Consider the following 288,358-nt stretch of genomic DNA (forward strand, 5'->3'; position numbering starts at 1 on the left):
TGGCTTAATGAAGTTTCAGTCAACCACAGGCCATAGATGTAACAATGGCTCCACATATCATGACCCATAACATTTGTTTCTTAGATCAATGGAGACATATCAGTTTGTGTACACCCCTCCCACACATGGGCCACAGGCATACACATACACCCCCTGTGAAAGCACATACACAAAAGAATAGAATATGATTTTGAAGAAAATCTAGAGGAAAAAAGTATAAAAAGAGAATTCAGAAGCTGGTGGAATAACTCAGTGAAAAAAGTGCTTGCATTGCAAGCATGAGAACCTCAGTTCAATGACACCTGCAGTTGTCCTCCTGTGACCTCTACATGCATGTGCGTACATGTATATGTACACTACCCAGATGTACCCATATACAGAAAATACACACACATACAGGAATACTCCCCCAACATGGAAGACTCTGCAAAACTATTCCAAATTAGACTTCTCAGAGTTTACAACAACTGACCTTGTATCTAATTCTTTTCTAAATATTTTTGAGTGTTATATAAAATACATGTATTTTCAGGCTGGGGAGATGGCTTAGCAGTTAAAGAGTTTGCCTACAAAGCCAAAGGATGTAGGTTCGATTCCTCAGGACCCACATAAGCCAGATGCACAAGGTGGCACATGCGTCTGGAATTCATTTGCAGTGGCTGGAGGCCCTGGTGTGCCCAATCTCTCTCTCACTCTCTCTCAAATAAATAAACTAAAAAATATGTATTTTCAAATCTCAAGACTTGCTTATATAATGTATGCATGTTACATTTAGAATTTAACATAATGTCCTGAAGAGATAGTGCAGCAGTTAAGGCACTTGCCTGCAAAGCCTGACACCCCAGTTTGATTCCCCAGTACCCATGTAAAGCCAGATGCACAGTGGCTCATCCATGTGCAGTTTGCAGTGGCTGGAAGCCCTGGTGTGCCCATTCTCTATCTCTCTCTCTCTCTCTCTTTTTTTTTCTCTGTCGCTTTCCAGTTGCAAATAAATACATAAAAATATTAAAATAAGAATTTAACACAATGAATGAAAGCTCCTCATTATCACACATTCTTTGAACACACATTTTTGCCTGGCTGCATGGTACAGTGGGCTGTTTGTGTCTGTAGGTTTTGCTTTCCTGGATTCAACTAGCCACAGATTGAAAACATTTGGGAAAAAAGTGTCTCTACTGCTCTTGTATAGACTTCTTTTCTTGTCATTATCCCCCAAATCCTACATCATAACATCTACTTGCAGAACCTTTGCATTGCTTCAGGAATTGGAAATAATCTAGAGATGAGTTAAAGCACATGGGAGCGTCCAGTACTACATCACTTTGCATTAGGGACTTGAGCAGCTGTGGGCTTTGGTATTTTGGGGGTTGGGGAGTCATGAAACTACCCCCCTCATGAATATCCAGAGATGAATGCCTTATCTTTACTGCATTGTAATTAATTTTAAACACTTCCATTTTAGGACATTAGACTGATTACAATTTTTTAGTATGTTTATAAATTATAATAATAAATATGTCATTTGGTATAAATAAATATGTCATTTGGTATAAACCTTTCATCATGTTTCTATTTCTTAGGACCAATTTCTAAAAGCAATTCAAAGGACTTGAAGTTTGTCAGGTAGGTTAATGCTGAATGCTTACTTAAATGGAGTGATTGAAATTGTTTTCACAGTGTTGGGGAGATAGCTTAGTGGTTAAAAGTGCTTGCTTGAAATTGTTTTTATTTTTGCAAAAGTACAGTAGGCCTCCAGATGATGAGGGAAAACAACTTATGTTATTCAAGACTTTAACCAATATTTATTGAGTGCCTTTTGCCTCACAGACTGTGAACTGGGGTGCACCAGGAAGCAAAGGAAGTGTAGACAGTGTCCTGGTGGTGACCTGGGATGCTAGTTATTCTAAAGGTAAGGAAATACTCAAGTTTACACGGTCACTGCGATGGTTAATATTATCAACTTGACAGGAACTAGAATCACCTAGCAGACAAATCCTGGAGTGTCAGTGAGGGATTTTTCTAGATTAGGTTGAGGCGGCCTAACTGTGGAAAGTACCATTCTGCGGGCTGGGTTCCTGGACCAGGTAAAAATGAGGAAGTGAGCGGAGCACAAGCCTTCACTCTGCCGTCAGATTCTGACCGTGGCACTCCATGAAACCAGCTGCCTCCTTCTCCTGTCACTGCATCTTCCTTGCAGTGACCGATTGTGTCTCCTTTGAACGTCCCAGCAATGTGAAAAGTAATATACCCAGTGAGGGACAGCTGGGTGCCAGCCCCCACAGTTTGCATCCCTCCAGCCATCTCTCTCTTACAGGCTTCATGTCAGGGCAGGTTTGTGAGCCCTCATTGTATTGGATCTACCTCTGGGCAAGGCTGTGAGGTGCATGGGGCCAAGTGTGTCCTTGGTACTCCGGCTTCAGGCTTTGTGTCCCACTCCTCTTCTGGACTCCTCCTGCTCTCTCCCAGATACCCAGGAGCTTACTCATCTTTTCTTAGGACTTATGCAGAACTGCTCTCAGAGAAGGAGCAGCTAGGATCACCTGCCCGGTCTATCTCACGGTGGATGAGTTAAGACCCTGTGCTCCTTCTTCCAGAGGGAGTTAGCTGTGAAGGCATTTAGAGATCTCCTTCACTGAGGAACAGACATTGTTTCCAGAGGAGGAATTCCAGGCATCAGGAAGTAGATTAGGGTATAGGAACTTTTCTCTGCTGACCTTCAAAGCTTATACCTTGCTAAAGGCATCCTTGGAAAACTCTACTTGCCTGCCCTTTTTACCAAGGTCTGTTAACCCAAACTCCATCTTGCTATACAAGATAAAATAGGGCTGGAGATGGGGTGTGGAATGTGAAGTCAAGGAGATTATATTACACCTTGGACAAATTTAATCACAGCCCATTAAAGGGGGCTGATTTGGAAACCAAACTTCACCAATCAGGGAGGCCTCACTGCCAGGGGACCCTCATCCCCACCCTGCGAGGAGTGTCTCAGTGGGAAGGAAATAGTCTTCTAGCTCCAGAACTGAATTTGGATGGACTGTTTCCTCTTTGGATTCTGTTCCAAATTGCATTCTCATTTCTGTGTTTGATGTTAATTACTGTCACAAATCATTCCTACTTCCCCTTTCTAGAAGAAAGCCTGCCACAGTACTTATCTCATGGAGTTAATTGACCAACAGAAGGTTCATTTCTTCCTGAAAACATTGTAAGTGGCTTTGATGGGTAAGTATCAGATTTATACACACAGGTAACAAAAGCTTGGAAAATTTGTATTTCATAGAAATGGGGTGTGTGGTTTTCTCTCCCAACTTGGACAGCTGAGCGTTTTGCTGCCTTGGATCTACTTGAGGCCAGCTTACGCTTGGAAGAGTCTATCCAGCTCTTACACGTGGGTAAAGGATGGGAGGGAAATTTAGAACCAGAAAGACATGAAATTTACTGTCTGTGCACTGCTTAATACACAGCTCTGTGGCATTCAGTCCATTCACGTTGTTCTGTGACTGACACTACCATACTAGAATTCTTCATCTAGCAAAAGTGAGGTTCTGCACCCCTTAGACAGTTCCACATTGCTCTCCTTAGTCTTTGGCCACTACATTCTACTTTCTGTCTCTCAATTTTGACTGCTCTAAGTACCCGTGGAAGTGGAATCCTCCAGCACTTATATTTGGACTGACTTTTTTTTTTAGCATAATGTTTTCAAAGTTGGTCTTGTGGATCATGTCACAATTTCCTTCCTTTTTAACATGGAATATTCCATTGTGTGTATTTACCACATTTTTCTCGTCTATCTACTTATGGACACTGGGGATTATATCCATGTTTTAGCTACTGTGAAATATGTAGCTATGAACATAAGTATAGTATGTATATTTCTGTGAGACCTTACATTTAATTTTTCTGGATATATATGTGCATATATTATGTATAATTATGTATTATACATAAATACATATAGGTAAATGTATAATTGCTATATCATATAGTGATTATATTGTAAAATTTTCAAGATAATTCCATATACATTTCCATAAGTTACTATACAAATGTCCAATTCCTCTACATTTTAACAATTATTGAACAACCTTTTATTTATTTATTTATTTTTAAATAATTTTTAAAAATTTATTTATTTATTTATTTGAGAGCAACAGACACAGAGAGAAAGACAGATAGAGGGAGAGAGAGGGAATGGGTGTGCCAGGGCTTCCAGCCTCTGCAAATGAACTCCAGACGCGTGAGCCCCCTTGTGCACCTGGCTAACATGGGACCTGGGGAACCGAGCCTCGAACTGGGGTCCTTAGGCTTCACAGGCAAGCGCTTAACAGCCAAGCCATCTCTCCAGCCCAACCTTTTATTTTTTAAAAGAGTTATTTTTATTTATTTATTTATTAGAGACACACACATACAGAGAGAGAGAGAGAGGGAGAGAGAGAGAGAAAGAGAGAGAAAGAGAGCTAGAGAGAGAGTGAGAAGAGTGAGAATGGGCACACCAGGGCCTCTAGCCCTGCAAATGAACTCCAGACACATGGGCCACCATTTGCATCTGGCTAATGTGGAACCTGAAGGATAGGACCTGGGTCTTCAGGCTTCGCAGGCATGAGCGTTAATCGCTAAGCCATTTCCCCAGCTCTATTTTTTCTAAATAATTTTGTTTACTTGCAAGCAGAGAGAAATAGAAGAGCAACATATAGACAAAATTGGCACACCAGGGCCTCCAGCTGCTGCTAATGGATTCCAGATGCATGTGCCATTTTAGGTGTCTGGCTCTATGTGGGTACTGGGAATTGAATTCAGGTTGTTATGCTCTGCAGACAAATACCTTAATTGCTGAACCATTTATCCAGCCCCTAATTTTTAATATATGTTTTTAAAAAATCTTTTGGATTTATTTGAGAGTGGCAGACAGAGAGAGAAAGAGGCAGATAGAGAGAGAGAGAGAGAGTGGGCATGCCAGGGCCTCCAGCCACTGCAAACGAACTCCAGACGCATGTGCCTATTGTGCATCTGGCTAACATGGGTTCTGGGGAGTACAGCCTCGAACCGTAGTCCTTAGGCCTCACAAGCAAGAGCTTAACCACTAAGCCATCTCTCCAGCCCCAGCCCCAGCCCCTAATTTTTAAAAAGTTTCATTTATTTATTTATTTTGAGACAGAGAAAAAGAGAGAGAGATAGGTAGGTAGGTAGGTAGAGAGAGAGAATGGGCACACCAGGACCTCTAGCCACTGCAAATAAACTCCAGATGCATGCATCCCCTTGTGCATCTGGCTTATGTGGGTACTGAAGAATTGAATTGGGGTCCTCAGGCTTCACAGGCAAATGCCTTAACCACTAAGCACTTTCTCCAGCTCCCCTCCCTTATTTTTTATTTTTATTTTTTGAGGCAGGGTCTCACTCCAGCTCAGGCTGGCCTGGAACTGACATCAATCCTCTTACCTCAGCCTCCCATGTGCTGGGATTACCAGCATGAGCCCCACACCCTGCTTTAACCTTTAATTATAGATGCATGTAGCAAGGTTATCTTTGGAATATTAATCCAGTTGTTTTGGTCATCCTGAGTGCCAAGCTGTCATTCCTTTTGTATATGTAATTTTTTCCATGGTAAAATAGGCAACCCTTACGCCAGCTGAGGTTGAGAGTCCTCAAGAACAGAGGCAATGGATGGGGGTAACCTTGTCAGACAAAAAGAGACATGAGGAAACTAGCCCTTGCTGTTCCTGCTAGTGGTGGGCAGCAGTAAAGAAATAGAGTCAGGATAGAGAAGAAAGAATACATGTTCAGGTTCCCTTTCCCATGAGTGGAGGTGTGGTAGGTGCGGGCAAGGCTAGAAACAGAGGGTGGGTTAGTGGGTGGGTTAGTTGTATACTTAGGATATATGCAAAAGTGTGTGTTGCTAGATGTGTATAAGCAGCTTTTGCTAGAAAACAAAACCCCATTTTCTACCATTTGCTAATTTCCATGGTGTAAACACTCCCGCAATGAATAAGTGATTCCAAACTGCCAATGTGAATGCGCCACATGGGGAGTTGGGAAGAGGTTTGCAATAGCTCATCACTGTCCAGCAGTCCCTCATGCAGATGAAAGAGCTGTAACCCCAACACATAGACAGTAACATGTAATAAAGCAAGTAGCTTGTATTTATTACCCTTATCTAACATCATTAACGTAAGTATTTCTTTTTTTGTTTTTTGAGGTAGGGTCTCACTCTAGCCCTGGCTGACCTGGAATTCACTACAAAGTCTCGGGGTGGCCTCGAACTCATGGCAATCCTCCTACCTCTGCTTCCCGATTGCTGGGATTAAAGGCACGTGCCACCATGCCCAGCTTGTAAGTATGAGTAGCTGTAGCAACACTGGCTCTAAGCCTCCATGAACAGAGCCCAGATAAGACAGTGTTGTTGGGTAAAACGACAGAGAAGGAAATGTCTGAATACTCAAGCCTGAGATGGTACATCTGGACCCTCAAATCTCAGGATGATGAATTCTAAAGTGGTCCAGCAAAGGCCTGGATCAGTAATGAAGAGGCATTAGCATGCAGGAGCTTCAACTGAGCTTATTCCAGACCTGTCATCCTGAAGCCCACATGACCAAATGGGTCAGTTCCCTTCTAGAGGTTGCCTGTACAGGCAGCCAATGTGCAGCAGAATCCATTAAAAGCCTGGAGTATCCTAGTTGTCCAGGATCCCAATATTCCTCCTCCTTATGAGATCATACAAGTTCTGTTCCCAGATGCCATTTTGGAGGAGGAAATCCAAAAGACTCATTATCTCAAAGACTCAGCCATCTCAAAGACACCACACCGGAAGTCAACTGTTTCTCTGTAAGTGAACACAGGCTATTTCTGCAGACTTTTCAAGAGAGAACAAGAAGGTGTTGGAAATAAAGCTGTAGCAGGCTCTTTCCCTTCAAATCATGTGGAAAATGTGTGATTCTGTCACATCTTCTACTCTTTCTTTCTTTTTGTTTTCAAGGTAGGGTCTCATTCTAGCTTAGGCTGATCTGGAATTCACTATGTATTCTCAGGCTGGCTTGAACTTACTGTGATCCTCCTACCTCTGCATTTGGAGTGCTGGGACTAAATGCGTGAGCCATCACGCCTGATCTCTACTTTTTCTTAAGGTGTCATTTTATAACATCAAAAGTGAAAACTAACCAGGCATGGTGGTGCACACCTTTAATCCTAGCACTCTGGAGGCAGAAGTAGGAGGATCACACTGAAGGTCAACCTGAGACTCCATAGTGAATGTCAGGTCTGCTTGGGCTAGAGTGAGGCCCTACCTCAAAAAAAAAAAAAAAAAAAAAGTAGGCTTGGTGGGAGGCAGAGGTAGAGGGATCACTGTGAGTTCGAGGACACCCTGAGACTACAAAATGAATTCTAGGTCAGCCTGGGCTAGAGTGAAACCCTACCTGGAAAAACAAAACAAAACAAAACAAAACCAAAAAAAAGTGAAAATTGAAGCTATCATCACTGTCATGACCATCGGGGTTGGGACTGTAGGCAGGCAATGTTTTCATAATTTGTCAAAATGAATGGAAAGATCAAATGGAATGTTCCATATTAAACTTAGGATGGTGCTGAGGGTAGCGGGGAGCTGTGACTCATAGAAGTTGGCACTTGGCTGGAGGAGGTAATAATGAGGTTGTGCCATGAGCAGGGTCCCAGATATAGCTTTGTACTTTTGTTAGGAGAAAATAGCAGGAGGGAGGCTCTCCTGAGAGTTTACCAGGGTGGGAACCTCTATGCCCTCCTCCCAGAATTAGAGTTAATTTAGAAAGGTTAGATAGCGCTGACTTTCTGCCAATTTAAATTTTATTAGTCAATCAGCTGAGTTTTTAAAATATTTTTATTCTGAAAATGAATTTTCCACAACAATGCAAGTAGTTTCAAAAGGAGCTCATTTAACTGTCTTTTCTACAAAGGATAATTGAAACACTTAAGGCAAGATTCACTCATTCATTTTCATTTACGAATGAAAAAAAAAATAACAGACTCCAGGTACTGTTAAGGTTAGCATGATACGGGAAGCTCCTGGTTCTTTTTTCTTTTCTCTTGGTAGTCTGCTGAGTAAAAGCATTTTATCACTGTGGTTATCTTATAGCAAGACACTCACTTGTGACTTTTTATAAACCCATTTTTAAATTTAAAGGCACACAATAAAGCTTTATGCATTTATTAAAATATACACATTTTGGTAAATTTATAATTTTCCCTTAGTATTTTGATAAATCAAAATATTGTTAACACCACAGTGATTTTAAAATAAAACACACTCCATAATACAGCTGCATATTATTTCTTTCCTCATAGTACATTACAACACCCCATTGTACAATGCACCAATGGGGTTTAAAGACCACAAAACGAACACACATTAACGAACACAGCAATTTCATATGAAAAAAAAACCCCAAAACTAGCAGAGAACGACACCAGAAACTACCATCTGCAAAATGCAAGTTGTACATCTCAAGGACCAAACAAAACTGAAGCAAGTTAGTGAAATTTACAAGTTGTATTGATAACTTTGGATATGACTTAAACAGTGACATTTCTTTTCCACAGTGAGAAGAACTAGAGTGTGGGGTGCTGTTGGTGTGTGGACGTGGACTGAAGACACTAGCCACTCTCGTGAAAACCTGCAGCCCCTTCTCTCGGCCCAGAAAGTTGAGGTATTTGTGCACCTTCATAACATTAACAGTGTCTCTGCTTTGGAAAGTTGGGGTTCGTGATTCCCAGAGTGAATTCTCAACTTGGGGGCTGCGAATGAGACAAGCATGCCAGCAACCGTCAAGGAGCATCAGCGGGTGTTCATGGGGCGCTTTCCTCATCTCAACAGCAGAATGAACGCAGCCCTTCAGAGTTGCCACCCCCGGAGGAGTTCACGTGACCCACAATTTCCTTTAGCCAATGTCGCCAGCGTTAATGTCAGGAAAGCTTAGTAGGAAAACAAACCAATGGAAAGAGCACAGAGGAGGTCCCTAACACAAAAATGCATGCTGCCCTTGTTTCTAACAGTAAGCTGTTTTCTCTCCTTATGTGAACTGGCATGCACTAAATATTCTTAATAGTAAGAAATTAGAGCCACCTACTGTCAGGAGACTTCAAGCCTGGTGACTTTGTGGAAGTCCCGCACGGTTTGTGTAACTCCATGCATGTGTATAGAGTGCTGTTGAATGATTTAGACACTATTCTAGTTTACACAGCAGAACACTCCTTCGCTACTTATGGGCTTTAACCTTCCACTACTCATCTCTTTTGGGCTTTAAGTCCTGGAAAAAAAAAAGAGGACATTCTATATTTCTCTGAGAGAAATCATTTTGGCAAAAGGCAACTGCCTAGGTATTTTAGAAAGTTTTGTGTGATGCTGAAGTAGAGTGTGGTGGGGAGATGAGGGAAGTGTCTTAGAAGGGAAATCGCTCCCGAGAAGGCGTGCGCTGCACACACACGGCCACACGATGTCAAGTCGCAGAGAAAATTAGTGTAGGAAACAGGACTAATATAATGCTTATGTGCAGAGAAGTTTTTTTTTTTCTCTTCTGTCCTTCACCATTCCAGCTGAAACTACCCCCACCAGATAAAAGCCACCCCCCCATAAACAATAATGTAAACTCCAAGGGAAGCAGCTTTCTGGCTATGTCTGTGTTGGGGGCCATGGGTATGGAATGCTGTTTTGACACCTGTGATTGTTTAACTGCACCTACGTACAATTTCATGGCTAGACTACCACTGGTTACCTGCTGGAGCCTGTTTCTGTCTTCAAAGGGCTTCTCTGTGGATAAATGGGTCATCAGCGAGATCCCATGAGAATGAAGTGAGAAACACTTGCCTTGACAGTCTTTTTGGTACAGGCATGAAAATGGAAAGCTGTCACTCAGCCTTAGTGGGGAGCATTTGCATTGACCTCCCTCCCAGGCCTCCTAGGAAATTAATGTCATTTCTGGACTGTTTGCTAAACTGAGGCTTGAGTCCAATAGTGGGCCATTCATCCACTGTCCCCAAGACTTTGTGAACACAGCTCAGCTCTGGCTTCAGATACAGCTCTTGATTTCTGACTTCCTACAATCAAACATTCTAATGCAAGACATAACATTAGGAAGACCTGTGGTTGACTCTCAGGGACACCTCAGGTTCCTGGTAAAACCTGGAGGCAAAAGGGACAGCAATTGCCTTTGCCCAGATACCTTCTTGAATAAATGCAGCTTCTATTTATGATCTGGAGAGAGGGAGTCTCTAGTAAAATGATTATCAAAAAGCATGAATTAAAGATGTCAAATTTCTCAACCCTTTCCCACAGAATGAAGACATTTCTTTGAGTTTTATTTCCTAGTAGTCACTGGTTTGTATCCTGACAGACCTACAAGGTGCTGGAAAGAATGGATTGCTTTTCCCACTAGTTTTAAACATGTTTGTCAGGACCACGATGTAGGCACTGCTAGATTTACAAAGTCCAGTTGGATTCTTCATTTAACTCCACCATTCAGTTTTGTTTTTTTTTTAACTAGTTCAAAGTAGCCTAGCACTCAACTTGAATAATAATGGGCCTAAGATTTTTATTATTTAGATTAGACAGCTATAAAAAGCTTGTTAGGAAAACAATATTTTAAAAAAGTTGTTAGATTTCATTGTTGAAATTAATCATAGATAAATTTAAAGGGGCTGCCAATAACTTTGTGTTGTGTGTCTGTATGTTAAAAGACAACATTTTTTCTCGGGTAATGATGAAATCAGAGAATTCAAAGGAGGTATTATACATTACTTTAAGTGTGGCGTTTTTCTGGAATATGTTAATTTGTCTTGGTCTGTGTAAACAAGCTGTTAGCTTCTTGAGTAGGCGATGATGTCACTCTCCTAGCTCTTCTTCCAAGTCCAGCCTTCCCTGATTCACCCTTTCTTTACCTCTGCAATAATTCCCCACCCAGCTTCACATTTGGGTCTATCTGTGACCCTTGCCCTATTTTCCTGGCATTATTTCTTATTGCTCCCCATGTAAATCATGCATAAATTATAAGCTCCCATCAAACTAGTTCCTGTCTCCCTGAAAAGAAATAATAGAACTAAGTATTCGGAAGACAGCTGTTAGCTATAGCCTGCACCTTACACACCCTCTACTGGGCACCCCTTTCTTCCATCTCTACCTCATAAGAGTCTGCTCCTTCCACTGCCTTCAAGTGGGTACTGTGTTCTTTTTCCATATTTACCCCCAGAGAACAAATATTGTTGTATTTCTTAAGAGCTGAATCTCTTTTATTTATTATATCTGTATATGCCATAGTGCATAGTAGACACTCTATGGATAATTGCCGAAGAAATATTCTATTTTCTTCCAGCTCATTCTCATTCATTCATTCACTCATCCAATCATCTGGCATTTACTGACACCCACTACCCAGCAGGTACATGCAGCTAGTAAACTCTAGGTATGAAGCTTCTCTGTGGACGTCACTGTTCTGTGCTATTTCAGTGCTCAGTGCCATTTCTGCCTTCATGCAGCAGTACCTTTGATCCTTACTGACAGGTTGACTAATTTCTCAAGGTGCCCCTCATTGACAAACTTTATAAAGCTTGTCAAGGCTCTGCTTTTGTGCCACGGTCACACTGCCGGCTCCGCACTGCCTTGTCTGCTTGTATTGTCATCACGTTCTTCACATAAGTGTTTGGAGCATGTATGTCTTCATAGCTGCCTCAAATTGTTCTGAGCTGATGCAGATTGTCAATAAATAAGTAGGTTAAGATTTTAAAAAAAATCAAAGAATTTGTTCCAAACACAAATCTACACACCTAACCCTCCCTGGAAGAGCACTCCTAAGACAAATTCTCTATAAGGGGGTCTTACTTTCAGTGCAGTCCCACAAATGTGCTATTCAGATATCTGTTAGAAAAACTCCACTATCCATTTCTGCCCAGTTCTAGCGGTTGATGGCATTTAAATACTGCATTGTGAAATCTGGAATTATTTCATGGGAGCTGGGAAACAGAGGAAAACAAATCTGTGGTGGTTTGATTCAGGTGTCCCCCATAAACTTAAGTGTTGTGAATGCTAGCTCCCCAGCTGATGGATATTTGGGAATTAACGCCTCCTGGAAGGAGTGTATTGTTGGGGGCGGGCTTATGGACTTTATAGCCAGTTTCCCCTTGCCAGTGTTGGCACACCCTCCTGTTGCTGTGGTCCACCTTATGTTGGCCAGAGGGTGGTGTCCACCCTCAGCTCATTCCATCGTTTTCTCCTGCCATCGTGGAGCTTCCCTTTGAGCGTGTAAGCCAAAATAAACCTCTTTTTCCCAGAAGCTGCTCTTGGTTGGGTGATTTCTACCAGCAATGCGAACCGGACTGCAACAAAATCTATGTAGAAAATGTTTTCAGCCATACTGATTGTTTTTAAAGTAAGCTAGAAAGATGACCCATCAATGTTAGAAAAAGAGCAAAGCTTCAAATGAAGACACTATTGGGGAAAATGGCTTCTAATGTGAAAGTGGCCCATAAGATCTGCACACAATCAACACCAACCATGCTAACTGGTCTGTGCTGTCTCTTATGACACAGAAATTGCACACACATGCCACCAGACTCTTGCTAATTTAATACCTAAACCTCATTAGTAAGAGGAAACTTTTCATCCATGTTAAGATTTTGTTATTTTGCATTCACATTTCTCTTACACCTGTTCAATGAAGACAGCTTCACCTCATCTATATGGATGTGTACTGAGCTTAACAGATGGGATTTAAACTAGCCAGATTTCTTGAACCCTAGACCAGTTTAAATCTTTGTTCATACAAACATTACTGATAATTATTTTACAATAAACTCTCAGGGTTATTTGCCACAGACCAGGCACTGCATCTTCATGGTTAAGTTTAGGCAAGAGGAAACACAGCATGCCAGACATTACATTAAGATGACAAATGAGAGGCTGGAGAGATTGCTCAGTGGTTAAGGCTCTTGCCTCCAAAGACTGAGGACCCAAGTTCATTTCTCCAGTTCCCACATAAAGCCAGATGCACAAGGTGGAGCATGTGTCTGGAGTTTGTTTGCAGTGGCTGGAGGCTCTGGCTTACCCATTGTCTCTCTTCCTCTCTCAAATAAATAAGTAAATAATTAAAAAAAAATACAAATGAACTCAAGAAGCCATAGTTCTCAATGGTTAATATGAAGTAGAAAACAAGGTCATAAAATTGTAGTTGTCTGAATTGTGTGGCATACACTGGCTATAAGCATAATATGTAACTTATTTAAAAAGCACTATTATTTTTTTAAACTCAGTTTCAAGTGATCTTTATCTGCTTTGTTGAAGCCCTGTAAATCAAGTCATGAGATCTGGTGAAGTTGGGTTGTTTTACCTACACGGGTTATGTCCTAGAGCTGCTCTTCCCTGGATGGTATACTTCCAAGGGCACATGTTATAGCTCTTTTCATGCCCATTCCTTCACAGTTGGTATATTTCAGTCAGTTAGTTGATGAAAAAACATCTTTTGCTTCCTCTCTGTAACCTTAATGCTAGCCAAGAAAGCACGAGTCACTGACTCTAACAAATAAAAATGCGAATGTTGGTATGTTCGGGAAAACTTTTGGCAGGATGATCAATTGAGGAGAGAGGGAGGGCTGGTAGAATTTGATAATTTTCCTCCTTCCCAAAAACTATCACAAAAACCTTAGTATGATGGAAATCGCCTTCACATGCACACATATACTTTTCAGTGCAGCCACAGGAACCCATGTAATATCAGGGGAGAATTTATAGCTCGCGTGTTTTCCTGTTGCAAATTCATCTGCCTTGTTTCTGAGACAATTCTTTTAAGAACTCCTCTTGTGGCCCAAATTTAAACCTTATCAGGTAGCTGTTTCACTGGGCTTCAGTGAAAGTGCTTTGGAAAACAACAGGCAAGATCAGTGTGAGCTAGCCCAGGGGAGGAAGGTTCAGAAGGGGAAAGTGACCTCATGGAATGCAATGACCTCAGCAGCTGGACTTCAACTTTTTTTTTTTTTTTTGGTTTGTTTTAAGAGAGATCTTGTCCATTCAAGTGTTGGGGAATCTCAAAAAGCTTCAGGATTTATAATTTTAGAAATATGAAGTAGAATTTGCAACGTGATCTCAATGGTTGGGTCACTTCTCCTAGCAAAGATTTTTATCTGGGTATAAAACAAACAGCTTACTTCTTCAGGACACAGCAGTGGCATGGAATCATGTTTCACCTGTACCTGCTTTCATCGCATGGGCAGTAGCTTAGATCTGGACTAAGGGAAGGTGTGGCAGAGGGTTCATTTCTGCCAATGCCTTTCTGGCTTCCACTCTAAGAGTTGGTTATTTAAGTCCCCCCCCCTCCCCGCCCGGGCATTTTAAAGTAAAACTTTGATGGCCCATCTTATTAGACTTTTGGGTCTGAATGATTGTTTTGCAGGGGAAATGGTCTCAGAGTCCTCTGGTTTTTGCTGGATCCTAAGGTTGTAGGTTGGATATTGTGAGAATTGTGGTTAGTAAAAAGAAGTCTGTGTCTCCTCCATGATTTCTTTCTTTTTTTTTTTTTTTTTTTTTTTTTAGAGGGGGAGGGGATTGCATGGGTAAGATTTCAGGACAGGATGTTTCTGATTGAGGAGGGAATGACACTCACTTGCTCCCTGACCTGAGGCAGCAGGCAAGACCTCTCCTGAGAACTGAGCTTTGCAAACATCGCCCCCTGCCTCGGGACATCCTGGGAAGGACTGTGCTCTCGGCGGGTCCATCCTGTGCTTCTTGGGGGTCTCACTAAGAAGCGGAATGATTCAACTGGCAAAGCAAGTTGGATAAAAGACTAGAAAATAGAATACACTTTCTCCATTAGCTCTGAGGGTTCACTAAGATAGAATTTTGTGTAGCCTCCTCATTTTTTTTTTTTTTTTAAAACAAAGGGAGCAGTTAGGAGCCCTGGTTAAAACCATTCTGAACAGCAAGAGTAGCAAATGACAGGCTGTGGCTGCGGGCTGACTTTGGGGAAGGCTGGATCTGTGAAATGAGAGTCAAAAACCAAAGTTTTCGCCTTCTAGCCCACCGGTTAAGTGACTGAAAATCAACCATCATTTCCACCCTCTTGTGTGTTTGCTCTTACTCTGGAGAGTAATCTAACTCGTCGTTTGCGATCAAGGCCTCTGAGTTCTGTTTGTGTTTGCTTTTGCTCTTCGCTTTGCTACTCGTCCGGCTGTTTGCCTTCGCATCTGACATCTGTTGGTAATAGAAGCCTTTGTCCTCGGCCGGCCCGCCCCAGTCCTCCTGGCTCTCTCCCTCGGTGGCGTAGGAGAAGCCCTCCTCCACCGAGAAGGGGTCATCCACGTCGTAGCGCTGGTAGGTGCTTTGGTGGAGGGCTTCTTCTCGGGCACTGATTTCCAGGGTGCTGTTCCAGATGCCGTACCCAAAGTAAATGAGCATACCTGCGAGAGGTGGGAGGGAGAAGACACAGGTGAATAAGCGGTGGCTAAGAACTCTGAGGTCAGTGGGTCGAGGTGGGGGCTTCGAGGCCAGCCTGAGACTACTCGGTGAATTCCAGGTCAGTCTGGCCTAGAGCGAGACCCTACCTCAAAAAACCAAAAATGAAAAGCCTAAGGCCAATGGAGAGATCACTCAACCTGAGGTGATGCACATTAGATCTACATGATGTATTTTAATTCATTTTTATTTTAATTTATTTATTTTAGAGCAATAGGCAGAGAGAGAAAGAGGCAGGGAGGGAGGGAGGGAGAGAGAGAGAGAGAGAGAATGAACATACCAGGGCCTCCAGCCTCTGCAAACAAACTCCAGATGCATGTGCCACCTTGTGCATCTGGCTTACGTGGGTACTGGGGGATCAAGCCTTGAACCCGGTCCTTAGGCTTCACAGGAAAGCACTTAACCACTAAGCCATCTCTCCAGCCCTACCTGCTGTTTGGAAGGGACTTGAAACTGATGGCTTTTAAAAATTAGTAGAGAACCTTTAATCCCAGCACTAGGGAGGCTTAGGTAGGACTGCTGAGTTCGAGGTCACGTACATACATTGTGGATTCCAGGTGAGCTGAGGAGATGGCTCTGTCAGTAAAGAGCTTCCTGAAAAAGCAAGAGGACATGAGCTGGGATCCCCAGCATCCATGTAAAAGCTGGGCCAGCGCTGGGAAGATGGAGCTAAGAAGTGCCCTAAGGCTTGCTGTCTAGTCAGATTTATGAGAGACCTATCTTTTTTTTTTTGGTTTTTCAAGGTAGGGTCTCATTCTGGTCCAGGCTGACCTGGAATTAACTCTGTAGTCTCAGGGTGGCCTCGAACTCATGGCAATCCTCCTACCTCTGCCTCCCGAGTGCTGGGATTAAAGGCGTGCGCCACCACGCCCAACTGAGAGACCTATCTTAAAAAATACATTGGAAGATGACTGAGGAAGACACCTGCCACGGACCTCTGGTCTCCACATGCATGTGCACACAGGTGCATGTGCACACACATATGAACATGCACAAAAAGTCAGACCTTATAGTTGCATGGTGTAGTACCTCTGTTATCTCAGGACTTTGGAGGCTGAGGGAGGAGGTTGGAGGGCTCAAGGCCAGTGTGGGCATATAGTAAACTATTTCAAAAAAAAAAAAAAAAAAACACATGACATTAGCAAAACAAACAACAACAATAACAACAAAAAGGGGCTGGAGAGATGGCTTAGCAGTTAAGCGCATGCCTGTGAGGCCTAAGGACCCTGGTTCAAGGCTAGATTCCCCAGACTCATGTAAGCCAGGTGCACAAGGTGGCGCATGTATCTGGAGTTTGTTTGCAGTGGCTGGAGGTTCTGATGTGCCCATCCTCTCTCTCTTTCTGCCTCTTTCTCTCTGTCTGTCGCTTTCAAATAAATAAATAAATAAATAAAAACAAAAAGAAAAAGAAAAGAAAGAAAGAAATTGGGGCAATCTGGCACTAAGCAGCCGGTATTTACAGCTTCTGTTAGAGGTGTGATAAGGTTGCATGCACAATCATGGCAGCTTTTGGCTGGAGTTGAAAATTAGCTGCTTTCTTTCTTTCTTTTTTTTTGTTTTTGGTTTTTTGAGGTAGGGTCTCACTTTAGCTCAGGCTGGCCTGGAATTCACTATGTAGTCTCAGGGTGGCCTCGAACTCATGGCGACCCTCCTACCTCTGCCTCCGAGTGCTGAGATTAAAGGTGTGCGCCACCACGCCCGGCTGGCTGCTTCTTTAGACAGGCTGTGACCCTCTCAGTCCCCATCTTTCCTGCTGACATTCAGTCATTACTCTCACATAGCTGACAGCCAAGAATTGGAATTTTCTGCCCAGGGTTAAATATTTACGGTACAGTCCCAACCTTTCTCATAACACTTTATTACCTACTGCCTCCACTTGGGGCCTCCAGCTCTTCTTTCCATCTCAGCTCACACAAATTATACGATGGTTGATCTGGTCATTTTTCTTTCACTCACCACTGGCACAATCTATTTCTGCCCCCCCAAGCTATGCTCCTTGTGTAGCGTGGACTCCCAGTTCGTGCCACCAGTATAGCCCTTAAAACATCTGTCATGTGATTATCTGTTCCAGGTGTTTCCACTTTGTAGACTCTGCAGAAAAGAGGTCCTTAATGTTGCCTAAAGGAATGAATGAGTGTTCCCCATGATCACGTGTGTCCAGCATAGCGTCTCTGTGTTGGTGTCGTTCCAAACAAAGGAAACACTCCTTCCTGGAAATGCAGAGCATTCATGCAGCTAATGTTCCATTCCTATGACATATGTAATATACGTATTATGTGTATGTGCATGTGCACATGTTCGTATGTGTAAGGGTACACATGTGTGTGGGTATGTGTGTACATGTGTGTGTGTGTGTGCATGTGGAGGCCAGAGGCAGATGTTGGGTGTTTTCCTCAATTGCTCTCCACCTCAGTTTTTGAGACACTCACCGAACCCAGAGCCTACCCAGTATGGCTAGACTATCTGGCCAGCAAGCTTCAGGTATCACCCATCTCTTCCTCCCCAGCACTGGCATTTCAAGTACGGGCACCATGCCTGATGCTTATTTGGGTGCTGGGGTCTGAACCTAGGGCCTCATGCTTTCATAGATTGATCTGTCTCCCTAGCCCACGTATAATATTTTTGAATATGGGAACAGTTTGTGAGCTACTTTTTCCATTTTGAAAAGCCTATGAAATTCAAGGTCTAGAAAGCTGAGAAGCATAGCATCTCTGGACACAGGGCACAATATATGAGTAAGACATTGGGTTCACCTCCCCCATCCATCTCTGTTATCCATGGAAAGCACTAAAAGTCAGAGCAGCTGTATAACGCAGAGCCTCTTTGGGGGCGAAATGTGGTAATGGTGAGTTTCAACACGCTGCACTTGCAAGTCATACGGGGAATTTTTGAAACACTGATAATCCAAGTCCTGCCTCAGGAAATTTTGATTTGATTGGCTTTCTGTGGGACTAAGAGTAGGCATGTTTTGTTTTTATTTATTAAGAGAGAGAGAGAGGGGGAGGTTTGCCAGGGTCTTCAGCTGCTGCCAAGAAATTTCAGACATGTGAGCCCCTTGTGTGCATGTGCAACATTGTACACTTGCCTCACTGTGCACCTGGCTTATGTGGTACCTGGAGATTAGAACATGAGTTCTTAGGCTTCATAGGCAAGTGCCTTAACTGCTAAGCCATCTCTCCAGCCTTGTAGGCATGTTTTAACTTTTTTTTTTTTTTTTTTTTGGTTTTTCGAGGTAGGGTCTCACGGTAGCCCAGGCTGACATGGAATTCACTATGGAGTCTCAGGGTGGCCTCCAACTCACGGCAATCCTCCTACCTCTGTCTCCTGAGTGCTGGGATTAAAGGCGTGTGCCACCATGCCTGGCTCGTAGGCATGTTTTTTTTTTTTTTTTTTTTTTAATTTGAAAACGACAGACACAGAGAGAAAGACAGATAGAGGGAGAGAGAAAGAATGGGCGCGCCAGGGCTTCCAGCCTCTGTAAACGAACTCCAGACGCGTGTGCCCCCTTGTGTATCTGGCTAACTTGGGACCTGGGGAACCAAGCCTCGAACCGGGGTCCTTAGGCTTCACAGGCAAGCGCTTAACCGCTAAGCCATCTCTCCAGCCCTGTAGGCATGTTTTTAAACCTTGATAGGTATTATAATGGTTAGCCAAGGCTGAGAATTGTTTGGACAGACTATCTGTCATGCTCACTGGGGTTGACCACTGGACAACATTAATTCTGCACCCCCTCCCTCCACCGAGCCCCAAACACCTTCTGGTGGTATCTTCTGGTGGCATGATCCCTGTTGGCTACGCCAACCCTGCAATGCTTGTCTGTTTGCTTAGAGCCTCAAGTTCGGCTTGCTTCCCCACTCTGGGTCTTGAGGAATCTTGCTCTGTTTTGAATCTGAAGTGTGTCTTTTTAAGCTCAGATTTCCCCTTCTTTGTCTCAAATGACTTTCTCCCCATTCCCTTTTGAGCCTCCCCCCCCCCCCCAGTGAAATCAACTTTCCAGGAGCCAAAGAAAGCAGAGATTTATAGTTCTAATTGGTAATAAACCCTGGAGTTAATCATTTGCAGATGTAGCTGTTTTGGCTCAAATAGCAGCTTTAACTTTTTGAGAACGGGTCTTTACTCTTCATTGTCTGTGGGTGGAGGTGGCTGTGGGGTAACTACTTCCCTTGTGTAGAACCAGAAATTCATTTAGGCCTCTTCTAAGAGGGCCAGGGTGCTGCTGCTTGGACAATGACTCTGTTTGAAGCATGCCTGGGACCTGGGAATGAATTTCCAGTGACTGCATAGGAGCAGCAGTCATATACCTACTTTTGGTTAACTTTACTCTTTGCTCCTAGATATTCAGGCATGTGCAGTCCTTGCCTTTCATTCCTACTTGGTATTATCAGGTCTTTTATTTTTTCCCCAGACCTCTTCTCTGGCCCTATTTATACATGGGCTATTTCTCTGCTGAATTTAACTTTTTGCCCCCCTGTTCCACTAATCCTTAGTATTTTTGCTTTGCCACTATACAGCCATGACAGCTCAATAACTAGCTTGACATTGATTCTAACACACCTTTCTCTCTTCCTACCAGGAATTTGGGGATCAGGTAGATTCATACTGTGGGAATTTGCTAAAGTCCTTGTCATGGTTGCTCTAGATGCATAGATATTTGGGCTGTAGAAGACCCCACAGATCACCTATGTAGTCTAATGGCTTCATTTTACATAAAACACAGAGGCTGGGAAACATTCAGTGTCCTGCTTGGGTGTGGGAGGGGCAGAACCAGCCTTCCATGTAGATAGTCTGTTGTACATCTAATCCATCATACTTAATTCTTCCCCTCACTGATTTATAAACTATCTATCTCATTGCAATAAGTATTAAGTTAGGGGCTGGAGAGTTGGCTTAGTAGTTAAGGCACTTGCCTAAGGACTCAGGTTTGATTCTCCAGTTGCCACATAAGCCAGATATAAAAAGTTGCATATGCATCTGGAGTTCATTTGTAGTGGCTAAGGACACGGGTGCACCCATTCTCTCTCTCTCTCTCTGCATCCTTCTGTCTCTTATCTCTCTCTCGAATAAATAAACATATTTAGTTAGACTTTAGGTCTATACAATTGTTGCATGGTCTCACTCAACTGTAGGTCCTCCCTTGGATCAGCCTGAGTTGCTGACATACCTGAATCGCATCTCGAGGTTTGGACAATAGGGAGGGTAAGGCTTGGGGGAAAGGGAAGGGTGTGTGGGGGGGCACAAAGCTGAACCCAAGTTGAACTGGTACCATAGAATCTTATATCCTCGAAGTTAGACTAAAAGGTGGAACCTTCAAGAGGACCTTAGGGGGAGCACCTGAATCAAAGGAGGGTGAGATGAAAACTAATCTTAAACTTCTCCTGCTTCTTTTTCTTTTCTCTTTTCCCTTGGCACTGGTCTGTAATTCCCTGTACCAGGATATGATTTACATCCATGATGAGCTGTTGATCATAGAGGCCTACTAGATCTCCCAAAACAAACAAGATAGACTTCTGTCAGAGCACTTGATTGCCAGAGGTTAATGGTAAGATCCTACTGCTGAAGACACCATACGCTGTCGGCATGGCCCATGGAGAGACCTGGTTGGAATCTGGAAGAGAGACAGTCCTCAGACAATTAGCCCATCTAGTGCTGGAAAGTGCTACATGAGCTACCAGGGGAAAGTGGCTAACATCTGTCCAAGCAACTCAAAGTCTAAGTGACTCAGAAGCAAACAACCTGACATGATGCTCACACAAGTGCAATAGTGGCACACAGCCATGGTGGGTAACCAACTGCTCTTGGATTGGCTAACAGATCCACTCAGTGGAAAGGAAACCATATCTAGAACTGGGAAACAAGTCCGAATTGTATCCAGATAATGATTCTGCTTTTCATTGTCAAGCTCCCACTAACCTTGGGCTGTAAGAAGGTCTACACCCTTTAAATTCTCCCTAAATTAAGCCAGGAGTGGTGGCACATGCCTTTAACCTCAGCACTCAGGAGGCAGAGGTATGAATATCACCTTGAGTTCGAGGCAACCCTGAGAATACAGAGAGAATTCCAGGTCAGCCTGTGCTAGAGTGAGGTCCTACTTTGAAAAACAAAAACAAAAACAAAATCTCTAAATTAATAATGGTAATCCCATTTAACTGGTGCTGACTTCACTCTATTGGAGAATCTGGTTCTCTTTTTCAGATGGGAGCTGGACCTGAGGAGATAAATGACTCAGCACAATCCACCCTGGCCCTAGCTGAAACCACAAAAGAATTGGGGAAATGAGCAAGAATGCTGATTTCTTAGTAAATCTGATATCAGCACAAGGGTGAAGGAGATAGACACTGAGGACACTCAACACCTACCAAACCAGAGATCCAGAAGCTCCTAAGTGCCCACCACTGAGGTAGGCTTAAAATGCACCCAACATGGCTCAGGGAATTTTGCAGAAGAGGGGGCAGAAAGATTATTAGAGCCATGAGTTGGGATATTTTGCAGAAAGACATTGCCTCTCCCCCATAACTGACTGCTGCCCCCACAATGCATGACCCACAATCCCCATGGGGGTTGACCTGCATCCCCAATGAGGAGGGCATCTTCAGAAAAGGGGCAGGGAGGAGGAAAGGATGGTACCAACATGTGTTGTTTACATACTAAATATGTCCATTTCTAATAAAAATAATAAAAAAAAGAGTTAAAAAAGAATTTGGGTCTATATTTGCTCTTGGGAGTACCAGGTCTGGAAAGGAGCTCATGTATGAATATATGCACACACGCATGTGTGTATGTATACATTAACTGTGAACTGTGATTACAGTGCATACCCAACACATACACACATGATGGATCTTTTCATGTTTGCTCTGCCCCCCTACAGTGTCCAAGATGTGTCACTCTCTCCAATATCCATTTCAAATATGACTGCTGTGACCAGAGCAGCGTATACAGGTAGCCTGCTAGAACAAGCAAGCAATTCTTTTGGGTTGTCTGCCTTTGTCTTTTTTGCTGGTCCTCAAGTCAACTCAGGGGAAGTGATGAGAGGCAAAGAAAGATGAAAAAAGGAGAGAAATGGAGAGGGACAAAGCAACAGGGAGGACAAGTGAAGGGGGTGAGGGAGGGAGGGAGGGAGGGAGGGAGGGAGGGAGGGAGAAGGAAGCATGTCCTACCATCTGTCACACATAAACAAGGGCTTTGTGTGGAGGAGTAAACAGTGGGCTAAAGGCCTGCTGTGTGGAAGCAGGCTTTTGTTTCTACTCTCTCTCTCTCTCTTTTTTCCCAGCTGGCTTAGAGAACAGTGCATAAGGTGGTTTCTGAAAGTTCTAGGAATCCTGAGCTCTTTACACTTCACATAGCCCTCATCAGCTGAGGTCCTCTGGTCTGTCTCTGTCTTTAGGAGATCCAGTGAGATGCTACAAATGCTGTGGTGTTCAGACTCTTGAAAAGAGTGTGTGTGCTAATGTGTGTGTGTGTGTGTGTGTGTGTGTGTGTGTGTGCAGGCATGTATATGTGTGGTTGGAGAGGTGTTTATTCTGTGTACTCATGAGCAGGGAACTGGGGCACAGAAAATGTAAAAGACTGTCTATAGTAACATGGTGAGAAGTTGAAAATGAATCCTTCCAGATTTCTCCATGTCCTGGCCCAGGAGACTTTGGCTTCTCTTATTTCCCCCATTAACCAGGGAAGCTTATGGGGTGTAGATGAATGGGATGCAATTTTCACTTTCCATTTTGGGTAATTTCAAAAAGAGGAACAAGCAGTATACATGAGCCCCATTACTCATCACCAGTTCCTCACCCCTGAACCCTGAGCCCTGGGTCTGAGGATTATGGTGAAACAAATCCTTTCTATCATAGATATAATTTGTAAATATTTTAATATGCATCTCTAAAATAGTCTTTAAAAAGACAGCATCAGAATTACAACTAAGATTAATAATAATTTTCAAGTGTTATCTGATAGCCACCAATATTAAAATTTCTCTGAATTATTATACACATGGGATAAAACTATCATAGGAAGTTACTCACTTATTCCAATAATGGTATCCTTGTTTGAAATAGTTCTGAGCACCATTTTTTAGTTTTGTTGGTGGCACTTGGAACATGTTCTTCTATAAACACTTATAGGTGGCAAAGTTTTTCCTTGGAGGGTAGATTTAATTATTGATATAAGCCATAAGTGGAACTGAACTTGAAAGATAAGGTGGCTATAGAGAATGGGAAGAACTTTTCCAACTAGACATAGAAAGGAGATTTATATCAAAAATATATAACTTTATAAAATCATCCTTCAAAAGTTAAAAAAAATAACTGTAAAAGTTGTCCCTACCAAATCAAATCATCCAATTAATAAGTGGGCTAAGGAACTGAATAGACAGCTCTCAAAAGAGGAAATTCAAACAGACAATACCTAGTAAAAAAAAAATTCAATGGTATTGAATAGACATTCTGTATATTTTTGAAATTTCCTAAAATAGGAAGTGCATAATTGCTTCCAATTCATGTATACCCCATAGGATTCCCTGGTAAATGGAGGACATAAGAGATACTTTAGCCACCAGGGAAATGCAAGTTAAAACTGCTTTGATATTCTTTCCCACCCTAGTCAGGATTGCTATCATGGAGAAAATAACAACAAATTCTGGCAATGGTGTGAGGAAAAAGGAAAACTTATTCATTGCTGGTGGGAGTGCAAACTGGTACAGCCATTGTGGAGGTTTCTTAAAAACAGAAAATAGGGGCTGGGGATTTAGCTCAGGGGAAGAGCACTTGCCTAGCAAGCACAAGACCCTTAGTTCAGTCCTCAGCACTGAAACAAACTGAAAATAGAACTACCATATGATCCAGTTATACCACTCTTGGGTATATACCTGAAGGACTCTAAGTGACCTTCATAGATACTAGCATGTTCCCATTTATAGCTGTTCTCTTCACCATAGCCAGTAAATGGAACCAGCCTAGATCCATCAGCAGACAATTGGGTAAATATGGCATGTTATCTAATGGAATTTTATGCATCCATAAAGAAAAATGAAATCATGACATTTTCCAGGACAGTAGCTGTATCTGGAAATTGTTAAGTGATATAAATCAGACTCAGAAAGACAATATATGTACGTATATATGTATATATACATATATATAGATAGATAGAGAGGTGGCTTAAAGTGTTTACATGTATTCAAGTGGCAGTTAATAAATGATTATTTATCCTTAGGTGCTTTCTCCATAAGACTGCTGGCCTGAGTTTGCTCCCCAGCACCCGTATAAAAGTCAGACACAAAGTGTTGCCCATACCTATAATCCCATTGCATTTGTAGCAATGGAAGGAGTTGGGAGAATCCCAAAGCTTGCAGACCAGATAGACTGACTGGTTTTCCCAGTAGCAAAAGCAAGAGAGACCCTATCTTAAAGAAAGTGGGAGGGGGCTGGAGAGATGGCTTAGCGGTTAAGCGCTTGCCTGTGAAGCCTAAGGACCCGGGTTCGAGGCTCGGTTCCCCAGGTCCCACTTTAGCCAGATGCACAAGGGGGCGCACACATCTGGAGTTCGTTTGCAGAGGCTGGAAGCCCTGGCGCGCCCATTCTCTCTCTCCCTCTATCTGTCTTTCTCTCTGTGTCTGTCTCTCTCAAATAAATAAATCAACAAAAATTTAAAAAAAAAAAAAAAGAAAGTGGGAGGAGCTGGGCGTGGTGGCCCACAGCTTTAATCCTAGCACTCAGGAGGCAGAGGTAGGAGGATCACTGTGAGTTCAAGTTCAAGGCCACCCTGAGACTACATAGTGAATTCCAGGTCAGCCTGGGCCAGAATGAAATCCTACTTTGAAAAACAAAACAAAACAAAAAAAAAAAAAAAGGAAAGTGGGAGGAGAGAATTGACACCCTGAGGTTGTCCTCTGACCTTGACATGTGAGTATACATTGGGCACCCATACACACCAATATACATACATATACACAGAATTATTTATTCTATTTGAATATTTAACACTGCTTCTTACGTACTTTAATCTATTGATTTCCAATTACACATACAATTGATGGGTGCTGGTGGCATGCCTGGTGTGGTCAGGACAGGGTATGGTCAGCAGTAAGTACAGAAATCTATCAGCATTAAGTAGGATCTCACTCTAGCCCAGGCTGACCTGGAATTCACTATGTAGTTCAGGGTGACCTCAAACTCATGGTGATCCTCCTACCTTTGCCTCCTGAGTGCTGGGATTAAAGGCGTGCGGCTAGCTGTTAAAGAATATTTTAATTTATTTATTTGCAAGCAAAGAGAGATAGAGATAAGAGAGACAGAGCCAATTGGTGCACCAGGGCTTCTAGCCACTGCAGACGAACTCCAGATGTGTGCATCACCTTGTGCATCTGGCTTTATGTGGGTACTGGGGACCTGAACCCAGGTTATTAGGTTTTGCTGGCAAGTGCCTTAACCACTGAGCCATCCTCCAGTCCTCTATCAACATTTAGTCAACAGACATGGCTGTCCTGGAGCATGGAGGGCAAACCCTTGTCAACAGAATGGCCACGAGTCCTGGAGCTCTGTGGCAGGATCGATGGAGGGAAATATTCAAAGGGAAGCTCTGGCTTCTTTTCCAGGCAGAAGTTTCTGGGTGGAGAATGTGCGTAGAAGAGGCTCAGCTTAGACAGGGCAAAAAGTCATGCCCAGAGCAAATGAATGGGCTTTATTGACTAAAGTACTTTGAGATTTTAAAGCTCTTTATAAATGAGCCTTATAGCGGCCATCAGCCCAGAGAAGTTAAGAACTACCTAACAAACCAGCTATTGAAGTAATGCTGAAACTCACTGTTCTTGTCTCTAAGATGATAGCTCCTCTGTCCCACCCAAAGTTCTCTTGGGAAGGTTCTTGAATGTTGAGCCTGTCTTCTGATGCTAGGGCACCTCTGCGCCACTTAACCAAACATCCACCCATTTATGTTGATCTATCCTGTGTGAGTTAAGCAAGTGATCCCAAACCCATAGATGAAAGGCAAGGGTGAGGGTGGGGTGGGGAAGTCGGGGAAGCTCAAAATGAATGCTGAACTCTGAAAAGAGATTGGGTGATAAACATCAGATTTCCATCTCACATGCACAAACATTGAAACTGCAGTGCAGCCCTCTGATCTCTGACGTCCCCCAAGAGTTCCCAGTGTTTTGTGTGTAGCTCTGTGCTTGTGGTAGAGGAGGTGGGCCACTTGACCTTGGGCTGGGTGGCGCAGCCTCCTCGGGTGCATGTTCCAGCAGGAAGCCCTGCCTGCAGCAGATAGCTGAAGCACTCTGTTACGCCCGGGAGGGCTTTTTATTTTGACTACTCTGGGATCAGTTTTCCAAAACACATATTTGCCAGTGTAGGAATGGAGATTGGATGGTAATGAGACGGTGTCCACCCCACCCACCACAGACCTCACCAACTCCCACTCTTCTGGACTGTTTTGAAACATACCACATCAGCCCTATTGATTGTAATCGCAGTCAGGTTTGTTTAATGTAGTGTGGCCAGAAAGATGGGGCCTGGGGGAAGGGATGAGGGCGATGTTCTCTCCCTGGCCCTGTAACTGAACTAATGTAAAGTCATGTGATTTTGTGATCACTGTCTCCTCTGCAGATGGAGTTGGTGACCCTTACTTTATTTGAGGCATGTAAGAACCATGGAGCTAAAGCAATCTTCTTATACAAATCCAGTAGTAATCAGAAATTCAAGAGACACATGTCCACGGGTTCTCCAAACATGGGTACGAGAATGTTCATAGCAGCCCTATGGAACCAGCTTAGAGGTTCACTGGCATGGAGAGATGTACTGTGGTGTTCTTATACCATGAAAAGATAGAGATAGCTATCAGTCAGAATGAACAAATGGAAGCCAGAAACCTAAACGTGGATGAATCTCACAAACAACGTTAAGATACAGAACCAAAATGCTCTCTGTTGGTGGCATGTGCGCCACTCACTCCGGCTTCAAGCCTTCCACCTTTCCAATACTTATTTATTCCTTCATCGTATTGGCTCCAATGGGAGTCAACATTTTGGCTGCCTCTGGTGGCCCAGCCCAGCCCCTTCTTGCCCTCCCTGCCCATGCCTGTCTGTGTACAGCCCAGCACCACCTACCGACAGGCTGTGTGGTAGGCTTTGCCTCCTCACTTCCTCCTTCCTGGCACCACACCAGCCCCTTTACCATGCTCATGGGGCTTTTGTGAATTTTTTCACTCTTCTGAACAGGATTTTCCTACTGGAACTGCCATTTGTCTTCTCCTTTGCCTCTGAGAAGGATGTCAGTCTCACTCACAGGACAGACCATCAAGAATTTTGGTATCTGGGTGGGATGAAACTCAGCTAGTAGAGTGCTTGCCTAGCGGGCACATGGGAAGCCCTGGCTTTCATCTCCAGCACCACCTCAACTGGGTGTGGTGGCCCATATCTGTAATTCCGGCACTCTGGAGGTGGAGGCAGGAGGATTAGAAGTTCAAGGTTGTCCTTGGCTACATAGTGAGTTTGAAGGGACCCTCAGGCATCTGGCTATCTTGGTGCCCTCTCAGGTTCCTTTTCTCCATTTTCCTTCCCTACCACGGCTGGATCTGTTTACTTTCCAACAGGATCTCAGGCAATAGACCAGGCAAAGACTATAAGGACGTGCTTTCTTTTTAAAATATTTACACTGTGGCATAGGATGTAGGAGGTTCATTGCCCAGACTACAGGTCCTGTCAGTTCTCTGAATCTATGGACATAAATTCAATTCCTCACAGGGACTGAAAAAAATTCCAAGTCTAAACATGGTGGCTCTCATGGTAAGCGACTTAGCCTATCAGATTACTGGTTCATGATAAGGGCCCATGGGGAAGAGTAGGCCTGACAGAGACCCTGGAAAATACCATTACATGTAATCTCACTGAGTCCCTGCTGGTTTCATGGTCCCTGAGACAATGCCTAACCCCTTGAGATGTTTTTCACAAATCTCTTTCAGCTCAGTGGAAGGGGAAAAGCAGGACCCTTTGTGCTTGCTTGGTTGGGATTAATAAACATTTATTGCTTATATTATTTCTCTTGTCTGAAGGAAAAGAAACACGTGCTGGGAAATCTTGTTGGGGATTGCGGCTTCATTTTACTCTGTGAGTTATGCTCTTGTGAAGGTCAAAAGCTTAGCAAAACACTGTTACAAAAATGCTGTAATTAAGATTCATTTTGAGAAGGTTGGATAAAAAAATGTGTCTAAGAAGATTATCGAGTTATGAGTCAGCCTAACCATGTAAATCTTCTTTTTAAAAAGTAACTGATGTCTTATAAGAAGCTTCATTTCAAAATATCTCTACGTTCCTCCTAGGGAAGTTAGACAGTGCATGAAAAGATTAAGAAAAAAAACCTGATGCTTGAGAGCCTTGGAAGTTTAGAGGATATTGATTGCATAAGATCATTAGAGGATTTTTTAAAAAGCCAGTTTGGGTTGGAGGATGGATATATTTCATACACAAAAGATTTGCTTTGCTGGCCTGGAGAGATGGCTTAGCGGTTAAGGTGCTTGTCTGTGAAGCCTAAGGACCTAGGTTTGATTTTCCAGATCCCATGTAAGTCAGGTGCACATGGCGGCACATGCATCTGGAGTTCATTTGCAGTGGCTACAGGCCCTGGCATGTCCATTCTCTCTCCCTCTCCTTCTCTCTCGCTCTGTCATAAATAAATAATGTATGTGGGCTGGAGAGATGGCTTAGTGGTTAAGCGCTTGCCTGTGAAGCCTAAGGACCTGGGTTCAAGGCTCAATTCTCCAGGACCCACGTTAGCCAGATGCACAATGGGGTGCATGCGTCTGGAGTTCATTTGCAGTGGCTGGAGGCCCTGGCGTGCCCATTCTCTCTCTCTCTATCTGCCTCTTTCTGTCTCTGTCACTCTCAAATAAATAAATAAAAATGAGCAAAAAAATTATAAAAAAGTAATGTATGTATGTATATATATGTGTACACACACGCACACACATATTTAAAGGTTTGCTTTTGTCTTTTTTGGCATGCTTGTAGTATGTGTGGTGTGGATATGGTATGGGGCATGGATATTTGTGTGGATATGGTGTGTGTGATGCATGTATGCTTCTGCAGATGTGTGTGCCCTGCTCATATAGTTAGGAGGCCAGAGGAGAAAGTCAGGCATCCTCCTTTATCACTTTCACTTTTTTTCCCTTTAAGATGGAGTCTCTCACTGAAACTGAGCTGCTAGTTTTTCAGTTAGATTGGCTGCTTTGCAAGCCCCAGTGATTCTCTGGTTTTCACTCCTTATCCCAGCACTGGAATTACAGACATGTGCCCTTGGGCCCAGCCTTTATGTGGGTGCAGGGTGGGGATCAAATTCAGTCTCTCTGAGGACATCATGCCTGCACCGAACCACAAGCTCTCTTCCTCTCTTTTCCAGCCCAGAATTTGTTTTTGAAAACATCTTTTGCAATTAACTTATTGCCCTGCTTGATAATCTCTACTTTCTAGAGTAGGGTCTTTCAAACTTGTGCATGCATTACACTTATCTAGAAGTCATGTTTTACCCTAGATGACCCTCAGCAGTTTTGATAGCTCATCCCCAGTGCTATCAGTGCTGCTGGCTTGAGACCTCACTTGGAGCACCTTTGACCTATCATTGCAAACCTGGCTGCACATCAAAGTTGCCCGGCAGAGCTTTAAGAAGTGCCTCACACTTGGCCACACCACACCAATTAAATCAGACTATCTCCGTGTGGTGAACGTCTGGGTTCAGAATGTTCCAGAAGTAACCCATGGCATTACTGATATGTAACAAGGGTTGGCAGTCTTTCTTCTTAGTATGGCCACTTAAAAAATCATGATACCAAATCATCTAGCAGCAGGTGCCTGGAAACACTACCAGTCTTTCCCACATGTGGCTTGTGGGCCATGCTTTGTAGTTACCTGTTGAACCATAGATACCATTGTCTATTCTCCGGCCAGCCCAGCCAGCAGGGTGGCATCCTCCTGAGTCAGCGGGGAACAGTTTCTGAGGGAGTTTGCAATCTGTATTGGCAAGACTGCAAGACACTCAGGGAGTTTCCTCTGTTAGATAACTGGCAGGGCAGCCCCAGTTGGTATCGTTCACATTGTGCTTTGCCATGCGATAGTTAGCCTGCCCATGCTGATGGACAATGAGTCACTTCAGATTAAAAAAATAATCAGTAAATTAAATATTTCTTATCGCCTTTTCTAGTATTTTCTTATTTGTGCCCCTGAACAGCAAGCAGTTTAAGGATGTTGCAGATAAATAAATTGAGGCCCAAAGAAGTGAGCTGAAATTTTCTGTTTTTAGGGGAGGTCAGAGCTCTGATTTGAACTTGGCAGTGTTTGATATCAACAGTAAGGACCTGTTACCTTGCCATTGCACTACTCTTACAGAATATCCTTGACATTCCAGGAACTAGAGATGTTATGTAGAATCAGCTATTGAATTTGTGAGGCTTAGTACAAAAGAGAAACATGGGGTCCCTTGTTCAGAAATTATTAAGAATTTAAGAAGGCAGCAGCAAACCATTCAAACCAGCCTGGGACCCTGAATACAGGTGCCAGGCCCAGGAAGCCAGGCATTGTACTACATTAAAAAAAAAAAAAAAAAAAAAAAAAAAAAGCCCTTCCAGCTTTAATAGTTTGTGAATGAATGAATCAGCTCAAGTCTATTAATGATCATGCCTTCATTAAGATACATGGCTCCAATATTTCTATCCACTGCAGCCACTTTTTTCCAGAATAGGGTCTTTGCACTTGTTAGCTACAGTGAATAGTGTTTAATGAGAGATAAGTGATTGTAAATAAGGTGTTAACCACTACCAAGTGTTTTTTTTTTTTTTTTGAGGTAGGGTCTCACTCTAGCTCAGATTGACCTGGAATTCACTATGTACTCTCGGGGTGGCCTTGAACTCATGGCAATCCTCCTACTTCTGCCTCCTAACTGCTGGATTAAAGGCGTGTACCACCATGCCCTGCTCCAAGTGTTCCTTTGATCAAATCAGAAGATCTGCTTAGAGACACGTGGAGGGTGGACGGGAAGGGACCCCGGATCTGAGCGTGCATACTGGGCCCTAGTAATTTCCTGCTGACCTTGAACATGTTATCCCAGTTCTTGGAGCTTCAGCTTACGTTTCTATAAAATCAAGAGGGAAGAGCCGAGGGGTGATGACTGTGACTTACAGGCCTCCTGTCTAGTCTCGTAGCTGCCATCACAGGGCACTTTGTATCCAACCTCCCTGAACTTTAATCTTGGCTCTGCCATATTCTCCTTATGTGCCCTCAGGCAAGTTCCTCAGTTTCTTCATAAAGACTGCTTTGAGAAGCTAAATAAGTTAATATATAACTAAATCCCTTAGAATAATGGCTATGCGATAAATGGTATATTGGTATGAGTTACTACCAAGAGTCATAGGGCACTGGTACAGGAATTAATGCTATTTTCATTAATATGACTCACCTTTAAAATTTAAAAAATCGTATGTTGTCTCTTCCTAAGCAATAGCATTTGCAAAGTCACTGAAAACATGTGTATTTAGTTTTCTAATGTGAAAATGCACAACCATAGGATATTCTAGAAAGTTCATTTCAATTCTCTCTAATATCGGCTGCAGTATTATCAGTGGGATAAACACCAGGTTTTAAGTGGCATTGTACTACATTAAAAAAAAAAAGCCCTTCCAGCTTTAATAGTCTGTGAATGAATGAATCAGTTCAAGTCTATTAATGATCATGCCTTCATTAAGATACATGGCTCCAATATTTCTATCCACTACAGCCACTTTTTTCCAGAATAGGGTCTTTGCACTTGTTAGCTACAGTGAATAGTGTTTAATGAGAGATAAGTGATTGTAAATAAGTTATATAAATGGTAAAAATCTTGACAAGTCGGTGGTATTCTTTCAAGAAATCCTCCTAAAGCCACTTTTTGAATACTGAAAAATCGGGACATTACAGGAAGGTGCAATGTAGAGGGAGAGGGTCTGCTGGAAGGCCCATGTCCTTTCCTTTGACTGCTGTCTCTTCAACTAAATATCTTTTAATCCCTACTCACAGTCTGCTTCCTTGAAGTCTTTTTTTGGCTATTCTGACTTGAAGTTTGTTTCCTCGCCGTTGGAAAATATGTTACAATCATTTAATGAGCGTGTCTTGAGCACATTCCACAGGGATGTTATTCTAGGCATGGAGGATACCCAATGGACACTCATCCCTGGCCTCCAGTAGTGCATTTGTCACCTTGCCCTGGATGGCTGATTCTTGGCTGTTGCTTTTGCCTCTGCTTAAGGCAAGGGATGCTTATCTGTCACTTTCCTCATCTGAAAAGTACCTGAAGAACCTCCTTAGAGAAGTACCCGTTATCAGAGACCCCAGGGTTACCAAGCTGAATAAGGCACAGACAAGCAGCAACAAAGGAACTTTAACATTAGTGTCCTGTTCAAGTTGTCATTGCACACGTCTCTGGTCACCTCGTGAGCATCGGCGATTATCAGAGATAATGAATATGTAAAAATGCAACTGCAAAATACATTGACATAAAGTCAAATTAGAAATCTTGGCAAAAGCATAGGACTTCCTAAAGTCATGACAGTGAGATTTGAGAACAGCTTGAATTCATGTGGAAAGATATGAATAACTGAGGATCAACAGTCACACCAGTTATTAACAGTGGAAGAGAGAATCAGCAGGGATGATTGTGTGATGGGTACTTCCCATGAGCATGTCAAAGGGTGAGAAAAGAACCTTAGGAAAAAATGAAAAGTTCTTTTAAAAGAGTGTGTATATCAATAAGCCTCTCTAATAACTAGGCTTATCCCTTTAATTCAAACTGTTTTCACCTTTGATTGGAGAATCTGTTCTACTTTACAGATGGTGGAGAATACTGGGGAGAACCAGGATTCATGAATACATCAAGAAGAGAGAGCTGACTCTCTGCACTGAGATGTGTCACCTCCGCCTCATCTGCCCAGGCCCAGAGTTATTGCAGAGGAAGTGGTGACATGAATACTGCTCTCACTGCTAGCCTGAAAGCCAGCCTCAGGGAGATGGTGACAGACACTGTTGTCACTCAAACCTCATCAAAACTGAGATCCAGAGTCTACAGAGAAAGCAACAGTAAATCAGATCTCTATCTTGTCCACCAAGGCTCAGGGAACATCATGGAAGAGGAGGCAGAAGGATTGTAAGAGCCTCGGGGTAGGTAGAAGTTGCCTGAGATACCGTGTCCGCCCCCCCACCCTGCAGAGACTGATTGAAGCCTCTTGGCTCTCCACAATGAATACCAATAACCCCACCAAAGAAGACCCTCAGCAGAATCTGGGTGGGGAAGAGGGGATCTAGCAGTACAACCTTTTAATGAAAAAAAATCAATAAATAAAATTTTTAAAATGTCAAATAGCATCTGAGGCCTGTAGCACAGAATTCCCAATTTTGCTATGACCTATTATCAATACAATTGAATATGACAGTTCTATCAATGCATTTGGAAAATTTCTTGATTTGTGCCTTTCTTTTGAAAAAATATTTTATGTATTTATTTATTTGAGAGAGAGAGAGAGAGGGAGAGAATCGGCTTACTAGGTCTCTAGCCACTGCAGATGAACTCCAGACATATGCACCACCTTGTTCATCTGGCTTACATGGGTTCTGAGGAATTGAACCTGGGTCCTAGGCTTCACAGACAATGACCTTAACAGCAAAACCATCTTTCCAGACCCACTCTTTTGTTATTATAAAATCTGTTACCATATTGGAATATGGAATTGAGACAACCTGACTTTGTGTTCCTGGGCCATGGTCAATTCTATTTGCCTATACAATAAATTTATCTTTTGTTTCCTTTACGAAAAGTATGTGGCTGGACATGGTGACGCATGCCTTTAATCCCAGCACTTGGGAGGCTGAGCGAGGTAGGAGGATTGTTTTGAGTTCAAAGCCACCCTAAGACTACAGGGTGAATAGAGGGTCAGCCTGAGCTAGTATAAGACCTCAACATCCCCCCAAAAAGTATGAGTATGCATATGTATGCATGTTCATGTGTGTAGGCGTGTGTGCACATGTATACTGGAAGCTAGGTGACAATCTTAGGTGGCATTCTCAGGAACGCCATCTACCTCTTTTTGAGATAGGCACTCTCACTGGCCTGGAGCTCACTGATTAAGCTAGATCAGTTGTCTGGTAAGGCCCAGTGATCTACCTGTTTCCACCTCCTCAGTGCTGGGATCACAGGCCGCCCCGCCTAACATTTTACATGAGTTCCAGAGATCATCCTTGCAAGACCATGCTTTACCAACTGAACTCTCTCCCCACACCCTTAAAGTTCTTGAATATTTACATAAATCAGCATGAAGTGAGAGATGGTGCCATGGTAAAAGTGTTAGAAAAATAATGCCAAAATCCACACTTAATTCATACTTTGTTCATTTAAAAACATTATATCATGATTTTCCTTTGATTTCAATTTTGTCAAATTTGAGGTAAGTGAATTTCTTCGTATTTTTTTCCTACGATGTTCAGTGTCTAAGATGAAGTTTCAGGCCTTTTACACTGGTGTTTTTGTGCTCTCTATAAATTCATTTTAAGTCAACGTTTTCTGGTAACCTGTCCTCAAATAAGTTCTTATTAGTCCAGTGATTCAGTAGTTAATAAAGTGATGGATTGACTGGCATCATTCTTCCAGAAATAATGACCAAGAAAGTAACAAGCAGCAAAGGAGTAACTGGCTGTACTGACTAGGGTAGAAAGCACAGGTCCCTAGAAGCAGCCAGAATGGGTAATTTTGGGATAAGCCTGCTCAAGACCTTAAAAGGGAATGCCCAAGCCTCCAGAGGAAGTTGCTTACCCACAAAGCACCAGACCGCAAACCGGATCCATGTGATGGTGGAGAGCTTTAGCATGAGATAGATGTTCACCAGCATGGCAAAGGCAGGCACAAAGGGGAGGCAGGGGGCCATGTAGGGCAACTTCTTGGGGTTCTCTGGCTGCTGCAGGATCACAAACACCAGGGCGCTAATCAGCAGCACCATCAGAACGACCAGAAGGACGGCCCACCAGCTCTGCCCCGAGATGTAGTCGGAGCCAAAGATGATGAAGGAGCAGAAGATGAACATGAGGATGAAGAGCAGGAGCACGCAGATGGTCACCGTGTGCCCTGTCGCCACTGTGGGTCGGTCCATTTTGCCTGGAAGGCCTAGCCGGATTCTCAAGGTGTAGTAACGGGGTCCAATCAGCTTCTTCAGCTTGATGAGATAGATGTTTTCTGACTCATCGGCTTCTATGCCTGTGGTCATGTCCACGGTGCCGTAGTTGGGGTGGTTGACGTTATAGGTGGACTTGTCTGATTTCCCAATGAGCATCTCATTGTCTCCCAGGGACGGCAGGTTCTTGGCCCCACATGTGTTGGTGGCAGGGCCGGAAAACTCTTCCCCTTCACTCATGGGAGAACAAGCTTCCTTTTCACAGTCAGCCAGAATGCCTTCCTTCTTTTTGGTGTGCTCCTCAGACAAGAATTTGACAAACCCATCAATGTCACTCTCGGGTTGGTATCGGAGGAGTAAGACACAGACAGAGACCAAGGTGTAGGCGAGCAATGTCCCAATGGACATCATCTCTATCAGGTCCCTCAGGCTGACCAGCAATGAGAGGAGAGCTGCCAGGAACCCTGACACGATGCATGCCACCACGGGTGTCTCTGTGTAGGAACTCACATGAGCCAGGAACCTGGAGAGGAGGTGGAAGGAGAGAGATAACAGAGCACTACAGACAGATATTGATGACATACTAACGCAGGGAACAAGATTGCTGTGATTATGGGATGGAGAGATGGCTTAGCAGTTAAGGTGCTTGCCTTAGAAGCCTAAGGACCCAGGTTCCACTCCCCAGAGCCACATAAACCAGATGCACATGTGCATGCATCTGGAGTTCATTTGCCGTGGTTGGAGGCCCTGGTGCACCCATTCTTATTCATTCTCTTTCTCTGTCTCTGATAAAATGATAAATTAAAAATAAAAAGATTTCCGTGATGAGTTCCTATTCCTACAGCTCCAATTTTCTTCTGCACATAGCTTTAACTCTGTTTGCTATTCCTTAGCTTGTGTAGTACAATTGAAAGAGAATTTAATTCCTTAATTTTTTTGTATGTGCATATTCAAATGGTGTGTGTGTGTGTGTGTGTATGTTTATATGTGCATGGGAGAATGGGTATGTGTGTGCATGCAGTTATGTATGTGTATGCATGGAGTTCACAGCTAGATTTCATATGTCTTGCTTAATCACTTTCCACCTTGTTTTTTTGACTTAGGGCCTCTCCCTGAGTTTACAACTCACTTATTTGGCTAAGAGCTATCCAGCAAATCTCAAGAATCCTCTGTTTGTGCCTTCCCAGTGCTGGGCTTATAGGTGTGTACCACCAAACCCAGCTTTGACGTGGGTGCTGGGGATTTGAACTTATGTCTTCATGCTTGGGTGACAAGCACATTACTGACTGAGCCATTGCCCAAAATTTTGGCTTGAGGAAAACTTCTTTTCTTTTTAAACTTATTTTAGAGAGAGTGAGAGAGAATTGGCGCGCCAGGGCCTCAGCCACTGCAATTGAACTCCAGACACTTGCACCACCTAGTGCGCAGGTGCCACCATGCATTTGCGTCACCTTTGTGCATCTGGCTTACATGGGATCTGGAGACAGATTGAACCTGGGTCCTAAGGCTTTGCAGGCAAACACCTTAACTGCTAAGCCATCTCTCCAGCCCTTTTAAAACTTTTTTTTTTTTTTTTTTTTTTTTTTTGAGGTTGGGTCTCACTCTAGCCCAGGCTGACCTGGAATTCACTATGGTGTCTCAGGGTGGCCTCGAACTCATGGCGATCCTCCTACCTCTGTCTCCCAAGTGCTGGGATTAAAGGCGTGCGCCACCACGCCCGGCGCCTTAAAACTTTTGATTGACAATCCCCATACATATTCACAAAGCATTCTGATCATAATCCCCTCCTACCACATTCCTTTTCCCTTCTTCCCCATCCTTACTCCATCAAACCCTTTCTTCTTTCCAACTCATCCTTCTATTTTGATGACATCTTTGTGTGCATGTGTGTGTAAAACACAAGCTTCTTTACTACTATTCCTACTCAAGATGTGTTGTGAAGGATTGAGTGAACCTAGGAGGTCTACCAGATACCAAATGGAAATGTAGGAGATGGTTGGAGACAGTGACGCACTTGCTGTGGGGTTGTCTCTACACCCATGGATTTGCAGCATGACCATCATCTTCAGCTTGGCAGGAATATACATTCTCAGGTTTCACCCAAGATCTACTACGTCAGAATCCCTGGAGGTGGTACTCTGCTAAGGTTCCAAAATCCCACAACACACTGCCCACAACAAAACTATAGGGAGATAGTTGGCCACATAGCATGAGGAAGCAGCTCTGCTCATGGGTCCAGGCTCAAGTCTAGCCAGTTACCAAGTGATGATGAGAAGATCAACAAGGGTGATGCATGACAAGACCCTTCTGCAGCAGTTCCTGTGGGCATTAAGGAGGCTCCTCTCCCCTTCTCTCTCCTCCTGGCCCTGTCTGTCTCTATTATTCTCCATTCCTCTCTTATTTTTCTTTTTCATGTGCATGTGTTTGTGATGCGCATGCTTGTGTATGTATGCATGTTTGCATGTATTGAGATATGCATATGTATGCATATGCAAATGTGTGTGGAGGCCACAGGCTGGTTGTGTGTCTTCCTCAAACATTTCTACACCATTAAAAATTATTTAGGCCAGGTATGGTGGCGCATGCCTTTAGTCCAAGCACTTGGGAGGCAGAGGTAGGAGGATCACTGTGAGTTCAAGGATATTCTGAGACTACATAGTGAATTTCAGGTCATCTTGGGCTAGAGAGAGACCCTACCTTGAAAAACCAAAAAAAAAAAAAAAAAAAAAAAAAAAAAATTATTTAGGGGCTGGAGAGATGGTTCAGTGGTTAAGGCACTTGCCTGCAATGTTAAACAACAAGGTTCACATCCAGAGTTCATTTGCATTTGCTCTCTCTGATTGCAAATATTTATTTATTTAGTTGCATGTGTGCGTGTGTGTATGTGTGTGTGTGTCTATATGGATGTACCAGGGTCTCTTCCTGCTGCAAATGAATGTTCATCTGGCTTTATGTGGGTGGCTGGAGAATTGAACCTGGGCTGGCAGGCTTTGCAAGTACCTTTAACCCTTGAGCCATCTCCCCAGCCCTCTACCTTTTTATTTATTTGTTTTTAAATTATGTTTTGGCTTTTTGAGGTAAGCTCCCACTCTAGCCATGACTGACTTAAACTTACCCTATGGTGGCGTGTGCCACCATACCTAGCTTAACTTTTATTTATTTAGTGTGTCTGAGCATGTGTGTGTGAGTGTTCCTATGTGTGAGTGCAAGCACACATGTGCCATGGTACATGTGTGGAGGTCAGAGAACTTTTGGGTTCACCCTTGTCTTCCACTTCATTTGAGATAGCATCTCTCTTTGCTGTCCTGCACTCTTGAGTTTCCTGAACTTTCTCCTGTTGTTGCCTTCCTACTTGCTGTAGATGCATTGGGAATCCAGAAGCCAGGTACAGCTTCCGGTTTTTATGTGGAGTGTGAGGAACCAAAATTCAGGAAATCAGAGTTGCATAGCAAGTGCTTCATCTACTGAGCCATCTCACCTTAGTTTTTGAGTCAGGGTCTCTCGTTGAGCCTTGAGCTCACTCATTTGTCTAGACTGGTTGGCCAGAAGGCCTCAGGGTTCCTCCTGTCTTGGCCTCCCTAGTGCTAGGATTCCAAGTATGCCACACCACCCAGCTGTTAGAAGTGTGCTGTGGGTCTGAACTCAGGTCCTCATGCTTGTGTGGCAAGCACTTTATCAACTGGGCCGTCTCCTACCCACCTCCCTGGATTTCTTCTCCTACTTTGTGATTCAACCAGGACTGTGAACGTGTTTGGAGCCCCAGCATCTTTCCTCTTAGTTTTCCTTGATAGCAGAATGACCTTTTGCATGTGTGCAATTACCACACCTTCACTCTTAGACCCTTCTTGGTCCACTCACCAACCCAAGCACAGCGGCTCTGACGTGACGACTTGAGGAGCTGAGAAAAAGGGGGTCAGCTGGTGGCAGAGCTTTGTCTCTGAACCAGCTTCATCTGGTGAGTCCATGGAAACCAAGAAATGGGGCCACATCCTTTCTATCACCAGCAGATAGGACACTTCATGACCACCGAAGCAGCTAGAACTCCCAATACACTAGTATGTTTAAAGTCTGGGTTTTAGAGTCATATAGTTCTGCTTTGAAATCCTTAGCCACTGGGGGACTTAGGGCAAGAATTTTTTTTTTTAACCTAATTCCTGGAAAACACATCCACAGAACAGAGTTATTGTGAGAACTCAATGGGATGCTATACTCAAAGCACTCAGGATACATATATATTCAATACATGGTAGCTGTTGCTGCTACGACAATTAGGCTGTCTTCAAAGGGTCTTATCTCCTCTTTCTGACTGTTGAATGTTTTTCAGAGGAGCTTTGGAAAGAGGAGTAGTTACTTGGCCTCAAAATGAAGGGCAGGACAATGTCCTGGGATGGGTTCTCCTTGGAAGTTCCCTCACCCTGTGTTCTGTAATTTGACACCTGCCACCTTCAAACAGAACACCACTGTCAAAGGAAGAAGGGCAACTGGCATGTGTGTGAATGAGGGATGTGTGGGGGGGGGCACATCAGTTGGTACTGATCTGAGGGACCCAGAACAAACTGAGGGGCCATTTCAGGGTCTAAGCTCTTTTCACTCAAACTTTCTCCCAGTCTGTAAAAGGTATTCATCAAAATTACTGTCAGGTTGCCAATGGGTGATAACCTCCCAGTCAATTTCATGGAACACAACCCTTACCTGAAAAGGAGCCCATCGCCAGCCATGGCATAAATGACCCTGGGCATTGGGAAGAGGGAGCCCAGCAAGCTGACTGTGAGTCCTGCAACCGACCCAATGGCCACGACAAATTTTGCAGCATAGAAGCCATGGGCCACAAACATCTCCATGAGTGGGGACTCCGTGTCGATGGCGTAATATGGAACCATCAGAGTTAAGATCATGCTCACCTGTTAAAACAAGAGAAGATGTGATGGAGGCAGAGGGGGGTATGACAGTATGGACGAGAGGCTTGGAAGGAAGGAGAGAGCTCCAACATGGAGGTGGAAGTTCTCACGGGCACAATGTGCCCTCCATGTCTTCAACCCAGGTGTCACTTCAATGCATGAGACAAGATAATCTCCAAAACTTCTGTGATCCCATGATAATTAATCTTGCCAACCATGTTCTTTTTTTCATTATTATTATTATTATTATTTGGTTTTTCAAGGTTCGGTCTCACTCTAGCCCCGGATGACTTGGAGTTCACTGTGTAGTCAGTCTTAGGCTGGCCTCCATCTCACTGTGGTCCTCCTACCTCTGCCTCCCTAGTGCTGGGATTAAAGGTGTGGGCCACCACGACCAGCCTAATCTTGCCAGCTTGATGGGATCTAGAATCACTTATGAGACAAACTTCTGGACATGTCTGAGAGGGAGTTTCTAGATTAGGTTAATTGATACTGGAAGACCCACCTTGACTGTGAGTAGTACCATTCCATAGGCTGGCTGTCCCAGACTGTATGTAAAGGAGAAAGTGAGCTGCATGCCAGCGTTTATCTCTCTCTGCCTCCTGACTGTAGATGCAATGTGACTGTCTGAAGATCCTGTAGCCACATCTTCTCTATCATGATGGACTAAATTTTCAAACTGTGAGCCAAAATAAACCCCTTCTTCCTAAGTTGCTTCTGTCAGGTATTTTGTCACAGGAACAAGAAAAGCAACTACTACAGGGCCTTTCAGATCTGAGGATAAGCCAAGTGTATTGTGTGTGCTGCCAAGGCCCACCTCTGGAGGAGGGGCTGGCATGAGGTAGGCGTGGAAGGGGACATGCAGGGAAGAGGCGCGATGCTGTTCCATGTATCCTTCTATTCCTCCCTCCACACAGGGAGGATCAGAGGGTGGACAGCATGACATCACTTGCATGTTTGTGCCTAGAGATTGGCCCACTCATAAAATGTCTGGGTGGGCAAGGAATTTCTATTCATAGACAATTTTGTTTTGCAGCTTGGCTTCTCCATCCTTTGGTCTGGTTTCCTTAAGAAATTGCTAAAGATGATGTTTTTGTGGGGGGCATGCTGAATGGCAGGTCTGACAGGCTGCCACCCTGTCGTGGTTTGATTCAGGTGTTCCCTATAGACTTAGCTGTTCTGAATGCTAGGTTCCCGGCTGAGTTCTGCCTCCTGGAGGCAGTGTATTGTTGAGGGTGGACTTATGGCTATTATAGCCAGTTTCCCCTTGCCAGTGTTTGGCACCCAATATTGGCGAGGGGGTGATGTCCACACTCTGCTCATGCTGTCGTTTTCCCCTGCCATCATGGAGCTTCCCCTTGAGTCCGAAAGCCAAAAATAACCCTTTTTTTCACACAAGCTGCTCTTGGTCAGGTGATTTCTTCTAGTAAAGTGAACCAGACAGCAACACACCCCTAGCTCCTGACTCTTTCCTCATTGGGACTTTTAGATTGTTAGAAATTTAAGTTTCTTCTCTCCCTGTGTGTAATCATGTGTGTGAATGCAGGCAGGTCCATGCCATGGTGCATGTGTGGAGGTCAGAGGACAACATGGATGTTGGTCTCTGCCCCTTCGCCTTGCCCGAGGCCGAGTTTCTTGTTCACTTCCGTGCCTATCAGGCCAGCTGGCTTGTGAGCTTCCTGGGATTCTCCTGCCATCCTGCTGAAGAAGGGCTGGGGTTACAGATGCTTCCTACTGTGCCCAGCTTTGCATGGGTGCTGGAGACCCGAACTCGGGTTGTTATGCTCACTGAAGTGCTTTGTACCCACTGAATTGTCTCCCCAACCTCTAGAATTGCAGCTATGTCAGAATCTCTGGAGTGAGTGGTGGTCAGAAAACCATCTTTTAAAAGCAGCCCCTAGCTTCTGCACTCTTCCAAATTGTGATGATGTAAGTGTAGAGGGACCTTAGAACCTGGCAGTGTTTGTGTGACTACCCACCTGGTGGCTGGTCATGTGGTTCCAGGGGTTAAGGGGATGTTGGTATAGCTAAGCAATTTCTGTGATACAAATGCTGCCATGGGAGCTAAGAGAGGAAACAATAAGTGGATGGAAGAGCAGCTTGGGGTATCCTAAGGAGGCCAGGCTGAACTTCATCCTGAGGGAGGCCTTGGGCAGGGAAACCCCAAGGGTGAATTTGAACTAGTATGTAGAGACTGTGCCGAAAGGAACTGCATTCCCCCTCCAACCCCACCACCACCAGATATCAGGGGAAGACAGTCTCTAGAGGACAAAGTGTTCTCTCTCCCCACTCCGGGAGCCTTGCCGCTTTGCTGCCGGGAAGCTCCCAGAAGACAGAAGAGCATTGAGGGCTATGCACAGAGGCCACAGTGCCTCTGCTCGCACACCACCCGTTACTGCCAGCCTATGACCTGAGCCGCTTGGACAGCTGCCCACTCCTTGCACACTGTCCCTTGGGCAGTGGTCAGACACTGGAGCCTGCATGAAGGGAGGGATGGTGATGGAGGCTCACGAGGCCAAGACTGAGATATGGGCCTAGGGTTTTCCCTTCTCTCCAGCCTCAAATGCTGAGATTATTATTATTATTATTTGCCATTAGTGGGTGTAGCTATAACTGACATAAGACACAGCCATGATAATACCAAGAAGGTGCAAGGAAAAGCCTATGTTCCAATAGAGTCAGGGACATAGTCTTATAGTTACATTTTAAGGTCAAATATACAAAGGCTATGGAGAGGGTCCCATCAGCATTTGGTACTTACAGACACATATGCTGTCAGGCAGATGAGCAGAGAGGCCGTGATAGCATAAGGGATGGACGTGTTTGGGTTCTTGGCTTCCTCTCCAGTGGTGGCGATGATGTCAAAGCCGATGAAAGCATAGAAACATGTGGCTGCTCCTTGTAGCACCTGTACAAATGACGGCATTTTTGTCAGATTCAGAAGGTCTGGGCAGAGCCACGGCTTCAGTGTGGCTCCCACTATTGCCCCAAAACCTTGTAGCCATTTTTGAAAGCTACGGCATGGAACATGGTACAGCTTGCGATAAACACCCGGTTCTGATCGCTCCTACTTTCTTGCTGTGTGACTCTGAGCAACTTCCTTATGTGTTAACTAGAGATATGGCCAAATAAAAATTGGCACAGTTGGCTGAAGAGATGGCTCAGTGCTTAAGGTGCTTGCCTGCAAAGCTAAAGAAACCAGGTTCAATTCCCCAGGTTCCATGTAAGCCAGATGCACCAGGTGGTACATGGGTCTAGAGTTTGTTTGCAGAGACTGAAGGCCATGGAGTGCCCATTCTCTTTCTCACTCTCTTTCTTTCTCCCTCCCTCTCAAATAAATACAAAAATAAATAAAAATAAAGTTTAAAAAATTGGCACATTCAGCACATTCAAATAACTTCTGGACATCAATAAATTGGCCATTCCTATATTTTAGGGAGCACATTGGCATTTCTGTGCTCTGTTTCATCTACCAATTCTACCAGAGCAGAACCAGAGTTTGGTTTTCTGCTCCTTTTGAGGGCTTGAGTGACCTGGCTGGGTATGCAACAGGTGGCTCGAGCAAAGCTGGGAGATGCCATTTACCCAGTGACATTTGCTGGTGTCTGTCAGCAGGAGTTGATGTAATTTTAAGGGTGGTTAGGTCGTTAAGATGTTAATAAAAATCTCCTGTCAAGGTATGTGTGGCTTTCTTCTAGAGAATCTGCTGAAGTTTCAGCAAGGTTCCTTGCCTTGGTATTCTCATTATTAAATGAAAGTGGAAGTATGTCTCTTCCAATGCTTGGCAATGTCCTATGTCCTGCGTGAAGTCACAAACTGTAAGTGTTGAAGGTAGGGCTGGTATGGCGTGGACTATCCCTCACTTCTCCACATGCAGTTTGTAAAAGATGTGCTTGTCCAGAGTTTTCACTCGTAAAAAACTAATAAAAACTAATGAAAACACTAAATCCGAGAACCTGCCAGCTACATCACAAAATTGAAGATCTCACTCCTTCTAAAGTAACCATCTCTCATTGGTAAAATGAGGTGGTATCTTCTGCACACTTCCCAACTAGTGTTGCCATGCTCCTGACCTACCCCACAGGCTCTTGTCCTTGGGGCAAAGGCGTTCTGGGGATCTGTGAATTTTGTTGGAAAAGAACCACGTTTTTATTTTCACTAGCTTTTAACTGAATTTTATCATTTTTATTTACTTATTTAAGAGTGACATACACAGAAAGATGGAGAGAGAGAGAGAGAGGTGCACCAGGGCCTTCAGTCACTGCAAACAAGCTCTAGATGCATGCACCACCTTGTGCATCTGGCTTATGTGGATCCTGGGGAATCGAGCTTTGGATCAGGGTCCTTAGGCTTCACAAGCAAGTGCTTACCTGCTAAGCCATCTCTTCAGCCCAATTTTAGCATTTTTTGATTATGAAGGTGCTCTGACTTTGTCACCCATAACAATCATATATTTACATATATGTGCGATCTGTTGCAGGGATCTTGAAATGTCACGCTGTGCCAAATTATGCTGGTTATTAGATATGGATGTTAATATGAAAGCGCCAGTAGAGAAGTACACCATTATACAACCCATTGAGATTCATTAGTGCATTTCTATAGAACTGATTTTGAATTTTTGTGTAATTAGACTCTTTGTTTAAAAAGAAAATTTGTAAGGGATCCAATAAGTTTCATCATATTGCAAGAGGGTCTATAGGACAAAATATCAGAACTTCTACTCCTTTAATAGGTCAATGGACAGAGTCTCTCAAACATTAGCAGCTCCGTCCATCTTCTAAGAGCTCTTTTCTGGGACAGAAGAAAACTACTTTCCATTTAGCAAAGTCCTTTGTACCAGGACATGGAAAGTGCCTTTGGCTGCCAGACAAGGAGAGAGAACAGATTCCACTGGCAAGTATTGCTGATTTTCAAGGATGAACACAAACTGAGATTGAAGGGTTGCTGAACGGTTTTGATCAAGGTGAAGCCTTGACTTAAAGTCGCTTCCAGCCAGGGTGTGGTGGCACATGCCTTTAATCCCAACACTCAGGAGGCTGAGGTAGGAGGATTGCTGTGAGTTCGAGGCCATCCTGAGACTACATAGTGAATTCCACATCAGCCTGAGATAGAGCAAGACCCTACCTCCAAAATCAAAAAACAAAAGCACCCCTCCCATTTTCCCAAAACCATAAAAACAAACAAACAAAAAACCTCAAAAACTCCTACTGGGGCTGGAAAGATTGCTCAGTGGTTAAGGCTTTTTGAACTGGGTTTGATTTCCCAGTACTCACATAAGGCCAGATGCATAAAGTGACACATGCATCTGAAGTTCATTTGCATTGGATAGAGGCCCTAGTACACCCATTCTCTCCTTCTTTCTCTCTCTCTGCTTGCAAATAAATAAAAGCTTTTTTTGTTTATTATTATTATCATTATTATCATCATCAACATATTTTGTATGAATACATCATGTGTTGGTACCCTCTTTTCCCTCATCCCTTCCCCCATTCCACTGAAGATGCTCCTTGGGGGGTTGCAGGTATTCCCCATGGGGTTGTGGTTTATGTGTTGTGGGAGTAGCAGTCAGCTATTTTTTTTGAGGGGGGGGAATGGAATCCCACTGGGCATGATGTCTCAACCTGTGACTCTTACAATCTTTCCATCCCCTCTTCTTCAAAATCCCCTGAGTCGTGGTGGGTGAGTTTTAAGTCTATTTCAATGTTGATGAGCTCTTAGGAGCCTCTGGATCTCAGTCTCTCTCTTTAAGTAGCTTCCAGAAGAAAACAATGCCTGATTTCTCTTCCTTTAACATCTCTTTCCCTTATAAATACATCCACATACATGCACATGCACATATAATACTCTCTTCCCTTACAAGTTATATAGTGACTTGGCATGACAAGTATGTGTTGGTGCAAATCTACCTTAGAAAATGGTGAGATGTGGATGACACATTTCTATGAGGAAGAGCAGGATACCTAGGGCTGTCTGACCAGAAAAGCAGAGGACATGATGGAGGACACCCTCCAAGCATCAGAGGATTTGACAGGTCATAGCTGGAGCAGAAGGAACACTCTGAGTTCCTGAGGCTCCTAGAGTTATGCATGCAGGAAGGACTGGGCTTGTTAGCAGTGGAGACTGTGAAAGTGGAGACTGGCTTTAGCTGGTTCTGCCCATGCTGTCTTGGTGACCCAGAATAAGTTTCTAATCTCTCAGAACCTAAGTTTATTTATTACTAACATGGGGCTGTCTAATGACACTGAACTCATAGTGCTATTTCAAAGATTACATGAGATAAACTACCATCGTGAAATATAGTAAATGCTCAACAACTGTTGGCTTTTGTCATCAGCACTATCACTAATACTGTGAATTGCTTTGGAGCAGATGAAATTCAAGAGCACAAGCTCACCCATTTAGAAACTGACACGTACATATTCACCACTACCATGTGCCAGGAACTGTGCTTAAGAAAGAGGATACAGTCACTAGCAAAAAGCATTCTGAGCTTGACCTTGTGGGGCTTGGAGATTGAGGATACTCTAGGACCCCAATGTCTCCTGGACTATGGTAGCAAACTGAACAAGATTAGTAAGTATCTATATAATGTTTTAAAAATGCTCTTCTTTCTAAGTGGATGAAACAATGGATGGCAAGTATTGATGAGGATTAGATAGCATAAAATTATGCTCAAGGTGGGCAGAGGGGAAATAAGTTTGAAAAGAGGAAATAGATTAGCCTGAATTTTCATATGGGGAACTAGAAATGCCATCAGTGAAAAGACTGGAGGTAGTTGTGGCAACTGTTGTCATCTGTAAGGCAGAATGGTGTTCCTGGAGTTCATTGAGAGCTGGAGAGGGGAGCAGGGCCAGTCAGCAGGAACACACAGCTAGTGTGGGGTCAGGGCTAGAGGTACTGAGGAAGCAACACCCTGGTTTTACTGTCCTCTCCTCTGATTGCCTGCTAATATCTCCCACTAATGGCTAATGTCAACAGGTAGAAATGAGGAGCGAGTCTTACGCAATGCAGGATTGACATGAGGATGGCAGTAGACTTGAGTAATGGAGGGAAGTAGGACAAGGCCAGCCTACCTGCCAAGGTCAAGCAGACTCTTGCCTAAGAAGACAGATGAACAAAATCAGCAAAAGTTCACCTTTGTATTAAGTTAGGTTTTTTTTTTTTTTTTTTTTTTTTTTTTTTTTTTTTTTTAAGTTTTTGAGACAGATTCTTTGTACGTAGCCCAGGTGCCCTCAAAATTGTGATGCTCCTGTCTCTTACTCCTGAGTACTGGGATTACAGGCCACATTCAGCTACCTGAGTATTTTCTTCCTCCTCTTCTTTGTCTTGTGTACATATGTATATGGTATACATGTATTCATGTACATGTGTTCATATGTGATGTCTACATGCATGTGTGTGTGTGCGCGTGTGTGCACCAAAGGTCAATGTTGTCTTTCACTTATTTTTAAAATTTTATTTATTTATTTTGTGACAGAGAGAAAGAAAGAGGCAAACAGAATGAGAACATGAGTATGGGCTCGCCAGGCATCCTGCCACTGTAAGCCAACTCCAGACTCCTGCGCCACTTTGTACATCTGGCTTATATGTGGATCCTGGGGAATTAAATCCAGGGCAATTGGGCTTTGCAAACAAATGCCTTTAACCACTGAGCCATCTCTCCAGTCTCTCCACTTTATTTTTTGAGACAGGATAGCTCAGTGAACCTAGAGCTCCATGATTTGGCTGGAAGAGATAGCCTGCAAGCTATAGGGATCTTCCCATCTCTTCCTTCTCAGCCCTGGGATTACAAGTATGTGCCACAATACCTCAGGTTCCCTGATGATCTGAATGCAGATCCTCATGTTTGTGCAGCAAGCACTTTACCTATGGAGCCATCTCCTCAGTCCTCTGGTGAGTCTGAATGAGCATTTCTTCTTTGCAAGCAAATGATTAAGTTCAAAAAGGCCATACAATGAAAGGTGCATCTCTGCCCACCCCAAAACTAAAGCTGTTTTTCGCTTCACTCTCCCACTGTCATCTGGCCACCAGCATTTATGATAAGGATACTATTGTGAGGACTATTAGATACATGCAAGAAAGCATGTGTGGCAAGCCTGTGCTGATGCCCAGCCAGGTGATGCAGCATGGGCCCATCCTGCCAAGGGCTTTGCAGGAAAGCAGCGTGTGTCTCAGTAGCTGGAGGGCCGCTGCTTACTTAGTTGTCAAAAGCAGTGTCATTATCAGTCTGCTGCTCAGTGTGTGCGGTCCCTAAAAGCCGGCCTCCTGTGCCTTGATGATATTTGAGAGGCGTTAGGATGAGACAGGCCTCCCATACTCTGTCCTGGCCAGCCTGCAGATTGCTAGGAAATAATTAGGCATCTTTACATAATTTACTCTCAGGGTAACAAGACAAAATTCCAATGTTAATAGTATTTTTGTCCACCCTCATGCCCCAGCTCTAATAGCAGCCTGTCCATAGTGACAATGGAATGTGCTAATAGGCTCCAACAAATGGATTCACGTGTGGAGCCCATAAAAAAATACAAAAAAACTTTTCCTTTCTTTGGAGGCTGTCAGAATTGACCACAGATTCTTACTGTGGACCGTTTTCCCGGGAGCTATTTGTGCTGGTACAGCATCTTATTTGGATAAAGAAAAGCCATAAGATAGCATCAAGAACAAATAACATAAAGGGCACACACATCCAACAATGTTCAGGGGCTGAGGAATTGCAGATGGAAGCAGGGGGTTCAGCTGAGGGCCAGAGTCACTTGATATAGGGGAAAATGTTTGTTGTTCTTGAGCTTTTCAAGACCAAAGAAGCATTTGACCCAGAACCTGTAAGTGAGTAAACCATTCCTTTAGCTATTTTCTTTGGAAGGATGTGCTTGGAGCAGGGGAAAGGGTAGATTTGTGAGGGCTCCATTACCAGGGTCAGGGTGCTTACTGCTCATTAACCCTTTCAAAACATTTAGGGATTGTGCTCAGGTTCATGTAATGTTATTTTTCTAAATGATAGCTTATGCCAGGGTTTCCTCATTCCCTCCTACCTACAGTATCAGAAACCAGTCCTCTCTTCAGCAGTAGGTTTCAGGGTTTCTCTAAGGAGCACAGTGACCAAGTAGGCAACATACTTCTGCTGACACATGTTAGGGAAGAGGGGACATGTGTTTGTTACCTTGGTGGACAGTAGGGCCGTGGGAGGGTGTCAGGCCTTAAAACATGTGAATTAAATTGATAGTAACTCTGTTGGATTGGAAAAGGGAGCTGGAAGGAGAGTTGAAGAAGGACAGGACCAAGCCTGGTCACCAGGGAGGAAACGTACTGTGCAGAAATCCAAGGCTGGGGTAAATCAGAAGATGAGTCAGCAGCCTCCTGGTACCGCTGTCCTTTGTGCTCAGATGATCCTTTTAGTCACAGCCACTGGGACATGCGTTTTGGTTTCCTTCAGGGATAATGGATTTGTACTGAAGTTCCAGCCAAGCTTTTCTTGGTGGTCAATGACAAGTCTATTCATGATATTAAATGTGGATTGGGGTGAGGTCAGTGGTCAATGGTGAAAAATAAAGATAGGTGGTCTTCACTGGGATGACTGAAAAGGCACCATAGTGCTGAGAAGAAGTGACAGAGGAGTATCCAGCACTGAAACATCTCTATCAAACCCTCCAAGGCTCAGGGTCCATTGCAGAAGAGGTGGCAGAAAGCATGTAAGAGCCAAAGGAAGAGTCGCACAACATACAATGTACTCTTCCAGACATGAGTTGGCCTTATATCTATGACCTTGTAGTGTCTAGCACTACCTTCACAAGACCCTCATAATAAGAGGAAAAGACAATGACATCCAAATAAAAGAGACACCAATTGAGAGTGAGAGGGGATATGATGAAGAGTGGATTGGTGAAGGGAAAGTGGGGGAGGGAATTATCATGGCTTATTGTCTATAATTATGGAAGTTTTCAAAAAATAGTTCTCTCTTTTATTTTTTTAATTTAATTTTTTAAATAAATTTTGTTCATTATTTATTTATTTATTTGAGAGCAACAGACATAGAGAGAAAGGCAGATAGAGGGGGAGAGAGAATGGGCGCGCCAGGGCCTCCAGCCACTGCAAACGAATTCCAGATGCATGCGCCCCCTTGTGCATCTGGCTAACGTGGGACCTGGGGAACCGAGCCTTGAACCGGGGTCCTTAGGCTTCACAGGCAAGCGCTTAACCACTAAGCCATCTCTCCAATCCCAGTTCTCTCTTTTAAAGACAGGTAGTCTTATGGACCCACATCCCAAGGGTGAGGGAGTAATCATAGGCTTTGGTTAATCCAGAACTGGAATTCAATTTCTACTCCATTACTTATAGCCTATAGCTGTCCTTTTTTTTGTGTGTGTGGGTATGTGGTGTATGTGCATGTGTATATGTATATTTGTATGTATTTGTGCACATGTATGTATGTACGAGAACACCTGTATATATGTGCACATGCATGGGAAGGCCAGCAGATCTCCACATTACCTATTGAGACAGTCTTTCACCTAATCCAGAGCTCACCCATTCAGCTAGACTAGCCAGCTGGCTTTCCCAGGGATCATCTTGTCTTTCCCCCTGAGCACTTGGCTTTACAAGCAAGCACCACCATGCCTAGCATTTACATGGGTTGTGGGGATCTGAACTCAGGTCTTCGTGTTTGCACAACAAGCACTTTGCCCACTGAGCAATCTCCCAAGACTTGATCTTCAGTTTTTTAAAGCTTCAGTTATTTTCGATATAAAAGTATCAATCATTGTACTTATTTTGCTGAGCTCTTGTGAAGATTAAATGAAACATATATGGAAGAGTTTGTCTTGAAGATGTTAAATGTTAGAAAAGTCATTCATTCATTCTTTTTTGTGTGCTTGAATTTAGTTCTTTTCTTCTCACAAATGCTAGTGAGAATCCAGAATGCTTAGTGGGAGGCTATAAGGCTGGTTTGATTACTCCTTCCTTAATGAGGTGGTCTCCTTACTGGGGAATAATGCCCAGCCCGGAGAAGAGAAGAGAAGAGGAGATCCTTAAAGACAGTGAAAACCCAAGAACAAAGCAGCAGAGGAAATCAAAGTTTAAAAGACTTGTTAATTTCCTTCAGATGAGAAAAGAACAATTGTACAAAGGATATTCACTTATTCTACTCTTTATACGGGACCTAATCTACTGTGTACACAGCACAAACTCAGTGCAAGTCAGTTTGACTCTATTTCCATCTGAAGATAAAAAAAGAGTTGGTTATTTCCCAATGTTCCTTCTAGATTCTAAGTATCAATGAAAGTTAATGGAAACATGTCATATTAATTAATTTACCATTATTTTTGGATGTGTGTATGTATGTGTATGTATGTGTGTCCTCATGTGTGTGATTGTGGCTGCACATATGCCATAGTGCACATATGGAAATCAAAGGACAACTTTTGGGAGTTGGTCCTTGCCACCCACCTTGTCTGAGGCAGGGTCTCATATTCTCATTGTTGTTCACTTTTGTGTTTGCCAGACTACCTGGCCTTTGACCTTCTGAGAAATTCTCCTGTCTCTGCCTGCCTTCATTTTTTCTTTTGCAAAAGGATATATTCTTATATTCCTTCACCCCCACTCCTCTTTCCCTGAGGGCCCTCCTCAGTGGGGTTATTGGTATTCATTGTGGGGTCATGAAGGCCTTAGTCATGCTCTGTTAGGAGACTGTGTCTCGGGGTATTTTTGCCTATCTGGTGGCTCTTACAATCTTTATGTCTCCCCCTTCTGCAGTGGTCTCTGAGCTATGGTGGGCCTGTTAGCAGTCTGAATTAGTATTGAGTTCTCTGTAGAGCTGGGTTTTGATTGACCATAGTTTCTGTTGCCAGCTCCCTGGAACTGGATGTCGTGTTAGCAGTGAGAGCAGCACACCTGTTGCTGCTTCCTCTGCAATTTATCCTGGGCCTCAGCAGAGGTGGTAGAGGTGGCAGAGCTCATAGTTCTGTCTCCCTTCTTGCTCTCAGGATTCTATAATTTCAGAAGCCTGCCATGGCTTCCATCTTTTTTTTTTTTTTAATTTTTTTTGTTTATTTTTATTTATTTATGTGAGAGCGACAGACACAGAGAGAAAGACAGAGAGAGAGAGAGAGAGAGAGAGAGAGAGAGAGAGAGAGAGAGAATGGGCGCACCAGGGCTTCCAGCCTCTGCAAACGAACTCCAGACGCGTGCGCCCCCTTGTGCATCTGGCTAACGTGGGACCTGGGGAACCGAGCCTCGAACCGGGGTCCTTAGGCTTCACAGGCAAGCGCTTAACCGCTAAGCCATCTCTCCAGCCCTTTTTTTTCTTAAGGCTTCCATCTTTTAAAAAAATTATTTTTGTTTATTTTATTTATTTATTTGCAAGTGACAGACAGAGAGAGAAAGAGGCAGAGAGAGAGAGAATGGAAGCATCAGGGCTTCCAGCCACTGCAAACAAACTCCAGACACATACACCCTCTTGTGCATCTGGCTTACGTGGGTCCTGGGGAATTGAACCGGGGTCCTTAGGCTTTGCAGGCAAGTGCCTTAACCACTAAACCATTTCCCCAGCCCATCTTTTATGTGGGGTCTGGGGATCCAAATTTGGGCACTGAGACTTGAGCAGCAAGCCTAAGCCATCTCTCCAGCCCTTATTATTATTTTTTAAAAGAAAGGCTGAGCATATCATGCACAAGGTACTCTAGAGAGTGGAAAGTGTCTGGGAATCACACCAATCCAGGCAGAAACTTCAGTCCTGGCACTAAGTGAGATCAGGTAGGTTACCAGCATCTCTGAACCTTTAATTATCCATTTTTGAGCTGGGGCTAAAATATCACTTTTAAAATATGTTATGAGAGTGAGGACAGTGTCCATGGAGCATGATGACAGACATCTAACAGGGTGATCAGTAAATGTTAGCTCCTTCCTTCTGCTATTCTTACTATACACATAAGAAAACAAGATTTTATCATTTTCTTTTCCTCTTGTTTTAAAGTGCATCTTTATGACTTTAGTGTGTGTGTGTGTAGTATGTGTTACGTTTGTGTGTGTGTGTGTGTGTGTGTGTGTGTGTGTGGTATATGTACATGTAAGTGCAGATGCATGTGCCCCATGTGCAAGAGGAAGATGTCAGGGGTATTCACCTACTGATCTTCTGCCTTATGTCCCTGAGAAAGAGTCTCTCCTTGAACCTGATCTCCTATCTCTGTCCCCACTTTACGTGCTGGTGTACTAGGCGTGCATGGTCATGTCTAGATTTTTACATGGGTGCTGGGTATTGAACTTAGGTTCTCATGCTTGTGTAGCAAGCACTTTTACTTATTGATCTATCTCCTCAGCTTGTGTTTTGTCCTTTTCTGCAAGCATCTGGTACAAACTGTTTTTCCACTTATAGATGAGAAAACTTGGCAGTTGATTAGTACCCATGTGTTACAGTAACACCACGACCTAATAATCTCTTGCATTGTTAAAAAAAATGGTGAGAACAGTTTCATAAGCTACAATAAAAATGCAATTGAATTCCAAGAAGACATTCTTTCTTTTTACTCTTGTAATTTGTTGTTTTTCTTATGTGATAAGAAAACACAATTTTTATCATAAGAAATACAGACTTAAAGAATCCAGAATGGAGTCAACAGTGCTTCTTTGTCTCTTCTTCTAGTTGGAACCAGTTTCAACCTTTATTTCAGAGAGGAGAGATGAGTTTTGTGGTTCTGTGGAATTCTTATAGATAAGCAGAAGACTCAAAATTTTGGCTCAAACCATTTGGTTGCTTATTTCTCTCCATTGAAGAACATGGCATGACCAAATAAACAGAAGTTATTTTGAGTGTTCTCCAGGAGTGATTTCTGATACATACACATCTTGGAGGAAAACCAGTCTAAGCAAAAGCTATGAAAGGTAAGTGGAATTCTGCATGTGCATTCTAACCCCAGAACTAGGCCAGCATGCCTTTCTGGACTTCTAGTTATTCAATCATCTGTCAAATGAAGGGACAGTACTGAGGGACCTCTAAGATCCCTGCCAGCTGAAAATTCTCTGATTTATGTCCTACTGTCACAAGAAAAAAAGATAGGCTAGCAAAGTCTACCAATAAATCTACAAAATGAGCTTTTTTTTTTTTTTATAGTCATACTGGCAAAAGAAACCAGGTGCACCTTAAAATCACATGTCAGTGTAAGAATTTGCCACTCTGACCTTGAGTTTCTAATACCACCATATCCTGGGGCTGAGATCTAAAAATATCTCTTGGTCCAGCCCACCCACTTTTTTTTGGATGGTACCTTAGTTTTTTTTTTTTTCTTAGGAGAAAGGACTTATGTTTGGAGAGTTCTTGTTTTCACCTCCACTCCTCTATGTTCAAAATTGAAGATAAGTTATACTATAGGGTCCATCACACAACTGAAAAACTCCAGAGGCTACTTTTCTTTTAGTCTTAGCCACGCAGAAGACCAGCACACAGAAATCCAGCGTCACATGCTGCACACGATACCCCAAAGAATATGTAACAAGTTACAATACAGTAGTCATAAGGGAGATGATTAGAATTGTATCCACTGGGCTCATAACTATTTTCTTTATTTTAATTTTTTCTGAGATAGGATCTCACCAACTGGTCCCAATTACCCCCGAACTTCTGATCCTTTTTCTTTAGCATTGGGATTACAAGACAAGCACCAAGTCCAACCTGTATTTCTTTTTTTCTTTTTTCACCCTATCTCAACTACATGCAAATATGCAGTTATAGGGCTAGCTGGTCCTTCCTTAGAAGAATGAAGAAGCCATTTTAAAATGCCAAGTGCCCCAAGCCTTCTGAAAAAGTGAATGACAGCTTCCTTCCCTGCTTTCATTAAGAAAATGTGAATTTAGACTTGTAAAAATATGTATCTATACACAAACCATGATGGAGTTATTCACACATGGGATAAACATTGATGTTGTGTCTTTATTATTTTTATGCTTCTTTCCAGCCTACCTTTGTGTTCATCCCCAGGTCACACAGGGTTAGACTTCTATGCCTCTGGAGTGGGGTCAGTAACCAGCGCTCTGCTGAGCCTAGTCAGCTGCCCTTGGGCTTGAGCACGGCTCTTTACCCCAGAGTCAAATGTTGGGACTGGATTAAAGATAATCCTTTCCTCAGTTTCATACCTTGGTAAACCTTATTCTTCCCTATCCATCCACCCTTCCTGGCTTCCTTTACTGATTTGTCTTTATTCATGTGTATGTTGGCCTCTCTTAGCAGTCTGTGTAGATACTCTACAGAACTGGTCCTGCACAGGCTCTGGGGTTTGACAGTTCCCTGGTCCTGTCACTTATACTGTGCTTGATAGAAAGTCACTGGACCCCTCTAGGTGTAATTTTTTTCATTTTCAGCTTTTATTTTTATTTTTGCATGGGCATGAAGGTTCATATTGTGTGGACATATTTATGCATGTATGCATGGCATCTTCCTCAGTCACTCTCCATGTTAGCTTTTGAGACTCTCTCTCTCTGAATCTGGAGCTCACCCATGCAGCTAGACTAGCTAGTGCAAGCCTTAGGTATCCTTCTGTCTCTGCTTCCCTGGCATTGGGAATACAGAAGAGGGCTACTGTGCCAAGCCCTGGGGAATGCCCATTCAGGTCCTCATACTTGTGCAGCAAGCACTTTACTGCTCAGACCCATCTTTAAGTCCTGAAGGTGAATTTCTTCCAGATAATGAAATGAGGCATACCATGCAAAGCACAGTAGCAGGCGTATTGCAAGCAACCCCAGGTTTGACCTGTTCAAATTATTATTTGTGTAAAGTAAGGTATAAAATGCCATGAAACAAATAGATGAGAAAGAAAAATGACCCACTCCACCAGAACATCCAATTACATTTGGATTAAAATAACAAAGAAGGTGTGATGATTATGAGACAGAATGGCATTGTGTTAAAACTGTGTTTTTTAGACTGTTTTCAAGAGGATATTCCAGCCTTTGAGATCGAACTCACCCCTGACCAGCCATGAGGCAAGAACTGGCCCTCAGCCCAGTATTTCCCGTTGATGAAGAAGAGGCCTGCGATCATGATGAACACCCACACAGCCAGGTTCAGCACATTGAGGACATTGTTGAAGCCCACGGAATTCTTCACTCCCAGAGCCACGATGATGGTCACGATGATGGCAATCACCAAAGCCAGAAGGTCCGGGTAAGATTCTTCGCCTTTCCCTGGAGGAGAAGGACATGATTAATGTCCAGAGGAAAGAAAGCATCATGCGAATGGACCCTTGGTTCTACCTCAGTGCAACTGAGCTCAGTTTAGAGCAGTGGTCAGTCTGTCAGGAACAGAGGAGAAGGAAGTGTGTGTGTGTATACATGTGTATGTTATGGTCCATAAGCAGGTTATCAGTGTCTATCCGCAAATCATTGAAGCATTGGTATTCAGGTGGAATGACCTGATATTTTGGATCAAAAATTGGGATATGTGAGGTGACAATTACAAGGTGCCAATGACAAAGCACAATTGAAGCCAGGAGTGTCCTGGGAATTTATATATGTATATATATGTAAGTCTGACATATTCTTTGATAACTGCTTTATCTTCATCATTCCTAATTTTGAAAATATTTTCCAAAATTTTTATCACATTCCAATATTTTTTATTTGAAAATTTAAAACAGTGCATCTTTGAAAAACATGTTCAGAGCATCCTCCCACCCCATGCCCTCGACTTGGTGGTATGTGGTTGCAGAGAAAATGACTAGTGAGCAGGGTCTGCTGGCTTGGTCCTTCACATTGGCCAGTGGACTCCTGCCCTCTACAGAGGGAAAGAGGTACTGCTCAGCACCGGCTCTGGCATTTCAGCTGTACTTTTGCCAAAGGCCAGCAGTTGGGCTGTGGGTATGCAGCCTCTTCTGTAGATTGAAGAAGATAGATGACCTGTTTTGGGCTCTTTCTGACCTAAAATTTTAGGAAATTACCATTCAGATATGAGCTTCATACTTTTTATCATGGTAACAGGGTGGTCAGCATCTTTGCGATTTTTTTTTTTTATGAGTTAGGAATGCTGAAGCCCAGTGTTTTAATATATCCTCAGATCATTCCTTAGAAGACTTTCCCTCCTTCCTTCTTCCCATCTTCTTTCCTTCTGAAATGCTGGGGGTTGAACTCAAGGACTCAAGTACACTACATAATCACTCTACTGCTGAGATGGACCTCTGAGTTATATCCCCAGTCTTCCTTGGGAGTTCTGAGGTAAGATTCTAAGGCTTCCTCAACTGCTTGTTTCCTGCTCATATGAAAAGGATGTGCTGGACATCAGGATGGAAAGTTGATGACGAGTGACAGATGAAACCTGAGGCCCATCTGCGTGTTTCACATTCATTCACTCATAGTGCCCTTGCTGACTTTGATAGGCAGAATTCTGTTTGGTTCCTTAACATACTTTTTAGTTGAGAAGTTAATATATGATTATTTATGACAAATTGAAAAAAAATATGATGAAACCACCAGTGAAGTTTCTTCCAGTTCTTTCTCCTGCACTGGTTCATTCTTATGTAGCTATTGGCATGAAACACGTACAGTAGAGTTTTTACTTTGATACTTTACATTCAATATTAAAACATGTTCCCTGCTATCACCAGGCTCTTCCTTTACCACCCTTTCAGTTGATAGGTACTCAATACGCACCCTCAACTCACTTGACCATTTGTCCTTTTGAACAATATTTATACTGTTTCTAATTTCTCTCATTATGAGTTGAGCACCTCAATCTGAAAATTTAAAATCTGAGGTGCTACAGAATTTGAAACATTTTGTTTGATATCATAATGTCACAAGTGAAAAATCTATACCACAAAAGTTTGTTTTGTGCACAAATATATTAAGAACATTGAATACAATTATCTTCAGGTGATGGGGATTTGTCTAGGAGATATATGAAACATCAATGAAGTTGTTAGATTTGGGTGCAATTTCCACACTATCCCATTATGAATAGGCAAAAATTTCCAAGTCTGAAAAAACCCCCAAATTCAAAAACTACTGGTCCTCTTTAAATAAGATTTTTTTTTTTTGAGGTAGGATCTCACTCTAGCCTAGGCTGACCTGTCACTGTGTAGTTTTAGGCTGGCCTTGAACCCACAATGATACTCCTACCCTCCCAAGTGCTTGGATTAAAATGTTCCCTTCTGGGGCTGGAGAGATGGCTCAGCAGTTAAGCGCTTGTCTGTGAAGCCTAAGGACCCCGGTTCGAGGCTCGGTTCCCCAGGACCCACATTAGCCAGATGCACAAGGGGGCGCACGCATCTGGAATTCGTCTGCAGTGGCTGGAAGCCCTGGCGTGCCCATTCTCAACCTCTCTCTCTCTCTCTCTCTGTCACTCTCAAATAAATAAATAAATAATGAACAGCAACAACAAAAATGTTCCCTTCCATGCCCAGCTACTTAAATAAGATTTTTAATTTTTAAAAAATTTATATATTTTATTTATTTGAGAAAGAGAAAGAGAAAGAAAGAGGCTAATAGAGAGAAAGGGTGTGCCAGGGCCTTCAGCCACTGTAAAAAAACACCAGACACTTGTACCACCCTGTGAATCTGGTTTATGTGGGTCCTGGGGAATTGAACCTGGGTCCTTTGGCTTGGCAGGCAAATGCCTTAACCGCTAAGCCATCTCTTCAGCCCTTAAATAAGATTTTGATGAACATCTTTTTGCTCATGAAAATCAGAATGACTGCAGGATGAGGAATCCCTTTGCCAAACAAAAAAAGTATTTTAAGTTCTTGACACATTTTTTTTCCCAGGTTGCATTCTGAAAGGGGTACCCCTTTATTTGGCTTAGCAAGTTTGCATGATGGGGAATGAGGATGGAGCAGTCTCACCTAGGCCGTTGAGAGTTCCCACGGTGTCCACCATCCAGTGGCTGATGGTGTGGTTTGCCAGGGAGTCAAACATGCTGCTCAGAGCACTGGCGCCCGCTGCAGTGCCAATCAGATACTCCAGTATCAGGTTCCAACCAATGAAAAATGCCACAAATTCCCCTACAGTAACATAGCTGTAGGTGTAGGCAGATCCTGTGGTCTTGGGGACTCGAACTCCAAACTCTGCATAGCACACACCTACAAGGGCCAAACAAACAGATGGTGTGCTTCAGGAGATGAACTTTCTTCTATTGGTGGTTACCAATATTAAGAAGAAGATACTGGGATTCTCTGCACTTCTTCCCCTCAGTGCTTGAATACCGAAGAGGCTGGGCTGCTGTGCCAAGCCCACACTTCGCATTCCATATCCTTACTCCTAAAATACAAGCACCACGTAAGATGCTCTCTTAAGGACTTCTGACCCTCACCCTGGGGATTCTGTTATTTTGGATTTTTCTGCTTTTGCGACAAAAGGCATTGATCATAACTTTTCTTTTGTATGTGAGTTACCATGTTGTCCTGTCTTATAGAGGCTCTTGGGGATAGTGAAGCTGCTTGTCCCCATAGTGAGCGGCTCACATTACTACCTGTGTTCAGTTTCTACTCTGACCCTACTTTCTAAATTGCTCTGCCAACGATGGCATTCAAACGGTTAGAATTGAGTCTAAAAGTGAGAGGAAATGGCTTCTTGCAGGAAGAGCTGAAGAACTCTTCCATGAGGAGATCAGAGAGTATGAGACCTGGAGATAGTTTCTTGGAGCCTGGGGGACTTTATGTTCACTTCTTAATCCTTTAAAGTTGAGCTTGCACACAGAGACTAGGGTGCATGTTTAATGCTGTGTGAGGAAGGAATTAGGCAAATAATGTTGTCTCTTTGGTCATATTTTTTATATTTTTTATGCATGAGTCCAAGTGATGATGGTGTGTGTGTGTGTGTGTGTGTGTGTGTGTGTGCATGTAGGTTCATGTGTGTGGAGGTGCGTGTGTGTGAGCATGTGTGTACAGGCCAGAGGACAACCTTGGGTGTTGTTTCTCAGGCACAGTCCACATTTTTTTTTTTTTTTTTTTGGATTCAGACAGGTTCTCTCACTGTCCTGGAACTCATTAACTAGGCTAGATTGGTTGGCCAGTGAGCCCCAGGAACCTGCCTACCTCCACCCCTCCCCCCCCGCACTGGGATTAAAAGTGTTTGGGGGCTGGAGAAATGGCTTAGTGGTTAAGGCACTTGCCTGCAAAGCCAAAGGTCCCAGGTTCACTTCCCAGGACCCAGGTAAGCCAGATGCACAAGGTGGTGTATGCGTCTGGAGTTCGTTTGCTGTAGCTGGAGTTCCTGGTGTGCCCATTTTCGTTTGCTTTCTTGCTTTCTCCCTTCCTTTCTTCCTTCCTTTCTTCCTGTCTTTCTTCCTGTCTTTCTTCCTGTCTTTCTTTCTTTCTTTCTTCCTTTCTTTCCTCCCTTCCTTCCTTCCTTCCTTCCTTCCTTCCTTCCTTCCTTCCTTCCTTCCTTCCTTCCTTTCTTTCTTTCTTTCTTTCTTTCTTTGTCAGGAGCCATTTTGGCTGGACTTGTATCCATAGCCCTGGGCTTCTGGCCGCAGGACATTAGCAAAACTATAGCAGCCTTCCTGCAAGTAAGATTGTGTATCTTCAGTGTCAGGAAGCTGTCTGGCAGCAAGACATTAGCAAAACTATAGCAGCCTACCTGTAAGCAAGATTAGTATCTTCAGCCATTTGGCTGGTCCTTTGTACTGAGAAATGATTGAAATGCAAAAACTCTGTAACAGAAAGGTTTTTTGATAGGAACTTGTAAAGCTCATAAAATCTTTGTCCATGGAAAAACTGTTTGTAAAAAAATATAAAAAGGGATACTGTGAAATAAATGATGTCTTCAGTACTGGCTTCAGCCCTGGACTGGAGTCCATGCTTTCACTCTTTCTTCTGTCTTTCCTTAATCCTCACTCCCCATCAGGCTCGAACCCTTTCAGCCGGCAGGCTCCGGCATTTATTTATTTATTTCCTTCCTTCCTTCCTTCCTTCCTTCCTTCCTTCCTTCCTTCCTTCCTTCCTTCCTTCCTTCCTTCCTTCCTTCCTTTCTTTCTTTCTTTCTTTCTTTCTTTCTTTCTTTCTTTCTTTCTTTCTTTCTTCTTTCTTCCTCTTTCCCAAAGAACTAAAAAAAAAGTGTTTGGTATCGTACCAATCATTTTTTTTCCCTGAGGATTGAACTTTTCTTTTCATGTTTGCATTTAGCTATTTTAAAATATATAATGTGTTAGAGAGCTATATTCAAGGGTAACTTTATAATTTCAGTAAGAAATAAAAACCATGGAAAGGGAAAGTTTGTTTTTTTTTTTTAAATAAATCTGAGAACTGACTGTCCAAGGTTAGATCACATTCCCTCCCATGGGTGAAGTGAAATGACCAACGCCATGGGCTATAGCCTTCTATCCAGTGCACCATTCCTTGGTTTAACAACTTCAGTCAACTCTTAATCACCTGGGTCAAGGAGGAACCTTATGGAAAACACTGCAAAACTCTGGTTATCAACAAACGTGGTACTGCCTCCCAGTGAGAATCGGAAAGTCATTGGGAGTATCTATGAGTCTAAGGATCGTTTTAAGTACCGGTGGCCATGAATCTGCAGGATCCTGGGCTGTTAGATGGTCTACAATGTGTGGGACCATTTCCTAGAGTGACACATCACATCTTACATGACTTCTGAAAGTCTAAGGTGGGGACTGATGTAAATGCAAATCTATTTATAGGTTTTGAACATTTATTTATCTTCATTTCACAAAACATTTTGTGTGTGGCATTATGAACATTTTTTAAGACTACAACTAGGTAAATGGAGGAAAAATGGAAGAACTGCTATAATCTGCTTTGTTTAGAACTTACCCAGTTTTTTTATAATTTTGGAATGCCACATCATCAATAGCAACAGTGCTCATGTCTTTGAGCTAAACCATCCTTCCAGCCCACAAAAAAATATTTTTTAAAAATGTTGTTTTGGGTCTACTAGAGTATGGAACCACTATTCTAAGTGAGAGACCAGCAGGTAATCTTCACCTAATTGGGTAATTAATTAAGAAAATATTGTCCCAGAGTTACCTTCATCATCATATTTTACTGATTTTATTATCAAGGTGGTTTTGCATTTCTTGGTCACCCATTACATAAATGTAGAGGAAGAGGGGCATTGATAACAAAATATTATCATGTAGCTGAAGAAAATCAGTATAGAATACAATATCAGGGTCCACACAACCACTGTGGTTTTCAGAGATGGGAAATCAATGTCCTTGAGAAATAAGGATTCATTTCAGCAGGTCTAACAGGAATAAGAGAGATTCTCCACAGCCTGTCACTTGACAAATTGCCAGCCTAAAAGCAATTCAACTGGGCTGGAGAAATGGCTTAGCAGTTAAGGTGCTTGCCTGCAAAGCCAAAGGACTTAGGTTCAATTCCCCAGGACCCATATAAGCCAGAGGCACAAAGGAGCACATGCATCCGGAGTTCATTTGCAGTGGCTGGAGGCCCTGGCACACCCATTCTCTCTCTCTCTCAAATAAATAAAGAAAAAATAAAATATTACAAAAATAACAGTTTCGGGCTGGAGAGATGGCTTAGTGGTTAAGTGCTTGCCTGTGAAGCCTAAGGACCCTAGTTCAAGGCTCGGTTCCCCAGGTCCCATGTTAGCCAGATGCACAAGGGGGCGCACGCGTCTGGAGTTCGTTTGCAGAGGCTGGAAGCCCTGGCGCGCCCATTCTCTCTCTCTCCCTCTATCTGTCTTTCTCTCTGTGTCTGTTGCTCTCAAATAAATAAATTAATTAATTAAAAAATATTAAAAAAAGAAATCCTTTTAAAAATATAGCAGTTTAACTAATAGTAAATTTCCATATTGACAAGAAGTCTAGGACAAGATACCAGGAGGGATCTACTTCAAATAGTCCCTATGTATGAAGTGGCCCCTGTGTACCCCAGACGATGTGTGATTAAAAAAATACAGTCTCTTCAGTGTGACGTTCTTTCCAAGTGAGTCTGCTATAGGAAGAGAGCCATCCTTGAGGCTCAGTGCTCCTAGAGAGCCTGTGTAGAATGCTGCACCTCCAAACTGTGCTTCATACAGAGTTGTCCAATAGGAAAGATACTCACCATGTGTTCTTCCCCTCTAATCACATCTCCTCATTCCAAGTCCACCTGGCTTGATTCTCCATGGCCCTCTTAGAGCCAGAAATAAATCTCCATCCTCAGAGACAGTGAGTAAGAGAGCAAGCTGGAGTTGGCAAGTGGTGGTAAATGACTTCTTCCCTTAAGAACTTTATTTCTCTCTACATTTCATCGAAGAAGGCCATAAGATACATAAGCACTTCAGTAGGTATTCTTTCAGTGGGAAGGATTAAATTCAGGAGTTATTTACCTCTGAATGCCAATTACTCTACAGAGAGAGGCTTCTCCATTAGCATGTTTCTAGCTTACTGGACACTAATTTTCCAACCTACTTACCAACTAACAGCAATTGACTAAATAACTTCTGACTTCCTAATTTCCCCACTTTATGCAGCATTCACTGTTAAGTGCCTCCTAAATCAGGCACTGTAATGAATGCCAGTAAGTGAGGCAGATTTCCTGACTTTAAAAGCATCTATCTTTGAGCTGGGAAGATGTTTAATGTACAACTGGTCCCATGCTGCTAGAATTTAATACTTGGCTGCATGGGCACCAGGGAGAAGGCAGCTGCATCTTGAGGAGTGAGGTGAGAAAGGGAGTTTCAGACTGGTGAGAAGGCATGGCTAGACAGACGCAGGCAGGCTACTGTGGGGATGGAATATGGAAGTAGGCAGTGGTGGATGAAGGGGTGGGGTCTTTTTTTGAGGTAGGGTTTCCCTCTAGCTCAGGCTGACCTGCTTCACTCTATAGTCTCAGGGGGGCCTGAACTCTCGGCAATCCTCCTCCCTCTGCCTCCTAAGTACTGGGATTAAAGGCCTGTGCTACCATGCCGACTGGGTGGGGTCTTTTTAATAGAGCAGCAATAAATAGCTGTGAACTTTACTTATTTCAATAATTTCAGAAGCTCTTGGTTTTAAAAGCCCATTTTTTTAAAATTTTTTATTTATTTATTTGAGAGTGACAGACACAGAGAGAAAGACAGATAGAGGGAGAGAGAGAGAATGGGCGCGCCAGGGCTTCCAGCCTCTGCAAACGAACTCCAGACGCGTGCGCCCCCTTGTGCATCTGGCTAACGTGGGACCTGGAGAACCGAGCCTCGAACCGGGGTCCTTAGGCTTCACAGGCAAGTGCTTAACCGCTAAGCCATCTCTCCAGCCCTAAAAGCCCATTTTTAAAAACTCAGTCTTATATGAGATCTTACCGATTCATAAGTTGGTAAACATGGGGTAGTTCAGGTTGAGGGTTTAGTCCACCTGAACCTAGTCTGCTCAACATCTCCTTCATGCTACACTTCCTCACAGCCCTGGGCCTTCCTCTGAGCATGCAGGAGGAGAAAGACCATCCTACATCTCTCATTACTATGACATTGAGAAGGGTGACAGTAGCAACTTAAGGCAGGAGAGGTTTTGGCACACTGCTTGAAGGAAAATAAGCTTTCATGGTGACTGGGGTACATCTGTCTGGTTTCTTCACATCTCAGAGGACCAAGAAGTAGACAACTTATGTGGAACCTTCCTCCCCAAAGGAGGAAGCTTCAGTCTCCCAAAAAAGAGCTACTGCTGGTGACCAGGTATTCAAACACACGAACCCATGAGGAACATTTCACAGTCTAACTACAACAGGTGCCAGCAATTCCTTTTTTTTTTTAAATAGACAAATCAATTGAACTCTAGACCTGAAGTTGTATATTCATTTAATTACCAAGCTGGGGCTAGATCCAAGTTCTCCTGATATCCAGTTCTGGTAGTTTTCCAGTTCATTAATTTCATTTATCTAAGTCATTTATAAGGTAGCATCTGTACACATCTATGTCAGAGTTGAGAGATTTGAAGGTGAACAGGAATCCAGTCATTTCTTTTTTGTATATCTTACAGTCTCATGCATGGCTTCTTTGCCATGAGTCATGACCCAGTGTGGGGTTGTATATTGAATGTGGGGATCATGAAAATTTGGCAACAATGAAAGGTTTCTGAATGTGCTAGGACCACAGATTATTTCAAAGTCAAATGCAGGATGTGTTGCAGGTGTTTCTGGCAACACTTGCCTGTGCTGTGTCATGAAGTTTCACTGCGACCTTGATTCTGAACTTACAAAAAGCACACTTTCCACTGCACATGCTATTCTGCCACACAATTCTGATAATCATTGCCTGAAACCCCTGGTTTGAATTCCAGACCATTGAATGATATGATTATCAGTGTTGTTACTGTACATACAAAGCTTTTTGCTCTTGTAGAAACATAGTTTAGTTATGCAAAACAGACTTCTTTTATTTTCCTACAATCATTCCTCAGCATGCATATATGAAATTAGTATGTTTTTGGATTATATTGTTTTAGCATGTTTGATTTAAGAAATTGCTGCTTGAGTTGCTGGCTTGAATTTCTAAACATAAAAAAAAAAACAAAACAAAACCCTGTTTGGGCTGGAGAGATGGCTTAGCGGTTAAGCGCTTGCCTGTGAAGCCTAAGGACCCCAGTTCGAGAATCGATTCCCCAGGACCCACGTTAGCCAGATGCACAAGGGGGCGCCCGCGTCTGGAGTTCGTTTGCAGTGGCTGGAAGCCCCGGCGCGCCCACTCTCTCTCTCTCTCTATCTATCTGCCTCTCTCTCTCTCTCTCTCTCTCTCTCTCTGTCACTCTCAAATAAGTAAATAAAAATGAACAAAAATTTAAAAACAAAAACAAAAACAAAAACCCTGCTTGCCAGGCGTAGTGGCACATGCCTTTAATCCCAGCACTTGGGAGGCAGAGGTAGGAGGATTGCTGTGAGTTCAAAGCCACCCTGAGACTACAGAGTGAATCCAGGTCAGCCTGAACTAGAGTGAGACCCTACCTCAACAAACAAACAAAACCCCAAAAACCCTGCTAAATAAATTTTGGCTTGGGGTTAGTAACAATTTCTGAAATAGTCTTAAACAAACTTCTGCCATTTTGTGCTATATATTTACATGAAGCAACATTCCCAGCATTGATGCCAGCCCTGGCAGCTCATGTTTTTCCAAATAAAAGCTTTCCTCTTTGCCTCAGAGTGGGTTGTGTGGTCTTGGTCACTCCCGAACCTTATCTTAATTAACTTTGGAAAACATTGCAGAAGATCCATGTCTCCCACTATTACATACTCTGCCAGGATTTAATTCTTTATATCACATAAACAAGCATGCCCATCTCATTAGCATGCAAATTTGCTTTTGTCTTTAATAAGTGGTGAAATTGTATGTACACTAAAAAAATTGTCTTTTTTGATGACATATAATTTTATCTGTTGAATTATATTGGTGTGTTCAGAATCACTGACAAGCTCAAAGTTGATTTAAGCCCCTGTATACAATGTTAACAATAAACATTTAAATCTTGTTAATAAGTACTGATTGGCACATACTTATTGTACATAGTGATGGACTTTATGATTTATTATCAGTACATTCATACTGATTTGTATACTTGTTTGTTTGAATTGTATACTTATTTTATATACCTATATACCTGGAATTGTATAAAAATTTCTCAGGTGAAAAGGACTCATGAGTGGAAAAAGTTTAAGCAGTTCTGGTCTTATGGAGAAAACAGACCAGACAAACGAGCAGCCAGGGAGACTGTCCTGAAGGGAAAGGGGGCATCAAGAGACATGTGTACTAGTGTTCAGTGAAAGAGTTTGCTGACTCTGCAGTTTCGCTCAGATCTCTGGGACAGGCAAGAATTTGCCTGTTGCGTAAAGGACCTGCCATGATGCTCTTGGTGACAAAATGGGCTGATTTAGCCAATGGATGAGTCAGCAATTCCTTGAATCCAGTTCCTCCTAAGTATCAATTATCTACCAACTCCTAGCTATGGAGACAGTCTTCCATTGACTACAATAGTGTGACTCACCACTGAGCCCTGCCTGAGCATGTCTTTATGAATGTCCTACATGGCTGGATAAAGCTGCTTCTAGAAACCATGTGGTATTAACCGAAAATCTCAGTGTCATGAATGAGATACCTCTTAAAGAACTGTTAGTCCGTGAGGCCACAGAGGCCCCTAAAAATATTGGCTATTGCTATTATTCTTGGTTGCCCACTAAAACTACATGATAAATCCCTATTGCTGAAGACACCATATATTTGGTTGCTGGAAGTAAAAATAAATAATAAATTAAAAAAAAAAAAGCTGGAATGGAGCTGAAAGCTCACTCCCTACTGGCTTTCTTTGTATCAGAAGGTGCTATGCAAGTTGCTGAGGGAGGAAAGGCATTATTAATAAGCATACCCTGCTATGGACCCTGTATACGTCACAACTGAAAGGCAAAATTAGTGCACTAGTCTAGTGCAATAGTAGTGGCAGGAGACTTATGGGAGTAATTAGTTGCTCTCTGATTGGATTTGAGGTCGTCTGTACAGGAGGGAAATCATGCCTGGTACTATAAATCTGGCCAAAAGTCTATGGCTAGGGAACTAGAACCTAAGGGGGAACCCAATACTGTGGCTTTGCTAATTGGTCAGCATGCCAAACTACCTTCTAAATATCTATGTTTGTTCCCATAGATTGGTACTTCTCACAGCCTCAAACACAGAAGTTTCTTTTTATAAAGGGCTGAGTTGATTACAGTGATGTGCAAAAGCAATTTACCAGGAATAAGCAGCTAGTTTGCATTCAGTTCTGAACACAGCATCTAAGGCAGCCTCTCCAAGTCTCATGGAACCTCATGGAAGAGGGGGCAGAAACAACGTAAGAGCAGGATGAGAAGTGGAGCTGCAGAATGCTGTCTTTTGGATACAAGTCCACTGCACTCACGGACTCACAGCAGATGGGGCTTTATGTATATTACTAAACTTGTCAACACATATGAGGAAGGGGCCCATGAAAACCCCACCTCCTAGAATAAACAGTGGAAACCAATGGTTGCTGTGAGAGGCAAAGTCATATCCTTTAGTGGGGTAGACACTGGAAGATTGCCTGTTCTCCAGGAAGAAACCTGCCACCTGTGATTATGTACAAGACCCTAATTTAAATCTGTGGGCAAAATAAAATGAAATGAAATAAACTAAACAAATCATGAAAGTAGGATGGGAACCTAATGGGGAGAAGAAGGGTTTTGGTAGGAGGGGAAAGGAAAGAGAGAGGATAAGTGGGGGATCAAAACGTATTGTCAACAAGTATGAAGTTGTCAAAAATTAATAAAAGAAAGGAAAGATAAAGTTAATGAACATCCTCACCAAATCTGGCATTTTGCTGAAGTGGCTGCCACTCATGTTCTTATTTTTCATAAAACACCTGTCCTTTTTTTTTTTTTTAAACAAATTCTCAGCAGTGCTAAGACATGCAGTATATATTATTAGGCATCTATTTCTTCTGAAATGTGATTGGGAAAGGGGTATAAGAAATCATAGGATCTGAGAAATGGAGTGTGAATCCTCTGGAAATGTTTGTCTTCTTCATGAGATCAAATTCCAGACGGCAGGTAGTGAAGTGTCCCCATCACCGCTGTCTCCCTTGAGAAGCAGGTGGCTGGATTCTGAGAAACACCTTTGTAGCCTCAAGTCACATGGGACAGCATCCAGCCAGCTTGTCTTCATGCCCTCTTCCTAATTGTGTGTTTTTTCTCCTGTGGGGTGATGCCTTAGGCTGTCTCGCACTCCCACTCACGGCCACTGCTTCTTCTACCTGAGCAGCCTTGGTCACCTTACCATCTGTCAAGGAAGTCCAGTCAATTTTTACAAATGTGTCTGGAAAAAGAGCAATTTGTCTGGGAATGCCTCTATTTCTTTGTGTCAAAGAAGAGACTTTGATTTTTTCTTTCTGCTGAATCAGGGCCCAGGTGGACAGTGACAGCCCCTGTTCAGGAGATGGCCATCACCATCAATCAGGCAGAGTCGGACATCATTAGTTATTGAACCTGACAGAGCTCCAATTAAAGTTGGGCAGGGAACAGAAAGTGATCAAGTTCTCTAAACTGCAGCACTAATATATCAACATTTAAACAAGAAAGAAAAAAAGCCACCCTTATTCTCAGAGAAATGTCCCCCAAACCATGTCAAGGAAGAATAGTTGGCACACTGAATGTGTGCAGTAGCCAACATGCTTAGTCTCTTCTAGAAATCTCCCTTTGTGAAATTCTTTCAGAGATTATTGGAGTGACAGTGTCCATAATAGGCTGAAGTTGTATTTTGTTGTTTTCTTGGGTTATGGTTAATCATCATGGTTGATTGCATCTAATGGAAGGATCCACACAGGACCAGCTATTTCCTGAGCCACTGTTTTGGTCAAGGCTGGTCTTTCACAGAGCCTTAGTTTGCCCACATGGGAAGCAACATTGGTGACACCTACTGTGCAGGTGGCTTTAGGTCTCCCAAGGATACATGCACAGTGCCTGGATAAGGTAAGCATTCTTTCAGTGGGACACATGGCTGATGCTTACAGGTAAGGGAAAGAAATCTTAGCAGCAGCTTCTGTGGCATTTGTGGAGGAGCGCTGCCTCAGAGGTGGGATCAGAAGTTGGAAGCAAGAACCTTTGGTGATGGTTATAGAGACTCAGCATTGGCAGAAATACTAGGAGCCATCTAGTGAGGTGTTCAGCCTTGTGACATTATGACATGATGATGCCGTCTATGGACATATTGGATCCCATTCATAGCTATCCAGGGTCATATGCCACAGGCTGCAGGTTGGATGTACCTGATTCTAGAGTCTAGACCAGGCCCTGTGTGTGCTCAATGCACTTCTAAAGCAGAAGCTAGAATGTTTTCTTCCTAGCCTTTATGTCCTTAATCTAGAAACTTCTTGTTTTGTTCCATGACTCCCATTAGAATCGCAAGAGTGAAGATAATTTTTGTAATTTCTTTGTGAGACCTGCTCCTCCTCTTTCAAGAGACTGGCAGAAAGGACAAGGAGAGAGGGAACTGAGGCAGAGGCAGTCATCAATTCTGTTTCTTACAAGTCTTTTCAACACTTCCTCTTGATGAACAAACAGACAGGGCCCATGTTCTACACAGAAGAAAGCAGTACTAATTAACAGATGCAAGAAGCTTTGGTGCAGGGACCAGGGCACACCCTTTTTCCTGAGAATATCTTCTCAGGGCAGGGTTAAAGGTGAGCACCTCAAGGACATGTCTGAGCCCTCACCATTTACCTCTGCATCCCACCAGAGGAGCAGGTGAGAAACCAAAGTTCTAGGGGAAGGTGCATTCTCAGTGCATGCCCAGGGAGAGTGAAGTACAGCCAACTTTCCACTTTCCTTTTTACGAGAGAGAGAGAGAGAGAGAGAGAGAGAGAGAGAGAGAGAGAGGGAGAGAGAGGGAGAGGGAGAGGGAGAGAGAGGGAATTTCCACACCAGGGTCTCAGCCACTGCAATTGAACTTGAGATGCTTGAGCCACCTAGTGGGCACGTGTGACCTTATACTTGCTTCACCTTTGTGCATCTGGCTTGCATGGGATCTGGAGAGTTGAACATGGGTCCTTAGACTTCGCATGCAAGCACCTTAACCACTAAGCCATCTCTTCAGCCCTACTGCCAACTTTTTAAGAGCCTGGATTCCTCTCTGTGGAGGATATTTTCCAGAGTCCCGTGAGTTTCCTCATGGCAGGGGTACCATCTCAACTGGGCCGACATTCAGGGAGGGGACATGCAGGCCAGAGGCATTGGATTTAGGAGGCTTGTGGGAGAGAATTGTTTGGGCATGGGGATTTGGTTACAGTTCTTTCCATGGTCATCATCTTTCTGACTTCCCCTTTTGTACTGTCCGAGAGCTCTAGGAGGAGTTGGCTATCTGTAGAGCCTAGGTATGAATCTTGCATTTAAAAATTTTTTTTGTTGTTCATTTTTATTTATTTAGTTGAGAGTGACAGAGAAAGAGGCAGACAGAGAGAGAGAATGGGCGCGTCAGGGCCTCCAGCCGCTGCAAACGAACTCCAGATGTGCGCCCCCTTGTGCATCTGGCTAACGTGGGTCCTGGGGGATCGAGCCTCGAACTGGGGTCCTCAGGCTTCACAGGCAAACCTTTAACTGCTAAGCCATCTCTCCAGCCCTGAATCTTGTATTTTAAAGGTGAGTGTTGCCACTTGCTGGCCTGTAAGGCTGGAAGGATGGAGCCAGCTTGGTGCACAGAGACCACAGGGTCTCATGACACAGGTGATACAGACAGAGCTGCTCTCTCCTGAGTCTCACCCACATGCTGTTGGTGCTTTATTTCCAGCTGGGCAGTCCCTGCTGAGTGCAATGGCAACGGCATGTTTTTAGCTGAGCTTTATGTCAGCGAATGGCGGGGTGACTCCCTTAGACACATGGGTGACTTCTTGAGACATTCCCTCCAAGGAAAATACAGAACATTCTTGGCTGGATTTATAGTGTTGGATATGTAAACTCTCATAATTAAGACACCCTTAAAAATGGTTGCAGAAGCTAAGAAGATTGCTCAGTGGTTAAATGCACTTGCTTGCAAAGTTTGCCAGCCCTGGGTTCAGTTCCTAGGCCACCCATGTAAGCTGGACACAAAAAAATGTGGCACAGGCAACTGGCGTTTGTTTGCGGTGGTGAGAGGCTCTGGCAAGCCCATGCACAAATGCAAATAAGTAAATAAATAATGATTAAAAGGAAATGTTTACAAAGAAGTCGGCATTTTATATCTGTGTTTCACAGAGAAATTCATTATATATTAATTTTCTTTAGAAGAACAAAATCTCAAGACATATAAATATTGCCAATGGCTTTCTGTGAATATATTCTAAAACAGAAAAATGCCTGAAGACTTTATAGGATCTCAGGACATATTTTTGTATGCGCATGTCACTGTTTAACTTAGGTATTTGCTGTAGTTACTTTGCAAGGGACTTTTGCAGGCACAGAGCTATGAAAATGGCCAGTGGTGAGGTACAGCGTGAAACATCATGAAAATGGCCAGTGGTGAGGTACAGCGTGAAACATCATGAAAATGGCCAGTGGTGAGGTACAGCGTGAAACATCTGTCACGAATGGTAGCACATCTCACATCCCTTAACTAAGCTCAGGCAGGAATGTGACCAAGAGGAAGGGGCCCATTCAATTACTTGTTCCTGTGGATCCCCATGCCACCACCACTCACTGCTTTGCGGTCTTTGCCTCCACGACTACTCCGAACTTGCCATCTCTACACCACAAGCTGTCAGCGAGAATGGTCTTTTGTCAGTCTCACACCCTCTGCTTCCTGGCATAGAACTCTGCTCTTCCTGTCGGTCCTCTCCTGCCACTGAGCAAACCTCTCTCTTTTCCTCTTTCTGCTCTGGAACTCTCTGATTCTTTTGGGTTTGAAAGGCCCTGCAGCCCCCTCCTCTGTTCTCATAGTTGAAGTTGATGTTTTGGCAACGTCAAAGCCCCCAAGCTGCTGTAGTCAGCCAGTCAGACCCAGGCACAGGATTTGCCTGGTCCAGGCTTCTGAGGGTGGATGGGGAGGTTTGGCATAGCCCTTCCTCGTGAGCTTCCATCAACACTCGTCCTTTCTCAGTGTTCATCCCATGGTCGTTGGTAGCACCATGCAGAGCTCATCTCTACCTCCGCATCACCTATTTCAGCAGACAGAGTGAGCCGCTCTCCTGTCACTTCCTCAGAGTGGGTCACCTTGCCATGACACTCTGCTTATTTTCCTGTACTCACGCAGTAAGTATATTAATTATCGTATGTATTAATTTGACTGTTCTATGCCTATTTGTGTGTCTCGAAGCAGTCTTTTAAAAGGGGACTATCTTTGTAGAAGGGAAATTCCTCTGAGATAGGTACCTGCAGGGACAAAAGTATGTGCTCTTTGTACAAGATCTACTTGGAGAAAGGTGCATCGGCAGCCAGCACCTTGAGCCTTTTTGCTCGGGGTAGAGTGTGGACTTCCAATTTGGAATCAGAGGCTGTTCATTTGCACCAAGAAAGGACCTCATCTTGTTGGGTTGGAGGCTGGGTATGGTTGTGGCAATGACAATATTACTGAACTTTGTTTGCTCTGTGTGTGGGCACTGTTAAGCACTTTGCACATCTAATCTTAATCTTCAAAATGGCTATGTTGCAGAAACTACGCATCTTCATTTAAAGATGATGAATCAGAGCTGGAGAGATGGCTCAGCAGTTAAAGGTACTTGCTTGCAATGTCTGACTGCCTGGGTTCGAGTCCCCAGTATCCATGTAAAGCCAGATGCACAAAGTGGTGAATGTGTCTGGAATTTGTCTGCAGTGGCAGGAGGCCGTGGCACACCTATTCTCTCTCTACCTGCCTCTTTCTCGTTGTCTATCTCTCTCCCAAATAAATACATAAAATATTTTAAAAAGATGATGAGTCAAAGATCTAGATAGGTTCTTAGAACTTCTCTATCTTTCCCCCTTCTCATAACAAGAAAATGGCATTTGTCTGGGTGTAGGAAAGAAGGTATATGTAGCAGGGCGGAGACGCTCACAGGTAGAGGAGACACGCCCGGGACTTGTACTAGCTTCCACATGCCCTGAGGGCTAAGGGATCAATGCACCTGCCACTTTCAATCTTTTGGGGATGCTCTGGGTTAAGCATGCTAAGCAGTTACACAGGAGTTAACAGCAGGGCAGTGTTTGTACCCACACAATTCAGATACAGGCCCTTGATTGTGTCTGGCTCTCAGATGCTGCATGGGATTGAGATTGTGTGTGTGTGTGTGTGTGTGTGTGTGTGTGAGAGAGAGAGAGAGAGAGAGAGAGAGAGAGAGAGAGAGAGAGAGGGAATGGTGAGGGGGGAGAAGTAGATACAATGGGATTTCCTTTGAATCTTTGTGTGTGGGTAGGCTATGGTGCCATGGCACAAGTGCTGAGGCCTGAAGACACCCTTGGGTGTCAATCTTGGTCTTCCACCTTGTTTGAGGCAGAGTCTCTTGTAGCTCACTGCAGTGTCGGCCAGGCTAGCTGGCCCGTGAGCTTCTGGGGATTTTTCTCCCTCGTCTCCCGTTTCACCATAGTCGTGCTGGTACTTACAGACCCAGCTTTCTGTGGATCCAAACTGAGGTCCTCATGCTTGCAGGGCAAGTGTGCTATCCACTGAGTCATCTCTCTAGCCACAGTGGGCTTTTCTTTTTCAGAGAGAGAGAGAGAGGCGGGGGGTGGGGGAACTGGCACACTGGGGCCTTAGCCACTGCAATTGAACTCCAGATGCTTGCACCACCTAGTGAGCATGGGATCTGGAGAGTTGAACACGGGTCCTTAGGCTTTGCAGGCAAGCACCTTAACTGCTAAGCCATCTCTCCAGCCCAAGTGGGGTTTTCTTTATAAGCCTTTCTCCTCTGCCAGTTTTAAAAAATTATTTATTTACTTGTGTGTATGTGTGTGTGGTGTGGAGGAGGGGCATGGGGGGTTATGCCAGGGCCTTTTGCTGTTGCAAGTGAACTCCAGGCACATGCACCACTTTGTGTATCTAGCTTTATTGGACCCAGGCTGGCAGGCTTTGCTGACAAATGCCTTTAACTGCTGAGTCATCTACACCCCCCCTCCCCCGCCGCACTCTCTCAGTTCTATTTCATGCTAACTCCTGTCCAAGGAAATCCAATTCAAGCCCTTCATTTTGAAGAAGAGAAAGCTGAGATTGAGAGACATGGGTGACTTGCCCAAATCCCCAAGCTGCTGTAGGGCCGGGTGGGCATGAGGTCTCAGGTGTCCTTACATCTCGTCCAAGCCTGGGTGTCTCCTGAAGCACCCAGAACTGTTTCAGGAGTGGTTGCCATGTTTTCTGCCCTGATGTCAAAGGTGAGTCCGGAGCAGGTGGTCGGTCCCTTCGGCTGCCATGACAGGCACTCTTGATAAGCACAATTCTCTCTCCCAGGTGCTGCAGGGGTCTTGGGTTCTCAGGGGAAACTTATTTTCACCAATTCTCAGCCATTTGAGGAACTTGCAAATTTCAATTGATATGCACTCGCCTTCTCTGAACTGCTAACTGACATGATTCCTACAGGCTGTCAGTCAAAGCCTGTAAAGCAGAGGGACGTGAACTTCATAGCACCTTTCCCCTCTCTGCTGTCGGGTGACACTGAATTTAGAAGACATTTTTATGACCTACCTTGACAGAAGTTTTGATCTAGAAAAGTTTTCTTCTAGTGAGTAGCACAGGGAGAGGTATGGGCTATTTAAAGCCCTATCAGTGTGAGTTTCCTCAATTCATTAGATTTTCATTGGCGAGGTTTCTCGATTTGGGAGGTGTGGTTCTTATTCAAGCTGCTTGTGGATAATGGCCTTGGGATACCAGCAGAACTGAAGCAGTCACTTAACTTTTCTGAGCCTTAATACTATCATCTTCAAAATAGGTATCACAATGGCTTTTATTTTGCACGTGTTGTTGGGAGGATTGTGTAATTGTTGCATAACTGATACTAGACACATGGGAAGTCTTCAAGAGTTTAATGTCTATGATGACCATAAAATCGGGATGCTAATATCCACCTAGCAGGAAGCAGGAAGGTGACACTATGGCTATGTGCAGGATTTGTCTAATAAGAAGAAAAGTAGAGCAACAGTAATAAAGCTAATGTTTATCAAGTAATCGCTTTCAGAGACATAAACACTGGGGTGGGTAGTTGTTATTTTATTTGATTTGTTTGATGGAGGGGGGTGGGAGAATGGGCATGCCAGGGCTTTCAGCTACTGTAAACAAACTCCAGACACATGCACCAGCTTGTGCATCTGGCTTATATGGGTCCTGGGGAGTTGAATCTGGGTCTTTTGGCTTTGCAGGCAAGTGCCTTAAGTGCTAAGCCATCTCTCCAGCCCAGTAGTTGTTATTAAGATTTCACCACACAGCTGTGCATTAGAACACTATTTTGGAGAGCTAGCCATCCCTCTGGGTCTTGAAGTCCCTAGCAGGTAGAAACCAACTGTCCACATAGTAGTGTACAGGATAAAGGAGCCCAAGTCCCCATGACTGTAGAGTCACGATGGCAACCTCCCCCCAAATTTCTTTCATGAAAAAGAGAAATAAAATTTTCAGACAAGTTATCACCCTGTACCATAAGTGGTGTTCCGCTTACAATGTGTGAGGAGTAAGTCAAATGATTCACTTAGCAGCGACAACTCAGTGCAGAATAACTGCTCAGTAAGTGGCAGCTGTAACTGTTACCATTTTCCTGGGGTCCGTTACCAGGTCTGGTGTTCACCTCTGTCAGCAAGCAGTGGGTGCATTTGGACGGAGGCAATTTCCTTTGTGGTTTGCTTCTGTTCCACAGCTTTTAAAACTGAACCTTACTTTATAAGATTTTTCCAACAATTTTTTTTATGGATAGATGTTTAAAATTAGTGGTATTGGGGCTGGAGAGATGGCTTAGCAGTTAAGGTGCTTACCTGTGAAGCCTAAGGACCCAGGTTTGACTTCTCAGGACCCATGTTTGCCAGATGCACATGGTGGTGCATGCATCTGGAGTTCTTTCTCTTTCTCTCCCTCCCTCCCTCTCTCAACAAATTAATAAATAAAATTTTAAAAATTACCTGTATTGTGTGTGAAGCAGGGCATTAGTCTTACACATGCGTACTGCTACTGAAGCCTACCAAAGCCATCAGAAACATGGACTTGAAGGGGTATCGTGTAAAGTACATTGGCTTTAGAGTCATTTTGACCTGTTTCATGTTTGAGTTTAGTTTTTGAAAAAGTATTTATTGGGCTGGAGAGAGGGCTTAGTGGTTAAGCGCTTGCCTGTGAAGCCTAAGGACCCCAGTTCGAGGCTCAATTCCCCAGGACCCATGTTAGCCAGATGCATCTGGAGTTAGTTTGCAGTGGCTGGAAGCCCTGGCATGCCCATTCTCTCTCTCTCTCTGCCTCTTTCTCGCTCTCTGTCTGTTGCTCTCAAATAAATAAATAAAATAAACAAAAAAAAAATTAAAAAAAATTTTAAAAGTATTTATTTATTGTGTATTCATGTTTGTGAGTGTGTGTCTATTTAAGTGTGCCACAGTGCATAGATGGAGGCCAGAGGACAACTTTTGGGTCAGCCCTCACCTTTCACCTTGTTTTAGGCAGGACTTTTCACTGCTATGGACTACAGAAGCCTTCCATAGCTTCAGTGTTTTTACTTGGGGTCTGGGGATCCTCACTCAAGTACTCAGAGTTGTACGTCAAACACTTTATCCACTGAGCCATCTCCCTAATCCTCTTAAGTTCAACTTTAACCATATTAAAAGAAAATTGAAGGCTGGAAAGACGATTTAGCCATTCAGGTGCTTGTCTGTGAAGCCTAAGGACCCAGGTTTGAGTCTCCAGAACCCACATAAGCCAGATACACATAGTGGCACATGTGTGTGGAGTTCATTTGCAGTGGCTAGAGGCCCTGGTGTGCCCATTCTCTCTCATCTCGCTCCCTAAGCTCTCTCTATCTCTCTAACATATAAAAATAAAAAATAAAAAAAAGAATTCAACAGAAACCTAAAAAAAAAAAATCAAACCTGCCACTCTCCCCGCACTAGGTTCCTGCGTGCCTCTTTGAATGTCGCCGGCATGGGCGTAGCTTCGTTTCACCCCTAGCCAAGTAAACTAGAGAAACACCACAAATTATCCTGCCTCCACCCTTGACTCTCCACAAAGCTCTAGGTAGGAACCAGGAAGAAAAAACGATTTCCTTTATGAAATATAATATACAAAGGGTTTAGGGGGCTTGGCAGGGCAGGGAGCCTGCTGAGTTATTCAAGAGAAGAGAAGGTCTTTTGAACAACCACAAGAGGCTGAGAGCAAGCTGCTTCCTCTGATATGTCACACCCTACTGGGACAGGCCAAAGGACAGTGACCATGCCAGAACAGGCACTGGCCAGAGGAGCTAGGGAAACTTAACTGCTCCTGCAGGTCTTATCAAATGGGAAAGAGAATGGCTTCTCTCTGTCATATTTGTTTTGTGTTATATACACTGGCTTGCAGGAGTAAGAGGGAGGATGAAGCCACCTGGCCAAGAAAATCTCCTGAGATTCAGCTGGCACACCAGACCCTAGTTTTAAAAATATTTTTGTGACAGTTTTACACACACACACACACAGTAATTTGATCACATTCATCTCCATGACCTTCTCTCATTTCCCTCCCATTCCTGATGAACTCTTTGACTAGTCCCCTTTCTACTTTGATGTCTTTTTCTTTATTTTATTTTTTTGTGTGACCCACGGACTCTAATTAGAGTTGCTTGTATGAGCGTAGGTGGAAGGTTATCTATTGGAGCATGGGCAAGTTACCAGTGGCTATACAGTGAAGAAAATGCCCTTGCCCTGCCAGCAACCTTTGACCTCCAATAGCTCCTCTGGGAGAGATGGGGCCTCCTGAGCTCCTCCCCCACCCATGACTGAAGGCTGAGGGCCCAGTTTTCTATGCAGACAAGCACCATGGTTCGTTGTCACGTGGGTTCTGGCGGCAATGGAAAGTTGGTCCTAATTTGTGCCATGAAAACTGGTAGTATGTTAGACTCCCATAGAGGACCTTGAGAAAGCACTGGCTTTACCTTTTGATGAATGAGAATTTCAGGGAATGTAGCCTGAGTATTAAAAAAAAAACCCACAAATATAGTTGGCTATTGCATTCATGATGTCACAGTAGCTGTTGTTGCACAAGACCTGCACAACATTAGACCCATCAACATTCTGTCGTGGATGGTAAAGGAGGGGGAAAGATATCAAAACAGGGCTGGAGACATGGCTTAGCTGTTCAGGTATTTGCCTGCAAAGCCAAAGGAGCTCAGTTCAATTCTCACCTCAGTTGGATTCCCCAGGCCCCACGTAAGTCAGATGCACAAGGCGGTGCAAGCATCTGGAGTTCGTTTGTAGTGGCTTGGAGGCCCTGGAACACCCATTCTGTCTCTCCCTCTCTCTGCCTCTTTCTCTCCCTCTCAAATAAATAAATAAAGGTAAAGTTAAAAAATATCAAAATAAAAGGTGGACGGGTTGGAAATAAGTAAGGTTTCAGCGGAAAGGGAGTGGGGACAAGAGAAGGTAATGAAAGAGGATTATCAAAGTACATCATGTACGTGTATGAAAATTATCAATGTCCCATTCAAAAATGTCACTACGTACCACTGGAGATGGCAAACAGGTAACCTCAAGTGACAACTTGACAGTGCTGGAAGGAGCATTGCAATTCTCACACCGAGCTGGCGGTCACTTTGGAAACAAGTTTGGCTTAACGTAACGTCAAACATTCACTAGCCATACATACCAGAAATTCCACTTCTAGATATTCACTCATGAGAATCCCAGCCCGCGTTCACACAAACTCTGTAGGTGAATACTTATGAGATGGGCATGCCACCTCCTACCCTAAATAGGCACCTCGTAGGTGAATATTTAATAGTGACTTTCCTCACAATGGCCACAGACTGGCAACAACAAAACTCAAAAGGCTATTTCCTGAGTGATTCTTGTTATGTGGAGTTCTAGAAAAGTTAAAATGGTAAGGTCAGAAAAGTGGTCCTTGGTTGCCAGAGCTGGCGGGGTTGGTGGGAGAGAACTACCAGGAGGAAGCATGAAGGAATTGCTTTGGCGAAATGGGACTCTTGCATCTTGATTGGGTGAATGTTCATGACTGTATATATTTGTCTAAATGATTTTATTATGTACAGTCATAATGAAACTGACTCATTATTCTGGAAAATGTCTCTCAGTTGATTGACATGAGTACTCAAGGTTGAGAGATATTGTTGGCCTAGATTCATATCTAGGATCTACCATTTAAAATTCAGTCTCCAAAGATGCCAATATACAGATAAATAAAACCTACTGCTATGGTTTGTCTCTTAAGGGGTCATGTGTTTGTAACTATTTACCAGATTGGTGCTGTGAGAGGTGGTGGGAATTTTGATGTACAGTCCTTGTGGGAAGTGCCCAAATCATTAGGAGTACTGCCTTCAGAAGGGACTAAGGTAGGTTCTGATGAATTCCTTTGAGAGTGAACAACTCCATATAAAGAAACTCTCTTAATCTCTCTCTCTCTCTCCTTATGATGCTGTATACTTTGATGTGATGTAGCCAGAGAGGCACTCATTAGAGCCCATGCAGTCCCTTGAATCTCTAGTACTATGAGCTAGGCAATCCCTTTCTTTATATGTTAGGTAGGCTCTGGTATTTTGTTGTTGAAATGGAAAATAGACCAATGATGATTCCACATATAAAGGACCCTAAAGACTCTACCAGCAAACTGTTAGAGGTGATAAACAATTTTAGCAGGATGCAAAACAAATACACAGAAATCAGTAGTTTTTCTGTATATTAACAACAAGTAAGCAGAGGATGAAATCTGGGAATCACTCCCATTCATAATTGCCTCAAAAAAAAAAAAAAAAGTACCTTGGAATAAATCTAACTAAGGAAGTAAAGGATCTCTACAATGAAAACTTTAACTCAAGTGAGAAATTGCAGAAGACACTAGGAAATTGAAAGACATCCCATGTTCTTGGATTGGAAGAATCAATATTGTGAAAATGTCAATCTTACCAGAAGTAATCTACACATTTAATGCAATCCCCATTAAAATTCCAATGGCATTCTTCACAGAAATAGAAGAAATAATCCTGAAATTCATTTGGAAGCACAAAATCCCTCAAATAGCCAAAACAATTTTGAACAACAAAAATAAGGCTGGTGGTATCACCATACCTGATTTTAAGCTATATTACAAAGCCATAGCAACAAAACAGCATTGTACTGGCACAAAGATAGATGCATAGATCAATGGAACAGAATAGAGGACCCAGATGTAATTCAGGTAGCTACAACCATCTTATTCTTGATAAAAATGCCCCCCCAAATTGGTGAAAAGACAGCCTCTTCAATAAGTGGTGATAGGAAAACTGGATATCTATATGTGGAAGGATGAAAATAGATTCTTCTCTCTTTCCATGCATAAGAATCAAGTCCAAATGGCTGAGGAGCTTTAATATCAGACCTGAAGCTCTGAAACTGCTAGAGAAAAAAGTAGGGGAAACCCTTCAACATATTGGCATAGGCAATGACTTTCTGAATGTAACCCTAATTGTTCAGGAAATAAAATCACAAATAAACTACAGGGATTTCATGAAATTACAAAGCTTTTGTACAGCAAAGGACACTGTGAATAGAGCAAAGAGACAACCTACAGAATGGGAGAAAACCTTTGCCAGTTATACATCTGACAGAGGATTAATATCCAGAATATACAAAGAAGTAAAAAAAAACAAAACAAAACAACTAAACAATAAGAAATCAAAAAACCCGGACTTCCGGTTAAGATGGCGGCGTAGGTACCACGCCAAAACAGCCTGGGGGGGGAAGACCAAAAAAAACTCAGCAAAATATACACTTTTACTAAAAAGTGAGGTGTATAGGAAGTTGAGGCGGCAGCGGAGAAGTGGAAGAGTTATAGAGCATCCAGAGCCTGCACAGGCGGGAACAGCGGCTCCGGGGCAGCTCGGCTACCCGCCGCAACCGCGGAGCGGCAGAAAACCGCCGGACTCTCGGCTCGAGCCGCAGGACAAGCCAGGTGCGGGATTTTCCCCTCACACCGCGCTCTCCGCAACTCGGGAAACGTGAGGGGAGAGCGGCAGCGAGCAACGGAGGGGGGAGCAGACCGCGAGGTAAAAGCACGCGTGGAACAGCGATACAACCAGAGCAGCCGCGGCTCCTTCCCCTCACCCGCCGCCTGAACCCAGCTCCAGCGAACACAGCAGCGGCCCGGGACCCGGCCACGCCAACTTGGGCTGACGGCGGGACCCAAGCAGGAGCAGAATTCGGCAGCAACTTCAGCGGCTCCAGCACCGGTACCAGTGGCCCCAGCAGCAGCGGACCCAGGAGCGACTTCGGGGTGAGCAGCACCGGTGGACACGGCAACGGCAGCTTCAGCAGCGGTGGGGGCTCCGGGGGAGGCAGCTATAACAGCTGCAGAGGCGGCAGCAGCGACTCAGTTTGCCCCGTAGGAAAAGCAAGTGCCCAGCTCCAGAAATCAGAACAGCAGCCCGACGACTCAGGCAGCAACTTGACTGAGACCACAATCACCCAAGGTAACTGGGATTGCACCAGGGAAGGGTCTCACTTGGTCACAAACTGACTTGGATACCTCAATAGACCAGAAATCTAAGCCTCTTTGTTGATAGAGGATCTGGTCATTATATTAACTACTCTTGCATACATACTCGGGGCTGTTTTTGATGGAATGGGTACAGTGTTTAGTTAAATTTTAGAATCTACCAGTATATTATTCCACTCAGCCTGCTTGAATACTCCTATAGCAGGGAAACTCAACCCCTAAGAACATCTTTGTAGATACTCTGAGAGTCTTAAGAGCCACACCTAATACCTTAAGGTCCTACCCTGAAAATATATTACATCAAATCAATTGATACAGCTAAGAATACACAGCTAGCTAGAAAATCCAAGCATTAACTTAATCCAAGATGCAAAAATATATACATTATAACACAAGAAACACTAAAAAGCAAGACGATATAAATCCACCTAAAAGTATTAATGCATCAGAAATGTCCTCCAGTGAGAAAGAGTTAGAGGAAATGCCTGAGAAAGAGTTCAAAAGAATAATTATAAATATGTTCAAAGAGGTCAAAGAACACATGAAAACAATCAAAGAAGAAATCAAAGAGGAAATCAAAGAGGAAATCAAAGGAATCAAAGAAGAGGCAGGACACCAATTTAATGAAATAAAGAAGGCAATACAAGACATAAATAGAGAAATAGAAATAATAAAGAAAAACCAGTCAGAATTACTAGCAATGAAGAACACAGTTAATGAAATAAAAAACTCTGTAGAAAATCTCACCAGTAGGATGGATGAGGGAGAGGACAGAATATCTAAGCTAGAAGATCAGGTGGCAGACCTAATGCAGTCCAACAAAGAGAAAGACAAACTTATAGAAAAGTATGAGTGGGAATTTCAAGATATTCGGGACACTATGAAAAGATCCAATATAAGAATTCAGGGCATAGTAGAAGGAGAAGAATTCCACTCCAGAGGCATAGTAGGCATCTTCAACAAAATCATAGAGGAAAATTTTCCCCAAATTGGGAAAGAGGTGCCAATACAGATACAGGAAGCCTTTAGAACCCCAGCCAGACAAAACCCAGAAAGAAACTCTCCTCGCCACATTATACTCAAACTTCCAAACACACAAACCAAAAAACCCAAATAAAAATGGGCTATGGAACTAACTAGAGAGTTCTCAAAAGAAGAAATACAGGTGGCATATAAACATCTAAAAAATTTTTACATTCCTACCCATCAGAGAAATGCAAATTAAAACTACTTTGAGATTCCATCTCACTGCTGTCAGAATGACTACATCAAGAAAACAAATGACGTTAAAATGTTGGTGAGGATGTGGAGAAAGGGGAACCCTTTACACTGTTGTGGGAATGCAATCTTATACAGCCATTGTGGAAATCAGTGTGAAGATTCCTGAGGCAGCTAAAAATATATTTACCTTATAACCCAGCTATAGCACTCCTAGGCATATATTCTAAGGACTCTTCTCACTACCTTAGAGATACTTGCTCAACAATGTTTATTGATGCTCTATAACCAGTCTAGATGTCCCTCAACAGATGAATGGATAAATAAAGATGTGATACATTTACACCATGAAGTTCTATTCAGTGCTAAAGAAAAATGAAATCATGAAATTTGCAGAGAAATGGGTGGATCTGGAAAGGATAATAATACTAAGTGAGGTAATCCAGGCCCAGAAAGCCAAATGTCACATGTTTTCTCTCATATGTGGATCCTAGTTACAAATGTTCAGACTTGTATGTGAGTTGGAGCAAAAATCGGTAGCAGAGGCCAGTAAGCTAGAAAGGGTTATAAGGGAGGGAGGAGAGGGGTGGACTTAGGGGGATGTAACTGTATATATGTAAATAGATGGACAGATTGCTGCAGGTGGAATGGCCTAAGTGAGGTTAAGGGAAGAGATTGAGTAAAAGGAGTGTGAGGGGAGGGGTAATCAAAATTCAGGAAATTGTGAATAATCCACATTATAACCTAATTTTTTGGATAATGGCATACCCAGAAGCCATAGATTGTTACTAGAGAAATTTCAGTGCCAGGGATGAATTGTTGGCCAGGGAGGTCCCTGATGACTCCAAAACATTACAGGCTATTGCCAAGGTTCTTGGTTTCCCTCCAGGAATAGATTATAAGACCCTATTATTGAAGACTACACATGCCTGGGCTGCAAGGTCATTGAGAAATGAAACAGGATGAGCTGAAAACCTTCTCATTGTAGACCAGCTGACAGAAAGCTGGAAAAAAGCTGCACTGCATTTAACCCTATAGGAAGCAGAAGTCATCAGTGGTAAAACAATGGACACTGCAAGTCTCAAGTTTGACCAGCCAGGCCAAAATGAGCCAACGGGTGCAATAGTGGCATGTCTGTTATGGGGAAATCCAACTGCTCTCTAATTGGACTAGAGACCCGCTCTATGGGAGGGAATACGTGCCTGGTACTGAAAACCTAATCAAAAGCCTATGGTGGGGGAGGTCATGAGCATTAGGAGTATAATGCCTGCACTTGTCTGGCTAAATGCATATATTATGTTCACTAAATTTCCCTGCAAGCACTATACTTAATGTTCATATCCATATATTAATGCTACTCTCACTTTTGGCTAGAGAAGCTTCTTTTTTCAGATGGTAGTGACCACTGGGATGACCCAAGTAGCACTATAGTGCTGAGAAGACATGATGGAGGAATGTTCAGCACTGAAACATCTCTATCCCATCCTCCAAGGCTCAGAGTCCATTGCAAAAGAAGTGGCAGAAAGAATGTAAGAGCGGAAGGAAGGGTAGGACTGATTACGATGCAATCAACCAGATAGAAATTGGCCTTGATATCCATGACCTCTCAGTGCCTAGCACTATCTTCACAATACCTTCATGATAGGAGGAAAAGATGATGACATCAAAATAAAAGAAAGACTAATGGAGAGTGAGAGGGAATACGATGGAGTGTGGATTTGTGAAGGGGAAAGTAGAGGAGGGAAGGGCATTATCATGGTTTATTATCTGCAACTATGGAAGCTGTCAATAAAAAGGAAAAAAAAAAGAAACTAGACCGATGCACCTACCATGAAGAGATACTTTGAGTTAGTTATTATGCAATATAGCAAGCATATAGGGTTTTGCACAAAACAATAATATCCACTTATTTAGTGCTATGTGCTAGGCATTGTACCAGGTTCTTGGTGGGCCTCTCATTAGTCTTCATAACAAATTTATGAAGTGGATATTTTTATGTTCAAAGTAGAGAAACCGAGACTCAGAGAGTCATAGAACTTGCACTAGGCCTCAAAGCTTGTCAATAGCTTAACTAGGTTCCAAGCCTGAACTGAACTGTGTTGGTTACTGTACTACTTCAAACACTGCTTTCTAAATATCTCATTTCCTGTGGTCAGCCTTACTTTCTTAATATTTATGTCAATGATTTCTTAATCTCATTAAAATCTTCAATTTTCATTTGTCCTGCTTGTTTTCCTTTTCTTTTTTAAAATTTCTTTTACTTTAACATTTTTATTTATTTGAGAGAGAGAGAGAGAAAGTGGAATGGGCACTCAAAGGCCTTTGGCTGCTGCAAACAAACTTCAGATTGCATATGCCAATTTGTGTATCTGGTTTACACGGGTCTTGGGGAATCAAACCTGGGTTCTTTGGCATTGCAGGCAAGCATATTAACTGCTAACTCCTCTCTCCAGCCTTCTTTTCTTTCATTTTTATTATTAATTTTCTTTTTTTTTTTTTGAGGTAGGTTCTCACTCTAGCCCAGGCTGACCTGAATTCACTATATAGTCTCAGGGTGGCCTCGAACTCATGGTGATCCTCCTATCTCTGCCTGTTGAGTGTTGGGATTAAAGGCGTGCGCCACCAGGCCAGGTATTATTAATTTTCATTAGCACACAAATTGGTAGTCTTCACTATGACATTTTATTCAGGTATGCTGATCTTCCAGTTTTCCTGACTTGTCATCACTCTTGCTTGCTCTCACGTTCTCAGCCTCTCTGTGTGATTCCACAAGGTCTCTTTTTCCCTTGCAAATACCCTCAGCCTCATGACTCCTTTCTCTCTCTGCTTCATAAGAGCTAAAGGCAGGCACTCATCTTCTTTACTTCATTCCCAGTAATGATTGCCAGAGCTAAACATACAACTGAAGAGACTCAGTGTATTTCAGGCAGCCAGGTTTTAATTATGGCCAGAAGGAGAAAAGGACCATGTATGAACAAAAGTGAACATAAAGGAGAGCTTGGTTATTGTGGGATGGAGAAGTCATGTGAAGTTTGGTCAACTTTGAGACTATATCAGGATGATATGGGAGGAGAAAGAAGATGGTGAGAATGAGACTTTTCTTATTTTAGTGACCAAGTATCATAGCAGTGAGAGGCCTGGTTGGAGAAACCTGCTATAAATACACTAATGTTAGCATCCATTAGTTTGGTTTTGGCTCTGGCTGCAGCTCAGGAGGATTCTGGCTGGCCTCAGCAGGGAGATGAGATGAGTCAGATATAAAGTCTGGAGACGTGCTAAGGATGGGAGCGTACATAGACGGGGAGAGGCAGGTGTTTTACTTCTGGCGCCTGGTGCAGTGGTCACAAGTTACTAGGCAATGTCAGGGCCCATGATGGCCAGGTAAATATCTAACAACAATTCCTCAAAAATCAACAGCAATGTTAGCATCAAACACATAGTTCCACCATAGCTGATTCAACAATGTGTGATATCACTTGATGGTGAGATTATAAAGAGGTATGAAACATCAGGAGTCTAGGCAGCTGGTCCAAACTGGATTTAGCCACCCCTGGTTGGCTGATTCTGCGTTTTTGATCCAAGCATTGAAAAGGTACAGATGATACAGTGCTGAGGACAGGGCAGGCTCTCAGGATGTAACTGGTTTCTATATATTGTATAGCATGTGGAAGATGAGACCCAGGTGATGCACACACAAGGACTGTTATGGTCTCAGGGTTGAGTCCATCTAGAATGGTCTAGAGAAAGTTGTGTAGTGCTCATTAACTGGGCAAGGGTCTTAGGTATCTGTCATATGCCATTTAGTCAGATGTCTGCCCTTTGCCCTGCCATCTCTAATCTATTTTACAGTGATAACACTTCCATTTATTTTTGTGTATGTATGTCTTGGTATGTGTGGTACATGTATGTGGAGGCTGGAGGTTGATGTCAGGTGCCTTCCTCTGTCATTCTCCATCTTTTTTTTTTTTTTTTTTTTTAAGACAGGATCCCTCAGTGAACTTGTAATTTACAGATTCTGCTAGACTGACTAGCTAGCAAGCCTAGGGATCCTCCAGTCACCACCTCCTCAGTGCTGGGATTACAGACATGCACCACCATGCCAAGATTTTTTAAAAAAATTTGTTGTTGTTGTTCATTTTTGTTTATTTATTTGAGAGTGACAAACACAGAAAGAGAGAGAGAGAGAGAGAGAGAGAGAGAGAGAATGGGCGTGCCAGAGCCTCCAGCCACTGCAAACGAACTCCAGATGCGTGCACCCCCTTGTGCATCTGGCTAACGTGGGTCCTGGAGAATCGAGCCTTGAACCGGGGTCCTTAGGCTTCACAGGCAAACGCTTAACCGCTAAGTCATCTCTTTAGCCCAACCATGCCAAGATTTTTTTTTTTAATTTTATTTATTTATTTGAGAGCGACAGACACAGAGAGGAAGACAGAGGGAGAGAGAGAGAGAATGGGCGCGCCAGGGCTTCCAGCCTCTGCAAACGAATTCCAGACACGTGCGCCCCCTTGTGCATCTGGCTAACGTGGGACCTGGGGAACTGAGCCTCGAACCAGGGTCCTTAGGCTTCACAGGCAAGCGCTTAACCGCTAAGCCATCGCTCCAGCCCATGCCAAGATTTTTTAAGAAATATTTTATTCATTTATTTGCAAGGAGAGAAAGAAAGAATATGGGTGCACCAGGGCCTTGAGCCACTGCAAAAGAACTCCAGATGCCTGCGCCCACTTTATGCATCTGGCTTTATGTGAGTACTGGGGAATATAACCCAGGTTGTTAGTCTTTGCAGGCAAGTGCCTTAACCGCTGAGCCATATTTCCAGCCCATGCTAATTTTTTTTACATCAGTGCTGGGGAGCCAAACTCAGGTCCTCATGCTTGTGTGGCAAGCATTTTCTGACTGAGCCATCTCCCTGGCTCCATAATACTTTGGAGACCTATGAATTCATGAAAAAATAATATTTTGTCAGTAGAGGAAGATACTGTGGATTGCAGCTCTAGAGAAGAGGAGGGAGGGGGGCTGTAGATGTAGCTTAGTGGTTAAGGTGCTCATGTGTACTGGGTTCAAGTCCCCAGAACACATGTAAAGCCAGATGCATAAAGTGATGCATGCATCTGGAGTTTGTTTTTAGTGGCTAGAGGTGCTCATTCTCTCTCTCTCTCTCTCCTTGCAAGTAAATAAATAAAAATAAAGAGGAGGGGAGGGAATAGGAGAGCCGCTTCACAGATTGCCAACATGTATGCCTTGGCACCTTACTTTAAAACTTAAAAAAAATTAATGTGTGCAAGACCTGCATAATAGGAGGGAAAAAAGGAGAACATCAAAACAGAAGAGACCCTAATTCGAGAGAAGAAGAGACTCAGTAGAGGGAGAGGGAAAAGGAAGGACGGTGGGAGGGGATTATGATCATGCATATTGTTTACACTTATAGAAGTTGCCAATAAAACGTTTAAAAACTTTGTGTGTGTAGAGCATGTGTGTGTATGTGTCCATGTGTGTGAGTGAGGGCATGAGCACACCACAGTGCGCTGTGGAGGTCAGAGGACAATTTTGGGGTCTGTCCTCACTGTTCTACCACACTTGAGGCAGGGTGTCTCTGTCTCATTCTGCTGCTGTTCTCTTTGCTGTACTCACCAAGAGCTTCCGGGGAATTCTCCTGTCTCCACCTCCCTCCACCTCCCACCTGGGATGTCCCTATCAGAGCGCCAACATTACAGAGACCTGCTGAGGCTTCTGGCTTCTTATGTGGGGGTCTGAGGATCAAACTTGGGTACTCGGGTTTGAGTGGTGAGTGCCACTGGGCAGTCACCCCAGCACCTTACGTTTACACAATGTTTTGTTTTCTTAGTCTGCACATGTGTGTGTGTGTGTAAGCCAGTGGATAACCTTGGGTATCATTCCTCAACTATGCTGCCCACCTCTTTTTTTTTTTGTTTTTAAAGACAGGGTTTCGTATTGGCCTGGGACTTGCCAATTAGACTAGATGGGCTGCATGTGAGTCCCCAGGATCTTTCTTTTTCATTTCTGCATTACTGCGATTGTAAGTGTGCACTATCATATATGACGTTTTTATGTAGGTCTGAGTATTGAAGTCAGGTCCTCGTTCTTATAAGGCAAGTACTTTACCCACTCAGCTATCTGCCCAGCCCCTAAACAATAAATTTCATGACTCTGGCTCAAAGGACAAGCAGGGGCTACTAGACCTCTCTGGAGAGGATCAGGCCACTGAAGTGCTTAACCAGATGGGAAGTTTTTGTTGTTGAGGCAAGCCCAACAGACTGGCCTTTTTTTTTATGAGAATGAGAGAGACAGAGAGAGAGAGAGAGAGGGAGGGAGACAGTTGGCGTGCCAGAGCCTCCAGCCACTGTAATCAAACTCCAGACATGTGTACCCCCTTATGTGTATGTGTGAGCTTGCACGTTTGCATCACTGTGTATCTGCCTTATGTGGGACCTGGAGAGTTGAGCATGAGTTCTTAGGATTTGTAGGCAAGTCCCTTAATCACTAAGCCATCTCTCCAGTCTGGTATTTGTTTTGATTCTTACAGTAGTTTTCAATCTCCTAGCCTGGCTTTCTTCTCCTTGGGATACACAATGCCAGTTTTAAGCTTATCAAATCCCAATAATTTCAGAGTTATTGACTTGCTATTTTGTCGTTCTGCCTATCCTAATTGTATTGTCTGCCATTCTCTTATGACATTGAATCATCTTCCAATGAAAGCGAGGGGGAGGTTAAAGTAAAAATAGGGCCATTAGAATGTAACAGGGAATGAATGAGAAGTTGGCCATTATCTAGGTATTAGAATAGATATTTGTATTAAAAATCCAAAGAAAATGGAAGCTGCTACAATTGGGTTGCAACCCAGCCCCAATCTTCCTAGTGGTGAAGGCAGAAAGAAAAAAGACAAGTCACATCACTGCCACCAACATCATAAAGGTTATCACTAAATGTTCTAGCAAAGTAGGATGAGCAGTAATCAGGCCAGCAAGTCCCCTTGCCACTGGCCTTCCTTCTCCTGAGACACTTACCTGATAATATAGATGCAACAGCAGCAATGATGAAGGACACAATGACACCAGGTCCTGCCATTTCTTTGGCCACCAGGCCAGACACCACATACATGCCAGTGCCCACACAGCTGCCAACTCCAAGAGAGATGAGGTCCACAGTGGTGAGTACCTGGGCCAGTTTGGTACCATGCGCTGAGGTAGCCCCAGTTCCCTCTAGCATGGATTCCACTGGTTTAGTGCGCAGGATCCGGGAGTGCATGGCATACCAGGCAGCCCCCCATTGCACCCTCCGGGGGTCCAGTGAGGCCAGGAAGCCACTCATTTTAGCAATGGACTTTCACAGAAGATCTGCTGATGGAAGAGGGCTCTAGCAGATTTAGTGGATGGTCTTGGAACTCACTGAGTAGAGCTTGTCTTTTCAGGAAAGGTCCAAATGGACCCAAAGCAGCCTTGCCTTGGGCATGGATATCTGCAGGGAAAAAACACAAAAAATGGAGATGATGAAGACACGTGGGAAATGAACCATGACTTGGAGGCCAGGGCCTACAGCCACTGCAATTGCACTCCAGATGCATGTGCCACTTTGCGTGTATGTGCGACCTTACATCACCTTGTGTGTCTAGTTTATGTAGGACCTGAAGAGGTGAACATGGGCCCTTAGGCTTCACAGACAAGTGCCTTAACCGCTAAGTCATCTCTCCAGCCCTTATTACTTACTTTTATGTGTATGTGAGCATGTCCCATGTGTGCGCATGTGTATGTGGAGACCAGAAGACAACCTCAGGAATTGTTCTTTAGGAATATCATCTACCATTTTTTGAGAAAAGGCTGCTCATTGGTCTTGAACTTGCCAATTAGGCTGGGCTGGCTGGCCAGTGAACCCCAAGAATCCGCCTGCTTCCACCTCTCTAGCACTGGAATGACATGTACCACCACATCTGGTTCTCAGGATGACATGCGGGCTCTCATGCTTGGATAGCAAGTACATTACCAGCTGAGGTGTCATCTCAGCCTCTGTGCCTCAACTCTTACGTGCTTCTTGTTTGGTTTCGCCAGGACCTTGTTTGTGATGCTTGGGCATATTCTTTGGGGACACAATAGGCACAAACATTATTTCTTTTTTTTTTTTTAATCTAAAATGAGGGGATGTTTTGAACTTGGCTTTCAAATAAAACAAATGTTTTGGGTATTTTTTCTCTTTTAAAGATTAGGTGGTGAGGAGTGGCACTGGTGTTTGGGGATGGGGCTGCTAGTATAAATATACAGGGCACTGTCCCACATCTCTCGAGGAGCCTGTGTGACATTTGTGTAGGTGTTCATCTTGGTATTGATGATCTGTGCCCAGAATTCAGTTCTGCTTTATGCATCAGCACCCAGGATATTTTGACTCTATAAGGACGTTGACTATCCCAGGAAAGCAACTCTAGAATGAGTTGACGAGAAGTTGCAGTTAATTTACTTTGGATCTTCAGAGGAGTTTTTTTTTTTACCATGGAAGAAAACCGAGGCTCCCATAGCAATGCCACTCACAGTACTGTGCCTCACATGCAGGAAGCACCTCTCTGCCAGCCTGCCACTGAGAACTGGCACATCTGTCACGAGTCTTCACCTGGACATGCCTCTGCGTTTTCATACAGATGTTAGATATAGAAGTTTATCCATGGATTTTTCTTCAGGCTACTAAAGAGATGTATAAGAACATATTTATTATAGTAGGGATGTTCGACCTGATTGAGTTGAGAACCATGGTATTAGGCTGGTGTTTGGTTGAATTAGAAAATGCACATATTTCATGGCTATTGTCTTTGGAAGCCTGAAGCTTTGTCAAGTTTGAAGCATCGTGAAGCATTAATTTCAAGTACTGTACTGATAACCCCAGGGTATTTACATGCATAATAAGTGCCTGGCTACATAGTCCATGACTATAATTGTTTTTGAGGCAGGTTCTTGCTGTGTAGCCTGGCTGACCTTAAATTTGTGATCCTGATTATCTTCCTATGTGCTAGGATTACAGATCTATTCCATGACACCTAGTTTATTAATATTATCAATTAATACCACTTAGCACTTAATGTAGCACTTAACTGTTCCTGAAGGCTTTGCAAACACTAACTAATTAAGAAAATCAGGTGAAATGTGGCAGCTTGGGTCACAGGGTTTGGGCAACAGCCCTTCTGGTTAGGCTTCCTCCTAGGCTCTGCGTGTGTGCACTCCTGTCCTTCCTCTTCTTTCATCCTTCTTTTCTCCCTCTCTGCTTCTACCATCCCATCTGCCTTCTCTCTTCCTCATCTTCATCTTCTTGTTTCTTCTCTTTAGATTACTAAAACATAGACACACAAATACCAGAAGGTTGCTAGACCAACTCCTTGGATGAGGTCTTATATGAAAATGAATGTAACTATTTAATTTACATTCATCCAGCATATACAGAGTACCTATGAAGTGCCAAGTATGGGGTTAGGGTCAGAACTGCATGGTGTGGGCCTTCCTCTGCTAGAGCTTTCTGTTTAGGATGGGAGATGAAGGACATCCACACCAGAGATGGAGCACATCCACACCAGACATGGAGGGCATCCACATCAGAGATGGAGGACATCCACTCCAGAGATGGAGGACATCCACACCAGAGATGGAGGACATCCACACCAGAGATGGAGGACATCCACTCAAGAGATGGAGGACATCCACTCAAGAGATGGAGGACATCCACACCAGAGATGGAGGACATCCACACCAGAGATGGAGGACATCCACACCAGAGATGGAGGACATCCACATCAGAGATGGAGGACATCCACATCAGAGATGGAGGAGATCCACACCAGAGATGGAGGACATCCACACCAGAGATGGAGGACATCCACACCAGAGATGGAGGACATCCACACCAGAGATGGAGGACATCCACATCAGAGATGGAGGAGATCCACATCAGAGATGTAGGAGATCCACACCAGAGATGGAGGACATCCACACCAGAGATGGAGGACATCCACACCAGAGATGGAGGAGATCCACATCAGAGATGGAGGACATCCACACCAGAGATGGAGGACATCCACACCAGAGATGGAGGACATCCACATCAGAGATGGAGGACATCCACACCAGAGATGGAGGACATCCACATCAGAGATGGAGGACATCCACACCAGAGATGGAGGACATCCACTCAAGAGATGGAGGGCATCCACATCAGAGATGGAGGACATCCACACCAGAGATGGAGGACATCCACACCAGAGATGGAGGACATCCACTCAAGAGATGGAGGGCATCCACATCAGAGATGGAGGACATCCACATCAGAGATGGAGGAGATCCACATCAGAGATGGAGGACATCCACACCAGAGATGGAGGACATCCACACCAGAGATGGAGGACATCCACATCAGAGATGGAGGACATCCACTCAAGAGATGGAGGGCATCCACATCAGAGATGGAGGACATCCACATCAGAGATGGAGGACATCCACACCAGAGATGGAGGACATCCACACCAGAGATGGAGGACATCCACTCAAGAGATGGAGGGCATCCACATCAGAGATGGAGGACATCCACACCAGAGATGGAGGACATCCACACCAGAGATGGAGGACATCCACACCAGAGATGGAGGACATCCACTCAAGAGATGGAGGGCATCCACATCAGAGATGGAGGACATCCACATCAGAGATGGAGGACATCCACACCAGAGATGGAGGACATCCACTCAAGAGATGGAGGGCATCCACATCAGAGATGGAGGACATCCACATCAGAGATGGAGGACATCCACACCAGAGATGGAGGACATCCACACCAGAGATGGAGGACATCCACATCAGAGATGGAGGACATCCACACCAGAGATGGAGGACATCCACACCAGAGATGGAGGAGATCCACATCAGAGATGGAGGACATCCACATCAGAGATGGAGGACATCCACACCAGAGATGGAGGGCATCCACATCAGAGATGGAGGACATCCACTCAAGAGATGGAGGGCATCCACATCAGAGATGGAGGACATCCACTCAAGAGATGGAGGACATCCACACCAGAGATGGAGGACATCCACACCAGAGATGGAGGACATCCACATTGCACCACAGGAGAGGAGGTTTGAGCTTTTGTTTTCTGAAACTTCTTCTATTTGTTTATTTATTTTTGCTTTTTCAAGGTAGGGTCTCATTGTAGCCCAGGCTGACCTGGAACTCACTATGTATTTTCAGGGTGGCCTGAAAATCACAGTGACCCTCTTACCTCTGTCTCCTGAGTGTTGGGATTTAAGGCGTATGCCACCATACTAGGCTCTGATTTTCTTATTACAAAGGAATTGCATATTTATTATGGAAAATTATACAACATAAATTATGAAAAAATAAAGAAATAAGATACTTTTCACTAGTGGTATTACTTATCCTTGATTTATGTTATTTTAGACTCTTTTCCACATAGATGTATGTATACATTGATTTGTATGGATATGCACATGTGTTTTTCATAAATAGAATGATACTGTTTATTCTGACTTAAAACTTCCTTATTTTGCTTAACATATGTATAAATATTTTCCCATCTTGATAGTTAAGAAAAAAATTTTAATATGTTCTTTTTAGTTTTACTTTGTTCATTCATTCCAGATGTGCTTAGCATCTTCTCTGTGACAGCCTACCCACTGTCTCCACCTGCTTTGTCCGTGCTCCTCCCTCCTGCAATTACATTTGCTGAGCAGAGACAAGATAATACAAATGCCAACTAGAGAACACAGTTCATCCCAAAGAGGGATAAGGGCCTTGTTATGGGCAGGGTGTGTCTCCCCACGCCCCCCAAGTTCAGAAGTGGAATTCCCAATCCTATTATTGCAAAATTGCACCTTATTTGAGAAGAGGGTCATTGCAGCTGTAGTTAGTTAAGTGTGATGGTGTCATTTATATTGGAGTATGGTGGGGCCCTAACCCATTATCAGTAGTGTCCCGTCCTGGAGAAGAAGGGTGGGATTACACACTAAACCCCTCTCAAATAATTACACATATCCCTTTAATCCAAGCTGATCTCACTCTTGGTTGGAGAATCTATTTTTTTTTTTTTTTTTTAACAGCAGACAAAACTCAGGAGATCCAAGATCCATCAATATGACAGGAAAAGATAGCCGACTACCTACCACAGGAGGTGCCACCTCTACCACCTCTGCTGTGGCCCAGGAGAAGCCGCAGAGGCGGCTGTGACCTGAGCACTGGCCCCGCCGCTAGTCTGCCTCCCGCCTCCAGGAGCATGGCTGCAGATCCCAGAGTCGATCAGACCACACCGAATCAGAAAACCAGAGACTACAGGGAGCTGAACAGTAAACCAGACTGCTAAAGACCCACCAAGACTCAGGGACCATAGCAGAAGAGGGGGTTGCAAGACTCTAAGAGCCACAGGGCGGATAGAAAAATCCTGGGGCACAGATTGACCGAGACCTTATTAACCTAACAACCCTATTGAGGAGAGCCCTCAAGGAAAGTGGGGCAGGGGTGATATAAGACCATAACCTCTGTAAAAAATTTAAAATAGGGCTGGAGAGATGGCTTAGTGGTTAAGTGCTTGCCTGTGAAGCCTAAGGACCCCGGTTCGAGGCTCGGTTCCCCAGGTCCCACGTTAGCCAGATGCACAAGGGGGCGCACGCGTCTGGAGTTTGTTTGCAGAGGCTGGAAGCCCTGGAGCGCCCATTCTCTCTCTCTCCCTCTATCTGTCTTTCTCTCTGTGTCTGTCGCTCTCAAATAAATACATAAAAAATTTAAAAAAAAATTTAAAATAAATATAACTAACCTTTTTTTTTTGAGGTAGGGTTCCAGGCTTACCTGGAATTTACTATGTAATCTCAGGGTGGCCTTGAACTCACGGTGATCTGCCGCCTCTGCCTCCCCAGGGCTGGGATTAAAGGCTTGAGCCACCACACCTGGCAAATCTATTTTTCTTTAAAGGTAGAAAGTTGAACACAGACATGTGAATAAGAGGAACGCCCTGTGATTATGAAGGCAGGGATTGGGGTGAGGTCCTTCAAGCCGAGGACCTGTTTCAAGGATGACCAGAGGCTGGAAAGGAGGCGTGAACAGATTTCTCCTCACTGTCCTCAGACAGAGCCTACCCTGCAACACCTCCATACTGGCTTTCAGCCTCCCTAAGTGGGACCCCAGTTCTGTTGCTTCAGCCATTGAGACTGTGATGCCTGTCAGCCCTCACCACTTAACACAGGCTTTGGGGGAAATAAAACAGGGTGATGGAGGCGACACACTTGTTTAGCAGGCTTGTGCTTGTGTCATAAACATAAGGACCCGAGTTTGAGCCTTACAATCTGTATAAAATGTCAACGTGGAGGAGGTGCACACCTGTAGTCCCAGTACAGGGGAGGTGATCATTGGCATGCCTAGCTGCTGGAGCTGCTGCGCAAAGCGCAGGTGAAGCATCATGGCCTGAGCTACCCTTGACAGTAGTCCTGGGCTGGGCAGATGGACAAAGGTGAGTAGTAATTGGACCTGCTGCCGAGAGAGGCTGGCGGGTGAATAGAAGCTTCGAACTTCCACAGCAGCTGCAGGAGGTTGCCTGTACAGAAGGAGGAGGGTCACAGAGGGCCTCCTGCTGGTGGAGCAAAGAACTAGTCCTGAAAGCGAAATAAGGAGAAATAGGAGAAGGCTCGCTTCTTTTAGGCTGTATCAGTCAGGAACTGAGAGGCTCAGAGAGAACCGATGCCACCTTGCCCTGGCACGAGTGGAACTCTAGGCAGGAATGGAACTCTTGTCTTTCCAAGAGACTCATCCACACCAGCTGCAGTGCCTGCAGCCACCCACAGTCTACACTGGTGGCCTGGTGGGCTGGCCCTAAAGCCTGCCCCTTCAAATCTACAAATCCATCAGCTCTTCCCTTTGCATCCCTGAATCTAATGAAAGAATACATTTTCTTATATTTTAAATTACTTAATTAGGGAGAGAGAGAGAGAGAGGAAGAGAGGGAGACACAGAGAGAATGGATGTGCCAGGGCCTCTATCCACTGTAAACAAACTCCAAATGTATGTACCACCATATGCATCTGGCTTATATGGGCTCTGGGGAGTTGAACCCTGATCCTTAGGCTTTGTAGGCAAGCATCTTAACTGCTAAGCTATTTCTCCAGCCCCCCAATACATTTTCAGTCAACTATAAAGGCTGCTTTTGACCTTCTTTGACCCTCTCTTTGCCTCTCCTCACACTGGTCACAGGGATCCCGGAAAGTGGCGGTGGGGGTGGGGAGAACAGAAGTCTGCTTCCTGGTCTGGGTGATTTTTCTGCTTGCCTTTGCTTTATACGTCGGGGTCACTTCTCACTTTAATTGCACGTATGATCTTCCTCTGGTCTCTGAATCTACCACGTGTGTATTTTTCCCTTACACTCTAGGTCTACCATGTGGGTGCTTTCCCTAACTCTGGGCCTGTTCCGTGTGTAATTTCTTTAAACTCAGGGTAACATTTATCCTCTAAATTTCTTTGTCTCTGCTTTGATATTTTCTCTGTGCTATTCCTCCTTAAGCCACCACCATTTTCCTCTTTGCTTTCTTCCATGGGCAAGCTCAGGGAGGTGTTCTCTCTACGTCACCCATGAGCACCTAGGCTCTCTCCTCTACATGCTTGTGGCTCTGCCCCAGGCAGCGCCCTTGAACGAACCTCTGTTTTCCACGTGGCTGTGTGTGTCCCACTTCCCATGGGCTTATGACTCTGCTCTAGCCTTCTTCCTAGATCCCAATTTCCCTAAAAAACCCCCACAATTTGTGATTTCTCCCCAAATAAACTTAATAATTCATAAATTATCCTTATTGAGCCCATCTTTATCAACTCTTTGTTAAAGAGAGGACACCAACTAAAAATTGGGTTCATAAACTTGTGGGACCCCCTTCTGAACCATCAAATCCTCCATCAGCCTCATAGCTGACACGGCCATAGTCAATGTAAATGGCCTCAGTGTCAGCTCTTTGAGGGACATGAATAGCTTTTCCATCTTTAGACTCATTTCTAGTGGCTTTCCATCTCCATCCAGGAAGCTTGTGGAAACTGGTGCATGTGCCCTACCCCGGAATTCTGACTTAACTTGGCAGAGGCGTGGCTACATACAGGGATATATGTGTGCACGTGGTGTGCGTATTTGTGTGTGGAGGGCATTAATGTGTGTTCATGCTCTCTACCTTTTTTTTTTTTTTTTTTGGTTTTTCGAGGTAGGGTTTCACTCTAGCCCAGGCTGACCTGGAATTCACTATGGAGTCTCAGGGTGGCCTCGAACTCACAACGATCCTCCTACCTCTGCCTCCCAAGTGCTGGGATTAAAGGCATGCGCCACCATGCCCGGCTTCTACCTTACTTTTTAAATTTTTTAATTTATTTGCAAGAAGAGACAGAGACATAGATAGGATGGGTATGCCCGGGCAGGGCCTCGTGCCACTGCAAATGAACTCCAGACACATCCACTTCTGTATCTGGCTTTAGGTGGGTACTGGGGAATCAAACCCAGGCCATCAAGCTTTGTAAGCAAGCACCTTTAACCGCTGAGAGCTGAGCTATCTCTCCAGCCTCTACCTTCTTATTATTTATTTTTTTTTGAGACAAGGTTTCACAATAAACCTAGAATTTACCAGTTAAATGATACTGTAGTCTAGTCCTAGGGATTATCCTGTCTTTGTCTCCCAAGAACTAGGATTATAAATGTAGGCTGCCATGCCATGGGTGCTGGGGTTACAAACACGCATCCTTATGCTTATGAGGCAAGCCCTTTATCCACTGAGCCATCTCCCCAGTCCCGAGAAAAGGAATTTTTTTTAGCTCTACCCCAGCAGAGTGGAAGTCCTATGCTCCATGCCAGCACAATGACTCATTATGCCACAGAGGCCCTCCCACAAGTACTTTCTGTTTCCTTTCCCATTCTGGGCAGGTGGTGGGGTCTCTTGACAGCCCTACTTTGCAAGCGAGGGCTGTGGATGCTGAGCTGTCTGGAGTTGTCCCCAGGAGAGATGTCCTGGTTAGCCCTCATCAGACACTGTCAAAAGGACACCGAGAAGCAAAACAGGCTTATCAGGGAGAGACAACGGCTTCACTTGCATTCCACAGTCCTGGTAACTAGAAAGGGTGGTGCAAATGTGGATGATTAACTAGAACAAAGGGCGCAGGCCAGAATTCCTGGCTTAATTCCCTCCATGCAATCCCTCTCTGCTCTTGCTTGATTGATGCAAACAGGGGCTTGGGGCATTTTGTTTCTTGGTAGGAAATTTACTGGAAAGAACAAAATGTACAAAAAAAAAAAAAACAAAACATGCTTCTAGGTGACTATTGACAATATCCATATTCATTAACCCCCCCCCAGATTATGTTAATCAGAGATAGTTTTAGAAACTCATTGCTGTTGTCTTTCCAAGATGAGCAATACAGGCATGTTGTGCTTTCTCTAGCACTTTAATGCAACTTTCTCAAAATACTTCCCAGCTCTAGCTAAGGCTCACAGGGCCTCCGGAGGGGAGAGTCATCACTGTGGCATTTGCTGGTATGTGTGAGGGCTCAGGGGAAATCCAAGTGTAACCATGGCAACAGTAGGCTTGTTTCAGGATGAAATGATTATGGTTTAGAAGTTTACCGAAAAGGTAGGATTATGGAGTTAGGTTGAAGCCGGCCTTTGGAGGTGAAGAGAAGGGGGAAATGAGAGTCAACAAAACAGTAAACAGCCCAAATCACTGCTGCCTGATTTTGCAAATAGACTAGGGATTATGTAGATCCCGTCCTGAAAGGCCCATGAATAGAAGTGGTGTCTTTGCTGGCACATCTCGGGCGGCTGGGAACACTGGTGGATGGAGGCCGGTGTGGCTAGACAATTATGACTGTTACAGAATTTTTTAATCGATGTCCCCAGGCAAAGAAATGACGGTTTAGTTAAATTTCCTAGACTTGAGTTTTAGCTTTGTACTTACTAGCTCAATGAATCAGAGCTCCTCTGTGCTTCAGCTCTGCCATCTCTCCAGTGGGATAACAATGGCATCTCGCTTACAGGGCTGTGGTGAGGAGAGATAGAGGCTAACAGGTGTAAACTCTTAGCATAGTATGGGGCATATGAATCCCAAGGACCAAGGCCAGTGTCATCCTGCTCCATGCCCTGACCAGGCCTTTTTGTCTTCTCTGCCCACCTCCCTCTCATCTCCACCAGGGAGTTCTTTGAGAGCTCTTGGTGCACTGTCCCATCCTTATTTAGGGCTTTTGCTGTTGAAACGCCCCTCTCTGGACTTTTCCTGATTGTGTACAATATGGCACTTTCACTGATGGAACACTTGGTTATCTTGCCTAAGCCCATAGAGACTGCCTTTCTCCTCTCCTGTGTTTCCTCATCTCTAGGGGCTCCTGGGGCCAGTGTAGCTGAGAGTGAAGTAAAAATTGGCACATGAAAGAAACCAGTTGGCAGAAGGGAAGATTGGATCCTCAACCCCCCACCTCCCCAAGCTGAGACATGCTGAATAAACCATGTGCAAAAACCACAAATGCTACATAAATGACCTACAAAAGTCCCACTCCAGTGGGTCATGAACACCAATGAGCTTCTTAGCTCTCTCTCTGCTCTAGGCCACTTCCTGTCTTGGAAGTATAATCTTTCCAAATAAACGGTCTCTGCTATTATCCATATGTGTCTGTCCAATTTCTTGTTCTGAACACAGGAACTTGGAAATCCCACTGCGTTTCCACTGGCTCAGTGCTCACCAATAATACCTTTACTCGAACCTTTGCATTTTTATACCTTCATTCCTTCTTCTCTACCCTTGACTCTTTGTTCCCAGGACACTAACACACTGGCAGGTGTTTAGGATATGGTGGTCCCCCAGGAGAGAGAGAGACAGAGAAAGAGAGAGAGAATGAATGAACATGGGCACACCAGGGCCTCTTACCGCTGCAAAGAAACTCCAGACACATGTGCCACTTTGTGCATCTGGCTTTATGTGAGCACGAGAGAATCGAACCTGGAAGAGCGGGCTTTGATAGCAAGCACCTTTAACTGCTGAGCCACTTCTCCAGCCCAGCCTTCAAGTTTCTTCTTTTTTAAATTTGACTTGGTATTTTTAAAAATATTTTGTTTTAATTAATTTATTTGACAGAAAAAGAGGGAGGGAGGGAGAGAGAGAGAGAGAAAGAGAAAATGGGCACACCAGGGTCTCCAGCCACTGCAAACAAACTCCAAACGAACTCCAGCCATGTGCGCGCTTGTGCATCTGGCTAACGTGGGTCCTGGGGAATTGAACCAGGGTCCTTTGGCTATGTAGGCAAATGCCTTAACCGCTAAGCCATCCCTCCAGCCCCCAACCTTCAAGTTTTTGAAGGAAACCGCCATGTATCTTGGAGTCTTATATAACATGTTCTAGTTTGTTCTGCTTGGCTACACCACAGTTTATTACTGTTGATGAAAGAGTGGGAAGGGACATGTTTTCGATTAGTCTGGCCCTGCATGTGTATGTATGTATGTGTGTATATGTGTATGCATGCATGTGTGTTCACATGCATGGGCATGAGCATGCTCCACCCAAATTATACAGTGCTGGCGCTTGACAAATTCACTCACACATACAATTAGCTTCAACAATAGGGTTCCTGATTTTCCATTTGCTGATGTGTTCGTTGCTAAATGCTTGCTCTCAGATTCAGATGACCTTGTTTTGCTTGGAATGCTTTTAAAGTACAGTTTGAATTGATAACAGCCACCTCCATTAGATATGCAAAAGAGGTCATGCCACTCAGCTTCCTTTTTGTTGATTACTCTTCCTTTTGCTTTTTTTTTTTTGAGGTAGGGTCTCACTCTAGCCCAGGCTGACCTGGAACTCACGATGTAGTGTCAGGGTGGCCTCGAACTCACAGTGGATCCTCCTACCTCTGCTTCCCGAGTGGTGGGATTAAAGGCGTGCACTACTCTTCCTTTTTATGTCTCTAAAAAAGTTGTTGACTATCAATAAACTTTTGCAGGGCTAAGGCACAGTTTGAAATTTCAGTAGGTTACACAATGGCATTGATCTCTTGCTATGGAGATCCATAGGCTATGGCTGGTTTTGTGCCTTTTTGTGAATCTGCGCTGTGGGTCTATTGCATGCATCTTCTTACTCTGGGAGCCAGGCTGAGGGAACAATGACCATTTGATGCATACTGTTTTTTTTTTTTTTTTTTTTTGAGGGCACAGGTCAGGGTCAAGGGACTACTACAGATGTGAAATGTTTCTTCTGTTTCTGGTGGCAAGAGGTATTTACACTCACCCTCTACTGGGCTAAAGTAAGTAATCTGACCAAGCTTGATACTGGTGGATGGGATGTATATTTCTCCCATAGGAGGCAGTGAGTCACACTATCCTAGGAAGGGACATGTGAGTGGTGGTGATGATAATATCACTGAGCCCTGAATGACTATGTACTAGGTAAAGCAATGTATTTTCCTATTTTTTTAAAAAACATTTTTATATGTATTTGCAAGGGGATCGAGAGAGAGAGAGAGAGAGAGAGAGTGAGTGAGTGAATGGTTGTATCAGGGCCTCTAGCCACTACAAATGAATGCCAGATACATGTACCACTTTGTGCACCTGGCTTTATGTGGGTACTGGGGGATCAAATTCAGGTCATTAGGCTTTGTAGGCAAATACCTTAACTGCTGAGCCATCTCTCCCACCCCTATTCTTTCTTTCTTTCTTTAGTTTTATTTTGGCACACAGAGAGAGAAAGAGGCAGAGAGAGAGAGAGAGAAAGAATGAACATGCTAGGGCTTCCAGCTACTGCAAACAAACTCCAGATGCGTGAGCCCCCTTGTGCATCTAGCTAATGTGGGTCCTAGGGAATCAAGCCTCAAACAGGGGTCCTTTGGCTTCACTGGAAAGTGCTTAACTGTTAATCCATCCCTCCAGGCCCTATTCTTCTATTTTTGAGACAAGGTCTCATAGCCCAGGCTGGCCTCAAATTCACTATATAACTGGGGCTGACCTTGAACTCCTGATCCTCTTGCCTCCATTTTCCAAATCCTGGGGTTTAGCTGTGTGCCATCATACTCAGTTTTCTTTTGAAGCTTCTTTTCCCCCCATGAATGGGCAGAAACCTACCCACCTGAGGTGCGCAGGTTTGAGAACATCTGATGTGTTCATTCCTGCTCTTCTGCAATTGATTCTCTAAAGATGTGAACATCGATTTCCTTTAATGGCCAGTTTAAATTAAAAGCTCATCTGCTCCAGACACCAAGCATAAAAAAACAGAAATCAGTTAGTTCATCTTTGTTTGCTTCAAGTAAACAATTCCCCATTAAAAAACAAACAAACAAACAAACAATGAGGATGATTAATCTTGGTCTGGGACAGTATTGCAACCTAAAAAGTAGTTTCCCTTTCTTGCCTCTTGCTGGCAGAGAATATTGTCTGTGTATGCATCTGGCAAGAACTGTTGTGAAAATGTTCTCAAGATAATGTCTGGGGAGATAACTCAAGGCTAAGTGCTTGTCTTGCAGGCACAAGGACCCGGGTTTCATTTCCAGAATCTATGTAAAGAAAGCTAGGCATGATGGTATGTGCCTATAATCTCAGGGCTAGAGAAATGGAGACAGGAGGAGAGCCTACTTGGTGAGCTCCAGGACGAGAGATCCTACCTCAAAAGTGGTGGACAGAGGCTGGGAAAGGTAGATTGGTCAGCAAAGTACTTGCTGTGCAAACATGAAGACCTGAGTTTAGATCCTTAGCATCCATGAAAATCCAGGCATGGTAGCATGTGCCTGTAGGCCCAGGGCTGGGAAGGTGGGTACAGGAGGCTCCCTGGCTAAGTAGTTTAGCTAAATCAATGAGCTCCAGGTTCAGGGAAAGACCTTGTCTCCAAAATAAGATGGAATTGAGAAAGACCCTCAATGTCAACCTCTGGCCTCCACGTGTGTGTGCATCCACATACCCATGTGCATACATATACACACACAGGCAAATTGTAAATGGCTGCCTGAGAAATAACACCTGAGGTTGTCCCATAGCCTCTTTAATGACCCAGGTTTGATTCCCCAGTACCTATAAAGAATCTGTAAAGCCAGATGCACAAAATGGTACATATATCTAGAGTTCATTAGCAGTGGCTGGAGACCCTGACACACCCATTCTCTCTGTCTGTATCTCAATCTCTCTCTGCTTATAAATAAATAAAAATATTTTCTTCAGTAATTACTGTAAGAAACACACTATCGGAAATTTAGACAACGGTAGCTTTCAGAGGAGTGGGTGTCCTTTGTTTGTCTTTCCAGAGCCTCTCACCACACTGCCAGCTGTGGGCCAGGAAGCTGGTCAGAATATTACAAGCTCTCTTGCTCTCTGGCTGGACTGGTCAGTGTGAAGTGGACCTGCAAGGGATCAGAAAGGTGGGCAGGAGGGAGGCTACATGTTTGTTCCACAGCCACCCCTCCAAGGTCAGTGAGGGTTGGCTGCGTCCATCCGTTAGGCCAGACATCCTGCCAGGTGGCTTCTCCATATGGTGCCTTTCTCTTGTTCTGCAGTTCCTCTTTCCCCTTGTCCTTTTGAGCAGAGGGAAGAACCTAGGTCTCCAGCCCCTGCAATTATATTTTATGCCTACACCTTCATAGATAGTTCTCTTCACTAATCTCCATTAGAGTACTGTATTTGAGGATGTCATGGGCTTCCTGCTGGGTTCTTGACTGACATCCAGGTGTATATTGAGGTTGGGGGAGATTCACAAAGATCACCAAACCCTCTCTTTCTACAGAGAGCCTGGGTTTCAAAGTCAAAACAATGTGGTTTGGATTGTGGCCTCTTTCTGACGTTGGGGAAGCCCTTCACAATCTCTCTGCTGCAGTTTCTTTCTCTTCATCTGAAAGATGAAGAAATATGGATGAAAAGATGAAACTAATATGGGTTGAGTATTCCTTATCCAAAATGCTTGGAACAGAACTACTTTAGACTCCGATTTTTTTCAGATTTTGGAACCTCTACATATATGTAGTGAGATATCTTAGAAACAGGACTGAAGCATAAGCATGAAATTCATTTGTATTTCATATGCAACTTACACGCAAAGACCAAAAGTAATTTATACAATGTTGGCCCTGTGTTTTGGCTGCCACCCATATAGTGTGTGATCAGGTATGGAATTGTCTACTTACGGTACCATATTGGTGCTCAAAAAGTTTTAGACTCTGGAGCAATTTGGAATTTGGATTTTCAGAGTAGGGATGCTCAAGTTGTGATGGGCACCTTGTAGAACTGTCATGAAGGTGCCAAGGGGATGATGTTTGAATGCAGGTTGTCTGTGAAGCAGCCTATCTGCATAAGTTGCTTTAGAAAGGTGAGCCCAGGGCTGGAGAGATGGCTCAGCAGTTAAGGCACTTGCCTACAAAGCCTAACAACTCAAGTTCGATTCTCCAGTACCCACGTAAAGCCAGATGCACAAAGTGGCACAGGCATCTGGAGTTTGCAGGGGCTCAAGGACCTGTATGCCCATTCTCTCTCTGCAGAGTATGGTAGTTTACACCTTTAATCCCAATACACGGGAGGTGGAGGTAGGAGGATCCCTGTGAGTTTGAAGCCAGCCTGAGACTGCCTAGTGAATTCCAGGTCAGCCTGGGCTAGAGTGAAACTCTTCCTTGGAAAAAACAAACAAACAAGCAAACAGCAACAACAAACAGTCATCCATGTCCCCAAATGGTGGCTTAGGAACAGGAGAGATTTGATAATTTTAAAAAGCCCCAGATCAAACCCAAAGTTCAAGACTTTCCTTATGAAAACAGAACAAAACATTGACATTTAGAAAACCTCTGAATGGAAGAAAGACATAGCAATATTTCTCTAGTGGGCATTTGGTTAGCCAGGAAAGCTAGTGAGCTAAAATGTATTTCCTAAGCATTCCAGGTAAGTGTGGTTTGACGTCACACAGAAGTTATTGAAGAGATGATCAGCTCACCTATAGGTTACCTCTAAAACATATAGGGGGTTTTCAAGTTAAAGCTATGAAAAGCCCATGCACGACATACTGGCCAATGCACACGAGTAACACTGTGGACCAAGAGACCCAAGGTTTGTCCCTGACTGATGGGACAAGTTGTGGTTAAGATCTAGATTGCGTAAGCCACTGTTAGCTGAGGGCTCTGTTTTCTCATTTAGAAAATTGTGAAGGTGACTGTGGTGGCTGGCCTGAATTGTCAAGCTGACTGGATTAAGAGATAGGTAGGAAAGCACCTGCCTATCTCTGGGAGCGTTTCCAGACAGGACTGAAGCCTCGGACAGTGACAGCAGGAAAGACCTGTCCTGAGTCGGGGCAGGCCCCTCAAATGGGCAAACTGCCTAGGGGAAGAAGGGAAATGGGAGGAAGGCAGCACGTCTCTTTCTGATTGGAGTGATAGATAGTCCATTGCTATCTGCTGTCATCAGACTCCTGCTTGTTTGGCCCTTCAGTGTGGATGCAATGTTGGCCACTCTCCAGGGAGTTTCCAAGCTTTCAGCATGAGATTGGGGTCACTGAGGTGTTTGGCTCCAGAATTGTGAACTCTCTGCCTCTCCAGTGTACAGATAGCCACTGTTGAACTACCCAGCCCTGCTATGGAAACCAGTCCAATAGATCTTTTATCATATATGCATATATATTATTGGCTTCGTTCCTGGAGTGAACTCTGACTAGCAGTGACTTACCCTTTTTACTATAACATCGCTGGTTGTGATTTGCATTCGTAGGGGCACCTAAGATGTCTTTTAGTTAAAGTTCTGACTTGAGATTTTAGAGGCAATTCTGAAATGAGGAGATACTAAGGTGTTCTGATTAAAGATTGTCCAACTTGGCACCTTCACGCCACGTGTCATCTTATTGTTCTGAGCTCCAGAAGCTGTCTATATCCATTTGGGCTGCACGCCCATCTTAGCATGTCTTCACAGCCAAGAGACAAGCACCAACTAGATTCCTAGGGCGCTGTTTCCTTGGCCTTTCAAGCTTGGATGATTTAGAGGTCATTTAGAAGTATCTGGTTCTTGGGCTGGAGAGATGGCTTAGCGGTTAAGCGCTTGCCTGTGAAGCCTAAGGACCCCGGTTCGAGGCTCGGTTCCCCAGGTCCCACGTTAGCCAGATGCACAAGGGGGCGCATGCATCTGGAGTTCGTTTGCAGAGGCTAGAAGCCCTGGCGTGCCCATTCTCTCTCTCCCCCTCTATCTGTCTTTCTCTCTGTGTCTGTCTCTCTCAAATAAATAAATAAATAAAAATTAAAAAAAAAAGTATCTGGTTCTTGACTAGTATTCTGTGTCTTGAAAGCCAGAAATGTAGCATCTCTCCTCTTTAACATCCTGCCCCCCCTTTCTCCTTCCGTCTCTTCCTCCCTTCCTTTCTTACTGAGGATCAAACCCAGGGCCTTGAGCGTGCTAGGCAAACATTCTATTAAGCTATGTCCCCAGGTCTAACATGTAGCCTGAGGTGGCCATAAATTCTGGACCATCTTGCCTCATCCTCTTCAGCTCGATTACAGTCAAGTGCCACCATGGCTGGCTTTGCCTCTTATAAGACCCTTGTGGACATATTGAGCCCACAATTTAATCTGGGAGAATCTCTTCATCTCAAGATCCCTGCCTTTAGCACCTCTGAAAAACACACTTTGCCATATAAGGTGATATAGCCACAAGATCCACAGATTAGGATGAGGACATCTGTGCGGAAGATGCATTATACAGACTACACACCTGCTTATCATAGACATCTATCTCTTCACATTTCCACACTCAGTGTCACACTGTCACATTCCCTCTCAAATTGGTTCAGCCTTCTTGTATATTTTCCCCAAACTTTGCCCTTAATTATAACAAAAATTCCAACTACATTGACTTACTGTCTCTCAAAAGTACCCCTGGTGGAGCTGCTCACAAAGCTACTCTTAGAAGAGCAGCCCTGGACCCCGAGTGCTGAGGTGACTTGTCCAAGGCCACTTACCAGGCCATGACAGTCCTATGAGCTAGGATGTCACTGTGTTCCCTTCTATTCTTTATGCAAGAAGGTGAACAGAACAGCCATGATTTTCTATATATCATGTTCATCTCATGACAGGTGCGAGGAGGTTGGGAATTTGCCCAGCTGTCTATGGTAACGGTAGCTGGTAATGTCTTTCCCCTTTAAAGAATAACTTTAAAAAGTTCTGTATTTTTTAGCTTTCTGGCTCTGCGCTTGTGTCTGCAACACTGTCACATTGATTGTTTTGCTCCCTAGGAGGGAACGCACATTGGATCCTGTCACGGACATATTTAATACACATGGAATCACTATACACCCAGCTGATGTAGTTTTTAGTTTTAGACAATCTCCTAGGGCATTCTGGTCTCCAAGCATGAAGCCCTTCAAGTCTTCCTGGGAACATACAACACGTGTATTTTGGTGCTTACCTGACCTTTTCAGTATAAAGCTACCCAGTTATACTTGCATGATTCTAGACAGTCTGCTTGCTCTAGACACTGTAGTATAGGAAAACCTGTCAAAGTATGCCAAACAGTGGATTTTTTTAGCTCCTTGTTGACAATTTTCATAGATGTTTATTATTACCTTCTCTCTCCATCCTCCTTCCACTGAACTCCTTCTTCTTTCCAACAAGTTCCTCTTCTACTTTGGGGTCTCTGTCTCCCTTCTGCCATCTATGAAAGAATGCTGATGGGGCCAATATTGTGTGGGTTTTATGCAGGTAACAACAGTCACTTTGGGGTCATGAATGTAATAGCCATGCCATGTCTAGAAGATAGAGTTCCAAAGCACTCCTCCCCCTCCCCTGGTTCTTACATTATTTCCACCCCCTCTTCGGCAATGTTCCCCAAGCCTTGGAGGAGGTGATAGAGATGTCTCATTTAGTGCTAAACACTCAACCAGTCACGTATTCTCAGCACTTTGATGAGTTTTGAGTCTCCCCAGTAGTCACTGCCACATGCAAAATGAAGCTTCTCTGACAAGAGCAGCACTAAGGTATCGGCATAAATGTAGTATTTGGAGTATATTTTTGTGGGTACAGTATTCATCTAAATGTGCTATTATTCCGACTGCCTCTAAATGTTGTCCTTGGAAGAGAAAAAAGAAAGGCCAAGGCTAGGAAGTCACTTCAGAGACGTCTAGGATTCTTTTTACTTTTAAATTTATTTTTAAACAATTATTTAGTTGATTGTGTGTGTGAGCCAAGGCTTTTTGCTGCTGCATGTGAATGTCAGATGCTTGCACCACTTTTTGCACCTGGCTTTACGTGGGTGGCTTGGGAATTGAGGGCTAGCAGGTTTTGCAAGCAAGTGCCTTTAACTACTGAGCCACCTTCTCAGCCTAGAAATTCCTTTTAAATATATATTTTTTCTGTTTAATTAAATTAATTAATTTATTTAAAAGAGAGAGTGAGAGAAAGAGGCAGATAAAGACACACAGAGAGAATGGGCATGCCAGGTACTCTAGCCACTGCAAACAAACTCCAGATGCATTAGCTGCCTTGTGCTTCTGGCTTTGTGTGAGCACTGGGGAATTGAACTCAGTTCCTTAGGCTTTGCAGGCAAGTGCCTTAATTGCTGATCCACCTCTCTAGCACTATTTTTCTGTTTTATAACTATTTTATTTGTTTACTAATGACAGAGAGAGAGAGAGAGAGAGAGAGAGAGAGAGAGAGAGAGAGGGAGAGGGAGAACATGAGGACTCTAGGGCCTCTTGCTGCTGTAAATGAATGTGCCACTTTGTATGGTGGGCTTTAAAGTGGATACTGGGCAATCAAACTCTGGCTGTGAGACTTTCCAAGCAAGCACCTTTAGCCACTAAGCAATTGTTGCAGTCAGGTTCGTATTGCTGGCAGAAATCACCTGACCAAGAGCAGCTTGTGGGAAAAAGGGTTTATCTTGGTTTACAGACTCCAGGGGAAGTTCCATGATGGCAGGGAAAACAATGGCATGAGCAGAGGGTAGATGTCACCTCTTTACCAGCATCAGGTGGACAAAAGCAACAGGAGAGTGTGCCACACACTGGCAAGGGGAAACTGGCTATAATACCCGTAAGCCCTCCTCCAACAATACACTGCCTCCAGGAAACGTTAATTCATAAATTTCTATCAGCTAGGGGCCTAGTATTCAGAACACTTAAGTTTATGGGGGACACCTGAATCAAACCACCACAGCAATATTTTCTTGGAGGAGCAGAAGGAAGAGAGAAAAGAGAGCTAATGATCTTCCAAATTCTTCCTAGTGACATGGTCTCCATGGAAATTTTGCCTTCCCAGTCTGGAGAAGCAACACTCCAGCAGGAATCTTCTGGATGCATGTGTTCATGGTACCAACCAGCAGATTCCCTCTGGGATGCTCAGAAAAATCCTGAAGTGGATACAGTCCCGCAGCTACTCTGCCTGGATGCTCTAAACTGAGCTGCCCCTGTGAGAAGGCTTCTCCCAAATCAATAACTGTAATTTGGATGACTGACTTGGTGCCTCTGGGTTTGGAGCTCATATTGGAAACTACTTTTGTTTTCTCTGTTCACTGTGCCTTAGCCCAAAACAAGTCTTTTTTTTTTTTTTTTTAACTTTGGATTTAACATTTTTGAAATCTGGCCACTTATCTCTTTGAGATTCCTTCTATCACCCTTAAACACAATTCTAGCATTCAAGAGTCTGCACTTTAAGCCAAATTATTTCAATGTGACAAATCCTTTAAATTTTGAGAACAGCCATTTTATGTGATACAGTAATAAACAGACAAATGGAATCTGAATTTTATTGATGTAGATTATTATACATGGACCATGAACTTGACTATGATCCTGGCTTATTTTGTACTCAGAACATGTTGTTTGCCTTGATAGGTTTAGTTGATTTCTATAAATATTTATGGAACACCTCCTAAATCTCTGGCATTATGTGTGCAAGATGCACAGATAAAATGGTGATAAAATGAGAGCCTTCTTAGAGCTCTCAGATTGGCTGGTGGGACAGTCATGAAGTGACCACTTACTGCAAGGCCAGCAGGTCTCCCAGCTGACCATAATACTTCTTCCTGCTTAGCTGACTGTTCCCATTTCTATTTAAATATTTATTTTGAAGGACTCTTCTCTGCCCCCCCAAAAGAAAAACAGGGTCTCCTTGAATTCATGACCCATGAACAATCATTGACTTAAGCCATCCATAAATCACAGAGAAACAATTAATCCATATCCTGACCCACAAACAACCCCTAACCACACTGGAACTTCCGGGGCATTACCACCTCAGAGACCATACTCCCTGAACCGCTTCTTGGAAAATCCCTTCAATAGCCCCCTAGACTCCCACCCACAGCTGCTCCTTTGATCTGTACGTTTATAAGCTTCACTTCAGCGCTGGTGAGACAGAGAGCCTCTAGCCCGTACAGAGGCCTCTGTCCCTCACCGGTTATCATGTTTGCAATAAAGTTTCTTTCTGATGCAGTTCGAGTCCACTGTCTTTCTCTTTTACTTTCCTTACATGTTTATTTGAGAGAGATTGGGAGGACACAGATAGAAAGAGAAAACAGCCACTTCAGGGTCTTTAGTCACTGCAAATGAACTTTAGACAATGTGCCACCATGTGCATTTGGCTTACGTGGGTACTGGGGAATCGAAACTGGGCTTTTAGGAGGTAAGTGCCTTAACACCTAAGCAATCTCTCCATCCCTATTCCCATTTTTCCTCACCTTTCCTGCTAAAGCTAGCCACATTCCATGTTCCTTTGGGACTCAGCTCATATCCTATCATTACATATATGCTGACCACTGAGCCTCTTCTCTGCCTCCCTTGGTTCAACAAATATTCTTAAATTGTCTTTTGTAGGGGGTCAAACACTCGAGTGCTGAGATCTCTTCCTAAAATCTCCATTGGTTCTGTATTGCAAACAAATGAAAGCTAAAGTCCTTGCAATGGCCTCCAGGGCCCTGTACAATTGGTTGGCTACTTCAGCTCTGAGTTCATCTCCTACCATCCTACTTCTCGGTTTAACCTCCCTGAACCCTTCCTGTTTGTGAAGCATACTGAGTCTTGTTCCCTCTGTCTGAAATCCCTTGCCCCAGGTCATTGCATGGATCAGTCCTCACTAGTCCAACCTCCACCAGCATATCACTTCTGCAGGTATTTTAGTTCTATCTGAGCTAAAAGTGACTCTTGTCTTTGTACTTCTCCCTCCCTCCCTCTCCCTCCCTCTTTCCCTCTCCATTCCTTCCTTCTCTCCCTCCCTCCCTCCCTCCCTCCCTCCCTCCCTCCCTCCCTCTCTTCCTCCCTCTCTCCCTTCCTTCCTTCCTTCTCTCCGTCCTTCCTTCCCCCCTCTCTTTCTTTCTTCTACTTTTCCATCCATCTACCCACCCATCCATCCATAATTTTTTTTGTGTGCTTTGTTTTGATTTTTTGAGGTAGGGTTTCCACTCTAGCCCAGGTAATTTCAGGGTGGCCTCGAACTCACAGCCATCCTCCTACCTCTGCCTCCCAAGTGCTAGGATGAAACGGGTGCACCACCATGCCCAGCTCCCATCCATTAATTTTTGTGTGACTTATCTTGATTTGACAATTCAGTGATAGTGTTTTTATCATTAGTCCCCTCCTTTTAGATTGCAATCTCCTTGAAGGCCAATGCTTTGCTGAGAGTCCAATGACTAGAGCAGGTACTCATCCAATGTAGGCAATCAACCAATATTTGAGGAAGTAATGGCTTCTCTACAGTACATAGAAGAGTACTGAGCACAAAGTATTTCTTCATAGAAAAACATGGTTTCCAATAGTAGTTTGTAAAGCTCTTCCTATTTTGAAACATCATTTAAAAAAAAGTATATTTTTATTTATTTATTTGTAAGGAGAGGAGAGAGAAAGAATGCCAGGGCTTCTAGGCACTGCAAACAAATGCCATATGCATGAGCCACTTTGTGCATCTGGCTTTATGTGAGTACTAGGGAATTGAACCCAGGTCATTAGGCTCTGCAGACAAATGCTTTAACTGCTGAGCCATCTCTCCAGCCCCCTTACCCCTTTTTTGGTTTTTCAAGGTAGGGTCTCACTCTGGTCCAGGCTGACCTGGAATTCACTATGTAGTCTCAGGGTAGCCTTGAGCTCACAGTGATCCTCTTACCTCTGCTTCCCAAGTGCTGGGATTAAAGGTGTGTGCCACCATGCCTGGCTCTCTTCAGCCCTTTTGAGACATCTTTGCAATACAAGATGACTTCCTTTGTTAAGTATCCCTTGCATAAAATCACAGAACACAAAATCTTGGAAATCCTCTGGCTCGAGTCCTAAGTTTTTCTTTCTTTGGTTTTTTGAGGTAGGGTCTCACTCTAGCCCAGGCTGACCTGGAATTCACTATGCAGTCTCAGGGTGGCCTCGAACTCACGGCAATCCTTCTACCTCTGCCTCCCAAATGCTGGGATTAAAGGCATGCGCCACCACGCCTGGCTTTGAGTCCTAAGTTTTATAAATGGGAAGGTTGTTTTTAGGTTTGTTGCCTCTACCTGTCCTTTCAGGAAACTAAATTATCTAGAAATTATTTCCAATTATAAGTAAATTATCTCTATATGCCTTTTAACCTTTTATATTAATTAAGTCTAGGGAAGACTGAATTAAAATCCAAAATCTTATAAAATATTAATATTAAAATATTAAAATTTAGCTAAATTTAGAGCTATACTGTTTGATGCAGAGGTGTCATGTTGCTCCTTGGAGACCTCAGACTTTTACCCAGCGGTGGAGTCAAAGCCTTATGTATGCACGGAGTATGGAACACAGGAATGAAAGATTTTTTTCATTTTTAATTTGCTTCATTCTTTTTTTTTTATCTAGGAGGAGAATAATTGAAACTTTTTACAGCTTTGGAATTTACAGTGTTTTTGAAAAATGGAGGTTTGCAATGCCTTGTAGATGTGCTGTTCATTTCCTGCTCTGGAGTCGGCTTTGAGGAGGGTGCAAGGCCCTCAGGGTACACTATGTCTCCACAGTCCAGAGAACTCCTTTCTGGAGGCAGCTTCCTTTCCTGACTACAGTCTCAAAGCTAGAAGAGCATTTTTTTTTTTCGTGCTTACAGCCCTAGTTCACAAAGCAATGCTAGAATATACTTGGTGACTTTAAAATGAAATTCTACCAGCTATTCAATCAAGAAGTGCTTGATGGGCTGGAGAGATGGCTTAGCGGTTAAGCGCTTGCCTGTGAAGCCTAAGGACCCCGGTTCGAGGCTCGGTTCCCCAGGTCCCACGTTAGCCAGATGCACAAGGGGGCGCACACGTCTGGAGTTCGTTTGCAGAGGCTGGAAGCCCTGGCGCGCCCATTCTCTCTCTCCCCCTCTATCTGTCCTTCTCTCTGTGTCTGTCGCTCTCAAATAAATAAATAAATTAAAAAAAAAAGAAGTGCTTGATTCAGATTGGTTAAGCTATAACTCTAAGTTCTTAAGGAGGAATGCATGCTTATGTGTGTGTATGTGTGTGTGCGCACACACACATACATGCATGCTGGGGATTGACCCTGGTCTCGAGACATGCTAGGCAATCATTCTACCACTCAACCCCAACTCAAATATAGTTTTCATAAAGCCCAGTATAGAACAATTGTTGATGCAAATATGTTCAATAATATGAAAAACATATCTACTATCAGTAATATTCAAAGAAATGTTCAACCATCTTATAAAGATAAAGATGACTTTAAAAAGAGAAAAATGTTTATTGCTGACAAAGGAGCCAAGAAGTGATTTTTCCATACAGCGAGAGTAGGAGCTGAAACTGATAGAGTTTTGGAAAACAATTAAATCCTGTGTAAGTAATCAGGTATAGAAAAATATCTTTCCCCAAGGGTATCCATTGCAGTATTATTTACATTGGTAAAAGTTGGAGATAGCTCAAGTGTCTAAAAATAGCAACATGGTTTAATAAATTAAGCATTCATGTGGTTGAAACATTAAGCACCCATTAAAATATTGTTCTACAATTCTATTTAGGGATGTGAAAAATTATTCAAGATCTATGAGTTCAAGGCCACCCTGAGACTATATAGTGAATTCCAGGTCACCTGGGCTAGAGTGGAAACCTACCTCAAAAAACTAACCCAAAACACAAAATCTATTAATTATGAAAAAATGGATATGAAACCCGGCATAGAGTATGACTCAAGTTCACTCTCTTCTTCAGAAGGTAATGCCCTATTGTTAAAAGTGGGAAATTGTAGGAGGTGGGATAAGGAAGGATTTCTAGTTTCTTCTTTTCTGTGATTAGTATATATTCCTTTAAAATGAGAAAGAAAAAAAAAAACTGCGAATAGTCGGACTTACCGTGGCTTGACTTTAAGATGACACAGACATGACATATGCTGATGACATTTTGGATTTTGATATTTTCCCAGGTTTTTGATGTGCAGTGCAATACTGTCATGGCCCTGGGCAGCAGTTGTGTCCACATGCTCCTTTGGTAAATGACCCATACTCTCCAGTATTACCATCTTGCTAAGTTATGGTGTTTGGTAAGGTAGGTATATTAAATGCATTTGTAACCTTGGATGTTTCCAACTTACAGAAGCTTGGTCGGGCTGGCTCTCCGTAGCACATGGAGAAGCATTTGTAATCAAACAGCAAAGCCAATCTCGGAGGCTTCCAGAAGAAGAAGTATGTTCCGGTTCTGGCCACAGTCACTGGGGATATTTCTGTCTTTTGTTTTTGTTGTTATGTTTCTATGCCTCTCCACTGTGGCAGACTGCTTTAGGGTCTGCTCTCCTCACTAAATTAAATTTGCCAACATTATCTGCATTTTCACTCTGGAGACACAAGGTTTAGGCTGAGGGGAAGCTCCGACTTGGAAACCAATCACTAGGTGTCTGAGGTGTCCACAAATTCCCTTCCAACCACCTGCTGGGAAGATAGGATTTGCCCCGTGATTTTGGTTGCTTAAAGTTTGATTTTCTTTTCTCTTCATGATGATGCCCCCAAAGGCCGCTCATTCTGATAATTCCATGGACTGTTCTGAGAATTCTAGTTCTCCTTGACAGGATACAAAATCAACAAGTAAAATGCCTTCCTGACCACACCTGCCTCAGTTTAGCTCTGCTTTCCACATCTTGCTGGCCATCAGCCCTTCCATTCTACTCTCTGCATGTCTCTTGCCGCAGCTCCTTTTGCTGACAGCATCACTTGCTCCCCTTTTGCTAAATGCAGTAAAAGTATTTGAGGCCCTTGTTGCCCTGCTGTGGCCCCTTGGTAGTTAGCAGCCATTCAAGTCATGTATGTCCTTGTCTCTGAAGGTCATTTCGTGACTAAGATTCAGAGCTATGAGCACCATGGTGTGTGTGTGCGTGCGAGCATGCAAACTTGGTGGGACTTCACATTGTTTTTGGGGGTAAATTGTGTGGTCTTTTCTTTTCCTTCTTCAGCTCAGTTATAGGATGTTCACTTCCTCACTGCTGTCACATGTTGTCCTTACTATGGTGTCTTTCACTAGTTGGAGTCTTAGGAGCATGCATAGGACGGTGTGGGTTGACATCAAAATAATTTCCTTGATGCCTGGAATAGCTTTGCTAAAAGTGTGACCTAAAAGGAAGAAGGGGAGAGACTATTTAAATGGCTTTTAGTTCAGTCTAAAAAAGAAACGAGTCTCCCAGACAAAGAGAAAGAAGAATCAGACTATCTCTTGCAGGATGGGGTTGGATGGTCTATAAATTTTCAGGTCTCTGTGGCCTGTTTTGGGTACCTCCATGCTTTGATCCAAGCTGTGAGAGTGTCTTCCTGAGATGTGAATTTGAGGTTGAAGGTGCAGACTCCCCTGCTGAGCCAGGCAGGTGGACTTGTTGCCATTCTTTGATGGCCTTCAAGAAAAGAAGGCCATGAAAGCTGTTGTCAGGATCAGTCCAAGAAGAGCCCACGTCACTTGTCCTGCACTGAAGACATGCATTAGCTCCTGGTGTGCTCCCTATGAGAAGCACAGTCTTTCTAGGGTCATGGAGGTGGAAAAGAGGATGAGCCAAAGTGCTTCTCAGGGCTTGAGACATGGCTTAGTGGTTAAGGCACTTGCCTGCAAAGCCAAAGGACCTAGGTTCGAGTCCCCAGGACCCACTTAAGCCAGATGCACAAGGTGGCACATGCATCTGGAGTTTGTTTGCAGTGGCTGGAGGCTCTGGTGCACCCATTCTCTCTCTCTTTTTCTCTCTCAAATAAATACATATAAAATATAAATACATATAAAACCAGCGATAGCGAAAGAACATTCCAACAGGCAAGCCTTCGTGTGCAGAGCCTTGTACTGAAAATGCTGGCTGTGGTTCGTCTGTCACTAGCAAAGCCTCAGGATGTCAGTTTTCCTGTGCCCTCCCCATTAATTTAGTGAGAAATCTCTAGATGGAAAATGTGGTAAAAGCTGGGGTATTGTGGCACACGTCTTTAATCCCAGCACTTGGGAGGCAGAGAGAGGAGGATTGCTGTGAGTCTGAGGCCAGCCTGGGACTACAGGGTGAGTTCTAGGTCAGCCTGGGCTAGGGTGAGATACAACCTTGGGGAAAAAAAAAGGATAAATTTCCTTTGGGACAAGACTAAAATAGCTTCCTTATTATTTTGAAATGTGGGTCCCATGTTGTGTTGCAAGCAGACAAATGATAAGATGGAATGAAAGAGAATGTCTTATAGTGAGATCAAAACCCAAGGGGCTAATGGTTTGACATCTGAAATGCACATTGTAACGTTTATACTGTCTGTCTTATAGTTATACATCTGAGGTAGAAATATTTATTGATCCCCCTCCTAGAAACAAAATAATGCCTGTATCTTCAGTAGCCTTCAGCTACAGAACAGTATTCCTTTTGGGGATGCTTACTATGTATAGGCAGAATTTGAATCAGTTGGATATATAACACATTTTAATGGATTCATATATATGAATATGAACTTAACTGATATATGTGAACATAATATGATATATGTATATATATATTCTTCAACAACTCTAAGAGAGACACCTTTTTTTGGTGCATGCACATGATGCATACCTACACTCCCATATATGAACATGTGCTTCGTGTGCATAAGTGTGCACACACACACACATACACACAATCACTTTATTAACTCCTTAATGATTCCCTAAGCTTTTGGAAAAATGGTGTCAATAGGCTTGCTAGAGGCAGGGTTGCTCAAACTTCTTTGTAAAAGAAAAACAATGCAGTATGCATGAAGCCCATTAAAGCTAAGCACAATGAAGTGAAGCAGGCCTATAACTTAAATTTATATAGCCACAATATGGCCAGTGGCTTTCTACTGGGTAGGGAAATCTACAACTTGTGCTTATTATTAACTACAGAATTAACAGGAAGATGGAGGCATTGGAAAGAAGAGGACACAGCACCAGACACGCTAAAGAAGCCATCCAAGCTTCTGGAGGCAGAACGCAGTAATGCAGAAGCCGTGTGCAGCCTGGACACATGTACTCTGGTCATCAGTAGTGTCTATTTCCATGCCCTGAAATTCTGTCTTGGCTTTTCATCTCTTTCCAAAGAGGATCTGAAACATATCTTTCCTCCTTCACCCTTATCCACAGTCTTTTTCCCTTTCTCTATTATTAACGTAGTAACAATAGAACAGGACATTGCAGGAGAGCCTTGTGCTATGTGTGTGGGGATGTGGAAAGGCCCTGTTCATTGCTCAAATTGGAGAAGTTCCAAGTTCAATTTGATATTAAGTCATATCCTCATTATAACATCCAAGGGCTTATCCCAAATGGTTTGTCCTTCCTTCCTTCCTTCCTTCCTTCCTTCCTTCCTTCCTTCCTTCCTTCCTTCCTTCCTTCCTTCCTTCCTTCCCTCCTTCCCTCCTTCCTTCCTTCCTTCCTTTCTTTCTCTTTCTTTCTTTCTTCCTTCCTTCCTTCCTTCCTCCCCCACTCCCCCCCTCTCTCTGTAGACATACTATGGTATGCATGTGGAGATTAGAGGATAGCCCCTGGGTGCTGGACCTCTCTCCTTCCAACTTGTTTGAAACAGGGACTTTCTTTGGTTGCCACCGGGAAGGCTAAACTAGCTGGCCCTCAAGTTTAGCAATTCTCCCGACTCAAGTTCCCATTGCTGCAGACACCCTGGGATTACAGACACATGCACCAGTTTGTGCCTGATTTATGTAGGCATTAGAGAGCTGAACTCCGGTTGTCAGGCCTATAGGGCAAGTGCCTTTAATCGCTGCACCATCTTTCCAGTACCCTGCTATGCTCTTCTTGACTGAACTGTTCTCTAACCCCATCCCAATCCTTCCTTCACTGGTAACAAATACACAACACACAAATGATAAAGGTTTTGGATAAAAGTACTAAATTTATATCCACCTCAAACCTGGCTCATTTTTGAAGTTTTCCTTCCTTTGCCCAGAAACCTTCTTTCAATGAGGCTCACATTAGCTGATACTATTTCAGAGAAAATAAAAACAAACATGCAAAGATTTATTGCTTACAAGACTGTCATCTGTTCCTTAGTGTGCTCTGAAGAAATCAGCCTTATATTAGCCCATATTGAGTCAAACAAGTTTCTTGTACCCAGCAACCTGAGTTCACTGTCAACCTTTCTGTAGTGACTTGGGCCTTACTTGAGTAGGAAATTTGCTCACTAGACATGAACAGAGAAAACAACTCTGTTCAATCAAGAAAAAACAAATTCAGAGCTGGTCCACTCAGTCTAAAGCACCCAGGCAATCCCTTTTGGCAGCAGAAGAGAATTCTCTTTCTTTGTCAGATATAAGTCAGATACAAGTCTGCTCATCTCATCATGAAGGACAATTGCTGTTCTATCTGGGGACAAAGACTCGCCCAGCTCCCAGGCAGGCCAGGCAGAATCTAAAGTTACCTGGTGGCAAGGAACATGACAATATTTCCAGTGACCTGGAAAGGAGAGCCTGTTGGAAAGTTGATGAGAAAGTGACCGAGAAAGGCTCTCTTTTAGGACAGTGAAAATATGGTAGATCTCAAAGGAAGATAGACCCTATCAGTACAGCCAATGTCTAGCCCCTCTGGTACTTCAAACAGCCAGAGCCTTGTTATCAATGGGTTCCCCATTCCTACTGACTCAGCAAGAAGGAATTGGTTCACGTGGAGGCATGAACAAAGAACTCCTGTAATTTCTCAACCTGCTAGGGCTGAGGCTGCAGCTCTGTGGTAGAGTAATTGCCTTGCATGTGTGAAAACCTTGATTAATCCTCATTAAAACAAAGATTGTGTATGTGTGTTATATGATAAACCGAAGTCCAAAGTTTGTTGTTTTCTCTTTTTAGTGTATGTGTGGTGTGCATGTGTATGTATGTGCGTCAGCACATGTGTGTGTATGTTTCATGTGTGCATGTGTGTGGAGGCCAGAAGTTGACATTGGGGGTGTCTTTCTCAATTGTCCTCTGTCTTATTTTTTATTTTTGTTTATTTGTTTGACAGAGAAAGAGGGGAGAGAGAGAGAGAGAGAGAGAGAGAGAGAGAGAGAGAGAGAGGAGAGAATGAATGGGAGCACCAGGGCCTCCAGCCATTGCAGACAGACTCCAGACACATGCACTCCCTTATGCATCTGGCTAACATGGGTCCTGGGGAATTGAACCTGGGTCCTTTGAGTTTTCAGGCAAACGCCTTAACTGCTAAGCCATCCCTCTAGCCCTCTGTCTTATTTTTTGAGCTCAGAGCTCACTGACTCACTTAGACTAGCTAGCTAGATAGTCGTGGGGATCCTCCTGCCTCTGCTTCCCCACCTCTGGGATTATAGATTTGTGCTGCTGTTTATATGTAGGTACAGGGGATCTGAAGTCCCACTGAGCTAGCTCCCTAGCCACCAAGTCCATTCTTTCTGCACTCAAGTAATCATAACCTAAGCTATCTCCCTGATGGCAGTGTGATGTCAAATATACCTGCTCCTTGGTGTCCCCATAATGCCATCTGAAGTTATCTGAAGGGAGGTCCCTCCCAGTGGACAGCAGGCTTTAGAAAGTAGTTTGGATCAGTCTTTTACTCCAAGACTTTTTTCTCTATATAGGCTACATCAGATTTTCTGGATTATAGCTGTAACCATGCACAGCTGGTAAGCTTCTAAAAAGAACAGCATTGTTTCTAATCCATAAAGCTAAATGATCATGGGTGGAAAAGTATTTACTGTGGAATGGACAACTTAACCAGTGGTTACACACACCACTGATGAACCTGACTCCCCCTCTCCCAGCAGCCATTAGCTGTTATTAGCTCCTTTGGGAGATACTGAGGTCTCAGATGCCCTTCCACTATCAATAGTGAAATGCTGACATACTCAGGCATAACCAGGAAACCACAGGTGTTGGGAATTCGCGAGTGTAACGGCCATGTTGTATCCAGAAGACAGGGTCTCACAGCCCTCCTCCTCATCCTACTGCTCCTACATTCTTTTGGCCTTCCCATAAGGTGGACAGTAAGAGGAGGATTAATGGGGAAGAAGAAGGACGCTAATGGGAGTAGACAGGGAATAAAAGAAGGTAATTGGGGAGAATAAGATCAACATTCATTATATACGCTATGAAAATGTCAAAAACGGAAAAAAAAGAACAGCATTTTATTGGCTTGAGCGGGAGCCAGGCTTGAGTGATGTCATTCTTACACACATTTCAGAGCTGAGGCCACCTGAACATAAGATCAACAGGATTCAGACCCCTGCCACCACTTCCTGCCCCCCTCTGTCCCCTTCTCCCTTTCCCCGTCCTTCTCCTCCACTCCTTCTCCTCCACTCCTTCGCCTCCACTCCTTCTCCTCCACTCCTTCTCCTCCACTCCTTCTCCTCCACTCCTTCGCCTCCACTCCTTCTCCTCCACTCCTTCTCCTCCACTCCTTCACCTCCACTCCTTCTCCTCCACTCCTTCTCCTCCACTCCTTCACCTCCACTCCTTCTCCTCCACTCCTTCTCCTCCACTCCTTCGCCTCCACTCCTTCTCCTCCACTCCTTCTCCTCCACTCCTTCTCCTCCACTCCTTCACCTCCACTCCTTCGCCTCCACTCCTTCTCCTCCACTCCTTCTCCTCCACTCCTTCGCCTCCACTCCTTCGCCTCCACTCCTTCTCCTCCACTCCTTCTCCTCCACTCCTTCTCCTCCACTCCTTCACCTCCACTCCTTCTCCACTCCTTCTCCTCCATTCTTTCTCCTCCACTCCTTCTCCTCCACTCCTTCGCCTCCACTCCTTCGCCTCCACTCCTTCGTCTCCACTCCTTCTCCTCCACTCTTTCTCCTCCACTCCTTCTCCTCCACTCCTTCTCCTCCACTCCTTCGCCTCCACTCCTTGGCCTCCACTCCTTCTCCTCCACTCCTTCGCCTCCACTCCTTCTCCTCCACTCCTTCGCCTCCACTCCTTCGCCTCCACTCCCACCCCTGTTGTCTCCTTTAGACTCCATGAGCCAAACCAATGAGTCCACTTTCTGTTACAGTTGGATTATTTTTTGCTGTTTGGAGTATGAAGGTATTTCTCATCTTCATAGAAACAGAATAATATATACCAATTACAAGTAATCTTGGAAAATTTAGGCAGATCCAACAGAGAAAGTTAGAAGTATTCATAACCAGAAACAAAAGTACTGATAACCTTCCACTACAAATAAAAAAATGTTGAAATTTTGATGTTTTTAGAATATTTCCCAGAAATACATTTCACAAGATTGATATACTTTTCTTTTGTGACCTTTTGTCCATTTGATATGTGATGTCACATATTCAAGACAGTATATGAACATTCAGGTGAACTTAATGAGCAACAGGTTGTCCACTGTAATTTGCTTTTTTTTTTTTTTTTTTTTTTTATAAAGAAGTGGACACCTAGCAAGCACTGTGGTGACAACCCCCATCTCCTGACCACCCAGTGGTAAATCAAGGCACTTCTTTTTTTTAAAATTATTTATTTATTTATTTGAGAGTGACAGAGACAGACAGAAAGTCAGATAGAGGGAGAGAGAGAGAATGGGTGCGCCAGGGCTTCCAGCCTCTGCAAATGAACTCCAGACGAGTGCGCCCCCTTGTGCATCTGGCTAACGTGCAACCTGGGGAACCGAGCCTCGAACTGGGGTCCTTAGGCTTCACAGGCAAGCAATTTGCTCTTATAAGCAATGCTAAAGTGGGCATGTATTTCACAGACATGTCCCTATATTTCCTTAGGCTAAGTTCCTAGAAGTGTAGTAGCTAAGTTAATGGGCATGTGTTTTTATGTTTTGATTTTTTTAAAGTTTTTATTTATTTATTTGAGAGCGACAGACAGAGAGAAAGAGGCAGACAGAGAGATAGAATGGGTGCACCAGGGCTTCCAGCCACTGCAAACGAACTCCAGACACATGTACCCCCTTGTGCATTTGGCTAACGTGAGTCCTGGGGAATCGAGCCTTGAACTGGGGTCCTTAGGCTTCACAGGCAAGCGCTTAACTGCTAAGCCACCTCTCCAGCCCTGTTCTGATTTTTTTATTGCCAAATTTCCCTTTAAAAAAATTGTGCTATTCTCTTCCTAGTACAACATACCTGTACCTATTTATCTATAAGAGACTGATGTCTTCATCAATTTTAGTAGCCTATGGATTTTGTTTCTTCCATAACATAATGATAGCCTTATAGGCAACTTGAGTCAAGTTGTATTTATCAAGTGTCAAATACATGTGAGGTAGGGCTCTTCCTTCTAGGAGCTTTTAATTCTCCTTATCAGTGCTTCAGGGTATTTTAATGTCCATTAAAACACTTGGGTAGACACTCAATAAATATTTGTTGAATGTCTCCCCTCTCTTACCACTTTGGAAAGTCTAGATTTCTACCATTCTGGATTACCCTGTCTTTTCTTCTATACCCACTTCTCAGAATTGTCTAATTAATACTTCTGCTTTCAAAAACAACTTTCCAGGAACTTGAGTCTCCTCCACATCACACGAAGAACCATCCTGGTGCTGAAGAACCCAGATAGAGTGGCCACTATCCCGGGTTAAGGGGAAGAGGTGGCAGATAGCAGTCACTGAGGAAAGGTCAGGGGTTTCAGTCAAAGACAGATTTTTGGAAACAACCAACTGAGGCTTTGAAAGTGACACCTCCCAAGTCTTTCCTGCTCCACCTCCCAGCTTCAGGAGAAGTTGTAACAGCACTATCTCAATCTGTAGTCTTTTCCATCCCAGCTGTCCTGAGCCCTTAATGGTCTGCCTCCTTCTAACCTTCCCTAGCAGATTCCTTCCTTTCTCTTGATGAAAGACTTACTGAATGGATGCAGAGTGAAGCCTTGGTATGAACCTCCAAAACCCTGGCCACTTCTGAGATTATAATACCCCTGATGTATGGAAAGGTGTATGCTGCCACATAGATGTCTGGGTCACTTCCTAGAGGAGAGGTAATGATGCTTTCCATCTTTGCAAGATCTTTTTGCTATTGCCATTTACTTCCTACCCTTGGTTTTGTTGTATCCTACATTTCAGATTTCTATTTTGTGTTGAACTTGCTTTTTTTCATGTTGAAAACTTGACATTGAACCCAGCCCCCAAACTAAATAGGAATTGACAAAAGAACTTAAAAAAAAAAAAAAAAACAACCACACACCCAGTCTCAGCAGATTTAAGTGTTTGCCTTGTAAACACAAGGACCTGAATTCAATAGCCAGAACCCAAATAAAAATTCAGGGAAGGGCTGAAGAGATGGCTTAGTGGTTAAGCGCTTGCCTGTGAAGCCTAAGGACCCTGGATTGAGGCTCGATTCTCCAGGACCCACTTTAGCCAGATGCACAAGGGGGCACATGCTTTTGGAGTTCGTTTGCAGTGGCTGGAGGCCTTGGTGCGCCCATCCACTCTGTCTCTTTCTCTCTCTGTCATTCTTAAATAAATAAATAAAAAATGAACAAAAAAAATTTTTAAAATGCAGGGAATGTAATCCCAGGGCTGGAGAGGCAGAGACTAGAGGATTCCTGGGGCTGGGTGGCCAGCTACTTTAGCCTAATTGGCAATCTCCAAGACAGTGAGAGAGCCTGTCTCCAAAAAAAAAAAAAAAAAAAGAAAAGAAAAGGTGGACAATGTTCCTGAGGATGACACCTGAGGTTGTCCTTTGGCCTCCACATGCATGTGCACACACACATGTGCATCCCACACACCTGAGCACACACACATGTGCATCCCACACACCTGAGCACGCACACATATTAACAATCACCTGAGCACTTTGTTAAAATTCAGTTTCCACCTTCATAGGTTTAGGATCGAGCCTGAAATCCTGCATTCTTAAGAAGCTTCCAGAAGATGCCTATGCCTGTACAGTGGCTCTGCATCTAGCAGCTCTGTCATGTCTAGGCCACCTCAGGGGCTGATCTTTCTGTCTGTTTTCCACTCCCACCTAATTCTCATATTTGATTGAACCTAAGAATCACCAGGGAAATGTAACAAAAACAAAAGCAGAAAGAGCTCTGCAGAGTCTTCTATGAAGTTTCTGAACCCACATGCCCGGGACTGGGGTCTTAATCAGAGTTTTAAAGGAAACTACTTGGCCAGATTCCTGAGATTGTTGCTTCAGGTGCCTCTTACCCTCCAAGCCTCATATTGAACATTATTTCTGACCTGTGAATGAATCTGATGTATCCATTGTGTTACACTTTTATGGCACCTTGCGCTTTTCCTCGAGAGCACTTCTAGAGGTAGGTTAATGAATATGTCACTATTCATTAGTACCCGGATCTCTTTTAGACTCTGAATCCACGAAGGCAGAGCAGTGTCTGTCCCGACTCGGGTTTCTGGTGACCAACCAAGGCCTCCTGGCATGTAAGTTGCACCCAGGATATATGGATGAATTAACATTTCTTTTTTATATGATTTTTAAAAGTTTTTAAAATATTATTTTTATTTACTTGCAAGTAGAAAGATAGAGAGAAAGAGAGTGAGAGAATGGGTGTGCCATGACTTCTGTCTGCTGCAAACAAACTCCAGATGCATGTACCACTTTGTGCATCTGGCTTTATGTGGATTCTGGCCAATCAAATCTGGGTCATTAGGCTTTGTAGGAAAGTGCCTTAATTGCTGACAGACCTATCTAGCCCCTGAATGCATATATCTTATCAAGTGCCTTGTAATGTTTTTCATATTCAGTGGTCATGAGTTTGTATGAGGAAGCAGACTTTGACATTTCCATCTCACAGAAGAAATAAAAAAAGTGGTTTGGAAAAAGAAAGTGCCTCAGCCAATAATTCCTCAGTGTGAACCCATACTCAACTAACTACTGGCCTTTTGTATGAAAGGCTAATCCATTCTTGTGTGATACTCTAGGGTTCTGAGTTACAGCTTTTACACTGAGTCCAAGCCAAGGAAATTTGTTTAAATGTCCCAATGTGACCCTTGTTATGATCTCAGAATTTATGAATGCTAATATCCTGCCCTAACCTGGCATCCTGAGGACAGACATGCAGCCCAAACAGTGGCACAAAGATTACATTTTGTGAATATCAACAGTAGTTCCCCCAGTGACATCTATGAGAGAAAGTACACCTAGATTAATTAGCAGAAAACCATCTTCCCTCCAGGCTTCAGAAGCATGGGAGCCAGAATGAGAGTGAACACTGGGAGGCCACTCCATGTCTCCACAAGGAGTCTATAGAGGTCCAGGGACAGATGTTGAATGGGCGAAAACCTTAGTCTTGGGAAAATGTTGAAAACTGGGCTGCTGTGGTTTCACATGCCTACAATTTTATATGCAGAGGGGAAAAAGATAAAGACCTTGAATTATAATGAAAGTATGGTTCCCCCCCCCCATCTTTCTCTCTCTCAAATAAAAAAAAAAATAAAAGAAACAAGGGCTGGAGGGGTGGCTTAGTGGTTAAGGCACTTGCCTGTGAAGCTAAGACCCATGTTATACTCTCTAGATCCCATGTAGGCCAGATGCACAAAGGTGAGGCAAGTGCAAGGTCGCACATGCCCACTAGGTGGTGTAAGTGTCTGGAGTTTGATCTCAGTGGCTGAGGCCCTGGCACACCAATTCTCTCTCTCTAAAAAGTAAAAATAAATAAAAATAAAAAATAGATTTGCATCTCTGTGATTCCAATAGCCATAGATGATTAGGTTCTGGCTGGTTGGTGGTTCAAATAGTACTGCAACTAAGAAATAGCAAGCAATTGTAAAGTTCCAAGGTAAATCAATATAGTCTTTCTTTAATTTGCATGTTATTTGCCTTTCTAAAATGTTTAGCAAATATAATTCTTTAAACTTAGGTATAATCTACATCAAATAAATTTCACCTTTTTTTAAAAAATACATAGTTCACTATTTTCTAGTGTATTCACAGACTTGTGTGGCCATTGTCCTTGTTTATATTCACAACATTTTTATCACCGTCCCCAGAGAAATCCATACCCATTCTCATTGCCCCTTCTTGGTACCCACTAATGTACTTTCTGTTCTTATGGATTTGCCTACTTTGGCCATTTCATAGGAATACAATGTGTGGCATTTTGTACCTGGCTTCCTTTACTTGCTGTAATATTTGCCAAATTCGTCCATATTGAATTATGCATCAGAACTTCATCACTTCTTATGGCCAAATTCCATTACATGGATCCACAATGTTTTGTTCATTTAGCAGTTAATACTATTTGCATTATTTCCACTTACTACTAATAATAACACATGAATTCTTGTTCTCAACACTATTGTTTGTAATACTCCACATTAGGAATATTGCTAAGAACACTATGCACAGATTGTTGTGCGGACCTCTGTTTTAACATTGGAGTATTTACTGTGCATGGCATTATTGGGTCATAGGCAATTATGTTTAATAGCTTGGGGAGCTGTTGCACTTTTTCAGGGCAACTGTACCATTTGAGTAGTAGTACTGTATCCATGCTCTGAGTTTTTCAACATTTGAGAAAATTTTCTCAAATGTTTTTTCAGTATTCCTATCTTCCTTAATATTTGTTATTATACTTTAAAAAAAGTATAATCATCCCAGTGGGTGTAAAGTGCTTTCTCATGGTGGCTTTGATTTTCATTTCCCTAATTACTAATGTTCTCGAGCATGTCATCACATGCTTATTGGCCATTTTTGAAGAAATGCCTATTCAACTTCTTCACCCATTTTAAAGCTGGCCTGTCATTGTATTATTGAGTCATAAAAGTCCATTGTATGATCTACATCTTGGATCCTGCTCAGACATATGTTCTGCAAATATCTTCTTTTATTCTGAGGTTCGCCTTGACACTTTCTCCATTGTTTCCTTTGCAATGTCAAGGAAAATTTTAACAAGTAATCTCTTTCCTAAATTCATGGATGTTAGTTGGAAAATGAAGTCAAATGAAGCACCGTCCATCACCATGAATTCTGCTATTTACTATCACACTGAAAATATTTCCAATACCTTTGTTTCTCTCCAGTATTTTTAAACCCTCCTTGCTATGAGTTTAGAGAAAACTACAAATTGCAGAGCTAAAACAGAAGACAAAGGCAAGAAGGGAAAAACAAAAAATATCCTGCATTTTCCAGCTCTTCTGCTGTGTCCAGTGATGAAGCTGGGCATGGCTAGGAGAGATGATTTTATTACATCTTCCACTACACAGCTGGGACTTCAGTAATGCAATTCAGGATGACCTGAATGAAATAAGCCAGGAGTCAAATGGCAGGTCCTGGCTCGTTAAACTAAGGATGATGGTTTTTGCAGTGAGTTAATTAATCCAACATTTTCTCCTCTGTCTCTGTTTCATTTAAGGAGCCATGTTGACATCACTCTGCTATTGATGTTCAGTGCCTATTTCTCTGTTTTGGAGGCTTCATCTCTACGATTGGTGTCACATAGCACCTCTCTCCTCTTCACATAGCACTCACCTGTTTCAGCCTTCCTGAGACACCAGCTACCTACTTTATGACTATAGTTACAGTTCACTTGGCCTCTGCTTTCATTTGCTTCCTCCTCATTGTCTGCTCTCTAACAGATGCACCCTTTCGAACCCAGCCCTGGCTACCATCTCTTCACTCAGGATCCTTAACAATGCCATTATACAAAGAAATAGACATTCATGACTCTAAATATCTACTTTTCAGAGCTTATATTCCCTTACTTGGAGATGGTCTCAGTGCAAAATCATCTCTGAAACAAATTGCTTGTTAGCTTACTATGGAAGTTATATGCGCACATTGTAGGTTGGAAAATACAGGGGCATGAAGAAGAAAATAATCATTACCAGAGCCTAATGCCTAGAATTAGTCACTGTTAACATTTTGATGCAAAACAGGCCAAAACTGTGCTCAAACTGTACACACAACATTGTACCCTACTGTTTCTTATCACAGTACTGTGAACATTTGTTCAGATCATAATCATATCCTTATAAAATATGGTTTGAATGGTTACTAAATGCTCCATTATACAGTTGTGCCATAATTGATGTAATCATTCATCTATTGTGGCTATGGCTAAACATTTATATTTCTCTCAAATTTTTATTATTATTAATAATATTACTGTGATGTTGGTAATATGTGGATATTTGACCACATTCTTGGTGTTTGTTTAGAGAGGTTTCTTGACATTTGGCAACTCCTTTGCTTATTATTTTAATAACCAGCATGCTCTTTTTAAAATACTTTAAAATACATATTTTTAAATGTTTATTTACTTATGAGAGAGAGAGAGAGAGAGAGAGAGAGAGAGAGAGAGAGAGAGAGAGAAAGAGAGGGAGAGAATGGGCATGATAGGGCCTCCAGCTGCTGCAAACAAACTCCAGATGTGTGTGCTACCTTGTGCGACTAGCTTATGTGGGTCCTGGGGAATTGTACCTGGGTCCTGTAGCTTTTCAGGCAAGCACCTTACCAGTAAGCCATCTCTCTAGCCTGACAGTCAGTTTTTTGTAGAATGTTTTTGTAGTCCAGTCCAGGGGTCATATGGCAAGATGGGAGGTCCGTAGGTCTGCATTAATTTAGCCCTGATTCAGTTTCCTCCTATGGACTTGGGTGGGTACCTTAGTTTTTCTAAAGATTAAATCTTTATAGCAGTTAGCATCTCACTGCTGGGACAAAACACTGGACTAGAAGCAGTTTATGGGAGGAAAGGGTTTATTTCTTTAAATATTTAAATATTTATTTATTTGCAAGCAGAGAGAAATAGGGAGAGAGGAGAGAGAAAAAGAGACAGAGACAGAGACAGAGAGACACACAGAGAGAATGAGTACTCCAGATGCATGCACCACTTTGTTCATCTAGCTATATATAGGTACTGGGGAATCGAACCTGGGTCATTAGACTTTGCAAGCAAGTGCCTTAATCATTGAGCCAGCTCTCCAGCCCTGTCTAACAGCTTTGAGGGGAAGTACTACTATGCAGTTGAGGTGGGAAGCATAGCAAGAGCCTCAGTAGGAAGCCTGGGTCACATCTCCGCATCAGCGGGAAGGAAGAAGTTTACCTATTGGGCTTGGAGCTGGGCTGTGTTATCCGAAAGACCACCCCGAGCAACACACCTCTTCCAACAAGCTTCCACTTCCCCAAAGACCCACGACTTCCCCAAATTTCCACCACTGGGAACCAAGTATTCAAAACACATGAACCTTTGTGGACATTTCGTTCAGCAATGTCCCACAATATTCTCTGAAGACTATTAATCATGTCTACTTTTAGGATTAGCAGGAGGACTAAGTGAGATAACATTTGTTGCTCCTTGTAAATGAAGGGTTTCAATTGTCATAGCTATTGTAGTAATGCTCATTTCTTTTTTTAAATAAAAATCTTTATTTTAAAATTTTTGTTACAGTTGCATTTTTTTCAACTTAACAAGTCTACTGTTTACTTTCTCAGCATTAAAAAAAAAACAATTAAGATTTTAAAGAATTAAACAACAAAGGAATGTCAAGGGACGGGCACAACTGTCCCATTCTTAAGGGTGTAATAGCTATTCCAGTTTAATGTCTAGCTTCAAAACAAAATTAATTTTCTTATTTCTAAATGAAATAATGTACAACCACCATCTGCATCTATGCATGTTATAACGCTTGACACAAAGCTTCGTTTTAAGCTTGATTAAAAATAAGTAACAGGGGACTTCCGGTTAAGATGGCGGCGTAGGAACCATGCCAAAGCAGCCTAGGGGAGAAAAAGCCAAAGAAAACCCATCAAAACACACACTTTTACTAAAAAGTGAGGTGTATGAGAAATTAAAATGGCAGCAGAGAAGTAGGAGGTCCCAGAGCATCCAGAGCCCACACAGGCAGGCTGAAGCAGCTACAGCAGTGGCGCCCCCGCCCAGGCTCGGGCACTGGCAACAGTGACCCCAGCAGTGGCAGCAGCAGCTCCAGCAGCGCGGCTATAGCAGCGGCAGTGGTGGACCCAGCAGCGGCGGCTTTAGCAGCGGCAGCAGCAGCAGCAGCTTCGGTAGCAGCAGCATTGGGTCCAGCAGCAGAAGCAGCAGGTCCACCTGCAGCAGCTTCAGCAGCAGCAGCAGTGGCAGTTCCAGCAGTGGGGGTGCCTATCTGCAGGGCCACAGTTGCCAGACTCGGTTTGCCCCGCAGGAAAACCCAGTGCCCAGCTCAAGAAAACAGAACAGTGGTCCAGCAACCCAGAAAGCTTACTTGACTGAGACCAAAATCATCCAAAAAGGTAAGGGAGATTGCACCAGGGAAGGGTCTCACTTGGTCACAAGATGACTTGGATCCCTCAACAGACCAGAAATCTTAACCTCTTTGTTGATAGAGGATCTGGTTGTTATAATAACTACTCTTACATAAATACTCGGTGCTGTTGTTGATTAAATGTGTACAATATTTAGTTAAATTTTAGAATCTGCCTGTATTTTGTTCCACTCAGCCTACTTGAATAATCCCATAGCAGGGAAACTCAACCCCTAGGAACACTTCTCTAGATACACTGAGAGTGTTAAGAGCCACACCTAACATATTAATCTCCTACACTGAGGATATATAACATCAGATAAATTGATACAGCTAAGAATACCCAGCAAACTAGAAAATCCAAGCATTAACTTAATCCAAGATGCAAAAATATATACATTATAAAACAAGAAACACCAAAAATCAAGGCAAGATAAATCCACCAAAAGGTATTAATGCACAGAGATGACCTCCAGTGAGAATGAGTTGGAGGAAATGCCTGAGAAAGATTTCAAAAGAATAATTGTAAAGTTGTTCAAAGAAGTCAAAGAATAAATCAAAAGAAACAAAGAGGAAATCAAAGGAATCAAAGAAGATGCAGGACACCAATTTAATGAAATAAAGAAGGCAATACAAGACATAAATAAAGAAATAGAAATAATAAAGAAGAACCAGTCAAAATTACTAGCAATGAAGAACACAGTTAATGAAATAAAAAACTCTGTAGAAAATCTCACCAGTAGAATGGATAAAGGAGAGGACATAATATCTAGACTAAAAGACCAGGTGGCAGATCTAATACAGTCCAACAAAGAGAAAGACAAACAAATAGAAAAGTATGAATGAGAATTTCAAGATATTTGGTACACTATGCAAAGACCAAATATAAGAATTCAGGGCATAGTAGAAGGAGAAGAATTTCACTACAAAGGCACAGTAAGCGTCCTCAACAAAATCATAGAAGAAAACTTCCCCCAAATTGGGAAAGGGGTGCCAATACAGATACAGGAAGCCTTTAGAACCCCAGCCAGACAAAACATGGAAAGAACCTCTCCTTGTCATATTATAATCATACTACCAAACACACAAACCAAGGAAAAAACAATGAAAGCAGTCAGAGAGAAAAATCAAGTTACCTAAAAAGACAAGCCCATCAGGCTCACAGAAGATTACTCAACACAAACTTTAAAAGCCAGAAGGGCTTGGAGTGATGTATTCCAAATTCTGAAAGATAACAACTGTCAACCAAGGTTACTTTATCCTGCAAAGCTATCCATTCAAATAGATGGAGAAATAAGGACATTCCATGACAAAAGCAGGCTAAAGGAGTATTTGAAGACAAAACCAGCTCTACAGAAAATACTTGAAAGAATCCTCCATGCCGAAAAGAAGGAAAAGCACACATATAAAGAACCTGGAAAAAACAAGCAATACTCAAATACTAATTAACACAAGAGAGCATAGGTAGAACCAGAACCACAAAAAAAAAAAAAAAAAGGCAAACATAAATACACACCTTTCAATAATATCACTTAATATCAATGGCCTCAATGCCCCAACCAAAAGACATAGGTTTGCAGACTGGATTAAAAGCAGGACCCTACAATTTATTGTCTCCAAGAAACTCACCTTTCTACAAAGGATGGACATTATCTTAGGGTGAAAGGTTGGAAAATGGTGTTTCAAGCAAATGGGCCTAGAAAACAAGCAGGGGTTGCTATCCTAATATCTGACAAGGTAGACTTCATTCCAATGTTAGCCAAGAAAGATAAGGGCACACTCCAACAGGAGGACATTAAAATCCTAAACATATATGCACCTAACATGGGGGTACCCAAATTCATCAAACAAACACTTTTAGAACTAAGGTCACAGATAACACCAAACACAGAGGTAATGGGTGACTTCAACACCCCACTCTCATCAATTGACAGGTCATCCTGGGAAAAAATAAACAGAGAGGCATCTGGACTAAATGAGGTCATAGAAGGAGTGGACCTAACAGATATTTACAGGACATTTCATTCAAATGCAGCAGAATATACATTCTTTTCAGCAGCACATGGAACATTCTCTAAAATAGACCATTTATTAGAGCACAAAGCAAATCTTAACAAATACAGGAAAATTGAAATAATTCCTTGCATTCTATCTGACCACAATGGAATCAAACTACAAATCAATAGCAAGAAAGGCTATAAAGCATACACAAAATCATGGAAACTAAACAATACACTACTAAATGATGAATGGGTCAATGAAGAAATCAAGAAGGAAATCAAAATATTTATAGAGTCAAACAATAATGAGAACACAACATACCAAAATCTATGGGCCACAATGAAGGCAGTTCTAAGAGGTAAATTTATAGCTTTAAATTCCTATATTAAGAAATTAGAAAGGTCGCAAGTAAATAACCTAATGCTTCACCTTAAAGCCTTGGAAAAAGAAGAACAAGGCAAACCAAACATCAGTAGATGGGAAGAAATAATAAAGATTAGGGCAGAAATTAATGCAATAGAAACAAAAAAATCAATACAAAGAATTAATGAAACAAAGAGTTGGTTCTTTGAAAGGATAAACAAGATCGATAAACCCTTAGCAAACCTGACCAAAAGAAAGAGAGAAGAGACACAAATTAATAAAATTAGAGATGAAAAAAGTAACATCACAACAGATGCTAGAGAAATTCAAACAATCATAGGGACATACTATAAAAGCATATATTCCACAAAGTATGAAAGAAATGGATGAGTTCCTTGATTTGTATGACCTACCTTAATTAAATCAAAATGAGATTAATCACTTAAATAGACCTATAACAAATATGAAGATCCGAACAGTTATCAATAACCTCCCAACAAAAAAAGCCCAGGCCCAGATGAATTCACTGCTGAATTTTACCAGACCTTTAAGGAAGAGCTAACACCATTGCTTCTTAAGCTTTTCCAGGAAATAGAAAAAGGAGGAATTCTACCAAACTCCTTTCATGAGGCCAGCATCACCCTGATACCAAAAGCAGGCAAAGATAGAACAAAGAAGAAAATTACAGACCAATCTCCCTCATGAACATAGATGCAAAAATTCTCAACAAAATATTGGCAAACAGAATACAAGAATATATCAGAAAGATCATTCACCCTGACCAAGTAGACTTTATCCCAGAGATGCAGAGATGGTTCAATATACGCTAACGGATAAATATAATACATCATATAAATGTATTGAAGAACAAAAATCACATAATCATCTCATTAGACACAGAGAAAGCATTTGACCAAATCCAACATCCCTTCATGATAAAAGTCCTACAGAGACTGGGAATAGAAGGAACATATCTCAATATAATAAAGGCTATTTATGACAAGCCTACAGCCAACATATTACTAAATGGGGAAAAACTAGAAACTTTTCACCTAAAATCAGGAACAAGACAAGGGTGTCCACTGTCCCCACTTTTATTTAATATAGTTCTGGAAGTCTTAGCCATAGCAACAAGGCAAGAGACACACATAAAAGGGATACAAATTGGAAAGGAAGAAATCAAGTTATCATTATTTGCAGATGACATGATTCTATATATAAAGGACCCTAAAGACTCTACAAGCAAACTGTTAGAGCTGATAAAACACCTACAGCCATGTAGCAGGATACAAAATAAATACACAGAAATCAGTAGCCTTCATATATGCTAACAACAAACACTAGAGAATGAAATCAGAGAATCACTCCCATTCACAATTGCATCAAAAAAATAAAGTACCTTGGAATAAACCTAAGCAAGGAAATAAAGAGTCTCTACAATGAGAACTTTAAAACACTCAAGCGAGAAATTGCAGAAGACACTAGGAAATGGAAAAACATTCCATGTTCCTGGATTGGAAGAATCAATATTGTGAAAAATGGCAATCTTACCAAAAGCAATCTACATACTTAATGCAATCCCCACCAAAATTCCAAAGGCATTCTTCATGGAAATAGAAAAAATAATCCAAAAATTCATTTGGAATCACAAAAATCCTCAAATATCTAAAATAATACTGAGCAACAAAAATAAGGCTGGTGATATCACCATACCTGATTTTAACCTATACTATAGAGCCATAGTATCAAAAACAGTGTGGTACTGGCACAGAAGCAGACATGTAGATCAATGGAACAGAATAGAGGACCCAGATGTAAGTCCAGGTAGCTGTAGCCACCTGATATTCGATAAAAATGCCAAAAATACTCATTGGAGAAAAGACAGCCTCTTCAGCAAATGGTTCTGGGAAAACTGGAGATATATCTGTAGAAGGATGAAAATAGATCCTTCTATCTCTCCATGCACAAGAATTAAGTCCAAATGGATTAAAGACCTTAACATCAGACCAGAAACTCTAAAACTGCTTGAGGAAAAAGTAGGGGAAACCCTTCAACATATTGTTCTTTGCAAAGACTTTCTGGAATACAACCCCAATTGCTCAGGCCATAAAACCACAGATTAATCACTGGGACCTCATGAAATTACAAAGATTTTGCACTGCAAAGGACACTGTGAATAAAGGAAAGAAGCAACCTACAGAATGGGAAAAAATCTTTGCCAGCTATATACCTGATAGAGGATTAATATCTAGGATATACAAAGAACTTCAAAAGTTAACTAATAAGGAATCAAACAAGCCAATCAAAATATGGGCTATGGAGCTAAATAGAGAGTTCTCAAAGGAAGAAATACGAATGGCATACAAATATCTAAGAAAAAGTTCCATGTCACTGGTCATCAGGGAAATGCAGATTAAAACTACATTGAGATTCCATCTCACTCCTGTCAGATTGGCTACCATCATGGAAACAAATGATCATAAATGTTGGCAGGGATGTGGAAAAAGAGGAACCCTTCTACACTGCTGGTGGGAATGCAATCTGGTCCAGCCATTGTGGAAATCAGTGTGGAGGTTCCTAGAACAGCTAAAGATTGATCTACCATGTGACCCAGCTATAGCACTCCTAGGCATATATCCTAAGGACTCATCTCATTTCCTTAGAAGTATGTGCTCAACCATGTTTATTGCTGCTCAATTTATAATAGCTGGGAAATGGAACCAGCCTAGATGTCCCTCAACTGATGAGTGGATAATGAAGATGTGACACATTTATACAATGGAGTTCTACTCAGTGGTAAAGAAAAATGAAGTTATGAAATTTGCAGAAAATTGGATGGATCTGGAAAGGATTACACTAAGTGAGGTAATCCAGGACCAGAAAGCCAAGCACCATATGTTCTCCCTCATATGTGGATCCTAGCTGCAGATGATTGGGCTTCTGTGTGAGAAGGAAAAAACTCAGTAGCAGAGGCCAGTAAGTTAAAAAGGAGATATAAAGGGAAGAGAAAGGAAGGGAGGAGGGTGCTTAATAAGTTTGTATTGTATATATGTAAGTAGAATGATTGAGATGGGGAGGGGATATGATGGAGAATGGAATTTCAAAGGGGAACGTGGGGGGGGGATAGAGGGTATTACCATGGGTTATTTTTTATTATCATGGAAAATATTAATAAAAATTGAGAGAAAAAAGTAACAGGAATGATGGCCGAACTTAATATGTAGTGTATTTCTTACAGGAAATATTATTAACAATCATAACACAGTAATAATGCCATTAATAGTGAAGTCCTCAATTTAGAATCTGGAACATTCTTCCATCAAGGGGGTAAGGGGAAATTCAGTCCAGTGAGTCTGTCTCAATATCTTCATCTCTTGTTTGCTCCACTTGTATTCTCTTTTCAGTAACTGGATTAATGCTTTGAGACCACAATGAGATATGTTTTTTATCACTGTAGATTACATGTTGTTTGGTGTTCTGTCTCCATTTGCTCCTCCTGCTTGCGTTTTCGGTCTGCTGCTTCTTTCTCATGCTGCCCTGTCAGCATATTGCTCCTGTGAGCAGTCTGAAAGTTTCTTCCACCCTTCCTCTTTTCACCTTCTTGATCATCTCCTTCCTCTTCAGAATCACAGGTTGATGCAACCCCAGTTTTAGGTAAGTTTTTCCTTTTTGATTCAACTTCTTTCTTCCCCTCTTTTTTTTTTTTTGTTTATTTTTACTTCTTTATTTGAAAGTGACAGACAGAGAAAGAGGCAGATGGAGGGAGACAGAATGGGCGCGCCAGGGCCTCCAGCCTCTGCAAACAAACTCCAGACGCGTGCGCCCCCTTGTGCATCTGGCTAAGGTGGGTCCTGGGGAATCGAGCCTCGAACCGGGGTCCTTAGGTTTCACAGGCAAGCTCTTAACCCCTAAGCCATCTCTCCAGCCCTCTTCCCCTCTTTTTTATCTGGTTCTTTTCTTGGCATATCCTCTTCCTTTTGGCCTTCCTCTTCCTTTTTAAGTTGCTTTTTAGGTTGTTTTTCCTCTTTCCCCTTTTTCTTACTTTTATCTTCATCAGCAACCATGTCACTCTCTGAAGGACAGGGCTGTTTTACTATTTTAGGTCTGCCTCTTGGTTTTGGAATCTTGATCTCCGTAGCTGCAGGTCATCCTCTTTTAAGACTCACTTTCAGATTAACAGATGCTGTTGCTGCTGTTACCACTCCTGCCTCCTCAGATTCTACTTGCTTTCTTGCCTTTCTCTTTCTTCCTCGTTGGGCAGCTTTTGGAGTGGTTATGTCAATAGCTTTTGTCACATCTTCATTGCTGGCTTTTTCTTCATGATCTGTATATTCCTTTGAGACATTAGTTTCTTTTTCTTCCATTTCAACATCAGATGATGCATTTGATTGTTTAGCTGATGTCTACTGACTTGAAAATTTCACTTTTGGATTGTTATCTATCTCCCATAAACCTTCATTAAATTCTTTTCATTTATTTGGTTTGCCATACTTCTCCTTATTCTCTGAGTGTGGAAATATATCCTTTTGTCCTAAAAAGCAGTCTCATGAGTTCCAAAAAAGAATATGGGTAGTTTGTTTGTAGGTGGCTTTACAGCTCCATCGGGAACTTCATCTACCTGAGCCGGCCAATGAGGGTAACCTTTCATCTTGGCAAAGATGAGGTCTCCAGGTTTGAAATCGCAAGTCATCTTTCGTGGGGCGAAGCCTGGGGTCCTGAAGCCAGAAGGTGGTGAGCTCGGGTGGGGACCTAGAGGTGCGAGGGCGGATGGAAGCCCAGGAACCGGGGGCCGGGGACGGATGCCTCCGGGCGTTGAGACGCGGCTGCTGCCGAGGCATGGGTGCTGGGGCCGCGGTGGCGGGCTGGCCGCCTCTGCCCGCGTCCACGACAGCCACCTGCGCCACCAGCTGCCGCAGAGGCTTCTCAACGCCACCGCCGCCGCCGTCGCTGCGCCGCTCTAGTAATGCTCATTTCATTAAGTCATTTAGGCATTGCACGCCTTGGGTGACCACAAGTAAGTTGTATATATCAGTGTTATTATTACTATTATTATTGGTTGGCCTCACTTGCACTCCTCCTGCCTCAGTTTCCCAAGTGCTGGGATTACATGTGTGCACCATTACATCAGACTCTGTTAGGGATGTTCTTTGAAGAGGGCCTGAGTCCTCTTCTTCAACATCTGCCCAGTGAATGCTGAGCCTGGTTTTTGCAGGTGTACATACACACGTGGCCCTATGGCTATAGGAACAAGTAGGCATTCCCAGGAAAACCTAGAGTTTCCAGGGACTGATTTTCCTTGCGATAGACAGGCAAACACGGCTACATTGATTTCTCAGGTAAATTATTTCAAGGTCTACATTATTCCACTGACATACAGCGTACCAGGCCAACACCACCCATCACAATTGTTGTAATAAAAGCAATAATGAATGACTAAATGAGTATCTCACAAAAACCCAATTTTAGGGCTGAGGAGATGGCTTCCGTGGATAAAAGCACTCATTGCACAGGTGTGAGGAGCTGAGTTTAGGTCCCAGCTACCAACATAAGGTGCCAGGTGGGTGGCACCTACCTGTAATCCCAGTGCTGAGGAGGTAAAGATAGTGAATCCCTAGAGTTTCCTGGCTAGACAGTCTAGCTGAATTGGTGAGCCCTAGACTCAGAAAGAGACCCTGTCTCATAAAATAAAGTGCACAGTGACTGACGACACAACCCAAAGGTGACCTCTGTCCACACACATGTACACATACACACATGCACACATGTGCATCCACATATGCAATGAAAACACACACACACACACAGACATACACACACACATGGTTTTGTGGTTCCTTTGGAATTGTCTCCCTTGCATCTCTCTGAACCATACTCAGTCAGAGCGGTGGATTAGAGTTCCTGAAGGTTGGGCTGGAGAGATGGCTTAGCGGTTAAGCGCTTGCCTGTGAAGCCTAAGGACCCTGGTTCGAGGCTCGGTTCCCCAGGTCCCACGTTAGCCAGATGCACAAGGGGGCGCACGCGTCTGGAGTTCGTTTGCAGGGGCTGGAAGCCCTGGCGCGCCCACTCTCTCTCTCCCTCTGTCTTTCTCTCTGTGTCTGTCACTCTCAAATAAATAAATAAAAAATGAAAAAAAAATATTAAAAAAAAAAAGAGTTCCTGAAGGTTTTATCCTTTCTCCTTCCCAGTAGCTTCCAAGTGGGTTATGCAGCATCATTCTCCCAGATGTGTATCTCTGCAGTAACTCCATGCCTTTAGAGCAAGAGGAAGAGAAGGAGGAGGAGGAAGAGAAGGAAGAAGAAGGAAAGATGACGATGAATTTGTTGATTTCCTCACTGGGTATTGGCCAGTAGGGATTTCCTAACAGAATGGATGTATTCTTGGTCTCTGTTGCAGTCAGGTTCATATTGCTGGTAGAAATCACTCAAGCAAGAACAGCTTGTGGGAAAAGGAGGTTTATTTTGGTTTACAGGCTCAAGGGGAAGCTCTACAATGGCAGGGGAAAATGATGGCATGAGCAGAGGGTGGACATCACCCCCTGGCCAACACAAGGTGGACAATAGCAACAGGAGAGTGTGCCCAACAATGGTATGGGGAAACTGGCTAGAACACTCCCAACATAAGCCCACTCCCAACAATACACTGCCTCCAAGAGGCATCAATTCCCAAATCTCCATCAGCTGGGAACCTAGCATTCAGAACACTCAAATTTATGGGGGACACATGAATCAAACCACCACATTCTGATCCTGTATCCCATAAATTGATATCCATATATGATGTAATATACAATGCATTCACTCCAACTTTAAAAGTTCCCATAGTTTTTTATCAATCCCAATGATGTTCAAATATACCCCTACTCCAAGATCTTTTAACTGAGCCATAATACCAACCCCCCCCCCAAAAAAAAACCCAAATGGCACAGAATGAACATTCACACTACAAAAGATGGCATTGGACATAGCAAAGAAATTTTCAACCAATATAAGATTTAAAGCAACCAGGAAAAACATCAAACTCTGTAGCTTCAAGTCCAACAGCTCTAGCCAGTGACAAGTCTTTGAGTCCAAAAATTCTACCCAGCAACAAGTCTCTGGATTTCCAATTCTGTCTCTCCAGTTAGGGTACTCACAGTCCTGGAAAACATCTGGGGCCAGCAGCTATTCTCAGCAGCCATCCTCTGGTCCTGGCATCTCCACTGGGTCTCCACTGCAATCCATGGTTCATCCTCATGGCTCCATCGGGTTGCCATGCAGGCATCCAGCAAACCTGCCTCACACTGCCCATGGCCATTTCCAAAACACATGACCATGCTGCAAACTCAATGACCCTCTCTTTCCTGCATTTCTTATACTCCACAATACTAGGTAGGGTGCCAATTTGTTAATCCAGGGTGGAATAAAGTAGATTTTGAAGAACAGGACACTCCTTGAGCACTCAGGCCCCTTCAAAAGAGTCTACATTCTTTTGTTGCCCCAGAGCAGGTCAGTTAGCCCAATCTCAAAGGCTGTAATCTCTCAATTGCAGCTGAATGGGCAGCAATTCACCCAAAGAATTTTTCTGTGCCATATCCCTCTGCTCACACCAGTTCATTTCTACACAAAGTAACCCTGCACAACTTATCAAAGCTTCTCACACAATCTGCTAGTCCAGTCCAAGCAAAGCTCTTTCTTACCCTCATAAGCCAAACCTCACAGTCCATAGTTCTTACTGCATTCAGGTCCTTCAACTCTGACCAGAATAGTCCATCAAGCTGTACTTACAGCACTGCAAGGCAACTCTTAGGACAAGGTTTCAAATCCCTCCACATTCCTCCTGAAAATCAGCTCCAAAAGGCCAAAGCCACACAGTCAGGTTTCTAGCAGCGACCTCACTCCTTGGTACCACTTTACTGTTGCAGTCAGGTTGACGTTGCTGGTAGAAATCACCCAACCAAGAGCAGCTTGTGGGAAAAAGAGGTTTATTTTGGCTTACAGGATCAAGGGGAAATTCCACGATGGCAGGGGAAAACAATGGCATGAACAGAGGTTGAACATCACCCCCTGGCCAACACAAGGTGGCCCATAGCAACAGGAGAGTGTGCCCAACAATGGTATGGGGGAACTGGCTATAACACCCATAAACCTGCCCCCAACAATACACTGCCTCCAGGAGGCATCAATTCCCAAATCTCCATTAGCTGGGAACCTAGCATTCAGAACACCCAAGTTTATGGGGGACACCGGAATCAAACCACCATCGCCTCCCTGATAAGGTCATCCTTCTCAGTGAAGATCTCATTTCCCCAGGAAACACAGTCATGTGTAGTTCTGCCACCCATCTGAGCCTGAGGTGCAGGCTGCGGAGGGACAGCAGGGAGCAGCGAGGAGGAGTCTGTGGCTGAGGGAGGCTGAGCTCCTTATAAGTAAAGTACACCCCTGTTGTTGGGCATTGCCTTGACTGTCACTGCTTGTATTAGAGGAGAGGACAGACCATGCTCTGGGCTCCCTTCCATATTAATTTTGCCTTAGTGCCTTTCTCTTGTGTGCCCAGGATTATTCTGAGCATCTGGGATGGGGTGGAAAATGTTTTTATTAACAAACCAATGAAGTGGTTTTAGAAAAACCAAGGCTGGATTGACATATATTTGCAATGATAATAGTAGTCTGAGTCCTGTTTTTAAAAATTATTATTTTTCATATTTAATTAATTAATTTATTTGAGAGAGAGAGAGAGAGAGAGAGAGGCGGATAGAGAGAGTGGACGTGCTAGGGCCTCCAGGCACTGGACATGGACTCCAGACAAATGCGCCACCTTGTCCATCTGGCCTACCTGGGCACTGGGGAATCAAACCTGGGTCCGTAGGCCTTGCAGGCAAGTGCCTTAACTGCTAAGCCATCTTTCTAGGCCAAATTTGTGTCCTTTGAAATAAGATCTTCCTTTGTTAAATTCTTGCCTTCATCACCAATATCAGGGGAGGTTACTCCACCTCCCCAAGCTTTTGTGTACTTACGTTGGGCACAATAGTATTTATTTTATAGACAAGTGCATGAAATAAAGTATAAGAAGGGCTCAGCACAGGCTAAGCATAATGGAAATGTTTTTTTAAAGACCTTAACAAACCCTGAATCAATCTACTTTTTAACAAAATTTTATTTTTTTAAATAATTTTTAAATTTTTTATAATTAACAACTTCCGTGATTATAAGCAATATCCCATGGTAATTCCCTCCCTCCCCTCACTTTCCTCTTTGAAACTCCACTCTATCATATCCCCTCCCCCTCTCAATCAGTCTCTCTTTTATTTTGATGTCATCATCTGTTCCTCCTATTATGATGGTCTTGTGTAGGCAGTGTCAGGCACTGTGAGGTCACGAATATCCAGGCCATTTTGTGTCTGGAGGAGCATGTTGTAAGGAGTCCTACCCTTCCTTTGGCTTTTACACTCTGAGGGCTGGAGGGATGGCTTAGCAGTTAAGGCTGCCTGCAAAGCCAAAGGACACATGTTTGATTCCCCAGGACCCATGCTAGCCAGATGCATAAGGGGCATATGTATCTTGAGTTCATCTGCAGTGGCTGGAGGACCTGGCACACCCATTCTCTCTCTCTCTCTCTTTCTCTATCAAATAAATAAAAATAAAATACAAAAACATGATTTTGTGATAGAGTTTTGCCTGCATAATGAAAATGTTATTTAATGGCAGACATGGATGGAGGGAAGTCATAGCAGTAGGTCAGAGGAGAGATGTAACATGCAGTTTCCTCTAAGCTCTGTCACCCACCAGCTATGGAGCCTTGGTGCTTGAACAACCCCATTTCAGTTTTCTGTGTTTTTTCTTTTTGTAAAATGAAGATAATTATAGTATCTTCCCAGAAAATGTCATCATAAGGATTAAATGAGATGATCTTAAGAATCTGCTTAGAAAATAAGGGCATTCACTCTCCAATAACAAGCTACCATCAATCATGGGGTACAAGAGGGCCTACACCTATTAAACTCTCTATCAAAAAAGTAAGTGTTATCTCAGTTTTCTGGGTGCTAACTTACTCTCCGTTGGAGAATCTGCTTCTCTTTTCCAGATAGATGCAGATCCTAAGGAGAGAGCTGCCCCAACAAACCTCAAAAGGGGCCAGACTGAAACTAAGGACAACTGGCGAAACAAGCAAGGGTGATGTTTTCCTGATGAACCGGATACCAGCACAAAGGGGAAGGAGACCAACACAGAGAAAAATCAACTCCTACCAAATCAGAGAGCCAGAGCCTCAGAGGCCCCCAACACCTCAGCACCGAAGCAGACCAAAAATGAACCCAACATGGCTCAGGGAAATTTTGCGGAAGAGGGGGTGGAAAGAATGTCAGAGTCACATGTTGGGTCATGATATGCAGAGACATTTATCGTACCAATAACTGTGGGCTAACTCCACAATGCATGACCCATTGACATCAACAAGGAGGGTCCATTGGGAGGGGTTAGATCATGAATGAGCCTAAACAATGGTACCAAACTGCCTTTTTTTGCTGAAAAGAAAACTAATAAATTAAATTAAAAAAAAAAAGAAAAGAAGGGCATTATAGTAAGCATCAGCAAATATTATTTATTATTATTATTAAAAGCCAAGGGCCTTGAGTTATAGACCTTTGTCTTGGCTTCCAAGGGGGAAAACAGGTCATATACACACTGGGGGCAAGAAGGCACTTGTCTGACATCTCACTACCCATGTGAAGTCAAAGGAAAGCCTCATGCGCAACTCAAGAGGGCTCTGAAGCTGAGGATTCTGAGGTTGGAAGATTACAGAACACAGACGAAGGGGTTGGCTGCTCCCATTCCCATTCTGGCTTCTTGACTATCAGGAGATGTCTATAGAAGTGTCTCACTGAATGGAGTCCCTCCTATAACAACCCAAATTGACAGGCACTGCCTCTTAAATGTCCCTCTTTCAAAAACCAACTAGCTAGTATGTTCCTGTTAGTTTCCAGTATTAATACAGATATGGGATTTAGAATCTTACAATTCTCAGGTCCCCATTCTGCTTCTTACTTGCTGCGTTTCATATGCTGAGGTGTCTGGGCAAATAGCCAGTTTTATTTTCAGATCACCATGGTAGATCTGAGTGGCTCAGTAATAAGACCCTGTGTGGCTGAAATACAAATAGGAAACACACCCACTTTGCATGAGAAAGGTTAAATGACAGAGCATGATGCGTTTCCTATAGTGACACTCAGCATAGAGGATTACAAAGCTGGATTTCAATGATTGGGATTTTTTTTTTTTTTTTTTTTTTTACTGGCTATAAATATAAGGTTATGGCATAAAATTGGCTTGTTTAAGGTTCTCCTTACACCTAAGGAGAAGGGGCAGTAATTTCTTCCTGCTATAATGGTGCTTAGCCCTCATATAAATAGTTCTCCCTGTGTGTGGCCCTGTTTGGTTGAAGGACACAAGCTGCTATTTCCATGCTGGTAACTGCCTGGCCCAGTGACTGTCTTGGGAGATTTCCATAGAAATCTGATTGCATGGAAACCCACTTCCAGAACTACATGTGGACAGACATGGCCTCCCAAACTTGTACCCTTCAAATACAGTCACTAGTTAACATGTTCCTGTCCATGTCCAGTCAATATGGGTAGAGGAGCTACTGAAGCAAGTTAAAACTGGTTTCTTTTCTTTCTTTCTTTTTGGGGTAGGTCTCACCCTAGCACAGGCTGACCTAGAACTCACTCTGTAGCTCCAGGCTGGCCTCAAACTCACAGTGATCCTCCTATTTCTTCTTTCTGAGTGCTGGGGTTAAAGGCAAGTACACCACCATACCTGGCTTGATTTCATTTTCTTTTTAATTGAGAACTTTAAAATCTGAACATACTGTGAGTTGATCATATTCTCATTCTTTCTCTTAATTTAAGGGACTAATTGATTTTGAAAATACAATACTCTCTCCTTGAGATATATATATATGTGTGTGTGTGTGTGTGTGTGTATATATATATATATATATATATATATATATATATATATATATATATATATATATATATATATTTTTTTTTGCCTGAGGGTCTTGCTGTAGCCTGGGCTGACCTGGAATTCACTATGTAGTGTCAAGGTGGCCTCAAACTCACAGCAATCATCCTACCTCTGCCTCCCGAGTGCTGGAATTAAAGGCGTATGCCACCATGCCCAGCTTGATGACTTGCATTTAAAAAAAAATATTTTTTTTTGAGAGAGAAAGAGGGAGGGAGGGAGGGGGGGAAGAAAAGGGGGGCATGCCAGGGCTTCCAGGTGCTGCAAACGAACTCCAGATGCATGTGCCACCTTGAGCATCTGGCTTACATGGGTCCTGGGGAATCGAACCTAGGTTCTTTGACTTTGCAGGCAAATGCCTGAACCACTAACCCACTCTCCAGCCTACTTAAAAATTTTCATTTTTGTTATTATAAAAGTAAGTTTTATTGTAGAAAAGAGCTATAATCTATCACCTTAATGTGCCTACCACTTCATCTGTTAAATTGTTTTTATGTAAGAAATTTAGTTTTTAAATTCTTATTTATTTACTTGAGAGAGAAAGAGATTGGGCGTGCTAGGGCCTTCAGCCACTGCAAATGAATTCCAGAAGCATGTGCCACCTTGTGCATCTGGCTTATGTGGGTCCTGGGGAATCGAACCTAGGTCCTTTGGCTTTGCAGGTAAGTGCCTTGACTGCTAAGCCATCTCTCCAGTCCTGTAAGAGATTTAGAAAGCCCCCTTTTTGTTCCTTTCTTTTTCTGGCAAGTTTATTTTCACTTCTGAGCATTTATTAGTTTGCATTAATCAAAATCTCTCTCTATTCTAATTAAAATTCATACATTAAAAAATTACTAGTTCTAAAACATGGTTTAAAAACAAGCAAATAGATTCAACAGACAACACACAGATTTCTCTCTCCCTCTGTCTCTTTTTTCCTCTCACAATCTTGAATTTGGGAAGCCACACTGAGGTGGGCTTTATTAAGTAGACTCACCATGAGGTGTTAGCAACCAAATGGAATCAAATACATTCTGTGAGGAGAGGACTGGCTCTCTCCTCACCACTTTTCTGGCTTGGCTGAAATCATCTTCAGTTAAGTGATTTCTTATGGCTTTAGAACATAGAAGTTCTTTTTACCAAATGTTTTTGAAAGGGCACAGCATACTGTGTAAAGAAAATCTCTATAGCTTTGTGTGTGTGTGTACATTTTTTCCCATCAGTAATTTTGTCAGAAATGAGAGACTTAAAGCATTACCATATAACAAGTTTCCTCTTTTCCTTTCTTTTCTTTCTCTTCTTTTTCTTCTTTCCTTCCCAACCTTTCCCTTCCTTCCTTCCTTCCTTCCTTCCTTCCTTCCTTCCTTCCTTCCTTCCTTCCTTCCTTCCTTCCTTCCTTCCTTCCCCCCTCCTTCCCTCCCTTCCTTCCTTCTTTCCTTCTTTCTTTTTCTTTTTCTTTTTTGGTAGGGCCTCACTCTAGTCCAGGCTGACCTGGGATTCACTATTCAGTATGTAATCTCAGGCTGACCTCAAACTCTCAGCGATCCTCCTACCTCTGCCTTCTGAGTGCTGGGATTAAAGGCACAAGTTCCTCTTTTGAATAAAACTTTTCATTAGCTCTCAGGGGTGGAAAGAAACACACAGAATGTTACATGTCTCTGTTTTTACATCTTCAATGAGGGTTCAGAAAAAATTTTACTTCATGGAAAAGAAAAAAATTCTTCCTAGTTTAAGTTCTGCTAGCAGGAGTCTTAAACCTCATTGACACCATAGTAAAAACAGAACTTAAAAAGGGGGTGGTGGGAATTATAGCAAGACAAAAGTCATAGACAGACTACGTCAATGCATATAACTAACAAGCAATTACAAATAATCTGTGTTTTCAAATTCTTATAGATGTGAAAGCAACAAAGCAAAGCTGGGCGTGGTGGCGCACGCCTTTAATCCCAGCACTCTGGAGGCAGAGGTAGGAGGATCGCCATGAGTTTGAGGCCACCCTGAGACTACATAGAGAATTCCAGGTCAGCCTGAGCTAAAGTGAGACCCTACCTTGAAAAACAAAAAAACAAAAAACAACAACAAAAAAAATGTAGAAAAAAAGTTTTAAAAATAGCATAAGATCTCACTAACATGTAGAATGTTAAAATGTTGAGCTCAGGAAATGAATGGGGTGTCAATGACAATGTGTTGTTTATAGGGACAGGAGGATATTAAAGCACAGAGACAGTAACAAGATTTCCAGGTTCTCCCTGAGAAACCCTGATTATCCTGCCATTATTTGGCCTCACAATAAGAAATAGTTTACAGGTTGGAGGTGTAGCATGTGGCAGAGCTTGCCTAGCATTCACAAGGTAGGTCCTGGGTTTGATTTTCAGTGCCATACCAAAAAAATAAAATAAAATAAAAATATTGTTAAAGGGTTGACCCATTAATAAATTCTACTGATGGTGTTTTTCTCTGGACATGAAAGATGACTCTGGGTAAGAGCTCCTGCTTCATAAGCATGAGGTTCTGAGGGGGCTTAAGACTGAGTCAATCCCTAGCACCCACATAAAAAGCTGAGCCTGACCACGTGTGCCTGTCACCCTAGTCCTGGGTTAGCTGGGGCCTGGGACTTGCCAGTCAGCCAGACAGCAGCTCCAGGCTCAGGAAGAGACTGTCTCAAGGAAGCAATGCAGAAAGGAGTGATATTTGTCTCCGGCTTTTGCATGCGTGCATGTAGGGTATGGTACATTTACACACACAATCACACATGCACACCACTCCACACTTGTGCCAAAAGACAGTCTTCTTCTTTATTTTAACTGAAACATAAAAACCTAAAATTGTCCACATTTATGGGGTCACATCATATTTCAATATATATTGTCTAATGTTTAAATCAAGTTAATCATATCTAGCTCTTCAAACAGTTATTATTTTTTGTGGTGAAAACATTTGAAATATTTTCTTTTAGCTTTTATTCCCACATGAACTTTTTTTTAATCTCCCAGAGCATATAAAATTTATGCTTATGCTATACTGTTGTCTACTAAATGCCCAGTAGCATCATGTTAAAAATGGATATATCGTTAACATTTTAAATTCATTTTTTCCATTTTTTGACATTTTCATACATATATATGTATTTTGATCTTATACCCTCATTTAGCCTCTTTATCCCTTCCTTGCCTGTACACTCTTCTTCCCCATTAACCCCCATCTTTCATGCCTTAAAAAAAAAGTGTTGGAGCCAGGTGTGGTGGCACATGCCTTTAATCCCAGCACTCAGGAGACAGAGGTAGGAGGATTGCCATGAGTTCGAGGCCACCCTGAGACTACATAGTTAATTCCAGATCAGCCTGGGCCAGAGTGAGACCCTATTTTGAAAAAACAAGAAAAAAAAAGTGTTGGAATGAAGGTTCCCTATGTGGGTGGGTAAAGCTTCTCCCAGAACTACTATTTACTAATTAAGGAAATTCCAGTGCCAGGGTATCAGTGACCTGATACTCAGGAAGGTTACAGAGACCCCTAACACAGTATATTGCCATTGCTTTTGGTTGCCCACCAAGAGCAGATTGTGAGTCCCTATTACTGAAGACACCACATGTTTAAGTTGTAGGACTTAGAGAAACAAAGCTAGAAGCTTCCTCCTTGCAGGATAATTTTCTTCCAGATTAAAAAAAAACATATTAAGAGATAGAGGGGGTGGGGAGAGAAAACACCAGGGTCTCTTGCCACTGCGAACAATGAAACAAAAAGATGAGTGCACTGCTTTGTGCATCTGGCCTTCTGTGGGTAAATGGGTACTGGAGACTTGAACCAGGCCAACAGGTTTGCAAGCAAGCACCTTTAGCCACTGAGACATCCCCCCAGCCCCTCTTCTAGCTTTTTGAAATATGCAGAATATTATCATCTATAGCCATCATACAGTGCAATAGCACTTTACAAATTATTTCTTTTTTAAAAAAATATTTTTCCCAAGACCCATGTAAGCCAAATGTACAACGTGGTGCACATGTCTGGAGTTAGTTTGCAGTGGCTGGAGGCCCTGGCATACTCATTCTCTCTATCTCTCTTCTCTCTATCTGCATCTTTCAAAAAATGTTTTATTTATTTATTTATTTATTTATTTATTTATTTATTTATTTATTTATGTGTGTGTGTGTGTGAGAGAGAGAGAGAGAGAGAGGGAGAAATGGGCACATTAGGGCCTCCAGCCACTGAAAATGAACTCCAGATACATGTGCCACCTTGTGCATCTGGGGTTCTGGGGAATTGAACCTGGCTCCTTTGGCTTTGCAGGCAAGTGCCTTAATCTCCAAGCCATCCCTCCAGCCCAAATTCTTTCTTTTTTTGCATGTTTATGTATGTGTGGTGGTGTGGTGTGTGTGCATGTGGGTGCGTATATGTAGAGACTAGAGGTTGATGTTAGGTGTCTTCCCCCATCATTCTCTTTATTTTTCTGAGGTAGGGTCTCTCACCTGAACCCAGAGTGCTCTAATTCAGCTAGTCTAACTACCAGCTTGACCACCTGTGACCATTCCTGAACACTGGGCTACACCATAAGTACTTACTCTTTTGTAATTTTAACTTTGTATCTGTTGGTTGACCTCTTCCCCTAACCCTGTCTCTCCCCAGCCTCTGTGCTCCATCCTTGTGCTCTTAAAGGATGAGATTCATTTCCTGAGTTCAACATTTTAACATTCTACATGTTAGTGAGATATGCTACTTGTCTTTCTGTGTCTGGCTTATTTCACTTAATATGATAACCTCTAGCTTAATCATGTTGCTGTAAATGACAGAGTTTCATTCTTCTTATGGCCGAAGAGTGTACCACATTTTCTCTATCACTCCACTCTTGTCTGTTGCTAACAATGCTGCAGAGAACATGGGATGGCAGATGTCTCTTCAATTTACTGATTTCATGCCATGTTGATACTCTAGCTGGCTTAGAGGGAACTTCTTGTTTGCTTATTTAATTCAACTAAAAATACTCTCACATCTTGTTTCTACTCCCTTTCCTCTTTTGCCAGCATGCCCTTCTGAATAGATTCATACCACTGGCCTTTTGCTGCACAAAATATGTGCTCACATGAGTTCAACAAATACTGGTCTTGAGATTGTGTGTAAAGCAAATAGAATATCATATTTTCACATTAAGTAGTCCGTACTTCCTCTGGCTTTAAGCTCAATCCTATAATTGGGGATTGTTCCTGGTATATTAGATCTGATATCTATCACCCATTCATGGGTTGTAAGCATGATGTGGTTCCCTTTATTAAATCAAAAATCCTGTGCTGGAGAGATGGCTTGGCAGTTAAGGTGCTTGCCTGTGAAACCAAAGGACCCATGTCTGATTCCCCAAGATTCATGTAAGACAGATGCATGAAGTGGCACATGCATCTGGAGTTTGTTTAAAGTGGCTGGAGGCCATGGTGCACATATTCTCTCTTTCTCTTTCTCCCTCTTTCTCTCTCTCATAAGTAAATAAGTAAATAAACAAATAAATAAATAATAAAGAATGACTCCTCGTTTGGAGAGATGGCTTAACAGTTAAGGTGCTTGCCTGCAAAGCCTAAGGACCCATATCTATTCTCCAGATTTCATGTTAGCTGTACACACAAAGGTGAGGCAAGTACAAGGTCACACATATCCACTAGGTGGTGCAAACATCTGGCATTCAATTGTAGTGGCTGAGGCCCTGGAACACCAATTCTCTCTCTTAAAAAAAAAAAAGAATTCCTTCTAGTCCGTAATTCCAGCCCTACTCATTATTTATAATATTACATGGTTTTGAATAGGTTTTAATGAATGTGTGAATGTATAATATTCTTATTTTCTCCCAATTTCACTTTTGAGTCACTACCCCATAAACATACCAGTGGCAAGTATTTGGCACAGGTCCTCCCACATCACCAGAGAGTATTGTAGGATGGCAGAGGAATAAACAGAACTGGGTGTTTCCTAGGCTAGCTCTAACCAGAGGGCAATCATAGTCATATGAATGACAGGTTCTCTCTGGAGAGTAGAATTATTTCTGAGTCACTTCCATCAGTTTAAAGCAGCATTCCCTGTTGTTGGAAACCTGGCATGTTGAGAACAGCTAGCCATTGCTGGCCTTCATGCAGGAGTTAAGAGGTAGATTGGCACTAAAAAGAGGGGAGTTATCCAAGCAATGGTTGGTAAATAGGCTCTGAGTGGGGATGGAGCAGGGTAGGAAAGTAGGAGAGACCTTGCCTGAACTTCAATAGAGATGAGCAAGGTAAGGACAAGATGGTTTCTGTGATGGTCAATGTCTAGTTATTAACCTGATAGGATTTGGAAAGAAGTTTCTGGGCATATCTGTGAAGATTTTCTAGATAGGGCTAATTGGGATAGGAGGACCCACCTTAATGATAGGTGGCGCCATTTGATGAGATGGGTGTCCTAGACTGTATAAAAAGGAGAAAGCTAGCTGATCACTAGCATCCATTGCTCTCTCTTTCTCACTGAGCCTGAAGGAGCTGTCTCAAGCTCCTTCTGCTCTGTTTTTCTTGCGATGATGTACTTTCAATAAACCCTTCCTCCCTTAAACTGATTTTTTTGTTTGTTTGTTTTTCAAGGTAGAGTCTCACTTTAGCTCATGCTGACCAGGAATTCACTATGTAGTCTTAGGGTGGCCTCGAACTCATGGCAATCCTCCTACCTCTGCCACCCGAGCACTGGGATTAAAGGCGTGTGTCCCCACGCCCAGCTAGATTTTTTTTGGTCAAGTGTTTTATCCTGGTAACAAGAGAGGTAACTACTTCAGTTATTCAGTGCAATTGTGGGACCAAGGAAACAGAAATGGAGAAATGACTTAGTGGTTAAGGTGCTTACCTGAAAAGCCAGAGGACTCAGGTTTAATTCCCCAGGACCCACACAAGCCAGATACACAAGGTAGCATATGCATCTGGAGTTCATTTGCAGTGGTTAGAGGCTGTGGTGTGTCAATTTTTTCTGTCTCCCTCCCTCTCTCCCTCCCTCTCTGTCTCTTTTCTGTAAAATAAATAAAAAATAAGATATTAAAAAAAGCACAATGAAACAAAAAACTTAAATCTTAAAGAAAGAAAGAAAGAAAGAAAGAAAGAAAGAAAGAAAGAAAGAAAGAAAGAAAGAAAGAAAGAAAGGAAACCAAAAGGGTCTGGCCCTTTCATCAGGAGGGAGGCTGCCATGGTTCCACTGACCTTGTGGATTCCAGTAGGTCAAGGTTAGGCATGTTTGTTGCAGAAAGAAGGCTGGAGCTGTGTGTGTGCATGTGCGCATGATGGCTACTGTCAAACAAAGCTAGAAAGGTATTCGTAAGTCATTTTCCTCTTTAACACTTTTCCTAGGCAGAGGGAGTGACAATAATCACCTTGCTTGACCTGTAGGCAGTAAGCATTGTCTAGGTCATCTAGAAGCCCGCATTTCATGAGAGGAAGGAGAAATTTTTAAAAAGTCAGTATGAAGAGGAGGTCAGTCTCCTATCCTTTCTGGTACAGGGCTGAGGGTTATCTTAGAGCAGCGTGGGAAAGAGCTGGCTGGCTGGATCATGCTCTCCTTGTCCCGTGGACAAACAGATGACCTCAACTCCTTGTCCTATGGAAGTGGCTCTTTTTCATGCTGTTGCCAGCAAATAAAGAAAAACATGGAAGAGGGGAAAAATGCTGCACTACAAGAGCAATGGAAAAACACAAGAACTGAAGGGTTAAGAAATGAAATGAGGAAAGCCGGCCCTTGGACGCTTTAGAATTTTGTTCAGTGGCCCATCCTGGAATTGAACTCAGTGTAATATGATCCATTAAATGATCTTTAGATTAATAACATGCCGTTTTCGTGCTGGAGAGACCCACAGCAGTGACCGGAGGCTACCCGTAAGACGGATGAGGCAGCTCAGGTCCAGAGGGGCAAAGGGACTTGTGTGAGGTGAGGCTGTCCCTGCTCCACCTCTTGGGATTTCTTGACACTGAAGTTCTAGGTCTGCAAAGCTCAAGTGCTTTTACTTCCCCTTTGACCTTCTGTGCATTTCCTTTAACCCCTTCACAACAGGCAGAGTGGCTCCAGAGCTGAGCGACAGGAGGACCCTGGAGGAGGCTCTCTTTATTCTTTCTGTCCTTCCTGGGATCTTCTCATATGTGATATGAGGGGTGTGGTTCACAGTAGCGTTGCAACTGTGGCTTCTAATTTTACAAGCAGGGAAATGTTTTTCTTCCACAATTTCCATTTTAATTTCCTGGTTTAACTATTCCAGGTACTCCCTCTGGCCCTTTTGTTCACCATTGTCAGAGCCTTCTGTCACCTTTCTAGCCACAGAGCCCCTGGGGTGCTGTTGCCTGTGGCTTCTAGCCTAGTCCCCTTAGCTTAGCATTCAAGGTCTGAGAGAGGCGAGTTTTATTTATCTTATAGCCATTGAACTTTTAATGAAACGCTCCTCCAAAACACTTACAAGCAGCTGACCCCATAGCAAATCCTGGCAATGATTCCTCTATAGTTTATGTTGTTTTTTTTTTTTAAGTAGCCTGAGACTTTTTCTTTAACATTTACAGTATAGTTGAAACAGATCACCATGAGTGATATGATGTGAACATGCCATGAGTTACACCTCCAGCCCTCCATTTGTCATGGATATTATCCTGCTTTCTGACTAGAAATTGGTCCTGCATATACACTGAGCTGTGAGTTGAGGCTGGAAATTATTTTTCAAAATTTCCCAGGGACTGTGATTTCTGCTTGACTTTTATTTGTTTTTTACCTTATGCTAGGGAAGGCTCGATGTGGTTTTTCTGAAGAGTAGAAAATCACCTTGAAAGTCCAAATGTGGCTTTCTGTATGCAAATTGGGCCTTCAGGCTTGACACAAGTAGAATTCATAGGTTAATGGCTTCATGATGGTGACTTGTAAGTGATTTATTTTTTTAAAAGCATTTTTATTTATTTATTTTCAGATGGAGAGGGTGAAAGGGAGGGAGGGAAAAATGAATGAGATTGGGTATACCAGGACCTCTTGCCACTGCAAATGAACTCCACATGCATGTACCACTTTGTGCACCTGGGCACTAGAAAATGGAACACAGGCCATTAGGCTTTGCAAGCAAGTGTCTTAACTACTGAGAAATATCTCCAGCCTGAAAATGATTTCTTGAAATTGGGGACAAATTGAATGACTCACAATTGAGAAGTGCTGGCTACTTATGTCTGTGTACTTCTTGCTCTTAAGCCCAATGTGCTGGTTAAAACTCTAATTGGGAAAATAACATACGTCTTCACTCTCACCAACAAATATTCTCAAGCTTGAACTTCTACCTTAACTTTCCCTCTGGAGGAAAATTACCTTGAAAAGACTGTAGTTGCTCTACCTTCCTTTTCTGTGTGTTTGTATTGTGTGTATGTATGTTTATATATGTGTAAGTACATGTGTGTGGATGTTATGTGCACATGGAGGCCAGAGGTTGACATTGAGTGTTTTCCTCAATGGTTTTACACCTTTTTTAAAAGATTTTATTTATTTATTTGAGTGAGAGAAAGAGAGAGGTTGTGCAAGGTCCTCTAGCCACTGTAAATGAACTCCAGACGCATGTGCCACCTTGTGAATCTGGCTTATGTGGGTCTTAGGGAATGGAACCTGGGTCCTTAGGCTTCACAGGCCTTAACTGCTAAGCCATCTCTCCAGTCCTCCTCCTTATTTTTTAAATTCATTTTTATTTTTACTTATTTGAGTGCAACAGATAGATAGATAGATAGAGAGAGGCATATAGATAGAGAATGGTGGGCCAGGGCCTCCAGACACTGCAAACAAACTCCAGATGCATGTGCCCCCTTGTGCATCTGGCTTACGTGGGTCTTGGGGAATCGAGCCTTGAAACAGGGTCCTTAGGCTTCACAGGCAAGTGCTTAACCACTAATCCATTTCTCCAGCCCCACCTTAGTTTTTTTCGAGACAGGGTCTCCTACTGAATCTGGCACTCACTTGATTAGGCTGTATTATTGTAGCAGTTAGCTTTTCGAGGTTGGGACAAATCACCTCACCAGAAGCAGCTTATGGGAGAAAAGGGTTTACGTCAAGCTTACAGTTTTGAAGCTAGGTATCATCATGTAGAGAAAAGCATGGCAAACAGCTCACATCCCCATATATCTGCAGCAGAGAGACAATAGCAAGTGCATAGGAGAACATCCTGAGGGCTAGACTCATCAGCCTCAAGGTCCACCCCCAGTGACATGGGCTTCTCCAGCAAGGCTCCACCTCTTAAAGGCTCCATCATTGTGAACTAAGTAGGAGTCTTAATCACAAACACTTGAGGCTTTGGGGGACTTAAAAAAAAAACACACAAACCATCACAACTATCTAGGCAGTAAGCCTTAGGGATTCTTTAGTCTCTGCTCCCGTTAGAACTGGGAATAGAGGCACTTACCATTGAAGCCTAGCTTTTACGTGGGTGCTAGGGATCTAGGATTCAAGTCCTCATGCTTGTAATTTCCCTAGCCTCTCCTCTTCCTCTTCTTTCTTCTTCTTCTTCTTTTTTTATATTTTTATTTTTTGAAGCAAGCCCAACAGACTGCCCTTTTTATGTGAGCGTGTGAGAAAGAAAGAGAGGAAGAGAGAATGGGCACGCCAGGGCTTCCAGCCACTGCAATCGAACTCCAGATGTGTGCCCCCCCTTGTGTGTGCTTGCATCACTGTGCATCTGGACTACGAGGGACATGGAGAGTTGTACATGAGTCCTTAGGCTTCTCAGGCAGATGCCTTAACTGCTAAGCCATCTCTCCAGCCCTTCTTTTCTTATTGACTTAAACTTCTGTACTCTCTCACTCAACATTTCACCTCCCATTACTGTGTAATCATCCTGTGCTGTGCTCTTCCTTGGAGGTAATCAAACCATCTTGGCCTTCCCTGAAAGGAATAAGCCCCTAGAACACGAACATGAATTTTGAACTTTTAGAATATTAACTTACATTGAGTATAAGGGCACAGTGTGCATTGGAGGTAGCTTACTGCAAATCTGGCTTCCATAAACCACTTGCAGGGACCTTGAGGAACTAGGTCTCTGCTTTTGCAAATTCTGACTAACCTGTGTTACACTGATCAGTTAAGCTTGTAGTTGGCAGTCACATGAAAAGAATTCAAATCATGTCACCAACTAAGCAAATGATATCAAAACCACTAATCTTCAGCATAATCCTCCATAAATCCTAGATAATTTGGCTTCAGATTGCTCTCATCTTTTCAACAAAGCTGTGGGTTGTGGCTCCTGTTTTATCAAGTTCCTGTACGTTTTATTTCCTCCCTGCTAGCTTCATTATTTTAGGCTCTTGGTTGAATGAATGCTTAGATAACTGAATATAGAGACATTGTTTCTATCCTAGATGGAATGACTTGAGTCCTAAAAAATGGTAGACATGCCCAAAGGCTGCACAACTCTGAGTCAAACTATTTGCTAAGAAAATGATAAGTCTACATGTCATTCTCTGTGTGTGTGTTTGACTGTGTGTGCATATACATGTGTGTGCTCATATATGTGGAGGCCAGAAGTAGATGTTGAATGTTTTCCTCAGTCACTGTCCACATTATTATTATTATGATGACAAGGTCTTACACTGAACCGAGTGCTCACTGATTTGCCTAGACTAGTAGTCATTAAGCCCAGGAATTCTCCTGACTCCCTTTCTCTTGTGCTGAGATTACAGGCATGTGTTGCCACACCTGTTTTTTAAAAAAATATTTTATTTATTTATTTATTTGAGAGAGAGGAAGAGGCAGAAAGAAAGACAGAATGGGCATGTCAGGGCCTCCACTATGTGGCTCCAGACTCATGTGCCCCTGTACATCTGGCTTATGTGGGTCCTGGGGAATTGAACCAGGGTCCTTAGGCTTCACAGGCAAATACCTTAACTGCTAAGCCATTTCTCCAGTCCCCACACCTGGTTTTTCTTTCTTTTTTTATTTTTAAAAAAATATTTAATTAATTTATTTATTTGAGAGTGACAGACAGAGAGGGAAAGGCAGAGAGAGAGAGAGAGAGAGAGAGGTGGCACACCAGGGCCTCCAGCTGCTGCAAACGAACTCCAGATGCGTGCACCCCATGTGCATCTGGCTAACGTGGGTCCTGGGGAATTGAGCCTCGAACCGGAGTACTTAGGCTCCACAGGCAATCACTTAACCACTAAGCCATCTCTCTAGTCCCACACCTAGTTTTTCAATGTGTGTGCTGGGGATCTGAACTCAGGTCTTCATGCTCATGGGGCAAGCACTTTACCCACTGAGTCATCTCCCCAACCCTGGGCAAGTCATTTTTCTTATTCATAACCTCATGTGAGATGCATCAGGATTGCTGTCTTTCATAGAGAATTTTGAAATTGTGGTGGGGAAGGACCATAGTGTCAAGTGTTATGGAATTTACTGACCTCAACTCTCACTGTCTGTGACCTTGAGTAAGTCCTTGAAGTTTTCCAATTCTCATTTGTGAATGAAAACAAAAATACCTACTTCATATGATGAAATAAATGTGAGTGGTTGCTAATTTTATCAGAAGTATTATGATATAGCTATTTAATTGCCCTTGAGCTCAGGAAGACAATCCATTTCATACCATATTGGAATCACATGTATAAAAAAATGACATCATAATGTTCCAACGATGAGCAACTTTTAGATTTTTTTGAAGATTACTTTTTAAAATTTTATTTTCCCCTTCTCTCTCTCTGTCTCTCTGCCTATTAGTCTTGAGGTTGTATCCACAGGTTTTCTTTGATCACTTGTTTGGTTTTTTCACCATCCTAACACTAGGAAGTGAATAACCTGGACAGCTTCCATGGGCAGCCCCAGACTTTGCTGCTGTAAATTCATTTCAGACCCATGTACCACCTTTGCATCTGGTTTTATGTTGGTTCTGGGAAATTGAATCCAGCCAGCAGGCTTTGCAAACAAGCACCTTTTTTTTTTTTTTAATATTTTCTATTTATTTATTTGAGAGTGACAGACACAGAGAGAAAGACAGATAGAGGGAGAGAGAGAGAATGGGCGCTCCAGGGCCTCCAGCCTCTGCAAACGAACTCCAGATGCGTGCACCCCCTTGTGCATCTGGCTAACGTGGGACCTGGGGAACCGAGCCTCGAACTGGGGTCCTTAGGCTTCACAGGCAAGTGCTTAACCACAAAGCCATCTCTCCAGCCCAAACAAGCACCTTTAATCACTGAGTCATTTCCCCACTTCTAGATTTTTAAAAATATTTTTATTTTTATTTTTTGAGAGAGAAAGAGAAGAGGCAGAAAGAGAAAGAAGGGGGGGGGGAGAAGAAGGAGGAGAAGGAGGGAGAGAATGGGCACAACAGGGCCTCTAGACACTGCAAATGAACTACAGACACATGTCCCACTTTGTGCATCTGACTTATGTGGGTCCTGGGGAATTGAACTTGGGTCCTTTGGCTTTGCAGGAAAGCACCTTAACTGCTAAGCTATCTCTCCAGACCTAGATTTTTCTTTTTAAAACAAGTTCTTACTATGTAGTATAGGCTAGCCCTTGAACTCATGTTTCTCTTGCCTCAGCCTTCTAAGTACTAGGAGCATAGGCCTACACCACCATGCTTTTGTACACCACCAGATGTACTGTGAAGTTATTGTAGTGTTTAGTTGTAACTGATGGTTGGGATAGAGTTAGAGTAAAAAAAGGAAGGACAGAGGCACTGCACACAGATAGCATTGAAGCAAGAAAGCCTTGTTTCTATTTTGATGGTTAAGCTCTATAGTGGCAAATTTTAGTTGTCTATATTAGGAATTTATTTCTGGCATGGATGTCTACACTCATTCAGATATTTTCTTCCTCTGCATTCTGATGCTGGAACAGAAAGTATGTCAAAACTTTTTTGTGACTGGGACAGAATATAAAATCAATTCCAGACTGTCTGAAGACTTGATTTCTGGCTGGAATCGGCATAACCGGTCAGTACAAGGGGACAATAAAAATAGTCCAAAATGATTGCTTGACCTCATTTAGAAGTAACAATGTCATGTGATGTTTTCAAAACCCACTGAGACTCTGCTCTATCTAGATTGTGAAGATGAATCATATCACCCATGACTGTTTTCTAGATTGAACTGCAAATGTCAGGGTCCAACATGTAGAAGTACTGACCAGGATAAACCAGGCCCAGGCACACTGAGCAAGGCCAGATCATCCCAACCTCTGACGTGGAAACAACAGAATCAGCACAGAGTGCAAGAGACTTCTCTCTTTCATAAAGAAACCAGCCTCTCAGACGTTTTATTCATGATGTGAGCAAAGCTGCAGCATCTACCTAAAAGGGAGTAACATGTCAATGCAAAGTAGACTGTCAGTTATGCAGTTATAGCATATATCCTAATGGAAAATTGAGGTTGCATGGAGAATAAAGGCTCAGTCTTTTACCTAAAGAAGTTTCCCATTTCTCTGTCACTAGAGAGATGATACAAGCAATAAAACCTCCCATTTGAAGAGCACAATTATTCTGATAGCCTGAGGGAACTCTTGTGTGGAATATTGAATTCTCTCATCTCTGTGGCATCCAGAGATTATCTGTGAAATTCTATTAGTTCTGAAGTTGTGCCCACAGGTTTTCTTTGATCACTTATTTGGTTTTCTCACTGTCCCAACATTAGGAAGTGAATAATCTGAGCAGCTCTCATGGGCATCTCCTTACAGGTGCTGGGTCAGAACCTAGTATACAAGTCAGTTTCTGGGTGTTTGGGGAACATGGATGGTTTCTACACAGCTAGGGAACTCTTGATACAACTGATAAAATCAAGTTTCTGTGCCTAATAATTTTAGGTGAGGAAAACCCTTGCCTGGGAAGCTAGCTCTTGGGTTTCTCTTCTCTCTTGCTGGTCTCTCTTCTCAATATAATTTTTTTTTTTTTTTTTTACTGAAACACAACTTGGGTTTGTCTTCAAATGATTCCTCAGAAGTGGTTTAAACATAAAATATGGGGTTGGAGAGATGGCTTAGTGGTTAAGGTGCTTTATGTGAAGCCTAAGAACTCATGTTTGAATCTCCAGATCCCATGAAAGCCAGATGCAATGATGCAAAGTGCAATATCACATGTATGCACTAGGGGGCACACATGTCTGGAGTTTGTAGCAGATGAAGTCCCTGGTGCACCCATTCTCTATCTCCTTGATAAATAAAAGAAAAAAGGTTTTTACATGTGCATCATTAAGTTGTATATATGTAAGTAGAAGAATAGATTAATGGGGGTGAAAAGGCCCAAAGTGAGGTCAGAGGAAGAGATTAAATAAAGGAAAGATGGAGGGAGGGCTAATCAAAATCTAAGAGGATATAAATAAATCATATGGAAGCCTATTTTTTTGGACAATGGGACACTCAGGAGCCATAGATTGTTGCTAGAAAAATTTCAGTGCCAGGTATGGGATACCTTTCTGTGAGTTGTTGGCCAGGGAGGTCCCTGATGCCCCCAAAGCATTATAGGCCATTGCTGAGGCCCTTGGTTTCCCACCAGGAATAGATAGTAAGATCCTATTGCTGAAGACTCCACATACTTGGGATGCAAGGCCACTGAGAAATCCTGCTGGAACTGAGCTGATAACCTCCTCCATGTACACCAGCTGACAGAAAGCTGGAAGGAGTCATTCTGCATGCAATTTAATGAGAGAAAGAGAAATCTCTAGTGAAGATACTCAGCAGTGGACTGTGCAAGCCTTCTATTTGGTCAGCCAGGCCAAATGAGCCAATAGGTACAATAGTGGCACATCTGTCATGGTGTAACACAACTGCCCTCTAATTCGACCAGAGGCCTGCTCCATGGGAGGGAATACATCCCCGATACCAAAACCTCAAAACAGGGGTAGTCATCAGCCCTACGGGTGTAACGTCTGCTTCTGTCTGGCTAAATATATATACTATGCTTGTCAAACTGCTCCAGTAAGCACGTCTCTTAATGTTCATATCCTTATATTAATGCTACTCTCACTTTTGGTAGAGAATCTTCTCTTTTTGGATGGCAGTGACCTTGGGATGACTCAGAAAGCATCATGGTGCTGCAAAGAAGTGACAGGAGTGCTCAGTGCTGCAATATCTCTGTTACACCTTCCAAGGCTCAGTGTCTGCTGCAAAAGAGGTGGTGGAAAGAATGTAAGAGCCAAAGGAAGGGTAGGACTCCTTACAATGTGCTCCCTCCCCAGACACAAAATGGCCTGGACATCCATGACCTCACAGTGCCTGATACTACTTACACAAGGCCATCATAATGGGAGAAAAAGATCATGACATCAAAATAAAAGAGAGACTGATTGAGAGGGGGAGGAGATATGATGAAGAATGGAGTTTCAAAGTGGAAAGTGGGGTGAGGGAGGGCATTACCATGAGATATTTTTTATAATCATGGAAGTTGTTAACAAAATAAAATTTGAAGAAGAAATGTGTATCATTGTCAGGCATGGTAGAGCATGCCTTTAATCCCAGCACTTGGGAGGCAGAGGTAGGAGGATTACCATGAGTTTCAGGCCACCTTGAGACTACATAGTGAATTCCAGGTCAGCCTGAGTTAGAGTGAGACCCTACCTCGAAAAAAAAATGTGCATCATGCACTTAAAAAAAAAAAAGTTTTATTACCATAAGCTTTGTTTACTCTAAATGAAATGTATTTTAAAGGTTAATTCAGGCAAAACAGATTGACTTTGAAGTAGAACTGCTTCAGCATTTACCTTTTTTTTCCACTTTCTTGGATATTTCCATTCTTGCTTAAACCTATCCCATCACCCAAATTCTTGGTTTCTAGTAGACCATATCTTCCAGTGAACTTCTGGACAATGATGCTGATTTCTGAAATAATGATTGGTGCATGACTCCCTCTTCCTCTGGGCACACTATGTTTGGTGGTGCTCACTGCTTGAAAGATGACGTAAATATGGTCTATGGTCATGAGAATCCTGTAGCCCAGAAAGTGTCCTATGCTCCTCCTAGCTAGCCTGTTTATATGGCTGATGGACCAATATAGTGTGGTGGCCAACAAGCTGTGGGCACCTGGAATGTACCTTTGAGCAACATACAATTAATCACTTAGATCCATCCTTAGAGGATTAAGTAATGAGTGTAAGGGACTGTGGTAATTTGAATGTGATAGTTTAAATGTATGGCCCCACAGACAAAAGTGTTTCATTTAAAATTGAGCTTAAATCGTGAGCCTGGATCAGGCAGATCTTTGCTACACGGGAGTCTGTCACTGGGAGCAAATCTTGGAGTCCAGCCCTAAGGTGTATTTGGGGGTAGACTTGAGTCTAGCTCTACTGAGTGTGTTCAGAGCAGTTTCAGCTCTGGAGGTTAGTGCTTGCTGATGTTGATGTTTGCTTCCAGCAATATTTTTTTTTTCCTTTCTCTGCTTGGATATATGGAAGTAAGCAGCTTCTTTCGCTTAGATTTTGTAAGCCTGAAATAAACCCTTCTTCCTATAGGGTGTGTCTAGTTGGATGTTCATTCCAGCAATGAGGAGCTGATTACAACAGGGGATTTAATCACTTCCAAGTTTGTTTTTACTCTACCACTGAGCTATAATTCTAGTCCAAAGGGAGGAGATTTGAGAGTGAGAAAAATCCTATATTATCTCTGCTTGGGGAAAAGTAATTTGGTATAGAGGGAAATGCGCTATACTGGGAATCTGAGATTCTGGTCATAATACTGTTTTTAGTTATGCAAACTGTGCAAATGTCTTTACCTCTCTAAGACTCAGTTTCCATTCATGCAAGTTGAATAGATTAGCTTGGATATTTCCCATTAGATATGCATTGGCCAAGAGGTAGAGGAAAGATAGAGAGAAAGAAAGGCAGTGGTCTCAGAAACCTAAACATGCAGACTGACTTGATTACGAGAAGAAATTTAAGACCATAAACTTGAATAAATTATTAGGAGTGCCCTGATGAGTGAAAAATATTATCCTTCTTACAGACAGACCCAGAGCCTGGAGCCTGAAATTTTACCCTCGCTGTGCTCTGGGTACAGGCAGCTTCATCTTTCTGAAGGCTTCCTCATCTAGAAAATAGGCTGTGATCATTTATACGCAAGCACAAGCAGCATATTATTTACAGAATCACCAGAGATTAAGATGCCTTCTGTTCAGGCTGTGCTTCTAGGATCCCTGGCAGTTTGAAGTGAGGAGGCAGGGAAGGATGTGTGAGATGGGGAAAGAATGTCATGCCCACGTGTTGGTGTGTTGCTTGTCATTTGTGTTTCTGAAGAGAATGCTCTCCTGCAGATGCAGCCTGGAGTCTTTTCCATCACTGGGTTATAATAAAGGAACCACCTCTTAATAGTGAGCAATGGACATTTTGGCAGTTCATCAATATTTGAATATCATATAGTGGGGATGAGGAGATAGTTTCATGGATAAGTGTTTGCCATACAAACGTGAGGGTTGAGTTTGGAACCTCAGCACCCATGTAAAAATGCTGGGTATGCTAGAGGGTAGTAATCCCAGAGCTGGGAGGGTAGAGATGGGGTGGGGGAATCCCTAGAGCTCACTAGCTTGCTTGTTTAGCCCGATAGTGAGCTCTAGATTCTGTGATAGCAGTTGTCTATGATAAATAAATAAATAAAGTGGAATGTGACTGAGGAAGACACTTAGTGTGGACCACTAGCCTCTACACATTCACACACACACACAAATGCACATGCATGCACCTGAATAGCACAGCACACACATATACACAAATACTTCATCTATAAAATACAGGGGAAGGAAAAGTCTAAAATTATTTCTGAAGTTTCCTTTAGTTGTAAGATGAGATTTCTTGATGCTGGTGTCTGCCATGAACTAGCCCTGGATCCACTGATATTACTAAAATACTTATAAAATCTCCGTTGAAAACATAAACCCCAGGCTAAATGAATACATCCACCCAGTTACAGTGAAGTAAATTCAGAGTCCTTCCAGTGGACCTCTCACCATTCCTAGCCAGGGATTTACATCAGCCTGGGCAAGCGTCATTGCTCTTCACAATGCCAGTGGTTGGTTGTGCTGTTCCCATTTCCAAAGCCACCTTCTCCCTCATTCATCCACCTGAGAAAAGATTACATGCCATTTAAGGTACATTTCAATTGTGTTTCCTCTATGGAGCTCATTGGTTCTCTTCAGGAATCAAGGCCTTTACACCATGTGATGGCATGTGTCATGTTGCATACATACTCAGCTGTGGTTTACGCCTATTTCACCATTAGACCTGTACTAGTGACTTGAGAATAAGGGTCCATCTTCCCAGTTTCCAGCTAGACTTATGTTTGTCATAAAGTGAGGATATAAGACAATAGTTTTAGAATAAATTGTAAAGAAGGTGTTATTTTGGAAATACTGTTTTGGGTTTCTAAATCTGAACCTTTAGTTGGGCTTCATGTTATGGCCATGTTAACCTAGTAGGACTCTGTCTCCACTGACACTGGAGAGCACTTCTTGTAGAATCTTCTAGAGGCAAATCTCTTAACCCTTATTTCTAGGAAATTTCCCAATAAAATTACTTGGAGTCTGGTAATAATTCTGTCCTATTTTAAATCTCCCATGAATATCAAAAGATTTCATCTAAGAGAAGAGACCAGAAGAAAATTCTGTTTGCATTAATCAAATTAGGAGCCATGGGCAGCATTGGGAGCCATGGCTTTTCTTGGTGGAAAAGAAGTATGATTTGGCATTTTGGGTGGGCTTCTTATTTTTCAGAGTTGTATTGCCTACTGTAGTATAATTAGAATTTCTGATCCCCATCTATCAAAATCTAGTATTCATCTTCTCCCCAATATGGCAGCTTGAATTTAAGATGTCCCTCATAGATGCATGCATTTGAATACTTAATCCTCAGTTTTTTGTGCTGTTTGGGAAAGTTGTGGAACTTTTAGTAGAGTTTTTGAGTCCTACTTGCTATTTTCTGGCTCTATTTCCTCCAGCTGGTGTGATGATGTGACTCTGGCTTCCCACTCCTGCCATGCTTTCTCTGCCATGATGAACTCTACCCTTTGGAAGAGTAAGCCAGTATAAACCCTTTTCTTCCATAAGTTGCTTCTGGTCAGGTATTTTGTCTCAGCAAAGGGAAAATAACTAATAAACTCATTGCCTACGACAAAAATAATTATATCCTAGTATGGTGACATTGCTTCAGATTGAAAACTGTCAATTTTAGAAGAACCCGGGAACTTTCCCATATACTGTTATCTGGCTATCAAGTGGAGATCCAAGATTCTTTTAACCCTAAAAACACTGTTGTAACTGACTGCCCTAAGTCAGTATCAGATATAAGCCACTTGTGAGTTTTTATTTTTTAAACTATAATGGATTAAAAAGAGAAATCTCTTTCCATTCCTTTGTATAACTTGTAAGTAACATTCAGGCATGTCTAACCTATGGCACATGGGCTAAATGTGACCCTGGATAGCTATGAATGTGGTCCAATACATCTGGAGACTACAACATCATGTTGCATGTAAAAAGGTTGCATGTCTCTGGTTTACAAGGAACTCTAACAATTTCTTTCTTGCCTGTGTGTGTGTGTGTGCACACACATGTGTATATGATGGCAAATTCTATGATCTCTGTTTTAAGATAAGGAAACCAAGTTTTGTTTTTGTTTTTTTGAAGTTACTATAGTTCAAGTTGACTTAGACCTCATTTTGAAGTTCAGGTTTCCCTCAAACTCACAGCAATCCTTCTGCCTCAGTCTCCTGAGAACTGGCATTAAAAGTAATGTACCACTATGCTTAGAAGGAAGCTAAGTCTTAAAGAAGTTGGATGGTACTGATTAAAATTCATAGCTAGCACATTTCCAAGCTGAGATGGAAACAAGGTCTTCTGACTCCTAAGCCATTTCACTCTCCAAAAAGCTTCAATAAAGCCTCGGAGACAGGAGCTATATTATACATTCTATAATTGCCTTTGGTGTTGGTGGTATATATATGGTTAGTTTACTGAGTCAGAAACTAGAGCTAAACACACACACACACACACACACACACACACACACACAAACACACACACAGTCGAAGTGTTCTCAGCTGGTTGACATGCCACATTAAGTGCTAAATGCCCATTAGCAGAGTTAGCAACACTAATATCCATACTGACAAAGATGGCTATGTATTATTTATGACTAATTAAGTACAGGTCTATTGGGAAGAAATGAATTTCATGTGAATTTGGAAGTTAGTTTTACTCTGGAGGCAAGTCCACCACTAGGCACTGGCACTCAGGGGTTCTTGTGTTCTGCCTTCAAAGCCATTTAGAGTGTTCCTCTGAGTCAAAAACTAAGAAGCAGAGGCCAGAAGATTTCAGTGGGCAACAAAATTATGGTGTGTTGACTTGTAGTTTTAGAAGGAGCCAGTTTATGTGCTGGCATTCATCCATCTCTGTGGTGCAGCTGTCCACACTTTCTAGGGAGGGGAGCACAGTGGTCTTCATCACATCCATGAGCCTATGGAGCACCAACATGCAATGCTGACCCATGGACCCAGTTGATCTATGGCACTGATTGCAAAAAGAAGATACCCATCTCACAGAAAGACATTGGCAATGTCATCAGAAACACAGACCCAAGTTCTGTTCACCTTCTTGACTGCTTTGCTAGGCAGAAATGGAGGGAAAATAGCAGTAGACCAGAGAAGAGGCTCATGCACATCACATGCCAGTCATCTGAGGACTCAGTTTTCATGTGGGCAATTTAGCATGAGGTTAAAAGTTCAAACTTGTTAGCTATATGAATTTGGACAGGATATTTAACAATTTTTGGATACAGGTTTTCTCATCTATAATAAAATGGAGATAATAATCCTTTAGGGTTATAGTAAATAGGATAATCATTACTGTTACTTAAAATTTATTTATTTACTTATTTGAGAGAGAGAGAGAAAGAGAGAGGGAGAGAGAGAGAAAGAGAGAGAATGAATGAATGGGTGGGCCAGGGCCTGTAGCAGCTGTGAATGAATTCCAGATCTTGTGCATCTGATTTAGGTGGGTCTTTGGGAATTGAACTTGGATCCTTGGGCTTTGCAGCAAACACCTTATCCACTAAGCCATCTCTCTAGCCCCTATCTGCCATTATTGTTATTACTATTGTTGTTATTGAGTGAAGAACTGATGTGAAATGTGAGCACTTCCAATAAGTAATTATATAAAAGTATAAACTTTGATTTTTTTGTTTGATTGGGGAGGCAGAGCATAGATTATCTGAGCCCTTGGTTCTCAGCTCTGTCTAAAATACAAATACTTCAACTTTCCTACTCCTAGAAGCTCTGGTAAAAGTTTAGTAGAAGAAACTAAACTTGTTGAGTAAACAAGTTGTTATAACTAATGGAAAATGCATGATGTTAAAGATGGACAAGAGCAGTGGTTAGAGAAAGAAGGGCTCCATAAGTCTTTGGTCCTTGCTATTAACTTGGATTCTGTTCTTAGCCTAGACCTTTTTGGGTATAAAGTGAGACAGCTAAGTGATGCAGTGACACAAAATATTGGTATAACATTATTTATATATAATCTCTAATAAACAATAAGTGAAGACCATTTCATCAGTAGAATTTTTAAACATCGAGGTCTACTACATTTACTTACTTATTATTAAAAAGGAAAGAAAAACAGCAAATAAAAGATTAAAAGGGTATAGAAGCCAGCTTGCTCATTTGTAAGTCAGTTTATTGTGTTGGAATATTTTGCCTTTGGCAAATGAAGATCAATGAATTCTGAGCATTTGTTTATTGATATGCTGTAGTAGAATGATCTGCTTTTCTTTCATTTTTGTCAGTAAACAACAGTTAAAACCCTTAAAGGCAGGCTCAGTTATTCCTGGAAAAGGATGCTGTTTTGTGATCCACCAGGCTGTCTGGGCATTGGCTCTTCTCTAATTAACATACGTCCTCTCACACTAAGCTGTGCTTCTTCTAAATTAAGGAACAATAACAATTCCTGCCACTGCCATGAAGGCTGCCCAACTACACCATCAACAAAATGACAAGTGAGGGTGAAGTGACAGGAAAAAGCGGAAAAGGACATACAAGTCCATTTCAGCTCTCAGTTTATGAAATTGCCTCATCACGGTGAAATCCAAGACCATGGGGCCGAAGTGTCCTTTGTTCTCTGGTAAAGGTGGCAAAACATAATTCTCAAGAGCAACCTGTCTTGCTCATCATTACTTCTTGTGACCCCCAAAGGGGCTAAGAATGTCCGGGTAAAATCTGTTGTTCTATGATTGTGTCCCATTTTATTTGCTAAGAGACAGTGCCATAGGGAATATTCAATTCTTTCTTTCTCTTTATTTTTTTTATGGCAAGCCCAACAGATAGACATTTTTTTATGTGAGAGAGTGAGGGTGAGAGTGGAGAGAGAGGGAGAGAGAGGGAGGGAGGGGGAGAGAGAGAGTTGGCATACCAGGGCGTCCAACCCCTGTACTTGAACTCCAGATGTGTTCACCACCTTGTGTACATGTGCGACCTTGAACTGCTTGTGCACCTTGTCTGTCTGGATTCCGTGGGATCTGAAGATTTGAACATGAGTCCTTAGGCTTCTCAGTCAAGCACCGTAACCACTAAGCCATCTTTGCAGCCTGGGAATATTCATTTCTTGAAAGAGAGGGAGGGTCCAATTTATGAGAGTATGACCAATAATTATGTGAACACTGGCCTGAATCTAACAAATACTTACTGGACACCCATATGTGAGGCTGCAGGAGCTTTAAACAGCCTTGACCACAGCATTTCTATGCCAGGATTAAAGAATAGTGTTCAATTACATTATTGATGAAGTGTATGACTGCATGCTCGGAAGATGAATGCCAAAGTTATATTGTCAATTCTCTTGTTTCTTGGGGTATAAAATTTGGAAGAATTCATTAACTCATAAATACACAAGACTAACCTCCTCTTAGCTCTGAGTAATAGCATTTCCCCTTTTCTAAAACTGAGGCCCTTCCATGAAGTCAACAAGTTACACTCTGTGAATAAAGAAATCTCAACAAAAGATACCTATGACAACTAGCATGATGTTCTAGGCTGGAATTGACAGCCTCACTAATTTCCACCTTAGGAATATAATTCCATGTGAATGAAGGCCTGAGAATGACCTGTTTGACCAGACTTGGGGACTAAGCATGTCTGAATTACTTCCTTGGCCGAGCATCTTACAATTTACCACTCAAGTCTTTGTTAGATGGAAATCCCTAAGAAAGGAGGATACCCAACACTTAGTTTGATTTATGATAGATAGATAGATAGATAGATAGATAGATAGATAGATAGATAGATAGATAAACAAAGTAATGTCACTGGGTTTGGGTCGCTAGTACTTGTGTGAAAAGCCAGGCATGGCCTAACATGTACCTCTGACTTCCACGTGCACGCTCACATGCATATACTCATGTATATTTTTAAGAATCACCTGCTGGAATGTCTTAATGTTCCAGCTTATCTTCCATAATATCTGAGTGTTGTGTTAGCTTTTGTGAGAAAAAGGAAAAACACTTAAGTATCAAATGGTGAGCTACTAAACAAGGTGTGGCTGCATGCGAAAAGCACTTCTACTTCAGTCATGAAGAGCACCAAAGAAGGTGTTGAAGTAAGCACTGCACCCAGGCTTCAGAGTAACTGTTAGCTGGTCGCTCAGGGTTCTACCATGAACCAGACAGATTTTAGTAAAAGATAGACAGTAGAAATACTTAAAATTTAAGACCAGCATTCTTAATGCAGCCATAACTATTCAGTTAAAATAATGGACTTTACTTTTATTTTAGGTTATTCAATTAATAAAATGGAATTATTTTGTTTACATTGATTTATGAGATGGATATAAGCTCAAATCTTTTTTTCTTTTTGAGGTAGGGTCTCACTCTAGTCCAGGCTGACCTGGAATTCACTATGTAGTCTCAGAGTGGCCTTGAACTCTTGGTGAACCTCCTACCTCTGCCTCCCAAGAGCTGGGATTAAAAGCATGTGCTGCCACCCTTGGCTAAAACAGTTTTGTAAATTATCCCTCTCATCTGTCCATACTGAGACATAGCCATCATATTTTTTTTTTGTTATTTCTGAACATCTAATATAATGACAGAATAATTATTGAAAATTCACTTAAAGCTATGATTTAAAAGGTAAAAGCTGCTTCAAGCCACTGAAACTTTTTAGTTAGTTTTTTTTTTTAAATTCTGAGAAGAAAATGTTCAGATTTAAAAAAAAACGTAAATCATACACAATGCACAGTGTCTATTAATAGAACCTAACCAATCAGAAATCTCACCGTCAAACATTTAATTCAACATTTCACTTTCCAGTGACATGACAGTAAAGACAAAATGTATTCATATAAAGAATTAAAAATGGGGGCTGGAGAGATAGCTTAGAGATTAAGGCAATTTTTTTGCCTGTGAAGCCAAAGGACACAGGTTTGATTCCCCAGGACCCATGTAAGCCAGATGCATGAGGCTTTGCATGTGTCTGGAATGCGTCTGCAGCAGCTAGAAGTCCTGGAGCATCCATTCCTTCTCTCCCTCTCTCTCTCTTTCTCTCTCAAATGAATGCATATCCCATGTGACACAGATAGACATGGCCATGTGCAGCTGTAACCCCAGTCCTGCAGGGGAGCAGAGACCTGAGAGTCTACAGAGCCTAATAAGCTTTGGAAACCAAAAAGTAACCCCAGATCAAAAAAGACCAGGTGAAGGAAAGAGCGATGGGGCAGCACACCCAGTGTTCTACTGTAGGCAGGCATATGAGGAACTCATGCAAAGGCATACACACGGATACACCGCACACACCACATTATACACACAAACACACATGCACACACACCAGCAAAAGTAAAATGAATAAGAATTTCAGAACATTCAGAATCACACTAAACCTAAACCACCCTGTTTAGAAAGACACCACACCATACCTATATGAAATGATCACTGTTTGCATTCAAGCGCACACTTCACAAAGTACTGCCGTATCCCTCCACATTTAGTCTTACAACAGTGGTTTGAGATGGTTATGGTAATTCCCATTTAGCGTTTTACAAATGAAGAAGCAGAGCTTCAGGCGGCTTTATAATGTCACCAAGTGGCAACTTATTATTGATTCCAAATGGCATTTATTATTAATCTTATTACTTGCATATATATTGTACTGTACTTGCTAAGACAAGATACAAAAAATTTACAACAATATATGTACCTGAATTCTGGATAAGAGCTTAAAGGTTATTTCAGAGCTGGAATTCAGGAAACTAGAAAATCCACTCTGAAATATGTATGTCCCAAACCCCAGAGGTTACCAGCTCCTGGAATGAGACGTGTGATCTTGCCAGCCTGATTGTTCTGGGCATCTTTGGGCACAGTACTGTTTCCTCTTTCCTGGCAGAAACTTAAAAGATAATCTTTAATTCTTATTAACAACTACAAGCTTCTTTGTTGCTGTGAGGAATTTTTTAAAAAGTGCTTTCTAAAGCAGCATTGTCCGACAGAAATTCCTGCGCTAATGGGAATTTTTGCATTCTCCAAAAAGGCAGCCATTTGCCATATGGTCACTGAAATAGAAGATCCTGATTTTTGACACTGTTACTGACTTTTGACAATTTTATTTGCAATTTCAATAGCTCTCTGTGGCTGGTGATACTATATTTGGCAGAAGGGTTCTAGACAATTTAAGATCTGGCTGACAGGACTCAAAGTACCCTACCAATAGTATCTTTGCATACTTGTGAAGGTTATGCATTGAATTATGGGTAATTCCTTAATTGGGCCTATAATGTTGGCAAGTGCAATATGAAGGCATATGGGAATCTCTGAGGAAGGTCTAACAAGTGGGGAGAGCCATTTGTATTTCAGTGCCATTTGGATAAAATTTGAATTTCTAAGCCACATGTATTGCAGTAGGACAGAACTATCAATTCAACATAAAAATATCCTCCTTGCCAATGCTGTTACTCAGACTACATAAATCAAGTGAATGAAAATGGTATTTCACTGTGAACTGGGAAGAGGAGGAAGGAGAAATGAACAGAACAACACATTCTGCTGTGTGTTAGGGTGACCTAAATCTCTAAACCATCTATAATGAAGCTGCCTACTTGGAAGAACTGGGAAGACTTCATGAAGGGGTTGACAGAGAGCCTTAGCATAGTGGCTATCCTGCAGCAAGCATAATAAATACTAACACCTATAGTAATCTTCATTTCTTTCAAGCTCTTGTGAAACCATTGGAAGCTTCTTAGGGTAATTGATTTTTGAAGCCTCATTTTGTTGGGACTAGGCCACTGTAAAGAAATTATAGGTAACCTAAAGACACGTTGAGGAATGTTGCAGGACTCATGAACTCCTGCCTTGGGGAAACTGTTACAGAGAAAGGTTGGCCATATCTCTCAGGCACACCAAAGCAGGCAATACTGGGATTGTGGAACCAGAAGGGAAAAGCGTGGAGAAAAAGTATCTAAGAGGATGGCTTGGATTGTAGACATTTGTGGCATATTATTCAGTATGTTACTAATACTGTTGTTCTTGTCAGAACCCATGAAAAGGCATTATGGATGCGTGATTCTGTCACTGTGGATTAGTGGGAAGTGTAGTAACCTGGAGCAATCTTAAAGGATTCTAATATTAGCTTTTAAATCATGTGCTTGAGAAATATGATCACCTTTGTTTCCCATGTTCTCCTTTTTGTAAGACAACAGTGCCAGAGGGGTCTTTAAAATTATTCTAACCCTAAACACAATAGCCCAAATCTAAATATGAAGGCACAGGTGGGTGCTGGGCCTCCAGACTTCCTGTTCCACTCTTCCAGCTCCGATGTTCCTTCAAGAAACTTTGGGGTTTAGTCTTCTCATCTGTTTCTGTAATCCTGGGATTCTAGTTGTGTGAACAGTTGTATCTTGAGCATTATGCATTAAAGCAGGTGGGAGGGTGGGAGTGAGTGACAGTGGGTGGGTGAGGAAAGGGTGTGAAGAGAGAGTAGTGCGCACGAAGAGAAAAGCAGCCTTTCCTCCTTGTCTTTTGCTATACTTCCATTTCTCTAAACAGCTAGTGAAAACCAAAACGAACAACAACAACAAAAAAAAATAAGCATGAAAATGGCTTGGATATTGAAGGTAAGAAGACCTGCTTTTGAATTCAGTCTTTGGATTCAAGATCCCTAACTTCAGTTTTCTTATTGTATGATACTATTTTTAACAGATAATGTGAGGTTACGTGAGATAGTATTAGTTAGCGGATAGTAGATGCTCAGTACATATTCTATTAATTTTGCTTACGCAAATTGACCTTATTCATTTCCCCACCTTACACATCAGACTGTAGTTAAAGAAAACAGACACACCAGACTGCTTTAGAGTCTGATGTAAACAACGTGTGGCGGTGAAAAGAGGATGCGGAGGGAAGGAGCCATCACCTGAAACAGGAATCCCAGACTCCTTTCTAATGAATCCATTTTCTCTTCTGTAGCCTTACAATTTTGTGGTTCCTGAAAGCCACAGAAATGTTTATCAGCCCGTACAGCCCTTGCAATACTTTCCCCACAAGAGCGCTCACCGCACAAGCAGAAAGAGGTACGACCCGGAGTTAGCGGGCTGGAGCCAGCTCGTCTTGCTCTTCTAGCCATAAGTGCCAACCCCCCCCCCCCCCCCGACAAACGGAGTCTGAAAGGGCAGGGGACGGGGAAGGGATGTTTTCTAGGTTAAACAACGACGCCCTTTAATTGATTCCAGTGCAGTTTCTGCTCACAGAGAAGGCTGGTCAGCTGCGAGCCCAGGTCTTTAGCTCTCAGCCACGGATAACTTTCAGGACCACGGACAGCGCCCTCCCCCCAGCAGGCTGTCTTGGTGACTCCAAGCCCCAGGCACCTCAGCATCCCTTTTGCAGAATGGGTTCACGACCTCAGTGAACCCAGCTTCTCCCAGGTGTGGGGGGGGCGGTATGGAGGAAAGCAGATGACAGCCCTACCGACCCAGCCTTCCCTCATCTTGCCTCTGCCTTGCCGTTGCTGCTAGTCATTTGGCAGTTTCTACCTGACACTTCGATCGCAATATAAAAAGTACATTTGGGGGAGGGTCCGGGTGGTGGGGTGGTGGTGACTCAGGACACGGAGGAGGTTAGGGGCCACGCCACCCTGCCCTGGGCCCTCCGAATTCGTGGGAAATAGAATGCGTGTTGGGATGGGGGAAGAGGCGAGGCTGGAGGGGAGACGGACGGCGAGCGGGGCCAGAGTCCTGCCGCGGAGCTGCCCGTTCAGGGCCAGAGCTCCCCTGGACACTTCTCCAGCCACGTCCTCCTCGCCGCGCCGGCGTGTCCCCGTGGTCCGGAGACAGATGTCCCTCGCTGGGCACCAATCTAGCTGGGGCGCGGGGCTCGGCTGGAGGAGTCCCTTTGAAGAGTTTGCTCAGGTAAAAGGGCAAACGTAGTCCCCGCCCTCCTCTTGGGCTGAGCCGGAAAAGCATCTCCTATTTTTCCCAAGGCTTAATCCGTGGCTAAAAGCCCCGCTGCCCGGGCTGGGTGAGTCTCCAGGTCGGGAGGGAAGGGTGGGCCCCACGACTGCGGAGACCCGGGCGGGCGGCCCAGACTGCGCCCCGATCCTCCCCTGCCTCCGCTCCCGCCGGCGGGCAGCTCTCTCGAGGACACACACACACACACACACACACACACACACACGCCCCCGACGCTACCCGAGCCCCATTCCTGCTGTGATCCCGAGCGACCCCGACTCCCACCCTTCCTTCTCCCAGGGATCCCCATCCCGGAGGGCGCCCTCAGCCTCCGCGCCATGTTCCTGCTTCCTCCCCCTTCCTGGTGCCTCCGACTCCCTCCAGCTTCGCCTCGGTCGCGGGGTGTCCAGCCGGGGAGCGGGGGACGCCGGAGGGCCCCAGGCTGTGACGAGGGGGCACGTTCACTCACCAGAGGGGCTGAGACGATGATGGCCGGGCTGGTGCCTGGAGTTCCTCGCAGCCAGCGCGTGGCCGTCTCCCCGCGGGGATGGGGGGGGGGGTGCCCGAGGCGGTCCAGGAAGGCAGGAGAGAGACAGCCGGGCTGCTGGATAGCTCCTCAATTATTCAGATCGAATCCCCTCCGCACCCCTCCTGCCAGTCCTTCTCCAGCTCGCCTGACTCCGCCTCCTTAGAGTCACGTGGCTAGCCCAGCCCCTTCCATTACTAAATCCAAGCCTCACATCAGAACCCCCTCTACCCTTGCTGGGCTCTGCAGCTCAGAACCCCTCACTTCTCGTGGGCCTTCTGATCTTCCGGGAGTGTGTGTGTGTGTGGGGGGGAGGATTACAGTATCTCCCGCTGCTTGGAGGCCAGGAGTCAGAAAGCAGGGCAGGGTAGGATTGTGCAGTGGGGTGTAAAGATGGACAGTATCTGCCAGCAGCTGCAACTCTGCTGGACTGGGCTACCCAGGCCTGCATCCCATCCTCTGGAATCTTTCCCTCCCTAGTCAGAGCCCTTTACTACTCGAAGAAGAATAGTTCTTTTCCCCCTGGCTCAAAGCTCAAGTAAATCACATTTATCTTGGCATGTGCAATATTTCATATATTTTTTGAAGACTCATGGCCTTAGAGGATTTAATATCTCCTAAACTTTCTTCTCCCACCCATGATGTGATCACCTCACCCGACTGTGTAGAGAATTAGCATCTGATCTGGAAGTCTAGTGCTGGATATCTGTGTATAGATTAGTAAATGAGTGTCCTTGCCTCTGTTAAAAATAAATACAAGTGAACAAGAAGATTGGACATATGGGATACATGGAGGGAGGATTCCATAGAGCCAAGTTAGACAGATGACATGTAGCAGGCTCAGTGGGCAAAGGAGAGACATAGATTTATAGCTTATAGTTCCCAGAGTGTCCCAGAGTCATGCTGTGTCTCAAAAGGATAAGGACCACAGTCCCATCCTGGCACATTTGGCCTCATCAGTGAATGAATTATTTAACATACATTGAATAGATTGATTTGGATGCAAGGTACCTACATGAGTTCTTTTACTTTTGTCCAAGTCCTCAAGATATATGGCAGATGAAATGTAACCCTCATCTCTCTTTTATAAATAAAATTTAATGAGCTTTTGTTCAGAGTACTAGCTGTTACTCCCTCCATAAGGGGGAGCAGTTCACATCTGGCTCTATGTTGTGGGTCAGCCCTGGACCTCATGCTTTTTGGGTTGTCCTCTGACATGGCCAGGGCAGTCTTGATTAGTCAGTTCGGAATGTTAGCACAGGCCCCGCAAATGTCTCCTATAATGTTTGACAAATCACGTAAACTCTCAGAGTCATATCATGAAAATGAAGGAACGTCTGCTATCTTTATATGGCAGTGTGATGTTCAGATGGGATGGTGTATGAGAAGTCACTGCGAATGTAAACCAAAACAAACTGCTAGCAGTGCGGACTGAGGAAACGCTGAGCCTGTTCCAGTCCAGGTGCATCGTGGGGGTGAAGAGAGAGGAATCTGTGAGTTGTTAGACAACAGGCAACTACGATAAAGTCAGTGTGTCTCTGCAAGTTTGCCAGTCTGGAGCTCCAGGGCTGTGCTCAAAGAGTCTGACAACGTCACTCTTTCAGCTTCACTCTCCCATGTGATAGATTTCTATATTAATTTTCCACTCCCACCAAGCCCCGACCTTCATCTTTAGAGTATTAGCCAAAATCTATGGTTATGAGTATGTGCTAATTGACATGATTTTTGTGCCTATATTTTAGCACAGTTAGTCTTTTCTGCCTCTGTTGGGAAAAACATGATTTGGGTTAGAAATTCAAAAAGGTTTTTTTTTTCCAAAGAAAACAATATTCTGATTCCAGGAACCATTCCTGGATACTCAAGGGTTGCTTGAATAGTGATATGAATTTCTAATTCACTGCTAACAAACCCAGTACAATTTTGATCCAAACCAGGAAATGCCCACCCTTAAGCAAATTCCAATCCCACGTCTGGTATACTCCCCTTTAATAATTTTTTAAAATATTTATTTATTTATTTATGAGAGAGAGAGACAGAGAGAGAGAGAGAGAGAGAGAGAGAGAGAGAGAATGGACATGTCAGGGCCTCTAGTCACTGCAAACAAACTCCAGGCACATGTGTTACCATGTGCACATAGCTTACATGGGTTCTGGGAAATCAAACCCAGGTCCTTAAGTGCCTTAACAGCTAAGCCAACTCTCCAGCTCTCCTCTTTAGTACTGTTTAGAAGTGTTTCAAGAAACAATGGGACCAGGAGGTGCAAATGGTGCTCTGTATAAGCTATTTTAAAAATTGTCTGTCTAGGAGGCTGGAAGATGGTGCATTTCACGAAGAGCTTGCCTGAGATGCATGAAAACCTGACTTGTATGCATGGTATCCATGTAAAACGTGTGTTGTGGTGAACAGCTGTCATTCTAAATAAAGTCAAATCAGTTTTAAATACTCAAGTCAACTTTGTCCGCCACATGGTTGGAAAGAGATCCTAGGGGACAGATCTTGCATAGATTGCGATACAAAGTTGCTCCGTAACAAAATTTCTCGATAAGGTCTCCCTTGTCTCTTCATCACTTACTTATAGGCTCTTATCTTTTGCCCACTAACTACTGACTTTATCATGAGCTATTGAAAACACTTTCCAGCTACAGGTAGTCCCAGAATGCAATAGACAGGAATATAGTCAATTATTTAGAGCCATGCATGAAAGTAGCAGTTAGCTCACATAATAGTTTCAAAGTTAATCATATTTTAGAGTGAAGATTAGTTACATCTGGACAAGACATGATGTAGTTTCCTCGTTCCAGCACTGAGACCACGGAAGTGTTGATTTATTATTGAGTACATTTTGTAGACATGTAGGACACAGCATGGGCAATGCAGAAGTGATTCCTGCTCTCCTTGAACTACCATCTAGAAGAGGGGATCACACTATGAATAGACAAAGAAAGCTGTTAAGACAAGTACCACAATGGGAATAAAACAGCAATATAATAAAAAGTAAAGGGGAACCAGTGTGAGGTAAGTGGGGGAGAACCAACATACGCAAGTGTGGAGTGCATCCATGAAGGCTATCACTCTCCAAGGAAGGGTCAGGGCATCTTCCTTAGGGCCCTTTGCCATAACTGTTTGTTAGCAGGGTGCTCACTAACATTCCTCAGGCGTGACCCGCTTGCATGGATGATGGTTAAATCATGAAGGAATTGGCCAGATGCTTTCAAGCAATGATCTGTTCAGTCTCCTGGTTGATGAATTATTGGTACTTTGTTCTTGAAGAATTCTGAGCAGATTCAAAGGCTAAGAAATAAGGCACTGCAACAGCTGGGCCAAAGACAGGCTGGTGTGGCTCTTCACAGGGGACACTACTTCCTGGTAGAGGACAGGAAAGGTGGCACAAAACCAGAATCCAGTATGTCACCAACACACCTTAGAGCTATGGTAAAGAAACACCTGCTGCTCAGTTGGACTGGAAATGTATGATTTATCTCCAAGTAAAGTTTATTCTGGGTATCTTACTTTCAAGAAGGAAGCCTGAGCACACCCAACTTATCACAACATCTCCGCAGCTCCACCCCAGGTGGAGTGAATCAAATTCATTTATTACTCATTAGTCATGCTGTGGAGAGAGGTCATAATGTCAGAACATCAAGTATTCAAGGAAAAATTAAAATTTATTTGTTTATTTGCAGTGGGGGGAGTGCACCCCCACCCACCTCCACTTCAGTTTCTCTTACTGCTACACATGAATGCCTGTCCTGCTTTATGTGAATGGTAGGGAATTTAATCCTGTCCTGCAGGCTTTGCAAGTAACTGTGAATGCACATGTATATGTGTTTGCATATAGAGGACGGAGATCAGTATTGGGTATCCTACTCAATTGCTTTCTACCTTGTTTTTTTGAGACAGGATCACACATTGAATGTAGTCATCACCAATTAGGCTACATGAGCTGGCCAATAAGCTATAAGCATCTCCTGCCCTGCTTCTCCAGCACCAGAACTACAGGTGCATGCCACCACACTTAGCTTTTACATGGTTATTGGGGATGCAACAAGCACTTTATTCACTGAGCCATCTTTGCAGCCCCAACAATGCTCTTATAATCAACCTAACTACTTTTGCCTTCCCAGAAACTGAGGTTTACTTCTTGATAAAAGGGGTAGTAGCAATTATTACTGAGGAGTCAAAGACACTGGTATCAAACTGAGAGTGTCTTCTTAAAGTAATCAGAAAGATAGATAGATGAGTAGAAATAGAACAACTTTGCATTCTGCAGTCATAGGCCATTCAATGCCAAGTTCAACTGCTGTCTAAATCAATATTTTTCTAGCTTTCATGTGCTTAAGAACCATTCTGGGTCTTGTTTCAAATGTAGAATTGGGCTTAGTAGGTCTGGGTTGGGACCCAAGAACTTGTATTATTAATGTGATCTCAGGACATAGGCACTCTTGGTTCTTGGCTCACTGAGAAGAATGATCTATGCCAGGAGTGGCTATGCATGCCTTTAGTCCCAGCACTTGGGAGGCAGAGATAGGTTGACTGCTTTGAGTTCAAGGCCAGCCTGAGACTACATAGTGAATTCTAGGTCAGCCTGAGCAGTGCGAGACCCTACCTTGCACAAAAGAAAAGAAAAGAAAAGAAACAGGAAAAACTAAAAAGCATCACCACTATTAACCAAACCCACCCTTTACAGAGGCTCCAGTAAGAAAGTCAAGCTATGGAATGCATGACTCCTATACATCTTGTGCATATTTTATGATAATGGGCAAACTCTCAGTAGTGTGAGATGACAGAGGCTTATTTGTATTCTCATCATGCTCCACATAGTCACTCTAAGACATTTTAAGATGCCTTGTCTGAGCATGTAATTCATGGTTCACCTTGTGGGGGGTGGGTGGGCAAGACTAGGGTGGGGTACTCTGAAGGAAAGACCCAATGCTCTCTGCCTGAAGGATGCTCATCACTGCTGCTCATCACTCATGGGCTGGGACGGCTCAGGTCGCCCTACTCCAGCATAATCACAAGGGAAGTGGAGAAGAGCAAAACTTTCATGTGCCTGAGATGAGAGGAGAGCCAGATATAGGGAGATGTACATAGAGATAGTTTCTCTGCCACTAACCTACTTTGATTCTGTCACTTTGATCTTATCCCACTCCTCATAATGTCTCCTAGCCAAGGTTTCTAGATCCAGTGGGCTCACTTTCTCCTAAATCCTTCTCATCATACTCAGGGGAATGGAAGTATAATGCCAGAGGGAATATAGGAAGACAAGGCACTTTAGGGGCTTTGACATACACCTAAGAGACACTTCTTTGTGTTTATTGCTGCTTTATTCACAATAGCTAGGAAATGAAACCAGCCTACATACCTTTCAACTGGTGAGTGGATAATGAAGATGTGGTATATTTACACAATGGAGTTTTATTCATCTGGAAAGAAAAATGAAATTTACAGGGAAATGAATGGATTTGGAAAATACTATACTAAATGAAGTTACCTAGGCTCAGAAAGTCAAATGCCGTATTTTTTTTTTTTTCATATGTGGATCTGAGCTTCAAATGTTTAGATTTGTATGTGAGTTAGAATAAAAGCTAGTAGTACACCAGGAGCTAGAAAGGGGCTGAGGGAGAAGAAAGAAGGAGGGGGCTTACCGGGGGGTATAGTAGATATGTAAGAAGGGGGGAGAAACTGTGAGGGGAGCTACCTAAAGGGAGGAGATAGAGGAGAGGATGGTTTGGAAAGAGGATTAATCAAAATTTAAAATTTATGAATAAACCATATGGAAAATGACTTCTTCACTAGGTAGTAGTATATATGTTTAAAAAGAAAGAGTTTGGTCAGAAGTACCTTGTGGAGATGGAAAATATTATATCCAGAAGCCATAGATTGTTATTAGAAAAATTTCAGTGCCAGGGCTGGAAAACGTGATACCCATAAAACATTACAAACTATTGCGGAGGCTCTTGGCTGCCCTCCAGAACTAGATGGGAAGACCCTATTGCTAAAGATACCACATGCTTGGGCTGCAGGTCTCTGAGAATCAAGCTGGAGCTGAGCTGGGAGCCTCTTCCCTGTTGACTAGCTGTCAGGATGCTGGAAAGAGTTAAGCAGCCTGTTGGGAGAGAAAAGCCATCAACAGTGTTAACTAGCAGTGGACCTAATCAAAAGCTTGGGATGTCATAAGCCCTAGGGGGAAATTTAGTACTGTTGCCTGGTAAATAGATTATATTATGCCCACCAAACTGCCCTCTAAATACTTGTGTTCATGCTCGTATATTATTGCTACTCTCACTTTTGGTTACAGAAGCTTTTCTTTTCAGATGGCAGTGACCACTGGAGTGACTCAAAACTCACCATAGTGCTTAAAAGTGACAGTGGAGTGTTCAACACTGAATAAGACATCTTGATCACACCCTCCAAGGCTCAGGGACCATTGTGGAGGAGGTGGTGAAAAGAACGTAAGAGCCAAAGGAAGGGGAGGACTGCTTACAATACTGTCTTCCAGAAACAAAGTGGCCTTGATATCCATGATCTCACAGTGGCTGACGCTACCTACACAAGACCTGCATAATAGGAGGAAAAATGATGACATCATTATGAAGGAGAGAGTAGTTGGAAAGAAGAAGGAATCCAGTGGAGAGGGATTTACAAGGAGGAAAAGGAAAGATGTCAGGAAAGAATTATGATTGAGGTATATTTATGTCTAAGAAAGTTCCCCCAAAAATGTTTAAAGCGCTGGAGAGATGGCTTAGCGGTTAAGCGCTTGCCTGTGAAGCCTAAGGACCCCGGTTCGAGGCTCGGTTCCCCAGGTCCCACGTTAGCCAGATGCACAAGGGGGCGCACGCGTCTGGAGTTCGTTTGCAGAGGCTGGAGGCCCTGGCGCGCCCATTCTCTCTCCCTCCCTCTATCTGTCTTTCTCTCTATGTCTGTCACTCTCAAATAAATAAATAAAAGATGAACAAAAAAAAATTTAAAAAAAATGTTAAAAAAGAAACTTTAGGGGAGAACAGAAGCATCAAAAGAGATAGGTGAATCAAAAAATATGGTCAGGGTGAGAGGAAGGGAGGGGTCAGAAAAAAGTAAAGTAAAGTAAAAAAGTAAAGAAAAGTAAAAAGTAAAGTTTGGTAAAGTAGGGGACATAAGGGATCACTGGGGTTTGGCTTCTATCAGAATGAGCTCAGTCCTACAAGTTTTCTATTCTCAGCCTTCATTTGCTCTCCACAAAAATGAGGAAATGGGAACAGGTCTTTTCTAAGAACCCTTCCATAGACTCAAATCTATGAACCCAGAGCTGTGTGTTTTTTGTAGGGTAGGCTAGGGAGTAGCTTACATAGCTGCAACCAGTCCATCAGCAAGAAGGGTGAGAGCTATTTCAGAATAAGGGAATCAGTCTCCGGACACACTAGCAAAGTTACCGAACCCCAGTCACTATTAGACTTTATTTTCCAGCCATTGGTACCACTCAATACCTACTAGAGATGTAGGCAGTGAGGCATGGCCAATAGGTGGTGTTTTCAGTCACCTTTGCATGTAAGAAAGGTCACAGTGTCAAGGCAGCAGCTGCTACAGCAGCTTTGAATACAAAACAAAATTGTCAATGAGCCCAGGGAGGAACTGGAGAGAAAAAGATGACAGTCATTCAAACAGGATGGTTAGCTTGCTCCAGTCTCATTAGGCCTTGCTATTGGCACCCAGTGGATAATGGATTATACTGGTAGTGAATCAATTATGTCCACAGCAGATTCCCTTCTTGAGATGGACAGGCAAATTGCTACCCTCTGAATAGACATCCATCACACGAAGCAGTGATTATTTTATTGTCAGCCCTTTAGAGACATGGACTTACCTGCTGGGCATAAGCGTTCTTCTGTTTAATTCAATGACTTTTAGAAAATGAGAATATTTTGTTCCATTTACTCATTTCTTAAAGCTCTTAAGAAGGCCAAAGACTATGTAAAGTGTTTCAGCACATGAGACTAAAGTGATAAGACAATTTAGTAAAGGAGATGACGTACCAACTTTTATCTCTTCTAGGTCCTGGCTAGGGGAAAGGCTCAAGCCCTCTAAAAAGATGTCTGTCTTCAAAATCCCCAGTAAGGGAGAGTTTGCAGCTTATCTGTCACAAAATGTAGTATTGTTTAATTATCATTGTGATAAGGTCTCACTGTATTCCTTTAATATGACTAAAGGAAAGAACTGATATGTCCTGTTGGAGGATTCAGTCATGTGATCTGTCTTCAGGCTGGCATATCCTTCTGTGCATTTGTGTGTGAGTGGGTGAGTGGGTGCTCATGGATGTATGTGCATGTGGAGGTTAGAAGTTGATCCTGAGTGTCTTCTTCAATCATTCTCCACGTGGTGTGTGTGTGTGTGGGGGGGGGGTACGTGCAGGTGTATGGGCCCTTGTGGTGCCCCATGCACTCATGTGCAGTGGGCATGCTTGTCTATGGTGGGCATAGTATGACCTTGACAGGGTCTCAATTCATCACTCTGCTATATTTGAGCCAGAGTCTCTTGCTAATCCATGAGCTTGCCATTTTTTTTTTTCATGAATTCCAGTGGTTCCTGGGTCTTTGTGCCTAATAGGACCGGGCTGACAGACACATGTGGCCACGTCCAGCTGCTTATGTGGGTTCTGGGGACTGAAGATTGAATGCACGCTGTCTGTTGGCCCTCCTCAGGCCCCTGTGCTTGCTCAGGTAGTGATCTCAACCAGGGAACCATCTCCCCAGCCCTCCACCTTACATTTATTTTACTGAAGCAGAGTCTTTCTGAATGTGGAGCTCACTGGCTAGCCAGCCAGTAAGTTCTGAGGATCCTTCTGTCCCTGCCTCTCCAGTGCTAGGATTACATGCATGCAGCATTAGACCTGGATGTTATGAAGGTGCTGGAGTTCTAAACTTAGGTCCTTGGGCTTGCATAGGAAGCGTTTTACCCTTGGAGCTATCTCTCTACTCCACCCCCCATGCTCTGCACTGTGTGTTCAGCTTGACCCGGGATCTCCCTGTGACTGGAGGCAGTTCCTAGCAAACTCCTTGATCTTGAGATGTGGCATGTCCTCTTTGATCAAGCACATAAGACAGACACCAGCTCACTGCTTTCCAGGTCTGACTCTGCAGATTCCACTTTGAAACATCTATTACAAGAGACGTATGTTGAACCTTTGTATGTTTGATTTATGATTATGTACCATTGATTAAAAATGACTTCCTCTTCTATTAAAATGGTGTTCGAATGGGAGGCACCTATTTCACGAATGAATCTGTTATAAGAAATAATGGCAGTCCCCTTGTCCCTTAACTTTTCTTGATAAGCAATGGCTGACTTCACCCATGAGGTAAATCTTAGGCATCTCTGAAGTTCTCTGGGTTCTTTACCTTGTGACCATGTGATGATGAAGATGATGATGAGGTCTATCATTTCCTTCCCCTTCCCCATACTCTCACCAGGCCCTACCCTGGCTGAATGAGCCATTGTTCTTTTCACCATGAACAGTCTTGGAAACATTTGGGCCAATTAGTGCATCATCAGAAGAAGTACTTTAAGCTCCAATGGGAAACAAGGCAAACTTAAGCTCATCTCACAACTGCTGTAATTGTTTTGTCCCGAACAGATGCTGCCAATGGCTGGTTTAACAAGCAAGTGTCTTCCTCCTCTTGAATTCCTTAAGTAGCTTTAACACCCCTGGTCCTTTATTACATGAATGCTGCATAGAACTTGGGCCATGCCACTCTTGTTGATGCTTCTATCTGCTTAGGAAGCCCCATGTGACAGAAGGAGAGGGATCAATTTGAAACCGCAAAAGTAGAAAGTGTGCCCTCCTCAGAAACATGACAAGTCCTCTGGCTCAGAGAGGGCAACATGTCTAAGCAATATTTAGACAACTTGGATATTTTTCTCATGCCTCATTATAACGGAATCCTGAGTTGTTGTATATATTGTTTACATGGGTTTTATTGGTGGTGTGGTGGTAAAAATATCTTTGACAGTATTTAAAGGATTTATTTTGGTTCATGGTTACAGAGGATACACACACACACACACACACACACACACACACACACACGATGGAAGAATGTCCTTTTCCCAACAATTAGAGCATGAGTACCAGAGATGACACTCATTACACTGATTGGTGTCCTTTTCTCATTCCTCAGCTGATTACTAAATTCAGGGAAATGGAATACAGTGATTGGCTGCTTCATGCCCTATGGCCACCTTAGTTCTGAGACGTGGGGTTAGTACTACGTAAATCACATGGACTGGGAGTGGGGTTTGCAGTACCATTGCTACAGGAATAGAGAAGTGGTCAGGTAAAATAAAATTCAGACTGTGTCAAACTTTACTGAGCATAGAATCTTCTTCTTTTGAGATTACTATATGCAATCCTAAGAGATCAAATCGCTAAGTTTTACATACTATTTATCCTACAACATAAATAATAATCTTGGTCTCATGCTTGGATTCTTATCTGACTTTGTTGAAGTTATTTGTAAGTAAGGACAAGAGATGTAGTAGCTGATTTGGGGGCTGATATGTTGGCAATAATAGGGAATATATTTCTTCTTTCGTGTGTGCATGTGTGTGCAAGCACACATGTATATGCGTGTTTATAAGTGTTGTCTTTCAGGTGCTGTCCACCTGTCTTTTTTTTTTTTTTTTCGAAGCAGGGTGTCTCATTGATTTGGAGCTTGCAAGGTGGACTAGACTAGCTGGTCAGTGAGCTCCAGAGATCCATTCGTGTCAACCACCCCAGTGGGTTACAAGTGTGCATCACTGTGCCTGGTTTTCTTTCCATGGGTTTTGGGTATGGAACTCAGGTCCTTATGCGTGAGAGGCAAGCACTTTATCAACTGAGCTGGCTCTCAAGCCCAGTGAATTTCTTCTTAATCATACCACTCTGATCAAGGACTGGTGGCTAATGCTTATAATATCTCAGTATGTTGGAGGCAGAGGAGGAGAACCAAAAGTTCAAGCTCATCCTTGATTATATAATAAGTTTGAGGCCAGCCTGGGCTACATGAAACTTTGTTCAAAGAAGCAAAACAAAACAAAAAGGTGCTGTTATGCACTTGTGCAGTGGTTTCTACACCATCAGGCTTCCCCATACATAGAATGTCATTAGCTCTTAGATGCTATCAACCAAGGTAAATTGTACAATGACCACAGCTGCCAGAGTTTAGCCTTCCTGTCATTAGTTGTCAAAATATCATACCTGATTCCCAGCTCCCTTTGGCTCAACCTGTCACCTCACTGAACTGAAATCTTATAATAAAGATGCTAAGTGTACTAATTGATCTGGCCTTGGTGAAAATATTCTATTTTAGTGTTACTAGACGCTAGTAGAGGAAAGGGCTGTGCGAAGGAAGAGGATTGGCAATCTTTCTCAAGCTGTCAATCAGAAAAGTGGCACAATTTTTTTATGTTCATGAGATGGCTTGTTTGGAACAACCAGCAAGTGCTAAATAATTAATTTGTACCCCAAGTAATAAATGAGTAAAGTTTACATGTATCAGTGAAGTTGCATATGTTTGCAAATAAAGGACTCGACTCAAACTACTTTGAAAATAGAGTGGTTTTATTAGCATCCATTTTCTGCTTTAGATCCTTTTTAAGATAAGGATGAGCAGATAGGTAAATGAATGATAGATAGATAGACAGATACATACATACATACATACCTCACATGGGTGGCTACCAACAAATGGGAGTTGGATATAAGGATGGTAATCTCAAATCTACCAGAGTAGGATTATATAGTGTTCTTTGTTTCTCTCATACTTTGAAAAACTGTCTATCCTCATTCTACAAAGAATTTCAGGTAGACACGGACAATCTTTAGAAGCAGGATAAAAATAACAGAAAAAGCCATCGGATTTGCAACTCAGTCTTTAAAGTAAGGTTTTGTGTCATTCCATGACCTTGGACTGCTTCCCTATCTCACATATGAAACTCAACCTCTGCCATTAGACAAGAAGGAAATAGTATTTCTTCTTGCTACTTTGCATCACAAGTTGTTATGATCTAAGAAAAGAGCTCACATTTAAGAGTGTTTTCAAGTTTATAATATAAATATTAGTCCCCCCCTTTTTTTTTTACCCCCACAGCTGGCATCATTTAGTCAGAATCAGAGATTTCAGAATCATCACCCAGAGCTGTAGTTTTGCTTTGGAAAGAATTCTATCTCAAACCTCCAGTTGCAGCACGAAACAGCAGCAGTGGCTTTTGAGATATGTGGTGCTGAGTGCAGGAAACAATGGCTTTAGGATAGCTGGAGACAGCCCAGATGGATGCCTCCGTCATTGAAGGAGTTATTTTTAGCCAAAAGGAAATCAGCATCCCTGAGCACAGTTTTGTGAGGAAAGATTATGCTCTGCAGTATAAAATACTGTTCTAGTTTACTTCCCTTCTAACTTCCTGAGGGAACAAGCAGGGATTTTGCAACAGACTGTCATGAATTGGCCATGTGACCTTGGGATAATCATTGACCTCTTTGAGCTTTGAGCTTTGAGATGATAACATTTATCTTACACTACTTGCTGGATGGTTATACAAGACAGAGTTCCTACCCTAGCCCAGATGTGCCTGACACACGGCATCTATTACTGGAATGTTAACGACCCTGGCTGCCTGCAGTAACTAGCCAGTCTACAAGTAAACAATGGGAGAAGCTTTTCTCTGAAACTTTTCTGTCTAAGCTAGAAGGCTATGCACATTTTAATAAAGTGTATTATATTCTGTATTTCTGGAGGAGAAGATTTAGACATCACATGAAGATATTTAAAGCATACAGTGATTTCCTCACCTCTTAAAATATCATCATATGCCCAATTCTATGTTTTTAGTACCATGATGATTTGGATATAAAACACAAGAGCAGCCATCTATTGAATTATCTTTTTTAAAATTCAAGATAGGGTCTCACTCTAGCCCAGATTGATCTGGAATTCACTATGTAGTCTCAGGCTGGCCTTGAACTCATAGCAATCCTTCCTATTTCTGCTTCCCAAGTTCTGGGATTAAAGGCTTGTGCCACCATGCTTAGCAAATTTATCAGTTTTATCAATCTATTCTTTTAAAAAATGTAGGGCTTTTTTTTTTTTTTTTTGAAATACAACTCCTCTTGATTTTGACCATTCAATAGAATTTAATGACTCTCAGAAATTTAGAAAATCCACTTTGGTCTTTAGATCTAGATATTTTACTAGCTGGTGTATTCATGAGCTAATATTTCAGTATGATCAGATATAGGCTGAGTAGCATGCATATTAGCTTTAGTGATCATGTACACTGTTCTATTGGAATTCTTTGGAATCTGTGTTTATAGCACAAACAATCTTATCACCAGGCATTGTTATGGGTTCAACTTTGAAAACTCTGCTTCTGGATCTGGATATATAGGAACCTCAACCTATCTGTGGCCTCTAAGTTAGATTTTGTGCTCTGATAAAAACTGTACTGATTGTGTAATGAATGGATTTTTGTGTTTAAGGCCATATATAACCATTTAAATACAATGGTAATCATTCAGTAGTGTGGTATTTATAAAATAAATCTATAAATTATTTCTGAGATTTCAGTACACATAGGCAATGATGATTAGAATGAAATATATTGATAGTTGAAATTCTATAAATAAATATTAAGTACTTTCATCAGTCTTGGTATAAACGAATAGTCTCAATTTTAGTCACTATTATCTGGTGATATATGTTATTGCAACAATGTCCATCAACTAACTAAAACTCATAAATGATTTTTTCTTTAATATCTGTGCAATTTTTGGCAAGTGCTTAAATCCTCCAATAGCCCATTTTAATTGAAATATTAATCATAAAATATGTAGCACATTCAAAAAAGGTTTAGAATGTTTTATTATGATAAGCATTGGGATCAGTAAACAGTGCCCACTATGTAAACAGCTGTCAGTAAAGTTGACAGATGTACTGTTCTAGAAAGCCAGGCATTGATAGATGTTAACCTGCTGTGGACTTTGGTCCGGTCTTGTTCGTTCAGGCTGCAATAGTAATTGTGATGGAAACTGCCCTAGGAGAAAATGTAGCAGCATCTATTTCAGCTGATTAGCTTGCTGCCTTAAATACACACCAGAAAGCAACACTTTAAGGAGACAGTTGACAGGCTGCAGGAGGCAGAGATCAGACACACTGAGGAATGTACTCAGACTTCAGCACTGGGAAGTCCAGAGGCCCCTGAATTGTGTCAAGCAGCACAGCCGTCGCGACCATGGAGGTGGGGAAGACCTGCTAAGACCCTCTCTGTGGACCATACTTTGGTGCAGAATGAAAATATGAAGGCATAAAAGATAGCTTCAGTTTTAGTCCCTCTGGTAAGCTGCTACAGATGGAAATATTCATAGGGTTAATCTAAACTCAAGAAAGAAATTATTATCTATAACACTCTGTAATCCTCAAAGTGACTTCAGGCCCTGGAATGTTAATGACACGATTTCACTGTGGGCAGAGCAGGAGTCTTTTGGGATAGACACAAGCAAGCAGGGGAGGGCTGACAAGCCAGCAGCATAAAGAAGAACCAAGCTTACATCATCTGACACAGAGCAGGATGCGCCTGCAATTCAGAGGAGAGGTGGGGCCATGCACTTGTATTTTGTGAATCCATTCACCCCATCTTTTCTTTCCTTAATCATCTTTTCTTCTCTCTTTTCTGTATGATGGTTTTATCCTGGTGTTGAGGAGTGGGCTCCAAATTAAAACTCATGTGTACTATGAAGGTCAAATACTATGCAGTAAAGTACTTTTCTGGGGAATCTCCTCCCAGAAGAGAAAGGAACAACTTTTCCAGAAACCATGGGGAAATGTCTTCCTATACTCCGTTGTCCCAGTTGACCTCAGATAGCCAAATCTGAATTATTCTAACAAGGGAGATAGATTGTTGGCCTTTAAATCAGTCAAGCCCACATATGAGAGTAGATGTGTACACTACTTCTGTCAAAACAATGGTCTTTGTGTAGAGGGGTTGATACCTGAAGAAAATAGAAATTTCACTGGGAGTCAGAAGAGGGGTTAGGATGGATGCTTATCACACTGGCCTGGAGTCTAATTGACACATGTATGAAGTTGGCAAGCTGTTAACCACTCTGAGCTTTGTTTTCCTTATGTGAATAATGGGAATTTGTTTTTGTTTTTCAGAATCATGGTCTCACTATAGCCCAGACTGACTTGGAACTCATTCTATAGCCCATGCTGACCTCAAACTCCTAACAATCCTCCTACCTCAGCATTCAGAGTGCTGGGACTAAAGGTGTGTACCACCATACCTGGCTGAATGATGGAATTTTATATGCATTTTCTCTTTTCCACTAATAATGCCTCTATTTTTTTATTTGGGTTGTAAAGCATACAACTATTATCTATAGTTATCAGTCTATTCTATACTACCTTTAAGGCTTTTGAAAAATTTCATCAAAAGGTGAATTTATGAATAGTTTTCCTCTACTTCCTGCCTTGTTTACTTCCTACCTTGAATTTGAATGTCATCACTGGAGGCATTAGCCATCTTAGAGAAGGTGAGAATGAAGATCACATGCCAATGACGGCAGAATGGAAAGACAGATGGAACCTGGGCCCTTTATGACTTTCTATGACAAAGGTAGTCGACACATCTTTTACATTTCACTATTTTATTATTATTATTGTTATTGTTATTTACTTATTTACTTATTTTTCTCTTTTGAGGTAGGGTCTCTCTCTGGTCCAGGCTGACCTGGAACTAACTATGTAGTCTCAGGGTGGCCTCTAACTCATGGAGCTCCTCCTACCTCTGCCTCCCAAGTGCTTGGATTAAAGGCATGTGCCACCATGCCTGGCTCATTTCACTATTATTTTAAACATGTTTTACTAGGAGTAGAGCACACTGGTCAAATGTGTGTTGTGCATGATAATTTATTAGCAAAGTTGGCATCACTATGGAAAGTCATGACCTCTGCAAGGAATGACCTCTTAGTGTTCATTTGCCCAACTATTCTCTTCCAATGGAGACTTTTAATAAAGTTAAATTCTCATCCAATTGGATTGTCATGTTTTTAGTTCATTTCACAGATGAATAGTTGAACAGCAAGAGCATGCAGGACAGATTGGGAGTTTACAAAAAGAAAAATAAGGAAGAGTAGCATTTCTTTTCCACATTGCTTCAGTCTGCAAAAGTATGCTTTGAGTCATTTAATACTTCAGTACCAAGTTTTCAAGGAAAATGCATCATATTGAAGTCAAGTGTTTAAGAACTGTGGTAAATTGAGGTGAGCAGATCTTTTTGTAAAGAAAACTTTTTATTGACAGCTATCATAAATATAAATAATGTGCCATAATCATAATCTCCTCCCACTACCCTCTCCCAAATCACACCTCCACTGAATCCTTCTTTTTTCCAATGAGTTTCTCTTCTATTTTGAAGTCACCATTTTTTCCCCCCTGCTATGCAGGCTTTGTGTAGCCACTATGAGGCCATAAATATCAAGGCCACTTTGTGTCTGCAAGACAGTAAAGCAGTCCTCCTTATTTCTTTAACTCTTACATTTTTTTCCTGCCACCTCTTCTATATCAGTTCCTGAGCCTTGGACAGTGTGATCGGGATGTCTGATACAGTGCTGAACTGTCACTTCCCAGCACTTTGGTGAGTTTGAGTCACTCCAGCAGTCTCTGCCATCTGAAAAGAGAAGCTTCTCTAACCAAAATGCATAGGATTAAATGTAAGTGCTTAGAAGGCAGTTGGTGAGCATAATATACCCGTTTAGCCAGACAACAGCAGTAGTGAACAGATCTTAAAATGTCTTGCCATATGGAATTTGAACCATTTGTTAAAGTATGTTGGGAGCTACTCAGATGGTAGAAGTGACCAAGTGCTTTGATTGGAAATCAGCTGAGGTTACTTGTAAAAGTATTTTCTGGAAAAGTTAAGAGTATTTGCATACAGTTGAATTTAAGCAAATGGGATTGAGTTTACCTGTCCTCTGCTGTCACCACATGCAAAGGTAAGGCGTTCACTCAGGCTTCCCTGATGTCCATCTCCCTGACTCCGAATCCTCACTTTGTGCTCTGACCTCAGAACCTACCTTTTTCCTGTCTGGATCTGGACTCTGGATTATCTCCTGGTGTTTCCACTCAACATACATAGATACTTCTTTCATTTTCCCCACTCCTCCTTCCTTTCTTTCCTTTCCCACTCTTTCTTTATTTTTCTCTTTCCTTCACCTCTTCCCTCCCTCCCTCCTGTCCTTTTTTTCCCTTTTTCTCATCCTTCTATTCCTCTTCTCTTTTTTATTTTGGCGGTACTGGGGCTGGAACCCAGGCCCTTGTGAATACAAGGCAAGTGCTCTACTAAACAGCTATATCTCCATTCCTTTGATTTTTTTTTTTTTTAATTTGGGGAGTTGACATTATCTTAGTGGTATCAGTTCTCTTTTGCTCTTGCCTTGCAGAACCTCCCCATTTCTCCAGCTATGCTCAGCTCCTAGGTCATAGTCCTGGATGCATTAAAATGATTATGACTTTACTTTAATGTGGTAGCTTTAGTAAACGGTGCCAGGAAGACTTCAGGCTGGGGAGAAAGTCAGGGAAAGAATAAAAGGGCGATAACAGAATTTAACTCTTAAGTTTAGTTTTGAAAATTATGCATGCTTTAGGTTTTGTTTAAACCCATCACTGGGTTCTAGTTCTCATTCACTTCGCTAGTTATGAAGTCTCTATGTGCTAAGTAACATGCAAGGTATTTGGAATACATAGAAGATGGAATCACAAGCTGGAAAAAATGCCTCAGTGGTTAAGGTACTTGCTTGCAGAGCTTGCTGGAATAGGTTCGATACCCTAGTACCCATGTAAAGCCAGATGTGTGAGGTGGCTCATGCAATCTGGAGTTTGCAGTGGCAAGAAGCCCTGGTATGCCCATTCTATCTCCCTTGCTCTTGCTCCCATTCTCTCTGATTGCAAATAAATAATAAAAATGTTTTTAAAAAGAAGACATAATCTCTTCATTAGTGTTCTCTCTGATGAGGGAGCGTAGAAGTAAGCACCAACTTGAAGCTCACTAGGATAGGTACTACTGGAAATCTAAGGGAGTCAGAAATTACCTAACATAACCCTTAGTGTCTACGGTTTTTATTTCGTGAGTTACCTTGTAAATATTGTGGGAGTTTGCCAATTGGACAAGATAAATAAGTCAATACACTGGACAATACAATCCCCTTTACCTGATGAAGACATTTTCTTTACACTTGGTATGCTTTTAGAATGGTAGTCCAATGCAGACACACACACACACACACACACACACACACACACACACGCACACACACACGCACTCACTCACAATAAGAGACTCTGTTCTTGGAGCTGAAATGTATTTCTGGGCAGAAGAGCAGATCTTGTAAACAGTACCAGTTTCTAACATTCTGGTGGGAATGAAGAAACTTAGCTAGAGAGTGAGCTAGAAAAGAGGTCTGAAGCCTCTAATCTGGCAGACAGAGATGAAAGTGGTGATGAGCAGTAGGCACAGGAGACAGAGCCCAGCTCCTTGCTGGCTTCAGTCCTTTCATGATTTATCAGCTTCAGGGCAGGCTCAGCACACTGGTGTGGGGGCAGCACCGGGAACGCAGGTGCTCTCTGCCCCCGTGTCCTGATGGAGCAAGTGCCAAGGATACACGCAGGCATCTGGGAGTGGGTGTCTGGAAACATGCGGTTTAGCAGCTGCTCCTGGGCCCACTTTCCCAGCAGCTATGTCAGAGTTATGGCTGAGATCAAGTTAGCAGTTTTCAGGGACATTACTTTCAAAATGCTTAAGTCTGGACTGCTTTTCACCCCCCAGCCAGGTGACGTCAACATTTTTCTGTCCCATAGGGCTCACTCATGCCTGTTTTGTTTCCCAGGCCAGCATGGAGGTAGCACAGTGTAGTAAAAAGCTAGGCAGGCCTGGAACTGGGCTCCAGGGTTTTGGAAACTCAGTTCATCTATCTATCTATCTATCTATCTATCTATCTATCTATCTATCTATCTTTCTTTCTTTCTTTCTTTCTTTCTTTCTTTCTTTCTTTCTATCTATCTATCATCTATCTATCTTTCTATTATCTATCTATCTCTATATATATCTATCTTTCTGTCTACTATATATCTATCATCTATCTATCTTTCTATTATCTATCTATCTTTATACCTATCTATCTTATCTATCATCTATCTATCTATCTATCTATCTATCTATCTATCTATCTATCTACACATACCTACATGTGTACATAATCTGTAGGGGAAAAGTAATAAACCCTTTAATCATTGGCTTACTAATCTATGAAATTGGCCAAGAGGCTTAACTGGAAGAATTCTAGTAAGAATTCTTGGCAAACAATAGGCACTCAACCAATGGTAATCTTGTAAATTGATATTTTTGGTTTGTATACAAAGTAGTGGATTTCATCATGGCATTTTCCCCCATATGTGTCCTTGTGCTTATTTTTTTCCCTTCTTCACCACCCTCTCCCAAGACCTCTACTACCCCTCTGGCTGATTCCTTTCCTTTCCTAAGGTATTCTCCCCCTCTGTTTTCTTATCACATGTTTTCCATTACCCTTACCTTTCCCCACACCCCAGTGGAAGTTTTCAACCCTCAGTATTACTATTTCTGTAATTGTTCCTTTGTGAGTGGGTACATGGACGTAGATACAGAAGCCATTAGCCTTTCATAGGCGTTAATACAGTATCATTGAGGGTAGAGGATGGAGTCCAAAGCAGTCAAGCTTTGAGCCCTTGAAAGCTTTCTGGTGGTTTCCTATCCAGAGCAGTTTAGCAATGGGGGTGTGGTGGTTTATGGGGGTGTCCCCCATAAACTTAGGTGTTCTGAATGCTTGTCTCCCCAGATGATGGCAATTGGAAATTACAGCCTCCTGGAGGTGGTTTATTGTTGGGAGCGGGCTTATGGGTGTTATAGCCAGTTTCCCCCTTGCCAGTGTTTGGCATGGTCTCCTGTTCCTGTTGTCCATCTGATGTTGGCTAGGAAGTGATGTCCACCACCTGTTCATGCCACTGTTTTCCCTGCCATTGTGGAGCATCCCCTCGAGTCTGTAAGGCAAAATAAACCCTTTCGTCCCCCAAAGCTGTTCTTGGTTGGGTGATTTCTGCCAGCAATGCAAACCTGACTGCAACAGGGGGCCTCCCTCTTCTTGAGTTCGGTCTCTCTCTTTGAGCTCTGGAGTGCACAAATGAGTGCATCACACCTACTCCTCCCTGTGCTTCACCACCATCGTTGACTTGGAGAATCCACTTCTTTGTTTATACTTTATTGTGTTTATATAAGTTGCACTGGTAAATGGTCACATGCTGCCACAGCCTGTTGAAATCTGACTCCCAGCCACATGATTCCCTCCTTGGGGCTGCTTCTAAGAGGATTAGTAACTTCCTCTGGTTGAGGGAAGGAGCAATACACAGATGGATCAGTGATGTCACACCTTTCTATGACCCAGGCTTTGAAGCTGGACGCTGTCATTCTCATCTTACTTATTCCTTCATTCTACTCTCTAAATTAATCCCATCCCTAAGAAGAGGACCCAATTTTACCTCCCTAACATCTTCCTTCACATAAAGCCTGATGCCAGCTTCCTCATTGCTCCTCAGAAGACAATCAGCCCAGTCCAGCTTCCCCTCAGAGCTTTCTGCCTGGGATGCTCTTCCCCAACATAACTGCACAGCTTCTCTGACTTCACCTAACACACATATATTGATTTCATTGTTTATTGTTTATCCGTTCATTACAATGCAAGCTGAGAGACTTTCTGTTTGTTCACCCAAGCATCCCAACTGTGAAGCAGAATGTCTGACGCACTGTGGTGCTCAGCTTATGTTAAGCAAATGGAATGTGAGTGAAGAAATGGCCTCACCCCTTTTACTAACACTCAGGACTGTTTTCAGTCTCTCCAGGACAGGCTGAGGTGATGGGACACATCAGTTCATGCTGCCAGGGCATACCTTTGCGATCTGCTCGTGTGCTGCCCTCTGAAAGGAGAAGGTGACAATTGTGTTAGGAAATCAGAGCCAGTTGGAATCACAGTGAGCCCTTTTCACCATCTGTGAGTGTGAAATCCTACTCTGGGTGAGAAAAAGCTTCACTCTTCTATTTGCTGGGAAACCTATCTTCTTTGGGGAAAAGGAAGATTGAATGGCAGAATGAAAGCTTTGGCTAGTGGTAATTCAAAACTGGAGGGGTGGGCAGTGATAGAGCAGACGGGTTTGGTGAGAGGCACTAAGATGAATTACATTTTAGAATTAAAACAAAGTAATGGAGAGTTGTAGCATTATACCACAGGAAGGGTCCGAAGCCAGAAAGAAAGAGGTGGTAGAAATTCAAGGGACAAAGGAGAAGTGTCTCTTTTAATGAGTTTCTGGGGGAGAAAGGTGTATCTGGATACAAACTATATAAGAGAGTCATGGAAGCCATGAAGGAGAGACTGGGAGATAAAGGTCTCTCGTCTCTCAGGATCTCTAAGAGCTGGGTCTGTTCTGCTGCCCCGGTTCTGTTCTTGGCAGGTGTGTGGTGGGGAGGAGGTAGAGAGGCACCAGAGAAGAGAGTGACGTTATAATCACCAGCCCATGTTACCTGAATTAACACCCAATCTTTAAAAGGAAAAAGAGCCTGCCTATAACTCCACCCCTGAAATTATAAAGCTAGTCTTAATCAGGCAAATACAGAAAGGCTATGATTCAGAAATAGGTTTAACAAAGCATTGAGGAGATTCAAGTCAGTGGAGGATAACAGTCTTACTCTTTTCCAATTACTGCTTTGAGTTATGCTCTGATAAGTCTCCCATTTCCTGTTTCTTAACAGCATATTCAACTGATTCCATACCTTTCTTGTCACTTTTGCTAATTAAGGCTCTGTTTAATTTCAAAGGCTATTAAAACTCATTTCCTCCTCTCCCTGCGCACAGGCAGGAGCAGTGGCCCCTGGATGGGAGAAGTGGAGGAGGGGCAGTGCATACACCCTTCTCTCTCTTCTTCTCCACCGTCCCAGCCTTTGGGTTGGTGCAGGGGAAAGAAGGAGAGAGCGAGCAGGCAGAGGTATGCTCTTTTGTTGCTCATGGTCTCTACTATTGAGTAATTATACATACGGCATTCGAGCTTTCCTTAAGGGTGGTGGCAAATCTTATCTGATTCACACCCTCATCTGGGATACTGGGTTTCTTTTTGTGAACTGTCTGGCAGTCCATGTCCCCATCCACCTCTCATCTCAGCTCATCTGGCTCTTCCCTGCTCTATTTTTAAAATTTATTTTATTTGCAAGCGGAGAGAAAGACATGGAGAGAGAGAGAGAGAGAGAGAGAGAGAGAGACAAAAAGAGAGAGAGAGAAGACAGACAGAGGGAGAATGGGTGTGTTAGGGCCTCTAGCCACTGCAAATGAACTCCAGATGCATGTGCCCTCTTGTGCATCTGGCTTCTGTGGGTACTGGGCAATCGAACCTGGGTCCTTTGGCTTTGCTGGCAAGTGCCTAACTGCTAAGCTATCTTTCTAGCCCCTTCCCTGTTCTTTTACATGATGCCTTCAAGACCACTGAGGTGTATGCCATACTCTCTGAGAGTCATGGAGGATATACTAGTTACCATTCTCATTGGTGGGATAAAATACCCGACAATCAGTTTAGGGATGAAGGGTTTACTTCAGCTTGGCAGCAGGAACATGAAGCAGATGGTCACATTGTATCCACAGATGGGAAGTAGAGAGCTATGCATAGTAACAATCGGCTAGCTTTCTCTTTTATGCAGCCCAGGAATCCATCCCATGGAATGATGCCACCTATAGTTAAGTTAGGCCTTCCCTTCTCAATTTACCTACTCAAGAGAATCCCTCAGAGGCATGCCTCCAGACTCATTGCTAGATGATTCTAGGTCCCATCAAGTTGACTGTAATTATCAGCCCCCACAGGGAATAAGGCTGTCCCACCCATCATTTTCCTACATGACATGATACAGTCAAGTGACTTCTCACTGTGTTAGCTCTTCTTTAGAAATATTTAGGAAAGGAGCACATGCTGGTCTTCAGATGTGGCAGAATCTCTTCTTTGCCATCTTTGGACTTATGTTTAAACTTGTCATAAAGGTTATGCACCACATTCTGGCCCTTTCTAGAAGGCAATATTCAAACAAGGCTGATAGTGTCATAAGCATCCAACATGGGTGAGATGATAGTCTACACTGGTCACTGAGCACCTCTGATCTCTGTATGCCATTCCTATAGGACAGTCTCTCCATCATTTGGCACTTATGCAAATATAGCAGTTGTAAGTGGCTATTGTGAGAACAACTCTGTGAATGAGAAGCAACCTCAAGCTACTTTAAAACTGAAGAAAGAGAGGCAGATAGGTCCAGGATTGAGCAGAGTGCAACTTATTGGAGGATTTACTCACAGGTATAGCAACAAGGCCAAGTGAATCCTAGCAACAAAAGTGACGTAGTCCAAGTTGTGATATACTTGGCTTATCTTATCTTAAGGTATTATCATGGAGTTGGGCATCGTCCTCACACTAGGATCTGGTTGCTAAGCTTCCCACTCTACTCTAATAGTTGGCTTATTTAAAATTTTCTGGGAAACTATGCAAACAAAACTGACCAGGGTTACTCTGGGGAAATCATGGCAGTTATAACTCAAGATTGCTGAAGTCACAAAAATCCATACGGTGGTGTTGACTAAAATGTGTGCTCCCCTTCATCATAGAAAGAAGCCTTTGTGGAAGGTCTTCCTAACCATGGACTTCAATTCCTAGCGCCCTTGTTTTGTGCTGCACTCATGGGACTGGTCCTGACCAGTGGTTTGTGAGCAACAGTGACCTGGACACTTCTAGGTTTAAGAAGTACCAGTGTGTCATTCCGGTCTTCTTCCCATTCCAGGGCCTCAGTGTGAATGAGGATGCAGAAAAGAATGGAATCGCCTAGTCATTCACAGATGAAAGCTCTGGGATGAGCAAAAGTATTCTTTGAGCTGGAGAGATGGCTTGGCAGTTAAAGTGCTTGCCTGTGAAGCTTAAGGATCAGGACCAATTCCCCAGTACCCATGTAAGCCAGATGCACGAGGTGGTGCATACATCTGGAGTTGTTTGCAGTGGCTAGAGGCCCTGGTGTGCCCATTCTCTTTTCTTTCTGCCTCTTTCTGTCTCAAAAATGAAATAAATAAACAAATAAAATATTTTTTAAAATGTTCTTTGAACTGTAATGTGAGAAATGAGCTATGTGTTTGAGCCAAAGAATTTAGGGTTCACTGGTTATAGTGGTTAATATAACACTATTATTGCACATCAGAAGAAAGCATCTGTCATCTTTCTTGCTAAAGGGAGAAAAGTGTATCTCAGAATGAACTGCCTTCATGGCGCATGTCACATTCTCCTTCCCATGTGTAAGTCATATATGAGCTGGAGATGGGTCTAAAGTGAAGGTTGGGAGTAGTAAGGAATTATTATTATTATTGTGATTATTTTGGCTCCTAATTTGTTGCAGTGAGAGGTCAATCCTAAGTGGGATGATTAGAAAGTGAAGCTATCTAGTTATCAATTACAGGGTGATATAAAATATATTCCATTCAGTATCTTATGATAGGAATGTTTGAAAATATGTTCATAGGTCCCTCATTATTATCTCCAGACAGCCTTCATTAGTAACCATAGACATGTCTTAATGTTGCTTCTGTTCAATGTCACTGCCATGACAACGCTGAAACTTCATGGAGCAGCTCTGGTGACCCCAATGACAGAAGACAATGTCTTATATGTGGAGACTAGAAGAACTCACAGCTTATCAGTGAGGTCTGACGTTGGTGCCAATGACTACATCTCTACCAAGTGCCTCATCTGCCTCGCCTTGCTGCTGAGCTGGAGTAAGACTGGTTCCAGGATTATCAGAATATGGTCAGCTTGGGCCATCACATCAGTGGGGTCCTCGGAGGTGCCTAGCCACAGGTGATGACACAGGCTGTTGGATAGTGGGCATCAGGGAAGTGCTGGCAGTGGCATCATGTCATTTATATTAAGGACTAATTGATAAAAACCATAATGGGGGGCAGCAGGAGGACTCTGATTTCTAGAAGGTGAGGACCAGTGTGTGGCAACAAAGCTGGCTTTAGAAATCAGAAGTGCAGGTTGAGAGCCAAGATGGGGGTCTGTCTATAGGCATCACTGGGAAAGATCTCATAGAGCTGTTTTCAGAATTGCGCTGGCATTGAGTCATCAAGAGAAGGAAAGCCAAACCCAGGCCTGAAGCCACAGAAAGCTTAGAGGGCATCAGTGCAGGGAAAGAGGTAGTCAAATATTTGATATTCAAATATTCAACACTCTCTGGGGTGGAAAATTCTCACTGTTAGATTTAAGATTCTGGGTTAAAACAGCATTGAGGCCATAATTAAAATGTAAGCATTGGGGCTGGAAGATGGCTCAGCAGTTAAAGGTGTGTGTGTATAAAACCTGCCAGCCTGGATTCAATTCCCCAGCACCTATATAAAACCAGGTGCAAAGTGGTACCTGCATCTGTGATCCCAACATGCCTACGACAAAGGGAGGCTGAGCCAGGAGAATCTGGAGCTTATTATAGTAGGCCAGTTAGTCTGATATTCATTTGTGGTCTATTCATTTGTAGTGGCAGAGTTTACAGCCATGCCACCCTGAATATGCCTAATGCTGTCAAAAAACGTGGAGCACAGACAACTCAAAGTTGTCTTCTGATCTCGACACACGTGTGCATGTGTATGTGTGTGTGTACATGCATGCACACAATAAATAAAGCAACATTTTAAAGAAATGAAATTACTTCCCAAGGGTAGTTATTATAGTAATTAACAATGGCATACCTGCATATAGGGAATCAGAATAACTTCTCTTTTTTTGTGAGTGTGGTTTTTTGACATAGAGTCTCACTATAGCCAGGCTGACCTGAAATTCACTATGTAGTGTCAGGGTGGCCTCGAACACACAGTGATCCTCCTACCTTTTCCTCCCAAGTGCGGGGATTAAAGGGATGCACTGCCACACCTGGCCAGAATAACTACTTCTGAAGAGGTAAATTTCTTTGGATAAGTCCAGAATATAAAGTGTAGGAGAGAACTGACTTAGTTCCTGCTATAGTCTCAAACTTAAGCCTGTGTTGTATTTTCTGATGTTACCATATCTCCAGGTACACATCATTCTCTTTATAGTAATTCATAATAATTGCCAAAGGACACTGAGTCAGTAAGTGGCTGCTGCCAGTTGCACGGTGTTCATATGTTTCTGTAGTTCCTCCTTGGCGTAGGTTAAACATTTCTTTTTTTTTTAAATATTTTTTGTTCATTTTTTATTTATTTATTTGAGAGCGACAGACACAGAGAGAAAGACAGATAGAGGGAGAGAGAGAATGGGTGCACCAGGGCTTCCAGCCTCTGCAAACGAACTCCAGACGCGTGCGCCCCCTTGTGCATCTGGCTAACGTGGGACCTGGGAAACCGAGTCTCGAACCGGGGTCCTTAGGCTTCACAGGCAATCGCTTAACCGCTAAGCCATCTCTCCAGCCCAGGTTAAACATTTCTGTCAAACTAGGCCAAGTGGGGCTGGAGAGATGGCTTAGTGTTTAAGGCACTTGCCTCCAAAGCCTGAGGATACAGATTTGATTCCTCAGTTCCCACATAATTCTAGATATACAAGGTGGTACATGTATTTGGAGTTCATTTGCAGTGGCCGGAGGCCCTGGAGAGCCAATGCTCTCTCTGTCTCTCTCTCTCTCATTCATTTTCTGTCTCGTTCTCATAAAAAAAAAAAATGAGCCAAGTGATCTTTAAAATTATTTATTTTCACATGTGTGTATGTACATGCCAGGTCCTCCTACCACCACAGACAAATGCCAGACACATGTGCCACTTTTTGTGTGTGGCTTTACGTGGATTTTGAGGAACTGAATCTGAGCTGGCAGGCTTTGCAAGCAAGTACCTTTAGCCATTGAGTAACCTCCCCAGTCCAAACCAAGTAATTTTTTTTAATTATTTTATTTTTGAGAGAGAGACAGAGATAGAAAGAGGGGGAGAGAGAGAGAATGGGCACACCAGAGCATTTCAGCCACTGTGAGCAAGCTCCAGATGCATGTGCCCCCTTGTGCACATGTGCGACCGTGCATACTTGCATCACTTTTTATCTGGCTTCATGGGACCTGGATATTCGAACATGTGTTCTTAGGCTTTGCAGGCAAGCACCTTAATCGCTAAACCATCTCACCATCCCCCAAGTGATTTTTGTGGTCAGCAAAATATGAACAGACCGATGTGAAACTCTAAAAGCCAGCAAATGGTTCCGTGTCTCTTTTCCTGCTTTCCCAAGATTAGTTCATCAGATAGAGGACAGAGTTTGACTCTGGAGACGAAAGCCCTACAGGGCAGAGTGTCAGCTGTCTTATCTTGATACAGAGTCTGAATGCGAAAACAATTTTATTATTGCAAGCCACTGAGATTTGGGACTGTTTGTTACAGATGCATACCTTGACAAATGCTGACTAACCCAGCAACAGAGAAGGGATTCTGACTCCAAAACCCATGCCTTTGTTTCACAACATACTACCTCCAGTGAAAGCTTGGGACAGTTTCAGGAGAGCCCTGCCAGTCCCCGGGGGGCTGTCCAGTGGCGAATGTAATATAAGCTGCACAGCAGAACCGACTCCCCAGTGCTGGGGTTGGCCTCCCCTCTTGGATGCGCTGAGGCGGGGAGGGAGGGACGCAGTGATGACAGTCGTGATAATGATGAGTTCTCTGTGGTTCCAGGTGCCCTCCCTGAGGAAGCTTGCTTACCAGCAGCTGGTGTAGGCAAGTTTCAGCCCAAGTGAGAGTGAAAGCCAGCCCTATCTTCCAACTTCCTCCCCTCTCCAGAGTAATAGAGAGGTCCTTTTATCTTGGGCTGGAAGGGGAAAGTTCTTATCCTTTCAGTAAAATGCACATACAGGGCTGGAGAGTTAGCTTAGTCAGTAAAGTGCTTGCCTTGCAAGCATGAGAAATGAGTTTGATTCCCAGAAACCTTTTTTTTTTTTTTAAAAAAAAGCAACAGGTGTAGCTGCATGCACTTGTAATCTCAGCACTGGGAGGAGGACTGGTGATGGGTTGGGTTCTGTTGTGGTGACTAACGTGTCTGTACCTCTGTGTTCCAGACCAAGAGTGAGTGTGGAAGCTGAGATGGGCCTCTATGCCACCAGGCTCATCATTCGTTTAGTTTTGAACCATCTCTGGAGCCATGGTATCATCTGTCTCAAGTAACTGCTCTGGGAAGCTGGCTGGCACTGGAATTCTTCATTCTCTCTTTGTGTTCCTGGAACTTAGCACATTACCTTGTTCCGCCTCACAGTGTACCCTTTGAGAACTCTACAAAATGGACATTTCACAAGAAGAGAACCTGACAATAGTTTACAAATAAGGAAGAGGATCCTGAAATTTCTGATAATATTTCAGATGACATCTTGGCTTACAGCATGGATCCTCCTTCACTGTCTCAGGAAACAAAAGCATCTTTATTCTAAAAGGGTACCTGGTGATGATAGTAGATTTGGTCTTTTAAGAACCAGGACCTTAAGTACCCATCAGCTAAGAAAAAGACCAATTACTTGGAGCAGATGACAGAATAGCTCAGGCTGTTTCAAATTTATTTCTCCATTTTCTTCAGTTTTCCCATTGTGCTTTTAGTCAATATTTGAAGATGGCTTGGCTGCTCAGAAGTGCTTTTGTATGCATTGCTGATTAAACTCTCACAATGTGTGCTGTGTGGATTGAGCAGAATATTACTAGGCATGTCTGCATGTCCCAGAATGGTTTCACCATCACATTTTGTGGATGTGGGAGTCAGGAACTAAGCTGCTTTGATATGGTGCAGGATCATATACTCTGTCACCTATAAAAATAGTGCCTCAAATGGACAGAAATAGGACAGGAATGGAGAGAAAGAAAATCTGGGAAAAAGGAAACAAGGAGGGAAGTCAGGTCAGTGTGTTGAAATAGCAGGTAAAACACTTAAGTACCTGGGCAGCTCAGCTGTCTGGACTGAGTATCCAGGATCCAGATGTGGGGATTCTCTTCTCTGATCTATCATAAGCCCACATGTGACCCAAGTAAATCATAGGGGCTTTCAGTTCAATTTTTGCTGCATGAACTGATTATGAGGGATGCTTTATAGTGCATCCTCCTAGGTGGATGAATCATTTGTATTTTCATATGTTCAAGTATTACCTATTCTTGTCATAAAACAGTTGACATCAGATAAAACATCTCAAACACCCAATTTTCTCTTGTTTAGACAATGCTAGATAGAACTAAAGATTTTTTTTTCCACTAAATTGAATGAATTAGTAGGTTGCTTTGAGATCACATATACCATGCTAGAATTTTGGTGAAGAAATTGTTTTTCCAAATTAAAAACAGTGAGTCCCTTGCTCCAGGCACAGTGAAAATGACAGAGACTAAATGTTGTTACGTCCTCATGTGTTTCTGATTTCCTCATTTTCTTCATTCTTTTAAAAATATTTTATATATGTATTTATTGGAAAGAGAAAGAGAGGAAGAGAGAGAGAGAAAGAGAGAGAAAGAGAGAGAGACAGAGTGTGGGTTTATCAGAGTCTCTAGGCACTGCAAATGAACTCCAGATACATGTATCACCTATGCACCTGGCTTTTGTGGGTACTGGGGAATTGAACCTGGATCCTTAAGCTTCATAGGCCAGTACCTTAACTGCTAAACCATCTCACCAGCCCCTTTCTTCTCCTTTATTGAGAATTTTACTACATGGACATACTGTAATTTGATCACAATCCCCTCCCAATACCCTCTTTAATCTCCCCTTCCCCACCTCCATCCCAGTGAACCCTCTCTTCTTTCCATGTGGTCCTGCTTCTATTTTGATTCTATTTTGATCTCATTCTTTTATTTCCCTTCATCTGTCACCTAAGTCAAAATGGTGACAGCGACTGGGAGATTGCTCAGTGGTTAAAGGTGCTTGCCTGCAAAGCCTATTTACCTGAGTTCAATTCCCCAGTACCCACGTAAGGCTGGGTGCAAAGAGGCACATGTGCCTGTGATCCCAATGCTCTTACGAAAATGGGAGACTGTGCTGTGGCATGTGTGTGCCCAGACACACACAGAGAAAAATTAAAACTGCTAATGAGTTCAATATCGTGCAGGTCTTATGGAGGTAGCAACCACTGTGAGGTCATGAATGCATCAGTCAGCTCATGTCCAGAAGACAGTGTCCTAAAGCACTACTCCTCCCCCCCGGCTCTTACACTCTTTCCTCCCCTTCTTCTGCACTGTTCCCTGAGCCTTGGAGGGTGTGACAGATGCCACATGTAGTGCTGAGCTCTCAACGGTCTCTTGGTTTCAGGACTTTCATGAATTGTGGGTCACCTCTGTATCCACTACCATCTCCAAATAGGAGCTTCTCTGGTGAGTAGCAAAAGCTGCATTGATATCCTCCCCACCTCCTCCTCCACAGTGTTCTCTGAGCCCTGGCAGGTGTGATAGAGAAGTTTCCTCCAGTGCTGAGCACTCCAGTGTCACTCCTTACCATCACCTTGATGAGGCTTGGTTCTCCCCACTTGTCACCACCATCTGCAAAAAGAAGTTTCTCCCAGGCACGCTCATCTCTCACAATTTCAGTAGGAGTTTGTATCTGAGAAAATGCCACTGCTCTCCAAAGCCTCAGCTGAGTAGTTTCTATATGATTATTCTATTTGACGCTCACTTGAAGATTGTTTCTTTTACCCTAAAAATATATGGTGGTGTTCACAGGCTAAATGGAGTATTTCCCCAAAATAACAAGATGAGTTGTTATTCTCTAGATAACATTTAAAGTCCCAACCGCCAGTGCTAATAATGTAATGAAAGTAGACAGTCAAGTTAAAATGAGTCCATTAGGGTGGGCCCTAACTCAGTCTCACTAATGTCTTTATTAGAAGTAGATATTTGGATGCACAGTGAATTGCAGAGAAAATGCACATAGAAAGATCATGTAAGCACATAAGGAGAAAGGGGTCATCTGCCAGCCAGGGGGAGAGAAATCCTCAGGAGAGACCAAAACCTACCAACAGCTTGGCCTTTAGTACCTAGAAATGTGAGAAAATGAATTCCTAATTTTTTATGAGGTTTCACTTTAGCTCAGGCTGACCCAGAACTCACTTTGTTTCCCAGGCTAGCCTCAGACTCACTGTGATCCTCCTACCTCTGCCTTAAGAGTGTTGGGATCAAAGGCATGTGCCATCATATATGATTCAAGTTTCTACTTTTTAACCCATCCAGCCTGTGGTGTTTTGTTATACTAGCCAGCGCAAACTGAGATAGAAAATGGTATCTTATGCTTCTCTAATACATCCTTGCCTCATTGTTCCTCCTGAAATGTTCAGTTCATAATGTAGACAGCCTTTACTACCACTGACATTTTGTTTCTTTTGTTTAACCGCTATATTTTTCAAATTGCTCACTAAACACATTTAATGTAATTCACTTCATTATGCATTTATCTTGGTTTCTTGGCAACTGTCCTTACTAACCATGATTTGATCATTTGTTTGGGTAGATAATATATGCTTGTGGTAAATATTTTAAACAGTATGAAAGATGATATACCATAACACATAAGTCTCACTCACCCCTCAGTTTTCCATTCCCTTAGCTTTGTTCCACAGTGGCCACTCATAACCAGCATATGGTTTAATTTTCTGGGTATCTTTTGGCTTTAAAACAAGTGTGCATACATATGTATTTAATATACACATATTATAAACTATTACAGATATTTATGCAAATGTATGTTTTCTGTATGTAGACATAAATATTTATGTCAGTGCTGACATAAGTGCTATCACTCTCTCTGGTTTCCTGATTTTATTTATTTTTTTTAAAATGGTTGTGTAATAGACACATGTTTCTACTTTTTTTTTTTAAAGTATTTTATTTATTTATTTGAGAGCGACAGACACAGAGAGAAAGACAGATAGAGGGAGAGAGAGAGAATGGGCGCGCCAGGGCTTCCAGCCTCTGCAAACGAACTCCAGATGCGTGCGCCCCCTTGTGCATCTGGCTAACGTGGGACCTGGGGAACCGAGCCTCGAACCGGGGTCCATAGGCTTCACAGGCAAGCGCTTAACCACTAAGCCATCTCTCCAGCCCCCATGTTTCTACTTTTTAAGGAGAGTAACTGAGCAGAATGTTTTGGGGATGCCAATAGAGTGCATGCACACCTATCTTAATTGTTGTAATTTGTTGTGTCACATTTATTTTCAACATACTCTCCTCTTTGATTCTGCCTCATAACGCACACATGTTCATACAGATACTCATGTGGAGAACAAACAGGCAAAATATAAATTATAAAGAGGCCCTTCTTTTTTTTAAATAAATATATTTTTTATATTATTTTTTGTTCATTTTTTATTTACTTATTTGAGAGCGACAGACACAGAGAGAAAGACAGAGGGAGAGAGAGAGAATGGGCGCACCAGGGCTTCCAGCCACTGCAGACGAACTCCAGACGTGTGCGCCCCCTTGTGCATCTGGCTAACGTGGGACCTGGGGAACCGAGCCTCGAACTGGGGTCCTTAGGCTTCACAGGCAAGCGCTTAACCGCTAAGCCATCTCTCCAGCTCAAGAGGCCCTTCTTAGAGTAGCTCTTTCCTGATTGAAATATTTGAGAGGCAGATTTAATCAGGTGATACAACCTGTGGCATTAAACAAAAGTGGCCCATTTCTACACAATCCAAACAAGCAGGAACATTATAGTGAGCCTTTCCCAGACTAAGTCAATATGTCTGGTTATTGTCCCAACCTCAGGTGCCCGGGGCTAGCCCTGTTTCCCCTTAGCTCATGCAATCAATATTGCTCCAAGACAATTAAAATAATCTTAAAAGCAAACAAATCTGAGGTACTAGAAAGTCAGGGTGCTTTGTGTTGTTCCCTATTGGTAATTGCTCATTTGCATACATACTTTAGAAAGTTTAAATACAAATCAGCACAATTATGTATTCTTTCTTTGTCTTCTTTTAAATTTTTTTTTTTTTTGGTACTTTTATTTATTTGAGAGCGACAGACAGAGAGACAAAGAGGCAGATAGAGAGAATGGGCGCGCCAGGGCCTCCAGCCACTGTAAACGAACTCCAGACGCGTGCGCCCCCTTGTGCATCTGGCTAACATGGGTCCTGGGGAATCGAGCCTTGAACCGGGGTCCTTAGGCTTCACAGGCAAGTGCTTAACTGCTAAGCCACCTCTTCAGCCCATCTTTCTTTGTCTTTTTAAATGTATTATGAACATTGTTATTTGTTAAGATTTTTACAGAACAACTTTATATGATTCATAGTAGTCCATCTAGTTGATACATTGCTTCCTCAATTTTCCATAAAAGGACAACTGTATTAACTGAGCTATAGCTTGGAACAATGACACATACTTAATGACAAACATAAGTGTTATTGAGCTACCAGGTAATTGACTATAAACAGAGAGCAGTTCACATAAATTATTATAATTAGTATTCTCTATCCTCAGAAACCAAATCATCTAGAGAAAATATTGTACAAAACAAACCAGTTCAGATGACAGCCAAAAAATAGCATAGACTTTTATACTCCCGTAAGAGTTGGCTTCAAGGTATGAGGTTTGGCTCTTTCCCTCTTTCCTGAAGCTGGAACTCTACTAGTATAGAGGTGGAGAGAGTAAAATAGCACGACCGATTAGATCAGGTTAATGATAATTGATTGTCTTACAACAAGCTATTAAATAGGAATGACTAATGGCTTCTGTCATTGATTAATGTAACCAACAAATATTTGTTAAGCATCTATTGTGAGTTGGATGTGGAAAGGGAAGACTATGACCTGGGCTTCTGCTCCATTAGTATTTATAAGATGGCTGGGCATGGTGGTGCATGCCTTTAATCCCAGCACCCGGGAGGCAGAGGTAGGACCTGAGTTCGAGGCCACCCTGAGACTACATAGTGAATTCCAGGCCAGCCTGAGCTAGAGTAAGACCGTACCTGGAAAAACCAAAAAAAAAAAAAATTATCTAGGTAAGATATGATACAGCTATCAAGTAATCAACGCATAAGATAATTGCAAGTTTTCCTAACTGCTAAGAAAGAGATGAACGGTGCTACTATCACAGACAGAAATCAAGATGGTGAATCCTTTTTATGTTACCAGGGACAGCTCTCTGAGTAGGTCACACTGACATGGAAATTTGAAGGAGAAAAGAAAAAAAGTCATTTACACAAAAAAAAGTTGTGAATGAGGCAACAGACTGGCCTTGAGGGATCATGGGACCTGGCATGCTTGAGGTTCGCACAAGGATTGCAATGCACTGGGCAAAACATGGCCCTGAGCGAAGAGGAGAGGAGGGGCCCATTGCGCATGCCCAGGGCACCTGGGTAGAAGGTCATATTTCATTCGAAGCATAATGCAAGGCCAAGTAAAAGGTTTTTTAAATTTATTTTTAATTTTTATTTATTTATTTAAGAGCTACAGAGAGAGAACGAGGCAGATACATACGGAGATAATGGGCATGCCAGAGCCTCCAGCCACTGTAAACAAACTCCAGATGCATGTGCCCCCTTGTGCATCTGGCTTACCTGGGTCCTGGGGAATGGAGCCTCAAACCGGGGTCCTTAGGCTTCACAGGCAAGAGCTTGAGCCATCTCTCTAGCCCCCAATTAAAAGTTTTAAACATAATTCTCGGCATATTGAGAAATAAGTTTTGGTAACTGTGTGGAAAACAAATTGGAGGATGGGCAGAATGGTAGGCAAGCCGCTCACTTGGGGGTTCTTGGAACCCGCCCCCCCCGCCCCCAGAGAGGGCAGTGGCTGGCACCTGCATGGTGAACAATGGAGATGGAAACTAATGGACAGGCAATCTCTATGGGAGGTTGAGCTACCAGCTGAATGACTGCAAAGGATGTGGGACAGGAAGATGTCAATCATGCTCCTGCACTCCCCCAAAGCACCAAATTCAGAAGCGGAGGGCAGGAAATCATGAGGTTTCTTCTGATATTTAAGTTGATCATGACTTAGGACACATTCAAATGGCGCCAGCAGTGTGGCAGCTCACCCTCTCAGCCTGGCAATAGCTATGTCATTAGGAGTAGATGAGAATCTCAAGGAGGGCATGTAGCTCAGAAGAGAACGGACACCCCACCAATGACCCTGCAGTGTCCCAGAGATGCTCAGTCGTGCCCAGAGGTAAGTCAGACAGGTCTTCTTTCCCTCTCAGATCTCCTAGTTTCTCCTTTGCCTGTCTTTTTACCTCGGATATTCCCTGAGCCCCAGGACCCTCCTAAGAGACAAGAGAAGAAAGTGTGGGTGGCTTTTAGTGCTTGTGACTGTGTGGGAAGTCACCTTAAGCAGTGCCTCGGCACACTTCAGGAGTGTTTTGGGAGTGTGTTGTTGGTGGTGGGCTTAGGGTGTTACAGTGGTTTCTCCTGTCCAGTGTTGGGCACACTCTCCTGTTGCTATTGTCCGCCTTATGTTGGCCAGGGGGTGATGTCCACCCTCTGCTCATGCCATCGTTTCCCCTGCCATCATGGAGCTTCCTCTTGAGCCTGTAAGCCAAAATAAACCTCTTTTTCCCAGAAGCTGCTCTTGGTTGGGTGATTTCTATCAACAATGGGAACCTGACTGCAACACTGCATCTTTTGTTTGTTTGTTTGTTTTTCTCACTCTAGCCCAGGTTGACTTGGAATTCACTATGAGTCTCAGGGTGGCCTCAAACTCATGATGATCCATGTACTTCTACTTCTCAAGTGCTGGGATTAAAGGTCTGCACCACCGCTCTGGCCTTTTTCTTCCTGTGGCTCTGCAGGCAGTGAAGCCGATGGAAGGGACATGCGTTTATACAAAGGAGGAAATGGCTTCATCTATAGCTGCCCATAAGATGAACTGACTTCTACACTAGGGGAAACCCAACCTATCTCATTCAAGCCAAGGCATGAGCATTTTGGTTGGGGGGCATTTTGGTTTTGTGCTTTGCTGCTTTTGAGTGTTTTGCTGGCTGCTGGTGGTTTCTCTCTCTGCTTGGATTTATGAATGGGAGCCAGGTCCTTCTGCCATTTGATCAAACTTCCCCAGGACCTGTAATCTTGAAATAATCCCTTCCTTCCATAAAACTGTGTTTGGGGGCTGGAGAGATGGCTTAGTGGCTAAGGCATTTGTCTGTGAAGCCGAAGGACCCATGTTTGATTCCCCAGAACCCAGGTAAGCCAGATGCACAGGGTGGCATGTGCATCTGGAGTTCATTTGCAGTGACGAAAGGCCCTGGCATGCCCATTCTCAATCTTTCTCTTTTTCTCTCTCAATAAATAAATAAATAAATAATAAAATAAAATAAAACTTTTGTTGGAAGTTCATCCCAGTCATGTGGAACTGTCTACTAGAACTTGGAAAAGGAATTGAAAATACTTCTAGGTTCCTAAAGCATTCTTTTTTTCTAGAAATTACCTACAAAGGCTGTGCTTTGCTCCAGCCCCGAGAAATTAGGTGGCTTTGCCTTTCCAGGGCCACCATTAATTTGAAACACTGCACACTTCATTGGTGGAGGCTCAGAGGATGCCGTGTTGTGAATGCCTATACTGAAGGGCCTATAAGTTAAAGCCATCGACTTTTTTATTGGTGTGTGAAATCTAAACTCACATTTAAGGCAGGGCCTCCACATGGCTGCCTAACAATAGAACAGCATATGTGTTAAATAATTGATCCAGCTGGATCCTCCACAAAGACTGATTTGAAAATCAATAACCCGAGGATGAGATGAGCTCAGTGGGAAAACACAGTTTCGTCTCTTCTGAACAATGTCTGATGAGGCAAATGCATTATTTTTCTGAGGGCATCTTTTCCTGTCTGACATTTTGCACTTAGTTTATGTGAAGCCCCAAAGCCTGTATATGCTTTTCCTCAGGATTCATAGATTTGGAAACTAGAAAGAGCTTGATAAAATATTTGAAGTGTCTCCCTTACTTTGAGGGACTTGGCCAAAGTTAAACTGAGTTCAGAGGTGGTCTGCTGTCAAGGTTTCAGGGCTGGCAAAACTTCTTTTGAAAAATTTTAAGGTCAAGCTAGTAGAGAACTGCTGCCAATATAACCTGGGTAGGGCTTTATTTTTACTCTAAAAACAATAATATTAATTTTTTAACATAGGAGTTTTTTTGTTTTTTTTTGAGAGAGAGAGAGAGAGGCAGAGAGAGAATGGGTGGGCCAGGGCCTTCAGCCAGTGAGAATAAACTCTAAATGCGTGTGCCCCCTTGTGGCAGATGTGTGACATTGCATGTTTACATCACTGTGCACCTGGCTACATGGGACCTGGAGATTTGAACATGAGTTCTTAGGCTTTACATGGAAGTGCCTTAATCATTAAGCCATCTCTCCAGCCTAGAAAATAGTTTTAAAACTATATGATCATTACTAGCAATTTAATATATTTTCTCCTTGATATTTTTTCTATGCATATTTAAAATAATTATTTAGTGTATACACAATTTTCAGGGATTTTTCCCCCCAGGGAGACTAATAGAGGCATATCTACTCTCTCTCTCTTTTGTTTTGTTCCTTTTAATTGTCTCACTGTAGCCCAAGCTGGCCTTGATCTCACCTGAATTTCTTGCTTGAGCATCCCACGTGCTGGGATTAAAGGTGTGAGCCACCATGCCCAGCTTGAGAATATCAAGGGCATTTCTAATGGATACAGAATACTTAGGTAAATAGATATACTATAATTTGGGCTGGAGAGAGGGTTTGTCAGTTAAGAGCATTTCCTGTACAGGCACAAGGGCTTAAGGAAGCCTGAGAGACTGCTCCCAGGATCTATATAAATAATTGAGCATGGCCATAATCATCTGCAACCCTAGTCCAATGGGGGAGCAGAATCCTGAGAGTCACCTTAGGTCATGGAAATAAAACCCAGCAAGCTCCAAGATCAGTAAGAGACTCCAACTCAAGTAAGCGTGGGCAGAAAAACAATGGAGCAGAGCATCAAATGCTCCATTCTGAGCACTCCATGCTACAGGCTAGTGAATGGGGTGCCACCTGGGCACATACACATGCGCACCACACATATATATTTATCACACCACACACATACACACACACACAGCAAAAAATAAAGATACTATAATTCAATGAATCTTCCAGTGTTTTTGTATCCTTAGGATAATTTTTTGCTATTATACATAACACACACACACACACATACACACATGTAAAAACATTTCATGGCATATCATTTTTCTAATGTATTCTCTCCTAATATTGAACTGTGTAGAAATTACATAGCTAGTACTTGAATTGCCACAGGGTCAGTCCAATTGGCTATTGCTTTACAGCATTACATTTATCATTTTTAAAAATTGCTAATTTCCCCGCTGAAACTGGCAGTTGTTTGAGTTCTCACCTCTCTACTTGCTGCTGAGTATCCCCCGGCCACCTTCAGCATTCCTCACTCAAATATATTTTCTTTTCTTTTTTTTTTTCAGGTAGGGTCTCACTCTAGTCCAGTCTGTGTGGAGTCTTAGGATGGCCTTGAACTTTGGGCCTCCTGAGTACTGAGTGCTGGAATTAAAGGCATGCACCACCATGCCCAGCTAGCATTTTGGTTTTTCGATTCTCATTGTTCCTGAACATGTCGTCCTGCTCCATGAATCTTGTTTTCAGGCATCTCTTGCTAAAATGGGAACCCCTAGGAGATGAGGGCTGTGTTTTATTCATCTATCTGTTCCCAGGACTTCAGCACACTCTGAGTGTGTGCTTAATAAATATTTTATAAATAAATAAATGAGAAAGTGAGGTTGAATACTTAGTGTTTGCTCAGTAAATGTGATTTCTGGTTTATGTCCTTTGTCCATTTACTTACTGATGTCAGAATTTTATTGATTTTGGCTTGTATTTTTTTTTCATATGGAAAGACATTTACACTTCACCTATCATGTCTGGGCTAACAATTCCTTCCAGTCTATGCATTCAATATTAAAGGGGGAAAAGATAGGTGTGATAAATGTGTTGTCTCCTGCTTTACTTTCTCCTAAAAGATTTTCAGAAAGTCGAGTAAAAGTGGTATGAAAAGAGAGGAATTCTGTGAAACATTAGACAATTTGGTGGCTCTTTTTTAAACAGACTGTATGGAGGTTGTTCATGTGAAAAGAGTCTTAACCACATTTCAGGCCCTCTGAAGCTGAAAAGGTCAACCAGTGCCTGTGTGCAGCAGAAAACAAATTCCTCTCATCCATACAGAGAGGTAAGTTTGGATTCAAAACCACGCCCGAGTTGGCTGAGCAATTCCCTAATGTATCTCATTTGTAAGTGAGAACTGAAAACACTCATTACTGGTTCTCAAGTCCTTGATGAGTCAGCACTGTCCACAGAAAACAAACATACGCCACCCTGCTTTTGCTGAAAGGAGAGAAAGAAAGCACCTGTTTTTTTTTTTTTTTTTTTTTTGCTTTGTTTTTTTCAGATGTGCTTTCGTGTTGTTTTTTTTTTTTTTCTAAACACATCAAATAATCTTATTATACACTGTCCTCCTGTGTCTGTGACTGCACTGGAAAGCTTTCATAATTTTCTGGTTAATATTTCATAAGGCAGGCACTCAGACAATGCAAGCTGTCAGGAGCTTTCAGGATTGTGTCAGTCAGCTCTGGTCTTCTGAAGTGGAAGTTGATATGCCACATGGATGGAAACCAGCCCCGCATTGTTGGGCTCTTCCTTCCAATAGGTGCTAATACATAGGCCAATCAACAGCAAGGAACCTTCAAAAGTACCAAAAGAAACTCCCAAAACAATCACTTCCCCTCCTTGAGGTTAGGGCTACATTATAGACATGCCATCATGTCCCCCAGTCTGGCACCGAGGTGGTGGCTTTAATATGTTTGAGAGATGAATAAATGACGGGGGCTGCCCTGCTTTGGACAGTGAGCTGGGTGTTTCCCATCTGTATCTCCAGATCCAGGCTCTAGCCTGTATGGACGCTTTATGCCTCCTGATGGTTTGTCCCATAGTCTCCAATAGGATCTCTGGCTCCTGGCTTTGTAGGTGACACCAGCCAAGGAGGAGTCAGTCCCAGAAGGAATTGTGGGGAGTGAGCAGAATGAGGTTAGAGTATTCATTCCCTTGACCCTATGGGATTGCCTCTGGCTGGCTGATTCTGAGTGGTCACAGCTGAAGTCAGAGACCTTCTTTGTTTCAATCTTTTTTTTCTAGGGTCCAGTGATGCTCATCCCTTTGGTCCAGGGACACTGTGCTATCTCACAGCCACATACACCAATCCTACTTGAATTGTCCTACTTGGAATATACCTTTGGTGTTCTTTTGGAACGCAGCTGATGGAAACATTGACTGGGATGTGCACACAGGTGTGGCCGCTGCTTCCTAAAATTGAGCTTGCCATCTGCCCCCAAACTGTGTGCTCTGGGGGAAGGTTCACCAAGAACGTGAGGAGGCTGCCCTTTGGGTTGAATGTATGCATGCAGACTTATTTTTTTTCCCTTAAATTTGTAGAAACATTCATTTCCTATTCCTCTATCCCTCCCTTCTTCGGTGGGTTACAGTCAACCCACAGCCTGAGGGAGTCATCTCTAGCCAACACCACAGTCACAAAAGTAGCCACCAGGGGCTCCCAATGGTGTCCAGGGGCTCACCACTCTGGCTGTTCCTATAGAAGCAGAAAGACCACAGATCAAAGATAGTCCCTCTGGTCACTTAGGTTTTGCAGGTATAAAAGGGCAGTTTTTACTGATTCCTTCCATCTTGTCTGTATGCTGACTTGTTCCCGGTCCCCAGCTCAATGGGATCTACATGATGCAGAGCCATCTCTCGTCAACTTGAATGACAGACATAGATCTGAAGGACAAAGGATGCTGTGGTGCCGTGAAATCATCTGTCCTGTTTTCATGAATATGACATGGACTTGGAGACCCCATTCTGTGAATATGTGTAGACTTCCAGCTTCTTGATTATTCCAGCATCCTCACTAACCATGCGTGATGACTGTAGTAGACTTTTGCCCTGGCAATGCTCTCAAGGATGGTTGCCGTGAGTCAGTCTCATGTTTCCAGTGCAGTGTATCATTCTATTTGATTTTTAAAATTTATTTTTATTATATGTGTGTGTGTGTATACAACTTCTGTACTTACAGCCAATAAACCATGATATTTCCTTCCCTCCCCTCCCCCACCTTCCCCTTCGTAACTCTGCTCTCCATCATCTCCCCTCCCTCTCGCCATCATTTATTTTTTTTAAAAAATTACTTATTTATTTGAGAGCGACAGACGGAGAGAAAGAGGCAGATAAAGAGAGAGAGAATGGGTGCACCAGGGCATCCAGCCACTGCAAGCTAACTCCAGACGCGTGCACCCCCTTGTGCATCTGGCTAATGTGGGTCCTGGGGAATCGAGCCTTGAACCAGGGTCCTTAGACTTCACAGGCAAGTGTTTAACCGCTAAGCCATCTCTCCAACCCCTCTCCATCACTTTTTCTCCTATTATGAGGGTCTTGTGTAGGTATTGCTAGGCACTGTGAGGTCTTGGATATCGACGCCAAGTTCTGTCCGGACAGTTGCAGTGTGAGGTCACTCCACTCGAGTTTTTCGTCTTTGGTGACTAAGGGTGTGCTGTGGCTGGTGAGTGAACGGGATATTTTCTGTCTCTCCCACACCTGGGTTGCTAGACTGAGTTAAGGGCTCTTAAATCAGATTTGATTGTTCGCTTTGGTTCTTGCCTTCCATTCTTCTCTTTGTGCATTCGGAAACTCATCTGTCCCTCTGGCTCTCTGGTTTCTAGTGTAGCCTCTGGAATGCTGAAGTCAAAGAGATTCGAGATCAAAATCCAACAGAGCCAGTCAGTAGCAATCAAAGAGATGAAGATGAGACCTCTATCTGCAGGCTTGAAAAAGATGGGCTAAGATTTGCACTGCAATAATTAATTTTAAAGGAATTTTCCATCTCCAGGCCTTGCATCTCACTAATTATTTTCAAGGTAAATTAAATTTGCTCTGCAGTATCTTCCAGACCCAACCTGCAATAAGCAATTTAGCACAAAATTGCTGACCTGTAATTGCTCTGTCTTGCCACAGATTCCTAATCCTTCTGCAATTTATAGGGATGATGAGGTCTTTGAGCTGTACCTGAGCTTTTCACCAGGGTAGTCATCACTTTCTTTATTTCTACCTATAACAAGCAGCAACATTATATATTCATGAGACAGCTTCATTCAGCTACTTACTGAAAATTACAAAATATCAATTTCTGACATACAAGTTGTGGGTGGGTGGAACATATTAGAAAATGGTACTATATAGACCACTTGAGGAAAATATGACATCCTTCAATCTAGGCGATGTGCAAAATCTTAATTCATAAAGAAAGCCAAACCTAATAAAAAAAAAAAAAGGCAGATTGTTTGTCCATTTTGATGAATATGCTATCAAGCCAGGCCCTTGAGGGTGCCCCTTGGTGACTGTTGCCAGAGCTGCCAATCAAGTCACTTGGTCTTTCTGCCTCACTGCTTTTTGTTATTTCTCAGTTTCACCCAAGCTCTGTCGTCATAGATAGAGCTGTTGGCTTTTTCTTATAACGTCAGGGCTATGTTAGAGTCATTCACGTGTTAAGTCTAGCATCATCGGTTAATATGCTTACTTACAACTTTACGGTAGCCCAGGATATATTGTTAGGCAATTAGCTGATTTCTGCTTGGTCCTGAGTTAAATCGTTTCTCCTTCAAAGAGTGACACATCCTTTAGAGACTGATGTCTTGGGAATCCCTAAGGATGCTACCTATGGATCAGCATGTGGGCAGATCAGGAGCCCATAATCGAGCCAGAGAGACCACGAGCAAGTTCATGAGGTGCTCTTGCTCCTATTCCAGGCCCAGGGCCTGTAAGAAGGGTTCCCATGGGCAAGAAGAGTTTCCCATAGATATTGTAGAAAGCAAGACAGAAATATTGGAAGAGCCAGAGGGTGGGGAGGAGTGCTTTGAAATGCAGGTTTTGGACATGAATTGTTGCATTTATAACCACACAGTTACTGTTACTACCTGTCTAAGGCCTACATAACACTGGACCCATCAACATGTTGTCGTGGATGATGGAGGAGGGAGAAAAAACGTCATTAAGCTATAAGAAGGAATAGCTGGAAAGAAGAAGAGATCCAGTCCAAGGAGGATGAGGGAAGTGGCCAGACTACAGTTCTGGGGAAGGAGGGGGAATCCATGCTGACGATAGAAGGATTTTATGTTTTCCTCAAACGGTCTGTAGCAATTCTCCACTGGGGCAATTTTGTCCTCAGGGGGCATGCCATAATGAGAACTTGACTTCTGAGGTCCCACATGGCCAGCTGGGGGGGGGGAGCAGCCAGGCATTGGGTTCCCTCCCCCACCGGCTCCGACTCATTGTCCTCTGTGCAAGTGGCGCCGCCACTCAAGGTCCACATCAGATCTCCTCTCACGGTCCTACTTCCCTCCCGCCCTCCCCACAGTGCTTCTAATCCAGCGGTTTTCAAGTGACCACTATTGATTGGCATTTGGGACTGGCCAATGCTCGAGTGTGAAGAATAGAAGGGCATCTTGTATATCGTAGGATGCGTTGTAACTCCCCCGACCTCAGTTTCCTTGTCTGCTGAATTAGTCTTTCATGCAGTCAGTAGCTAGCTACTGAGAATCTATGTTCTAAACTCTCTCTTAGGCACTGAAGAAGAAGAACAACAACAACAAAAACCACCCCTACCTACAAGAGCTTACATTCAATAGGAGATGTACAAGAAAATAGAAACTTGATACATTATCGGACAGAGAAAAGGGCCCTGAGTAACAATAAAGTCTGGCAAGGGACAGCCAGTGGCATCAGGAGGACCCCTCCGTAAAGGGAACATCCTAGCACTCCTAAATGCACCAAGCCTCATGCCAACTTTCCCCTTCCTGCCTCTGCTCACGCATCACTCAGCTTCTGTGTTCTCCCTCCCCTGTCCATCTTAGCCTGTCCTTCCTCACATCTGGTCCCTTCAACTCTCCCTCCCAAGCAGAACTAGACTTCAGTGGGATCTCAGCCTCTAGACTTGAGTCCTCAAGTTCTGTTTTCAAGTGGCAGGTTGCTAAAATAAGGTTTTTTTTTTTTGAGGTAGGGTCTCACTCTAGTCCAGGCTGATGTGGAATTCACTATGGAGTCTCAGGGTGGCCTTGAACTCATGGTGATCCTCCTACCTCTGCCTCCCAAGGTTGGGCTTAAAGGTATGCACCACCACACCTGGCTAAAATAATTTTTGAGGTCATTGTTAGTAGACCGTTAGTGATAAGGAGGGCTTGGTATGGTTTGTGGTTGTGTACACACACATACACACACACACGATTTATTGACTTTGTCATGTTTGAATGGCAAATACTAGTGAGTTAGGGTTCTCTAAAGGAACAGAACGGGTAGAATAAATATGTGAATATAAAGTATTGAATTACCTTACAGGATACTGTCTGGATGGACATTCCAATAATAGCTGTCTGTAGGTTAGAGAGTCAGAGAACTTGGTAGCTGCTCTTAGTCTGTGGCACTGATAGCCTGGAGGATTCCTGGAGAGACCCTGGTCTTTAGTCCACACTGGAAGGTGGTCAGGCTGGGTTCTAGTGTCCAAGAAGGATAGCAGCAACAGGCTAGACGCACTCAGCAGAGAAAAGCACGGGCGGCCAGGCAAAAGGCTTTGAACTCTCTTGGAACTTCTTGACATATAGTCCACTACTGGAATGGCTGGCCACTCTGGGAGGACTTCCTCCATCAATCCTTTCTGGAAATGCCCTTACAAACTTACCCAAGAGGCATGTCTCTTACTTGATTCCTAATCTGATCAAGTTGACAATAGAATTTAACTGTCACAAGTGGGAAACTTGCCATCAAGTAATTCCCTTTCTCATTCCTGTGCCAGATAAGATATCCATAATTGATGGTCATGACTCTTACCAGCCAATGGTAATCTCCATGTGAGATAAAGTAGTGGATTTAAGGTGCCATATGTTCTCTTAAAGAACAGCTTGTAACAGATACGGGCTCAAAGAGCAGCTTACCAGGAAAGGAGTAGCCACCCATTTACAGTCAGAGGGGCAGCCCCAGCTTAGAACTATTTTTACAAAATAAAAATTTCTCTTCTACCACTCATAGTTTCAACTAGGTAAATTACTAAAGAATTAGGACATCATTCTGTGATGAAAATGGAAAATCGTTACAGGTTTTTGACAGGTAAGGAATATGATAAGGGCTATGTATCTAGGATGAATGGGGCTGGATGTTGGGGGACACATTAGACAAGGCAGGAGGTGTGCAGACTGTACAGTCTCCTAGGTAGGTGCTCCAGGTGACATATGTATGTATGTATGTATTGAGAAAGTTAAGTGCTATGACTGAGTATAGAGGCTGAAAGTCCCAAGGGCTCCGAACCATCGGTCTTGTACAAGTTCAACACCCACAAATATGAGGGTGGGGGGCAGGAAGGGTCTATGGCTTCTCTGGTCTTCCTACCAGGAATTAACAGCAATCTCATTTATATAGCCTATTGATTAGGTATACTGATGGCAAAAATCCAGTTCAAAGCTCTTTCACTGAGAATATGTGAGTTCAAGATAAGAGGTGCCTTACAAAACCCAAATCACTCAAGTCAACAGTGGTAAGGAGGAGAAGAGGTTAAAGTGTTTCTCACCCTGCACCCCCCAACTCCAACCCTGAGATGTCCAGAGCATGGCCAACCATCTGTGTGCAAATTGAGTTTGTTCGTGGAGCTGACCAAACACTTCACCTAACGGCCAGTTTCTCAAGTATTTTGTTGTAAGATGGAAGTAACATTACTACAGATCAAGATATTTTGAAATGCAACTGCACTCCATGGCATACTGTTTGGATCTGAACACATTCATCATGAACAAAACCTGAATAGGCACAGGTCTGCCCAATATTCACACAATCCTATGTGCAGCCAAAAGCAGCAGATGTCTGTAGAGAGAAATCAATAAGGGTCAGGCTGACACACTGACATCTTATACCTCTGCCAAGTTAGGTCTGGGTTTTCTTCTTGTAATGGCCTTGCTCCTCCTCCTCTTTTTGTTATTATTATTATTTTCTTTTGGTTTTTCATGGTAGGGTCTCACTCTAGCCCAGACTGACCTGGAATTCACTATATTGTCTCAGGGTGGCCTTGAACTCATGGTGATCTCCCTTCCTCTGTCTCCCAAGTGCTGAGATTAAAGGTGTGTGCTACCATATCCAGTTTTACTCTTGTTTTGATTTCAGAGAATATGACTCTAGAAAAACTGGTCCCTGTCATAGAGAGGTTCTGTTTGTCACATGGACTGAGTTAAGGAATATGGTTTCTCTTTGTTTTCTCAAGAAAGTCTTTAGAATGAGATGGGGAAATGCCTGGATGGCAGTTGTAAGTGGTCCAATGAAAAATGAATGCTGCTTGGAACATGGTTGACCCAAGCCAGATTCATGGTGGCCCATGTCCAGGCCATAAGTCTGAATTGGCAAGAACATCAGCTTTTCTGGGGAAAGTGGCTAAGGCTATATTCCCATGGACAGTTGATGGGGACAGAGAAACTCACTCTCACAGAACTTTCCCAGAACCAGTATGGCTTGCCTCAGCACAAAGAACCCCAAAATGGCACTTCAGACCCAGTGCTCGACCAGTCTTAATGGATGCAAGACTCAATTGAATAAGAGTAGGCTTTATGATAGTGTAGAGTAATATGTGGGATAAAATAGGGAATAGAGTTATTATAGCCCACCAGCTCAGAGGAATATTGTGTCTGGGCTTCACAAATGAGGATAAGGAAGTGTGGATGAGGAGACTACCTCCTAATCTTCAAGATGTGTGGAGTCAATCCATGGCTGCATTGGGGGCTTGAGCTGTTCAGGTGCCATAGCTGCGTCCCTTTTCATATGGCAGCAGAGAGGGCATGAGACCTGATTCGCAATGTCTTTTCACTTCTCTCCCTTAAAGATCAGAGCTGGCCAGGGAAAGTATTTACGATGGTGTTCTAGTGGAGATGTTCCATCAGTCACTGGGGATGCATTTAGAAATGGAAACAGTCTATGGATGACTCATCGGTAACCCGTAGCTGAGTCCAAGCTGGCGCCAGCACAGGCTGTCCCCATCAATACCTGGGGGTTCTGCCTGACCTCTGATAGAGAAGCTAGGTGCCCTGTCACAGAGAGCATCCATGCAGTGCTTTGGGGTGAGACAGTGCTGCTATAGAAATTCCCTTTCTATAGTAGACACAGTCACTCTGAGAGAGTTTATTCTGTGGGTTTTGAGTCAAGATGGGTAGATCCATGGTCCTAATATAAAGTTTATGGTATCACCCCATCCACCTCTGACACATTTAGCAAATGAGCTTTGGTCACAGCGCATGCTGACCTGGAGCCTTCTCTGTCTGTGACAAGACGGGGCTTGTAGCAGTTAGCTTCTCAGTGCTAGGACAAAACACCTGACCAGAGTGGCTTATGGGAGGAAAGGGTTTATTTCAGGCTTACGGTTTTAAGAGGAAGTTTCATCTTCTTACAACTTAATATATCATCTGGGAAGAGAGAGAAAGAGAGAGGGAGAGAGACAGAAAACAGTATCAAGACAGCTCTGAACACTCAGTGGGCAGGACTAATCAGCCCCGAGGTCCACCTCCAGTGACTTGCCTCCTCCAGCAGGGCTCCTCCTGCCCAAAGCTCTACCAGGTGGGGACCAAGTAGGAAGCTTAATCACAGACACTTGAGGCTATGGTGACATTTTACACTGAAACCACCATCGGGCTCCACACATGCCACTGGGATATTTAGCTCGTTGTCAGCTTGACCAAATCAGGAGTGAAGTGAGAGGTCTGCCTCCTGGACAGGGCTGGGAGGGCATTTCCAGGCAAGAGCAAGTCCTTCCTCTGGAATGGGTGCTTCCCCTGGAGGGCTGTTTGTAAAGAAACTCCAGGAGACAGCCAGAGCTTTTATCTTTTGTCCAGCTGTTACTCACTAGTGCGTGCTTCCTGCCTGGCTCCTCTTGCTGCCAGCGTGTGTGGATTCTCTTGGACTTTGTGGACTGAGCTGCAACCTGGCCCTACAATTCGGGGTCCTGCATCCAGCTTCATGGATTCAGCAGCTGCCAGACTCTTTAGTTTTCCGGTCTTTAAACAGCTGTGGCTGAGCCGTGCCTGCATCTCTCAAGCCCGTCTCTTGTGAGCTGATTTAACAAATCCCCTCTTTTATGTATTAATTCTACCAGTTCTGTTTCTCTAGACAATCCAAATACAGCCACCACCCTGCTTTCTCCTGCCCTCCTTCCCTTCCTGCTTCCCTGTCCTTCTGTGTTTTTATCTACCCCCCTAATCCCGCCTCTCCCCTCCCTCCTCTAGAAGTCTTTCCCTCCTTTTCTGAGTTGACCACTTCTCCCCTGCGCTTCAGGAAGTGTCAAAAGGACTATTTTGTGTGCTCATGCTAACAGTCAGCCACATGGTTCCTATATTTAATTAAGCCATGGAACAAATGATAGATTTATAAAAGTTTAATTTTAATTTTTTACAGTGGTAATTCTGGGGATTGGGATGTGGATTAATGGAAGAAAAATTGTTTAGTATGTGAGAGATCTTGGCTTATATACTCAGTACTACAAATAAACAAATAGATAAAAGAAATTCTGCTTTTGAGTTGGGCAAAAGGCTTAGTGGTTAAGTAGCTTGCCCACGAAGCCTAAGGAGCCAGGTTTGAGTCCCCAGAGCCCATGAAGCCAGATGCACAAGACGATGCATGGGCATGAAGTGACGCGCACATCTGGGGTTGACTTTCGTGACTAGAGGCCCTGGTGCACCATTTCTCTCTCCCTGCCTCTCTCTCTCTCTTTCTCATTAAAAAACAAACAAACAAGAATTTCTACTTCCAGATGTGAAGTTCTTTCCATAAGTAACAAGGTCATAGATATCAACAAGCACACACACGTGCACACAACACATTCACACACACATGCCCATTTATTCTTTTTTCCATTCTTGCACAAATAGTCACACAGTATATAGACAGCTAGGCGTCTGGAGTCTTTCCTTGTCTTGGGGACTGTCTCATATCTTACAGGTGCTTCGTCTGCTGTGCACACCGCCTCCACGGCTGGACCATGAGCCTGTTTGCAGTCTTAGCTGTAGTGCTGTAAGTGGAAACCTTGCTGCTGACGCATCATTGTGCCTGTGTATGAGCAGATCCCTGGCAGAAAGCCCACACAGTGGAGTTTTCAAGTCAGACAAAATGGAGAGACAGGGTAGACCTTGGAGAAAGAACTGCGCATTTGTGGACCTCCTTTTATTACTATTAGTTTTTATAAAATAAAGGTCTATGCTAGGTCAACTGTAGGCCCTTTCTACCCTAGAAGTTTCGTAATTCCGAACTTTCCACCTGCAAGGACTTTGGCAAAGATGACTGCCTGGCCCTTGTGATTCGCCCACATACACAATGTCCCTAGGTCTAGGCCGTCACAGCCAGCTGGAAGCTAAAAGTCATTCTGTGCACAGCCAGCAGAGCTGAACTTGAAGAGGCAAGTCCAAGGGCCAGGCATGACCTCATTTGTTCTCAAGTGGCATCTTTGTTATTTTGACCTGCTTGAAAGTAGGCTCCACTCCAGACCTGTTAAATCAGTGGGGCTGTGCTGTGAATGCTGATGTACTTAACTGTGGTCATATGTCTGAATCATGTATAATATATATATATATATATATATATATATATATATATATATATATAATTTTTTTTTTTTATTTATTTGGGAGAGAGGGAGAAAATGGGCACACCAGGGCCTCCAACTACTGCAAAGCCCAGACACATGTGCCACCCTGTGTATCTGGCTTACATGGGTACTGGGGAATTGAACGGTAGTCCTTTGACTTTGCAGGCCAGTGCCTTAACTGCTAAGCCATCTGTCTCTTCAGCCCTGAGTTTTATTTTCTAATGGTGGGGAGGGTGGCTTGTGTGTATGTCTCCATTATCTTATCACTGACCTATTGGTCTCATGTTAACAATGTGCATATAAGTGTGTATTTTATTTTCATTTGCATTTTCTGTATGTTTGAAATTTTTGAAAATAAAGTCTTGAGAAAAATGAGTGGTACCCCAAATTAGCTGGGCCATCTGCCTCTTTCAAGGTTCCTGAGTCATACTTCTGCCCTCAAGCTTGTGGACAGTGGCACTCATTGTTTTCCACACTGTTTTGACTCCCTTTCAACCTCTCTCTCTCTCTCTCAGTGCAGACCTGCACATTGTAGGATGGTCAGCAGCATCTTTGATTCTTAGTCATTAGGTGCTAATTGTATATGGTCACCCTATTTGCAAACTGACATAATCAAAAATATTTCCAGCCAGGTGTGGTGCCTCACACCTTTAGTTCTGGCACTCGGGAGCAGCAGTGGGAAAATCGCCATGAGTTCGAGGCCAGCCTGAGACTAAAGTGTGCGCTCCAGGTCAGCCTGTGCTAGAGTGAAACCCTACCTCCAAAAACCAAAAAATCCCCAAACATTGTCAAATGTTCTCGGGGAAAAGGATAGGGAAAAATCACCTCTACTGAGAACCGCCGATTTATAACACAGTCTAGTCTGTTTTGAAAAACAAAAACAAAACAAACAAACAGGGCTGGAGGGAAGGCTTAACAGTTAAGCCAACAAAGCCAAAGGACCCAGGTTCAATTCCCCAGGACCTACATTAGCCAGATGCCCAAGGAGGCACACACGTCTGACATTCTTTGCAGTGGCTGGAGGCCCTGATGCATCCATTCTCTGTTCCATTCCCTTTTTCTCAGTCAGACAAACAACAAGTGACTGAAGAAGATGGACATATGCTTGTAAGGATGTAAGGAAAGGCAAAATGTGTGGGGGGTCATGCTACATCTGAGGATGCTGCTAGGAAGAGGAATTGACTCCATGTAGGGTGTTTGCAAAGAACTGTAGGAAACAATTGAGGCTGGATGGGAAGATTTTTCTCCTTTTTTTTTTTTCCTGTTTTTTTCTTTTCTTTTACCCCCTGTTGAGGAGGTTGGGAATCAAACCCATGGTCTCTTTTATTCTAGGCAAGAGCTGTATCCCTGAGGTATATTCTTATCCCTTTGGAAAACACTTTCAGTGTAATTTCCTGCCCTGTGCTTATGACCACAGTCTGTGATCACCCACGCTAGTCCTCTGACCTTTGTGAGCATTCCGTGAGTTAGAAGAACAGGTGTGACCTAACTTCATAGAGAGAGAACCCCATTCCAGGCTAGTCTCACAACTTGTTTGAAGTGACTCAGACTCAGACACCAGCTGCCTGGATTTGAGTCCTTACCCCATCACTTTCCACCTCTAAGATCTTGTATTGTTATTTAACCTCTTCACATTTCAGTGACTTGTGGGAAATGGTACTAACAATCCTTGCCATGTATACAGTCTTTGTGAGAGATTCACGTATGTCAAACACTGACAGCAACACCTGGCTGGTGGAGAACACAACAGAAGCATTTGTTGCCACCGCCGCTGTCTCGCGTGCCATGCAGCAACCTGATGTATGTGGTGACCTGGCCAAGTGCATCTGCAGGCTCCTTGCTCAGTGTTCTCTTCACTACTAAGTCTTCCTGTTAACTGAGTGAGAAGATATCAAAGATGGTTCTACTAACACCTTCAACACAGGCAGACCACAAGTCACAACCCTTTACCAAAACTTCACCATCAGTGAAGTCACAGTGGTAGAGTTTCTAGGTGTCACATTAAAAAAACAAACAAACAGGTGGGGGTTGCAGATATGGCTCAACAGTTAAGGTGCTTGTTGCAAAGCCTCAAGACCCAGGTTTGATTCCCCAGGACCTGTGTAAATCCAGGTACGCAGTGACACATGCATCTGGAGTTGGTTGGCATTGGCTGGAGGCCCTGGTGTGCCCATTTGTGCTCTCTCTCTGCTTGAAATAAATAAGTATTAAAAATAAAAAACAGGTGGAATAAATTTTACTACTAATAAAGCATTTTACTAATAAATTGATATTTTATTTAACCCAATATATCCAAAATTAGCATTTTAATATGTTACCAACAGAAAAATCATTAATGAAATAATTACCTTTTCACTTTCTTTTGGTATGTGTGGAGTGTGTGTGTGTGTGTGTGTGTGTGTGTGTGTGTGTGATGTATGCACATATGTGTGCAGGGATGTGCATGCATAAAGAGGCCAGAGAAAGACATCAAGTGTCCTTTATCAATTTTCTGCTTAGTTCTCTAAGACAGAATCTCTCAGTGAATCTGGAGCTTGCTGCTTTTTAAAAAGTAATTTTTATTTTATTTATTTGAGAGAGAAAGAGGCAGGTATACACATACACACAGAGATTGAGAGAGAGAGAGAGAGAGAGAATGGGTGCACCAGGGCCTTCAGCCACTGCAAACCAACTCCAGACACACATGCCATCTTGTGCATCTTGCTTACGTAGGTCCTGGAGAATCAAACCTGGGTCCTTAGGCTTTGCAGACAAGCACCTTAACCATTAAGCCATCTTTCCAGCCTTGGAGCTTGCTGTTTTTCTGTTAGACTGGTGGACCAGTGAGCACCTCTTGTCTGTGGCCTCGTCAACACTGGGGTTACAGGTGTGTGTGGCCACATCCAACTCTGTGTGTGGGTGCTGTGGATCGAACTCAGACCTTAGGCTGCAAGCACTCTCACCCAGTGAGCCATCTCTCCAGTCCTGATGTCCTTTTTCATATTGAGCCATTGTAATCCAAGGCATCTACATGCAGCATACCTCAACTGGAGCCACCTTTTAAGTGCCTCATTGCCACATGTATCATGTGGCTACCAACTTAGACAGTAAAGTTACTCTGAAAAGGTACTGTGGGGGGCTTTTTCTAAGAAACGTTTTTGGTGACTAGACATTCATATCATTTCAGATTGTGCCCCAGGGCTGGCCAACCAGAGTACACAGTGGAATCTTCCTGAGTTTTATGATATACTCTGAATATTTTCCTTGTTTACTTTTTTTTTTTTTTTTTTTTTGCTTGGTTTTTAGAGGTAGTCTTGCTCTATCTCAAGCTGACCTGGAATTCACTCGGTAGTCTCAGGGTGGCCTTGAATTTACAGCGATCCTCCTACCTCTGCCTCCCAAGTGCTGGGATTAAAGATGCGCGCCATGCCAGGCTCTTGTTTACTTTTTATTTTATTTTATTTTATTTTATGTATTTGAGAGAGAGTAAGCAAAAGAGGCAGATAGAAAGAGAAAGAGAATGGACATGCCACAGCCTCTAGCTACTTCAAATGCACTCCAGATGCATGCACCACCTTGTGTATCTCGCTTATGTGGGTACTGGGGAATTGAACCTGGTTCCTTAGGATTTACAGGCAAGTGCCTTAGCCACTAAGCCTTCTCTCCAGCCCTCCTTGGTAACTTTTAACCCGGCATCATTGAGATAAGGCTGAGAAGGAGTCAGGTAGCTCTTTTGGACAGTTAGGGTGACCCCTGAAAATAAAAAAAAAAGCAGGAATGACGTTGGGCAGGGATCCTACTTCTTATCTCTTACCTAGATCAGTTTTTGCACAAACATCGTGGGAGGGAGGTCTCTCCTAGGATTTAAATCTAACCCTAACATTGTGGCTGGTCAAAGTTCAGCCCCCAGAATCTGGTCTCATGGTTAACCTCTTCCTGAGATAGCCCCTGGCCCAAACCAATCAGCTGTCTGTCAGGTGAGCTGAGCCAGGAGGTAGGGCCCAGTGCCGTAAGGTTAAAAGACACTGCAAAAGGAGAGCAAGGTCTCTGGGCTGCCTGACCTCTCCTGAACTTCCAGCTGCTGCTGAGTCCCAACTGAGCGGGGCAGAGGAGCGAGCCCCTCTCCACGTGGGTTCTCTGCCCCCTTCAGCTCCCCACATTGCAGGTGCTCTCTGAACTTTCTTTTCTTTCTTTTTTACTCTATGGTGTTCCCAGGCCCTCCACGTGGGCTCCCAAGCCACGTGGGTGTCTTTCCTTGGTTCTGTACTTCCCTCAATATGTATAATAATTGAATAATTATCCTTCTGTGTTTTTTATTCAATTCTTCTATTAAAAGTAGACACGGACCTAGGGTTTCGGGTTCAAGGATTTTCCTGAGCCCCTAACATCCTGTTACAAGGCAGTTATATCATATACCTGATCAAAGCTCATTTGTCTTCCTCTATTGCTTTTTCCACCTTATTCTTATGAGACAGGGTCTTGCACTGAACCCAGAACTCAACAGCTTGGCTAGACAAGCTAGCCAATGAATCCTGGGGGTTCTCCTGTCTCTGCCTCCCCAGCACTGGGGTTATAGGCAGGCGCCACCATGCTTGACATTTTCACATAGGAGCATGGTACTTGGAACGCAAATTCAGACCCTCATGCATGTGCAGCCATCACCTTGCCCACTAAGCCACCTCCCCTGCCCCAGTGTGCCTCTGCAACCTTGACTTAACTGCAAGCAGCTGGCAATAAACCACACGCACAACCAAGCATCTCAGTAAGCCCCCAGTTCCCGCTAAACCTACCCAGTAGAAGCCACTGGTCCCTGCCTCCTATCAGGCTGCTCTGTCATCTCTTTCTCTGATGTGCATAGAACTGTTTGCCTGAATTCTCGTGGAGACCTCAAGTTGCTTCCCAAGACCTCTGGCACAAGCTGCTGCAACCGCTCCTTCTCCATCCTAGGACTGGGGAGTAGTAGGAAGGAGGCTGAGGACAATTAGTGACCTGATTGGAGCCTGGCAGCAATTTGTCACCACTGACAAGACACAAGCTGTCAGGCCCCATGTGGTATTCTGTAAGAGCCAGCATTTACACTTCCAGCATTTTTATGAGATGAGTTTCCATGATGATAATGCATTGTCAGTGTGTTTGCTATGACCAAGTGCTGTCCCAAGTGTCATTGTCATCTTCACAGCAACACTCTGAGTTTAGAAGTCTTTTGTCCCCATTTTACAGATGAGAAAACCGAGGTAGGGAGCATGCCATGGTTTGTGTGACATACAGAGGGGAGAAGCTGGGAGAGTTGAACTGACAGTCATAGTGCCACAGTGAAGCCTTCAGACTTGGATTGATCCACAGTGTCTTCCCAGTGGGAAAAGGAAGCTCTTATTTCTTTTATTTTGTTTGTGTGTTTTTAATTATCTTTTTTTTTTAAAGATTTTCTTTTCACTTTTATTTACTTGTTAGAGACAGAGAGAGGAAGAAAGACAGAGAGAGGGAGAGGGAGAGAGAAATAGAGAATGGGCACACCAGGGCTCTAGCCACTGCAAATGAACTCCAGATGCATGTGCCACCATGTGCATCTGGCTTATGTGGGACCTGGGGAATTGGACTGAGGTCCTTTAGCTTTGCAGGCAAGCCCCTTAACCACTAAGCATCTCTCCAGCCCTTAAAAATTATTTTAAAAACTATTTTATCTATTTATGAGAGAGAGAGAATATGGACATGCCAGGGCCTGCAAACAAATTCCAGATGCATGCACCACCTTGTGCATCTAGCTTATGTGGGTACTTGGGAAATCGAACCTGGGTCCTTAGGTTTCACAGGCAAACGCCTTAGCTGCTAAGCCATCTCTTCAGCTCTCTCATTTCTTTTTTCTCAGCTTTGTCCTCCTACCCTGCCTGATACTCACTGCTGCAGTCTGGTTTGCACTGCTGGTAGAAATCACTCAACCAAGAGCAGAATGTGGGGAAATAAAAGAGGTTTATTTTGGCTTACAGACTCAAGGGGGAAGCTTCATGATGGCAGGGAAAATGATGGTATGAGCAGAAGGTAGACATCACCCCCTGGCCAACATAAGGTGGACAATCGCAACAGGAGAGTGTGCCAAACACTGGCATAGGGAAACTGGCTATAAAACCTATAAGCCCGCCCCCAACTATATACCATCTCCAGGAGACTTCAATTTCCAATTGCCATCAGCTAGGGAACCTAGCATCCAGAAAACCTAAGTTTATGGGGAACACCTGAATCAAGCCACCACACTTACTAAAGGCTCAATAGTTTCCTGTTGAAGCCAGAGAGGTAGCTCAGTCACTAGAGTGCTCTGCATGCATGAGCATTTGAGTTTGGTCCCCAGAACCCACATTAAAAAAGGCGAGGCGTGGTGAGCGGTATGTACTTGTGACACTAACCCTGGGAGGTGACAACAGGCCAGTCTCTGGAGCTGGCCGGCCATGCAGCCTAGTCTACCTGGGTAATTCCAGGCCAGTGTGAGACCCTGTCTCAGTACAAGATGGACAGCACCAGAGGAACTACACCAGGATTGTCCCCTGGCCTCCACATGCACACACATGCTCGCACACTGACATGAACACATGCCCACCCATACCAATAATTGATGTGCCGACTGTCACTCCTTGATGCTGCTGATGTCCAACGTTACTTCCAGATCACAGTTCACGCACCTTTGGCCCAGTTGAGGAGCTGAAATTCACTTTGTGCCTTGCTTCATGCTTGTTCTTGACTTTTAGCCAGAGAGAGGCTCAATTACTTGGGAGAATTCAGGATGAAGGCTGGTTGATCTTGACCAGAACTCTATTGAGTTTGTTTTCCCACTCCCCTCATGGCATGGCTGGACCAGAGGATGACAAAAAAAAAACCAAGGTTCCAGTCCTTCACCCCTAATGGGCTGAGGTTGGAGGGGGCAGGGTCTACGAGGTAGGGATGGATTGAGGCTGATGCTGTCAGGATATATATGTGCTGGGTGCCACCCTCTGTGGTTGGTCACGGGAGCCTGGCTCTATTTGTCTCCTTTCTCCATCTGTACACTATAACTCAGATCTTCCTGAGTCTACTCTTCATTTTTTTTTCTCACCCTGAATGATCTCAGCTGGCCTTTCTTGAGAAGAAATCACCCTGAGCTTCCTCACTATCTCTCCAACCCACAACACCACATGGATCTCAGGTCTCCTGGGCTGGCCTCGAACTCACTGAATAGCTAAGGATAGCCTGAAATTCTGATCCTCCTGCCCCCACCTCCCAAACACTGGGATCACTGGCATACACCATCACACCCACTTTATGCATTGCTGTAAATAGAACCCAGGGCTTTGTCCATGGCAGGGAAGCACTCCATCTACTGAACCCCAACACTGCATTTTTATATCTGAGTACCTCCTAACTTTTATGCACCTGAATACTGAGCATAAAGACCTCTAAGAGCTTCCATGAATGTGTGCATACACACATGCACACTCACATGTCGCCAAGCCCCAGATTGGAGGACCTCCCTCAAAAAAAAAAAAAAAAAGGCATGGATCCGGGTGTGGTGGTGCATACCTTTACTCCCAGCACTAAGGAGGCAGAGGTAGGAGGATCTCTGAAAGTTTGAGGCCACCCTGAAACTACATAGTGAATTCCAGGTCAGCCTGAGCCAGAGTAAGACTGTACCTCAAAAGAGAAAAAAAAAAAAAAAAGAAAAAGAAAAAGGCATGGAGGCAAATCTCTCAGAGGATTTGATGTCATGCTTCTGATGTTATCAAACACAGCCATCTGGACTCTATCTCTTCCAGAGGCTGTTATTCTTTAACTCTCATAAAGCAAGGGGCTAGAGGCTCCAAATATAGAACGATATTTAACCAACTGAGTAACGTGTGGTGGAGAAGCCTTATCCTCATCTTTTAACCCAAGTATAAGCAGAGAATGTGGAATTTGGAACCTTTCAGGGCCACCCTTGCCAATCAGAAGACAGACTTTCTATAGGGTCCCTCTCTTACTACAGCCTGACAGCTTGTCTCCTTAGCCAGCAGATATAACAAAAAGCAAATTGATACATTTTGAACAAGTGATAGACAAGGCAAGTGGACTAGCAGCACATGGAGACAGGCTAAGGGCTCTAGACTAACAAATAACTCCGACAACCAGAAAGACACCTGCCTGGGGTTCCTGGGAGAAAGTTGCTCCACAACTAAGCCTTGAAGGGTAGCAGGAGTTCACCAGGGCACCCTAGTAGAGCAGAAGCAAAGGGAATGGATGTAGTCAGAATAGCCAGATGGTCAGATTGGATGTACTTCTCAGGAGGTGCCCATTGTACAAAGCCTGTGTGCTGTGGTAGAACCAGGAATCTCGTCCAGTAGGCAAGGGAGCCCCAGGAATGTGACCAGGGTAGTGTGACAAGGAAAAATATCAGTTAATAGCCAACATTTACAGAACAGATACTTTTGAAAAGTCAGACATTATTCTAAGTGATTTGTATATATTTGTTAACTCTTCCAATACTTTACAACAGCCTAATGTGCATATCTTAATGCTGTTCCCAGATGGCAAAACAAAGGCATGTAGTGCCCCCATCACCTTCATCCAGCTCTTAAATTAGGAAGCTGGGATTTAAGACTACAAAGTTTGGTGCTGGCAAATACAGTGGCATGGAGAGAGTAGGCCAGACCCCTGTTTCCCCGCTGCTCCTCCCAGCTCCATGGTCTGGATTCTGAATTGGTCCGTGGGAAGGCATGTAGGCAAGTGCAGTGGCATGGAGTGTGTAGGCTGGGCCCCTGTGTCCTGGCTCTTCCAAGTTACGTCATCCTCATAGGTCCCACATTGCCTTTCTTGGGGAGGCCTGGTCCCTTTGTGGGCTGTGGAATCAGGCCTGTTGCTCTGGTATCCTGACTGGCCACTGGGTACCAACATTCCTGTTCACTTGAGTCAGAGGGTACATGGGCCAAAGGACAAAAACTAACTTGCTTCTCAATAAAGTAAAGAGTCTCCTTAAAATGGATAAACAACAACACAAAAAAGCGAATGAAAGTCAGAAAACTAAGAGATCTCCATCAAGGATGCCTAGTCCTACAATGGAAGCCTCCAATGAAATCATAGAGAAATCAACAGAAATTTTCCCAAAATGAAAACACAGCAACCAATGAGATCCTGATCAAAATAATTGCTGAACTAGAAGCAAGCAATCACAAAAACAACAATTGTATCAATGAAATTGAACAGAAACATCTCTTGGAGCATTCAGCTTTTGACAGTATGCTGAACTTGACTGATGAAAATGTTAGAACCCTCAAAAGAGATATGAATGAATTGAAGGTGAGTCTAGAAATGGAAGATCTCAACAACTGGTTTATTAAGCTTAATGAAGAAATGATAAAATGCAAGAATGAATTTCAGGAACCATCAAGAAAATCAGAACTCAAACTGAAATTGTACCTCAAAAAAGAGATGGACATGATGCAAAATAGCACAACAGAAAACAAAGATCAAATAGAGCTTATAAAAATCCCTCCAGAGCCCATAACCAACAGAGTTACTCATGAGGAAAACAGAACCTCTGACCTGGAAGACTAGAGAGAACAAATTGATAAGGAGGCCAAAAACTTTGCTAAGTTCAAAAAATCAAGTGAACAGAATATGAGGGAACTGTGGGATACCCTAAAATGACCAAACATGGATATACCAGAAAGAGAGAAAATCCAGGCCAGAGGCATAAAGAACATATTCAACAAAATTATTGAAGAAAAATTTCCAACTTTCTCAGAAGAGAGGCCCATCAGAACACCAAACAGACAGGATCAAAGAAGAAAATCTCCAAGGCATATAATAGTTAAACCTCTTAAAAATAGAACCAAAGAGAAAGTGTTAAAAGTAGCAAGAGAGAAATAACTCATAACATACAAAGGCAATTCCATCATAATTACATCAGATTTCTCAATGGAAACCTAGAAATCCAGAAGGGCCTGGAATGGAATACTTCAAAGTCTAAAAAACTATGGCTTCCAACCAAAGCTACTCTACCCAGCAAAAGTATCCCTCATAATAGATGGTGAAAGGAAAACTTTCCTTGAAAAAAGTCAACTCTATGATTATATGATCACAAAGACAAATCTACAGAGAATACTCAAGGAAATACACCACACAGAACAATCAAACAACTAATTTCAAAAGCCAACAACAAGAACAGCACAATCACCAAAAATAGACCAGGCTCAACATAGTACAAAACTCAAGAGAGCACCAAACCCCATAAAACACTTCATCAGGCAGGGATTAATTCAAACCTCATAGTAATAACCTTAAATTTCAATGGTCTTAACAGACCCATCAAAGTGTATCAAGATGGATCAAAAAACTGGACCCTTCTACCTGCTGTCTTTTTTTTAAAAATTTTTTTTAAAATTTATTTATTTGAGAGCAACAGACACAGAGAGAAAGACAGATAGAGGGAGAGAGAGAGAATGGGCGCGCCAGGGCTTCCAGCCTCTGCAAACGAACTCCAGAAGTGTGCGCCCCCTTGTGCATCTGGCTAACGTGGGACCTGGGGAACCGAGCCTCGAACCGGGGTCCTTAGGCTTCACAGGCAAGTGCTTAACCACTAAGCCATCTCTCCAGCCCCTACCTGCTGTCTTTAAGAAACCCATCTCAACACTAAAGATAGACACCTACTCAGAGTGAAAGGATGGAAAATAATATTGCAAGAAAATGGAAATTAAAAACAAGTGGGTATGGCTATATTAATATCTGAGAAAATGACTTCAAACCAAAAGTAACCAAAAAGGACAAAAAGGCCACTTCTTACTCATCAAGGGGATGATCCAACATGAGCACATCACAATCATAAATATATATGTGCCAAACAGAGGTGCAGTACAGTTTATAAAGCAAAATCTACTAAACAGTAAAATAGAAATAAACACCAATACCATCATACTTGGGGACTTCAATACTCCACTATCATTAATAGACAGATCATTCAAGCAGAAAATCAATAGGGAAATAATAGAGCTCAACATCACCATAGATCAACTAGACCCAAAGGATATCTATAGAACTGTCACCCCCACTCTACAGAAACACATTCTTCTTAGCAGTCCATGTGCCTCCAAAAAGTCAGGAAAATTGAAGTAACTTCCTGCATCATGTCAGATCACAATGCTTTAAAGCTAGAAATTAACAACAAGAGACACATCAAGAATTCCATCAGTTCCTGGAGATTAAGTAACACACTTTTAAATAATGAATGGGTAGTGAAGAACTCAAAAAAGAAATTGTAAAATTCCTGTAATTGAATGATAATGAAAACACTACCTACCAAAATATATGGGATACAATGAAGACAGTCCTAAGGGGAAAATTCATAATGCTAAACACCTTCATTACAAAGGTAGAGAAATTCCAAACTAATAATCTAACTGTCCACCTAAAGGCACTGGAAAAACAAGAATAATCCAACCTGAAGAGCTCCAGACAGAAAGAAATAATCAAGATTAGAGCATAAATTAATGAATTGGAAACTAAGAAAACAATTTTTAAAATTGATGAAACAAAGAGCTGTTTCTTTGAAAAAATAAACAAGATTGACAAACCCCTGGCTAATTTGATCAAGCAAAAAAAAAAAAAAAAAGAAAGAAAAGAAAAAAAAATATATAGAGAGAGGAGTCTCAAATTAACAAAATCAGAAATGAAAAAGAAGAGATCACAACAGACATCAGTGAAATTGGAAGAATCATCAGGGCATACTTCCAAACCTTCTACTCCACAAAATTTGATAATCTGGAAGAAATGGATGAATTCCTAGACATATATCATCTATCAAAACTAAGCCCAAAGCAAATTAATCTCCTAAACAAAGTCATCAAATCCATGGAGATTGAAAAGGTAATAAAAAACCTCCCCCTCCAAAAGAGTCCAGGACCTGATGGCTTCTCAGTCGAATTCTATTAAACCTTAATTGAAGAACTGAAATCAATTTTTCTCAAACTGTTTTGCACTGGAGACCAGAGAACCCTCCTGAACTCCTTTTATGAAGTTAGCATCACCTAATAGCAAAACCAGATATAGATGCCACAAGAAAAGAAAACTATAGGCCTATATCCCTGATATCTTAGATGAAAAGATCCTGAACAAAATCCTTGCAAATCAAAACCAGTAATACATCAAAAGCATTATCTCCATCTTGACCAAGTAGGCTTCATCCCAAGGAATCAGGAATGGTTCAACATAAAGAAATTAGCCAATGTAATACACCACATAATTAACTTAATCGGATAACCACATTATTATTTCAGTTGATGCAGAGAAGGCCTTTGACAAAATAAAACATCTCTTCATGATCAAAATGCTGGAAAGAATAGGAATGGAGGGTTTATATCTCAACACAATAAATGGTATGTATAAAGCATCTAAGGCCCAAATAATACTTAATGTGGAAAGACTCAAGGAGTTCCTACTGAGACTTGGAACAGACAGGGATGCCCACTCTCACCACTGCTCTTCAACATAGTACTAGAAGTACTGGTCCAAGCAATTAGACAGGAGAAAGAAATGAAAGTGATTCAAATTGGAAAGGAAGAAGTCAAGTTAGCCCTATTTACAGATGACATTATCCTGTACATAAGTGACCTTCAAGTCTCCATTTCAAAACTTCTAAAGGTGATTAATTCCTTCAGTGAAGTGGTGGGATACAAAATCAATGCACAGAAATTGGTAGTTTTTCTATATACAAAGGACAAATATACAGAGAAAGAAATCAGTGAGGCTGTCCCATTTTCAACAACAACAAAAACTTAAATACCTTGGAATAACACTAATCAAGGATGTGAGAGACCTATATAATGAAAACATTAAAAAAAAAAAACTCAAAAAAGAAATTGATGAGGACTTGAGAAAATGGAAAGTCCGCCCATGCTCCTGGATAGGTAGAAGTAATATTGTGAAAACAGCAATTCTACCAAAAGAAATATACAGATTTAATGCAACACCAATAAAAATACCATCATCATTCTTCACAGAGATTTAAAAAAATTACCTCAAAAATTCACATGGAATGACAGCAGGTTTTGGATATCCAAACATATCCTCAGGGGAAAAAACCCCCATCTCTGGTGGTATCACCATACCTACCTGATCTAAAGCTATATTACAAAGGCACGGTGGTGGTGAAAAGATTGTTAGAGCCACAAGTTAGGATATTATGCATAGAGACATTACCTCTCCCCCACGACTCACTGCTGGCCCCACAGTGCATGACCACAATCCCCATGGAATTAATCTGCATCCCCAAAGAGGAGGGCCTCTTCGGAAAAGTGGCAGGGATGAGTGAAACGATGGTACCAACATGTTTTGTTTACATACTAAGTATGTACATATCAAATTAAAAAAAAAAAAAGACTACAAAGTTTAGCTCGCTGGTGCCTTCTCTAAGTCATCCTGATATTATTTGTAGCTTTTATTTTATTTTATTTTATTTTTAATTTTGGTTTTTCAAGGTAGGGTCTCACTCTAGCCCAGGCTGACCTGGAATTCACTATGGAGTCTCAGGGTGGCCTCAAACTCATGGCAATCCTCCTACCTCTGCCTCCTGAGTGCCGGGATTAAAGGCATGCGCCACCACTCCCAGCTTTATCTTATTTTTTGAGAGAGACAGAGAGACATATAGGGGGGAAGAGAGAGAGAGAGAATGTGCACACCAGGGTCTCTAGCCACTGCAGGCAAACTCCAGATGCATGTACCACTATGTACATCTGGCTTACTTGGGACCTGGAGAATCAAACCTGGGTCCCTAGACTTCTCAGGCAAGTGCCTTAACCACTAAGCAGTCTCTACAGCCCTTATTTGTAGTTTTATAGCCATCTCTTTTCATGAGAGAGATTTTGAGTGATTTATAGTAAAATCACACATATGTATAGTAAGCATATTAAACTTTAAATAAAATAGAAGCATAGAAAAGTAAATGACAGGTTATATAAGTTAGTTTCTCATTGAAGGGGCAAAATCCATGACTAGAAGCAAACTATGGAGTAAAGGGATTTTTTTTTAGGCTTGCAGTTCCCTAGGGTAGAATTCATCTTAGTGGGGAAAGCACAGCAGGATCAGGAATCCAGTTCACGTTGTCACATCAGCAGGGAGGAAACTGAAAGCAGTGAATGCTAAGGCTCACATATCCACCTCCATTATATGCAGTCTAGGACCCTCTCCCATGGAATGGTTTCAACCATGAGGTATGTCTTCCCACCTCAATTGATCTAATCCAGAATTTCCCTAGTAAATACGCCAATAGATTTGTTTCTGAATCCTGTCAAGTTCACAAGCAGAGATTAACTGTCACACAGGTTAATAGGAAGAATCAAGAAATTGCTGAACTTGAACTCCATTCTCTGAGTTTTCTAACAAGAAAAATATGAAACTGTCTGATTACAAACCTCTTTCTCCTTGCTGGTAGAGGGAGAGCATACGGTACCATCTGGGGAGTCACTGCTTTCATGCACTGAGTTTGTTTAATCTCTAGTAATGTGAGGCACTACAAATGATGTATTTGTTTCCTAGTTCTGTTGTAAAAATCTCTCACAAACTTTGTAGTTCAAAATAACAGAGGCCTGGAGAAATAGCTCAGTAAGCAAAGTGCTTGCTTCTCAAGTAGGAAGACCTGAGATTTCTTTTTTCCCCAGAACTCACATGAAAATGTCAGGTGTGGTGGGATATGCTTGCAATCCTAGTACTTAGGAGGCAGAAACTGGAGGATCCCTGTTGCTCACGAGCCAGCCAGTGTAGCTTAATTAATGAACTCTTGGATAATGAGAGACCTTGTCTCAAAAAAGTCAGATAGTGTTCCTGAGGAATGATACTAAAATTATCATTTGGTCTCTGCATGGATGTGCGTACATGTATACCAACATTTGCACACTTGCACCAAAATATACATATGCACACAAACACACACATGTACACACACACATACATACATAAAATAAAATCAAATAAAAAGTAGAAATTTATTTTCTTTTGTTCTAGAAGCCAAATATCAAGAATCAAGATGCTAGGAGGTGTTGTTGAAAGCTCTGTTCTAGACTCTTCTCTCAGCTTCTGCCAGCTGTAGACAAGCTCTGGTGTTGCTTGACTTAATATATCACTCTAGTCTTCTTTGTCCTCCATGGATTTTTTTCAGTGTCCCTTGTCTTAAAACTTCTTTCTCTCATAAGGATACCAGGCATTGCACTAAATTCAATGACTTAACTCCAAGTCCAATATGTTCTCATCTTGAAATCCTCAGTTGCATTGGCCAGGACTCTATGTCTTAAAAGAAGGTCAAATTCCCAGGTACTAGAGGTTAAGACTTGGACATATCATTGTGGGAGCCAACTATTTAACAGACTGTCCAAGGAACTCAGTAGCAATTCTGTGAAATAATTAGAAGAATTTTTAATGACTGCTTCTCACAGTGATAACACCAAAAGTAGGCTTTTGATTGCAATTTAGCCCACTTGAGATGTGAAGCAACATCTAATTGGGCCACCAGTGGTTTATTTGTTTTCCTGAAAGGGCCTTTAGGTAGAATTTCTTGTGAGTTGTATTTTATTGGTGGAGAGAATTAAGGTGGTCCAACAGAATATTAGTGAGAATAGTTTAGAGCCAAGATCTATGGGTCAGATGTCTGCACTAGTGAAAAAGTTCAAACTTTGGGCACACAGGGATGGAGAGATGGCTCCACAGTTAAAGGCACTTATTTATAAAGCCTGATGGCCCAGGTTCAATTTCCCAGCATCCACATAAAGTCAGATGCACAAAGCGGTATATCATCTGGAACTCATTTACAGTGAAAGGGCCCTGGAGTGCCCATTCTCTCCCCCTCTCTCTTTCTCTCTCCGCATGCAAATAAATAAGACATTTTTAAAAATTATGACATGCATCAGGAAATATCTTGCAAAACATACACAGTCCAGCAGTACCCAAGATAAGTAATCCTGAGTTTCTGATTTCTGTTGTCACTGCCCTTGTATTGATTCTGAAATGGGACCCTATGGAATGGGATGGTTGGTGCAACCCATTTCAGGTTGCTGGTATTTTTCTCTTAGTCTAGTGACACAAGAAAGGAAAGAAAGAGTCCATGTATGTCAGAATGGACGTGATCTTGATATACCATTTGGGTTTACTTTCTCAGCTCCTCTCCCCAAAATAACACAATTATTCTCCTATCTCCAAACTTCAGTGCCCTCATCCGTAAAATGAATAAGGAGATTTAGTTCACAGTTCTGAAGATTAAATGAAACATATTCTGTAAAACACTTAGCAGCTGGCAGAAGTAGAGAACAAAGGAACTATACTACAGTTGTTGTGCTGTGTCTAGAAACCACTGGTGTCTTAAGATGATCACTCTGACATTAACACAGAATACAAGATGAGCATCCCCTGTGAGTCTGCTCTTCAGAGCTCATGAATAAAAGTCCTGGCCCTCTCCTCTCCTCATGACAAGGTTATTGATTTTCGCCTGTGTTCTTCAGCATTGTTTCTCAGGAGCAAAAGCCATTTAATGAGACTCCCATGTCCTGCTGGAATAATTACTGTTCAGAAGAGGGCATTAGGAAGCTCTGGTTCAAGCCCAGGTACCCCTAATTATATCCTATCCTTGGTTCCCTACAGAATTATCCCAGCACTCAGCATGAATCACCCAAACCCTGCATACCCGAGAGCTAGAATTTCATAGGACAGATTTTCTAGGGACATTTTGAAGGCAGCAGCTCATTTTGAAATAGCATTTTTTTTCTCAGAAGTAACAAGTTTATCTGTGTGGGGCATCTCTCAACTTTGGTGAAATCTCTTATGCACGTCAAAGACATGTTCCACCTAGCATGATTGTGTTCACACCTTGACTTCTCTGATCCAGAGAAACATCCAGGGTACTTGATTGACCAAGAGAGGAGCTGTGTGTGAATAGCTTCTTGAACATTTTACTTTCATGGATTGTACAAAGCATGGTTGTTTACTGCATAGAGGTAAGTGCACACTCAGACTTGCCATTGTGGGAAATGGTTCCTCTCTCATCATGATAAGTGAGACCTCTCACATTGTCATTCACCAAGCTGTGACTCATCTGAGAAGTTCCTTACCAAAACTGGGTTGATATGAGCACATGCCCTGAACCTATAAACCTGTGAACTAAATAAACTTTTCTTTATAAAGCTAGCCCACTTCAGGTACCTTGTTATGGTAATGAAAAACTCCTAGTGCACCCTACTGAGCTATTTCCCCCTGCATCATGGGTACTTGATGAGAGCGATGCTCTGCTCTCTCTCTCTGCACCTCACCGACGCCTCCCCGGTGCAGGAGAAGAGAAGTTGACAGTTGGTTGACTTTGGGAAAGGAGTGAGGCAGCTCAGTCCTTTCCTCCTTCCTTCACTGTGGACTCAGCTCAAGGAACACAAGCAGTCTGGGGTTCTCTGTGCTGTGGGCCTTGCAGTAGAAGAGCTCCATATATTTTTGCCATGGGGCTTGAAGCCAGGTGGGCGCGTCTGACTCACAAGGAAGCTCAATTTGCCAACAGCTAATTCACATTCACCAACTTTATCCTTGTCAGAAAATTAGCTGGAATATTGGAGCTCACTTGCCTGCCATTCTATCTAATTTCAATAGATTCCAAACTGGGCAGGGGAAAGGAGTGTATCTTTCAGCTCCAAACCCAACAGGTTCAAATTTAGTTCATCTACTAGGCATTGCTGCCTCACCTTGCTCAGAGCAGACAGATGGCAGTGTCTAACAGGTAACCTCTGATCCTTCTGTGAGACACACAGTAGCCAACTGATCTCTGGGAAAATTGCACACATTTTGCCAGTTTCCTTGGTGCAAGTAGCATGACTCCATCAGTGAATTCAATTTTCCCAGTTGATTTCATGGAATACAGAGATAGAAAGAAAGGCACCCCAACCCATTTTCACAAGTCATTGAGGGCCACCTCATCAAGCTCAACTGTGCCTCTCTCCAGAAAACATCCTTCTGAGGAAGCGGCTAGATGTACATCTGTCAGCTGGAATTCTTGTTGGCGATTGCTGTCCTAGCTAAGAGAAGGCTCCCAAAGAAGGAACAGCCAAGCCTTTGTTCTATATTCAATGCAAGCCTATCTTTAGTCCAATACATAATTAAGAGAAGCTAGGTGAGAACAGGGGCACCTTGCAGGAGCCACACCAGGCACTACACAGCATGGATTAGAAGGACTTTCTTCCAAGTAACTGCAGCTATAATATGCTCCCTTGGACATGTTTGGGAGTATAGTAATCACTTCTCCATCAGATAAGAAAGGTCATTTCTCTGTCCTTACCCCTAAGCTTCTAAACAATAGAAATATTAAATTTTGGGGCTGGAGAGGTAGCTCAGTGGGTAAAGTGCTTGCTTTGCAAGCATGAAGAACTGAGTTCAATCTCCAATACCCATGTAGATGCCAGATGTGGTATTACATGCCAGTAATCCCAGTTCTAGGGAGGAGAAGACAGGAAGACTTCTGGAACTCACTGGCCAGCCAGTCTAGGCCAATGAGAGACCTCGTCTTAAAAAGATGTGAATGGTGTTCCTAAAGATAAAGCTCAAGATTCTCCTCTGGCCTCCACATGCACATGAACATGCATATGTGTACATATACCATGTACACACACAAAAAGGACATCTAGAGCTAGGAAGATATGATGGGGAGTAGAGTGTCAAAGTGGAAAGTGAGGGGAGAGAGGGAATTACCATGGGATATTGTTTACAATTATGGAAGTTGTCGATAAAAAAAGAAAGATAACTCAGTGGATAAGGTATTTATCTTCAAGCATAAGGACATGAGTTTGACCCTCAATAATCACATACTGGAGTGGTAGAGATAGGAGGATCCCTGGAGCTAGCTAGCAGGTCTAGACTAATTGGTGAGCTCCAGGTCAGTGAGAGACCCTGTCTCAAAAAGAGATGGATGGCAGGCTGTGGTCACAGGACACTGAGAGACCAAACTGGAACTAAGAGGGAAGCCAGTTCCCTTCTGGCTAGCACCCATAAAAGTGCTATGGGAGCTGCTGGAGAATAATGGTCACCAACAGTGTGAATAAGCAGGAGATCCTGAAAGCTATAAAATCAACCAGCCAGGCAAGAAGTACACATCTGTGGCACATAGTCTATGTGGGTAACCAACTGTTATCATACTGAATATGAGACCTGCTCATACCTAGTACTGGGAACCAAGTCAGATTGGATAGGAAACTAATAGTCATGGATAGGAAACTAAGAGACTCCAGAGAGGATCCCCACTGCTCTGTGGCCAAGAAGAGTAGGCGTACACATTAAAAAGTCTCTCAAATAACTATACTTTTCCCCGTTATTCCAAGCTGCTCTCACTTTTGGTTGGAGCACCTGTTTTATTTTATGAATGGCAGAGAATACTAGGGGAGATCCAAGATCTATAAATACAAAAAAGACAGCCCACTGCCTACCATGAGATGTGTTGCCTCTACCACATCTGCCAAAGCCCAGACCACATTGCAGAGGAAGTGGATATTTTAACACAAATGCTACTCTTATTGCTAGCCTGATAACCAGCTCAAGGGAATTGAACCTGTGTCCTTTGGCTTTACAGGAAAATGCCTTAACCACTAAGCTATTTCTCCAGCCCCTATAAACTATACTTTTATCTCATGATTATCTATGTGCAAAAGTCTTACTTGTATCCAGATTAGTTACATGTTTAGAGGGCTCATGTGTTCTGTAACATGTTACCTTAGTTTTGAATGTAGAAGTAGGAAGTATAGATCTACATTAAAGCAGAAGCTATTCTAAGACCTCTCCAGGAGAGCTAAGCATTTGTCTTCAAGGTCTCTCCACAGTAATCTAAGCTAGTCCCCTCCTCCTCTAATGTTTTTTTTCTATTGTTTTTACATTAACCTCAATATATCCAGAGTCTCAGGGCCTTGACAAGTCTGTCCTTTAGGTGAGGTTCCCCAAGAAGCTTGATGAAACAAAGATTCAAGTGTAAGTGGTTTATCTGGAAGGACAAGGTAAGAAAGAAAAGGAAGATGATAAACGTTTTATCAAGCCAGGTACAACTGAGTGTAACGGAGATTTCATCCCTGGAGGGAGCCACCTTGAGCCTGTACAAATATACGCCTCAGAGATGTTCTAACCTGCAGAAAGGTGAGCTGGTGTATTTTTTTTTTTTTTTTTACCAATACCTATTAGGCATTGATAGAATTGAGGAATGCTGGAGGACATGAACAAATATCCTGGCATTTGGTTTCAGTGGCCAGAGAAAAATCCTCAAGCAAAGGAATGCAAGTACTGGCAGGTGGAAGTCCTTGCACCCACTGACAAGTAGGACTGAGGGTCTGTGGCTGATACACCATTCTCTTCCCCGTAAATACACAGCTGACTTCCAGCAAGGTGCTTGCTGCTCTACGATGAGACAAGCCAGTCCTTCAAAGAAGATACTCATGGTCTAAAATCCACATTCTTCACTCTGTTACATACCCACTGAATGTTGGTTAAGCTATGAAAATTAACTGCGGCACAGTGGAAGAAAGCTGGTGCTGTGGTTGGAATGTTAAATATCCTTCAGGTTCATGTGTTTGAGCCTGTGGTTCCCAGCTAAGGAGCAGGGGTTGAGGTGAGGTCCAGCTGAAGGAAGCGGATCACTAGGGGCACGCCTTCAAGTTGGCCACACTTTCTGTTTGTGCTCTGCTTCCTGATCACAGATGCAATGGGACCAACAGCCTTATTCTCCTGCCATTGCCTTCTCTGCCATAATGGAATAATGCATCCTTTCAAACTAGGGGCCACAATATACCCTTTTCCCCTTAAGTTTCTTTTTGTCAGACAGTGATAGCAATGAGAAAAGTAACTAAAACAGCAAGTATGGCATCTAGAACAGTGGCAATTACTCATTTACCAAGCACTTATAGGCAGCTCGTGTCCTTGATATATCCAAGGAAACACAGGTAAATTTGAGAAAATTCTGCCAATAAGGATCTTACCTTATCACTGGATGGATGGGACAGAACATTCAGGCCATAAGATGGGAACTGGAGTAGAGCAGTTCTGTGGTTTGCTATCCAGGTAGATGAGGTGGGAGGCAACAGGACTGCAGGAAAAAATTAGCTGCATAATGTGTCTAGTCAGACAGGGATTCCAGAAGCCTCAGAGTTTTCCAAGCATGAGTGTGGACCACAGTGAGATTGGTTACAAGCCACCTCCAAAGTGCTGTGGGATGAAGATGGTGTGCCAAGAGGACCAGAAAAACAACAAATTGTTAGGCATGAAGAACATTTTCTTATGGGATTGAGAAATGCTGGACATGACCTGAGAATGAATGTGAGGAAAGATAATGGCTAAGTAGGTCTAATACTAACAGAGGGCAGTTAAGAACCTGGATTGTCCTTCACTCCCTTCAAAGTTCTCTTGAAGCATGGATGGAAATAGAGATGCTGTCAGAGACATCACCTGAGTTCGTTCATCAGTAGTTACACCTTTCAAAGAAAGAAATAAAAGGGATACAAACATGAAAGAAAGAAGTTGAAAATGCCCCTGTTTGTCTACAATATGATTCTATACATAAGAGACCCTAAATGTTCCACCAGCAGACTCTTAGAACTGATGAACACTATCACCATCACCACCACCACCAACAATCACACACACACACAAAACAAAATCAGGTGTGGTGGTGCACAGCTTTAATCCCATCACTTAGGAGGAAGTGGTAGGAGTTTGAGATCACCCTGAAAGTACATAGTGAATTCCAGGTCAGCCAGGAGTACAGAGCAGGACCTTACCTTAAAATAACAAAACAACCAAACAAACAAAATAACTCTCAACAGAATAGCACAAAATCAACATACAAAAAGAATCAGCCTTTTAATATATACCAATAATGATCTTTCTGAGAAAGTAATCAGGAAAAAAAAAAATCCCATTCACAACAGTTTAAAAGAAAAGAAAACCTAGATGTCAACCTATCCAAGGGGATAAGGGATGGTTACAATGAAACATTAAGACACTGAAGAAAGAAACTGAGGAAGACGCCAGAAGGTAGAAAGAGCCTCCCATGCTTGTGGATTGGTAGAATCAGCATTGCGCAAATGGCTACTGAAATGGTTATTAAAACAATCTACAGATTCAACATGATCTCTATCAAAATTCAAATTGCATTTTTCACAGAACTACAAAAAAAAAAAAAAATCCTACATTCACATGGAAGAACAAAAGACACCAAATAGCTGGAACAATTCCATGCAGAAAGAAAATACTGGAGGCATCACAATGACTGCTCTAAGACTATATTATAGAGCCATACAAAAACAAACAAACAAACAAACAAACAAACAAACAGCATGACACTGGCATAAAAATGACACATAGACTAATGGAATATAACAGAAGACACAGAAATGAACCCATACAGCTACAGCTACTAATTTTTAACAAACTATCAAAAGCATACACATTGGAAAAAGCCTTAATAAAAACCTCTTCAACAAATAGTGCTAAGACGTCCACACATAAAAAAAAGAAACTAGATTTGTATCTCTCACTCTGCACAAAAATCAATTCAAAACTATTAAAAGCCTGAGTGTTAAACCTGAAATTTTGAAAGAGCTAAGAGAAAACATAGATTAGACACTTCAAGATATAGGCATAGACAAGGATATTCTGAAGAGGATTACAGAGCATAGGGACTAATCTCAAGGATTGACAGATGGAATTACATGACACTCTTTTGCATAGCAAAGGAAACAATTACCAGAGTGATGAGACAGCTTAACGAATGGAAACAAAATCTTCACCAACTATATATCCAACAGAAGATTGATATATAGAATCTATTCAGAACTAAAAAAGTTAAATGCATGAGCAAAACAAGTTAGTGAGTCAACAAATGAACTAACAAACTGAGTTGACAGCTCTCAAAATAAATACAAATGGTCAAAAAATGTTCAACATTTTTAGCCATCAGAAAAATGTAAATTAAACCCACTTTGAGATTCTATCTCACTCTAGTCAGAATGGCTTTCATCAAGAAAACAAATAACAACAAATGCTGTCAAGGATACAGGGGAAATGGAACACCTGCTTATTCACCCACTGGATGGAATGTAAACTGGTACAACCACTTTGCAAATCAGTGTGAATGTTCCTTTAAAAACTCACAATGAGGGCTAAAGAGATGGCTCAGCAATTTAGGTGCTTGCCTGCAAAGCCTGACAGCCCAGGTTCAGTTCTTCCGTATCCACAGAAAGCCAGATGCACAAAGTGGCACATGCATCTGGAGTTCATTTGCAGTTACTAGAGGCCCCAGTATACCCATTTTCTCTTTTTGTTTCTCTTTTGTCTTTCTCTCTGCTTGCAAATAAGTAAAAGTGAAATATTTTTTAAAATCTCAGAACTATCTTTTGAGCCAGCTATAGCCCTCCTGGATAAATGCCTAAACAGCTTCAAGTCAACATATCACAGAAAACCTTACACAGCATGTTTATTGCTGCACTATTCAAAATAGCTAAGAAATGGTAGCTAGACATCCATCAACAGATGAATGGATAAAGAAAATATGATATGCATACATGATGGAACTTTATCCAGCTGTTTAAAAAAGTAAATCATAACATCTACAGGAAAATGGATGGAAATGGAAATCATGGATAAGTAAAATAAGACAGATTCAGAAAGACAGATACTGCATGTTTTCTCTTATATACAGAACCTATATAAAATGAAAGAAGGGGAAGGGAGAAAAGAGAGAGTAGTTAAATGTATGTGACTTGAAAATAGAGGGGAGGACTAGTAGAAGAAAGAGGAGCAGGGAGAGGAATCAATAAGAGCAAAGTACAGTGGCAAAATGCCATTACTTTCATGCTAACTTAAAAAATAATAAAAAATGGTGGGCACTGTAGTACACTCCTTTAATCCTAGTGCTCAGGAGGAAGAGGTAGGAGGATCACTGTGAGTTCAAGGCCAGCCTGAGACTACATAGTGAATTCCAGGTCAGCCTGGGCTAGAATAAGACCCTACCTCAAAAAAAAAAAAAAAAAAAAAAAAAAAGTTAGATGTAAGTAAATGTTCATCATCCCAAATCATCAAGGACACAAAACTGGACCCAAATGGAAATGGTACCATAAAATTCTGCATCCTAAAAGACAGACTAAATGGTTAAACCTTCATTAAGTCCTTAAAGGGAACAGCTGAACCACATGTCCCTGGAGAGAGTATGATGAAGACTAACCTTAATCTGCTCCTGTTTCTCTCTCTTCCCTCTTTCTCTTTTATATTACCTATTTTTGTTCTTCCTTCTTTTCCTCGGCACTGGCCTGTAATTTCCACTACCAGCATGCAGTTAACATATACAATGAGCTGTTGATCAGAGAGACCTACAAGATTTCCCAAAAGAAGAGAGATTTTTGTCAGAGTACTTGATGACCCACAGAATGTTAGTGGTAAGATCCTACTGCCAAAGATACCATATGCTGTTGGTACAGAACATGGAGTGATGTGGCTGGAATCTGGAAGATAGTCAGTCCCCACACAGTTAGCTCATCTAGTGCCAAAAGGTGCTACATGAGTGACTGGGGGAACATGACCAACATCTCCAAGCAATTTGTGTTCTAAGCTACTCAGCAGCAAACAGCCTGATGTGATGCTCACACAAGTACAATAGTGGCACACAGCCATAGTGGGTAACCAACAGCTCTTCATTTGGCTCATGGATCTGCTCAGTGGAATGGACCCCATAGCTGGTTCTGGGAAACAAGTCAGAACCATGTCCAAAAAATAAGCCCACTCTCCATTATCAAGCTCCCACTAATCGTGGGCTAAAAAAAGGGCCTATACCTATGAATTCTCTCTAAAATAATAATGGTTATCTCATTTATTTGGAGCTGACTTCATTCTCTGTTGGAGATTTTGCTTCTCTTTTTTCAGATGGATGCAGATCCTGAGAAGAGAATCAGCCATCACACCTCACCAAGGCACCAGCTGAAGCCATAGAGTAATTGGGGAAATGAGCAGAAGTGCTGCTTTCTTGGCAAACCTGGGACCAGAACAAGGGTGAAGGAGATAGACACAGAGAACACTCATCTCCTACCAAACCAGATATCTAGAGACACAGAGGCTCCCAAGACCTCATCACTGAAGTCAACCTAAAACGAACCCAACATGACTTAGGGAAATTTGTGGAAGAGGGGGCTGAAAGATTGTTAGAGCCACATGTTGGGACATTATGCACATAGACATTGCCTCTTCCCCATAACTGATGGCTACCCCCACAATGCATGACCCACATTCCCCAAGGAGGAGGGTCCTTGTGGATGGGGGAGGGCAGGAATGAGGCTAACGATGGTACCAATATGGCTATATACACACTGTGTACATAAGTAATAATAGTTAAAAATAATATTTAAAAGTTATATATATTTATATTTAATCTTGAACTCACAGTGATTGTCCTACCTCAGCCTCTCAAGTGCTGGAATTAAAGGCATGTGGCACCACACCCGGCTACTTAATTTTTTAACATAGGTTGTAGCATGTCCTCTCACATGGTCCCCATTTCCCTGAGGGTTCTCCTCAGCAGGGTCACTGGTGTCTGCCTGTGGGTAATTAGTGCCTCTGTCTCTACCAGAACATTGTTTTAGCCAATTTATTGTTCAAGTTTTCATACAAGCATGCATTGGATGTTGTACGTATTCCCTCAGCTACCTTCACCCTCTCTTTTCCCCTCCCCCTCACTGGGGAATTTGACCAGGGGAGTTTCTTAGGAGGCTGTGAGAGCCTTGACTTCAGGTGGCTGTGTGGTGATATCATCTTGACTCACAGACAGAAGAAAGGGAACCTAATATGTAGCTCAGATGACTCAGTTGTGAAGACCTTGTAGAAATTGTGGAGAAGGCCCTGCTCCAGCGGGCAGACGGCACAGGGATATCGTCCCAACATAGCTGGCATCTCTTCTCTGCTTCTACAGAGGCAATTGTACCAGCTCTCAAGGGTGAGAAAAATTTCCACAGAGCCACAAGAATTTCCAAAGAATAAAAATTACATCATTCTTGCCAGTTCTAAGGTGATGAGTGAGCACTGAAAATTCTGATTCTTGTTATGAGAAAGGCCAAAATGAAAGTATTGCTTTGCAAGCATACTCGTGTAGCTAAAGACTTGAGCTTTTAAAAAAATAACATAATGCTTTTTTCCCCCATTTTCAGGTACACTGAGATGTTTGCTAATCTATGGGAAACGATTCCATAATACATTATTCAAATGATTTGCAAGATGTACCCATATAAGACACAAGGTGTGTTTTCAGGGTGTATTTATGTGAATGAGATTTAAAACAGAACTATTTCAAAATTTATCGCCAATTATGGCCAACAAAATGATTTTTTTCTGTTACTTTTCTCTTTGAAGTTAACATACCCAAACTTTAGAAGTATCACTCTCTGACTATTATATATCACATATAGTGTAATATATAATGATAATATATATTTTGTGTGTAGGTAGAGAGAGAAGAGATAGTAGATAGATAGATATAGATTAAATATAGATAGGTATTATACAGATAGTACACACTGCCAGACATATAATTAGTCCTCAATAAAAGTTATTTTGGGGGCTGGAGGGATGGCTTAGCAGTTAGGGCACATGCCTGCGAAGCCTGAGGACCCCGGTTCGATTCTCCAGGTCCCACGTTAGCCAGATGCACAAGGGGGTGCACGTGTCTGGAGTTCGTTTGCAGTGGCTGGAGGCCCTGGCGCGCCCACTCTCCTCTCTCTTTCTCTCTCTGTTGCTCTCAAATAAATAACTAAAAATAAACAAACAAAAAAAATTTTTTTAAGTTATTTTTTTTTCCTCTCTTCACTTGATGCCAAGGTCATCAAGAAGAGAACTTCATCTGCTTGTCACTCTTGCCTTTGCATTCTCATTGCTCTCCTGTCCTGAATATCCCTCAAGACATGAAATGTCTTCAGGTAGTCCTGCTTAAACTGCACCAGGAGCTAGTGAAGTGGGAATGAAAGAATCCTTGCCCTAAGAAACTCAGAATGTAGAGAGGTATAAAGGCCATGCAAACCTGGAAAGACTCAAGCTGATACTCCTGCGTATTCTGCATTTAAATCTATGGTTCCAGAATCACGATACAATGGCCCTACATGGTTGGCTCCACACTAGCTTCTGTTTCCTTCAGACCCTCTGCTCTGATGAATGAGATCACCCCTTGTAAATTAGCACTGCTCACAGTCATTCCCCCAAACTCTAACCTGGTTAGGTGAGTAGAGTCCTCGAGAAGCCTTTCTAGATAAGGGGTTGCCTGTGAATTGAAGAGGAAGATGGTTTTAAATGCAATGATCATATGGATAGCAAAGTTTACCTGCTCAAAATCTGAACTTTAGGGGCAAATGTATTCACCTTTTTCCTCCCAATAAACCACTCATAAAATACGCATGTGAAGAGTGCCTGCTGAGACAAACCTGGTCTAGGTGCTAGGTTAGAATGGGCTAATATGATGCTGTTCCCCAAGAGTTCGTGGCTAAGGGAAGAAGAAAGGGGACTCGGAAGACAAGTAGAGGAGAATGTGGGCTGGCTTGGGGAGTCACACTTGGAAATATACAGGGTTACCTCCACAATATGGTAAAACTCACTCTCTAACAATGTGCTCTCATCTCACAGTGCCAACCATGGCTCTGACAGCAGTGATCTTGGCACAGAGAATGGGATGTCTTTTTTTTTTTTTCCTTTGGATTCTAATTTGGGGATCGAACGTGATGTAAAATGTTGTGTCTTAAGGTTTGAATTCTTCTTGCATGGCTTCACAGTCTTTTAAAGATAATGGTCTCCATCCGAAAGTCTTCTGGACTTTTTGTTTCAGTATCCCTGAGGATATCTCAGAAGGTCCATCTCAGGAAATGACAAGGACAATGTCAGACTCCTACCCAAGACCCTGGGTTTAAAATATCTTCACTGAGTGGAAGCTTATCTCCTCAAACTTCCAGCCTTGGCCCAGAGGTACCTTGCCTGAATTTGGTCACATAAAAATTCATTTGGGGCTGGAGAGATGGCTTAGCGGTTAAGCGCTTGCCTGTGAAGCCTAAGGACCCCAGTTCGAGGCTCGGTTCCCCAGGTCCCACGTTAGCCAGATGCACAAGGGGGCCCACGCGTCTGGAGTTCGTTTGTAGAGGCTGGAAGCCCTGGTGCGCCCATTCTCTCTCTCTCCCTCTATCTGTCTTTCTCTCTGTGTCTGTCGCTCTCAAATAAATAAATAAAAATTTTAAAAAAAAGTCATTTCCTCAGGCTGGAGAGATAGCTTAGCAGTTAAGGTACTTGCCTGCAAAACCCAAGAACTCATGTTCCAATCTCCAGGTGCCACGTAGCCAGATGCACAGTGACATAAGCACGCAATGCTGCACATGCACACAAGGGGGCGCACACATCTGGAGTTTATTCTCAGTGGCTGAAGGCCCTGGTGCACCCATTCTCTCTCTCTCCCTCTCCCTCTTTCTGTCTCTCATAAACAAACAAACAAACAAATAAATAAGTATAGTAAATAAATAAATGAAAACACACAAAAAGTTGTTTCCTCTAATTCTCCCAAAGGTTCACATGTTTATTCCCACACAGAATGGGGTGTTCTGCTGAACAAATGAGGAACCTTCTGCTGATTCAGCTCAGAGACCTGAGATGAGGATGCCTCTCTTTCAGGTGGTCCACTTCAAGTGTAAGGTAGGAGGCTGGAAACAGGAGTGGGGCAGACCCAAAGAGAGGGTGGGTAATATGCAGGAGAAGGAAGAGGTGGAGGAGATTGACGTGAGGCTTGTAGGGCAGAGGAAGAAGACAGCTCATCAACTGAGCAGAATTCTGCACAAGGTGGCATGAATGGGAGTGTGGGGGACCTATAAACCCTAAACTAGAGGCTGGGAAGATGGCTCAATGGGCAAAATGCTTGTTATGCAAGCATGAGCCCCTGAGTTCAGACACCCAGAGCCCATGTAAAAAAAGATGCTAGCACCTGCAATCCCAGTGAGCCCACGGCCAGAAAGAAGGGGGAGACAGGAGATACAGGTCCAGAAAGCCTGGTAAATGCAATGATGATAAACAGGACAGTCCTGCCTCAAACAAGGTGGAAGGCAAGGGCTGACACATGCGAACATGCACATACACACATACACACTCACACATACATGCACATAAGGTTCAAAGCTAACATCTACAAGTAAATAGAAATCAATCTTAAATACACTTTAACGCCGACAGTTGTAACGTTTTTTTTTCTTTTTGGTAATGATAGGACTTGTAGGAGTTGCCAGAAACATCACCTCCTGTCCTAAAAAGGAGCTGTTTGTGGATGGAGAAGAGGAGTGAGCATCTCAAGATGCTTTGCTATTGAAAAAAACTATTTTTGCACTGCTGTGTAAATATAGTGCAACTACAGTGTTACTTTTCTGGTTTTGCTTTGTGGAGCAAAGAGAGAGGCTCCCCTCCAGGGAGGGGAGGGGAAGCATGGCTGTGTTTTTCTCGCTGCACTCACAGCTCTTCCTCATTTAATGAATGGCAACAAGACTAAAATCACAGAGCTCTAAGAGTAACGAAGATTGCAGTAACAACAACGCTGTCACTCCTTGCCGAGTTAAGCTTCATGCGACTGCAGACTTCCATGCTAAATCAGAGGCTTAGTGAACGGCATGCTAACATGGGTGTTTATTTCTAGAAATTTTTAATATTCTTGTAACTATTTTTAAGGAAATTTTACAAGACTGCATATGGACAGAAAAGCACTGTTTCTTTCTCAGATCATTTGCCTGCTGGGCAGACCCTATGAACCAGCGCTAAGATACCTCAGGCCAGGATATACAGTCTTCAGGAATGTTCTACAGTAGATTGGGATTCACAGGCTCCTAAGCAGTCAACTTAATACTAACTATAAAATGACTAAAATACTCAGTAAGTGACTATCTGAATAATAGTATGGCAAACAGTGAAAAAAAAAAAAACCAACTAAAAAAAATGAACTTACATGTTGTAGAAACACCATTATCACTGAACTCTGAGGACAGCAGTCATGAACAGAATCTCTGCAGAAATCATTCTAGAAGTGATTATCAAGACAAATGTATTTGAGAAAAATAAAATCAATCCCAGATTAGATAGATGGCTCAGTGATTACGGGAGCTTGCTTTCAAACCCCTATGGGCCAGGTTCAATTCCCCAGTACCTACATAAAGCCAGCTCTACAAAGTGGTGCACGTGTCTGCAGTTCATTTATAGTACAAGGAGGCCCTGGCCCACCCATGCTGCCCTTATTCTCTTTCTGTCTGCCTCTTTTTCTATTTTCTGTCTCAAACAAATAAACACAAATGTTAAAGACATTAAGTCGCAAAATACTGAAGATAATGTGTGTTTTGTCTGCTTGGTTTATTTTTTTCCACTTTTTTTAATGAGAGAGACACAGAGAGAAAAAGAGAGTGAGAAAGGGAGAGAATTGGCACAGTAGGGTCTCTAGTCACTTCTATAGAAGTCCAGACAAGTGCGCTACCTTGTGCACATGCGGCATCTTGTGCCTCTGGCTTACATGGGTTCTGAGGAGTCAAACCTGGGTCCTTAGACTTTTCAGTCAAATGCCTTAGCCACTAAGTCACTGCTCCAGACCACTATTACTGGTTTTTTCTTTGTCTTGTCTTCTCTTTCTGTCTTTATTTTTTATTTATTTATTTATTTTTTTTTTTTTTGAGGTAGGGTCTCACTTTAGGCTGACCTGGAATTCACTATGTAGTCCCAGGCTGGCCTTGAATTCACAGCTATCCTCCTACCTCTGTCTACCAAGTACTGGGATTAAAAGTGTGTGCCACAATGCTGAGCTTATCATTTTTCCCCCTTTTTCATGTCTTTTTTGTTTTTTTGAGGTAGGATCTCGCTCTATCCCAGGCTGACCTGGAATTCACTACGTAGTGGCCTTGAACTCAAAGCAATCATCCTACCTCTGCCTTCTGAGTGCTGGGGTTAAAGGCGTGCACCACCACCACCACACCATGCACGGGGGCTTTGTTTTCTTTTTTAGTAGGAAGGTGATACATGGGCAGATAACTCAAGCTAGTTTGATCCTTTGGAACGTGGTGTCTTGAAAGAGGCTTGAGCACAAGGCATCTGCATAGTCCTCATTTGAACTTGTGGACAGCAACTTTTGGAACGCAGCCACACCCATAAGGAAGCCCCGTGGAACCTAGGCAGGGAGGCCACAGCTAGGCATCTGGCCAGTTGAGGACAGCTGGGGACAAGGCAGCAGACAAGCTCTGCAGAGATGGCTCCCCGTGATCCTGGTTGCAGACGGTGTGACCTTCCCACACGCAAAGCCTCAGGCACGTGCAGCCACCACAAGCTGAGCTCACCCTGCGCTGAGGGAACTGAGTCATGGTGACTCATACATCACAAAATACACATAAACAATGGCTACTCCATCCCACTCAGCTGTGGGTGGCTTACTCTGCAGCAGTGAAAACCTCAGGAGGGTCCCTAAGCTTCTCAGCAGAGACCCTCTGTTATATGCACTGAAAACGTATCTCCAGTCTTCATCCAGGATGCAGGAGAGGCAACCAACAGCCATTTAGATCTGGGGATTCTCAGGATTATATACTTAAAAAAAAAAAAACACACACATTTTTTTTTTTTTGCCTTTTTAGACAGGGTCAAGTGTAGCCCAGATTAGTTTTCAGCTAAGTAGCAGAGGCTGGCCTTGAACTCCTGATCATCCTGCCTCTACATTCCAAATGCTGGGATTACAACACTACCACACCCGGCTTTCTAACACTTTGTTAATGTACTTTCTACCCTACCTTGCTTTTTGAGAGTGTGTATGGCGCACGTGTATGTGTTTATGCATGTTTGTTTGTGTAAGTGCGCATACGAAGGCCAGAAGACAAAGTCAGGTCTCTTTAAGGCTGGACTCCAGCCCCTCATCATTACTCAAACATAAATCTGAGGATGATAATAATCATCACTATCTCCAACCACTCTGTGCTGTGCCACTCCTGACTTCCCCTTCCTTCTCTCAGGTCTCCAGAATTCCCAGTGGAAAATCCCGCATTGCCTGGGAGACTTGACTTTTTATCATCAGATGAGAATTCTGACCACAACCCTTGTTTCAAAATTTGGAAAAGCAGTTGTTACACTCAGACTCACTCAGGTCACTCTCTGGTCCTCACTGCACCAGGGTTTATTTAAAAGGCCAGTAATCCAAACAAAAGCTCAGCTCGCCACCTTGCTCCTCCAGGCTTCAGAGGACACCAGATGGGTACCTTGGGCTGTGGTTGGAGTCCTAGTCCATGACTGTTAATCAAAGTTTCTCTGGCTTCATTTAACAACAGGGGAGTGTTGAGTAAAACTCCTAGAGTGAAACGTTGGCCCTGCCTCCTCAGATGGAAAGTGGTGAAACAGGAAAGGCGTCCAACTGAGATAAAAGCTTTGCTAACAAATGATAGCATTTCCAAAACAAATCACTGGCCTGAATGCCCTGGGATGAAATAGAAGTGGAGGGAGTGTCAGAGGAGAGCACAGAATGAACCCAACCTTTCAGTCAATAGAAGGCAGGGGGCAGACAAAAGACCTTGATAGATGTGTGTCTCTCTGACAGTTTTCTAAAAGGCCACCTCACCAGTATCCTTCTGCCCTTCCTATTTGCCGGCACTCCCTGTCTTTTTCAAAGGGTACCTGCTGGGAGGACATGTTAGGCTGTCCTTCTGTGTCACACATTATTTTCATTTTTTTAATCTAATGAAACAGCCTATTGGAGAGAAACACAGAATTGATAGAAAAGAGCCTCATCATTTTGACCTAGAAAAGGAGTGTTGAGAAGTTGGAATCAAATGTGAAATATGAAAGCAAAAGCTTGATCAAAAAGATGATCAAAGTCTTGTTTCAGTATCCTGGTCAAATCAGGTGGTCAGGTACAGATAGGTGCCTTATCTCTGAATCAGCATCCTGAACGACCACAGATAGGTGGCTGGGGTGGGCAGCAGGAAGTCGTCCCCATGAATGCCTTCTTGGTCCTTCCACTGTACCAGGATGTGTTTGTCTTTTTTTTTTTTTAAATTTAATTTATTAGTTTTCTTTTCAGTAAATACAGGCAGTTTGGTACCATTATTTAGGCTCATCTGTGATCTACCCCCTCCCATTAGACCCTCCTTGTTATTGAAAATGGGTCGTGCATTGTGGAGTTAGCCCCCAGTTATTAGTATGATAAATGTCTCTGAAAATCATGACCCAACATGTAACTCTGACATTCTTTCCGCCCCCTCTTCCGCAAGATTTCCCTGAGCCATGTTGGGTTCATTTTTGGTCTGCTTCAGTGCTGAGGTGTTGGGGGCCTCTGAGGCTCTGGCTCTCTGATTTGGTAGGAGTTGATTTTTCTCTGCATTGATCTCCTTCCCCTTTGTGCTGGTATCTGGTTCACAGGAAAACATCACCCTTGCTTATTTCGCCAGTTGTCCTTAGTTTCAGTTGGGCCCCTTCTGAGGTATGTTGGGGCAGCTCTCTTCTTAGGATCTGCATCTATCTGGAAAAGAGAAGCAGATTCTCCAACGGAGAGTAAGTTAGCACCCAGAAAATTGAGATAACACTTACTTTTTTGATAGACAGTTTGATAGGTGTAGGCCCTCTTATACCCCGTGATTGATGGTAGCTTGATATTGTAGAGTGGGCTTGTGTTTGGGTATGGTTCTGACTTGTTTTCCAGCTCCAGCTAAGGGTCTAGTACCACTGAGTGGACCAGTTAGCCAAATCAAGAGCAATTGATTCCTCACCATGGCTGTGTACCACTATTGCACTTGTGTGGGTATCACATCCGGTTAATTGTTGCTACTTAGGTTAAACAATGTGTTGCTTGGACAGATCTTGGTCACTTCCCCCAGTCGCCTATGTAGCGCCTTCTGGCACTAGACACGCTGACTGTCTGGGGACTGACTCTCTCCTGGCTTCCAGCCATGTCATTCCATTTTACGTGTCAGCTGCGTATGGAGTCTTCAGCAATAGGGTCTTACCATTGGCCTTTGGTGGGTCATCAATTACTCTGACAGAAGTCTGTCATTGTTTTGGGAAACCTTGTAGGTTTCTCTGATCAAAAGCTCATTGTGGATTGTAGGCCCAAGCTGGAAGTGGGGGTTACAGGTCAGTGTCCACTAAGAAATTGAGGAAAAAGATAACTAATATACAAGAGTTAGAGAGGAGAGAGATAGAGGGGAGAGGGGGAGAGGGAGGGAAGGGAGATGTAGGAGATTTAGGTGTCTTGATCCTACCCTCTCCAGCCAGGATGTGTTTGGTTAGGAGTATAAAGATAAGTGAGACACTGCGGGGCACATCATGCAGTAGACGTGACAGAAAAACATGGACATATGACATAGTTATTTTGGAAGGATTTGGTGAGTATCTTCATTAAAACTATTTTTGTTGTAATCATGAGCTTGAATGGGCTTTCATGTGAGGGTGGATTTTATTAGTGCAGCATTGTGGAGAGACCAAGCATTGCAGAGGGCACTGATGCAGCCTACGGGAACCAGGGACAGGGACACTGCCAAGAGCCTTCTCCTTCTCAAGGAGTTGCTTTCCTCTTTCCCTCCTGACATCCTCTATTTCTGCAGCAGAACATTAACCAGCATTTGAACATTGGATAGACTCTTGTTTTTGCTTGTTGGTTTTTAAAAAAAATTATTTATTTGACAGCAACAGAGAGAGAAAGAGGCGGAGGGAGAGAGAGAGAGAGAGAGAGAGAGGGAGAGAGAGAGAATGGTAGCGCCAGGGCCTCCAGCCACTGTAAACGGACTTCAGACGCGTGTGCCCCCTTGTGCATCTGGCTAACGTGGGTCCTGGGGAAATGAGCCTCGAACTGTGGTCCTTAGGCTTTACAGGCAAGCGCCTAACCACTAAGCCACCTCTCCAGCCTGGTTTTGTTGTTGTTTGCTTGCTCGAGATAGGTTCTCATCATGCAGCCCAGGCTGACTTTGAACGTGCCATCATCCTGCCTCAGCCTCCTGAGAGCTGCTGGGATTGTGGCCATGGGTAACCTCATGCCTTCTTCATCCCAGTTTGTGTTCCATTTCCAACCAATCTGTTAAACCAAAGCTCTTGAGACTGAGGGCTCTCTGAAATCAGAGGCTTTAGAGCCATTACTCATGCTAGCCAGAAAAGGAAAGAAGCAAGGTTTTGGGCAACTTCCTGGAGCTCCCAGGGGAAGGAGAGAAAGACAGAAAGAGAGAAGAAAAAAAAATATCCGCTTGACCTATACCTAGAAATAGTTTTCTAATGAAAATTGAGAGAAGAAAGAATAAGCTATTTACATAGGCCCCACACTCACGAGAAAAGACGGAAAGAATTAGTTAAAGTGGGGAAAGCCTTGGGCTGGGAGAACAGCACCTAAGTAGAGGTAGTCTGTGCTTCTGGATTGGTTGGGGTTCTTTTCAGGAGCCTGGGGCGGGGCAGGTAACAGGTGATCAAGTTAAGGTTTTATTTTTTTTCATGTTAAATATAATTTATTATAGAAATGTTATAAATGGTTATGTATTTAGTTGGAATTTTAATGTCCTTGATAGATTTCAAGAAGAATATCTTCATGCCTTTAATATATATTTTTTATTTGTCCAATATTTTATTTTCAGTTTTTAATACATAGTTTGCCCTATGCATGTTACATAGACATTCTCTGCACCTATGTTGGGTTTCTAAATATGAGAAAGCAGGTGAAAAAAAATACAGAATTTTCAATGTTTTAAACATTTTAAAACAGATAACAATCCCAAATTATGTTTAAGTAATGAATAAAGTAGGGGTATAAATTATGTTTCTGAGGATGTTTATTTTACTCTATTTATTAAGGGAGAAAGTATGTTAATATATTTTTAGAGCAATACCAATTAACTATTAATCAAATCTAATTATACAAAGCTATGATGTAGGATTATGGGTCCTCAAGTCTAACTACCCCTTTGTCCTTTTTTTTCTTTTTTGCTTGATGAACACTTGCTTTTATTAAATAATTAAAACCCTTTCTTTGAGGGTTAATATTTTTTGCCAATTTATTTTATTTGATTTTATTATTTTTCTTAGTAGTTTTGTATTCAGGAAATACAGGCAGTTTGGTACCATTATTAGGGTCATCCGAGAACTACCCATTGGCTCCTCCTTGTTGAGGTAGACGGGTCTTGCATAATGGAGTTAGCCCACAGTTATTGGTATGATAAATGTCTCTGCATATCATGACCCAACATGTGGCTCTGACATTCTTTCTGCCCCCTCTTCCGCACAATTTCCCTGAATCATGTTGGGTTCATTTTTGGTCTGCTTCAGTGATGAGGTGTTGGGGGCCTCTGAGGCTCTGGCTCTCTGATTTGGTAGGAGTTGATTTTTCTCTGTGTTGGTCTCCTTCACCCTTGTGCTGGTATCCGGTTCATCAGGAAAACAGCACCCTTGCTTGTTTCACCAATTTTTCTTAGTTTCAGCCTGGGCCCTTTTGAGGTATGATGGGGTGGCTCTCTCCTTAGGATCTATATCTATCTGAAAAAGAGAAGCAGGTTCTCCAACGGAGAGTAAGTTATCACCAGGATAAATGAGATAACCCTTACTTTTTTTTGTAGAGAATTTAATAGGTGTAGGCCCTCTTGTAGCCCATGATTGATGGTAGCTTGATATTGGAGAGTGGGCTTATGTTTGGATATGGTTCTGACTTGTTTCCCAGCTCAAGCTATGGGTCTCGTGCCACTGAGGGGATCAGTTAGCCAAATCAAGAGCAGTTGGTTCCCCACCATGGCCGTGTTCCACTATTGCACTTGTGTGGGCATCACAACAGGTTATTTGCTGCTAAGTAGGTTGGACCATGAGTTGCTTAGACAGATATTGGTCATTTCCCCCAGTCGCCAATGTAGCACCTTCTGGTACTAGACATGCTGAATGTCTGGGGACTCACTCTTTTCTAGCTTCCAGCCATGATGTTCCATTTTACTTGTCAACTGCATATGGTGTCTTCAGCAGTAGGGTCTTACCACTAACCTTTGGGGGGGTCATCAAGTACTCTGACAGAAATCTTTCTTTTAGGGAACCTTGTAGGTCTCTCTGATCAAAAGCTCATTGTGGATGATAGCCCCATGCTGGTACTGGGAGTTATAGGTCAGTGCCCACTAAGAAAATGAGGGAAAACATAACTAATATACAAGAGTTAGAGAGAAGAGAGAGAGAGGAAGAGGGAGGGAGGGAAGATGTAGAAGATTTAGGTTAGACCTGAACCACAAGACACTGGAGAAGGTAGGACCAAGGTTTTATTTTTTTTTAATATTTTATTTTTAGGGCTAGAGAGATGGCTTAATGGTTAAGTGCTTGCCTATGAAGCCTAAGGACCCAGGTTCAAGACTTGATTCCCCAGAACCCACATTAGCCAGATGCACAAGGGGGCGCATGCATCTGGAGTTTGTTTGGAGTGGCTGGAGGCCTCGATGTGCCCATTCACTCTCTCTCTCTGTCTGTCGCTCTCAAATAAATAAGTAAAATTACAAAAAGTATCAAAATATTTTAATTTTATTTGAGAGAAAGATCGAGAAATAGGCAGGGAGAGAGAAGGAGAGAATGGGAATGCTAGGGCCTCCAGTCATTGCAAACAAACTCCAGATGCATGTGTTCCCTTGTTCACCTGGCTTATGTGGGTCCTGGGGAATTGAACCTGGGTCTTTTGGCTTTGAAGGCAAGTGCCTTAACTGCTAAGCTATCTCTCCAGCCCAAGTTAAGGTTTTAATAGACATTCAAAAATGCATAATGAGGGCTGGAGAGATGGCTTAGCAGTTAAGCGCTTACCTGTGAAGCCTAAGGACCCCAGTTCGAGGCTCGGTTCCCCAGGTCCCACGTTAGCCAGATGCACAAGGGGGCGCACGCATCTGGAGTTCGTTTGCAGAGGCTGGAAGCCCTGGCGTGCCCATTCTCTCTTTCTCCCTCTATCTGTCTTTCTCTCTGTGTCTGTCGCTCTCAAATAAATAAAAAAAAAATTAAAAAAAATGCATAATGATCTTCTGCTGTTTTCAGATAAAACTGTTAACTGAATAATCTCTCTTTCCTCCATATTCTGGCCCTTGAAATGACACCCCAGCTATATTAAATAGCTAATGTAAGGATCTCCCCAAAAGGAACTTTTAAAAATTAACTTAACAAGTTCTTTTATCTTCTTCACCTTCCCCCAACTGAAAAAGCCCTATAGAGCCCACTGCCTGAAAACTGAGGCTGGCTGTGCTCCTCTCCTGTGAGTCAGCCCTGGCAGCTCGTGCTTTTCCCCAATAAAAAGCTTTCATCTTTGCCTCTGAGTCATTTGTGGTCTTGGCCACTCCCAAACCTTACAAATGGTATGTGAGAAGAGAAGGTGGACAAGGAGAGTATGGAGTGCCCCGTGCGTAAGGAAAGACAGAGGATAAATGGCTTCAAAGTAAAAGAACATGGAGATGGGAAGAATTTGACTCAGATGACCTGCTTAGGTTACTCTGCAAGCAACAATTCATTATCCTGCAGTCAGAAACTAGGACAATTAGAAGCTAGACTTAAAGTATCATGTGGCTTTTCCTTACCCTTCTATTTCTAGTCCTTGATTGCTTTGATAGCATTATCCTGTGAGGGCTTAGAAAATACTTGTTCATTTGCTTCATTTTTTTTTTTTTGTTTGTTTTTGCTTCCTTGTTTTCATGCTAACCTTGAGTCTTGATCCTCTCAACTCCATCTTTCAAGGGCTGGGATCACAGGCACTGGACACCAAACATGGTGTCATTTTTCTTCTGAAAACTGGGCTTCATGGAACGAATGACTGAGCAGCAGGGTGACTAAAGTACAAAGCAAATATTTTTGTTATCCTATGTCAATTTTTACATATTTTATCAATAATACATTAAAACATCATACTATGCCCTAGTTGGTTAGGATTTTATGAAACAAAATGTCTGGTTCCAAAGCTGAAAAGACCAGAGTATTTAAGACTGACTATTATTGCCTAAAAATGTTTCTCACTATAAAATATTTTTTTCACATCAACCTGATGTTCTCTTATTTTATCCATTCGGCATTTAAACCATAGCAGGAAATACCAACCCTACTGAGAAAAGTATGTGTCTGTGCTGTTAATAGCATTCATTGTCTAACTGCTCTGGATAATTTCCACACTTGTGCATGTGTCTAGTTGGCCGGGAAAAGGCTATAAATTAGCATAGCTCTTGGAGGTCAGAAATAATTGAGATAAAGAGTTGCTATTTCATTAAAGATTTAAATCTTCACCAATTTTTTGAAAACTAAGTCCTGTGAGTCAGATTATGATTCTTAGTCAAGCAAGCTGCACATCCCATGTGATTTTTATTAAAACACATTCTATATTGTGGCTATGTAAGGTGCGTATACAGCACAGATTAAAAAAAAATCTTAAAATTGGGTGGGAGAGATAACTTAGTGGTTAAAGGTGCTTGCTTATAAAGTCTGATGGTCTGGGTTTTATTCCCCATTAGCCTCATAAAGCCAGATGCACAAAGTGGCACATGTATCTGGAGTTTGTTTGCAGTGCAAGTTGCAAGCGACCCTGATATGCCCTTACAAACACACACACATTCTCTCTTTATTTCTCTCTCATGTATAAATAACAAAATATTTTTTAATTTTAAAGTTGAAGAACAAGAGTTTCTAGAGTTGAGAGAAATTGTTGATGAGTCATGATATAAAAAGAAGGCATGGGTGAGATAACTTCCCACTCTTAAGAATTCGGGAAAGACAAAATGGGTAAAGAAATAGCAAGCTTATATATGATAGGTATTTGAGTGGAAGTGGGATCAGAAGTGAGATATAGGTATAAAAAAGTGGAATCAACTCAAGACTATAAATAGGTGGAACATTCTGGAGTCCTGCATTCTACAATGTCCAGGGAGTATGTTAGGAATAAGAAGAATAATGGTTTATGAGATCTGTTTAATGAAATCTTCACAATTATATTCATCAAGGTTCTTCAGAGACACTGAGAAGATTGAAAAATGAAGATAGAAAAATAAATAAATATAAATAAAATACTTTTAAAAAGAAAAATGAAGACAGGTAGGTAGAGAAATAGCTAAAAAGACTTATGGGAATTGGCTCACATGGTTATGGAGAAGTCGCATGACCCAGCTGCAAGCCCCAAAAGCCAGTGCTGTAAGAACAGAGGCCTAAGGACCAGAAGTAATGACATGCAAGGGCAGGAGAATATGGATGACCAAGCTCATACAGAGACAGTGAATTCACCTTTGTGTACCTTGGTTTGGATTTAGATGCTTAAAAGACTGGGTGATGTCCACCCACATTGGTGAGAGTGGGTCTTCTTCACTCAGCCTAATGATTCAATACGTATTATCTTCTGGAATTACCCTCACAAGTCATTCCTAGCTACATTTTCCTCCCCAACAAACTACATGGGCATCTCTTAACCCAGTCAAGTTGTCCCATAAAATTAATTATCACACTGACAAAATCAGATGAAGCACATATAACTGTCAACCTCATTGATGGTTTCCAAATGCCAACACGGTTTTGATGGGTTGCAAAGAAAATAGTCATTAGTGATACTCACAAGCTGTTTCTGGGTACTGGTCTTCGCCTCTGTCTCTCGGAAGTTAGACATAGTCACGTAACTGGTTTCAGCCAGTCTTGTGAGTGGGAGCCATCCAAGTTGGTATTCAGTCATCTCATCTCATTTCCCTCCCACTGCTGAAATGACGGGAACATATGTTACAAGAATGTCTCTAGTAGCTTTAGTCGCTGAGAGCTTTTAGTGGGCTAAAACTTTCTTATGTTCTTTAGACATATAACATGGCTTCGAACGAGGCTTCCATACTGGACAATTTTAAGAGCTAAAGGAGCAATAGGTACAGTTGAAAAAGAATGGGTCATGGGCTGGGGAGATTGTTCAGTGGTTAGGTGTGCTCCCTGCACAAGCTTGAGGGACTGAGGGGCCCTAAGATTGCCCAAGTTCAAATTTCCAGGTCCCACATAAAACAGCTGGGCATGGTCATGGGGGCCTGAGCCTTGACATGAAGAACCCTGCAAGCTTCAGGAACAGTGAAAAGAGACTCCAGTCCGAACACACAACTAGACGGAAGAATGACAGAGTGGGACATCTGAAGTCCCACTTTAGCCACCACAGGCCAATGACCCCTGCCTCAGGCAAACACATGGGGTCCCACAAAGTCACATACACATGCATACACACCACACTGTGCACACATACACACAAGCAAACAAAAAGAAGATTGGGCTGGAAGGATGGCTTAGTGGTGAAGGCGTTTGCCTGCAAAGCCAAAGGACCCAGGTTTGATTCCCCAAGACCCATGTTAGCCAGATGCACAAGGGGGTACATGCATCTGGGGTTTATTTACAGTGTCTGGAGGCCCTGGCACACCCATCCTCTCTCTCTCTCTCTCTCTCTTTCCCTCTTTCTCTGTCAAATATATAAATAAAAATATAAAAAAAGGGATTGTTGCCCCAGCAAATTCTAAACTTGTGTTAAACCACCGAGACTTGGGATTGTTTTCATGCTGCAGCATAACTTAGCCTGTCCTGAATGACAGATAATGCATGTGTAAAAGTAATCCATTTACAGAAGGTCCATAGATGACTTTTCAATCTGTGCCCGGTACATAAGAATGTGGGTGCCAGTATGTAAGCATAAGATGAGATCAGTCCTGTGACAAGTCAGCAGTAACCTGCTTGCTTGGCTTCTAAGGGAAGGCCCTTCTCTCTCAGGTCTTGCTGAGAAAATACTTACAGAGAAGCTGCAGTCAGGTCGAAAGCAGCTGACATCAACAGAGTCTCCTCTGTACAAACCCACTTCTCTGCTGAATTTCCCCTGTGGAGAAGCCCAAAGCAACTCCGGCTAGAGAGTGTCAGACTGGGCCAATAGCATGTTGTAAAGGGACAAAATGAATTTGATGCCTTTAGCTTATGCAAGCATCTGAAGGTCTTCCAGGTCCTCTGTTAGTATCAGTTGGGATGCTCTGTTCTTTTCTACTTTTTCCCTTCATTTCCTCTGCCAGCCTGGCCTCTGAAGGTGTTTGGACCTCGGCAGTGAAGCACTGTGCACAAGAAGATAGAATAGAAGGGCTAGAGAGATTGCCTAATGGTTAAGGCATTATTTGACTGTGAAGCCTAAGGACCCAGGTTTGACTCCTCAGTACCCATGTAAGCCAGGTGCGCATGGTGATGCATGTTTCTGGAGGTTTTGTTGTTTTTGCAGTGGCTGGAGACCCTGGTTCACCCACTCTCTGACTGTCTCACTCTCTCAAATAAATAAGTTAAATATCTTTTAAAACACTGCTTTTTAACATTTTATTATTAACAACATGTTTTGTATGGATACATCATATGTTGGTACCCTCTTTTCCCTCATCTCTGCCCCCTTTCCACTGGGAACCCTCCTCAGTAGGTTAGTGGTATTCTACATGGGATTATGGGTTATGCATTGGCAGTCAGTTTTGGCGGGGGAGGCAATGCCTCTGGGTATGATGTCTCAACCTGTGGCTCTTACAATCTTTCCACCCCCTCTTCCACAAAAATCCCTGAGGCATAGTGTTTTCTTTTAAATTAATGTATTTTTAATTTAATTTTTATTAACATTTAAATTAATTTATTTTTTTATTAACAACTCCCATGATTGCAAACAATATCCCATGGTAATGCCCTCCCCCCCCACACTTTCCCCTTTAAAACTCCACTTTCCATCATATCCCCTTCCCCTCTCAATCAGTCTGTCTTTTATTTTGATGTCATCATCTTTTCCTCCTATTATGATGGTCTTGTGTAGGTAGTGTCAGGACTGTGGGGTCATGGATATCCAGGCCCTTTTGTGTCTGAAAGAGCATTTTGTAAGGAGTCCTACCCTTCCTTTGGCTCTTACATACCTCTTCTGCAATGGACTCTGAGCCTTGGAAGGTGTGATAGAGATATTGCAGTGCTGAGCACTCCTCTGTCACTTCTTCTCAGCACCATGATGCCTTCTGAATCATCCCAAGGTCACTGCCATCTGATAATAGAAGGTTCTCTACCAAAAGTGAGAGTAGCATTAATATAAGGGTATGAACATTAAGAGAAGTGCTTACTAAGCAGTTTGCTGAGCATAGTAAATACATTTAGCCAGATAGCAGCAGACGTTACACCCCTAGGGCTCATGACTACCCCTGTTGTAGGTTTTCAGTATCAGGGATATTTTCCCTCCCATGGAGCGGGCCTCCAGTCCAATCATAATGGGTGTGTTTTAAGTCTACTTCAGTGATAAGCTCTTAGGACCCTCTGGATCTGTACTTTGGTAAATGTTGAGTATCCTCAGGGTCTGTCCCCTTCACCCTTGTGCTGATTATCAGGTTCACTATAGAAGTCTCTTGCTTGTCTCTCCAATTCCCTGTGATTTCAGCTGTGGCTTGGCTGAAGTGTGAGGGGCGGTTTATCTCCTTGGGTCTCGCTATTTCCTGAAAAAGAAAAACAGATTCTCCAGCAGAGAGTAAAGTTAGCATAGTTTAAATGGGATAAGCATTATTAACTTAAGAAGAATTTCATGGATATAGCCTCTCTTTTAGCCAAAGTCTAGTGAGAGCTCACACTGGAGAGCATGACCTTTGTCTTCATAGGGTTCCAATCTAGTTCCCAATTCCAGATATGGGTTCCTTTACAATGAGCAGATCTCTCAGTCAATCAGAAAGCTACTGGTGACAACCAAGGGTGGGTGCCACTGTGGCACTGTTTGCTTCTGAGTAGCTTAGGCCGCTGGTTGCTCAGACCATTGTTGGCCACTTCCCTCAGAAGCTCATTTAGTGCTTTCCAGCACTAGACAGGCTGACTGTCTGGGACTGGCTTTCTTCCAGATTCCAACCAGGTCTCTCTATGTTCTGTGCCTGCATCATAAGGTGTCCTCAGAAATAGGGTCTTGCTTACTTTTTCCTCAGGTAGGTAATCAAGTTCTTTGACAGAAGCGTGTCTTGTTTTGGGGACCTCATAGGTCTCTCTGAACAACAGCTCATGGTGGGTAGCAGCCAATTTCTTATACCAGGAGTTACAGGCCAAAGACAATAACAATTTTTTTTGTAATTTTTTTGTTTATTATTTATTTATTTATTTGAGAGCAACAGACAGAGAGAGCGAGAGGCAGATAGATAGAGAATGGGTGCACCAGGGCCTTCAGCCACTGCAAACGAACTCCAGATGTGTGCGCCCCCTTGTGCATCTGGCTAATGTGGGTCCTGGGGAATCAAGCCTCGAACCAGGGTCCTTAGGCTTCACAGACAAGCGCTTAACCGCTAAGCCATCTCTCCAGCCCCTAAAAATATTTTTTTAAGGTTAGGCTTCATCCCACCCACTCCAAAGTCCTTTTTAGGTGCTCCCCGTACTGCTGTTGTGGGTATTATCTTTTAGTCTGTCTTCAAAGACAAAGGTTTCTATGGTACTAGTTCATTTTGGATTTTGTTGTGTGTTCATTTTCCCCCACCTCTCTTTTTTCTCCCCCCAAACCATTCCATTCCTATTATCTGGGCCTTGAGGTACCTATGAGGTATGTCAGCAACTCAAGTTAGTCCAGATTAGGAACTGCAAATAAGTGAGACCATATGGTGTTTGTCTTTCTGTGATTGAGCATAGAAGTCCAAGTGGACCAAGACAGGACACCTCACCTCTGGTCTTCTTTCCAGAAACCAGTGAGCCCAGTGTAAACATGAAGAAAGCATCAGATAAATCCACACTGACAGAGCTTCTCCAGGATCCCTCATCGGGACTCCCTAAGATTTCAATGGTGGAAAAGAAGGCAAGATTGAGAAGTCAGAAGAGGCCAGAAGAAAATGGGAAGACATGACAATTGGTTCCCTCTTATTGTTTGTAAACTCTTATTAAAGAGTTGTCATTTGAGGTGGATCAAGAGGATGAGAAGGACCCTGCCATGTCTTGATCTTGATACAATCTCAATCTGGGAAGAGAAAATGCAAAAATCCATGAAGCAGTAGTAGTGACATTGGCATATCTGAAGAGCATCTAGGCTATTTGGTTATTTATGTTAAGAGACATAGTAGAGGTCACATCATGGAGGACAAGTGTGGTGGTTTGATTCAGGTGTCTCCCATAAACTTAGGTGCTCTGAATGCTAGTTTCCTCAGCTGATGGCAATTGGAAATTAACGCCTCCTGGAGGTGGTGTATTGTTGGGGGCAGGCTTATGGATATTATAGCCAGTTCCCCCATGCCGGTATTTGGGACACTCTCCTATTCCTGTTGTCCATGTGAAGTTGACCAGGGGGTGATGTCCACCCTCTGCTCATGCCATCGTTTTCCCTGCCATCATGGAGATTTCCCCTTGAGCCTGTAAGCCAAAATAAACCTTTTTTCCCACAATCTGCTCTTGGTTGTGTGATTTCTACCAGCAATGTGAACCTACCTGCAACAGCAAGATAAGGAGTTTGGATTTTATTTTAAAGGCAAAGAGAAGCTGTGGAGATTTTAAACAGAGAAATGGCATGGCTTATGTGTTCTATAAAAAGATCATTCTGGCTTCTAACTGGGAAATGGACTAAAGAGAAGAGCTAGAAGAGGAACAATGAGCAAGCTCTTGCTGCAGACCAGGAAAAGGGTGCTGCTGCCGGGCTAGTTTGGTAACATGGGAAGCCAAACAGGGTGGCCTTGAACACTTGGCGATCCTCTTACCTCTGCCTCCCAAGTGCTGCGAAAAAATAAAATATTTTTAAAAGGAATTGTCCCCTCAGGTTCATGTGCAAAAGACCTCTGCAAATTAGTGGATACTTATTATCAAAAATAAGCATTATAATTTTACCATTAATTTATTTTAGTCTTGAAAGAAATTATCAGCTGGGGGTTGAATTTTTTTTAATATGAAGTGGTTTAAGTATTTAAGTTTTACTCTTCACAGTAAGCTATACACACACACACACACACACACACACACACATATATTTTATATATATATATATATATATATATATATATATATATATATATATATATATATGTTTTCATGTGCATGTATAGTATATATACATGCCTCTTGTGTGTGCAGATGCCAGAGGCGTCTTCCTCTATCATGCACCTGTTTGTTCCTGGAGATGGAGTCTTTCAGTGAATGGGGAGCTGCTGTGTTCATGAGCCCCATTGATTCTCTGCCCATTCTGCAGTCTCTGCTCCCCACAGGACTGGGATTACAGAGACCAGTGACCATGCCCAGCTATTGACAGGGGTGCTGAGGAATCCAATTCATGGAAAATTGGGCCCTTTCAAGCCTTTATGCTTATGCAAGAAGTGCTCTTAGCCCTGAAGCCAACTCCCCCTACCTATATTGAGACGATAGATAGATAGATAGATAGATAGATAGATAGATAGATAGATAGATAGATAGATAGATATAGATGATAGATAGAGAGGAAGGAAAGAGATAGCATTATAGAGGCCTGTTAACACTACATGAAGTCCATGTTCACTGCTTTTGTGACTACTTTCACAGTACAGATTTTGCCTAATGTTGCTGAGACAATGTCTAAGAATGTCTTCTTCCTTAGTGAGTCTCAAGGCCAGGCAGTTTGGGAATGATTGACCTAATACAAATAACCCCTTCCCAGGTGTGTGGAGGGTGTGTGGAGATGGGCTCTGTTAGATCAATGATTGGTGACCTTGAAATCTTCTGGGGAGCTATAAATCTCTGCATGCCGAGATTCACCTTTGCCCAACCCAGGTAAGTCAGACTCCCTGGAAGAGGGTAAGGCCTGAGAGAGAGCTACTATAAGAAAGGATACCATGTTTGCCTGTCTTCATCTCTGCCTGATTCTGGGCTCAATGGGAAAGAGAAGAATGGGAGATATGAAAAAGAGGATGAACTATGGATTTTAAACCACCTTGGGGGGGGGGGGGATACACATACCATAGGAAGCCCAGAAGTCCTGTTGCCCCACATTCTCCACTTTATCTCCCATCCTCTGGCTCCCATCCACCTCGGCATTGCTGCTTACTGCCTAGGCTCTGTCCGGCAAGACTGTAAACAGTTCCCCTTTGGCTGTCAACAGGGCCTAGATAAATTTGTAATGGCAACACAATCTGCTGTGTGGAGTCCTGTATATTCCAGGAATATTGAATCTGGACTATCTGAAATGTGGAGATTGAAGTCAGATCCTCAAGCTTGCAGTCAGCTGGGGACAGAAGTCCAAGGCGATGTCACCTTCCTGCCCTGGCAGGAATAGAACCCTTGTCTGACCCAGTCTCATGTAAGATGGCTGCAAGCAACAAGTCAGCAGGGCTTATGGCTTCTTGAAGTTTTCCCTTAGGGTACCTGTGGGCTGCTCCCCTCCTGAATCAGCCTCTTGAGTCCACCAGCCAATCAGGTCTCCCCTACACACCCAAGTCTGATGAAGAGTCTTATCCTAATTGGACGTCCAACCCATATAAAGGAGCCTAACCACATGTGTAAATCGTTCTTTATTCTCCTGACCCCTGATTCTTCTGGTCCTTATTTGGTAAGCTCTCTCCTGGAGGGGAATTTCTTTTTCCCTAGGCATTTTCCTGCTTGCTTTCTATATGTGTTTTGTTTCTGAAGGCTTTCCTGTTTTGCTACATAGGTGCTCTCTCTTTGAGCTCTGAGTCCTTTACCCTCTCTTAATCCTCACTATGTGATGGGGAGCTTTTGGCTTTGTTTTCCACATGTGGAAACCCCTTATCCAGAGGCTTCTTCCCTGGAGATCTTCCTATGTGAGGGAGACTTCTCCATCTCCCCTTCTCTCTTCCCATGCTGGGGAAGGGGGAGAGTTTCCTTTGGCTTGGGCTTCCCTGCTACCTTCTCTCTGGATCCTCACTATTTCTAAAATAGCCTTATAATTCATAATTTACCCTTCTTCTAGTCTGAGTTTTCAACTTTGTTACTTGGACAAAGGACCCAAAGGTTGAGATCTCCTATATCTTTAATTCAATCCCTCCCTGGACCCAAAATTTTGCATCACTTAAGTGCACTCTAGGTGCTGTTTTTCCACTGAGTCATCTGCCAGTCAGCAGTTCCTTTACTGATGTTGCAGAAAGGATGTATGGAGCTCTGAAGTGAGCTGGCCTCAAGTCCTCATCACCAATACCCTGTGCTAGGGCAAAAGGAAGCAACTCCATCCCCACAGTCCTTTCCCGGGGTCACAGACTGGCCTCTAGGCTCATGTCCCCAGCCCCACTAGATTCTGAGAAGTAACCCTGAAAAGCATGTGGAAAATGAGTGAACTAGAATCATGATAACACCCTATTTCTATTTTGAAAAACAAAGAAGGTTAATCTGAAAGGCAAAACCAGGAGTGGCATGGTGCAATGAGGGAGAGATTAGTAATCTTGCAAGCAAAGTATGAGATTACTCATCCTATTATTTTTCAGTTGATGAAACATTTGTTCTTAGACTAGAAATTGAGTTACAAGTCTATTTTAAACTTCACAGGTGATAACTCAATAGTCTTATTGTAAAGATTGATTTTTCCATCCTTTTACCTATATAAGATTCTTTAAAAAAAAATTAGATGGGGGGGGGCTTCTGCTTAAGATGGAGCAGTAGGTGCTACACCCCTAACAACAGTGGAACATGGAGACAAGATTCCAGATAATACTCCCTTTTCCAAAACCATGAAGATGGTAGAGAAACCCAAGGAGACTCAAGATCCATCAGTATGGCAAGAAAAGACAGCTGTCTGCCTACCATAAATTGTGCCACCTCTACCACATTTGCCAGGGTCCATGAGAAAGTATTGTTCCCAGTGCTGGCTTCAAAACCAGTGGCTCCAGGGGAATATCACCAGACACTGGGCAATCAGAACACATTGAATCAGAAATCCAGAGGCTACAGAGAACTGAACAGTAAACCAGACTGCTAACAGAACCACTAAGACTCGGGAACTATTGCAGAAGAAGGGGTGGGAAGATTGTAAGAGCCACAGGGTGGGTAGAAATAGCTTGAGGCACATCCCCCCAACCATAGAAACTGAATGAAACATTAATTGCCCCCAAATGAACACCACTGGGCAATATATCACTGAGATGAGCCCTCAGAGAATGTGGGATGGGGATAGGAAATATAGAACTATAATTGTTAAAAATATAGATAAATAGCTAAATAAATATAGATAGATAGCTAAATAAATAGAATAGATAGCATATGGAGATTTAGGTATCATATTTGATTTTGCTGATTCTTGTCCTCCCCAAGCCCCTCTTCTTCTCTAAATCCTCCCCTTCCTGTTGACGGGTCACATGTGTCCTTTCACCCTTCCCTCACTCCTCTTGAGTAGTGTTTCACATTCACACAGAAATGTTAGAATGGCATCTTTCACTTTTTTCAGAGCAACATATTCTGGTGAATTTCAGCATGAATGCAGCTAGGGTGGGCATGGGGGAACACTTTGGTGGCGTGGTTGGAGCCTGGCATCTACCTGCTACAGACACTAAGAAGATTCTTCCAGAAGTCTTCCACAGAGAGGAGGGATGGGCAATGCCAAACTCTAATCCTCAAAACAACTCTCGAAGTCATCAAAAAGAAAACTTCAACACAGTTGATGTAAAGCTCTAATTGTGTTGCAGAAATTCTCTGGAAAAATCACTCCAATGCCAGTGTGGGTGAAAGTAGATATGGCAATCTGCATATTAGTTATTTCTGTAGTCAGGCCACCCTATCAATGAACTCCATTTTACTTTGTTTTAGCCTAAACTACCTTTTCTTATTATTATCCCTCTGGGCCCTTTCTGGACAGTTCTTTCTTTGGGATTTGCTGACAAAGATAAGGTTAGCTCCTTAGCAAGTAACTCTTACAGTAACTCAGTGAATCAATTCAACTTTTAGCTTTTTTTTTTTTTTTTTTCCCCGTAGGTAGGGTCCCAGGATGACCTGGAATTCACTGTGTATTCTCAGGGTAGTCTCGAACTCATGGCGATCCTCCTACCTCTGCTCCCCAAGTGCTGGTATTAAAGGCATGCACCATCATGCCTAGCATTAACTTCTTCTTCTTTTTTTTTTTTTAATTTTTATTTATTTGAGAACGACAGACACAGAGAGAAAGACAGATAGAGGGAGAGAGAGAATGGGCGCGCCAGGGCTTCCAGCCTCTGCAAACGAACTCCAGATGCGTGCGCCCCCTTGTGCATCTGGCTAACGTGGGACCTGGGGAACCGATCCTCGAACTGGGGTCCTTAGGCTTCACAGGCAAGCACTTAACCGTTAAGCCATCTCTCCAGCCCCCCCTTTTTTTTTTTAAATCACAATTGTACTTCATTAGTATTCTTCACTTAGGTGGCATTCCACCCAAGATTTAGAAAAGTGCTCCAGTGAGTGCAGGAGGCTATGAAATCTGGAATGAGACACCAAAAGCAGAATGGTCATTACGTTGCCACAGGGTCAAGGCAGAGAGTACTTCCTACTCACACTCAGGTAGACTCGGTCCCTTCTGACTGGTAGCTGTGACTATCACAGTATCTATAAATCTGGTCAGTTTAATTATGGGATATATGTGACTCCACTGCTGTTTGCTACAGTCGTTAGGGTCCAGTGCAGGGGATCTAATACGTTTTATTTAACAAAGTTGTAATTATTTCCAGATCAGCATAACCAGTCAGTGAATAAAAGCAGAAAGAGAAATAAAGGGGAACTAACTATACTTAGATTCCTCTATTGCAAAGAAACAAATGGATTAGATTTCCAATTTGTTTAGTTCAAATTCTAACTTCTATGAAGGGAATGTTGGCTTATTATGAAAATGAAAATGTAATTATCCCTACCCCATAATGTAACAATATAAAACATTACAGTGGATCCCACAGATCCATATGCCTTTGCAAATATGCATGTATATTGCATGCATGAAAGCAGTGTTGGAGGTTGTTGACAGTGGGCTGGTCAAATTAATTTATATCACATCTAGTGGAATGTTATACAGCCACTAAAAATGAGAATATTCTTGGGCTAGGGAGATAATTCGTTTGACAAAGTGCTTGCTGCGCAAGCATACAGACCTAAGTTCAGATCTCCAGGACCCATGTAAGGAGCCAGAAGTGGCAGTATGCACTTGTAATCCCAGTTCTGGGGAGATAGAGACAAGAAGATCCCTGGGGCTTGCTGGCTTGCTTATCTAAATAAATCAGTGAGGTCTAGTCACTGAGGGACCTTGTCTTAAAAAAATAAAGTGGAGAACCATTGGGGAAGACACTCAGTGTTGGTCTCTGACCTCACATGCATGTGCACACATGTGGATACACAGCCACAGACACATACTCACAGGTTGGCCATCCAGTTCTGGTAGCAAACATACAGAAAACCACATACACATACAAAAGAATTATACCACTGCCATGGTGAGGAATGATTAAAGACATATATCAAGTAAAAAAGGAAGATACAGAACAGTATGAGTGCTTGTGTAAAAGGAATATATTGTATATATTTACATATATATATATGTTTGTTTATTCTTATACATATTCCATATAGATATGCATATAAATATACTTATTCCATATAGGGTAGAGCTGGAAAGATTCACAAAATCTCTGGTAACTAAGTCTGTCATGGACAGGGAGATGAGTGGAATTAGTGACTAGTAAAAGAGAAACTTTTCACTTTGTTCGTTTGAATTTTGTACCCCATAGCAGTATCAATTATGGAAACAACTGTCTTATGTGAATTAAAGAGGGCCAACAGTCCCCCATTGAGGCTTAAGGAAGTAAGGTATGATTCATTTCTCCTGGCCCCATGCTGCATGGCCTCACACTGATTCACGCATTTGAGGACAGTGTGACCAAGATCTGTGTGTCATCCTTTGATGGCTCAGCGAAGAACACAATATCCTGTCCTCTGTCCTGCCCTGCAGTTACTGTTTAAATCTGCCACATGGAAACCTTTTGTAAAGAAATCTGTGGGACTTAAAAACTGAATGGACTCTTTGCACTTACATCAGCACCAGAGAATCCCAAGGAGAGCCAGAGAAGGTCAGGGGCAGTTCTCTCACCAGGGTCTGCATGAAAAGATGAGCAAATCAAAGGTTCAAATGACAATGACTCACTCAGGGTCACACAGTGAATTAGTGGTTGGCAAGGACTCACACCAAAGATTCCTGACTCCAAGTGTAGCTGCCCCTACATTCAAGTTTTCTTTGGAAAATCCACAAAATTTTAGAACTTTGGTGCCTTCCAGACCCTTCCAAGGCTAAGACAATCCTATGTGAAGAAAGCTCTGTACTGGAGTTTGAGTGTGAAATATACCACATGGACTCAGGTGTCTGAATATTGGTTCACAGGAGGTGCTGTTTTAGAAGGTTGTAGAACCTTTCGGAGGAGGAGCCTTATTGGAGGAAGTGAATCATAACCTGACCAATCATGTATGATCCCCCTCTTAGTTAGGGGAAGTGTATGGAAGAGAAAGAATCAGAAGCTGACCCCTATGACCTTTTAGCAACCCACTTGCTTCCACCACCTAATTCCTACTTCCTAAAGCATTCACAGCTTCCCCAAACGGTGCCACCAGTTGGGGATAACTGCTCAAACACATGAGCCTGTGCGGAACATTCCACATCCAAACTGTGGCACAGACAGTCTGTCTCCACAGAACTATCATTGTGTAAGTATGTGCCTAAGCCCTCATCCGTCACCGGATTCTTTGCCCAGTGAATCTAAGACACCCCTAAAGCAGTCATGCTCTGGAAGATGATAGTTTAGTCCCATTTTTGACCTTGGGCAACCATTTCACCACATAGCACGGCTGAGGCTCTATGGAGTAAGAGTGAAGAAATGGTAAGTTCCCTTTCTGCCAGGGAGTCTGTGTCACATAGTGAGGAGAGACTGTGGAGCCAGAACACACAGGTCTACCCAGGTGCATCCCATGGCTTGGACAAACCACTCATCCTGTCCTTGGGCAGAGTACAAGTGGGGAGGAAAGGCTGACTTCATAAGTTGCTGTGAGGATAAAATAGGACCACATACGTGAAGTTCTTAAGACAGAACCTAACACATGAAACCTGGTTAATGCAAGTACTTCACAGAAGTGGAAATCATGTGATGGCAGGGTTGGTTTGATCACTGATGCTCTTAAAACAATATCTCATGACAGCATCTATAGGACAGATGCTCAGTAAATATCAGTTGAATGACTGGTAAGTGAATAAACAGTCTAATTGAGGTTCAATGAGAGCTTATATCTAGAAGTGCTCTAACCTCCCTCCCTCAGTACTTCAGATTTCCTATCATCATTCTTACTGAAGTGTAAGAGATCTTGAAGAAGAACAATGTATATAAATAACAATTTACTCTGACGTATTGCACTTTCCTCAAATGGCTGCAACACTTTCAGTCTTACATGCTCGTCCAGAGCCTTGTCACTTCTCCACCAAGAGATGGAGTCCAGGTTCCCTCTGCTTGAATATGAGCAGACCCTTTGACTGCCTTGGCTAGTATGGAATGCTAGTTGTGACATTTTATGCCCTCCAACTCCCAAGACCAAAACACTTGGGACACCACAGCTACCATGGAGGAAGTACACACCTGCTATGCTGTAGAGAAGCCCAAGTGTTGGTCTGTGGGGAGAGATCACATGGAGATGCTGAAGACAAATAGATGCTTGCTATCTCTAGCTTCCCCAGCTCACTAAACCCCAACTTTAGCTGGAACTGACTGCCAAAATTGCATGAGAAAGCCACCCAACTGAGCTGTCCCTCCTTTCCTGACCCACAGAATCTATAAGAAATAATCAATGTGCTTGTTTCTAGTCATTGTTTCAGGGGTGGCTTTTTAAAAATTTGATTTTAATTATATTTTACACAATCGATATAATTAATTTTGATCATATTTACTATACCATTACCTTCTCTTGCTTCCCTCTCACTCTTGCTGGACCCCTCTCTACTTCTTCCCAACTAGTTCCCCTTCTACTTTGATGAATTATTTTGTGTGTGACCCATGGAATTTAAATTCGGGTTGCTTTCATGAACAAGGATAGGAGTGGGTATTTATTGGAACATAGGCAACTTACCAGAGGCTACATGACTGAAGAAAAGCCCTTTCTCCGCTCCAGCAACTATTAACAGCCAATTGTTCCTGAGGAAGGGGTGGGGCCTCTTGAGCCACCCCACCATCCATGATACAAGGTTGGCGGATCAATCTTGTGCACATCTTGTACTGGTAGCCACAGCCGCCTTGAGTTCGTAAGTGCAGTGGGCCTGTCATGTCTGGAAGACAGTGTTCCACAGTCCTCCTTCCTGTCCTCCCACTATTATTACATTCTTTCCCGTAATGTTCCTTGAGCCTTGGAGGGTATGATATAGATGTCCCATTTAATCATGAGCACTCACTAGTCACTTATTCTTAGCACTTTGAACAATTATGAGTCTCTTTAGTAATCACTACCCACTGCAAAAAGAAGCTTCTTTGACCAAAACTGAGAGCAGCACTAATGTATGGACTAAACATAAATATTTAGAAGGTGATTTAGCCAGCACAAAATCCCATTTATTAAAACTATAACAATAGTCTCCATATTGCTTTCCAAAGTGGTTGTATCATCCTACATTCCCACCAACAGTGGATGAGTGTTCCTGCTTCTCCACATCCTCACCAGCATTTATTTTAGTTTGATTTTTTTGATGTTTGCTATCCTTATTGGGGTAAGGTGGAATCTCATAGTTGTTTTAATTTGCATTTCTCTGATGATTAGGGATGATGAACATTTTCTTAAGTGTGTGTTTGCCATTTGTATTTCTTCCTCTGTGAACTGCCTGTTCATCTCTTTGCCCCATTTTGTGAGTGGAGTGTTTGCCTTCTTACTGTTTATTGAGTTCTTTGTAGGTTCTATCAGTTGGATAACCCACAAATATTTTTGCTCATTTATGGGTAATCTATTGGCTTTGCTTATTGTATGCTTGTCTGTAAAGAAACTCTTTAGATTCATATGATCCCATTGGTTGAGTGACTGTTTAAGATTGTGAGCTACTGGGGTTTTGTTCAGGAAGTCTTTTTCCATTCCTATATCATGGAAATTACTTCCTAAATTTTCTTCCAGTAGTATTCGAGTTCCTGGTCTTATATTGAGGTCTTTGATCCATTTGGATTTGAGTGTAGTGCATGGTGAAATGTGTGGATCAAGTTTCGGTTTCCTGCATGTTGTTATCCAGTTTGTCCAGCACCATACCTTTTTTCCTTATTTTCTTAGGGGGCACTGACCCATAACTCCCAGTACCAGCATGGGGCTATCACTCACAATGAGCTTTTGATCAGAGGAACCTACAAGGTTTTCTAAAAGAATGACAGATTTTTGTCAGAGTACTTGATGACCCACCAAAGGTTAGTGGTAAGACCCTATTGCTGAAGACACCATAAGCAGCTGACACGTAAAATGGAATGGCATGGCTGGAAGCCAGGAGAGAGTCGGTCTCCAGACAGTCAGCGTGTCTAGTGCCAGAAGATGCCACATGGGCGACTGGGGGAAATGACCAATATCTGTCTAAGCAACTCATGGTCCAACCTACTTAGCAGCAAATAACCTGATGTGATGCCCACACAAGTGCAATAGTGGAACACAGCCATGGTGGGGAGCCAACTGATCTTGATTTGGCTAACTGATCCCCTAAGTGGTACAAGAACCATAGCTGGAGCTGGGAAACAAGTCAGAACCATATCCAAACATAAGCCCACTCTCCAATATCAAGCTACCCTCCATCATGGGCTACAAGAGGGCCTACACATATTAAACTCTCTATAAAAAAAGTAAGGGCTATCTCATTTGTCCTGGTGCTAACTTACTCTCCATTGGAGAATCTGCTTCTCTTTTTCAGGTAGATGCAGATCCTAAGGAGAGAGCCACCCCATCATACCTCAAAAGAGCCCCAGCTGAGACTAAGAAAAATTGGTGAAACAAGCAAGGGTGCTGTTTTCCTGATAAACAGGATACCAACACAAGAAGGAAGGAGACCAACACAGAGAAAAATCAACTCCTACCAAATCAGAGAGCCAGAGCCCCAGAGGCTCCAACACCTCATTACTGAAGCAGACCAAAAATGATCCCAACATGGCTCAGGGAAATTTTGCATAAGAGGGGGTGGAATGAATGTCAGAGCCACATGTTGGGTCATGATATGCAGAGACATTTATCGTACCAATAACTGTGGTCTAACTCCACAATGCACGACACATATACCTCAATAAGGAGGGGCCAATGCGGAGGGGGTAGGTCATGGACGAGCCTTATTATGGTACCAAACTGCTTGTATTTGTAGAATAGAAAACTAATTTAAAAAAAAAATAAACTATAGCAATAGTTTTGCCCCTATATTAGTTACATTTCTCATTGCTATAGCCAAATACACTGACAAAAGAAATTTAAGAACTGAAGGGTATATTTTAGCTTACAGTTGGAGGTTATAGCCCACCCTGGTGGGGAAGGCATGGGAGCAGATACATGAAGTAGAGCTGCTTACATTTTGCAGAAGGTGATGCAAATTGACGCTGAGCTCATGTTCTCATTTTTATCCTGTCTGTATTAGTTACTTTACTCATTGCTGTGACCAAATACCTGGCCAGAAGTAACTTAAGGAAGGAAAGGCTTTATTCTGGTTTACACTCTGGGGTGGTCGGGGGGGGGGGAGGGGGAACAAATGGCAGCAGGAGCAGGAAGCCCACGGGTTGCATTGCAGGCAGAGTCAGGGAAAGGGAGAGTGAATACACAGTGGGCTGGGCTTTTAAAATGTCAAGGCCTGACAGAGCCTTCTTCCAGAAAGGCTGCACCTTCTTTTTATTTATTTATTTATTTATTTATTTGAGAGCGACAGACACAGAGAGAAAGACAGATAGAGGGAGAGAGAGAATGGGCGCGCCAGGGCTTCCAGCCTCTGCAAACGAACTCCAGATGCATGCGCCCCCTTGTGCATCTGGCTAACGTGGGACCTGGGGAACCAGCCTCAAACCGGGGTCCTTAGGCTTCACAGGCAAGCACTTAACCGCTAAGCCATCTCTCCAGCCCAGGCTCCACCTTCTAAAGTTCCACATCTGTCCTAAACAGTGCCACCATCTGGGAACCAAGTGTGTGAATGCCTGAACCTGTGGGGCACATTTCACAAACTGTAACATCTTCCTACAAAAAAAAAATTAAAAAGTAGAAAAGTGATGGAAATAAACTGGACTCTATGGCTCTCAAAACAGATGACCTTCTCAGGGTAGTGTTAAAGAATCTCAGTTGCCCTATACCTATAGGATGGTGTGTGTGTGTGTGTGTGTGTGTGTGTGTGTGTGTGTGTATACCCTTTCTGACTGGGATGAGGCAGATGGTATCTTCAAAAGTAACAGTAAACCATACAAGCAGTCATATGGGACCTAAGAACCTCCTCTAAGCCTGCAGGCACCTGTGCCAGGTGAGAAATGTTTGACTATTTAGCCCTGTGACATCTTCCACAGAAGCCTCTGTCACATCCAATGTTTATCTATGACCAACTCCATTGGTTGAGTGCATGTGAGCTTTACACAGGCTGGCCAGCAAGCTGAGGGACAGGTGGTTCTGTAATGTTTTCCTTAGACTAGTTTTTCTAGGTCTCAGCCAGAAAAAGTCAGCTTGCATCCTGCCCAATAGCTCATTGCAGGCCTAAGCTGCTTTGGACCCTGTGGATGGACTGGTTTTCATCCTTGGCTCTGAGCTCATTTCCATTACAGGGAATGTGCTTAAGAACTGGGTGTTCCTTTGGAACAATGGAAGAGATATCTGTTTACATTGACCCCTGGATTAGTGTGGGGCAAAAGAAAAGAAGAAAAGCAACCTAGTTATCCTTTTTTTTTTTTTTTTTTTTGCATATGTGTGTATGCTGTATGGGTGTATGTGTGTATGGTATGTCTATGGTGTGTGTGTGTGATGTGTATGGTATGTGTGTGGTGTGAGTGTATGGTGTGTGTGTGTGTATGGTATTGTATGGTGTGTGTGTGATGTATATGTGTGTGCATGGTATTGTATGGTGTGTGTGTATATATGCATGTTTGTGTATGCACATCCATGTGGAGGCCAGAGATTAATGTCAGGTATCTTCCTTTATCACTCCCTACATTCATTTTTTTTTTAATTTTTATTTATTTATTTATTTGAGAGCGACAGACACAGAGAGAAAGACAGATAGAGGGAGAGAGAGAGAATGGGCGCGCCAGGGCTTCCAGCCACTGCAAACGAACTCCAGACGCGTGCGCCCCCTTGTGCATCTGGCTAACGTGGGACCTGGGGAACCGAGCCTCGAACCGGGGTCCTTAGGCTTCACAGGCAAGCGCTTAACCACTAAGCCATCTCTCCAGCCCCCTACATTCATTTTTGAGACAGGTTCTCTCACTGAGCCAAGAGCTCTCTGATTCTGCGAGACCAGCTGCCCAGCCAGCCCCCGTGATCTTCCCTTCCCCTCCGCAGCACTGGCGTTACAGGTGCGTACAGCACAGCTGAATTTTACATGGGTGTTGAGGATCTGGGCTCCAGTCCTAACGCTTGCAGGGCAAGCACTTTACCCACTGAGCCATCCCCCCAGCCCTGCCATTGGTTTTTCTTGGTGTCTCTGTGCATGCAGGTCTTCTAGTGTGTGACTATTCAGAAGACCTATGAGATGGCGAAAAAGTTACCAGTGATACCTTGAGACACACTGTCAGAATTAGAGTCTTGCAGAATTTCTGTGGTGCAAGTTGGGTCATGATCTTAGCCTCCTCCCTCTAGTCTTAAGCATGCCTTTCCACGGGCATGACGGTACATAATTTAACCCCAGCAGTTGGGAGGCAGAGGTAGGAGAATCATGAATGCAAGACCAGCCTGATAACCTGTCAAAAAATAAATAAATAAATAAACAACAAGGGTGGGGGTGTGGTATAGTTAAATCAGTTTTTTTAAATTCTTTTGTTTATTTTTATTTATTTATTTGAGAGCGACAGACAGAAAGAGAAAGTGGCAGAGAAAGAGATAGAGAATGCGCCCCCTTATGCATCTGGCTAACATGGGTCCTGGGGAATCAAGCCTCGAACTGAGGTCCTTAGGCTTCACAGGCAAGCACTTAACCACTAAGCCATCTCCCCAGTCCTAAAATAAGTTTTTACTTAGAGTTATAAAACCAGATTTTTATAAAGCCTGAAGGTGGCCTTGAACTCACTGTGATCTTCCTACCTCAGTCTCCCAAGTGCTGGGATTAAAGTTGTATGCCACCATGCCCAGCTACTGTTAGTTAGGATTTTAATTCATCTATTTCCTAGCAAAGTCACCAAAACAAGAGACTCCTGGATTTGAGTTGACCTTGAATATTTAAGTTAATGCCTATTATAATTCTCATGTGAAGTTTTGGGAGTCATAAGAATTTTAGCACTTTGGGCTGGAGAGATGGCTTAGCGGTTAAGCGCTTGCCTGTGAAGCCTAAGGACCCCGGTTAGAGGCTCGGTTCCCCAGGTCCCACGTTAGCCAGATGCACAAGGGGGTGCACACATCTGGAGTTCGTTTGCAGAGGCTGGAAGCCCTGGCGCGCCCATTCTCTCTCTCCCTCTATCTGTCTTTCTCTCTGTGTCTGTTGCTCTCAAATAAATAAATAAAACTTAAAAAAAAAAAAAGAATTTTAGTACTTTAAATAAATTTTATGTTTATCTCGAAAAAAAAAAGAATGTCTTTCCATCACAAAACAAACCACAGTCGCTTCAGGGCTTAGTTCTTTTTCGACTATCATTTCTAAGGCTGTGGGGTTCCATTAAAACCAAACTGGGAATGCATTTTAGATTGAATGGCTACATCCATCCAGTCTGATTGAATTCAATCGTTAACACCTCTAGAAGATTGTCTTAGTTTAATTTATTGAACTAAAGCCCGGACTTTATATTGAAATCCAATATCTGCCAGTTCATCCATTCACTAATTACTTTCTGTATGTCCACCTGGCGTCAGGCTCTGTGCTCTACACTAAGGATGGATGTATACTCAGAGAGCTGAGTGAGAAGTACACACGGGAAAATCACTGCTGCCTAAAGAGCTTCCTAACAGTAGAGTACTAGAAGCAGTGGGAAGACAGAGGAGCTGTGTAAGCCTACCTGGGTGAGTCACTCTTGAATTAAATGTGCAAAACGAGGAGGGATTTTTTTCTTTTGCTTTTGAGAAACTAAGTCAGAGAAGGACCTTCTAGGAAAGTGGGCAAATACTGATGTTATAGAGAATATGGAATGCTTGTGGCAATTCACAAAGTTCAGGGATGTTGGCATGCACCACACACACACACACACACACACAGAGCGGGGTGAGGCTGGGAGCACGCCTGATGTGATTCTTGCTGCTCTAGATTGATTTTCCACCAGATATCTATAGCATGAAGAGGGTGGTACTATGAGCCCCATTGTTCTGACAAGAAAACTGAGACTCAGCAGAGTCCAATAGCCCACTCAATCTTACTGACCTTGTGGTGGTTGAAGTGAAATTAAGTACTCCTGAAGCAGGGGCATTGCCAGAAGTTACTATATAAAGCTATCCTCACCCCCACATTTTTATTTATATTCCAGCTCAAAGACAAACTTTTTGGTCCACAGCAGGTACTGGGATTTTTGTTCTGTCTTTTCTTTATTTTTTTTTAATTGGCGGGTGGGGGGGGTGGGTAGGGACTCACTCAAGCTCAGGTGGAGCTGGAATTCACTATGGAGTCTCAGGGTGGCCTCAAACTCCCAGCCATCCTTCAACCTCTGCCCTCCGTGTGCTGGGATTAAAGGCGTGCGCCACCACTCCCAGCTAAGTAGCTGCTTCTTAATCTTGATTTCTTTTTTAATCCACAAGGCCAGCAAAGACAGCTGGTGTGAGGACTGCAGCCATTTTACGTCATCAACTCTGGTTGGCTAGAAGGAATGCAGGGTCAAGCCCATTCCTCCCCACAGCAATCCCTGAAGGCAGAAGAGGAGCAAGTTGACTGTGAGGCTTGATAATAACCAGCTTTGGGCTGGAGAGCTGGTACGAGCATTCACCATGCAAAGGTGAGGGTCTGAACGGGGGCCTGACTGCCCCTGAGTTTGACTTCCTACCACCCATGAAAACAGTTCAGCATGGTCACATATGCTTGTAACCACAGTCCTGGGCAGGGTGCAGTGCAGACTGGAGAATCACTGGGGCTTACTGGTTAGTATAAGTGAATACAAACAGCAGCTCTGGGTCTAGAGAGAGACTTTGTCTCAAGGCAAGATACAAGTCAGAGGCCAAAGGACAAAGTGGGATGTTTTCCCCTATCATTCATGTGTGTCTATTTTGAAAAGCCTGGTAGAATAGAAATCCTGCTGAACCTAAGTTTGAAGAGCTTAGGCTCAGCCACTCAAGACAGTGGAGGAGTTTGAACTCTTGTTCAAACCTTCCTCTGGTTTTTGTTTGTTTGTTTACATGTGTATGTGCACATTCATATGTGTGTATGGGTGCATTGGGGGGCCACATACAGTGTGGCAGCCAGAGGACAGCCTCAGGTGTTGTGTCTCAAGTACGCCATTCACCTCCTTTTGGGACAGGATACTTCACTGCCTTGGAGCTAAACCAGTTAAGACAGAATGACTGGCGAGCGCTACTCCTGTCTCCATCTCCCCAGCGCTGGGATTACAAGTGTGCTCCGCCACACCTGGCCGTTTTCATGGGTCCTGAGGATTGAAGTCAGACTCTACTTGTGAGGAGCACTTCATCCACAGAGCCATCTCCCCAGCCTCCTTCTTTTAATGTCTCATTTGTGTAGCAGAGCAAGTCTTGGGGGCCTGACTTTCAAGCCTTCTTTCCTGGTTTTGTTATTCCCCAACTGTGCATCCTTGGGCAAGACGCTTCACTTCTGTGCCTCAGTGTTCACCTCCATCTGAACGTCAGGAAGCGCGGTACTACCTCTCTCATGGAGGGGCTGGGGAGTACCTGAGATTGCCTGTGATTGTATCTCAGAATATGAATGATACATGTGTCTGTCTTTTACTTCTAGTTCTAGGCCTTTTTGTGCCATTGAACACCAAGTGCTGCTCCCTGGAAAAAGTCATCCTTTCCTCTCCCTTACATTTTCTCTTCTCAAGGAAGACTCTTGAAAACTGCCTTGTGGTATAGATGCTTGATGGCTTTGCATGGTCATGCATACTCGAAGGGGGCAGGCTCCAGCCCTGACACAGCACACGTGCCACCCAGTGCTCTCTGTGTGCTGTGGCTCCTTTTGATCTGCATCCAAGATGACCTCATTTCTTGTTTATTCTATGCCAGCAAGTGT

General features: G+C 42.9%; 1 protein-coding gene and 1 pseudogene across 2 annotated transcripts; both read right to left on the reverse strand.

Moving 5' to 3' along the window:
• Positions 1-13,906: 13,906 nt before the first annotated feature.
• Slc7a14 (solute carrier family 7 member 14) lies at positions 13,907-176,603 on the reverse strand. Of its 2 annotated transcripts, XM_045130360.1 has the most exons (8): positions 176,412-176,603; positions 90,738-91,188; positions 59,334-59,570; positions 56,465-56,682; positions 43,274-43,420; positions 40,307-40,515; positions 35,260-36,137; positions 13,907-15,396 (listed from the first exon to the last, which is right to left on the reverse strand). In XM_045130360.1, exons 2-8 carry the CDS (start codon positions 91,039-91,041, stop codon positions 15,074-15,076), a joined length of 2,316 nt encoding a protein of 771 aa, XP_044986295.1. In that variant the 5' UTR covers positions 91,042-91,188; positions 176,412-176,603; the 3' UTR covers positions 13,907-15,073. The 2 variants fall into 2 exon arrangements, with proteins under 2 accessions (XP_044986295.1, XP_044986296.1); XM_045130361.1 differs by lacking the exon at positions 59,334-59,570.
• Positions 137,851-139,396, reverse strand: LOC101615897 (annotated as a pseudogene).
• Positions 176,604-288,358: the final 111,755 nt, after the last annotated feature.

The sequence above is a fragment of the Jaculus jaculus genome, chromosome 11, assembly GCF_020740685.1.
Source record: "Jaculus jaculus isolate mJacJac1 chromosome 11, mJacJac1.mat.Y.cur, whole genome shotgun sequence".
NCBI lineage: Eukaryota > Metazoa > Chordata > Mammalia > Rodentia > Dipodidae > Jaculus > Jaculus jaculus.

What these genes read in the sequence shown, in the direction of transcription:
- Slc7a14 (XM_045130360.1), bottom strand. Translation starts at nt 91,041, where the DNA reads ATGAGTGGCTTCCTGGCCTCACTGGACCCCCGGAGGGTGCAATGGGGG. An exon ending in TGTTGCATCTATATTATCAG is followed by an intron (nt 59,571 to 90,737) that starts GTAAGTGTCTCA and finishes TGGCCCTTGTAG; the next exon opens with GTGTGTGCTATGCAGAGTTT. An exon ending in GCCTGACAGCATATGTGTCT is followed by an intron (nt 40,516 to 43,273) that starts GTAAGTACCAAA and finishes TTGTTTTAACAG; the next exon opens with GTGAGCATGATCTTAACTCT.